Source organism: Scleropages formosus, chromosome 15, assembly GCF_900964775.1.
Source record: "Scleropages formosus chromosome 15, fSclFor1.1, whole genome shotgun sequence".
NCBI classification, from domain to species: Eukaryota; Metazoa; Chordata; class Actinopteri; order Osteoglossiformes; family Osteoglossidae; genus Scleropages; species Scleropages formosus.
Window position 1 is genome coordinate 26,855,691 of NC_041820.1, and position 280,809 is coordinate 27,136,499.

Genomic DNA, 280,809 nt, shown 5'->3' on the forward strand with positions numbered 1-280,809 from the left:
ATGTTCCATTGTTTGAAAAATATGCACGCATGCCAATTTTTTTTTTCTCACAACTAGAAAGCTGGGTAATTTTTACTGGAGTACTTCAAGGGTAGTAGCTTGCTCAAAAGTGCTAGAGTAGGAGTGGGGATTTGGAACTGGGTCCTTTGAGTGGAAGACAGCAGATCTAACCTTATCTGTAGCCCCCTTATCACTTCAAATATCTCAAACCACCACAGTGACTTCAGGAACAATGACAGGTCTTAATTCACCTGAAATGTCAAACACTGCCTCCGATTAGGAGGGCATGTCCATCAGGCAGCGGAATTTCTCAAAATGTTCCTTCCAACACACAGCCATCTTCAAAGATGTGGACAGCACTTCCCCTTTGCTTGGGACAACCTGTGCAAAATCATGCCTTTCCCTTCTCAAAGTGCTGTATGGTTTACCAAAACAACTGTGAGGCACCCCAAGAGTCTTTCTCCATAGGCTATCATAATATGGCCCATGCCAGAACTTTCACTTCAGTAACAGCCTCTGCCGCAGTCCTCGTGGACTGTTGGTGCCTCTCAATCAAATCAAGAGATCCCCAGAACCATTTCCCTCCTTTTTCAATGTAACAACTTCCCTCAGTTCTGGTGTCCACCAGTGATTCCTATGGTTGCCACCATGGGATGTACCAACTGCCTTCAAACTACAGCTTTTAGCAGCTGCATCCATGATTGATAACTTGAACATTGATCGTTTCGACTCAACGTCCTTAGTCTCACTTGGAACAAGGGAGAAATTCTCTTCGAGGCAGGAGGTGAATGGATCTCACAATAAATTGTTTGCCAGTCATTCACAAAAATCCCTCATTGAACTCTTAGGTCTCCCTGGTCTAATAAAGTTTTCCTTTGTGAACTCAGCAGTTCTGAATAAAAAACTTAATTACACTCCTGAGCTAGACTGAATACTCATGCTGTCAAAAGTGTAGGACTGTTATTGAGGAACCAACCGATATGTTCAAATACATGCAATAAAAGTATTGTGACAGATTTCAGTTAAACGGATCATTTACATTGACTGTGAATGAGAAGGTACCATTTGTTTTCCATATTTTGTACATGTGCAGATAATTACGTAGTGCACAGATAGAGAGATTACTTGCGGCTTTTATCCTATCATGTGGCACAAAGATGTCAAGTTTGCTGGCCTTCAAGCTGGGAAAGGGTAATAAATACTTGAAACTCCATGCTTTATGTTTAAATAAGTCCAGTTAAAATAGACAAATCTCTCATCAAAATGATCCTGCATTTCCGCAAGAGGCAAGGCAGTGGCGTAATTATGGAAATTTTCAAAAAAAATAATTGGCTCTTTTCATGCTCATGTAAATAGTATACACAGACAGTCAAGGAGTATAATCAGTTGGTTCAGATGATGACCCCTGACCCACAGACATAAGGTGCACTTTTTTCAGATGTTAGTGTAACATCAAAAAATAGTGTAGGAAATGTTTGTGTTAGTTGTAGGGGGTGCGGTGGCGCAGTGGGTTGGACCGCAGTCCTGCTCTACGGTGGGTCTGGGGTTCAAGTCCCGCTTGGGGTGCCTTGCGGCGGACTGGCGTCCCGTCCTGGGTGTGTCCCCTTCCCCCTCCGGCCTTGCGCCCTGTGTTGCCGGGTAGGCTCCGGTTCCCTGTGACCCCGTAAGGGACAAGCGGTTCTGAAAATGTGTGTGTATGTTTGTGTTAGGGTTAATGATTTTCCCCCATATCCAAGAATATATTTAAAATTGCCATAAACAATTTCTCTGGGTCTTCAGGCATTTCAAGGAACTAGCAATTAATTTACACTGAACTTTAGATGGAGATATATTCTTAAACATTAGGAAGTAACAACACTAATTCCGCTTTTCTAAGAACAGAAACTCATAGGAATAGTTCTCTTTTGCCCCAAGAATAAATGTTTTGGTCATCACTCTATGTTTAGCTTAAATGACATAACACTTCACAAAGGAACTGGATGCAAATTGTCACTAGACTAAGTCATAAATAGAAATAGATGCAAAGATATGATTTGGAAGGTTCCAGAAACAACTGCCATTTGTTCTCTGTGCAAATGGGGGTAGGGGCAGACTGTGCTTCCATTCATCTGGTGATGCTGCATGGAAAATCCTCTCTGTGTCTGAGATGGGATGACTTCAAATGAGTAATAATCATTATAGGTAAATTTATGCTTTTCCAGCCCTGAGAAGTTTGTACTCACACACAAACACATACGCAACACACACACATACACTTCACAACTCTTCAATCTGCAAGACCTGCATTTTACTTAATCAAGGCATTCTTTAAAATATCAGAATGTAATACGTCTAAGCGTTTGACAGACTTTACTTAATCCTACAATAAAAATAACATTCATTTGTAATATTTTCACACATAATGGCACATTATTTAAAAATAGTAAAACTGCCTATACTTGCAGATTTGTAGTAGAAGTCTGAGTTTTGTGCACCTACTCACGGGATAAATAAGTGGAAAGAAACAAATTAAGTTTACTTAAGAATCACATGTCCCCAACTATGGTATGTCTCTCTTTCCCCTAATGTAATGCACAAATTGTATTTCTCTGAGGTGTATGTCGTATTAGAGAAAAGCGTCTGCTAAATGAATAAATGTAAATGAAAGTCAAAAAATGTGGAGAAATAAACAAGCGAGTGATTAGAAAGGTCAACGCTGTAATCTTAATACTAATGTTACCAGCCATCATTATGATCTGAGGACTAAGAGAGAAGCTTAGCAAAAGTAAATCTGACATACTTGAGACAAAAGGATTTCACTTATTGCACAGAAAGTGTGCAACAGATATTGACTGCACCAAGCAAAATTCCTGAAAAAGATTTTTCTTCGACTTGATTTACAGGCACACTAAACGCACACCTCTCACTTGAATGGTCTAAAATTAGCTGCCTAAAAAAGTTTAGAGGGCCCCTGATGAACATCTATTTTTAGCACTCAAACCCTTAGCACAAAGAGGGCTCTGTGGAGGGTGCAGCAAGGCCTCGGTCCACTCGCTGCATGACTACTCGTTTCTCCACGGGATATGCAGACAAGTGGGGCACAAAGGGCAATGTAAAACAGCACTAGGACTAGACCCTCAGGTTTTCCATGGTGCTTCATATACACCTGGTCCTCAACTTCTGAGACCAGAAATCTGTATCTAAACCTGTTTGTGAATCCAAACTCACTTTTATGAGTATATCTCTCACACACACACACACACACACACACACACACACTTGCTGAACCGCTTGTCCCATGCGGGGTCGTGGGGAACCGGAGCCTAACCCGGCAACACAGGGTATAAGGCCGGAGGGGGAGGGGACACACCCAGGACGGGACGCCAGTCCGTCACAAAGCACCCCAAGCGGGACTCGAACCCCAGACCCACCGGAGAGCGGGACCCGGTCCAACCCACTGCGCCACTGCGCCCCCTGGCTGAGTATATCACATCTACCATATTGAAGATGAATCCCATTTCCATACTCCTGCTCTGTTTGGGTGTGTTTTACAACTAACAACCTGGGTCAGGTAACAACTGCAGTCACATGTCACATTTGCTCTGCAAAAAAAGCAAACTAATGAAATTTAAAAAATTCTATTTAAAATTAATAAGCTGAAAAAAAATTTTTTTTATATTTTATTATAGGGGGGTGCGGTGGCGCATTGGGTTTGGCCTGTGTCTGCTCTTCGGTGAGTCTGGGGTTCGAGTCCTGCTTAGGGTGCCTTGTGGCAGACTGGCATCCTGCCCTGGGTGTGTCCCCTCCCCTCTCCAGCCTTACGCCCTGTGTTGCTGGGCTAGGCTCCAGCTCGCTGCGACCCTGCTTGGGACAAGGTAAGTAAGTGAGTGAGTGAGTGAGATATTTTATTATTACATCTATTGACTATGTGTATATCTATAGTATACTGTATATAAATATACAGCTTTTTTTATTATACTATAAATAATATAAATATAATATATATTTACTGCAGCAACTGAGAGTAAGTACCTTTCAACAGGTGGTGGGGTCTAAATGTAAGTCCTTGTAGTACTAATAAGCTACCTTCTGTGATATTACTGTATTCGTATTATATATATCTGAATTAATACATTTCTTAATTGTAATGGAATGCTACTGGAAAGATAAGTTAGCAAACTAAAATAATGACATATCAGAAAAAAGATGTCAGACTTTTAACAACTTGTAAACACTGAACAGCTACACTACTGTTGCTGGACAAAGAAGAAAATGAGCAATTGTTACGGGATTTAAGAAGTTGTTACAGGAAGAAAATAATGAGAAAAAAAGAGACAAAACATAGACAAAAAGCATTTTCGCTTTGACACTGGCAGTTTACCTTACAATAACATATAAAGTAATTCAAATAGTTCAAGAGTCACATTCTGACAAAACTAAAACGGTACACTGCAAGATCAAAGGTCTGTTACTTGAAACCCTGTCTTTCATCATAAATATTTCTGCACCCCATACTTTGCCCTGATTTACTGTGTGGCTCTGTAGTAGGAAAATGAGAAATACCTGTAATGTCAGCTTTGATTCTAAAGCTCACTGTAGTGACAGTAGAATCCTGTTAATAATACTGTTAATTTATGGTTTTCACAATGTTTCTTCTCCCTTTGTCTTTTTTAGGATACCTTCAGAAATTAATTATGGCGCCACAATGTAGTCACTGAAACATACTGTGGTATATACAGATATAGTAGCCAGTGGGTGTCTTTGAACTACAAAATTAATTAGAACAATATTTGTAACTGTTACATATTTAAAAAATTTTATAATACTCTTACAGACTTAAAATCATCTCAAAGGCGGACTGCTAGAAGTGCATATTGGTGAGGTTTCACACCTCTACTACGCACCCGAACTGCTGTCCATAGCTAAAATTGTGCATAATGATCCTTGCTATAATAAGCACTGCTCCTCTCTTCTTTTCTCTCCACTGGCTCCCGATTGCTGCTAAAATCCAGTTTGTGATTCTTAATCTGAGCTACAGATCCATATATGCAGATGGTTACTGGGGAGATGGAGATCTCCTCGGTCCCTGGTGTCCGCTGTGAAACCTCTGATCCCCCTCTGGCAGTTTGCTTTCTGCGGCTCCTTTTTCCAGACACACCCAGAAGGACTGGCCATTGTAATTCCACTGTAAGCCCACTGTAACCCCACTGTAACCGCACTGTTACCCCATTGTTACCCCACTATAATGGGCACAGCTTGTAGCGTAGTGATTAAAGCTTCTACCTTTGGACTGAAAGGTCACGGGTTTGAATCCTACCCACTACTGTAATACCCTTGAGCAAAGTACTTACCCTAAAAATTGCTCCAGTAAAAATACCTAGGTGTACAAATTAGTACATACCTATAGGTAAATTGCTTTGGAGAGAAGCATCAGATGAATAAATGTAATCCTGCTGTAACTCCACAATTTAACATCATGTCTGATGTCGTCTGCTCTTTTCCATAGTCAGATTTCGCAATATCTTGTTACAGTTTGATTTCATAGTTCTAACCAGCTTTTTGTTTGATTTCCTCAGCAGTATTATTTTGCTATATACATTATATTAGGTATATAAATGTACAAAAATTAGTATAGCTGAGGTAAATTTGTGCAGTTTTTTTGGAAGAATATATCGAATATATATATATTTTCTATTTTATTGCAGAAAAGGAACAGCACTGCATTGAAATACAATACCATACAATAAAAGGAAAAGGAAGAAAAAAAAAAAAACAGTAGTAGCATCTCAGTCAATATACGAAACTGTGATGATAATTCTTAATAAACTTGTTATTCTTTATTGTTATCAATGAGTTTAAGAGCGTTTACAATAAGGGAAATCTCTCAGCAAGAAAAGACATCGAATCTAGGCAAAGTCTTGAGAAATTTGTTTTCTGTGAATAAAAAATTTAGAGTCGTGCAACACGAGAAAATGAGCAACAAGATCACATGGTCACTGCCAGAAAAATAAAAATATATATTATCTTTGAACGAAAACTTAAAATCAAATTTTATATACGCAGGTAAATAACAATATATCGAATTTATTCATTTTCACGCGTTAGACTGCGGGACGCAACACAAAAGCAGCGCTACAAAGCGACCCTCCACAGCCGGGGACCCGACTTCAGGCTCAGGACCGAGGAGGACAACTCAACTGCCAGCAGCAGCATCGCTCGCCGCTGCTCTCGCTTCCCGCCGTCCTGGGCAGCGCTCGCGGGCAGCGCTCGCGGGCAGCGCAACGATGCGGGACGCGTCGCGCGCGCCCGTTTACGTCGGGATTCCCTGCGCCGCGTCGACGCGCAGCGCGCGAGCCAGCCCGCCGCGCGGGTCCCCCGCGCGCTGTGTTTGTTTTCCGGTTGCCAGGGGCGGAGCCTCGGCGCTTTCCACGCGTCTCGGTCTCGTTTCTACGTCGCGCTCTGCTCTTACATCCCCGATGACGCGCGGCGGGCCGGAGCGAGTTCCGCATTCCCAAACCCTCCCAGATAGCGATCGCTATTTAAACGGGCTGATGCAACGATTTCCACTTTTTAAAATCTACAGCCGGTCCTCAGCTGAGCAGAAAAGAGAATATCGCTCGGACTTAGCAGCGAAGTCTGGTAAATAGTGAACTTTTTGCGATGGCCGTCTTCCGTTTTGCACACTTTGAAATAAAGTAACTTAAGATGACGCGCTAGCTGGACTGCGACTGGTCCGTCTGGTCAGAGTCTGGAGTGAGTGAGAAGGCGCTGCTGCGAACTTCTTGTGAAGCACTGACTGACTGAGCTGCCTGCAGACTCCGCGCTCCAGTACAGTATGTTCTGCCAAGGCGTACGATTGTCATTTATTACATCTTTTTACACGTTTCTCCTGCACCGTGCGTGCACGTTTTTTTTTTTTTTTTGCGTGCGTGTCACCTCTGTGTTTTAGTCGCTTCTGGCTGCTTCTGCTCGCGGTTCCATAAATTATTCCCGTGATTCTGCTGCATGATTGTTTAAAAAAAAAAAAAAAAATGCAATATCCCCGAACCAACATTGGAAGTTGACTGGTAAAAAGAAAAAGTAGCAATTTGGAATGTCAGGTGGTGGATTAGATCCTGGCCAGTTTGAAAAAGAAATACGCTCTTTGAACAGTGTGAGGTCGCAGTGAACGTGTTAAGATGTCTTATGTCCGCTGCAGAACTTGATCTTTCGTAACAAAGTTGGTACATAACTGATTGAACAAAGACTTCCGTTTGGAAACTCAGAGAGCACCGCTGCGCTGGTACCTTTACAAACACTCCGCGCGCGCGCGTGTGTATTTATATATATATATATGTGTGTGTGTGTGTGTGTGTGTGTGTGTGTGTGTGAGTGAGTGAGTGAAATACAAGCAGAAAAAAAATAAACTAGCCAACTGCATGCCCCAGTATATTGGAAAAGTGAGCTGCTTATTACCTTTTAGAATAACTCAACTTAAAGAAAAACAACTGTCTTCTATCTGTGTTTCTTTATCTGATGTATTTGTTTTTCTTGCCTTATGCCTGTGTTAGAAGAGCGCTCTATGGAAATTGAACTGAAATTGAAGAATATCAGATATTTCTACATCATTCACAGAGCTGATACGCAGCAGATGTTGTGCTGTGTCTTTTTCTCTGGATTTCGGGTGTGCAGCAGCCTTTCCCCTCCACCAGATCACCAGAGTTATCATGAGAGTTTAGAGTTTAGAGTAATCGGGCCATGAGGGCCACATGGCCTACATTGATAACCTCAGATCGTTACCCCGGAAAACAATGACGGTAGTTCGTTATCCAAAGAAACCCACAACTTATACCCATTTACTCAGTTTAAGACGACTTGCTGGCGCTGGTTCAAGTTCAGGCTAAGCTTGAACTTTACCAGCGGTAGGGTACTGCAGCAGGGTACTTCTGGGACTCAAACCAACAACCTTCTGTTATCTGCTGGGTGAAATGCATAATGTATATGGGAATCCAGTGTAGTCTGACAAAGCGATCCTCATCAATGTAATTTTCTTGCAGATGAGGAATTAAAATGATCTCCTAAATGAACCAATTTCCTGTCAACTCAAAAGTATTGTTTCATTAGAGCAAAGTTCCCTCCGGACTGCTGCTGCGTTTAACACTTTGGCCTGAACGCTGCCGTGCCGTGTTGCGGTTCATAGCCCCTCCACTCTGCAGCGGAACGGTTGCAGGAGTGTGTTGTGTGGCAAGCTGGCATCCTGCCATAGGATGTATTTTAAATAGATGGGATTCGGCAACAGATTAATGGAAAAATATCCATGGCATGCAGACATGGAAAAAAGGGGGCACAACCCTGGGTTTATTCTGGGCAGGAATGCCACAATGGCCTTTTGAACTTTGGTTACTGCACCCAAGAGATGTTGCATCAGTGACATTGCAGGTTGCCCTGTTCGCTCCTTACCATGTCCTGAGTCATTTTGCACCATGTCTCTCCTAGATGAAACAGTAAATATAAGGGAGGTGGGGGGGGACAGTTTAAAAAAAAAAAAAAAAAAAAAAAAAAAAAATCTATTAACTCTGAACAATAGGTGCAGAGATTTCACACTTATTCCTGTAAGGTCACAGGTTCAAATGATGCACTTTGCTGTTGAATCTTTGAGTGATGTCATCTGAATATGTCCAGCAGTGTACTGCTCAAATGGGAATTCTGAGTCCCTACAAAGCAGCCATACGTCGTAGTCCCACTTTACCGCAGCATCTATATGCGTCAAAAAAAGGTTTGTTTCACTTTTAACCAGCAACACAGTGTCATAATAGGGCGGTTATGCAATGGAGTCAGTTGGGTTTCACATATGACTTCCAGATTTCCTCGCTCCACTCTTGTTTTGAGGAACCGGGGAACTGCGACTAATTTAAAGCTCGACAAAAGAGGTACATGTGTGTTTTGTGTTTGCCAGGGCTTTGAGTTAAGTGGCTGTACCCTGCGGTGCTGATAGATGTCCGGATCGTTATTACTTCAGCGTAACTGACGTGGGAGCAGGCTGTGTTGTCAGACATGGCACTTTGAGGTACACAGACCCTCAGATATCAACATTATTGTATAACAGCCCTTTTTTTTTTTTTTTTATTATTGCTGTTTTTTTTTTTTTTTTTCCCTCCAGATCATTAACTGCAGGTAATTATACTTCTAGTCTGCCATGTTTTGTGGTTTTAGTTATTTTTACCATGCTGTTTACTAGCAGTATATAGCATTGTACATTTACTTTCATTTATTTAGCAGATGCTTTTCTCCAAAGCGACTTCCAATGAACACTCTGTGGTGTTACGAGCCCACACACCTTATTCACCATGGTGACTTACACTGCTAGATACAGTACTTACAATGGGTCACTCATCAATACATCAGTGCAACACACACTCTCTCTGTGTCACTCACACACTATGGGGAACCTGAACAGCATGTTTTTGGACTGTGGGAGGAAACCAGAGCACCTGGAGGAAACACACACAGACACGGGGAGAACATGCAAACTCCACACAGACTGAGTAGGGATCGAACCCATGTCCTCTCCCACCACCCACTCGCCATCAAAACAACGGTGCTACTTGCTGTGCCGTCGTGCCGTCGTAGTTCGAGCTGGTGCCTTGCACTTGAATGAGCTACGTTTACACTTCTCACACGGAACAAACTTATTAGTCTCGTTTTTCCGCATCTTAAGAAGGGTCCAACGTCATGTTCGGTCAAACAAGTTCATCTTTAAAACACACAGCTTATGTGACATCTGACCTTAGTGTTTGTGAGTAGGCAGACCCATGGACCCAGTCTACATCCTCACCTTTGCCCACCTTTAGTGGAGCAACTTGCTGAACCTTGGATTACTTGGCATCGGCACAGGGATTCCCAGTGGAGAAATGTGTGTGGGAGAGGGTTTTGCATGCTAATCTGACCGCCCCACCCCAACTTGAAAACCTCCTCCTTTGGACAAGGGGAGGAATGCCGTTCATAACTTAGGCCGCGGTGGAAGAGAAGAATTGCGCTGGCTCAGGTTGCACTCGTGCCTTAATTGCCGGCATTTTCCGCCCTGCCCTCCCCAGCATAATGGTGCTCTCATGCCAGGCTCGTGTGGCTTGAGGTACGCTGCTGTCAGAGCTGAGGGGTAGGGTGGAGGGTTTAATCGTGGACGGATCTAACGAGGGGACAGATGAGTCTGGTTGGAGAAAAATCCAGGCCCCCCCGAACAGTTAAGATGCCGAGAAAGTGAATTAAGTCAAGTGTTGCGGGTGTCAAAGCAAAATGGGAATTTGTTCAATAAATTGTTGGAATTTATGCTTTTCCATCATTTACTGCGGTGAAGTAGCTACTGCTTGAAATCTGTAGAAAGTCTGTAATTGCTTTAAGGTGTATCTGGTGGTTCTGCCGCTGTGCGGTTGGACGGCGTGGTGGTGGTGGTGGTGGTGGGGGGGGGACGCGATCCCCTATCGTTACGGGACACACTGCTGTGTTCACCGCTATCTTTTGGTGTACTTTCACTCAGGCCTTGTACTTCTCGTGTAACGGTAAAAGGAGTACGGTTGGGTGGGGTTGTGAGTTTCAGTTTAAACGCGGTCTGGAAGGGTTCCTTTTCCCGGGACACTGCCAAGGAATGGGGGTGTGGATGGAGTGGGGGGTGGGTGGGGAGCAGCAGCACATTTTAGGAATGAAATCCGGATTTGAATTGACATGGATTTTGCCAGGACACAGCATGTCTAATGTTTTTGTGTGGCAACTTGCTTGTATCTTGGGTCTGTTTCTAGGTGTTGACTGACGCGCTGGTTTAAAGGCTCGGTCTCCCGAATTCCAGAATGTTCTCTTCTGGAGCGCGCAAGTGCTTAAGGGTGGGCCACAGGCAATATTGCTTGACAGAGGAGATAGAGTGGAGCAATAGTTTGTCTTTGGCAACCCCAGCGTTTCATGCCTTGGCTCACAAACAGTTCTGTCCGAGCTCAGTGACGACTCGACAGAGCATGACGTCTCCTTGTCGTAATACACGCAAGCGTTTTGGGCCGAAGGAAGCAAGGTGGCGCGTGGCTCACAGCAGAAGGGTGTGTGCCGGGGACTGGCTTGAATGAAACCTACCGGTTACCTGGAGGAGCTCAAAGAAACCCGAAGGAGCAGATGCCCCTGCAGGTTCTGAACGATGTCCATTCGTTCACCAATGCATTGCGTTGAAATACGACCTTGGAGGAAATCCAGCCTCGTGGCACATGCAGCCCGTCAAGCGCATGCACATTTTACGTCCGACCGCTTCATCCCCTCCCATGTCTATTAGCCGGATGTTTACCACCTTCCGTTCGCTAACTGGCCCCTATGCGGGTGGAGACTGAGGGTCCCGAAGAGATGTGGATCCAGGTAGGCTTCAGCAACAAGGCTGAGGACCGGGGGGCCGAAGGAAGCAAGGTGGCGGGTGGCTCACAGCAGTAGGGTGTCTGCCGGGGACTGGCTTCAATGAAACCTACCGGTTACCTGGAGGAGCTCAAAGAAACCCAAACCCAGGGGTCGCGTGGAAACGGGTACGAGAAGCTCTTTATGAAAATGCAGAGATGGCTTGATGTAGGGGGTAAGGAGAGAGTCCTACATATCTGCATGCTGCAGTAACGCCCCAAGCAATTTTTTTTTTTTTTTTTTGCATAGCAGCCAGACAGCCTTGTAGTTCTCTTCTATTTCATAACTAATACGTGACATTTCCGGAACCGCTCCCTCGTCTGGCTGCACAGGCAGCTGCTCCCGCAAAGTGCCTGAACGGTTTGTTCGAACGCCGCCTCCCATCGCGCTTCAGTCTGTCTTTGCGTCGGACACGTGCCGGACCTGGGCAGTGCCGTCGTCTCAGTCTCGTAGCAAGAATGTGGGGGGGGAAGTCGTGGTAGTGGGTTCGACATCAGACAGCGAAAGGGCATTTTCCCGTTTCTCAGCTGAAGCCAGTTCAGTCGAGTTAGATGTTTGCCGCATTTTTGCAGAATGGTTCGATTTAGGGTTGGGATCCAAGATGACGGCATTTTCTGATGCCTTCCGTGCGACGCTTTAGTGGCGTCTCATTCTGAGCCCCCGACAAAGAGGGCACAAATTTTGTCATCCACGGGACCCTCCCTTACCATGGAGGTGTGACTTCGAGGACTTTTTGACGTGCTCTTTTGGTCCATCGAACATACATCTTGTCTTGTTCTTTTTGAGTTTGGCGCAACTAGCATGGCGAGAAAGGACGCGTGAGCCTTGGAGGCGTCCGTCACGTGCGCCGATTATCATTTCCTCGATGCTGAGGTTGCTTGGGAGCCCTCCACCCCTACCCTCCCACGCCAGTGCTGGTGTTGAACGATGGCAATATTACAAACTGTTGAGAAGCCCTCAAGCAAGGTGCAATAAAAATCCTGGGACAAGGACCTCCTTTTCAAATTGTCTGGCTTCCTTGCGGTCGGTCGCAGTGCAAATGAACCCTTTTGTCGCGCGCCGCAGGCAAAGCTGGAAAAGGCCCGCAGAGATGCTGGTAGGAGGACCGCGCTCAGAGACCCAGGAGAGCCCGGTGTTGCAGTCCTTTGGTCTGCATGCTGCATACATGCCGGAAAGGCCCGTACTGGGGAAGCAGGACTGCGAGTGTTTCTTGGCACCGGCCCGCACTCGCTCCCCTTGGGACACCGGGGGGGAATGTGTCTGGGTCTGCGTTTGAGCTGCGCTTGGCTCTCGCGCCTTCTCCAGAAACAGCAAAGCCCCTGCCAAGTGCTCTGTAAATGGAAGTACAGATACTGCTGGGGGTGTGGGGGGAAACCGAAATTAAAAATGAAATAATAAAACGGACTGTTGGAAACTGGCTCTGGCCTCCCGTCCCTCAACAGGCCAACAATTCATCGTGCTGGCTAGCCCAGGTGCACCCTGGGAGAAGAGGCCCGTTCGGCGGTCTTCCGTTATATTGTCTCCTGGCGGCTGAATGCTGACCGCGCGGTGCCGGTGGTGGCGGCGGGACGTCACGGTTGGAATCGTCCCGCCGGCGTGCGGTACCCTGTGTCGTCGGGACAGGCTGAAGGTGGGGTGTCCTGGATTTAGAGCAGGATTATATAAGGCCTTCGTTTCAGTTCGCTTCAAGCAGTTTGTCTATGAAAGGAAATGCAGCATCATCTCGATGACTATCTATTTTCTTGCCTGCCGTCGATGTCCTACGCATCTGGTGCCGTGCCCATTGGTATTAAGCTCTTTATTGATGCTATTAAGCTAATTTGATGAGTTTTCGAGAACCGGTCCTGCCGCACGAGCCATTCTGCCAGATCATCATTAGAGCTCGTTGCTGGGCTGCGGGAGCGGAAAACTCGGAGATGGACTCCGGACGCGGCATCTCCGTCGGAAACATTTGTTTTTCATTCCGTTGTACCCCTTCTCCGAGCCCTTGTCTCGCAGAATAATTGCAGATCGCTTGTTACCGAAGCCACTTCCTCCGTTTTCCCACTTAATCGACGTTCCCACGTATTGCTTTCAAAGTGATGTTCCCTCCAAAATTAGCAGCGCTCCAATTGAAACCAAATGCTTTCGCGATTATTTGTTCGTCCCTTTAACCGTACGGACGCAGCCGTGCGTGTTTGTAATTACCAAGGTAGATGACGAGAGGAGGACGTTGCTGACGCACGCCGGCGTGGCGAGAATCGGCTGCTTGAAACCTATAATCCTCATGTGGGCCTCGGTGCTGCCAGCTGAAAGTCCCAAGCAGATGGACGGAGCAGAGGAGTGGGTGGCCGTTGAGGGGCTGGGTCTCGCCTTCTCTTCGGGGGTGGGACGGGGGCGCTTTGCGGCGACGTACTGCTGGTCCCACAGTCAAACTGTTGCGCAAGAATGAATGAGTGAATGAGAATCCCAAGAGACCCTGATCTCCATGCATGAGGTGCTTTTGTTTCTGGAAGGTTATTGCAGCGCACAGTCCCCCCCCCCCTTTCTTTCTCTCAACAGATCATCACTGACTGACTTGTCTCTCCTTTTCTCCTCTCCGTTCCCCTCTGCCACGCCTGGCAGCAGCTGGCTCTGCCATGATGCCGGGACAAATCCCAGACCCCTCGCTGACGACGGGCTCCTTGCCCAGCTTGGGCCCGCTGGCTGGCATCTCTGCCACCACGCTAACGGACCAGCTCAAGTTCGCCGACCTGCGCAACTTGGGAGCCATGCTCTCGCCGCTGCATTTCCTCGGGAGGTTGGGGAAGAGGCCCGCCCCGCTCAAGACAGAGGTGAGACCTGGTTCGGCTCCTCGAGGAGCTGTGGGTTGGACCCACTCCCGTCCATGCTGGGTCCTTTACCGGCTGCACCGCTCTCGTGCCTTCATATTTAATATAACGTCTGTGCCATTATGCCGAGCCAGTCGAACCATCTCCTTCATGGGTATGGCAAAGGATGGCAGCGGCAGTGTTCTGCCTAGTATTTTAACTCCTCTCTTTAGGATTTTCAAGTCAGTATTACTCACTGTGGAAAGAGCAAAAATACAATATAATTTTTCCATCGTGTACATGCTCTTACCCTTTTGGTGCCGAAATGTGGCTTTGGATAAATCTAGGTTGGATGGGTTCCCCCGGCAGAGCTGTAACTCACTTACAGATGTCCTGTCTTCCCTAGGTTATGTGCAGTTAGGCTGTTTTTCTCCATCCTTCTAAATGCGTTACTTTAGTTGACCGAAACATCCTTGAGAGCGAGATGTTCCACCGGATTTGCATCAATGGCCAAGTTTAAACCCAAAAGTGGAGCACAAATGCACTTTCATGTGTTCCGAAATGCTATTTGACTATGTTGTGACAGATCTGAACATATCAAAGAGATTTCAGTCGATTTCCTGCGATACAACAGTGAAAGGGCAAGAAATTTAACGTTTCCCGCTAGCGCTGATTCAGCGCTGGTTCTTCCGTCGGTGGGGGTTGGTAAAGGGCACGGCGGACGGTGCAGCACCGCGTTGCCCGATAGCGCATCCTGATGTGCGTTTGAATCTCTCGCTCTGTGCGGGGCTTGCACGTTCTCCATGTGTTCATGTGGGTTTCCTCTCGGTGCTGCGCTTTCCCCTCAAAGTACAAAGACCTGCGTTCCAGGTGAACTGGAGAATGTACAGCCTGTAGTTCATGTGAGTGAGTGCGTGTGCTTCGTTGCACCGTGGTGTAAAAGGGCGAATGACTGTAGGGAGTCCGGTGTACTGTATCTAGCACTGTAAGTGACCTCGGATGAAGGTGTCAGCTGAAAACTAGTTAGTCGCCGTGCGTCACTTTGGAGAAGAAAAATGTGCAGAATATGATGTTCTGCCGAGGAAAGCCACTCTTCTTGCCAATACTCCCCCCTGGTGTTCATCCCTGTAACCACCTGGTTTTCAATACCCTGCTGTGGACTGGCGTCTCATCCGGGTTGTACCGTGACTTGCGTCGCGACCCGTGCTCTTAGAATCGGCTCCGGACCACTGTGACCCCGACTTGGGCGAATGGCTAACGACGGCGAGTAAGTTAGAGCGGGGCTTTCAAAATATTAAGCATATTCATAAAAGTGCATTTTAATAACGTTGCTCACAAGTACAAAATATAATGGCCCCGGGTTCGTCTTCCAGATTCCTGATTGAGATTGATTGCGTTTCCGGATCTTACTTGGTTTTTTTTTTGTGTTGATTTATTCTTCAAACGGTTGACGACAAATGTATGTTTACTAAAGCCTTTTTGTCTCACTATGCAGATGGATGAGGAGGAGGAGAGACGGAAACGGAGACGGGAGAAAAACAAAGTGGCAGCGGCGCGATGTCGAAACAAAAAGAAGGAGAGGACAGAGTTTCTGCAGAGGGTGAGTGGCGTTCGCGTAGGGTCGTGGATCACATCCCTAAAGGCTACATTGGGTCCTTTGTCAAAGTAAACCTCATTCGATGGTTTGACTTACAGTAGTGATTGGCTGGATACATTTTGGGAATGCAGCAAAGGCGGTGAGGGGGAGCCATTCAAAAAACTTGGTTAACTCGGTCTCGAGGAAAAACAGACGTTTTAAGATTGGTTGTGAAGTGTCAGGTTATACAGCCCTTGCCTGTTCCAACATAAACTGTGTCTCACGCTCGTGTACTCTTAAGGCAGCGGTTCTGTTCCAGGTCTCCTGACTTTGCCAGTCATCAGGTATCCCACACGAGGCTATTTTCGATAATTACACCTGACAGGAAACTATACATACAAATGGGTCTACATGAAGTAGAAAATTAGGTGTAAGGTTTAGACTTGTGAACACGGTGGAGCCAAATCGCGCGAAGGCCGCAGACGCCTAATTAAAGGGAATGGAAGGAAGGTTAAAGGAACCTTAGACGCAAGGACGTTTTTAGCAAGACGGCAGGGCCGATCCTCTGCGTTGCGTGCTGTTGACTGTTCTCTAATCGCCCCAGGAGTCGGAGCGCCTTGAGGTGATGAACTCGGAGCTGAAGGCCCAGATCGAAGAGCTGAAGAACGAGAGGCAGCAGCTCATTGTCATGCTCAACCGTCACCGGCCCACCTGCATCGTGCGCACAGACAGTGTGAAGACCCCAGACGGGGAGGCCAACCCCCTGTTGGAGCAGCTGGGTGTCCAGTGATGGGCAGCTTGGGCAAGGGAGGGGCTTTGCAACTGTTGCCATGGTGACTGTGAAAGGAGCAGCGACAGCCCGCAGCACTTAGCTCTGCATTGTCGGCTCGAGTGGGAGGAGGACGGGTCTGAACGGTGGGAGGCAGAGCGCGCTTTCTAATGGCCGAGAGATGGAGAGCCTCTCTAGACGGGGGTAGCTCCGTGTGTTGAGGAGCTGGATGTTATTAGCCATTTCGTATGTATTGTCATCACTATCCAGCACCTCAAAGCTCCTGGCAGTATCACTACAAAGGAACAAATGAAGAGGAAGAGAAGCACAAGTGGCCGATGTTGAAGACGACACTCTAAACCAACACGGTAGTTCTGTCTCAGGTTCTCAGACAGAAGGGTGACTTTTTTTTTCCTGTTATTTGTGGATGCATACTTGTTGAAATAAGCAGTTAACTATATTTTAAAATATGGATTTATATTCTGCCCTCTGATGGCAGTGTCCGGTTGAGCCGATTCTGTGGTGACGCAGGCGTCAAAAAAGCACATATGTATATTCTTTTTTTTGTCATTGTTAGTTCAATTCTCATTGTATTTTTATACCGCCACATATTATGTTACGGAAAATGTATATTATCACTAGATGTGATACATTTTATATTTCTCTTGCAAACGTATAACCTTTTTTACTTAGTCTTTGTTTAGCTAACTTTCTCAACATGTAAGTCTTTGTTACTCAATTGTATACTATTAAATCTTCCTTTGAAAAAGTAGAAGCCTTTTAACATTTTTGTCAAATTTCTTGAAAATACATAATTTTGACTTCTTTCATACCTCCTGGACAATCATAAGACATGATAGTTTTTGAGAAGAAAGTACTATAGTTGCGCAAAGAGCGGAATCCGAATGAAAATTAAACTGCTAGAGGTGGAAGGTCAAATGTTGAAGCTGTGACATCATAGTCTAATTAATTTCACATACAGGACATTTATTTAGCAGACACTTTTCTCCAAAGCGACTTCCAATGAACTCTGTGCAGTGTTATGAGCCCACACACCTTATTCACCACGGTGACTTACACTTCTAGATACACAACTTACAATGGGTCACTCATCCATACATCAGTGGAACACACACACTATGGGTGAACATGAACAGCATGTCTTTGGACTGTGGGAGGAAACCAGAGCACCCAGACATGAAGAGAACATGCAAACTCCACACAGACTGAGAGGGGATTGAACCCCTGTCCTCTCACACCACCCAGCCGCTATGAGACTGCAGCACTACTCGCTGTGCCGCCATCCTGACTGGTGTACATAAAGTGCGCCTTGGGCTGACGAGACAAGGTGGTGTGCCCCTAGTCCTAGCCATTGAGAAGCATAGGCTTGCACGTTGCTTGAGTTTAGGGGTTCCGAAATACAGTGGACTATGCTGATTTGGTGTCGGCACTCGTTTTTGTACGCCGTCAGAACGTGAAATGAATTTTCACAGACGGCATCGTCTCAGGAAGCACAGGGTGTAAAAGCGGGATATGCCAGTCCAACACAAAGAGTGATCGCACAAGGCCGCACTCTCTCTCTCGCTACATGCAGTTTAGACTCAACAATCCATCTGGAATCTGTTTTAGGATTGTGAGAGAAAACTGGAGAAAACGTGGGGAGAACATGTAAACTGAGTGTCAGATTCCAACTCATAGCCTAGTAGGAGCTGCTGTGCCTGTTATTGTAGACTGTTAATAATTTTCCAGTTTATTTTAATAGTTTTTTCTTTACTTACGTACGTTCGGAAACTTCCGTTTGGTGCTGAGCACACATGGCATGGTGTTTTTTTTTTACCTTTTACTTATTTCTTCGTTCATTCATTCACTCACTTTATTCATTTTGCATACTCTTTTCTCCAAAGCAGCGACAGTCATATTTTTTAAATAATAATGTGCCTCAAAGTTAATAACAAATATTACTCATTATTTTAAAGAAGCTATGTACACTAAAAAACTATAAAACAGGAGAAACTGAGGAAGCAGGTCCCTCTGAAAGAAAGAGCCCTGGCCATGAATACACAGCCAAAGCACGTGAGACTTCAGGTTTTGTTTATATATATTATGAACTAACAGAATCCATATAATGTAAACAATATAACATATTAAACATTATTTGCGGAGTACAATTTTGGTTTACAAATTCTGCGCCGCAATTCAGAAGCGTTCGAATAAGCACATATCATGTTTGTTTATAGCGCCATCTAATGGCCACGATTTGTATTTCATGCAATTCAAGGGCGCCCTTTCTAGGTATTAACGGCAGATGTCGCTGGTGTGTAAAAATTGAACCGTTGGCTTTTTTTCTGTTACGCTGCATCTCGATTTGCTTCGAACGGTCCCTTTTCAGTTGAACTTTTTCGTATAATTCACTGTCATTTAAACTAAAGCGCTTTTGGTTTTGAGTGACAAAGAATGCAGAGAAGAAATATCGTTATCCCACTTAAAATCCCAAGAGCGAATAATAAAAGCAGCGCAACAATTTATTTTTCTGACACGCAACTTTAATTTTAACTAATAATGAGATCATTCGCTGTTTCGCACGCTTCACTTTTCGTAATATTTAACTCCCGCGCGATTAGCCTGTTATTTTACATTAATTGTAAGACAGCCTCCAAACGTATTTTCATTCTCATATTATTAAAGTGATGATTAAGAAGGTATTTTCCCCTCAAGATGTACGGTCAGCACATGCGGGCGAGGCCGCGCTTCGCACCAGTCCCGGGCTTCGAAAATGTCAGTGGTCTGTAGTGCGCGGGATTTTTGAGCGCGAGCCAGACGAGCGTGACCGCGCGGCCCACGCGCCGTGTCATGACGTCACCCAGGTGGGAAGTGTAGGTGTCGTGACCCGGAAGCCAATTTAGTTTTTGCGTTCTGGCAAATCGGGCGGCGTGTTTCTCAAGTTTCTTTTCTTTTTTCTTGCGCTTCGCAAGTGTAGAACTGTACTGATGTGCGGTAACTGTTTTACTGTGCCCACCTGCATATTTAAACAAACAAAAATGGAGAGCTGGAATTTACACATGATGTGGCACAGGAAAACGAGTAAAAGTGCACCACTGTACAGCAGGAGTCACTTTGAAGTGAATTTTGCAGAATAGTATTTACTGCAGTATTGAGAGTGGAGTTACTGGGGATAAAAGTCAAGGGCAACGGACAATAAGGTCTCGCTGTTAACGCTAACGCCGAAATGCCAGTGCATGAAATGTGTATTAGGCACTAGTGTGATGCACAGGGACTTCTCCAAAGTGTCCATGCAAGATTAAACTGCTGAATTTCACTATTCATTTATTAATTTAGCAGACACTTTTCTCCAATGAACTCTATGTAGTGTTACCAGCCCACACACCTTGTTCACCGCAGTGACTTACACTGCTAGATACACTACTTACGCTGGGTCACTCATCCATACATCAGCAAAACACACACACTCTGTCTGTCGCTCACACACTATCGGGGAACCTGAAGAGCATGTTTTTGGACTGTGGGAGGAAACCAGAGCACCCCACAGGGAGAACATGCAAACTCTATACAGACTGAATAGGGATCAAACCCACATTCTCCCGCACCACCCAGGCGCTGCGCCGCCGCAACTTTAGGCCCAATGAAATAATTTCACGAGGAAACAAATCAAAACTTGTCGATAGGATAAGTACTTGTGGACGACAGGGTGAGCCCTGTTCTGGACACGCACCTTGCACGCAGCACTTTACACTCATTACTTTGCCACAGTGTGAGAATACCGTTTGGAATCTTGAGGACGGGGCAGCTTTGTCTCCAGAATCCCTTTGAAATTTGCTGGAAACAACTTTCCTTCATTCCTTGCCTGCAGAAGCTGAAATACAGAAGTAATGTATCTGGTGCCCATCACAATGTTGCCAGTATTTGGAGAGAAAACGCCGTCTTCTCCATATTAAGAATTTCTGACGTGTCATTTTGTTTTTAGCTGCTGTCCAGCTACTGCTCTGAGCTGAAATTTGGCTGCACGCTGATGGGAATATACGAGCCCTTTGCGTACGAAATCGGAACAAGACGAAACAGCGCCTGGTCCAGGCAGCGATAACAGATGTGTGAGTATTTTTGTTTTAAATTTACAAAATCTTACATCGGGGCACGTAGTTTCCACTTGATGACTTGCTGTCTTTCCCCTAGAGATGTTCTTGATTGCCTTGGTGTACAGAACCTCAGTTACTTCCCATAACCCTGTGTGAATGACTGGGGTCACTGAAGACAGTGGTAAGATGCCCCCCACCCTCACCCCCCACTGCAACTGGGCTACGATCAGCCTGGGTGCAGTGAGTGGTCAGTAAGAAAATCTCCCAGGTTTCACGAGAGATGGCGGCACCTCTTGCATACAGGTGGAGGAAATTTTTGGTGACACATCGCTGGCTCTGGGGGAAGACAGCATTTACGTCCTTATGTCATCCACAGTAAATCCCTTGCACGTCTTGCGCATAGTTCATCAGAAGAGCACAATAGCGTGCATTTATAGTAATTACGTATGACACAGAAGAAGAGGCCGGGAACGGTCATAGAGTTCTCAGTGTGGACAAGTGGCGCAAGTTTCATCAGTTTTGACGGGGTACCACAAATCTGGCAGTTTGTTGTGACTAATGGTAATATTCAGCACCGCATCATTTACATTTACATTTATTCATTTAGAAGACGCTTTTCTCCAAAGCGACGTACATCTCATAGAAAATACAATGTGTTCATTACATTAGCAGAAAGAGACACATAGATGCAGATGCATGATTCTTAAGTGCATTTACTTTCCTTCCACCATATGAACCAATGTTCATCACACAAGTAGCTGCATTTGCATTTATTTATTTAGCAGATGCTTTTCTCAAAGCAACTTCCAACAAACTCTATGTAGTGTTATGAACCCACACACCTTATTCACCAAGGTGACTTACACTGCTAGGTACACTACTTACAATGGGTCACTCATCCATACATCAGTGGAACACACGCACTCTCTCTGTCACTCACACACTACGGGTGAACCTCAACAGCATGTCTTTGGAGTGTGGGAGGAAACCAGAGCACCCGAAGGAAACCCACACAGACACAGTGAGAACATGCAAACTCCACGCAGGCTGAGCAGGGAACGAATCCACGTCCTCTCGCACCACCCAGGTGCTGTGAGAGAGCACCACTGCTCGCTGTGCCATCATTCCGCCCCAAGCCCTGCATAAAACTTTATCCGAATAGCCACGATTCCAAATCACCTTCCTAGTAATCTTTTTTTCATATATATAAACATTTAAGCTACATCACTGGCAGGGTTGGCCTTGGAGCATTTGTGGTCTAGACCCCTACAAGCAAAAAGTCTTCCCAGGTCATTCATCTCATTTGTCTGTTATTTTGTGTATTTTGGGAGAAAGTAGTTTTCGGTCCAGCATTATGTTTATGCAAGCACATTCATCCATATCAGCCGTCAGAATACTAGAAAAGAAAACGGTTACGACTCCCTGCTCTCTATCATCGCTGGTGATAACGCCAGCAGACACGTTCCATCTATGATACGTGCAGTCACATTTTCCATTGTTTTCATGCAGTCAGTTTGTAAAAAAAAGTGAAATGAAATGAATGCTTTTTTGTAAGGAGCTGAAAATATGTAATTCTTCATTTAGTTCTGACAGTGAAGGTGCGAAAATGGAAAGCTCTGGGTTAGTTCCTTCCTTGCTTTAAAACTAGAGGCGCCCAAACAATTCAGAGCAGCCTCATGCCATAATTTCACTAATGGTTAATGTTTATTTTTTTGGTTAATATCCCGCGCACTGAGCCATGCTGGTAAGTTCCACCTACTCTTGCAAGTGTATTGGAATTGACGGAACATGAAGTCAAACGAATTTGGGACCTGCCGTAGCAGCAAAGGTCAAACTGTTGGGTGTTGTTGTGTTGGAACAAACAAGAAATGAGGCCTGAAAAAATCTTTGACTCTCTTAGGTAGGTGTAGAAACTCAAAATAATACATTTAAATATAGAATTCCAAGTACAGCATCCTCACAGAGGCTGCGAAACAGTGTGTAGCGCTGAAGGATCACACTGGTCCAGGACTGAGGTTGTGCACTATGTAGCCGCTTCCCATCTCCTTGCAGATCTTCCGGTGCCCGTTATATTCCGTCGCTACTTTGAAATAGCAAACCTGCAAACTTTGATAACAAATTCTGCTTTATTTTGTTCCACCTATCTGCTACTGTTTATCAAGAGCCTCCCACTAGAGTTTCCTTGGTCTGGAGGTGAAAGGGACTTTCTCAGCGAGTGCTTGCCGCATACCCTGAGAATGGATCCCCACCGGTGGGCTCGAAACCGTGTCGCCCGAGGAGCGTTGTTCCCGTACGTATCACGTCCCAGTCCGCGCGAACATCCCCTCACCCCACTCCCCAACATCCTTAATCAGCTTTCAGATTATTATTTGCATGCGACTGTGGAAATTCTAACTCGGCTCATCTGAAATATCCGCCCTACTTCTGGAGATTTCAAAGCTCTTTAAAATTCCTCCCCAGTAAGTCACCAGCAGAACATGTTGTGATGTGTGGGAGGACTCTGCTGCCAGGCAGAATTTGCTGTGCTCCCCTCGTTTTGGGCACACGAGGAGACCTTGACAGAGTGCCACCGAATGACACCTCACAAACTAATCAAGACAACAACAATCCACAACAACAACAGCATGAATATTAATAATAATCTTTCTCAAATGAGGCGCAAGTGCAGTTTACGCTGACGTAGCATTGAACTCATCCTAGATGTGTTTCCCGCTAAATAACGACGGTGTACGTAACGAACACAAAGTCAGCGGTCGGAACTATTTCGCCTGCGGTGTTGCAGGCAACGTACGCTGGCAAGGCCCGCAATTCCCACCGAACGACCTGAGCGACGTAAGCAGCCGCATTCGTAGTAAACTTGGGGTCTCCGAGCCGGCACCGTCTCCGAAAGTGTCGAAGAGCCATTCGTGTAATTCCCTGGAATCATTCGCACGAGGCTCCGTAAGCACTGCAGCTCTACAAGCTGCTTCTTCAAGTACCGGTAGCCAGAGCCGGTGTTCTCGAACGTCCCTGCCGGGAGAGGAGCTCCAGCCGTGGACGGACTGGGCTCTGTCTCATCCCCTTACGAACCCGTCCGGCAAGGTCCGGGAGACCTTCTGCCATCCCTGCACCGCTCCAGGCCACGAGTCTGTATTAATGCCAGCGTGCCTTGAGATTCCCAAGTGAGTAGGAGTGAAGATAATGAAAAAAGCACGTACTCCTTGGTTTAGTGTTTTGGAGGCAGTGTTGCGGGATACACCTGAATTAAATAAAGAACGTAAAGTAATCGCTGAAAAGCCATTGAGGTACTAGCAAAGTGCGAGCAAGAAGCTGGGACAAGAGCAAGAGTGCGTGAAAGACACATGTGGAGTTTTTGCAGAAGGCGGAGAGCCCCTCAAGTCCCCCCTCCTCCGCACATCTGCCCAGTTACACCACCCCACCCCCCCCCATCTACCCAGCTGGTACCATAGGTAACGTCACTTTTGTCTTTTCATTTCTTCATATTGTAACTTCTGTAATGTCCCGTACAATGACAATGGATGTAGGCTGCATTTGTATTTTGAAATGATTATTTTGCACATTTTCCTTGTGCGCTCGCGTGCTTTGGCTTTTTTTTTTGTGTTTACACACATTATTTGCATATTTCCTTTAGAAGATAATCATTTCATACTTCTTCTGCTTTACTTGTATGGAAATGATGTTCATTACACTGAAAGAAGAGATGAAGTAATCAGCTCTGCATGGAGCTGTAAAGGGGCCAGTAAAATTGGTGTTTGTACTCATAATATTATCCCCATATGTTTAACCTGTGAAAAAGGTTGGCTTTTTTTTTCGTCTGGGGTTTCGGACGACTCTACATGCCTTCCAGTATGTTTGCATGAAAACTTTCCACACATGTGACTTCCAGTCGACTGTCACTTGCCCTGTTTTTACCAGAAACCACATCAGACAGAGCGTATACAAAAGATAAATGCTCACGTAGAGAGAGAGAGTGAGAGAAGGAGAGAGAAGGGGGGAAGTGTGCACGATCCCGCGAGAGGGAGAGAAAGAGAGAGAGAGTGAAGGAGGAGGAGGGACAGAGTTACTCATTAAGCAGAAAACCAAGTTCAGTTCAGTGTACACACACACACTCACACACACAGGCACACAGGCTGAAGGCAGAGCTCGAGCGCGGCGAGGGGCTTGGAGCAACGCAGCAGGCTATGGCACAGGGTTCCGACAGCAACGACACCAGCTACACCCGGTCCCCGTCTCCGGGCAACAAACAGGTAAAGGACCATCATTCCCCGGCGACTTTGTCAATGTGCAGCAAGTGGGCAGAGGGCCTCACGTGGACGTGTCCAGCAAGTGGGACGTGAAGCGACTGTCGTGCTGCGACGCACGCCTGATGTTTTGCAGATGCTTATATCAGCATGTTGCGCTGCTCACGGCTTTGGAGCGTTGCGTGCCTGAACGGCAAGATGTTTCACCGGAGCGGTTAAGGGGAAGCGCACCCCGGCGAAGACTTTACCCGGCAACTTTTTTGGAGACTGGCTCAGCTCCTTAGACTCAGTGTTCTGTGCAGCTCTGTATGTGTTTGCCAGCAGAGCTGCTCTTGGCTCTGCACGTCGCAGCGCTCGGGTTCGAGTCACGCTCTGCACTGGGCACGTGCAGCACATTTCGAGAGGGGGCTGTTAATACGAGCGGAGGGTGACGTCTGCGGTGCTCCGTCTTGGCCGGAGGACTCAAAGCTGTAGGATGGCGCTCTGGATGTGATCATGCCGGGTGAGGTGCCCACCTTGTGGGATGTAGAGGCAGAGCTCGAGTGACAAAGAGTGAATTATTTCACTCGCTGCCAAACTCAACTGAATTACTCTCTCTACCTTGCGCTGCACGGGTTGTTCCCGTGATCGTAACTGTTGGCGTGTTTTGCACAACCAAGTGCTGCGCTCCCTGGACAGCGCAGCCCCGTACACCCGGGAGAGGGAACCAAACCGTGCTTCGTTTTCACGGCGTCGGACTCTCGAGTTGTGCAGGTGTCCCTCGGCTGTTAAGGGCCGATACGGGGCCACGCTTGAGCGTCGCGTTTTAACGGAGTTGCGCCTTCTGGAAGGAAAAGAAAGAAAAGTGCGTTGCAGAAATTATTCTGAGATGGCTGAGACAGGGTGTGGGATGAGGAAATGCCCAAACTGACGAAACTGACAGTGTCTGTGTGCACGAGGGTGACTTTCTGGGCTGGGCCCTGCTGCCGCGAGGGACCTCGTCTTAATCATCAGATGCTGCCTCTCTCGGTTCCTGTGTGTGCAGCCCGCTGTTCGAGGAGGTGCTAAACTGCCGCCGCGTTTGCCTCCCCGCAAAAGATCTGGGGTGGTTACTGAGTCAGTGGAGGACCTAGTTAAAGCACAGCCCAGTTGGACAGGGACATGTGTGCGCTGCGCTATAACAGGTGCCGCATTGTACATGGATGCTGAGCAGCAGAAAGCTGTCTATATGCTGTATCTCTGGAAACGCTGTCCCATTTCCAGAATGTTACTCACTGATGGTTCAAATCTGCGAGCAAAGGGTCTTGATGTTCAGAAAGTCTTTTTTTTTTTTTTTTCTTTTTTTAAATGTCTTCCGCAGAAACTCGTCTGAGCAAGCGATTGCGATAACGTAGGGTTACTTCTTAGGAACCATTCCTGACCCATGCTTTCATTTTCTTAGCAAGTCCATTAGGTAGGTGGACATTCTGTGAAGTTGCTCTGACTAACTTCCCTTGTGCACAGCACTCATCACCAAGGACATTTTGTGTACAGTTATTTATTTATTTATTGTAATTATTTATTATCTAATATTTTGCTTGGGTTTCCACTGGATCTAACTGCTTGGATTTTTAACAGTTGTTCCACTATTGCAAATTATTTTACTAATACAGCTTAAGACTTTTATCATGTTATTGAAGCACATTCTTTGCAGTGTTTTGTTTTCTGAAACTCAGTCCCTTGGTTGCATAGAAGAGGAGACGGTTGCTGGTTCCAAACCCAAGAGGGACCTAATGTTGCTTCTTTAGATATTTCACCTGAATTTGTCCTGTTAAACATCCAGCATTATAAATAGATGAAACAGTTTTTACTTCGGGGTGCGGTGATTCCTTGGGTTTGGCAGGTGCCCGCTGTGTGGCTGCGCTGGGGTTCGAGTCCTGCTGGGGGTGCCTAGCAACAGACCGGTGTCCCGTCCCGGGTTCATCCCCTTCCCCGTTGACCTCGCACCCCCTGTTGCCGGGTTAGACTCCTATTTGCCGCAACCCCACTCGGGACAAGCGGTTGTTGATGTTGGTTTTTACTTTGAACAACAGTATTATCTTAGGAATGAACCAATACAATGAAACAGAGAGTTGAATGTCTTGACCCCCTTCTGTCTCTACAGGACTCCTCAGATGATGTGAAGAAGGTGATGAGGAGAGAGAAGAATCGCATCGCGGCCCAAAAGAGCCGACTGCGGCAGACACAGAAGGCCGACAGCTTGCACCTGGTGAGGAGTATTCCCAGCATGCCCAGCAATGCATTGGGTCCTGCAGGGGTGCGTGGGGTGGGCGTATGAAGCTCTCACTCCATCAAGAGATGGGACAGGGGCAGAGACCAGGCTTGTAAAAGTCCCCCGGTGCCCCATCCATACGTGCAACAGTTTTTTGTCCCCTCCGTTGAGAAGACTTTGTGAAAAGACAAGAAGAGTTTAATTATAGTCTTGGTGCAGCTAGGCAGGTTTAGCGATTTGGATTCGGATTTGGATTAAAGCTCTGCGAGTAAACAGCAACAACGGTGCTAATAATAAATGTAATAATTAAAAAAAATGGTAACTTAGTTTCATATGTTGAATTAGAGACAGGATTCTTTTTGGCTAAACATTATGTGGTCCAGGGAGTAACTGTGCTGGGTGGAATCACTTGAAAATCATGGCCAGTGTGACTAAGGCGGAGACGAAAGCCTCACGAGAGGCCCGTGTGCAGCTCGGAATCGTGTTTGGCATGTAGCGGGCCATATGGGGCGCTGTCATCTCCGCGGCGTCTGTTGTGATGTACACATGGAGCAGACCTTCTCTGTGTTTACAGCAGGCTTCTGCATCCATTAATAAGGCGTGGGCGACAGTCCCTTCTTGGAGCCGTAGGGGTGCTGAGCGCAGGCTGAGCCGACGCCTCCCTGTGGCACCACCGGTATCGTTGCCGGTCACACGGAGCCCGGCAAAGCCTCACCGTTCCACGCTGCCGTCAGAACGTTGCGAACACTTCGCGCCTTCGGCGTCGAAGGCTCTGCAGTGGGGTGCTCGCGTCTTCAAATCAGCCGGTTCCCGGCACATGGCGTGGGGGAGGGGGCGGGGGGTCTTCTCGTGGAGTTGTGCTCTTAATGTGTCTGGGTCTGCCCATTGACTGGGCTCTGCGGAGAGTTTTCATTCATTTGCTTTCAATTGCACTGTTTGCGCAGGCCAGGCCCCCTCCGCCCGAGGCTCAGGCAAAGCCCCTGCTACAGCTAACGGGAAACTGTGCCGGCAGCAGGTCGCTTTCACTTTTCAGAGCGCTGCTGGCAAGGGCGGCTGACGGTGCCTGAAAACAGAGGCCGCAGCCAGCGGGATTCCGCTCTACTCTAACAGCTGGCCGTGATCTGAAAGGTAGAGGAGTGACCGAGGCCCCGTCCTCCATCCTGACGCTATTTAAAGTTGTACAGAAGGGTGAAATCATAATGCGCTTAGGGGGGGAAAAGAGGGTTAACTGAGCAAAAAAAAAAGGTGTGACCAGTAACCGGTCAAGTAGCCCTGTTTGGTGTCGAGCGAAGCGCAGCAGCTCAAACGTTGTTCCACACAACTGGTGCCAGATCAGGTACGCCGGCTCCTTGCTCTGGTCTTTCACTGAAGGCATGAGGTTTGGGCGATGCTCTTCGTTGCAGGTATTACCCAGAATGCACCTCCCACTCGCTGTCGCGCCCTTCGGTTTCCATGCGTGCGCCACCGCAGCGTCGCTGTGCAAACGTAATCCCGAAACACCCTTTCCCTGCCCTCTGCGGTCGAACGAGCCGTGTTTTTGCACGCGTCGACCCGGTATTCGAGACCCAGGCAGGACATGTAGCCATGCGGCGGTAAAGTCAGGTACGTACGTGTGTGCAGTAACCAAAAGGTGTTGCCCGTACAGGTTTAATTTTATCTGGCCCACATCTGTGTGGCTTTATTTCGCCGTGCAGAAATTACTGGCTGGAGGGGAAGCACCAGGGTACTAGTGAGCTTCTGCAGAAAAATGTTAATTCGTTTTCACTCGGCCCTGAGGCTGCCCTCGCACGGCGCGATGACACATACTCTAACAGCTCCCTCGGTCCCCTCTGCTCGGAGGAACTTCACGAATCCTTCTATTTCGCCGTCCACGCGACTGTTTTGCCTCCGCTCGGCCATTAATCGAATATTGTAAGGCGCGTCGCCTGAATTTATCCCGAGCCGAAGTCCGTTCGACAAAGTCGAGCCGGTTGCATCGGCGCGTCGCTCGAGTTTTTCTCGACTATTAAGGTGTACTTTTTGAAAGTTGGAAAGAAAATCCCCGCAGAGGACTATTAAAGCATCTCGTGGAGGGGGGGAAAAAAAGTTCTCGAAAGCTGAGGCCTACCGCTGCGTGTTTGGACGCCCGAGAATACTTTAGCGGAAAATACCTGCGCTAACGTGCAAACGAGCGCGCTGCGAAAGAGCCGGGCTCAGTCTACGAGCGCCATCGAAACACGATTTTGTTCTGGGCTGTTTTGGTGCGCTCGACTAGCGCGGAACGCGTCTCCTTCTTGTGAAAGGAGCGGCCGAGTTAACCGGTCGAGAGCTGGTGTGTTCTGTGGTTTCGGTTTCAGCGCCACTCTTGGTAAACAGGAAGCTACATTTTTCCCTCCCGATGACACGTTTCCTGTGTTCGGAGCTCTGTGGTTTTCTTTAAGATATTTTTTTCTTCTTCAATGAAAAATGTGCTAGTGGGCAGATAAGAGACGCAAAGCCGTCATTTCTGGTAAGGGGTGTGCAGCGATGCGCTCCCGGGGCGAGTGACGTAAGTGACGACGCATGACGGCGGGTAGTGGGGTTTACCCTCTGCGTTGTTGTTTACAGTAAGTCTGCAGCGTGGTTACTGCCTCCCTGACCCGCCCCGTGGCCTTCGTCCTGTTTGTCCCGCACTTTGATGGAACAACATCGCCGTCACACCTTCAGGCCCGTTTACCTGTTAGCCCAGCTCCGCTCAGCAAGCGACCGATAGCCTCACCGGGCTCATTCTTGCACATGCTGCTGCCGCTTCAGTGGACCGTTTTACGTCGAAAGGATGGGTGTATGCTGCGTATGACCTTTCCAGTCCATAAACCGTAACTTAGATTTGGCACAGCTTTCTTAAAAAAAAAAAAAAAAAAGTACCGGGAGTTTGTGAATAGCAGCGCGACCCCTGACCGAGACCCTCAGCGGTCTCAACGCTCGAGCGTTTGAAGATGAGTAAACGTCATTAGCGGCCGCAAGTCAGAGTGTCGTCGTGTTCCCTCTGAGGCACGTGCACGGGATCTCTTCGAAAAGGAAAGGGTCTTCGGTCGCGCTCAAAGCCGGCCTCGTTCCAGCTACCCAGCCACCCGAACCGTTTCCTAAACGGACACAATTCAGGTAGTCTCTTAACGCCGATGTTGTTGGCGGTTTGCGGTCGACCGGGACTTGGACTAGGACCGGGACTCGGTCGACCGGGCTGGCTCTAAATGCTGCAGAATTCGGAAGCGTGTCTGTGACGCTCCCTCCAAGCGATCCCCCTACTGATGGTCCGGCCTCTGTTCTTTCAGGAGAGCGAGAGCCTGGAGAAGGAGAACGCTGCCCTGCGCAAGGAGGTGAAGCAGCTGGACGAAGAGGCCAAATACCTGTCCTCCGTGTTAAGCAGCCATGAGCCCCTCTGCTCGGCGCTGCTCCCGCAGTCCTCTGACATCCTGTATTCGCCCCACCAAGGGGCCTTCCACCAACCCCACGTCGCCTCACGTTACCAGCACTGACCACTGTGGCCGTGGCCGACACCACGCTCTACGTTTTTTTTTTTTGTTTCTTTTTGTTTTTTGTTTTTTTTGTCCGTCCTAAGGCATGGAAATCAGAAGGCCATCCTTGATCTCTCCCGCATCCCTCCTTGACTCCAGATTGTCCAGACCGTTAGGTCTTGTTAGGGTACGTCTGCAATGATCTGGCATGAAGCTCCACATCTCCAGTGTCATACAAGTAAACATCCAATGAACGTTCCGTTCAACTTTTTTGCCGTTCAAGTTGATATCAGAAATCTTGTGGCTTACCATATGCTTTACGTGTAACTGAATTCTCGTTATGATTTGGAAGGTTTTTTTTTGTTACTAGCGAAAGGATCACTTGGTGGTTTATACATTCCAAACTATGTTTTCTCTATTAAACTAAAGCAACCACTGATATATTTATGAGAAAAGTGGAAACGTGAACTCAGTGACAATGTTGTATTTTCTGAAACTGTTGAAGTTTTTTCTACACGAGTAGTCTAATTTTGAATGTCTTATTTATATAGTGATTTTACGTAAAAACTGTGGTGTTTAAAAACAACCTGATCTGAATTACCTTTGAATTATGATTCAATTTCAGTAACCGAAATTGTCTTGGATATTCATTGGGAGTGTTACGGTTGAGTCATCTTTACTAGATGCATGCTAGAAAAGTGAAAATGGGAATATGGAATTTGAAACAAAAAAAAAGTGCTTTATGGTGATCAGTTTGAACAGAGATGTTTCTGGAAGTTGCATTCATTGTAAAAGAATGTTTTAGAGTTAATATTTTAACTCACTGAATACCTCGGGCTTTAAGTAGGAACATATTGACAATGCTTGATTGTATTGTATATAGAACAGTTTTAGAAGCAAATAATGATGTAAGTTTTTAAATTTAGGAAGTTACATCAAATGTCAGAGACAAGAGACTCCATTTAATATCCCCAAATTTAACACAATGTATGTCCTACGGTCCCTTAAATCACTCGGTCAGTTTCTGAGTGAAAAACGTGCGCGTGAATCGCTGACATTTTTACATTTACAGGTTACGGGGATATTATTTGGCTTCTATTGTCATGAAATGCCTGTGTGCTAAACTTGAAAAACATGTTAAACCCAATTTCGATGATGTTGTATCAGCACAGTAGTATTGTGATATAATGTGACGTATTTCGCAGAGGTACTGTAGGCCTATAGTAGATACTGGCGCGCTTGCATAACATCGCAGGGAATTTTGTGACCGGTTTCAATCATTCCAAACTCAAGGTAACAGCAGTTATTCCTGAACGGTCGAACATCAAAGAATTCCTCTAATTCAATGCAGTCACTTCATTAAAACAGTAATTTTCAGATATTTTTCTTTTTTTGTCCAGTGCCAATATGATTGCCGACTTTATGTTTTCCGCTTATGTAAGCCTTATTGTTCTGGTCCAAACAAACCTAGAATGTTGTATTTTTCTCACTGAGCGACGTGACCCATTTGAGATGTACACATTTCGGAAGCGGCTCGTACGCCAGGCCTCGTTCTCTTTTTTTTAAAGACAGAATCCTCATAAACCCTTGTAATTCTTTTGAATATTGACCGTCTGCATTTTTTTGAAACGAATCAGATTCTTCTTAGTATTCAGGCGTTCTCGGTATCCTAGCTAAGAGTACACTTTATTTCATCATGTATATATTTAGATGAGTTTACAATTGGACCGAAACAACGTACTACTGAAAGCTGTCGTTAAACCATGAGTATCCTCCGATAATGCTTTAGTTCCGCTTGCCAATAGCCAATGTCTCTTACGGAACAAACAGTTGACAGTGGAACGTATCGTATGTCGGAAAAGAGACGATAACTGCAGTGAATACAACAGGCTGTAATGTAATGATATAACTGGAAAAACGTTCAGTTAAAAACAGCACATGAGCAATTCACGTGTAGGATTCGTATGAGTCAATGCATTTGCCTTTATAATCAATATTGTTCTTTAAGGTGTTTCACTTTGCATGGCCTATTGGGTGCTTGTCGGCTCTCTTAAATATTTCCATGTAAGACATGAAATGGGAAAATGTGTGCTACTATTTTGTTGTTTTGTTGCTCATCTGGTATAATGTTTCACTGACAGCTGCTGACAAACTATTTTTTGGCAAAACACCTGGGAAATACTGCACACCTGTAGCGCACGTTACTGGCGCCAGTACCGCTGAGTAACTACAGCAGGGGGCGCTGTTTCCCCACCAGTAACAATTTGTACGCAATCAATGTTAGTACCAATATGAATGTATTTTTAGTGTCTTAATTGTGCTACAGTTAAATACCTTATTCAGTATTGTATTCTCGCAATTCTTCTAAATTGTGATTTATGCAATTTTGTTATGCAGCTTTTCTGTATTTTTCGAAAATAAAGTTTCAAAAGGTTTCTTGTGTCCCCCGGTGGCTGTTTTTTTTTTTTTTTTTTTCCCTGAACGCACGGGCAGCGATGGTCTGGACAAGCACTTTTTTTGGTTAAGGAAGGTACAAAGATGTGTTTTTAAAACCGCGAACAAATGTTGTTGAACAGAGAGTGATATATTTTTTTTTTGAAAGCATTTCTTAGCGCTACGGGGGGGAGGTTTCTGCGAAGAGGCCCGGGAATCGACCCACACACACACACACACACACACACACATATCATGTGATCGTAAGACGATAAGAAAAAAGCCGATCACAAGTTTTAGAGGAACAGCGAAGGGCTCGGCTGCAGTGAACTATAAAAATGTTACATTTGTGCAGCGGACGAGGCTCAAATACAAAGCGACGGCGTCGCAGCGCATTAGGGGGCAGCGGCGGCGCGCTTCGCCCGCGCGTCTCCGACTCCGAGCCGCTCCATGTGGCCGCGTCAGTAGGTCGGTCGGGCGGACATGTGGCCACAGGATCGCGGAGGAAATTATTTTACTCTTCATGTAGACACATCAGGAAAACAGGAACAACAAAATAACAAAACAGTTTTTTTTTTTTCTTTTTTTTTTTTACATTTACATGTTAATTTATTCATCTAGCAGACGCTTTTTCTCCAGAGCAACGAACGTCTCATAGAAAATACAACAGTGTTGTATGCGTTACATTATTTATTTAGCAGAAAAAATGTCGTTGTGAAATATTATCAATGATTATAATAATTTTATATGTTAATAATTTCCTAACAATGATTTTATATATATAAACATTTACGTTACATTACAGGAGTAGCTGTGTGAAGGTTTATCCATTGTTTGACAGGCACTATTTCGAAGTTATACTAGATATGAAGATTTACACTTTATATGAACTTGAGGGATCGTGGGGGGGGGGGGGGGGGGATTATACACGAGTGACATTTTTATTGTTTTGGCTGCATGATTCTGTGCAAATCAAATGTCAGGGAAATTCTGGGACAAGTTGAAGTTTTCAGTTATGCGCTTGTTTGTTTGTTTCTTTCTTTCTTTCTTTTTTATTACTGCAGTTAGTGGTGCGAAGAGAGGTGTCACGGACGTTCACGTGGAGTTTCCGCGGGCCACAGTGTGACAGACACTGGGTGCGGAGATCCAGAGCGTGGGATCCGTGGTGAAAGTTCACGGGCTGGAAGTAGAGTTTGGACACCACGTGACGTGGTCGCGGGTGGGGGTGGCGGCGACTCAGCGAACTTTGGACGAGTTGCGGACAGAACGAGCCGGACCCCCAGGGCGCGATGGCTGACTGATGATCGCCGCTGGGACCGGCAGCTTCATTCACAAGTTACTTCCACTCACCGTCACCGCGTGTGAGTGGAACACACACTCACTCACTCACTCACTCACTCACTCACTGACTGACTGACTGAACCGCCCAGCGAGCGGTGGACACACACACGACACGGTAACACTTGACTTGTTCACCTGCTGCTGCTCAGTCCTGACTCCTGGAATGAAATACCGAGATTCACTTTCCCGTTGAGCCGAGATCGACTCTCAGCGGCGGGACCTGAACTCGAGCGGCTGTTCCTCCTCCTCCTCCTCCTTTTTCTTCTTTTTTTTTTTTTTTTTTTTGTCCTGCCTGGCAAACGACATTTGTTTGTTTGTTTGTTTGTTTGTTTGTGCACTTTCCTTTTCGCCTTGCAGACAACGCTCGGGCACTTCGCGTCGCAACACGATGGGTGAGAAAGCCGGCGCGGACGCCGGGGATGCGAGCGAGGCGGCGGGGGGAGCGCGCGGCGCGCTCCCGGCGCGGGACCCCCCGCTGCGCGGCATAGAGCTGGACGAGCTGTCCAAGGAGCGCGCGAGCGGCGTGCCCGAGACGCGCCTGTACCGGAGGAGGTGGCTCGTCGTGCTCGTGTTCAGCTCGTACTCCCTGTGCAACGCCTTCCAGTGGATCCAGTACGGCATCATCAACAACATCTTCATGAAGTTCTACGGCGTGGACTCGTTCGCCATCGACTGGATGTCCATGGTCTATATGCTCACCTACATCCCGTTCATCTTCCCCGTCACCTGGCTGCTGGACAAGAAGGGGCTGCGGGTCATCGCGCTGCTGGCCACCGCCTTGAACTGCGTGGGCACCTGGGTGAAGGTGGCCGGCGTGCGGCCGGACCTCTTCGCCGTCTCCGTGTTCGGACAGCTCACGTGCTCCTTCGCCCAGGTCTTCATCCTCGGCATGCCGTCCCGCATCGCCTCCGTGTGGTTCGGCTCCCACGAGGTCTCCACGGCCTGCTCCATCGGCGTTTTTGGCAACCAGGTAATGGGCGGGAAGCGGCGCCGACGCTCTCGAACGCCTTGCCCCCCGGAAGGTTGCTGGTTCGAGTGCCGCGCGCGCCGTGATGCCCGTGCTGGCGCGGCACGTAGGTCGCTGGACGGGTAGAATCTTCACCGACCCCCGACGAGATTGCTGGAGGCTGCGGTATACGTGGAGCAAGGCTCTATGGCCGAAGACTCGTGAATAAAACGGTCAGTTAGGCCAAAAAAAGAGGGAAGATGGATAGCGGGCAAATAGATGAGCTCAGTAACAGCGCGAGAGGGTGAGGGCTCATTATAGAGCTCGATGGCTGCAGGTGCAAATAACGCTGGGGGTCGTTCCTTTGAGCAACGCAGCTGGACCGGTCTATTGCTGAAGGTGCTCTTCGGTTTAGCCGGGGTGGCGCGCAAAGGGTTCGAGTCACGGTCTGTGATGGAAAGGAGTTCTTTTTTTAACGGTCCTTCTCTGCACAGCCGAACTCCCAGGATGCAGCCAGACTTCCTCATTAGTTTATTCAATGTGGTAGCGTCACCTGTAGCACCGCAGTACCAGTGTCCCACACACCCTGCAGGGACCCCCGGTAGAGCATCCGCACCAGTGATCCACGTTCTCTAAATGTACTGCCGTGTGGACGTTCATTTTATTTTGCTACTCAAGGCTCACGAGACATAATCTTACTTGTCTGCACCTCCGGGTGGGTTATGTTCAAAACGGACGAAATTTCATCTGCGCTTTAAACCGCCTGGTTCAAAGAACTTTGTTCAGAGAACAATTGTGTTGTATTTATTTTGTTTATTTGTTCTCGGTGCAGCTCATCTTTCCACGGAGCTATTTCCTGAAAGTAGGAGCTATACCTTAGGGTTAGTGGCCTGGGCTTTCTGCCTCTTGAAGGGGCCCTCAGGATGTGGGGTCACTCATGATTTCTCACCTGAATATACCCATTCCTCATATACAACAAATAAAATGCACTAGAACAAGTTAGGAGAACGTATACTTCTTTTCATACAACAGGGTTAGTAATTCAGTACAATGGCATTGTCACGCGTCGTGAAAAAACTTAATTTGTATTTTAATTAATTCTAAGTGACATTTCTCATCCAGGAAGCAGTTACTTTTTCTATAAGAAGTATTGGTAATTTCACCCCCTCGCAGCGGGGATTTTCTTTACGGGCTGATTTAACGGAACAAATCAACCCTGTTATGTGAGGAATGGGTGTACATGTTTTGACCCTTCCGCTGATGTGAAGTGTTTGCAGTTTGCGATGCACACGGTTTTCATATGGATTAGTTAATGCATAGTTGTGGATTATATTTAAGATAGTAGTGGAAGGAAAGTGGAATTTTGCTTCAATGTAATTTTAGAGAACCTTTTGGTGATATTATATATATATAGTAATGTACAGTCTAAGTCTTAGGCACTTAGATGTTTTACAAAAATATTTGTTTTAGATGGTTATTTAATGTATTCTGCATTAGTGTCAATGGGAAACAGTATATTTTAGATTTCCAAGCATCCCTTTTGCAAAAAAAGTTACAGTATTACACTACGGTTTTCGCATGTCGTTAAAGAAAGAAAGCAAAATAGTTAGAAACCACCTTGAGGTCTTTGTATGGCACACAGATCAACTGAACCAGAGACAGCTGTACAGAGGCAATAAAACTGGGTGAGGGACAACCATACTGAAAATGTGAGGTTTTGTCAGATATGGAAATTTAACTCTCAGATCTTACACCATGGCAAGAGTGAGTATAGCAACAGGACACAAGGTGGTCAACCTCGGGACAAGCGGTTGTTGACGATGGATGGTTTGCAGGAAGTTTATTAATAGCATTATTTTTGGAATCATTCTCACTTTACAGCTTTCCCCCCAAGTGACTAAAACTTTTGCACAGTACTGTATATTTTATTTGGTATTATAGTCACAGTTCAGTGGGGGCGCGGTGGCGCAGCGGGTTTCGCTGCATCCTGCTCTTTAGCGGATCTGGGGTTCGAATCCCGCTTGGGGTGCCTTGTGATGGACTGGCGTCCCGTCCGGGGTGTGTCCCTTCCCCCTCTAGCCTTGTGCCCTGTGTTGCCGGGTTAGGCTCTGGTTCGCCGCGACCCCGCTTGGGGCAAGTGGTTTCAGACTGTGTGTGTCACAGTTCAGTGCTTCCCATCTTAATTTTTGACGACCCAGCACAGCAGCATCAAGTAATATTATTGTTTTGACCTTAAAGCTCAGAATGCTAAACACCCGATAAAAGTTTGGCCTTGGACTGATAATTCATCCACTGAGCTTCAACGTTCTGTTTTTTGTCACACAAGTTAAGCATTTGTCACGCAAAGAAATACTGTAAGGAGTTCTTGATATGTTATTTTGACTGGATTTTTGTAGAGCAGCTTTGAATAATTACACAATTTAAAAAAAGTTCTTTCCATATTTCCATTTTTGCATCGATTAGGATTAAAGTTTACTGATTACAAAAACACCACTAGTCCTTCCAGAGCGTCAGTTTTAGCCGCAAAACCTTGCTTTCGCTATTTTAATGAAAATTTTCATCAATTCATGAAAATTTTTGCTCGCACGTATAAAGAACACTATATTGAGAGATTTTTAATGCTATTCGTTAAGAAAAAAATTCATAAATGTTTTGCATGTCAGAACATTCTAGAACATTCTGCAAAGCACTGGAACATAGCTGCCGTTGGAAATATTCTAGAAGGCACCAGAACATTATAGAAAGTACCAAAACATTCTGGAAAGCATCAGATCCTAAAAGGAACCAGAATATTTGGTGCTTGGAACCCGGTATTAAAATTCGCCAAAAGCGTTCTTATTCCAGAAACGTGAGGTATTTCTCTAAAAACCGAGATATAGTATGAAATAAAGGTATGCTTAATCTAACAAAACTGAATGGAAAATGCAAAAAAAAAAATCGACATAATAAAATTTCTGTTCCGTTATGTAATTTACGTCGGGATGTAATGATCATACCGGTCAAATTTGCATTGACTTACATATGTAGGCAGGCAATGTGCCGATGTGCCAGTAAGTTAAAGATAAGCTATGTAAATGATGGCAAAATGCGGAAGTCAAGTTCTCAACAAAAATATGAGCTTGCTGTGCTTTTTATATGCCAATAATAATGTCATGAATAACAACTTTAAAAAAATATTCTCTGATGAACAAAGCTGAAGTTATTCGTGAGAGCTTACTGTCCCTGATTTTGTTCCTTGGCTACGAAGCAAAGCATATTGCTGAAACGTTCAGAACATCAGTGAGGTTATAACCCAGCATCTATGCCCACTGACTTGAAGACATTCAGCGGAGGGTTGGTGCTGGAAAGAGGAGCCTAAACGGAGGCTGAAATGGAAGCAAATTCAGTGACTCGTGTAGCGGTGGGTCTGCAGGAGACTCGTGCCTCCATATTTAAATCACACCCTTCAAGTCTTCCCCAGCAGAGCAGTCTGTGCAGACAACAAGTTGATAAGCATGCCTTGTGGACTGATGGAGAAGATTGCCAGATGCTTGACGAAAACGAATGAAGACAGCTCGCCGAAGGTGGAGGTCCATATTTGACAAGAAAACGAGGCCACGACGCTCTTAAAGTGCAAGAAAGGCCGATCGGGGGGTTTAGAGCCTGGAGAAAAGCAGCTCAGCCCGAGACTTCGGCTCTCGATCAAGTGTTGCGTTGCTGCAAAGTAAGTTCGTCGAGGACGACAGAAAGGACAGGTGAGCGACGGAGCTGTCGATGCAGATACATTCCCTCTAACTATAATGGACACTTTGAACCAAATGTGGTCTGGGTGCTGGAGCCACAAAACTGTGGTCTCTCCCGTTGTTACAAAATACGACTGACACGGATATCATCTCTTAAAGTTCCACCTGAGGAAGCGTTCCGAATGCTGCGCGTGTCAGATCTGAGTAACAAAAGGTGTGATCGCCCGTGGACCAGGAGCCTGGCTAGGATTGGCCCAGGAGAGCCTGTTGGACCCAAGAAGGAGCGCCGTGACCAACCTGTACGGGCAACGCTGGGTTGCCCTCGTCCTGCATCACGAAGGGCGTTTTCACGTCGAAGCCCTCAAAGCAGCCGCCGGGCTCCTCCGTGAACGTTGGAGCGCGAAGGATATCCATTCCCCTCCATACGGCGCTGCTTTTCCGGTCCTCAAACGCATCCTCTCATACCTCCTGCTGACGGCATCTTGTCGGCTCTTCTCGCTGTACCACCCGTTCCTCTGCAGGTCTGACTTCATCGCGTAGGCTCATGAGTCACTGTCGAAATGCGCTTTAGAGCTAAAGCATGTGGGAAATGGGTTCACTGGTAGAAGTCATCAATTGCTCAGAATAACGATGACTGCTTTCTTTCGAACTGTTACGTTAGTTTTTAAGGAATAAGTTCGGGAAAAAAAAAACAATTTATTGGCTTTTGAAACTTTTAAAGTGTATAATAAATGAGATTTAAAATTTGACTAGTTTCATTTTTTAGGGGTTTGTAGAAGAACTACTACAGCTGCAGGGGAGACTCAAACTTGCAATCTTTGGATCCAGAGGGTTCGAAGGCATCAGCTCTAATCACTACGCAAAGGAATGATTACATTTGGATAGGATATTTCCTGCATATCTATAATTAAAGTATAATGAGACACCAGTTAAAGTTATGATTAATCTTATCGTATGTCGTAAAGACTGGATATATTACTGGAAATGAGTTAAACGAGTTCACTGACCTGCATGGCGAGCAAATAACTGGCATCATTCCACTGGAAAAGTGTGTCACCCTGAGCAACGGTTAGGTTGATCAGAGGTCTCCTGCACAGACCTGCTTAATCATCCTCTAGATTTGGGTTATATGCTTGGAAGCACTCTTGGGGCGAGATGGAACCTACCCCAGCCCCACACTCTCAAATGAAAGGGTGATGTGGTGGCACAGCAAGTCGCGCTGCTGTCTCGCGGTGCCGGGGTGGTGCGGGAGGATGTAGGTTTGATTCCCATTCAGTCTGTGTGGAGTTGGCATGTCCTCTGTTTTGTCTGTGTGGGTTTCCTCCAGGTGCTCTGGTTTCCTCCCACAGTCCAAAGACCTGCTGTTCAGGTTCACACATAGTGTGTGAGTGACAGAGAGAGAGAGTGTGTGTGTGTGTTCCACTGATGTATGGATGAGTGACCCAGTGTAAGTAGTGTATCTAGCAGTGTAAGTCACCGCGGTGAATAAGGTGTGTGGACTGATCACACTGCATGGAGTTTCTTTGAAGTCACTTTGGAGAAAAGCATCTGCTAAATAAATAAGTGTGATCTAAGCGAGCGAAATGCCCACTGCCTTACAGGCTTGTCCAATAGGGGACTGACCATTTCCCAGTTTCTGAGCTCAGGTGGGAAGGATCATGCAAACTTCTCGTTTGGAACAGCAGATGAAGAATGTATGTGTGTGACGTTAACTTTTTCCCTAATCTTCATCATATCAGCATGTACAGGAGGCTTGGGCATCCAGGTGGCCCTGGATGTCCTGAGGGTTTTTTTTTTTTTCTTCTGTTTCAGCTGTAAGAGTTGTTTAAAAATCATAGATAAAACACCATGTGTAAAATGACTACAGATTTAATTCAAAGCTTGATCACCAACAGCCGAGACCAAATTGTTCAAATCGCTATTTTTCCTCTTCGGTATTTGCCCATCGTACCAGTAATAAACATTGCGTCCCGGTTATTGTCATTCACGTTTTTTTGTCTCTCTGGCCTGCACTGCACAGCTTTGATTTTTTTACAGAGGAAGTCTAATCATTGTTCTCTCTTCCAAAGCACTGTTGTCGTGATTTCTGGCATCAAAAGCACGGTAAAGCCGTGCAAGGAAATGAGAAAATACCAGAGAGCCTAGTGCGCGCAAGGCTGCACCTCCCCCTTCACCGCAGCTCGCAGGTATCGGCGCGTCCCGTTTCTGCTCACCGGGACCGTGGCTCGAGTAGAGCCCTGTGAGACACGGTCGGACTGAGATGGGATTCCCTCGGAGAGCTGCAGGGTGCTGCCGAAGTTTTGGGAAAACCTGCCGCGCTCACATTATAGACCCACCTTCCTAACAGTCCAAAAACGCATTACTGAAGCTGCTGGGGGGCCTACAGGTTTCGAAGCACGTGTGTCAACTGGCCTCGCTCAACACGTGAGACCCAAGGTGAGGTGATGTTACTGTCCAAATGCTGCAAGGAGGTCGTATGCTACAGTTTTGGAAGAACTGTCCAGCTCGTCTCTTGAAAGTCCACCCAGCTGTCATAGCAGGGCTCCGTACGGTGAAAAAGTGCTCCGGCGCCTTATGAATACGGTGCTGCTTGAAGGTGTGTGAACCCTATAGAGCTTGTAGTTATTCTTGTATAAAAAATTAAAATTAGACTTATAACATCAAAATATTAAACCTTAAAATAAACGTATGAAACGAATAAATGATTATGATTGCCACACCTGATTCTACTTACCTACGTGGTTTTAACCAATGCAACCTGCACTACTTCCGCTTTTGACACGCATGATTTCCTCTAAATCAACATATGGAATTGGTCATTGCGCCCGTGACACGAGAAACGCCGATTCTCAGTGAACGACCGTTTTGCATTAGGTAAAACTAAGAGACGCAAGGGTTTTGCATACTTTCAAGCCTCACTGTACATAACCTTTTTATGCAGTGCCAGCAGTGGTGCTCAATTAAACCATCTATTGTACGTACTTCTTCAACCAGTCACAACCCAAAATTACGATTAATGTAATGTCACGACCGAAATAGTATAGTAATAATAATAGTTATATTTAGAATTATAATTAATAACAGCTCAGCAATCTTGGATTATCATCATTATTATTATTATTGTTTTTATAGCTGATGCTTTCCTCCTAAACCACTTACAGTACTAAGCACTTAAAGTGATTTACCTATTTACCTAGTAGGGTAGTTTCCCCTTGTGCCGTTCAGGACAGGTGCTGGGTGATCAGTGATCTTATGAACTTTTATTTCTTTACATCATAAACATGTGTGAGCCAATGATCAATATGTCCCTGTTCAGGATGTGCTCTGCCTCACATGTGCTGTATAGACTGATGTTATTAATAAGCAGTTCTTGGTAACGAATTAATGAAAAAATGTAACATTAGAAGACAAGCTAGGAAAATAATTTTCTTACAAATATAAAAATGTTACTATGCACAACAAAACCTTTTTTTGAGGTTTTTGAATTGATTTTTAGGTGACATCAGTTCAACCAGAAATGTTTTTTCCCCATAAGAAATAATGGTGATTTGACCCCTCAACAGGTCACAAATAGGAATCAACTTAATAGGGTGATTTTACTGAATGAATTTACCCCTTTACTCTATGTCCCATCATACACTGCACCATCTCACTTCATTCCTCACCTCTCTTCAGTCCACTCCCCTCTCTCTTCCATTTAAGTATGTTTGCCTGTTTATTTGCTTGCTAATTTATTTAGTTTTATACCTAATTGTTAGGTTACTTTACAAGCATACCTATATTCATACAGTATATGTTGTATGTGTGTGAATGTATGTTATACATTGTGTGCTGCTGCAGCCAAAGTGAATTTCCTTCTGCGATTAATAATTTCATTCATTCATTCATTCATTCATTCATTATGTCTGCAGCTGGTGTATTCATCAAAGGTACTGCTTTCAACTGCTCTTTAAATTTCTTGAATCATTGGTGTTGTTCTACCAGTTCTGAAACTTGCAAGTACATTTCAAAGTCCATGCTAAACAAGCAGTTGTTTTCTAATAATAATAATAATGTTTTGCAGGAGTCGGAATATTTTAATTGTTCTATATGTGAACTATCAATTCCCAAAATGGGTTGAGTATTAAACTGTTCATACAATGTTTAAGCCATTTACACCTGGAGGGCTGTAATAAGTTCAGATTTCTTTCCTTCAGTTTACTGTGATCCTAAGGAATTTACCCCAGATCAGACTCAGCAGTTATTCCATATTTATAAGCAGCTTATGAGAACAAAGGATTTTGGGTTTGGCAGACAATTACCAGTACCTCAGGTATGTTCTGATAAAAGAACGTTCCATGCTAGATGGTGTACCCAGCTGACCCCGCAGAGTGCACTGGAGAGCATGCTGGGAATTTGATTGGCATGAGACTGGTAAATCTGGCAATGCAGTTACTCTATCCCCTGCCTTGTCACCTTTTAGCTCTGTTATCATTTTGCCCCACTGAGCCTTCAGCTATTTTAGAAGAAATTCACACAGAAGGAAAAACACATGCAGACAGTCTCCTCCGGGACTCAAACTCGGAAGTTTAACGTAGACCAGCATTAGCTCCTGTACCACAGGCCATTCTCAGTGCACTGGAGTTGCTGAAATTTTGGTGGAAATGTTAGCACTGCATTCCAGAGGGAGTCTTTGTGAAATTTTACCAACAGCAAAGGGTAGGCAAAATCTTCTCTTGACAGGATTGAATATCTAAACACCTTCACATCTCGCTGATGTATGTTTGTACATAAATGTGTAATTTAATTGCACACGAGAATTCAGGCCCCATTTAAAATGGTAAGGTAACAGGCTGGTGACCTGATGTAAAACCCTTATCCAGTTGCTTTGAACTGATGAGCATGGTTCCCGTCCTGATGAAACTTCAGAGGTGACAGCATGCATTGCCTTGAATTTCTCCACAGCTGGGCATAGCCATCGGCTTCCTGGTACCACCTATTCTGGTGCCCAATGTGGACAACCTGGATGAACTAGCCCACCACATCAGCATCATGTTCTACATCACGGCTGGGGTGGCCACCATACTCTTCATCCTGGTGATCTTTGGTAAGGTCTCCGTCTTACTCACATCCTTGCCAGGGTACAGCGATGCACACTCAGGACTTGTGAACTTCTGAGGGTTCTGATGTGTTATGGAAACACAAATGACCGATCAGGGTACATCCTTGAGGGGACATCAGAGCGACACACGGCACTCAGAGCAGCATGATAGCGCAGCGGATAGTGCTGATGTCCCATAATGCCTGGATGGTTTGATCCGACATGTGTTTGCTCCCTGCTCAGTCTGTGTGAAATTTTTGTTCCCCCAGTGTTTTTGTGGGTTTCTTCTGGGTGCTCTGGTTTCCTCCCACAGATGAGAGACATTTGAAATTGACATTTAAAGCCACACCTGAACGCACAAGCAAGCCACTGTAAGACATGCAGCATGGTGGCATAGTGAGCAGGGCTGCTGTCTCACAGCGCCTGGGTGGTGCAAAAGGATGTGGGTTCGATCCCTGCTCAGTCTGTGTGGAGTTTCTCTTTATCCTCTGGGTGCTCTGGTTCTCTCCCAGAGTGCAAAAACATGCTGTTCAGGTTCCCCATAGGGTGTGAGTGACAGAGAGAGTGTGTTCTGCTGATATGACCCGTTGTAAGGAGTGTCTCTACAGATATGACCCACTGTAAGGAGTGTGTCTACAGATATGACCCATTGTAAGGAGTGTCTCTAGTAGTGTAAGTCACCACAGTGAATAAGGTGTGTGGGCTCATAACACTACATGGAGTTCATGGGTAGTTGCTTTTAAACCACTAATTTAATGCATTATTTGGAAAAAAATTTTATGAAAATTACAGTTACACTTGAGCTAGTAAAATACACACACACACACACACACACACACACACACACACACTTTCTGAACCGCTTGTCCCATACGGGGTTGTGGGGAACCGGAGCCTACCCGGTAACACAGGGCGTAAGGCCAGAGGGGGAGGGGACACACCCAGGACGGGACGCCAGTCCGTCCCAAGGCACCCCAAGCAGGACTCGAACCCCAGACCCACTGGACAGTAGGACCCGGTCCAACCCACTGCACCACTGCGCCACCACACCCCCTGCTAGTAAAATACGTTCCTTTTTATGAAATTACATTTGCATATAATAAACTGCTTGTGCTTCTGTTCAGTAAGTCAGTGAGTAAAAAATATTTAGAGATCTTTGATTAATTAAAGCAGTCAAGGTTATTAATTTTAGGGGAAAAACTGGGACAATAGAATTATTAAATATGTTTTCATTATGAAAGTTATGCGGTGATACATTTTTCCCATGATCAGTGCTAATCCTCTTTAAGTCCCCACTGCTCACCTAACGAATTCAGTCGAAACTCCAGCGAAGGCTGAAATCCGTACTTTAAGAAGGTGAAGCAGTGTGACGGTTGTGGGGAAGCAGGGGGAGCACACATTTTCCAGGCTGCTGGGAGTGAGCTCTTCTCGCTGGACTTCAGATGTATGTCCTTCCCGTCTAGCGACACTTTGCCGAAACAGACATTCGTGATAACCGTAGAAGACCGAAATTACAACTTGGGTACTGCATTGATTTTGTAAGGTCCAATGCCTGCATGAATCGCAAAGGTTTTCCATTCCCTCGTTTGTTCTGCTGTGTCTGTCTGCATTATAGTTCCTTGCCTTTCTACGCCTGCCTGCCCCCTGGTCTTCCCATGGACTCTTTCGTATTTTTTTTCTGAGGTCAGTGGGCCAGAAACACGTGCGTCTGTGCGGTAGGCTCCGTATAGGTGACCCAGCGCCTTTCATGGCAGCTGAGAAGGCAGGAGCCTAATCGCTGTAATTGACTGGGATTTGAGAACATCTCTTCCGCAGCGGTTGCGGGGAGGACGGAAGCGAATGTCCGCTGGTGACGTGGCCAGTTTATGCCTCGCCAGATCCAATGAGACCCTGGTGCTGCCGTTGAGGAGGGACTGCTCAGTTCACAGAGTCCCACAGAGCAACGGGACAGTGTGCCGCTCTGGATTTGTTGAAGGCGAGGGGCTTCTGGGAGTTTGTGACTCAAGAGCGCATCAGTTTAGCTCCTTATAGCAAACAGCTCGTTCGGACAGCCCCTTGTTTTCTCTATCCTTTTGGTTTACATGTGTAGAGCAGTGCTTGAAGGTCCCTGAAACCCTGCCTGGTGCTCTGATCTACTGTCTAATCTCAATACACAGTAGCTGTTTGAGCAAATCACGGGATGATGGTGAACCAGCATCCAAAAGGACTTGAATTGCCCACCCCTGGGGTACGTGTGTGGAAATGAAATGTTAATTTCGCTAGCCAAAGAAACTGAAACACATTGATCATCCACAGATTTGTAGAGGAACATCAGGTGTTGTCGCACACAGGGGACGGACACCAGAGGTTGGACCCAGTTGCGGGATCTTTTGTTGTGAGTATTGAAGGGCAAAGCAATACCTGTGGTCGAGGATAGGCGTGGGTCAAAGAATCAAGGTGTGTACGTCCTTTCGTGGGAGAATCCAAGGTCGTAGTCGAGGAGGCGAGAGATGGTCAGAAATGTAGGAGAACGAGAGAAGGGGACAAGGATTAGGCTTGGGAAGGGAAGGGAAGGGAAGGCAAGGAGGCAGGTTGAAGCGTAGAGGGGACGGTTGTCTCAAAGCGATTCCGTGGTTTGGGAGCAGTGGTGTGGCAACTTTTACACTCCTTCCTGCTAATTACCCTTAGGTCTTTGAGTCTGAGTGCGGTTGGGGGTGTGAACCATAAAAATATACATTTCCTTACACACACACACACTGTCTGAAACCGCTCGTCCCAAGCAGGGTTTCAACACAGGGCGCAAAGCCGAAGGGGGAGGAAACACACCCAGGATGGGATACCAGTCCATCACAAGCCCCCCCAAGCAGGACTCGAACCCTAAACTCACCACGCCACCACACCCTCCTTGTAATAGTAATAATTCACCTTAAAAACAAGTGTAGGAAAAGCCACAGACGGTACCGGAGGAGCGCGACTGAAAGCCACAAAGAAAGTAAGGCTGGAAAAAAACCTCTGGGAATCCAAGGCCAACTGGCTGTACTCCCCTCCTGGGTGTGAAAAAAAAATTGTTTTGTAAGCAGTTTCTGAAGGTTGTCAGTTGGTTGCCTGGAGAAAAGGACTTGCAGGACTCAAAATAGTAAAACAGCTGGACAGCCCAACACGGAGCCAGAGTGTCCCAAAGCAAAGTAGTGGGACCCAAGTCTAGAGATGAATGTATTTACCAAAGGGGATCTATGGTATTGTTCCACAGTTCAGAGTCCCTACATCTGAAAACATTACTGCTAATAGTTGATAGGTATTCTACAAATGAAATCAAAGCCTGCCTCCAGTTTTTGAAGGGTGTGCTTTGGATTATTCATACCAAGAACTGCCCAAAACACATAGATGTCTCTCAGGGATGATGTCTAAAATCTCACACGGCTCTGCAAAGGTAAAGCTGAAACCCTTCGAGTTGATCGTTAATGACACACAATGACCTGCATACTTTTTCAAGTTCAGAGGCAGCTTTCAGAAGTCAAATTTTATGATTTCAAGAACATGCTGGCACCCTGGACAGCATTGCGAGACGAATTTGGCTCTGCTGTCTGTGAATAAAGGGGGATTTGTTGAACACGGCAACGGCAGCCAAGTCACATCTGCCTGCTGCTCTCTCACCGTCGCAGGGAACAGTGCGAAAATGTCTCGCTATACTTTCCCGTTCGGCCGGGCCAAATAAGAGTGGAGCTTGAGTGGGTTAAACAAACAGGTTGCCAGTGATCACGCCTGCTGGTCAATCGCGTTTCTGCTTTTAATTTAGCCGGGAAAAAACTATCGTCTTTCTATTTATGGGGTATTTTCAACGGTCCTGATGTGGGGCATCCTTAATGGCAAGGGTGATCTATGTCATCCCTGTGACCATCTCAGTGACCGCTCATACTGCAGCAGGTCTGGTGCATCACGGGGAAAAAATAGGACCGACAGTATTAGCTTTTGAAGGACAATAGAGGTCCACATAAGAGGTCTGTTAGGTAATGCTCTCCCTGAACCTTTCTACACGCTCATAGATTAGTGTGCTGCCCAAAAAGAAGCCAAAGTCCAAAGACTCAATCCAAAAGAGCACAGTTTATCAAGAGTCTCTGCATACAGTTGCCTGTGTGTCATATTACAGGCAGCATTGACGTGAGACATAGCCGCAGATGGCTTGACCAACCACTTCTGGACTTGATACGCTGATGCTACTAGTAGGCTGTTGCCATTGCTTTGACTGCTGTTGCAACGTAGCATTAGCTCATCGCAACTGATTTTGGTGGCAGATGTTCGGAGGGCAAGACCATAAAACCATACACTATCATTATAAAAGCAGGATGTGTTGAGTGATGTGTAAATGTGATAGTGAAAGAAAATGAATTACCCCGGATAAGGGCCTTGTTTAAGAAATGATGTTCATCTTAGACAGTTGCCAGCAGCAACCTCCGAACCATCTGGGACTTTGAGTCATCGCAGGCTGGTGGCGATGACTAATGAGCCATTTCAGAGCTGCGTGCAAGGTCCATACAGGTGAACCATGGCCACGGAGATGATGGAGCAGAGTGTGTTGGAACTGGGCTGTCCAGCACGGACCAGGGTGCGAAGAGCATGCTGTGCTAATGTTGCTTTGTCTATCTTCTGCCCTGACGTCACAGAGCAAGGGAAGTTGGACGAGTCAGGGGTCTGACTGCCTACGAGCACAAAGAATGGCATCGCTGGAACTGTTGGGTGCAGTATTGTCTAACCTGCCCTTGTGGTGTTTGCGTTTATTCAGGGCTGATGTCAGAAAAATGAAAAGGCATAAATCCTCCTATTCCCCAGTACAGCGTTTAACTGGTACTCCACGGTACCGTCCCTCGTTCTACGGAGTTTGCTCTCATAATGAGCCTTTCGTTGAGCTTGGAAAGGAAATGGAAGTTACGCGGATGTCGGTGGAGACGGTGCAGCGGGTAGGATAGGGTACAATTATTATTTTCAACCGGTTATGAAGCTGTAAGAAGGGGATGCGGTGGCGCAGTGGGTTGGACCGGGTCCTGCTCTCTAGTGGGTCTGGGGTTCGAGTCCTGCTTGGGGTGCCTTGCGACAGACTGGTGTCCTGTCCTGGGTGTGTCCCCTCCCCCTCCAGCCTTATGCCCTGTGTTGCCGGGTTAGCGTCTGGCTCCCTGTGACCCCGAAGGGGACAAGTGGTTTGGAAATGTGTGTGTATGAAGATGTTGCCTTGAACAAACATTCACTGAGAAAAGGTGTGTGAACTGCAGAGTGGAGTATGTTTCAGCGAAACCACTGCTGGCTGTGAACTTGGGTTTGTGTTTGTCACATCATGTTATGACCGAAACAGGTCGGTTTATGGGATCAGTCCGTTAGATGCATGTGTTACGTTAGAAAAGGAGTACGGTGTACACCAGGCTTTGGCCTTGAGTAAAGTAAAGCTGCTTTCTGGCATTCTTTGGATTAAAAGGTTATATATGCAGTATATATGCATATGCTATAAATGTTGCCTTTGTTTCATTCATCTTCTCCCTCTGCTACCTGGCCCCGCCATACAGGTGCAAACTGAGCTCGGTGTCCGTCTGTGTGTGTTAGTGTTCCAGGAGAAGCCCGACATCCCACCTACCCAGGCTCAGGCGAAGGCCCGCAGCATCCCACCGGAGCAATGCTCCTACACGGCCTCCATCCTGAGGCTGCTGCACAACAGGCCCTTCATCCTCCTCATCTTCACCTATGGTGGGTTCTCTTCATCTCCATCGTCTTCACATAATGCCAGTACCAAGTACTTTTTTTGATTCTCTGAGCTACTCTTAAAAAAGCTGTATATTATCAGTATATTGTAGGTGGTATTATGAATGGAATGAATTCTGCTCGTTCTCTCCTTCATATTTTTCGTAAACTGAGAGATTAATAATAATTAATAAAGAATAATTTACATATTTGGCAAATTCCTTTGTTCAAGGCAATTTGCAGTGCTTGCTATAAATGGAAGCCAGTATCATATTAGCAGTAGTGTGTTTCTAAGATATAAAACAAGAAACAAACTTCTTAGGACCTTTTACGCGCCTATCATAGTCCGGTTTTTGTCGGCTTTATGACTGTGGAAATAAGTGACAAGGCTGCATCAGAAATGTAAAATGCCTCGTCTGTTGGTCCAAAATTACATAATTTGCAGTGGAATAAGTGTTTAAGTACGTTTGTCATCTTGGCTTGTTTTACTGGATCATGGCAGCGTTCTCTCACTTTTGTTAACCATTAGTCCTGGTCAAGGTGGTTCTGGAAGTCACTTGGTACAAGGCAAGGGGGTGCACCCTGGATGGGATGCCACTCCGTTGCACGGTGGCCACACACAAACACACACTACAGGCAATTTAGCCAATTTGCCTGATATCCATGTCTTCGGAATGTGGGAGGAAACCAGAGCACTCAGATGGCACTCACACAGACATAGGCACATTCAAACCTACACTCAAACACCCCAGGTCATAAGGTGGCACCATAAACCGTTTCTCCGCAGTGCCAATTATAGTAGCAGCGATCAGTCATGTCCTACACGGGCCACGGGAATTTATGTGTGCCAACTCTCAGCTGAAGTCCTAACTGTGATAAAAATCTCCTTGCTTTTGACAGCAATGATATGGACTAGAAAGTGTTAGAAAGCAGTCGGTTATTTGCATTTGCAAGATGCGTACAGTTTTATTTTGCAGTTGAGGTATTCCCTTTTAACCCGACTAACGCGTCAACAGGTCAGAGTCCACATTAGCCGTTTCGTGGAATCGCCCAAAAGTATCATAACTTGTTACTCTGTGGCCCTCACAATCACCTGGTGTGCTCTTTTGAGAAAATAATCTGACCTTTTCTCTTAGCAAGCATCCTGTTGTTAAGGTTTCTACGTATGACTGTGTTTGATGACTAATGCGGTCATGGAATAACACAGGTGAATGCCACATAACCTACATTACCTTTCAAAATGTAACATAAGCACCATTTATGTGACCGCTATACGGTACTGCTGCCGTATGTCAAGGGCATACTGAGCTTTGTAGCTGTGTGGGCGGCACGGTGGCACAGCGAGTAGCCCTGCTGTCTCACAGCACCTGGGTGGGGCGAGAGAAGTCAGTCTGTGTGGAGTTTGCATGTTCTCCCATTGTCTGTGTGGGTTTCCTTTGGGTGCTCTGGTTTCCTCCCACAGTCCAAAGACATGCTGTCCAGGTTCACACATAGTGTGTGTGTGTGTGTGTGTGTGTGTGTGTGTGCGCGCGTGCGTGTTCCACTGGTGTATGGATGAGTGGCCCATTGTAAGTAGTGTATCTAGCAGTGTAAGTCACCGCGGTGAATAATGTGTGTGGACTGATAACACTACATAGAGTTCATTGGAAGCTGCTTTGGAGAAAAGTGTCTGCTAAATAAAGAAATGTATTTGAGGCACTTTGCACCTAAGTGAAAAAGGGCTTGTGGATCATTGTCCTGTACAGAACCACCTGACTGGGTCCAGTAAAGTTGTTTCCCTCTGAAAAGTTGGCCTCCTTCACTTAGACAGCTGACCTCAAATTTGGCACACAGAAACTGCTTCACTGTGATGCGTGGTAAAAGCCATAACTACTTGTATGTGAAAGAAAATCTATACAGTCTGTTTTATCATTGGAACTGATCTGAAGTGGAATAGCTTTATAATTTTTGAGTCATGGCCCTTCTTTTGAATGAGGATGTCACTCCACTCTTTGTTGGTTCATTATCAGCCATCTCTAAATATTGGATGGAAATTTCATAAATGTCAACTGGGCACATTTGGCCAACTTTGCTTTCACCTTTTAAAATGATAAATGAGAAACATATATAAAGTCATATAAGCCTATGCTAGGAGAGCTGCTAGAGTAGTGGTTAGGGCTGTGGCCTTGGGCTGCAGAAGTTGTAGGTTTGATCCCCATCTCTGGCTGTAGTACCCTTGAGCAAGGTACTTACCTTGAATTGTTCCAGTAAAATTACCCAGCTGTGTAAATAGGTAAACAATTGTAACCTTAACCCTGTAAGTTACTTTGAAGAGAGGTGTCAGATAAATGTAATTTTTGTGATTCTGATTGTACTCAAGATAAAACTTGGGTTTGTCCTCAGCGAACCTCCATAAAGAAATGCTGTAGTATATGGACAGTTTTCCATTTATCAAGTTTGTTTTCTGTTAATGTCATCTCCTACATCTATTCCCTCATTTTTTTCTGGCTTTCTGTGTCCACTTAATGGAGAATATAGCCATGTAGCCATCAACAGACAGCACGGCAAGGGTTCAACCAAAACAAGCTATGGTTTATGATAAAGTCAATAGAAAATAGGGCCATGACCCCCTTATAGCCAATATGAAATAGTAAAACATGTTACGGACAGTAGAGCATGTTGAAAAGAAGCCCACCATCTTTCCATACCACGTTCACGCCCGTCTTGTATCGTGTAGCTCTTCTTGCCCTGTATTTTCTATGTAGACCAGCTGCCTCATATTCAGTCTTAACTGTTCATTTGGAGGCAGCTGGTTTTCATTAACAGAAAGCTGGAGTAGTACAGTTCCGAAAGGCTGTCCGTCTATTCGCCAGCTACTAACCCAAGAGAATCTGCACTGAAAATGCTGATGGAGACCTAGATGAAATGAAACAAACTTCTGTTTCATCACCGAAAGTATTATTACAGCATTTTTCAATTCTAGTTACGCTTTGATTTGTGTTTCATTCTCGGTCAAGTGTTTTGTTCTGGTCTTTCTGCAGCATACGCTCCCTTTCCCATTGTCTGATTGTACCCTCAAGTTCTGTGAATCATAAAAGGCTCCGTGAAAACGTGCCGGTTACCATCCCCGAATGTAGCTCTTCTCGTGTGATTGTCTCCTCCACAGGACTGAACGTGGGCTGTTTCTATGCTGTGTCCACGTTGCTGAACCAGATGATCATGGAGCACTATCCTGTGAGCTACCTCTCCGCTCTTCCGAAACCTTACCTCATGAGCATCTTTTTGCTTTCTATGCTTGGTAAAATGGTAATCGTCCTTTTCAAATCAAGCTAATGGGGATGTGTTTATCGGAAGGAATGTGCGGTAATTATAATACTCTGCTGATGCCTGTTCCCTGGTAACCCGTACACCCTTTGGTCTAGATGCCCTCCATCAATGACTCGGAGAAGGTGGTCGTAGCATGAGCTATTTATTTCTTTTACCTTCTTCAGTTGGGACATCAGAACTCCGGGGTGGGTTTACGCTTGTGCTTGAAGCCCAGGCCGATTCGGACAGCCCGTCGCCTTCATCACTCAGGAGGGTGGATGATATTTGCCTTGGAGGATATGCCATGTATGCCATGGCCCGATATGTTGCCTCACTGGACACTCTTCTGTTTTCCCCTCCAGACAATAACCTGTTCTTCCCCTGGCTCTTTCTCAATGAGAATAATGTTTCTTAAAGAGGACTCTGCTCCTTAGAATGATGTGAACAAAGTGCGGTGGCCTCCTTCCACAGCCGTGTCTTGCATCCCCAATATTTCGGTTTTTGGTTTCCTCCAATAGGGCGAGGAGGTCAACGCTGGGAGAATCGGGCTGACCATTGTCGTCGCCGGCATGTTCGGCTCACTCATATGTGGAATATGGCTGGACAAGACCAAGACGTACAAGTGAGTAAAAGCCCTCCACCCTGGTATGAAATCCCGCAAGGAGCAAGGAGTGGCCCCCATGGGAAATAATTGCATAATGAATAGACTTCTGAACTTTGCTGTGTTAGATGGGGGAGGAAATGTTTTTATGATTTCCCTGCATGCTTACATGTACTTTTAAATTTGCTAAATCTCACTTTTCTGAATTTGCTGAAAGTTCCATTTTCTCCCTCGTCGAATTTGTCGCGGCGCCCTCTATCGACAGGGTGGTTATTGCAGGACACTCGAGTGTTTGGAGAAGCTGCTGGAAACACACACACACACACACACACACACACACACACACACACACACACACACACACACACACACACACACATTTTCAGAACCGCTTGTCCCATATGGGGTCGCAGGGAACCGGAGCCTACCCGGCAACACAGGGCGTAAGGCCGGAGGGGGAGGGGACACACCCAGGACAGGACACCAGTCCGTCGCAAGGCACCCCAAGCGGGACTCGAACCCCAGACCCACTGGAGAGCAGGACCCGGTCCAACCCACTGCGCCACCACACCCCCTGCTGGAAACACGTTAAACACACACACACACACACACACACACACACACACACACACACACACACACACACACACACACACACACACACACACACACACACACACACACACATTTTCAGAACCGCTTGTCCCTTACAGGGTCACGGGGAACCGGAGCCTACCCGGTAACACAGGGCGTAAGGCCGGAGGGGGAAGGGGACACACCCAGGACGGGACGCCAGTCCACCGCAAGGCACCCCAAGCGGGACTTGAACCCCAGACCCACCGGGGAGCAGGACTGCGGTCCAACCCACTGCGCCACCGCACCCCCTGCTGGAAACACGTTAAACAAATACAAGATAATAACAAGACCGCAGATGCAGGATGAAGCAGACAATACGTTTTTTTTCCGAGTGTTGATGCGGACTGTTTTTGCAGGTGCCGTTTACAGTAACCTTTCGAATAGCGGCCGCCTGAACCGCGAATCACCCCTTTCTTCCGAAGCGGAGGAAATTCTTGCAATGGTTCACGAAAATATAATACAAAATTCTTCCACATTTAAGCTAAGTCAGTAGATTAGACACACAATAAAAAAAAAATAGTTTAATGTAACGTATATCACAGTCTCAGAGTCCACTCTAGGTGCTCATGTATCTGCTGGTTTTCATGTGAACCCGTTCCTGTTGCATAACTGGTCCAACTACAGTTAATCATCTGTTTATGCTCTTATGCTATTATACAAACTACAACCGTACTATTTATACAAACTGGATTACTCTTTTTTTTTTTTTTTTTGTAGATGCTCCAGGACAGGTTTTCCTGCTTTGTTTTCCATTATCAGCTAAGAATGAGTTTTCAGGATGCGCTCTCTGTGTGTGTCCGTCCGTCCCCATGCTTTGAGTGCGATAGCCCGAAAAGCAGTTTGGCCATCGCAGTTTAGCCTGGGTGGGGGAGCGTGTGCCACATCCGATGTGTCTCCCCACCAATCGGAGGTGACAGCCTCTATCCACTCGTCCCCTTGTTTAAAGCCCCTGGACGCAGGGTACGAAGTACTCCTGGTGTGCCGTTCTGAGCCCTGGGTTAAATGAAGCTTAGACTGGCTGATCTTTGGCCACTGAATGAGACTGTGTCTCGGTGCCGTGACATTGCTTGACATACAAAGGTGGCAGGCTGCGTACGTAATATACAAAGAATACATATAACGATAATATGTATCCATCTATAATACTATGGTATGGGGTGTGTATACGAACGGCAGCAATATGTTTATTGTGCGGCGAATGTGATCTCATTAAACAGATGGAGAAAAGTGATGGGCAACCATCCCTAACGCATTCCTGTTCAGGGAAGCACGGTAGTGGAAAAATGTTATGAAAAGGCTTACGGAAGGGTTTATGGGAAGTACAGGAATGTTGTTTTCCTCCCAGGGTTTGGGGAGGTTGAGTGACAGAGTGAGAAGGTCCCGCTTCCCGTTGCACCGTGCTGAGCCAAAATGATGTACCTTCTCTGGGTCTGCCTTGCTTCCGCGAGCCTCTCCAAGGCGGGAGAAGTGATCCTGTTGACGGCCGAGTGTCGCGCAGCCTCAGAACGCAGGTCCTTTGGCTCGCGGTCTGTCTCACCACGTTTCACCTCGTTTTCACGCCCTCTCTTTACGCACAAGCGTAGCGTGCTTCTCAAGTATGAGAGTGGAGACAGATCAGCGCTCTGTGATCATCTGGCGGCCTTCTTCTTCTCAGGCAGACCACGCTGGCTGTCTACCTCCTGTCCTTCGTGGGAATGCTGGTGTACGCCTTCACGCTCAACTTGGGCCACCTCTGGGTGGTCTTCATCACCGCGGGGGTCCTTGGGTAAGAGCCAAGAGGAACGACGAACCCAAATTCAGTTGACGGCGCAGCTCAAAACCATGTTCCGTGTTCCCGTTTTCACTTCGTTCTCTTGTACCTTGCAGCGTTTCCACATCTGATGATTCTACAACACTTGCACACCGTTTAGATACATATTAATCTTATATATGCATTATGAGATGGATAGACGTTGCACCCGTTTTTTTAAATTCAGGTTTGAAGAGCCATTATGGCTCTCATTCCTACTTGGTCTCTGCTGGTTACTGCAGGTTTTTCATGACTGGGTACCTGCCCCTCGGGTTCGAGTTTGCCGTGGAGCTCACGTACCCGGAGTCCGAGGGCACGTCTTCGGGGCTTCTGAATTGCTCCGCGCAGGTAACCTTGACACCGCAGGGATGGTGGAGTCAGAGGTGGCACACGGGCCACTTTTCTAAGCTCACGTGCAGGTTTGGGGAGAAGCAAGCGTGTCACTGTCAGGCGATTGTCCCCAGCTGACGACGGAGTCATTTATGTTTTCGCCCTTATGCTCATCGTGTTCATTTTCCCCCGGCTTTCGCCCAGGTTTTTGGGATCATATTCACCATTGCTCAGGGGAAGCTCATTGACCGCTTCGGGACTCTGGCAGGGAACATCTTCCTCTGCGTCTTCCTCTTTCTAGGGACGATTATGACAGGTGGAGTTTTTCTGCTTGAATGTAGAGCCTTTACAACTGGCTGCACGCTAAACTTGCTGTGCACGTTATGTAATGAATCTCAGTTAAGTAGGTCCCGTGTTGTCAGAAGTTAATGCACAACTTCCAAGATCAGAGTACGCCTAACTAAGCGTGTGGTGGTTTACCATGGTACCATACCGCCATCTAATGTCAGTGCAGAGTACACGGTTGAGTGAAACAATCAAGGGCTGCTCCGCACTCAAGCCTGGTCTTGGTGTTCTCCTGCCCTGCAGGATTCATTAAGTCCGACCTTCGGAGGCAGAAGGCGAACCAGCAGGCTGAGATGAACACGAGTGGATCTTGTGAGGTCAGTACCGGGCTTTTCATCCTGCTGGAATGGGGACGTGGAGAAGTTAAAGTGGTGGAGCCAGGTAACGGTTGGGGAACACGTTATCACCCAAATGATGGTTCGGTGATATCCGGTGCGTTTTCCATTGATTTTCTGCCTGTCGGTATTTAAAGAAGCCACACGTCAGGGGCGGACAGCCACCGGGTTCAATGAGTTTCACATGATATTTTCCAATGGTTTTATGTAGTTGATGCAGTTCTGCAAAGGAACTTAATTTTAAACTACCAACAATTATTTAATCTTTCGTTCAGTTTAGGGTAAGTACCTCGATCAAGAGTACTGCATCCAGAGGTGGGACTTGAACCCGTAACCTTTGGGTCCATAGGCAGCAGCTCCAACCAGTACACTGTCAGCTGCCCCTCTTGCCAAAAAAAAAAAAAATTTTAAAAATAAATAAATAAAATTCCAAGACTCTATTCCATTTACTCCAGCATAAGTTGCTGAACATTTTTTTCCCCTTCACATTACTTAGTCTCATTGCTATCTCTAGAACTGAAACACCTGATTTTTTTCTCTAGGAACAACACCCAGATTATGACACATGCTCTGTCAGTCACTTGTTATTATCTTTTCCCAGCATGCATGAGTTCAGAAGTTTGGGCACTGGCTTATCACACTCAGAGGGATATATAGCAGTGGTTGGATGTGGCCCAACTGCAAGTGCACTCCAGAATTTTGACATATTATTGCACATGAGTCATTAGCAGTTGAGTCAGTGTCAGTGGGGACTGGTGAGGTGTTTGGGTGTGGGTGGGCAGTGTTACTGCCAACGTGGGTGTGGAGTGTGTGTGCGCGTGTGTGTGTGTGTGTCTGTGGATGGGAGCTGTGGGAGTTTCAGCACATGTGCTCTGATGAAGCACCATCCACTACCTATGGCAGCATCAGCAGTAGCCAGTAATCCCATATTTACTAAAATGACCACACACACACACACACCTGGGTATGGTGACTAAATCCATAAGCACACAGCCCATCTCAGGCATCTGTGTCACCATTGTGGTTATTTCATAGTACACTGACCCAAGACACCAGCTGGCAGAGAAATGCTCTTTTGGACGTTGTGGTGTGTGTCACTGTGCCAAAGTCACAGAAATCATCTGAAGACATTTTGTGAAGTACACAAAATTCAGACATCTGGTCAGTTTTAGTAACTTTTCAAATAGCCTTCTGTGGAAAAAATTCTAATTGCGAACAATGTGTTCCTTTATTTGTACTGTTTAAAAAAAAAAAAAAGGTTATATTTAAACCGGTGTTTAGAACGGTCTGTTACAGGTCAACAAGGTTAATATATTTTGGTGCTACCAATAAATACAGGACATGTAGTGAAATACCAAAATATCACCAGCTCTCAAAGTCATTTTTATGTGTACATAAAAAACAAGTGGAAAAGGAGCTTTATTATCAAAAGGGCTCCTGGGACAGTGACCATCCCAGCCCCAGCTCTACAGTGATTTCCTGAATTCGGATCATCCAAACGTCTGGTCCTGTGCATCACCGACGCATTTGGTCCTGTGTACCATCGACACGTTAATTATACGCCTGTGCCGTTTTGATTGACAGAGGATCACGGCTCATCTGGAGGCGAACGTGTCCTCGCCAGCAACGGTCGACAATTCCTCCTCCAAGGACAAAGAGCCTTTGGGACAGTCGCAGATGGACGCGGACACCTCCCAGCCTCCAGAAACCGTGCCTGTGACAGACACATGACGGCGATTCAAACGGACCCAACGGAGGCTGACCGCTGCTCACACACCCAGCATACAGCACATGATTGCACATACAGCCACATGCTTTTCCACCACACTAATGTTACCGGCTTCTCTGACCTTTACAAGGGTGAGAAGCAAGAGGACATGCAGTATTAAGATGAGATATTCTGGGACAGCATTATTATGGAGGCGATCATCGATGACATCCGCACAGCGTGGAACTCTTGGGACCCACCTGGCAACGAGCGATCACCGTACCACCATCCCATACGGCCAACACCCACGGCAGACAGACTGAGACCACGACCTTTCAGAGTCAGGTTTTGAATTTCCTAAATACGAGTGTTGCACCAAACGTAACGAACAAACTAGAGTTTTCAAGAAATTGCTGACAATATTTGAATGGGAAGCGTCATTACTATAGTAGTTCCATCACACCCAAATGGAAAATGGCGTACGTTCATATGTCAGTTCATACGTTCATATCTCGGTGCGAAAAAATGCATGATGAGCATGTAGTTTGGACAGCCTGGGGAGAAAAATCCCAGCGGCAGATATTCACACGCAACTTCAATGTGCATATGGAGAGGGACACTAGCAACGTCGGGTGAACGGCTTAGGGATCCTTCAAGAGTTGCCTGTAAGGAAAGCGACGAAAGAAAAATCATGAGCGCAACAGAGCGAATGGGACTGGCGGTAATCAGAGGATTCCTCCAGAAAAAATTTCCAACCATTTCTTGATAATTTCATGTTCGTTGCTTTGGTTGTGACACTTGTAGTTAGCCTCATCGTTGTTTAAATTTCACATGTACAATTTTTTATCCCAAATCTTACCCAATTTATACAGGTTAAGTCTAAGAATAGAGGATGCCCTTGTATGGTGTTGTGTTTTACATTTGCTGTAGACAAAGAAGCTATATAGTATACTTTCATTAAGTAACGAGATGGTATGATAGTCTACGATGGTATGATAGAGGTGTTATTTTGTTACTTGTTAATGGGATTCAGATGAAGTCTATTTCTAGTCTAAATTGTACATTAGGTATTCCAAATGTATTTATTTGTTGCACAGGGGTAGCATTTTCTCAAATTTTACTTGACAAAAACTTTAGCGTAGACATCCGAAACGTACTTTGAGACAATGATTCTCCATTCTGAGTTTTGTTTTCTATATTAATGCGTTCTGAAACCGAGTTTTTCCAAAGCCTAGGCCTTTGCTAGTGCATCGGCATAGTACATCAGCATATTTTACCGTATCAAAATTTAAAGAGGTGCTATACAAGGATAACTTCAGAGTACAATAAAAAAAACATTTGTGACTGCAATATTTTTCTAAATGCTTACAAAATAAAACTATATAATATAATTAATTGTAGCAGAGAGGGGTTACAACTTTCAGGAGTCATTACAATTACATGACAACTGCCTCATCTTTAAGTGGTGGTACAATAATAATAATTGCTTGTCCAAGTTGCAGTAGGAATCCTGGTAATACTCAAAGTATATTCTTCTCTCATATTAACTCTTTTTACATGAATTTTGACTTGCCGGCAGATGTAATTTGTACCCCAAAAATCCATTAAAAGGCTATCAACTCACAGTACAAGAAATACAATATGAAAACAGACATTTCAGTTCAAGATATGAAACTCAGTGACTGAAGATTCTTCAGAAAATTCTTCTGTACAACTCTCTTCTCACTGTGTGCCTGCTGGAAAACATCTCTCATAAATCTTGACTGTATCAATAGATAAAACACATAGACTTCTCCTGAAAGGCAATATCATTGCGAATGACCTTGTTTGTGTGATTAGATTTACTATTTATTTATCACAATGGATACTTAATGAATTGTAGCAGAGAGGGGTTACAACTTTCAGGAGTCATTACAATAATTACATGAGAGCTGCCTCATCTTTAAGTGGTGTAGTAATAATAATAATAAGAAGAAGAAGAAGAAGATGATGAGCACAACCCTCTACTAAGCAAGCAACTAGTGGAAAAAAAATGGAATGAAATAATATACCATATTAATTTTATATAGTGCATGTTAAGCACTTTACAATAGAAATACATGGGTTACAACTCAAATAATTCACGTCACCATTTTAAAAATTACAACAATAAAAGCTGAACAGAACAACAGCATTTAGAAATTTACAAAAAAAAAAAAAAAAAAAAAAAAAAACAGAATTCATTCATTATGACAACCTGTCCAATGCAGGGCCACGGTGGTCTGGAGCTTATCCTGGAAGCACAGGATGTAACAGAGGGTACTTTTCACGGGATACCAGTCCGTTGCTGGGCAACGGCACACTCTCAGTCCCTTATGCAGACACACTATGGGCAATTTGGAGTCAACACTACTTGAAATAGAGATCTCTGGGCTGTGGGTGGAAACCAGAGCACCCAAAGAAAATCCATAAGAAAACGGGGAGAAACATGCAAACTCCAGAGACCGAGCCAGATTCACACACATATTCAAACCCATAGACCTGCCCTGCGAGACATGAGTGCTACCTTCTGCGTCACTGCACCGCAAAAGAATAGAATAAAAAACAAAGATAAAATAATAATAAGAGAAATGGTGAGCATTAAAGGGGATGGAAGAAGTATGGAAAATAAATATAAATGTAAATTTGAACTTGTGGGTCTTAAACCTAAATGTGGAAGGCGATCATAAGAGCTCTGATATGCAGGACGTGGATTTAAATTAATTTTCTCCATGTCTGAAAGGCAGGAGTTTCACATAATGGGGGGGGAATATGGCTGAACCAGAAGGCAATTTCCCACTATTTAAATTAATAGCAAATAAGTTTGTTTTACAACAATTCACTTCAGAAAGACCTTCAGGAATGAATTATGCTCGTTATGCAAGGGAAGCCTGCACTAGACTTGAATTGCAGCTGTTTAAATGGTACAATTTTTGAATTCTAAGAAAAAGCATTAACTAAGTACTGTATTAAATCACATGGATAAAAATATTTTCGAGCTAATTGTTAAAAATGTTACCTTTCGTTACACAACTGTATCAAATGTTTGAATCAGAACTCAGGAAAATGTGAAAATAACTTGCTTAGGTTGCATATCATCTTCTTTTGGAAGCATGTCATCTGTAATTATGTCTAATATTTAAATGCCATGTTTCCAGGCATACACATACTGTAATTCTGTAACTGCAACTTAATCTAAGTTCCCCAAAGTAAATGTACTGGGTCCCAGTGTGCCCAGTATAACTTTGAAAATAATTAGAAATTAACTGTTTTTCAGTTCTTATTCTTTTCCCAAAACTTTAAACATAAGCTCCAAAGTCAGTAAGCGTCAGTAGTTTATTTCACATTTTTCCATTGTTTGGTACAAAATTGGCACGGCGTGACACTTTATCCATGCTGCAGGCACGTGCTCGGCCTGATCATATCACGTGACATACAAGCAAAACGTGTTACCTTTAGGACGTCCTCAAAAGTTCTGCATTATGCTCTTACTAGGGCTTCTTTTCTTGAGGTCAACCGTTAGGTCACCTTACTGGTATGACTGGTCCACCAGCAGAGCGCTTCAAACTGTCAGCTTGCATGACTGCTGGCTTTTTTAAAAAAAAAAAAAAAAAAGTCCATGCTTACAGTCTCTCTTCGAGAAGGGGGCGATCCAGAACGTGCATAACTAGCAACAGTGAATACAGTGCAAGATAAAAGTATTATCAAAGGTTCATATTTAAAAATACAATGATGGGGATTTGTAAAAATTTCTGTAAAAATGGTTCCAGTTGGTCCATTGGAGGGGGTATTGGACTTGAGGAGCTGAATTTGATGTCCTTGTTCTCAACAGGTATGTCCCAACTGGCCTGTTTAAAATGCCAACAAGTGTTCACACAGCACATTCAAGCCAAACGCACTGGAACACCTTTAGAAAAATGCCAACAGCGCATTTTGTGAAACCGAATACATGGCAGGTTTAATTATACAAAGATCATGAGCAGTTGGGTGGAAACAAAAGCAACACGCACAGATTTCTTCAGGAGCTGACTCTGAGGGTGACAGGTGATGGGGAGTTCCAGCTGACCAGGGCTCAGTTGCGCTTTTTCTGCCGTGCTCCAACCGCTTCCTGGGGCTCAGCGATGCACTGGAGGCCTATGAGCATGCCCACGATGGAGAAGCCTGAAGAGAGAAGAGTCGCATGTCCGCAAAATTAGCCCTGTGCTGTGACTGGAAACCTGAGCTGTTGTATCACTGCCTTGCCACTGCATTTACTTTTCTTTTTCTGACACTTTTCTCCAAACCGACTTAGAATTATTTATCCATTCATACAGCTGGGTAATTTTACTGGAGCAGTTTAGGGCAAGTACCTTGCTCAAGGGTACTACAGCTGGAAGTGGGGATCAAACCTGCAACCTTTGACTCCCAAGGCAGCAGCTCTAAACCCTACACTACCAGCTGTCCAGACATGTGGCCATTGGCACAATTTCACTACTTCACATGATGAACAAGAGACATCCCAGTTAATTTATAGTGTATTCTTTCTACTTATAAAAAAAAAAAAAAGTTTACTGTTAAACAAGATGCTGTGTTACACCGGCAGCAGTGTCATAAATCGCATGTTTACCATGTCTCTTGACTGCATCGAAGCTATACCATCTAGGTCCGTAGAAGTACACTCTATGACAGAGGCTATACCATCTAGGTGTTTACAAGTACACTCTATGACCGAGGCTATACCATCTAGGTGTTTACAAGTACACTCTATGACAGAGGCTATACCATCTAGGTGTTTACAAGTACACTCTATGACCGAGGCTATACCATCTAGGTGTTTACAAGTACACTCTATGACCGAGGCTATACCATCTAGGTGTGTATAAGTACACTCTATGGTTGAGGCCATACCATTTAGGTTTGCATAAGTACTCTCTATGATGTTAGGCGATTTTGTTGTTTTCCAAACTACGCATTTCTCAGAATGTACCCCATCGTTAAGCAATGGTGGTCTATACACGCGCAAATGGGCCTCGACCCAAGTTCAGGTGCTGCACCACGTACTCAGCTTCTAACTGCAGCCTTCAAGGAATCAATGGCACTCAACTGAGCAGAAATCTCTTATTTGCGCTCAAGCAGAGAACTGCTCAACTAGACTGACCTCAACTTCTTATGCTTAGAGAAGCATGTGGTCAGTTTACTTTTGCCAAAAAACAGAGAGGCTAAAATGGAAGGCACATCGTGGTGTATGGCAGGAAGAGGGTTGCTTCTACCGGGGTAATCTTTCCGTGAGGGAATGACCACTGTTGTGAATATTACAATGATGGTAAAAGGGCTATGTAGCATACAATTTTGTGTTTATTTTAAAGATTCTCCTGCTCTGAAACGCATGGCAGTTTGGCCACCTGCACCAAAGCTCTCCAGGACTCGGTCTGGGGGCCACTAATCTAACATTTTTTGGCAGGAAACATGTACTCACTTGCAACAATGAGCGGGGCCATTACACCAATTGTGAGAGGGGCGGTTTTATAAATGAAGGCCTCCGAGAGGAAGTGTCCCAGCGCCATTACAAACGTCCACAGGGTGATGTGGTAGAGCCTGCAACGGCACACAGGGAACAAACAAAATATGAGCAAAGTGCACAGTCCGCAACAGCCTATGAGCCCCCTTCCCCCCAACCCCGCAGCCCTTACGTTCTGTTCTGGATGTCAACAGCACAGGCGCAGCGAATGATGGACGACAGGAAGGTCCAGATGCCAAAGGTTCGTGCTTGAAGCCCGTTCACTGTAAAAGATGACATGTCTACCAGTTTAAAAAAAGCAAATCGATACACCACAGACAACAGGATTAGGCAACTGCAGCCTCACACACATTCACTCATTTCGCTGATGCCTACCAACCCATTTATACAGCTGGCTAATTTTTACTGGAGCAATTTAGGATAAGTACCTTGCTCAGAGGTACTACAGCTGAGATTCAAACCTACAACCTTTGGGTCTGAAGGCAGCAGCTGTAAACACTAGACTACCAAGTGTCTACACACCCATGCACGGCTCATAATGAGACAGACTTTGAGACTTACCAAAACCATTAAATTACATTTATTTAGCAGACACTTTTCTCCAAAGCGACTTCCAATGAACTCTACGTAGTGTTATCAGCCCACACACCTTATTCACCATGGTGACTTACACTGCTAGATACACTACTTACACTGAGTCACTCCTCCATACATCAGTGGAACACACATATGCTCTCTCTGTCACTCACACACTACGGGTGAACCTCAACAGCATGTCTTTGGACCGTGGGAGGAAACCAGAGCACCCAGAGGAAACCCACGCAGCCACAGGGAGAACATGCAAACTCCACACAAACTGAGCGGGAATCAAACCCTTGTTCTCTCGCCCCACCCAGGTGCCACAAGACTGCAGCGCTACTCGCTGCACCACCGTGCCACCATTCACACAAAACATCTGATAAGATTATCTTCCGAGTAGGATGTGCATTTGACTGCTTCCCATATTCAAGAGGAAATAAAATGCCTGCATGGGGTAGATGGGTTGTGTGCGCGAATGCCTGAACTGCACATTGATGACAACGTTTTCCTCCATCCATCCATCTTCCTCCGCTTATCCGGGACCGGGTTGCGGGGGCAGTAGTCTAAGCAGAGCCCCCCAGACCTCCCTCTCCCCGCAAACCTCCTCCAGCTCCTCTGGGGGAACCCCAAGGCGTTCCCAGGCCAGCTAGGAGACGTAGTCTCTCCAACGTGTCCTGGGTCTGCTCCGAGGCCTCCTCCCAGTGGGACATGCCCGGAACACCTCCCCAGGGAGGCGTCCAGGAGACATCCGGAACAGATGCCCGAGCCACCTCAACTGGCTCCTCTCGATGCGGAGGAGCAGCGGCTCTACTCCGAGCTCCTCCCGGGTGACTGAGCTCCTCACCCTATCCCTAAGGGTGCGCCCAGCCACTCTGCGGAGAAAACTCATTTCTGCCGCTTGTATCCGCGATCTCTTTCTTTCGATCATGATCCAGAGTTCATGACCATAGGTGAGGGTAGGAACGTAGATCGACCGGTAAATTGAGAGCTTCGCCTTACGACTCAGCTCCTTCTTCACCACAACAGACCGGTACAACGACCGCATTACTGCGGACGCCGCACCGATCCGTCCGTCAACCTGCCGCTCCATTTTTCCCTCACTCGTGAACAAGACCCCGAGATACTTAAACTCCTCCACTTGAGGGAGCAACTCCCCCCAACCCGGAGGGAGCAATCCACCTTTCTCCGACTGAGGACCATGGTCTCGGATTTGGAGGTGCTGATTCTCATCCCAGTCGCTTCGCACTCGGCTGCAAACCTCTCCAGTGCACGCTGCAAGTCTTGATTCGATGAAGCCAACAGGACCACATCGTCCGTAAAAAGCAGAGACGAGATCCTGCGGCCACCAAAACAAACACCCTCCGTTCCCTAGCTGCACCTAGAAATTCTGTCCATAAAGATAATGAACAGAATCGGTGACAAAGGGCAGCCCTGGGGGAGTCCAACATGCACCGGGAACAGGTCTGACTTACTGCTGGCAATGCGAACCAACTTCCTGCTCCGGTCATACAGGGAACGAACAGCCCGTAGCAACGAGCTCCGAACCCCATAATCCCGAAGTACCCCCCACAGGATGCCACGAGGAACACGGTCGAATGCCTTCTCCAGGTCCACAAAACACATATGGACTGGTTGGGCAAACTCCCATGAACCCTCCAACACCCTAGTGAGGGTACAGATCTGGTCCAGTGTTCCACGGCCAAGGCAGAAACCGCATTGCTCCTCCTGGATCCGAGGTTCGACTATCGGTCGGATTCTCCTCTCCAGTACCCCGGCATAGGCTTTCCCAGGGAGGCTAAAGAGTGTGATCCCCCTGTAGTTGGAACACAATCTCCGGTTCCCCTTCTTAAAAAGAGGGACCACCACCCCGGTCTGCCAGTCCAGAGGCACCGTCCCCAAACTCCACGCGATGCTGCAGACGCGTGTCAGCCAAGACAGCCCCACACCATCCAGAGACTTCAGCAACTCGAGGCGGATCTCATCCACCCCCGGAGCCTTGCCACCGAGGAGTTTTTTGACTACCTCAGCAACTTCAGCCAGGGTAACGGACGAGTCCCCCTCCAAGTCCCCGGCCTCAGCTTCCTCTACGGAAGGCGTCTCGGAGGGATTGAGGAGATCCTCAAAGTACTCCTTCCATCGCCCGAGGACATCCGCAGTTGAGGTAAGCAGCGCACCACTTCCACTGTAAACAGTGTTGGCGGAACACTGCTTTCCCCTTCTGAGTCGCCGCACGGTTTGCCAGAATCTCTTTGAGGCCGACCGAAAGTCTTCCTCCATGGCCTCACCGAACTCCTCCCAGGCCCGAGTTTTTTGCCGCGGCGACTGCCAGAGCCGCGCTCCGTCTGGCCCACCGGTACCCGTCAGCTACTGCAGGAGTCCCATGAGCCAGCCAGGCCCGATAGAACTCCTTATTCAGCTTGACGGCATCCCTTACCTCCGGTGTCCACCACCGTGTTCAGGGATTGCCGCCGCGACAGGCACCGGAGACTTTATGGCCACAGCTCCGAACCGCCGCCCTGACCATGGAGATGTGGAACATAGTCCATTCGGACTCAATGTCCCCCACCTCCCTCGGGACCTGGTTGAAGCTCTGTCGGAGGTGGGAGTTGAAGACCTCTCTGACAGGGGCCTCCGCCAAACGTTCCCAACAGACCCTCACTATGCGTTTGGGCCTGCCAGGTCTGTCCAGCTTTTTCCCCCGCCATCGAATCCAACTCACCACCAGGTGGTGATCAGTTGACAGCTCAGCCCCTCTCTTCACCCGAGTGTCCAAGACATATGGCCGAAGATCAGAAGAAAGGACTACAAAGTCGATCATCGACCTCCGACCTAGGGTGTCCTGGTGCCAAGTGCACTGATGGACACCCTTATGCACGAACATGGTGTTTGTTATGGACAAACCGTGACTAGCACAGAAATCCAATAACAACTCACCACTCGGGTTCAGATCAGGGAGGCCGTTCCTCCCAATCACGCCCCTCCAGGTATCACTGTCGCTGCCCACATGGGCGTTGAAGTCCCCCAGTAGAACGACAGAGTCCCCAGTGGGAGCGCTTTCCAGCACGCCCCCCAGGGACTCTAAAAAGGCCGGGAACTCTACACTGCTGCTAGGCGCATAAGCACAAACGACAGTGAGAGACCGTTCCCTGACCCGAAGGCGTAGGGAGACGACCCTCTCATTCACCGGGGTAGACTCCAACACATGGCGGCTGAACTGGGGGGCTATTAATAAGCCCACACCCGCCCGCCGCCTCTCACCCTGGGCAACGCCAGAATAGTGGAGAGTCCACCCTTGGTCGAGAAGAGTGGTTCCAGAACCCAAGCTGTGAGTGGAAATGAGCCCGACTATATCTAGACGGTATCTCTCAACCTCCTGCACTAGCTCAGGCTCCTTCCACGCCTGTGAGGTGACATTCCAAGTCCCAAAAGCCAGAGTTGGTGTCCGAGGTTTGGGTCGGCCGGGCACTCGGCCCCGACCACTGCCCAAATCACAACGCACCGGCCCCTTATGTCCTCTCTGGCAGGTGGTGAACCCACCGAAGAGCAGCTCCACGTCATGGCTTCGGGCTAAGCCTGGCCAGGCCCCATGGGCATAGACCTGGCCACCAGGCGCTCGCATGTGAGCCCCCCCAGGCCTGGCTCCAGGGTGGGGCCCCGGTGACCCCATACCGGGCGGGGTGAACGAGATCCTTGATTTAAAAGTCATAAGGGGATTTTGAACCGCGCTTTGCCTCGTCTATCACCCAGGACCCGTTTGCCTTGGGAGACCCTACCAGGGGCATATAGCCCCAGGCAACATAGCTCCTGAGATCATTCAGGCACTCAAACCCCTCCACCACGGTAAGGTGGCGGTTCACGGAGGGTTTGCGTTTTCACTATGCGTTAATTGTACCATACATATGAGCGACACTATATCCTCGCAAGCCTCACAGCAACATTTATTTACGAGTGCCAGTGAACCAAATGGAGACTGGCACCGTTACAGGCTGTTAGTTGGAACGTGAGTTTTAAGCGCCGCGCTTCAATCGCAGAAACGGCTTGTTGTTCTCATACAACTTCTCCGAACTGACATCGACTTGGATCGCCGCACCGCGCCGCTCCGCCGAGAGCGTGACGCCACATCTCAGGTTGCTGCCGTCAAACCACCCAGTGCTGTCCAGACCGAATCAAAGGGGTGGTGGCGGCACACAACCACTTTGCTCCCAACTCTAACTAACCCCTGGCTCTGATTATCCAAATTATGCCTTTAATATTGGTTTTGTAGCAGTCATGTCATCTCTGACTCTTCTCAGCTGGGACAGCACGCGAGGAGGAGGCGGAGGCAGTCGAGATGGTGTCTGGTCTTTATTAGAGCCTGTGATGTGGTCAAAACGGGGCAGGCTGGCGGAGTTCTGCCGCTCGGCCTACAGCTGGAGATTGAGGGAACCACCCAGGGTTCCTCACTCCCGACCCGCTCCTCGGCCAGGAATCTCGGTCTGTGGCGACGCCTGTGAAATTTACAGTCCCTGGACATGTCAGCATGTAAGAAACTCAATTTGAGGCTCCGTGTTTGCGCTTTCCAAACAGGCTGGGCTAAAAACGGCTTCATCTTACATTCTCTGGATGCTCACAGATCCCAGCTAGCTCAGTCACAGAAGTGCAGCTTTTCAGATCAAAGCACAAAAACTAGTAACTTTCCTTTGGCCAACTAGTCTCCTTTTTTAAGGACAAATCTGACCGGCCTCAACAAATTCACATGCTTAAATATTTCGGACCCATTCCAAATGGACTTCATTCCGAGGTACGGAGAGCACTCGACTTACGCAAACGGACCGATTTCAACCCCTTATGCAAGACGAAAGTTACGTATGTCAGATTCCTCCTCCTCCCCCACCTTTCAGCATAAAATTAATCTGTTTTCCATCTCAGTTACTGCACCTTGGCATTTCTTCATTATTATTGTCGTTTCCATGCTAGCTCTTCCTTTTACGTGCAGCATCCTTCACCATCGTATTCACAGCAGATACGGCTAAACCTGGTTCCCGCGCTATAGACGATAATCTTCGTCCACCTTCATACTTCTAATTATTGTCAATTTCATCTCCAAATCAATTGCTTTACACTTGTGAGATGGTTCTTCTTTCCCTTCAAGTGCATGTTTACCACCAGGCATTGTAAATAATGAAATGGGTAAAAAAAAATAGGGGGGGGGGAATGGCTGAAGATTCTCAATCAACCAGGTCATGGTATATCTAAAGAAAAAAATTAAATTAACCTGGGTGGTGTCCTGTTTTTCTACAATTAGCAGTACTTAACAACCCATTAATGGCCAGAACCACCAGACCCAAGGTGTAAATGGGTGGGAAACTTTTTGGGGACAGATGCTAAGACTGTATTATATGTGGTTGATAAATTGTGTCTCAGTCCACCTCCCCTGTTCAGAGAGGAGTTTTCCCAATTTTACATAGATGGCTTCCTTCACTCCTCTTTCAAACCATCTGTCTTCTCTGGCTAAAATATGTACATTGTGATCCTCAAAAGAATGTCTCTTGTCCTTCAGGTGTAGTCCTGACCTGAAGAACTGGCTCTCCTGTGTTGAGACATCAACCATATATAATACACTCTTAGCATCTGTCCCCAAAAAGTTTCACACCCATTTACACCTTGGGTCTGGTTGTTCTGGCCATTAATGGGTTGTTAAGTACTGTTAATTGTAGAAAAACAGGACACCACCCAGGTTAATTTCAATAACACCCTCTAATTGGCAGGTGATTATTGGGTCATTAACAGACCCCAGTCACGTGAGTCTCAAATGGGCTCCACCCATAGATGTTCCAAGTTTAAAACAAAAACTCCCCCCCAGTCTTTTAGAACTGAAGAAGCCACTTGCATGAGTTTTCTTGAAACCATTTCACCACTCATCCAAGTCCAGTTGCCTTTGTTTTAGGGTTTTTTTTTTTTTTTAAAAAATAGGGGGGGAAGCACTATACTAAGGAGAGGAGGTGGGTTCATGGCTCAAAACATGTGAGAACTAGAAAGGTGCAGCTTCCTGCCTTGTCTGGTTACACTGACTTGCACTTAATGTATTTCAGATGTTTTGTGTAAAATAAAAGCACTATCCGTAAATGTGTATGCCGGGAATTTTTCACGTAAATCCGGATTTACGGAAGTAGAGGGGTGTCTGTACATACATTTTCTTGCAATGAGAGGTGCACGCAGGGAACGTGGGCAATCGAGAAGCGTAACAAAGCAATGTCCGTCGCTGGCGCCTCACTAACACCTACCAAACTCTGGTGTCCCAGTGTAGAGTTTCTCCGAGAGAAAACTGTGATCGCGGAAACTCTGCACGGTGTTTCCCATGGCGATTACCGACACCATGACCAGCCAACTCCGCAGTACGTTCAAGAAGCGGCTCATCCTCCTCCTTATGGGGGCAAAGCGCTCAGTCACACACCTGGAACACCGACAGAACACAAAAACAGACCAAGTGTCAAATGGATACTGCTACTTAGAGGAAAAACATACAAATTAAATATACATACTTGCATAGACACGTGTGCATGTGTGTTTTATTTATGTGCGCAACACTGCCAGCTGTCATATCAGAATCAGAATCCAAATCCGGTTTATTTGGCCAAGTATGTGCACGCACACATACATATACACACACAAGTGCAAAGATGTATTCACAGTGACGGAGAATAAGGAAAACAACGAGGGAGGGAATAAGTAAGAGGGAGAAAGTATTGCACAGACTAACAACAATGAATTGTTCATGCACATAACAGCGTGGGGAAAGGAAACTGTTTTTTGGATCTGGTTGTTTTGGCACACGGTGATCTGTAGCGCCTGCCAGATGGGAAAAGTTTTTTTTTTTTTAAGAAAACTGTGGCCCGGGTGAGAGGGCTCTGTCACGATCCTCCCTGCCCATCTCCCGATTCTGGAGGAGTACAGGTCCTGGAGGCAGGCCAGTCTGGAACCGATGACCTTTCTGCAGACCTGATTATACGGCACAGCCTGTTCTTTGCTTGTTCACACACACAGACACACACACACATGCTTTTGGATCCAAAGGTTGCGGGTTCAAATCCCACCTCTGGCTGTAGTACTTGTGAGCAAGGTACTTGCACCAAGTTACCCAACTCTACAAAGGGGTAAATGACCATATGTCACTTGGGGGGGGGGGTCAGCTGCATAAACAAATGTATATTATAGACACACACACATATATGCCAAATTGTTTAAACAGCTCTCTGGAAACCAGTAAAAACCCAAGATACCACATGCTACATTCAAAACACAGTATATGACACAGTGGTACATTTAGCACTAAAATCCTTATCCAGCACAGGATTATTAACACTGAATGTACACAAAAGAGACATCAAACACGTCACACAAAAGATTTCAAAGGCAGCTTGACTAATAATATATGGTATTATCATCATTATCGCTGCTGTGTGCTGCGCCCTTTTTCAGACGTAACCTGTTCGATATTATTTATCATCATTATTAATAATCAATAATGATAAATAATCATCATTATCATCATCATTATTATTATTATTAATCGTCACCTAGAATCCGGTGACTTACACACACACATTTTTAGAAGAGATACAGATAGTACTGGACATAAGAAGACAGGAGAGTTTCCTCAGCGGACCACAGGACCCGGCCTCGCAGCGACCTCGAGTCACGCCCACGTCATCAGTCAATGAGGCGACAACAAGCTTCCACTGGCTGAGTTTCCATTCAGGAGCCTATTATTATTAATTATTATTTGCGAACTGCCGTCCTCGTGCCCGTCGGTAGCGCGATCGACAGCGCCGCGGGGTCGCGCCTGCAGCTCAATTAGCGTCGAACAAGCCGTCGGCTACCTCTTCTCGTTCACGCGCGCAGCTGTCGATACGCGTACACCAGTGTTTTACTACCTTACCTTCACCGCGAGGCATAATTGATAACACCCCGCTGAGGCGATCCGTCAAAAAGCCTGCCCTTTGTGGTAATTGGCTAACTACTATAAGGAGTCGGAAAAACTCTAAAGCGATTGGACTATGGCAATGTTGCCGAACACTAAATTTTTGATGGATGTGCTATTTGTCCAATAAAAAGGCAAAGACGCCTAGCCCCACAGAGTCGTCCGTGTGTTGCATGGTTTGGTCGCCCCGCCTTATTTCACTCGTTCTACCAATCACACAGACGCGGATGCAACGTTTGCGCAACCGGCGTTGCTACGCAACCGCAGAGCACAATGGCGGCTGTTTATTGAACGCATGCTCAAACGAGGCGCACGTCATTTTACGTCACATCCACTCCGCTTCTTGAATTGGCGCATGCGCAGTCGCTCGGTTGCCGGTTGGTTGTTGTAGTTACAGCAGGGGGACGAAAGCGACTGTCTGTACCCCTGTAGTTCACATTAAAACTCACAATCCCGCTCCTCCAGAACCGGGCTGTGGACTTCGGTGGTTCAGATGCCAAATATTTGTATAAGATAGGTATGTAAAATATTGGTAAATAGCCATGATGATGATGTTTGGTGTATCTGTGTGTGTGCATTGGTCCGGAATAGAGATCATCATGACCCCAACTATTATTTACCTCAGAGAGTAGTTCGCACACAGCTGAACGCCTGTAAAGTTACACGTCTGTCTCTCGTGAACAAACTGCGTGAACTTTCTTGATATCTGTGATTATGACTGGTGTTCTGTAGTGTGAGCTTTTCCTGTTTTGAGCTACCCTTCTCAGTGGATTCTCCTCCCACATTAACTTTATTAAAAAAAAAAAAAAAAAAGTGACAGCCCACGTGGGCTGTTGTGTTTTGAGATGTTCAAGATCTTATTTCCTGTAGGTGTGCAGCGGGTGGGGGTGGGGGTGGGGGGGTTCTGTGTCAGTTCTGGTCAATGATACACTCATCATGTACCACCCTGAGTGTTCAGCTTCCTTCAGGAGATTTCTCCTTCAGGTGGGTGTTGTAGGCAGGGCTCTGATTTATGGTTGGAAATTCTCTTCCCCCCCCCAGTGCAACTGCATGGTTTTCTTCGCGGCGGTCGGGGAGAGCCGCCCCGGGCCGGCGATCCGCAGCCGTCCCCTCGAAGAGCTGACGCAAAGCAGATTTGCCCAGGAGGTCCTCCACCCCCCTCTCGCTGCGCGGTGGAAATGCCTGCGGTGATCCAGGATAAAGAGGATTCTGATCTCTCCTCAGAAGATGAGCAGGAGTGAGTGTGTGAGCTGTCAAGATGTAGCGTTTATGCATCTCGCACACACGGCTGTGTTTTTCCAGGTGCTCTGACAGGACCGAGCACGACTGGGCCGCATCGGCTGCGGCACAGTAGGTGTATTCATAAGGAGCGTATCTGGGACTGTGATGCTCTTAAATATAATTATGAAGTATAATGCGCTCCGGTCTCTGCCAAGCTCGTCTATTCCATAAACATATCATTATAAATGCCGAAGGAAATGGATATCTCAGTGGAATTCTGTTTGCCCTTGCCTTATGTTTCACAAAGATATTAGTTCTGTTTCTGTCCTTTTTTTTTTTTTAATTAATTTTTTAAAAAACTTTTTTCCGCTAGTTCGAATGGAAACTCAAAACTGAAGCTGACAGTGACCATCTGTCATATTTTTTTTTTCTTTTTGGTGAATTCCTTCGCTTCTTTGCTTCCTTGGCTCTGTTTGCCGTCGTATTTCCAGATACGGAAACTCTTTGTTACGAAACAACCTGTTCCGAGCACGTCGATATGTGGGCCCTTGCATAAAAGCTGCACCGGATTATTTATATATATTTTTAAAAAAAAAATTGCGGTGCATTCAAAGTCAATGAGTCACTTGCATCATCGAACATTGCCTCCGGTGAAGAGTGTAGAGTGTTATTTCTGGGGTGTAGACCTCTCGAAGGTTCGCGCAGGTCCCGCCATTAGTGCTCCGCACTCAAGTCGCTTTTCGTCTGCTGTGATTTGTGCAAACCCACGGGTCTCCTCACCGCTCCGTGGCTGAGGGTTCAGTGAGGGCGCTGACATGGTTGTCATCCTGTTACGTAATGCTTGATGTCCCCAGGCTTTTGGTGGCCGCTCAAGACCATTAATAACTCTCTCTGGCTCTCGCGTTTCCTTAATTAGTCCAGCAGTTTAAATCTGGGCGAAAGGCTCTGGCTCTGATTCGACCCGTGGGCTGTCGGCCCGTTGAGAAACGTGTCCCGGGGAATTAAGGTGCCGCAGAGCGTGCCGGGGGTGGTGCGACCACATAAGACTTTCTTTTCTTAAGGTGATCGTTGGTGTGTTGGGTTCAAGTTTATTTAAACAGAACATCTCTCATACAAAGTGCTTTAAAGTGAAAGTAGCAGTTAAAGTACGAGCAGTCCCCGGATTACGAACGAGCTCCATTCCTAAGTCAGAACAGTTCGTATCTAACGTCATACATTAATAGAACACACTCTCTGTCGCTCACACGCTGTGGGTGAACCTGAACAGGATGTCTTTGGACTGTGGGAGGAAACCAGAGCACCCGGAGGAAACCCATGCGAACTCCACACAGACTGAGCAGGGATCGAACCCACATCCTCCCGCACCACCAAGGCACTGTGAGAGAGCAGCGCTACTCGCTGTGCCATCGTGCTGCCCAGCTGCACGGTAGATTCTTAGTCATCGTCTTATTTTGCCGTCGCTGCTGGGGGTTGGCGTCGACGGCTGCTTTCGCGGGACAGCGTCCTTCTCCACTTATCAGTCAGGCTCGAGGCTGATCGATTCTGTCGTCTCCTTCGTCGCGTGGATTCTCACCTCCTCCGTTATCCCCCTCCATCTGTCGGCTACAGAGGTCCGCATCAGATAAATTCCTGCCTCTGCATCTCTGAGCTTGTTCCTCCCATTTACCCGAGTTAAGATCTCCCCAGGCACCATCCACCAGCGTGAAGGAATCGTCCGCAGCTTTCTCCCTTCTTTTAAACGTGACCGATTGCTCCGGTGGTTGCAATGCCAGCATCTGGGGCGCGGATTCTTTTCATTTTTGGATTGTGTTCCTTTGCCTGCGTGATGTTTGTTGCGTGGCCCTGTCCCGGTGGTGTCAATTGCAGCGAGGAACAACAAGCGGCCTCCGCCCCGGAGAGGCTGCTCAGTTCCCCTCCGCTTCATGCCGTCGCGTTCGGCCACGACCAAACGTTTCCTCTGCTGTCCCTTTTCGGCCTTCTCTCAGGGACCATCCCTGCATCGCCTGGTCCGGCCTCAGCAGGAAGATCCCCGTGCTGGTGTTCCATGCGGAGACCGTCGTATCGAAAGGCGGAGAGTTCCGGGACATCGGAGGTACTGGAAAGAAGCGGAGTTGTCATTCGCACAACAGCAAGCAAGAAGGTGACCGTAAATCATGGCTGAGCTCATTCGGGAAAATTAAATGTCAGTTTTTGTTGCCTTTTCCCCACACCAGAACGCTATAACCTGGCCTTTAAGATTGTTCGTACGGAGAGTCGACTGGTACGCAGCATCCTCAGCAGTCACGGGTTCCACGAGGTAAGGGCGTTTGTCTCTTTTTCACGTGCTGCGCTACACTCCGCGCACGCTGCGGAGAGCTTAGCCGAGTGCATCTAAGTGCAACGTGATGTCATCGTGGGTAACGAAACGGAATGCAGAGTTCGAGCCCAAAAGTCTCTGCCAAGTTTTATCTCTGACAACAGCCGTTGCGCTGGTGTGGATGTAACCGCTGCCTCGCTGCACTGCTGCTCCCACGTGGCGCGGGGCGGCTGCCGGTTCCCTTTTTTCGACCCGTGCTGTCTGTCACGTGCTGGTACGTTTCGAAAGAGAGGGCCTCTCAGCGTGTGCTTTGTACCCGGGATGGTTTAACCTGCTGCATCGGAGGCTAAATGGGCTGTTTGGTAGTAAGAGGGGGTCAGGAAGGCTTCAAATGCTTGGTGTTAATTCCTTTTCATTTCGCTGCAGTATTTCTCCCGCTGCGAGCACACGCTCCGTCGCGGCGGGGCTGGCCGTTGGAGTGTCACCCGGGCCAAAGCCAGCACGTTAATAGCCGTCCGCCGCACACGTTTCGTGCTCAGGGAGCCGTCGGGCGAGCTGTTGGCAGGCCGGCCTCTTCGAGGTCAGAGACGGCCAGGTGCAAAGCAAAACGCATTACAGGAACACGATTGCGTTATAAATAGCCTCCGAGTTGGCCTGCTCTCTCAAAAGAGTGAGGGGGAAAAGGCCTGTATTTGGCCAAGTAAAGTGCCAGGGACCTGGTTTGAGCCGCAGCTCTAGAGATGATGGATAGCCAGCGTGTATGCTTGAGTGCCCGTTGCCGTGACGACGGGATGCGGCCGAGCCGCCCGGAGGTGATGTAAGGGCTTCCTGTTTGCGTTTGGCTGTCTCATCGTGGCAGGATGGCGGAGGCCGTTAAGAGGCCGCTGAGGGCACCCGGACCCTGCTGCTGTTCACCGAACGCTCTCTTTCCAGGTTCACCCAAACAGCAATGACTTTAACCTCATGTGGACTGGGATTCACCTCAAGCCTTACCTCCTCAGGGGCCTTCAGGATTTCCAGAAGGTGAACCACTTCCCCAGGTGTGTCCGCTCAGCCGGCCTCCGCTTCGAGCCGCCAGCGTGCGACGGGAGCAGAGATGCGCTTTGCCAAGTGCTTCGAGGCACTCAGAATCGTACCATGTTGTAATGCGGTAATAAATGTTAAGCGAATTTATACGGGCTGCTCGGACCGAGGATTTGTCACCTTGTACAGCTCTGTTTTACGAGCGTGCTGCATCCTGCTCGAAGGAACTCTTGAATGAAACGGATCGTGAACAAGGGCACTAATCCTGGGAAGCACGCTGCCGGAGCCCCGCGGCCTTCAGTTGGAATTTTACATATGCATGTATTCATTTTGCAGACGCTTTTCTCTAAAACGACGTACATCTCGGAGAAAACACAATGCGTTCATTACATTAGGGGAAAGGGAGACATAGTTGCAGACGTCTGATTCTGAAGTAAAATTCTACATTTTATATTTGCCTTTATTCACCTATTGGATGCTTTTCCTCCAAAGTATTTGCCCCACACCTTTACCTAAGGTGACCTGCAGTGTTAGATACACTGCACTAAACTCCAGTAGGCCATTTGGACTCCCCACTTCATCTGAAATGTGTCTTCAGACTGTGGGAGGAAACCAGAGCACCCGGAGGAGCGGGGATCGAACCCATATCCAATCGCATGGCCCAGATGCTGTGAGCCTCTCGCTCTTGATTCATTCCTATAACAGCAACTTGCTGTGTAAACACTGACTTCATGAGTGCAATAAAGAGGTAAAAATCCCAGCGCAGGGTTCGAGTTGTGCCATCCCGATTTAGGCTGACTGTCGCCGTGCCCTCCGCGGTGACCCAGCCGACTGAAACGACACCACTCACACCCCGTGACCGCCGCCCCTTTTGTCCCTAGGTCCTACGAGCTGACACGCAAAGACCGCCTTTACAAGAACATCCAGCGCATGCAGCAGGTGCACGGGTTCAAGCGCTTCCACATCATCCCGCAGAGCTTCATCCTGCCTTCCGAGTACCAGGAATTCTGCAGTAAGGGATCCGGCCGGGTGCGGGTGGTTCCAAAGCGCCTTTTTTCAGCCTCATCGCGGAACGTGAATGGGAGTTTCCCGCAAACGGCCTGTCCCCAGCCCTCCCTCAAAGCTCCTCTAATCTCTTGCCCTTCCCGCAGGCTCCTGCGCCAAGGACAAGGGCCCGTGGATAATAAAGCCGGTGGCGTCCTCCCGTGGGCGAGGGATCTATCTGGTCAGCAGCGTAAGTGATCCGGGCGGCACGCGTGGACACACGGGAAGAGGGGCGTCTCGGGGCCGAGATGCACCCGCGTCACATGCTGGTGTCGCTGGGAAGCGGCTGCTCTTCGCCCCGGCGCCGGGGCCCCTGTCAGAGCCGGTCCACTGTTCACGGCCAGAAAGGGAGAGTGGGAACGAGGGGGAAGCCCAGGGGAGGCCGCGATGTCATGAGCCGCGTTTCCCGTTAAGCACAACAAAGTAAATCAAGCACTTAAAGGCACACTCTTGTAAGAGCCCAGTGTTGCCGTCCAACTTGGACATCAAACGCTCTTTCCTTTTTTCTTCCTTTTGGAGGAATTTTAATAAAATGCTGGAAGGAATGTCCGAGCGACGCTTGGAAAGCGTCGCGTCCGTTCGCGTGTTTCGCGTGTGATGCGCAGCCAGGCCCGCGGAGATGTGGGAGCCGCCCGCCCCGGAGCCGCACGCCCACGCTGCGTTTGTGGCCCCCGCCGGTGCGCCTGGCCATTAACGAACGGCCGCGAACGGGAGCCGCCGAGACTGCGAAGTGAAGCGAGGCGAACTCGCGAGTGCAGTTGCCCAGCATGAGTGTGCGTGGTGTATGGGTGTATGGATGATGCTGCTTTCCTCACCCAGAGTCCATACGTGCCATCTGAGCTCAGCTAGCATCTTATACGTTTTACTTAGGAATCTTGTATGGTCCAACAAAGCGAGATGTTATTCAAAGCACAGTTTCTTTGCTGAAATGTCCCTCATTCATTCATCCCTTTATTCATTCATTTGTCTCTGTTTCTTTCTGGCAGCCCAACCAGATCCCGATGGATGAAAACATCCTCGTGTCACGTTACATCAACAATCCTTTGCTGATCGATGGTAAGCGTGGGCACGGTCACGTAAAAAGAATGTGCGCCCCCCCAAGCGCCACCGCCCCCAGGGCTCACGGACGCACAGATTGCTCACCTTGTGTTGTCGTTACGTGAAGTATTTAGTTTCGCTTTAGATTTGTTTTGCTCGACGTGCTGATGAGCTGCAGCTAACCATAGACCACCAGAATCCCAAATGCCTGTTTAAAGCAGACGCCAGTGCCAAGGTTCGTGGCGAGTCCTGTCTGTGCTTGCTTTTCAGACTTCAAGTTTGATGTGCGGCTGTATGTCTTGGTGACCTCCTATGAACCGCTGATTATTTATCTTTACGAAGAGGGACTGGCTCGGTAAGATGCAAATCGCCCTAATGCATTCCTATCACTCTCAACAGCCTTTATCTTTTACTCTTATTTCAGGTATCAGTTTGAACTAGTCTTACTTATTTCTCTAGGTTCAATTTTCAGTGTGTTTCTTTCTCTTTTTCCCTCATTTCGTTTTGGATTCACTCCACCCTGAGTACATTTTTTCATGCTTTGCATCACCGCCCCACACACACACACACAGTCTGAAACCGCTTGTCCCTAGCAGGGTTGCGGCGAACCGAACCCGGCAAGGCTGGAGGGGGAGGGGACACACCCAGAATGGGATGCCAGTCCATCACAAGGCACCCCAAGCGGGGTTCGAACCCCAGACCCGCCAGAGAGCGGGACCCGGCCAAACCCGCTGCACCACCGCACCCCTCCCCCCCCTCCACCACCATATATCAGATTGAAGTGAAGCAGAGACATGGTTTAACAAAGACAATTAGAGCTTTTGAAAGAGACACAGAGGAGTTTTGAGAGCTGGCAGGCTAAAGGTTTGACCACTGTGAGGAAATCCTCTCTTGTCTTTACATCCTGCTCAGCTGATGAAAACTCATGTCATACATAGAGATTAATGGAGCAGTGCCCCCCCCCCCCCCCCCCCCCCCAAGGTACCTGGGAAGTGGGGAAGAATTATAAACAGTGGCCACTAGATGTCAGCAAAAACATTTCTCTTGAATGTGGTAAAAATGCAGTTTAATTGCAGCCCAAAAAAAGTTGTTATTTAGTGGGTTAAAGGAGGGGAGTACACAAGGTTCGAATTTGGAGATCTTTCCTGCCCCTGGCTTTTAGCGAAGCCTCGTCATTTTCGTATTAACGCGGAATCCGAACATTTTAATTGTTTAGTGGCGTCGCGGAATGCGGAGTTGCGACAGTAATCTGTCAACAGCCACAGAGCACGTTGCTCTTCGTTACATGGCTGGATGGTCAGCCACAAACCTCAGGCAGAAGTGTCGACACGTTCAGCTCATTACAGCAGTTTCTCTTTTTCAATCTGAATGTTTGTTTTTAGGGTTACTGCTGGTGGAGACCCTTTTCCCCTCCTTTTTACCTCTGGCATTCCTGCGGCCTTGGCGGTATTCAGGTGCTCGCCCCCGTGCCGAGGAATTCCCGCACGCTCGCAAAGCATCCGGGCCTCCCAAACGCAAACCGGGAGGACGGCCTCGGTGTAGAAGCCCTCGGGACGCCCCCGTAGGACGCTCCTTTTCCGCTCTCAGGGCTCATGTTTGGCCTTTTGAGGGATATTTCCTGTGCTCTTGCCTCCCGGTGTTTAAGTTTGGTTCAGCTGGAGGTTTTTTCCACCAGCTGTAAGCTGAAATGCACTCAGCTGTGAATGTGGCCGCAGAGAAGTCGAGCCGAAATGCAACAGGACTCTGCTCCTGTGCCGATTTCCTGTTTAACCTCCGAACATCCATCTGCTGCGACGGTCTCTGAATTTATGATTGAGCTGACAGCCCCGCTCTTCCAAGATTTCCTGCTCTTAAACCCGCTCAGCCTGCACTCCAGGGCCTGTAGGACTTCTTGTTTATCGTTCCAGGGTTGGAGCGGAGCGGACCTGCCCGCCTCTCTCTCTCTGACATTCTTCTTCGCTGTGAAGGCGACAGTGCGTCGCGTGTCTTAACTGTATATCTGTTGATGGTGTCTCTTCGCAGGTTTGCCACTGTGAAGTATGACCACGCCGCAAAGAACATCAAGAACCAGTTCATGCATCTTACCAATTACAGCGTGAATAAGAAAAGCAGTGACTATGTCAGGTAACCTGATTCCTGTGGAGGACAGTCCCAGTCTTGGTCCTGGTCTTTTCTCATCATCTTAGTTAGGAGTTATTATCTAGGTAACTATGTTTAGAATAAACCTTTAAGATGATTCTGTGTACAGGCATGGGTCGCTTAACAATGGGGATGCATTCTGAGAAATGCGTTGTCAGGCGATTTTGTCATTGTGCGAACATCATAGTGTACTTACACAAACCTAGATGGTATAGCCTCGGTCATAGAGTGTACTTTAACAAGCCTAGATGGTGTAGTCTCGATCATAGAGTGTACTTATACACATCTAGATGGTATAGCCTCGAGCACAGTGTACTTATACACACCTAGACGGTTTAGCCTCATTGCAGTCAAGAGACGCGCTAAACGAAATTTATGACACTGCTGTTGGCATAACACAGCATTCTGTTTTACAGTAAACTTTTTCTACAAGTACAAAAAGTACACTGTAAAATAAGGATGAAGAGTACTGCTTTATGTATTTACTGTACTGTAACATAGGTGTTTATTATCATTATCAAGTATTATGTACTGTACATAATTGTATGTGCTATACATTTATACGACTGCGCTACGACGTCACTGGTCGATAAGAATTTTTCAGCTCCATCATGATCTTATGAGACCACTGTCGTATATGTGGTCAGTCGCTAAGCTGCTCATGACTGTACATTATGGTATAATATATATACTCATTTAGCTGATGATTTTTTCCAAACCAACTTACAGTGTTAAGTTGCTTATAATTATTTATCTATTTATACGGTTGGGTAATTTTTTACTGGATCAGTTTAGGGTAAGTACCTTGCTAAAGGGTACTACAGTCAGAGGTAGAAATTGAACCTGCAACCTTTGGGTTCAAAGGCAGCTACACTACCAGCTGCCGTAGCACAGTACAGTAGCAGAAGGCTGTTGAAAACACACTGTACTGTAAAAGTTGTGCAGTGTTTGGTTTGGTTTGGTTTCCTTTTACAACTGTAAAAGATGGTACGTCTTCAATAGATGTATTAAAATACTTCTTTTTGTTTTTTGTTTTAAGATTCAAGTTTAAAATGTGTCCCTCTACAGGTCAAGCATAATATGTGTGGGGTAAATGTGTTTTATAATGCGACATGGTCAGAAACAAGAAGGATAAGGAGAACATCTGTACCACAAGCCAGTTTAAACAGGAATTCTAAACTTCCAGTTAAATTCAAGTTTTTTGTCAGTATTGTACATTTTCTGAGATGGTGTGTAAATGTAGGTCAGAAGCAGGCAGCGCCAGTTCAGGACTTGCACGTGGGTACCGTGGGTACCATGGGTACCACAGCAGGGCCACTCCTTGCCCCGGTACCTTGTCTTTAACCACGGTCTCCAAGTGTGTGCGGCACCAGGAGTTTCATCAGCAGAGCTTCGGGGCCCTCACCTCCTTTGCCCTTTCAGCTGCGATGACCCTGAGGTGGAGGATTATGGGAACAAGTGGAGCATGAGCGCCATGCTGCGGTACTTGAAGCAGGAAGGGAAGGACACGGCATGTGAGTAGCTCTCGGTTGCCCCTCCCCGGCGGCTCTCGCGTCGGACACGCTGGGGACGCCGAGTGTTTCAGGACACGGCCGCGCTGGGCTGTGAGCATTTGATCCCTGAGCCAGCTTCTGGTGTCATTTTCATTTTGTGCCGTACTGACAGTACCTTCTGTGTTGAGCCGTTATCAAGAGTAACACAACCTGTACTTGTACGGGAGGAGCTGATCACGGCATTGCTGTCGTTTTTCTACGCCACCGACAGCATCCTTTGTATTACCCAGTAGATCTGCGCTCGGAATGGGCCGGGACAGGTTCTCCGGCTGCCCTTTTTGCATGTAACGGCACCCGGTGTGCACTTGCACCTGTCACCGAACACCAACAGCACACCTACCAGCTGCAGATGGTCCTCATCCAGTCCCGCTGCTCTCAGCTGTGGACGTGGCAATGCGCAGTATGGATCTGATCTCTAGGGGCTCGATATTCACTTGTTTCTGCTTGCCTGCCCATAGGACAGGTACGTTTTGCATTTTACAAGCCCGTGGGAGAAACAAAAATCAGCTCACGTTCAGGCTTAAAGGATCCTCGTAAACTAACGACACGAAGGCGATCAGTGTGCCATGGGAAAGGAAGTGTACTTTACAGAAGACTCCAGCATTACGAAATGGCCCGGAGTAGCAAGGCACCGGGGCTGTTTTCCTCGTTTTTCACAAATTTGGGCGATTTTTGAAATGAATGTGCAGATGGCGACATTTCACGTGTTCCTTATTATGATGACGATTGCCGCTGTCCGTCAGATTTCTTAACGTTTTACCTTGATTATTGTGCAGCTGTAGGTGTCGGAGCAATTCTACCTGCCCGGCTGAAAACCGAAGCAAATTGCCTGTCCCGGCTAGTCGGACGACAGTGGAGACGACCGCCTGCTTCACTGGTGGTCGATCTGACCGTGCCGCCCACCCTGCCTTGTGTTTGTTACAGTGCTCATGGGTCAGGTGGAAGACCTGGTGATCAAGGCGGTGCTGAGCGCAGAGCAGCAGATTGCCACTGCCTGCAAGATGTACGTGCCCCACAGGAACAACTGCTTCGGTACGCCACCTATCCATCCTCACCCACGCCTCACCGCCGTATCCATATCTGCTTCCTTTGTGGCTCCGGAACAAACGTGTTTAATCTGAAGTACCTTTTTGTTGGTTGTCTCCAGCACCTGGGGCGAAAAGGTGATTTGATGACATGTACGTTAATTTATTTATCAGATGCTTAGCTCCCAAGTGACTTACGCTGTTAAGCTACTTATAATTACTTATTCTTTAATACAGCTAGAAACTTTTTTGATTGGCTAAAAGCCCTGATCGATGCGGGTGGGATTCGAACCCAGTTTCTTTAATTGCAGGGCAGCAGCTCTAGAATCACTTTGCCACCTGCTGCCACATTTCTCCGTTTAGTCCCCCATGGGTGTAAGTGGTACTCGCCCTTTTTGGGTTCATATTTCCCTGGTTTACGTGGCTGTGGGCAGCCAGCAGGACCCCTGATCTCTACATACCCGCACGTCTCTTTGCGAATGCTGCGTGCTATGAAGTGCGTATCGAAGCAATCGTGGCTCTTTTGCTCTGGCACCTGGTCCGAGAAGCTGCTCTCGGCCGGATGGGCATGGCGAACTGAGCCCCCATCCGTGCAGCGTCGAAGGTGGTGGCTTTCAAGTCCCTGCCACCTTCTAGGCTGCGAGCCTCAGCACAGTGTGCCCCCGGTGTGTCATTGTGTCCGTTGCAGGGGTACCAGGTTACGCTGCTCCAGCATGGAGAAGTACTCGACAATAAGCTTTATTCCGCTTATCGCAGGTGCGGGCAGCAAAAGGGCTGCGACCCACAGCAACAGGAAACCCCTTTTGCTGGGGCGTAGTGACGTATTGATTGCTTGTCATGTGGCGGCTGAGTGATGGGGGCCTGACCGCGAACCAGGGACTCGTCCCCTTGTCCTCTTGGCCTTCTGAACAGGGTGGCTTATGGCTCCGTGGCCGTATACATGTGTGTGTGTTTCTCTGTTGCCGAGTTACCGCCACAGTTCCTGCATCACTTGTTTCGAGTGCATTTCTGTGTGTCCCTGTTTTGAGCGTGTCTCGTGCTGCCGTTTGCGTCTGTGTGTGTGTGTGTTGGTGCTTGTGCAGTGCCTTTGTGAGCGAGACAGGCGAGGGGACGAGCCACGGCCAGATGTAGAGATACAGAGCCATGCGGGACGCCGGTCCAAAGAAAACACGGCGGCTGGGCTGAGCAGCCCGGGGGTAATTTAGCAGGGGTTCACACACAGTTTATCTTGCCCCCCCCACACCTTTTCGTTCGCCCCCGTTGGTGGCGTCCTCCCGCCACTGGCAGTGCTGTTCTCCGGAGTTCATGCTGTTCCTTTCTTATGCTTCACGCTTGAACATTTATCAAGGCACTCCTGTGTCCCATGTACCCCCCCCTCCCCATACATTTCCAACATGATATATTATGTGCTATGTCCCAAAGGTAGAAACACTCAAAATTTGACCAGGTCCTGATATGGATAAAGAGGGAGAATTTCAGTAATGTTTTGGAGAGCAATATAAGTACATTACATTTATTCATTCAGCATTCAATTATTTACCCATTTATACAGCTGGGTAATTTTAGGGTAAGTACTTTGCCCAAGGATACTGCAGCCAGACGTGGGGATTGAACATGCGACCTTTAGATCCAAAGGCAGCAGCTCTAACCGCTACGCTACCAGCTTCCCCCCCCTCCAAGCAGGCCTGGTGGCGTTCCAGCTCTGTTGCGTAAGGAATCCGATACGGTGAATGAGCTTTACTATGAATCGCTCCCTTTTTTATCTTTATTAACTTCACTAGATGCAGAGCTGTGTCCTCAGTCTGTCTTAGTACCACGTTGCGATGTACCACGTAGACCAGCGGCTCTTCCTTCGCCTGGATGAAATTTTGGTCTCATCACATTCAAATCAAGTTCAAGTTGTGGTTATGGTCTAAGAGACCGTGAACAGATCCGCTCCCCAGTACTTACAAGGCCCGATCACTCGCTTCACCCCAACCATACTGCTATGCTTGTCCAACATAAGAGGCCCAAAATCCGAAAAACAAAGCTTCTCTGTTCTGACCTCCCTCTCTCACTCAGAGCTGCTGAATCCCCTCAACTTCCAAGAAGGGTCTCAAAACATCTCTTTCAGACTCGCTTCACTCCTGATCTCCTATGTTCTCCATAAACATGCGCTGCCTTATCTGTTTAAATAACCCTATATGCTGCCACCCCTGTAATTTACACAGGTTTATACAGTGGTATGCGACAAATGAACTGTACTCAAGGTTTGCGTGTCTGCATCCAGATGTGTCTTTGTATTGGCGCGATGCACTTTTTCTGTTGTTCTTGGAGATGTAGGTCGCTTTGGAGAAAGTCGTCTGCTAAAGGAATGACTGTAAAGTGACACTCATGGAATGACAGTTGCATGGGTGAAGCTTTGTATGAGGACGTCCAGCCCCCTCCCCCACTTTGCCCAGCTGGAGCACGGCTCTCTGCCTCGAGGTCCTGAGCTGTGTGTGTAAGAAGGCACCGTGGTACACTGCACGAGTGTTCGCTGGGAGCGTTGGCCCAGCTCCACGTCGACCCGGTCGGTACCAGCGTGGCCTCACCTTCGCTCTCAATCGCAGCGACCGCAGTCCTTTCCGCAGCGCCCCTCCCCCACAAACCACACGAAAGAAAAGCATAATGCAACGTTAATTCATTTTTTAAAATGGCCCTCAATCTCAGCCGCTGCGCACCAATAAAAGGAAAAACAGATGCAGGCGCTGATATAACGCGACGTTGCATGAGCAGGAGAAACGGCTCGGGCTCCTGTAAAATGGGGCCCTTTGTTCTGTATTTACATACAATTTCATCCCCCGTGCAAGGAGGCAATTTAGGAGCGGGGAGCACATTGTTATTTCAACGTGCAGCAAATTATTCCTGTACGTTTGGTGTATCTCAGCATACTGTTTACTGCGCTCAAATGGGATTTGCGCCGCGCTCCTTGCATTCCCCACCGAAAGGGGCCGGGGGTAACGGAATCCGTTACCGCCACTCGTCCTCTGAAGTGGGAAGACATAAAAGCGGCGGCGGAGATTTGTTTGAAAGCTTCTTTGGGAGAAATCGCTGTGTGTTTATGTGTGTGGCGGGGGGGAGGGGGGGGGTACCACCCGTGTGCACTTTGCCGTGTGATTAATGGACCTCCCCGTGGGGGGGACCTGATTAAAAGATGTTATTGCCGAGATGTGTTTTACCAGACCCCACGCCTGTTTCTATTCATTCGATGGTTAATGAGTTGCAGCGTCGATCTTTCGTTTGGGTGGGGTTTATCATTTTGTGTAAAGAGCGCTCAGTCGAGTGAAATGGGGTCGAATCCCATGTATTCTCTAGCTCCAGGCCGTCTGTCATGAAGGGCCCAAGTCTGCTGGCTAAGGAAGACGTAATTTGTTTTATAAACTTGGACCGATGAATTATGTTTTTCATGCCGTAGTGTTTTCTTTCTGTTTTTATTGTCCCTGTAGTTACTGGCATGTTGCTGTCAGTGTCGGTGCTGGGGAGTCGGAGTCGTGGAGTCGGAAGCAATCGCTGGGTTACTGGAGTCGGTAAAAATGTACCGACTCCGACTAAATGTACCGTATATGCCGGTGTATAAGTCGATCCGGCGTATAAGTTGACCCCCAACAATGAGAGACGTACTATACAGTAAGTCGACTCCCAAAAAAATGATGTGCAACTTTGCACAGTGCTGTGGAATCGGAGTCATGGAGTTGGAGTCTGAAGCAATTGTTGGGTTACTGGAGTCGGTAAAAATGTACCGACTCCGACTAAATGTACCGTATATGCCGGCGTATAAGTCGACCGCCAAAAATTATAGGTGTAATATGCAGTAAGTCGACTCCCAAAAAAATTATGTGCAACTTTGGGCAGTGCTGTGGAGTTGGAGTCGGAAGCAATCACTGGGTTACTGAAGTACCGACTCCGACTAAATGTACCATATATGCCCGTGTGTAAGTCGACCCTCAAAAGTTAGAGGTGTAATATAGGTTTAGGCCTACTGTCCCAAGATAAGTCGACCCCCAAAATAATGTGCAGCTTTTGGGCAGTGTGTGGAATCGGAAGGAATTATTCGGTCACTGGAGTCGGAGTCGAAGGTTTTCTGTACCGACACCACAGCCCCGGTCAGTATTTCATGCTTGTTTTCTTCCGAGTCCATCTGCAAGTGGCACGTCCCGGGAAAGCAAACAATATCATGCGTCGCTCAAGATTGCCGAAGAGAGCGCCGTTTGTTTTTTGGAGGGAAAAAAGGGAGAGGCGCCCTAATGCGAGTGCAATAACTCTTATCTGTGGAGAGGGATGCTGGGAGGACTGGCACGCAGCGCGGCGTCGCGGGTCCCTTCTTCACACGCTCCCTGGGCGGTGCCGGGGCCGGGATCTCGATGTGCAGACTCCTTGTCTCTGTCGGTGGGAAGGCAGGCTCCGTAGCCTGTGCCATCCGAGAGAGAATCCAACCCCCCCCCCGCCTCCTGATTCTTATTTATTAGTGGCCCGCCCCCTTGCTTTTTAATGGCTGTTGCGAATAGTTTGTGGCCACATTAACAGAGCTCCTCATTAAGTTGTTAAGCCGCAGAACAAATGCGTCTGCAGCGTCTCGGCGGGTTTGGGCGGCACACGCACATGAGTGTGTGTGTGTGTGTGTGTGTGTGTGAGCGTGTGTGTCTGCGTCTGCGCGTGCGGGGCGGGGTGTTGTGGGCCTGCGAGCAAAATCTGCTTCTAATTGGAGACGAATGTGCAGCACTTGGATGCCTGATTGTTGGACGCAGGCGGTTCAAGGGGCTGCTGAGGTCCCCCCCCGCCCCGGGTGATGCTGCAGTGCCACTGATGGGATGCTGCAGTCAGAGACCAGTTTAGTTCAGTGTTCTGCCACCAGTATGGTTACATTTTATTCATGGTTGTTTTTCTTTGGAAAAAATGCCTCTCCTCTGCCTAGCAACTACTGTTTTGGCTCACGGTTGCTGCAAGCCCTTAACCTGTAAGAGATCAGGCCGGATCGTGAATAAGGGCGTCTGTTGAAAGCTTTGCACGGAGTCCTGGAGCTCGAGCAACACTGGTGTTCGTTCCCCGAACCACCGCGGCTCCGGCTCATCGTGCCGGCCGGTTGTGGATGGGACAGGATAATCAACGAATTAACGTGGGTTAATGTCAGAATGCAGGCTCTACCTAATTGCCATGCGTTAGAGCCGTAATTACCGCCGCGGTGCACTGGGGGGGTTCGGGGGCTTGGGAAATTTCTGGTTTCGAAGGGCCGTTCTCCGGGTGGTAACCGGAGAATTAAGGAAAACAAACTCAAGGTGAAGCTCTCTGATTTCCTTCCTGTTTAAACGTAAAAGGAGAACCATGTCTTTACCTTCAGAGGTGAGGTTTTGTGCGTCCAAAGCGACGGACTCGACCCGACCGGAGCCCAGGGAGCGTTTGTGAGCTTTGGCAAACGCTCCGTTGTAGACTAATGCACTCTTTATGGGCCTCGGTTCACATCAATAATGCTTAAATGAGTATTTAAAAATATACAAGACCATGAATCAGTGCTTGATTTCTGGTGTTTTTCGAAATCCTGACTGATGTCTAACACGCCCTAATGATGTCATCATTCAACCGCCACCCCCTTCCCCCAACGCAGTAGGAGGTGTTGGGGTCAGTGAGTCCGGATACGACGGGTATCTTCCACGTGGTGATGGGACTTAATTTTTCTTTTGCTCTTCTCATCCATGTTATGACCTTGACCTCAGGAGGAGAAACGTGCTCCCTCCGTTGTCGATTTCCAAATGCCAGCCCCCGCGCCATCGTTCTTTTTCCGTTCTTTTTTCGTCGTTGCCGAGGTGGTATTATGCTGGATTTTCCTCTTGTTTGCGGCTGGTGCTTCACCCCAGTCGCAAAAAAAAAAAAATCAGCAGTTTCTCCTGGTGTCTGCTGGCTTCATGACACCCCACCCGCGCAGACCCGGGTTGGCATGATTTTGCATGGTAAGGGGGCAACCCGCGTCCCATTTAATGCGGTCAAGCCGTTTGTACACAGGGCTCCAGACGCTTCACTCGATGGGCTTTATTGTTTTGGCGTGTGCCAAAGCTCGTTTTGAGGTTGGATTGCGAGGGCTCCCTGGGACTAGTCCCTCTCACATGGAAAATCCTCCCGAAGCTTTTTCCAAGTGTAGGGTTTCCAAGTGTAGTACACCCATCCCTCGCCTAACGGGGTTAATCCGTTCCGTGAAATCGCCCCGTAAGATAAAGCCCCAGTTTTAGGGGCTCGCTTTACCATTATTTCTTATGAGAAAATATTCGCTCTTCCTGGATGAAAAATGTCACCTAAAAGTAAAAATTGGCCAAAATAATGGGTGTCTTTATGCCTGGCAATTTACATCATTACATTAAATACAGTAACATACAACAACATATTTTATATTTTTATAATAGTAAAAAAGAAATTCAGTTCTGTAATTTGCCCGAATTTAAACTGGTACCATGAATTGTGTAAGAGGGTGAATATTTTTTTTTCTTTTTTAATCTTGGTGTTTGATTTAGTATTTACATGTTTATGCAGTTTACTTCTAACATGTAGTATTTAATGTGCTACTTGAGCCGTGAAATTGTAAATGTAACGGGAAGTATGTACAGAGTTGCTTGGGGAAGAAGCGTAGTTTCTCTTTGAAACGTTCTGGAACACTTCTTCTGGGTGTAAAATTACCTTGTTACTAGGAAAAATGGATTTGTTATTATGAACAAATGGGCGTTTGTTTATAACAACAAATTCCCATTTGTCATTATGAATCACCGTATGTAACTCGAATTTTTAATATAGTTGAGTTTACGGTGAGTGGTTTGTAACTACGAGTTGTATGTAAGTCGGACGTTCATAACTCGGAGACTGTCTGTATAGTGTTGGTGTGTTCCTGCTAACAGTTTCTTCTTTTTCTGGAATCCCTTCACCTCCCACATTTGTACACCCGGTCACCGCAATGACCCCGTTTGGCATCTGACTGTCAGTCAAGGTTATCATGTAGAGGTTTCATCGTAAGCCATTTAATTTCAAGCTTGTTAAGAGATGCAGAGATTAGGGCGTTTAGCGATTAGCTCGTTTTCCCCACAAGTTGGGCATTTTTACCAGGGCTGGAGCTCCTGCAAGCTGAAAAATGGTAAAGAGTGAACCACGAGGAAGTGCAGTGGCAGTGTGCCATTATGTTGGGTTTTTTTTTTTTTTTTTTACTTTTAGGATTTGCCATTGTTGTGTTCATTCGAAGAAATTCAATGCAATTGTGCTCACTAAGGATTTGCAGGCCCGTGCCCACAAAGGCCTCCCGCAGCCGTTCGCCTGCAACGTGCCTCCGACTGGAGATTGTGCAGATGTGGATCTCTTCCAGCTTCCGGAGACCTGGCCTGAATGTCTATTCCAGGCAGACAGTGTGACTCTGTCCTCCGGTTCTCTTCTCCGCTTCCCACCGGATGGTTTAATTGTTAAGAGTGCTCCGAGGCACAGCTCTGTCATTACTCCCCATCCCCCCAGCTTCCGCACCGTGTGAAATAACTCATTTTTGCAGACAAACCGCATGGACACGCACGCACGCGCACACACACAGAGTCTCACACACGAAAGGCAAACCAATCAGTTTTCTAAAGCAGCTCAGCAATAGCAGCCCCAGTTTAACAGCATTTGTCTTTCGTGCTGTAGAATAAACATCTGTTCAACACATTCAGTAGTTATCTTAATTGAAATAGTTAATAAGGTTGCTTTTTGGTCAAGAATATACCCAAGTAGCAGTTAGCAGACAATGTTTCAGTGGATATAGTGGACAAAGTTGTCTGTGATTTCATTGTGTATAGTGGCTGAGCACTCAGATTTTTCTGTCCAGTGCAGGAATAAATCACTGCCACTGGACAAATGACCCCACGCTCTCCCTGCTTTCACCTTATCGCATCTCCGCTGCTCATTTTCTTTGCCAAGCACCGTGTCCCTAGTTTAATTGTCTACTCTTTTGATTCAAACTACCGTTTTTGTGTAATGTCTTGTTATCAGTGTCTGGGTGGTGCGAGGGGACGTGAGTTCAATCCCTGTTCAGTCCGTGTGGAGTTCGCATGTTCTCCCTGTGTCTGTGTGGGTTTTCTCCGGGTGCTCTGGTTTCCTCCCACTCTCCAGAGGCATGCAGTTCAGGTTCCCCCATAGTGTGTGAGTGACAGAGAGAGCGTGTGTGTATCACTGATGTATGGATGAGTGACCCAGTGTAAGTAGTGTATCTAGCGGTGTAAGTCACCTTGGTGAATAAGGTGTGTGGGCTGTTAACACTACATAGAGTTCACTGGAAGTCGCTTTGGAGAAAAGCATCTGCTAAATAAATAAATGTAAATGTTATTTCACGAGGAGGATAGTGACGATTGTGATTCAAGTTTTGTCATGTTTTGCATGTTTTGGAATGAAATGGGTAAATTCTTAGGTTTGGGGGGGGAATGCATTATAACTTTCCCTTTGTGGAATATGGAAATGTACTTAAGGGACAAATTTTCAATACCAGGGGATATGTGTAAAAGTATTAAGTACAAGTACCATGGGCCAACTGGTATTGTAGTGGTGAGAGCTACTGCCTTTGCATCCAAAGGTTATAGGGTCAATCTCTGGCTGTAGTACCCTTGAGCAAGGTACTTACCCTAAATTGCTCCAGTAATGTAATGGTATGTTAAGTATAAGGTCAAGTTTAACATTGTAAGTTGCTTTGGAGAAAAGCATCATCTAAATGAACAAATGTAAATACTGTATTTAGTTTCAGTAAGTATTTTACAACCACCGCTACCACAAATCAACAAACACAAAATGGACAAAGCAGTCATTCTCTGTTTTATATGATGATGATATGCTGCTTGTAGCTGCCAATTATCTAGTGTAATTAAAGTCTAACAAACAATGCCTTCACATTGCTGCTTTCCGGAATCTGGGTTCAGCGGTGCTTACAAAAGTAGAAATAGTTTGTTGTCTTCACAAACGCTTCCTCTTTAAATGAAGGATACATTCAAAATGTGCGACATCTAATTTTTCTTTGTTGCTTAGATGCATTTCATGCAGTTTGAGTCCATTTCTAATCAGTGTTTCGATTAAATAGCTCACTTTTGGTTGCCAGTGTTTGCCGGAAAATGATTCCTATGAAGAAATTTGATTGGGCGAAAGTTCCTTCGCAAGACACTGGCAGATGTCGTCGTCGTCGTAATATTTTTACCAAAACAAAAATGCTTTCCAACCGAAACTATAGAAAGTGTGACTAATAATTTCCCACAAGTTTGCTGACGTCTGGTGAGCACAGCAGAGCTGAAGTGTAACGCAATGCAGCACAGCCCATTGTCATCGTCAGCAGTTGGTTTTGATAAATCGTGCTCTGAAATTAGAGTCAGTGTTGGGGTCCTTAATAGGCTGATAATCAGTAGCAGAATCGACTGTGCAGTCAACAACCAGCTTGTGAGAGGCAGCGTTTGTTTCTGGACAAAGACGCTGTGATTTATTTGCTATTGAAAAGCCTTAAAAACGGGTCATGAGATGCCTCTCCAGTCCCACCCACCATCCCCGTCAGAACAATTGGAACAAGACAAGAGCCTCGTCTTCTCACCACCCGCATGTTACTATACTGTCATCCCTCCCTCTCTCATTCTCCAACATCACGTCTTTGGTATTGTACTGTGAAAGATTTCAGGACCGAACGTCAACGATCCCTCCCTGTCCGTCCACGTTTGACACTGTGTCTCCCCACAGAGCTCTATGGCTTTGATGTCCTCATTGACTCCAACCTGAAGCCCTGGCTCCTGGAAGTAAACCTCTCCCCGTCTTTGGCCTGGTAAGTGATGCCAGGTCAGCCCTAGACCTTACGTTTGCAGGGCAGTGAAAAAGAAAGCAGGACGTAGTTAAAGAGATGAATTTGTCAAATGAACGCTGGAGGAGGCCTATGGAAAGAGCTGAAATTAAGTGCCAGAATCCAGGATCTTGAATCCCGACAGGGATAGAAAGACAGTGGAGAGAAGAACGGAGGAGCAGTATGAGTATATCGAGGAGCAGAACGTTCCAGTAAGATGACAGAATGGGTTGGGCACGATGGGTGGTAGATACGGGGAGTCCTGCTGATCTAGAGCGACCAAAAGTTGAACATGATGTTGGTGAGGTAGTGATGGACTTCGTGAAGAAGTGAGAAGGTCTACTTCTACGCTCAGCTTTCCCATGTTTTCTATGAGAGACACCGTCCTTCTTAGAATCTGTTTTTCCACTTTCCGCCGTCGCCTTGGCCTTCTTGTAGGTGTAGGCATCCTGAGTGGTAACGAGTGGTCCGTTTGCTTCTGTTTTTACTAGGTTCACGAAGACAACCGTGTCCAGCGTAGATGTTCCCTTTGACTTTGTGCTCCTCTGAAGTCATGGCAATGAGGCGGAAAGCCAGATTTCGGTTATGTGCAGCTCTTCAGACGTGTAGGAATGAGTGAAGCTTGTTTTAAAGGAAACGCTGTTCTGCTTTAAAAACACATAACCGATCTCTAGTGTAGTTTTAAATATAGATTTGGGAATATTGCGTGTGAGGAAACGGGGAGTTTCAGGATTTTCACTTCATTATGCTAATAAAAGCTACTCAGCTGGCCTTATGCATCCAGGCCATTATCGACTTGAAGAAAAAGCAGACATTTTTATCCAGCTCAGTAAATTCAGTGGATAAAATGTGACAGTTGGGTTTACTTTATCCCTGTAATTGACCGCTGTATTTGTAAGTAGGAGAACAGGCTGTGCATTTATAATCTGTTAGAATATGGAAACAATCAGCTATTGGCTAATAAAATTAATTGGTAGTCCATGGCCCTTTAAAAGGGTTTATGGAACCATTAATGTCTCATTAATGCTCTCCCAGCATTTAAAGCAGCTTTGTGAATTGCAGCCCCAAATTGGCTGTTTACTGCCAGTTGTATGAATAAATGTATTTTGTTTGCGCGGCGCAGTTCGCTATATTCCACTCTCAGAATGTGTGGATTTTTAGTGAATTTGTTGTATGGAGTTGTGTTCTTAGGACTCAGACCTATGACTGGCACCCATGAGATCAGTCCTCGCACAGTGCTCGTCTTGTGCCTTTCTGTATGAAAAGACCCTTTATCTAGTAACACGAGTGCGAGTGGAATGGATGTGATTGATGGAACCCGGGCAGTATTCCTGCCTATTTTTACCTTTGGCATTATGCTAAAATGTTATGCAATTTTAATGCTGCTAGTAACCGTTGCCTGATCTAAATTTAACCCTTATTAAACTTCCAGCAGTGGGTGGCACAACGAGTACTGCTGCTGTCTCAGAGCGTCTGGGTGGTGCGGGAGGACGTGGGTTCGATCCCCGCTCAGTCTGTGTGGAGTTTGCATGTTCTCCCCGTGTCTGTGTGGGTTTCCTCCGGGTGCTCTGGTTTCCTCTCACACTCCAAAGACATGCTGTTTGGGTTCCCCCATAGTGTGTGAGTGACAGAGAGAGAGAGAGAGAGTGTGTGTGTACCACTAATGTATGGATGAGTGACCCAGCATAAGTAGTGTATCTAGCAGTGTAAGTCACTGCAGTGAATAAGGTGTGTGGGCTGGTAACACTACATAGAGTTCATTGGAAGTTGCTTTGGACAAAAGTGTCTGCTAATTAAAAAATATCAGTGTCTGTATATGAAATGTAAACGTGTTGTGTCATCTTTAGCTTATGAAAAAACTTAGTGTCCATGAGGCTGTAGCATCTGTCCTATGTAACCTGGTGAGCGCCGTGCTGGAATCGTGCTACAGGTTCTCAGGATAAAGTTTGTGTCTGGTTTTGTCTTCTGTTTGCAGTGATGCGCCTCTGGACCTGAAGATCAAAGCCAGCATGATTTCAGACATGTTTTCTCTTGTGGGTGAGTTCTGCCCTTTGCAAAATTAATGCTGGCTTAATGAGCTGGCTTTGGGAGGGGACTCATTTTGGGGTTTTGGGAGTTGCCCCAGTAGTCGGGGATGGGGTTTCCGTGACCCGGCGGCACGCGGATGCCCAGCGGGGCCGATCGTCCCTAACTGCAGACGACTTGTTGACCTCATGTCTGCTCGTAAAAGGGCCGCGGAGTCTTCGGAACTAAACAGCCTCTCATCCGAAAGGCTATTGTTAAGTAGGAACATGGTAAAGCCCCTTGAAATGCGGAAGTTACCTTGTCTATGTCCTCCGAATAGGCAGTCCTCCTTTATACGAGCGGAACAATTTGAACGGCAGTGTTAATTTCGATATGTGCTTCGTATCATTGTCGCGTGACCGTCCTGCCGTTATCGTCCCGGTTTATCTGCGGAGCCGTACATCGATGATCTCGCGATTGTGTCGGGAGCGCCACACACACACGTGCTGGTTTTTCCCACGTCCTTGAACCCCACGAGCGTCGTGCTGTCTCGGGTGGACCTCCAGGCGAAGCCGAGCCGACCCGGTAACATACTGCTCGCTCCTGTCGCGGGGATCGGGGCGGCCCTGGAGAGGACTTGCGCTGGAGCTAGAAACTCAACACCCTTGTGCTTTTGTCCCCAGCAGGTTGGACAGCATTAATTTTTCACCCGAGTGTCTCCCATTTATCAAGTCCTACCCTGCAAAGCTGCGCTCCGAAGGAAAGTGCCCCCGACTGGCCCATCTGCTGCCCGACAGCTCTTTTTGTCACGGAGACAGTCAACTATTGTTCTACGCTTTCAAGTCAACTATTTATTAAACATTGTGCATTGAGGTTAGTTAGAGAGCTATGCAATTGGATAATTGGGCAGTTGCAAAACCGCAAATGTTATTAACTTTCATTAGAGGACTCGGAGTGAACAGTGAACTCAGGATGGATTCCTTTTTTTTTGTTTAACTCTGCTCGCTTGATTCGGGTGCAAGGGAAACGAGATCCCTAATTTATTAATCCGGAGCAATCCTTGGCATGCGTGCGCAGAAAAACATTTGTAGCCTGTGGCGAAGATTAACACTGTTTACACAACAGAAATGCAGAACACTGTAATTGCTGGGGTGTTTTTTTTTTTTCTTGGGTCTGTCACTTCTTCCATCTCAGGTAGCAGACCTCGCTTCTTTCTGCTGTATGAAGTATTTAGAAATGAGCACACAGGTCTGTACCTGAACAGAATTGTGTTCTTTTTTTTTATTTATTTATTTTTTTATTTTTTTTTTTTTAAAAAAATCACAACTTTGCCTCCGCTTCACCAGCATCTCCATCGCAGCGCTTGTGCACCATGCGATTTGTTCAGAGGCTGGAGCCCGAGCTCTAAAATCGCTTCTCACACACACATCATCTGAAACCGCTTGTCCCATACGGGGTCGCGGGGAACCGGAGCCTAACCCGGCAACTCAGGGCATAAGGCTGGAGGGGGAGGGGACGCACCCAGGACGGGACGCCAGTCCACTGCAAGGCACCCCAAGCGGGACTCGAACCCCAGACCCACCGGAGAGCAGGACCCGGTCCAACCCGCTGCACCGCCGCGCCCCCCTCTAGAAATCCTAAACTCCTTGTAAATTCCCTCCGTTTATCCTCATCTCCTGCAAGAGAACTCACTAACGCGGCGCTAAATTCGAACTCCAGCCTTTATGGCGCGTATCGGGGTAGAAGGGAGCCGTAGCTGCGCTCGCAAAGCAGCGCCTTCTGCGTAACTCGTTACGAAGGGAGTGGCGACGCGAGGTGCCTTTCCCTCCGACATATGGCTTGAATTCCCGGCTCGAACGGTCATTATGTCAAATGAGGGAATCGTAAATTGCCGGTTATCTTTGGAGCGGCGCATTAGTGTCGGCCGCGAGAAAATGAGCAGTGGCGTGTAAAACATACCCCATGTATTATTCACCAAAGAAGCGCTGGCGCTTCAGGCTGATAACACTTGGGCTGCATCCCAGCTCTGTACATAATGGCAGTATTCTGCCTGCCCCCCCTCCACCACGTTAAACTGTCAGTAACCCATCAAGTGTGTTTGTAATAATTGGACGTTCACATGTGTGCACGACGACAGCTTGATGTCCTACCTGATGGGTCTGGATCAGGGACCGTGTATTTTACCCTGGGACTCTGTCTGTCAGTCGCCGTGACGGATGCCTTTTAATTATGCGTTTGTTGAAGCATATCAAGCAGCTGTACTGCGTAGGGGCCTTTGCGATTTGTTTTAAACAAATGAGATGACAGCTGTTCACTTTTTTTTTTTTTTTATCCCCCCCCCCCCCCAGGCTTTGTTTGCCAAGACCCGTTGCTGCGCCAGACCCGACCCGGCCGCTACGCGCTTGACCCGAGCTCAAGGTTCCAGACCTACAAACCCCAAGTAAGAACAAATCCGCCCCCCCCCACCCACCCCCCCGTCAACGCGCCGAGCGAGGATCCGAGGGGAGGGAGCGCTAACGAGGCAGATTTGTTCACCTTCGCTGGCTTCGGCGGCGGTGTTTCCTCACGCTGGCCCTGTCCCCGCTTACTGCGAGATGTGCTGCTCCGCAGCTGGGACCTCGCTGTCATGGAAAAGGGCCCTCGTGAAAAACAACCGCTAATGCAATTACAGCGCTGTGGTGACATCATCCCGTCAGCGCAGCGCTCTGTGAATTATTATTTTATCATTTTTAATCAAGTGACTAATGCTCTCGCTAGGCCCTGGTTGCTTAATGGTGCCACAGCAGCTGATGCTCTTGGCCTGCAGCGCTGAACTACCGATGCGCTGGGGATCATTATCGAATGGCATGCTTTGTGCTCCACCCCGGCTCTCTGGGTGTGCCGAGGGCCCGTATAACGGCGTGTTAACAGAACCGGGTGTTTTGGAGTGTGTGTGTATAAGCCTCTGAGTATGTTCATCCCCCCCCATCTTTTATTATTTTTATTTGTTGCTTAATGCGCGAATGCCTAAACTGAGTCTGTGGGTGTCTTGATTTGTTTGTGGATTTCTGTCTCTCGGTCCTAGTTTGTTGCTTTACGTGCTTTTGTTTCCGCGCGACCGTGCGCGCGCCCATGCGTGCGCCTTACTCTTGGATTATGCTGGCGTGTGTTTCAAGTTTTTATGTTGGTTTGTGCGTGTAGCCCGGAGTGCTGGTGGGGGTCCAAGTCGATGACACGAGCGAGCGTGTACACGTGTTTGCTGCTTGTTCCCTGGCGCCGGCGAACGTTTTCGTTAGTCGGCGACGTCCCTCTTTTTTTTTTTTTTTTTTTTTTTGTCTCGCACCCGTGCTTCTTCGGCGACCTTTTCCAGGCACTTTCAACACCAAAACGGTGAGTTCTCCTGACTTCCTATCTGGGCAAAGTAAAACTGAGCTTTAATCCGTGGCTCCCCCCCCATGCCTCGCGATGCTCGTTCGTCGTGTCACGGGTAAGGAAGACGCTCCATTGTTTTAATTTTCTCGTGGGAAAGCGGGGCTCGTGTCGCATCGCAGCAAAATAATAGAAAACACCGGGATGGGATGTTCAGTTCGAAGTATTTCCTTTGACACGTGGAATCCTGTCCTTGGGATGCTGCCGCTCTTCCCGTTTCCGCAAGGTTCCCGCATCGTAACCGTCGTGGAACAAGGGTTCGAAGAAACGCGTTGGCGTTTGGAACAGGGGCGCAGCGAGAGTCAGTCCCAGCTCACGCGGGCTCTAAGTTTTTTGTTTGCCGTCAAGTTAATATGCTGCCGAGGGGTCCGACGCAGCAGTGACTAATGAGCCCTGTTGGTAGCGCTCACGCTCTCGGTGTGGGGCCTGCGGGGATCCCAGGGAGAAACTGCCTGCCGCTCCCACTCCTGGCACTTGAGGATCATTTCACGACACATTCCCCCAAAGCCAGTTCGACAAACTGGAAACAATAGGCTGCGTGATGCTTGGGGTGGAGCTTGCGTCTTGGTTCCAAGCCCTGAGGCTGGTCCAGACCTGTGTGCCAAAGCTCTCTGTCGTCTGTCATAGTGCATGTCGAAAGGAGAGCTGGAATGCCACTGGAGATGTAAAATATGCCATTTACTGAGCACACGGTTTTTTCTTGGGGGGGCATTGAATATTATATAGCTCTCCGGGGGAATATAACTCAACAAGCCGATCATGGGAGCCTCTACCCTCGCAAATAAGCACCTAACTGTAATTTTGAACCCTGGGAATTTTGTGGAAAGTTTTGCATTAATGCAGCTGAAAGTTCCACCCACGCAGTTTTTGGGTGGCCGGCCGGGGTTCGCACGCAAAAACGATCTTAATCGGGAATAACCGCTTGGCTGCCGGGCCCCGCGCATCCAGCTGAGCTGCTCCTGCTCCCCGGTGCCAGCTGGTTCCTCCGGGCGACGGTCTGGAATTGTCCGGTCGGAGGGCGGGAACGTTCAGTGGGTCAACAGATTGAAGCCCCAGTCGGATGGCTTTCCGGGACCCTCGAAATGTTTGGCGGGCGGTAAAAACGTTCTAAGGTATACACGTGAGGTAGAGATGTGTACGAGCGGCCTTGAGGCAGAGCAGCATTATAATGCGGTATTTTGCCCACCTCCCAGCGGCAGCGACCTGTGTCAGCCAGTGATGTGGACCCCAGCGGAACAAAGGACAAGGTTGCGGGGAAAGACGGGGACAGCACCCTGGGCCTCACTGCAGAAGAGGTGAGAAGACTTTGCCGCCGCCGCCGTCGTCGTCTGAATAGCGGCGAAGGGTCCGACAAGCAGGACCCCTTGGGCCCGAAGCACAGAGTATGTTGGTGCGGCCCAGCATCCCCTGTCCCTGAGAATAAAGAACGGCTTGCGTTATTGGTGCTGCCTTCCCTGTATCGCACCGCTGAGAAGTGCGGTCAAAGCTACTCTCTCGTCTTTCCCCCTTCAGCTGAAGGTCCTGAGGAAAATCAAGGAAGAGAACGAAAGACGAGGCGGCTTCATCCGCATATTCCCCACTCCGGAGACCTGGGAGCTCTACAGGTGAGAGTTGCAGAAGCACGGGTCAGGCCATATCAGCGGAAAGGGAAAGAGGAGGGCTTTTGGGGAGGGATGTAACCGCGGGATGTGATAGCGGGCGGAGCCGCTGCGCCACTGTGCCGCCTTTACCGTTGGAGTTGTTTTGTTTAGAGCATTGTGGTCCCGCACTTGACAGGTGCAAAACTAAAAATCTTTAGGATCTCGCTTGGTCTGCTGATCTCCCTTTGTCCCTCACAGCTGCTGAATCCCTTTCAGAATTCGAGAAGCGTCTCAGAACACCTCTCTTTTGGACCCACTTCTCTCCTGATCTCCTCACTGCTCCATAAACTTGCATTACGCTACCTTTCATGATCACCTATGCCTTTTTCCCCATTAATTCTATAGGCAGCTACTCGTGTCACGAGTGCCGGCAAAAGCCGTGGTATTGGACAGACCGCGCTTCGACATTTACATTCTGAAACATACTTGTGTTTACTGTGACTTGAACAGCTCTTTGGAGTTTGGAGGAAAGTGTCAGTGAAAAATGCAGATGCCATAAAGCTCGAGGGCTGATTGTATCTTGACAGGCTAGAAAAGAGCGCTGAACAACGGCAGGGGGAAAAAAAAAAACTCTTCTCCGTAAATCTTCTGTCGTATGCGCTGCATGCGCACAACTATTGTGTCATCCCGAATAGGCCTTGTAACTGATAATTTTTATTGGCACGACAGGAGAGCGCCCTCACTGCTTTCACGATGATGAAAATATTTATCCGCATTTGCAAGCAAGGCGGAAAACCCATAGCAGTTGCGCAAGAACTGGGGCCGCGCATGGCGTCTTGGGGGAAATCAGCCCTCAGCGCTGGCGTTCCAGGGCCCTGATGAGGGATTTACTGCTTGATTGGCTTTATAGTTCTGTTTGTATTGGGGATTTGGTTCCTCGGTGTGTTACGCAGCATTCTTGGAAGGAGCCGGGGAGGGGACTGAGAGGGAGCGTGCGTCGTGGCGGCTGCTGGCAGGGGGGGGGATCGCGGTAGGGGTCCCTCCGCGGTGACAAGAACCCCATCGTCCTCAGACAGGAGTCGTTCGTGTGGAAATCGGGAAAATCGGAAATGACTCCCAGCACGTAGAGATTATGTCACATCTTGATTTATATCCCCCCCCCCCCCCCCTTTCCACAGTGGTTATCTGGAGTATAAAACGTCGATGAACTGCATGCTGGCTACCAGGCTCTTCCCAGAGAGGTAAGCACTGCTAGGGTAGATCAGCAGGGGTTTCGTGGAGCTTCGGGAATCCCAACTGTCCCCTTCCTCAGCCACTCGATAACAGCTGTTTAGATATATGCGGTGACGCTTGGAAGTGTGCGAAGGCCTCGTGTCCCTGAGTTTTACCACGAAATGACAATCTTTGTTATCTGACATAATAGGTGTGTAAAGGCCAAATCCGCGTGTCGAAGTAGCGCAGCTGTAAAAATAAGTGAAGCCCAAGTTGCGTTGGTTAAATCAAATAGGTCAGTAGTCAGATTTGTAAATCATAATCATTTAGTCATTTTATCAGTGTATTTTGAGATTTCAGGTTCAGATTTTATCAATTTACTGTAATATTTTAATGTGAGAATAATGGCCATCCCTACGGGGTTCACATACTTTGAAGCAGCACTCAATGTTGGTTGTATGTAATCTTTCTGGGACAGCAGTGTCCCTATGAAGGGAGTTCTGGAAAAAAAAAGTTCCAATGTCAGTAGAAATAAAACGGTGATGCTGTGTTTCCTGGGGAAACTTTGACTGTCTCTCTCCGGTGACGTACCGCTCAGGCAGAAGCTGCCGGAGTTGACAGGGCTCCGTCTTTATGAGTTTCCTGCACCGTCACGTCAGGGTTTCACAATATGCGATATGGGAGTGGGATTTTGAAATTTACTCTGAAGGTTGTTCCATTTCTCCCCCTTTCTCCTCAGGTCAGGGAAATCATCTGTGTCCTTGAAATTGCGGTGAGTATCTCACGTCTCCGTTCAGCATCGTGGCTTAGGTCTTCTGGCGAGCCTCCGTTCTCAGTTGCGTACCGCCCTTCGCAACAGGAACGGGAGCAGTTCGAATGGCTTCCAGGCTTTGCACCTGGCTCGGTATGAACGGAAGCTGCCCTCCTTGGAAGCACGGAAGCGGAGGAGACTGCAGGCTGCCCAACGATCAGCTGTCAGAAAGAAGAAAGGAGGTGCTTCACGTTCCCACAGTCCTTTCTCGCACTTGTAGCTCGAGCTACTTCGGACTTCCTTCTTTACCCTCCCTACCTGCCAGTGCTGCACCTTTCTATGCTGACTGTCGCCAGATAAAGAGATGATGTCATTTTCACCTACCTGTAGGTAGTTTTTGCTCAGTTTTGCCCACTTTGTTTTGGAGGGACCCAACACGTGTTTGGTTATGGCCTGAGTTTGAGTGAATACGGTTATGATAGTCATGGTCATCAAGGCCGAAGGAAACTTTACCACTTTGCCCACTGGCTGTAGTTATGGCCTCTAGAATAGCGGTAGAATTGTCTGGAACTGCCCTGTTTGTTCTCTTGATCCTTGTGAACGGTTAGTTGAATGTACACACGTCTTGCTTTGCTCGGAGGCTTCTTGGCTGCTGTTGGAAGAGTTCTGCTGGTTGTCATAACTTCGCCACCCTGAGCTGTGGTCTAGCTCTGTGATTTTTCTGTGTCTTACTCCTGATTTTGGGCTAAGCATCCGAAACACGCTCCCTTCCCCAGGCGGAAGACCCGAGACCTCCATCACAGAGATCACCAGTGAGGAGGACAGTGAGGAACTGGAAGAGGAAGAGGAGAAGAGTGGCTCTCTGCCCCTTTCCATCAGGAGGATGGCCCAAGTGAATGCTTGCGCAGCAGCCCCCCACAAACAGGCCCCGCAAGAGATCACCCCACGCAGAAGTCCCAGCCCCTCGCCACTCAAGCCTAGGGTCAACCTCCTCCAGATGCTGCAGCAAGGCTGGAACCTTAGGTCAGTGACAACCACAGGCAGCAGACACATTACTGCTCTCCCATCATTCACCCCTCTTGTCAGCTATGGCCTAGACTTGAGCAGGACCTTGTGGGCCAAACGTCCAGTTTCATAAACCACTCTGGCTCAGTCCCCGCTTGCTCTTCTTCCTGGAGCGTGTTATCCGTCCAGAGCAGTGCTTTGCTGCTTGGAGAAGGGCTTCACATTGTAAGCCCAAATGGCACACTTCAGAGCATGCAAACCTTGTGATGCCTTTGTTGATGCCATAACCAGCCTGTTCACTGTAGGAGTCAAGCTGCCTGTTTCTTTGTTTTCGTAAAGATTTTCTGAAGGGTTTGGATGGTGCCTCCTCCCTTGTTTTGAAAAAAGCAATCATATTTGCATTGATACTAATGAATGCCACATAATAGGAGGGCAGAGTCTTTGTTTGATTTTAATATATGTCTGAAATTCTAATTGAAGAGTCAGAATTATAATAACAAGTCTGAGTTTGTAGGAATTTAGGAATTCCATTTTTCTTGCCAGCGTTGTGGAGGGACCTTTATAGGGCAATTATAGTACAGTATATCATTGTTTGTGCTTGACATCCCCCCCCCCCCCCCCCCGCTTCAGGTTTGCTCAGGACATGGAAAACAATCCGTCATTCCATCACTGCCCGAAACCGATACAAACCTGTGCGCTTTCCGTCTCGCGCAAGATGCCTGAAATAACAAACAGCATACATTGCCCCCACGCTCGACTTGTCAAAACGCATCTCCAGATCTGATCTGAGAGCGGCGGCGCTGGGTTCGGCACTTCGTGGAGCCCGCTCTCGTGTCTCGTGCGTTAAGATGTTCGCCTTATCTGGGAAGCTTGATGTCTTTCGTGATGTTACAGGTCTTTCCTTCACGCTTCGGCAGTGTCCGGCCGGAGAAGTGGCTAGCGTTAGCAGCCGCATGAGTAGGGCGGGATGGGACGGCAACGGAAGGGCAGGTCTGAAAAACTGTTGACACGACCCTGTTCTTCTCTCTCGCCCCTTCTGCCTCCCCACCCCGTGCTCTTCCTCCGTCTCATCACACTTCTGATCTTAACTCCCCTCTATCCTCTATCTTTTTTTGCACCACCCTTTACTCCCTCCTTGCCTGTCTGCTTACTCCCTCTTTCCTTCCTTCCCTCCCTCCCTCCCTCCCTCTGTCTCTCTCTGTCTGCAGTAAAGTCCAGGCCCGCATGGCTTTCTCCTCCTACCTCCACCGGGTTCAGATGAGACTGCTGGCAGAGAGCAGGGGAAACGGCAGTTCAGCCTGGCCAGAGAGAGACGATGACCAAATGGTAACTGTTTAAATCAAATTGTACTCTGAAACTAATGGATCGACAAAACAGACCCCTCTCTCCCAGTTATCTGAATTCCTCCGTTTTCCCCACACATTGTTCGCAGTGCATCCTACTGAAATATTAAAAAAAAAAAAAAAAAAAAAACACTGACATGCATGAAGCACTGGAAACATGTCTAGCTTGAGAGGAAAGTAATAAATGTGTGCTTACGTTTGCTTTGGTTTAATTGGAAATAGTGCTCTCGTCACATTGGAATGGCAAATGTTATCTACTGGACTGGTGGGGAGAATAAATCATAATCATAACATGTCTTGCAGTGATATGACCGTTATGGAAACCCAAAGTCTGAATTCAGAACAGTTTCATTTGGAAATTCTATTTACAAATAGAAGGATTTTTTTTTTTTTTTAAGCAGAGGCCAGGGTGTCAAACGTAAACCTGTTGGGTTCGGAAGCACCAAGGACAAGGAAGGACGGTTTTCCCTTTGTAAGCTTTCCTTTGCCTGATGGACACCCGTGAAGAGGTCCTGAACGCAAGGGGCAGAGTCCTTCCTTTCCAGATGGTCCGGTGAAGAGCTGTCGCCCAAACCTGGTGTTCTGTGTGTCCTCAGGAGCTGGTGGTCCGTTTCCTGAAGCGGGCAGCCAGCAATCTCCAGCAGGACCTGCGCGTGGCGCTCCCCAGTCGGCGGCTGCCCCTTGCCGACCGTCGCCGCATCCTGTCTCATCAGCTTGGCGAGTTCATCCATTGCTACAACAAGGTTGCACACATCCATCAATCCAACAGCATTCTAGTGCTGCTACTGCTGCTCCTTCGTCCCAATTTCGACCTTTCGTTGTTTTCTCCCCCTATTTCCGGTACTTTCCAACAGTTCCCGTATTTTCAGTCGGATGGTCTCGACTCTTCCGAGGTCTCAAAGCCCAGATTGAGTCAGAATGACTTGAAGTTTACTGTAATACGCACTTGTACGTTTGAGTAGATGCAGAACAATCGAACGCTAATGAATATCAGACGGGGCATTTGAACCGAGGCCCAAATAGGGCGGAAGGTGCAAGACGTTCCTTTCAGGGCCACTTAAGTAAGGTGGCGCCAGGTGTAACTTGGTGGCGTGTCGTGTCAAGAACACGTCCGTGTTCGGGAGCTCGCGTTCCGGAGGAGTAGTTGCTCAGCTCCAGTTGGCTCCGCACTGGGGGCCTCCAGCTGGATGGGGCCGTACGGCTGGAGCAAGCCTTGTTTCTCTTTCTCAGGAGACGGAGCAGATGGTTAAGAAGATGGAACGGCTCGCAGAGGAGGAGCGCTGCGTCAACCCAGATGTGTTCCAGGAGTTTGTCGAGGAAGCCAGGTTATGAGGCCTGCCTGTTCCTTCTCTATTTAAGTTTCCTGCACCTTTTACCTTCAGTGCAGCAAAGTTAATTCATCCTACGCAGCGATCCGCACGTCTCTTTGGTTTGCTCTACAAATTAGTTTCACGGGTAATATCACGTTTTTTCTTTTCGTCCTCTTTTGCAGCGAGAGTGATCTCGAGGAAGTTCTCACATTCTACACGCACAAAAACAAATCGGCCAGCGTTTTCCTCGGGACGGGGTGCACTAACGCCAAAAGCGGGGTTGCCAGCAGCGGCAGAACTTCGCAGCGGACCGTGGAGGGCACAAGCCGGCAGGGTGAGCGGGACTCGGATGCTTTACGCTTACTCGGGATCCGTGAGAAGAAAGTCTGCAACGGAAAGGGGTGGCTTCCATTCTCGACCCTGCCTCCATGCGTCTTTATTCAATGTGCAATGCCATGGGTGCGCTGTTAGGGATAGCTTGAATGACGTGCTTTACAACTGAAGTAACACGCTGTAGCGCTGCTGTCTTACGGCGCCTGGGTGGGGCGAGAGGACGTGGGTTCGATCCCCGCTCAGTCTGTGGAGTTTGCATGTTCTCCCCGTACCCGCGTGGGTTTCCTCCGGGTGCTCTGGTTTCCTCCCACGGTCCAAAGACATGCTGTTGAGGTTCACCCGTAGTGTGTGAGTGACAGAGAGAGTGTGTGTGTTCCACTGATGTATGGATGAGTGACCCATTGTAAGTAGTGTATCTAGCAGTGTAAGTCACCGCGGTGAATAAGGTGTGTGTCGCTTTGGACAAAAGTGTCTGCTAAAGAAATAAATGTAAATGTAACACGATCATTTTTTTTTGGACACAAATAGCCGAAAAATCGTGCCGTGTTTGACTTCCCTTTCCTCCATTAATACCGGTGATGATTTTTCGATATTTTTTCGATTGAACCATTTCCCGAACTTGTTTTCATCCCCCCCACCTTTGGATTTGGAATTGCAGCGCTGTCACTGTCTGTCGTCATTTGTTGATGCAGGTTCGCTGGGAGCTGTCGCTTTTGCACTTTCTCATCCCCGAAATGTACTCAACCGTTACGGGCAGAATCCTGCAACAGCAGCAAATAAACATTTTGCTTTTGTGGTCTTGTGACCCCGACCTCCATATCCAACCCAAACCAGTGCTGGTACTGTACTCCCCATATGACTTCTATTAGTTCCACGAAGCCACAGGATTTTACGTTTGGTATAAATCTGCTCCATGATTCTCATTTTCAAACTTGAAAGGCTTCCAGTTGTGAGCTTTCTTTTTTACTCTCTGCCAGATTCTTTGTTGAACAGTCTGCACCCAGAGAGCCTCTTTTACACCTCATGTTTTTCCCACTTTATATTGTGGGATAATCCTGGTGGGATAGCAGGGAGCGCTTATAATCTAATTCTGGATTTTCATCACTGCCCTTGGACTTTCTTACCCAACAATAATATGTATGTTTCACTCTGGCCTGTTCATTTTAATTTTTGCCAACAAATTTAGTGCAAATGTAGTTGTGTTTTTCTGATTATTTTTATTAATAATTTCACTGTAACCTCAGCCTTCTCAATGGAATGTTTAGTGATATTTCTGAGTTTTTGCTTTGGATACTGTTATACACACACACACGTGTGTATATATATATATTTAATTTTTCAATTTTCATATTACATCTATTGTTCAGTGCACTGTATATTTCATGCCAGTAATCTTAAATACGGGGGAGATTTTCTCGACACGGTGAAGTGTGTGATTTATGGGATGTTTTGGTGAAAGAGGAAAGCAGTCACTTGATTCTCTTCCCTCTAGTCCACTCGGTTGGGTGCGTCCTGGCTGGAGACGCACGCCCACACTCCTCACCCCATCCTGTGGACAAGGTTACTCCCAGTCAGATTTCAAACAAATGGCGGCTTGGTCGCGAGGCAGTTCCAGCAACATCTGTTATTATCACTGATGCTATTAAACCGAGTGACCTGCAGTTGTTTTTAAATTTCCCTTCGGTGGGAGCTGTTTTAGGAGGTGATGAAACAGGACCACAGTGAAAGGTGTCCTCGTGCTGTCCAGGGTTTTCGGAGTCCAGGCTTTGTTTTTGTTCCTCTCCTCACCCTGGAATATCACCCTGGGTCGAAACGGGTTTGGAATAGGATTTCGCTTCTCAAGCGTTCCTTATGGAAGCCGCGTAGGTGACGGGTCTCCTTCGAACTCTCTGATCCACCCCTCTGCATGAAAGCTCGGGAATTGTTAAGCTTTGCAATAGATAATAGGGACCTGGCTTGTTTTCTGCCCCACAGCTTCTGGAGATGCGCAGCAGGCCATGGGGGAGTGTAGCGCCTTGGATCCCTCGCTGAGCACCATCAGACCTGCTACCCCTGAGCTCCTTACATTGTCCTCTCAGCATTCCATGGGATACCCCACTGCCTTGGACTATGCCCATATTCAGCTGCAGCACTGCCCGCTTCCAGGCCCACCCGGGCTCCAGCAAAGCGGCAATGTCACTGCTTGCCTTGGTCCTGCCACCGTACCGGCCCCTCCAGCCCCCGAACCCCTTAGACCAGTGCACACTTGTTTCACGCCTCCTGCCTCCACAGCCGTCTCATCTGTGCCCAGCGCTGTCCAGATCTACAGCCAGAAGCTTTCCCGGCCCACCTCCTTTCGACAAGGTAATGATGCTGTCGCATAGCAACTCTTCGGGTTCCTGTGGTTATCAGCAGACTGCTCCGTGTGCTCTGAGAGTAGATGCTTTTATGAGTAGCTCACTTGAGGAGCAGTCGCAAATGTGCTTGTACTCCCGTTCCCCCCCCCCCCCCCCCCCCCCCCGTGTGTCAGTACAGAGTATTCGAACCCAGACCCTCATAAAGTGAGGCATGGATGAAAATGCTATGCGGTGGGTATGTGGAATGCATGGGAGAGGACACGGCTCATTACGCTGCAGTCAGAGTCACTCAAGGTCTTTGACAACATGATGCGTATAAATCACTGTCCAGGTGCAGCAGTTGTACTGCATGTTATGCCTCCTGGCTTACAGTACAGTTATGCGCCACTTAACGAATGACTGCATATACGACAGTGGTCCCATAAGATTATGATGGAGCTGAAAAATTCTTATCGAGCAGTGACGTCGTAGCGCAACGTGTTGCTCACGTATTTGTGGTGGTGCTGCTGTAAACCTACTGCGCAGCCAGTCGTATAAATGTATAGCGCATACAGTTATGTACAGTACATAATACTTGATAATGATAATAAACACCTGTCTTACTGATTTATGTATTTACTCTCACTCTCACACACACACACACACACACACACACACACACACACACACACACACACACACTGTCTGAAACCACTTGTACTGAGCAGGGTCACGGCGAACCAGAGCCTAACCCAGCAACACAGGACACAAGGCTGGAGGGGGAGGGGACACACCCAGGAAGGGATGCCAATTCATCGCAAGGCACCCCAAGCGGAACTCTAACCCCAGACCTGCCAGAGAGCAGGACCCAGCCAAACCCGCTGCGCCACTGCGCCCCTATACTGTACTTTTTATGCTTGTTTTACAGTGTACTCTTTCTACTTATAAAAAAGTTTACTGTAAAACAAGATGCTGTATTACTCTGGCAGCAGCATCATAAATCTTGTGTTTACCGCATCTCTTGACTGCATTGATACTATACCAACTAGGTGTGTATAAGTACACTCTGTGATTCAGGCTGTAACCATCTAGGTTTGTATAAGTACACTATGATCAAGGCTATACCATGTAGGTGTGTATAAATACACTATGATCGAGGCTATATCATCTAGGTGTGTATAAGTACACTTTATGATCGAAGCTACACCGTCTAGGTGTGTATAGGTACACTCTATGATCGAGGCTATACCATCTAGGTGTGTATATGTATACTATGATCGAGGCTGTACCATCTAGGTGTGTATAAGTACACTCTGTGATGTTCGCAAAACAAACATTTCTCAGAACGTATCCCCGCTGTTAAGCGATGCATGTCTGTACTCACACAGCACAAAAATTATATAATATTCCATTTTTTTTCTTTTTAAGCAAGATCTTCTGATATAGTTATAATTCTGCTATAATTTGGAAGATTAGATTTTTCTTGTCAAACCACTTCTCCTGGTTTGCCTTAAGTATTTCTATGTACAGGCTTCCCTCTCATAACCAACATAAGTTAGTTCCTGAAAATCTTCCCATAAAATGTATTTTTGTAAAATAAGTCCCCAGTTTAAATGTGCTCCAGCAGCAAAAGTTTCACCCATTTTATCACCATGCGAAATTCCTGCCATATCTTTGAAATTTGGATAAAATTTGCAATTCAAAACAAAGTCCAGAATATCAGAACTTCTGGACACTATTAAATCTAGGATAAAGATCCACATGTTCGTAATCACTTACACAGTGATTTCTATTGTTGTTTTATTGTTTTATTTTTCTACATTTATTGTAAGTTTCTTTGGTTTTCAGTTGTAATCTGTATATATCTTCCTTGTTTATTGTAAAGCATTTTGAAAAGCTGCTGTTAAATGCCCATGTAAAATAAAGTCTGTTTCTTAGGTATTATTATAATTATGTGGTACAGTCAATGAATTGATTTTGATTGTACTGACGGCTGAGTTATGCTGCTGTCTTCCAGTCTTCGAATTTAATGACTGTCTCACATTACTGCTTTAATGGGGCAGCGAATAGTGCTGCTGTCTCACAGTACCTGGGGGGTGCGAGAGGGCATGGGTTTGATCCTCGCTCAGTCTATATGGAGTTTGCATGTTCTCCCCGTGTCTGTATGCATTTCCTCCGGGTGCTCTGGTTTCCTCCCATAGTCCAAAGACATGCTGTTGAGGTTCCCCCATAGTGTGTGAGTGATGGAGAGAGTGTGTGCTCCACTGATGTATGGATGAGTGACCCAGTGTAAGTAGTGTATCTAGCAGTGTAAGTCACCGCGGTGAATAAGGTGTGTGGGCTCATAACACTACATAGAGTTCATTGGAAGTCGCTTTGGAGAAAAGCGTCTGTTAAATAAATGTAATGTAACCTGAAAAGGCAGTCCTCCTAATTCAGTTGTTCTCACTGGTTGTACTGTAATCACAGTGAGGAGAGTCATTTAATGAAAGTTATGATATTAATTTTCAAGACAATTCTATGCATCTTATTTCTTCAGGTTATTAACTGATAAGGGTTTCCTTTACCTTTTCTGCTTTTTAGCTCTTTTCTAGAAGCTTTCTCGTTATTATGACGGGTAATGATTTGACAATAAAATAACTTTTCTGAGAGATGCTGCCTACTGAGTGTGTGGGAGACACCACTCCACGCATGAAGACTGCTTGCCTGTTGTTTGCTTGATGTCACGAAGGCTCATATTTTCGCTTCTCAAGCTTTCCTGATGAACCGTGTAGGTGCTGAGTCTCCTTCGAACTCCCTGATCCACCCCTCTCCATGAAAGCTCTGGAATTGTTCAGCTTTGCAATGGATAATAGGGACCTGTCTTGTTTTCTATTTCCTGGCTTGGTATTTCTGTTTTTCTAAAGCGTTTCTCCTAAGTATGAGCTTGTTCTGCTCGATAGCTCATTTATGCAAGTTTTAGGGTACAAGTACAAGCATTTGTTATGCAAGGGATGCCTGTATGAGTTATTTCTCAAACTGAAGTGACTAATGCATCTCATCTCATTAACACAGTGCTGAGAAACTCTTTGAATCTTTGCTTAGTCCTATTATTGCTCTTGTCTTAATTAGTGTAAAACTGTTTAAGGTGTGAGGGGGTGCGGTGGCGCAGCGGCTTTCACCGGGTCCTGCTCTCTGGCGGGTCTGGGGTTCAAGTCCTGCTTGGGGTGCCTTGTAATGGACTGGCGTGCTATCCTGGGTGTGTCCCCCTCCAGCCTTATGCCCTGTTTTGCCGGGTTAGGCTCCGGCTCCCCGCGACCCCTCTTGGGACAAGTGGCTTCGGACAATGTGTTTGTGTGTTTAAGGTGTGAATGTTCATACGCTAAAACTTTAAGATGATGCCCGGATAAACCTTTACGCAGCTACTCCTGTAATGTAACGTAAATGTTAATATGCATCTGGAAAAAAAAAAAAAATTACGAGGAAAGGGATCAGGAATTGTCGATATTCTGATGAAGTTTTATAACAACTACTTGTGTGACGAACATTGGTTCACATGGTGGAAACAAACTAACTGTACTTAAAAATCACACGTCTGCATCTATGTCTCTCTTTCTGCTAATGTAATGAACACGTTGTATTTTCTACGAGATGTACGTCGTTTGGGAGAAAAAGCATCTGCTAAATGAATAAATGTAAAGCTGTGGCATCTGTGTCTTTGAAAAGGGCAGAAAATTGGTAAGACTTGAAAAGAGTGTATGACCCACTGGGTCTCCTGGATAGAGTGTCACAAATGTGTTCCTCCCTCCCACTGCTTTCCCCAGCACCCAGGAAAGCCAGCCTTGGAAAGGCTCGTCCTGGTTCAGCAGGTATCTCCAAGGACCCAGACCCTGCTGTTGTCCCTCCCCTTATCACGCCGCCGGTCAGCCCCAACCAGCAAGCTGTGGTTGCTGCTCTGCAGAGGCTGGCGGAGAAGCAGGCTACTCGCCAGTATTCTGCCTCTAGCCACATCAATCTGCTGACGCAACATGTGAGTTTTTCTTACGTGACCTTCACCTTCTGAGTATTTCACATTCTCATTTCCGTGTGCTGTTTCATATGTGATTACACTCATCCTCCAATGTAGTGTCTCCCAGTGTCTGGTTTTGCACATATGCAGTCCACTTAGAGTCCCTGGATGATGCAAGAGGACGTAGGTTCGATCCCCACTCAGTCTGAATCTCCACTTGCACTTTTCAGAATATTGCGAATGGTTTCCTGATGTGGAACCATCAACGGAGTTGAATGTTGAGTGTGGAGTTTGCGTGTTCTTCCCGTGACTGCGTGGGTTTCCTCCGGGTGCTCTGGTTTCCTCCCACAGTCCAAAGACATGCTGTTCAGGTTCACCCATAGTGTGTGAGTGATGGAGAGAGTGTGTGCTCCACTGATGTATGGATGAGTGACCCATTGTAAGTCGTGTATCTAACAGTGTAAGTCACCGCGGTGAATAAGGTGTGTAATTATATTTAATGTCTTTGTAATTATCGTCACTAGTTCGTCCAGATTTTTGTTTATCCAGTCTTCAAGGTCCAGGGCCGGCATAACTGGATAAATGAAAATACGGATAAATGCGGTTTCATCTGAAAGTTGTGCCGAGCGGCAGCGTGAGAGAGAGACTGAAACTTCATTGCGGGAACGAGGTTTCCACACAGCGAGTTGCCGTCCTTCGTCCGGCGTGCATATCTGTCTATTTGTGTTTGCATCCTGTTTTTCACCATTGTGGTTTCATTGCTCCATTATTCATTTATTTTGGTGCTGCCTTCTGAAAAGTGGTTCCTAAAGAAAAATGTTGAACTATTACCTATGGTGGAGAATAAGGCATAGTGTGCATGAGTGACTCAGAGTTTGGAAAAAGTTGCAAGTGTTACAGTGCATAGAGAAAGATATTTTTCCAGCATTAGGTTTGTCTAAAACCACAGTGCAAACTGTTTATTCTCTGGCAGATCAAATAAAGGCAAGAGCTGAAAATGTCATCTTCTCCATGAACCTCCTCCACCAGCCGTCTTCCCACTGATTAACCTAATGCCGCCGCCTTCGTTTTCCCCAGTCCATGTACACCATCGTGATGACTTCTACTTTCTATTTATTGTTTCTACTTTAATTTGTTACACAATTTTTTTCTTTATACTAGGCATCATTTAGGATGATCTTGGGTTGAACCTGAGGTCGGAACGGATTGTAGCCAATCAAATTTCATTGCCCAGTTTTTCGACATTCGGTCGTTTTCAGGAACAAGGGAGGATCGGTGTATATAAAGCCGCGACTTGCCTTGTCGTTCATGGTCCGCCCTGCCTGTTTGGGGTGGAGTGTTGCAAATTCAGTTGTTGTACAGGTGTTAAAATGAAGTAGCCGAGTTTCATTTTGTATGATGTCATCCAAAGTTCTACGTTAGTTGCCCACGTTGTACTGCAATCCACGCCTCTTTAGAGTAGACTAGTTGGAATCGTTCAACAGCTAAAATCTCTTCCCTGTATAAGATTCCACATCTCGGACATCTCCATTGCTCGTGCTTTTCACGGAAGCCTTCCCGCCGCTGCGCTTCCACGGTGAGATTTGGCGCAGGGGTGACTCGAGCAAGCAGCTCTTCGGTGATGACATTTTGTTCGGTGCCCCTTTGAGGAGTAGCCCGGGGCAGCAGGGTGGGGGGCTCGGGGCTGGCTGTGCCGGCGCGCCTGGGTGGCTGGAAGGTGAAGCTCCGTGTGAGGTCTCATTATCAGATGCCTCGCGGGGGAGAGCTTTCTGCTGATATTTAACAGGCCCTCAGATATTTTGTGGTAATTGATGCTTATAAATGGAAGAATGTGGTGAACTGGCACCGAGTGGAAGAACAGGAGGTATGATTGCTCTGTCTCTGCTACCCCCACACCAACCTGTTTTTTTTTTTTTTTTTTTTTTTTTTTTTCTTTTTCTTTTTCTGTAAAGAAGTCCTCCAGTCCAAACCTTCCACTCTTTTCCTCCCCCAGCCTCTCTGTTGGAGATCCTCTGATGCCACTGGACCACACAGATTGCTTTTTTATAACAGATTCCTCCCTGTGGTATGGTGTTCTTTTTGCAGCAGAAGGTGTTTGCTGTCATCCTCACTGATGGTTAATCCCAGACTTGTCAGATTTTTTCTTTTTTCCCTCTGTAAGGTTTCATGTTGTATAAATATGTGAGGAAATTTACATATTTGACCTTTTTGTTTTGCTTGGCTGTAGATCGAACCTCTTTGGAGCGTTTATTCAACTCCCTTGATGGTTCCAGATCAGGAAAGCATTGCCAATATCCTTAAAAGTGCAAGTGGAGATTTAGAGATCATTTTCACAAGTTCTGAAGTTGTGTGCTTTATGATACCCAGCATGTTTTAATTTTCAACTGATTATGATCACTCGAGACTCGTTAAGTATTAAATGTAATGTAATTCTCTGAATAATTCAAAACGGTTATATCATGCCATTAACGTCTTGTTTTTACTGGTACGTTGCTCGCACTTTCTGCTGTGATGTCAGATTGGGCAGAGGGTTCCAGAGAAATCCTCCACTGCTATCTAATATTCACAGATAATTTTACCTCTTTTCATTTTGCAGTATTTGCTTAGCACTCAGGAAAACCCTGCCTCAGAATCTGCTATTCCTGTAATCCCAATCCCTGTAAAATAAGTGTGCAGTCCCTGTAATATAAGTAATTTCCTCACGCTGGTGCCTGCGTCATCCAGCTACAGCAGCCCAGCTCAAGGTCAAAGAATTAGTTGTGTGGAGTTCAGATAGTGTTTATAGCACATTCTCATCTTCGTCCATTATTTGGCTACAGCCAAAATGAAGTAAAAGTTAATACCGCAATCCTTTGATTTATGAAATTAGTCCGTTTCAGAAAATGATGCTGATACCAAATTTCATATGCTGAAATCCTGTTTCCTATTATTCTAAATGCGAAAAATAATAATAATGCATTCCCGGAACATCCAAAAACGCTGCACCAATTTCCCAAAAAATCAGTGAAAAACTGTCAAACATCTTTATAACTATCAATCCATGATTTCAACATGATATGATAATGAAACACTTAATGGGGTCATTAATGGCTGTTTCTAGACACTCTTTTGGAAACTGTGTTCTCTTTATATCCAGTAGAGAGCTAGGAGCATTCAATAATGAAATTAGTTTTAAAAAAAAAAAAATCACTACAGACAACAATTCAAAATAAACCAACAGTAAGATTCCACATCTCACACATCATGGGCAATTTACTGTAATAAATGGTTTCTGTAGTCAGCGAGTTGGGGGAAAAAAACACTTGATTGTGAGTTTTGGAGGGTTGAGGAAGCTTGACAGTCATTCTTGCACTGACACTGCACAAACTCATCAAACCAAAGCAGCTGATAGTACACTAGCACCAACTACAGTACATTACTCCACCTCAATTTTCACTTTTTTTTTTTTTTTTTTTTTTAGACACACTAGACAAGTTTCATTATTCAGATTTTTGGTTTTTTCCAGAAATCAAAAATCGGGTATCTGAAGCCAAGAGCCGTTATGCTGAAATTATTTGCCCTTAGGAGAGTAATTCAGTTTACGAAGAAATTTTGTAAATCAACAGATGCCTGTACACTAGCTTATTAGACACCATTGTGATGCGGCTACAAATAAACTGAAAATTTATGGGGGTTGGCTGAAAAGTGTTGAATCTGAGTGTACTTCACATGTCCTGTGTGTTTCGGCTGCACAGTAGTGTGGGAGGCAAGGTTTAAGACCTTGTGAACGTACACTAGTAACAGGACTGGTTTCTGTTTGGTCCTTCGGTTCTCACACCAAGTAGTTCAGCACTTATTTTTCGATGGCAGCCAGAAGTGATGTTTCCTCAACTTTGTGACAAAGATTTTGAAGGAATTTTGTGTAGGAAGTTTCGGAAGAATGGTTGAGACTTTTGAGGTGGTGAATCAAGCGTATGGAATATAGACAGAATTTTATGGAGAAAAGAAATTTCCATTTTCAGTTAATGGACTAGCTCAGTAACTTTGCTACTGCCTAAAGTGTATATACTGAAGGAATGCTAGGTGTATAATAGCAGTTTTGTGTAATTTGATTTCATGCTATTCTTCATAGGCATATTTCTGAAGTTTCGAAGTGCCTTTACGGTTGTGTTAGGCAGAGCTGTGGAGTCGGAGTCGGAAGCAATCATTGGGTTACTGGAATCAGAGTCGATAAACTGTACCAACTCTGACTAAACGTACTGTATATGCCAACGTATAAGTCGAGCTGGCATATAAGTCGACCCCCCCAAAAAAAATGTGCAACTTTGTGCAGTGCTGTGGAGTCGGAAGCAATTATTGAGTTACTGGAGTCGGTAAAAACGTACCGACTCCGACTAAATGTACCGCATATGCCGGCGTATAAGTCGATCCCAAAAATTCAAGGTGTAATATAGGTTCAGGCCTACATTCGCCGGATAAGTCGACCCCTAAAATAACGTGCAACTTTTGGGCAGTGCTGTTGACTCGAAGTGGTTGGGTTACTGGAGTCGGAGTCAGTAAAATCTACCCACCCTGACTAAATGTATCGTATATCACGGCATCTTAGTCGATCGGGCATATAAGTCAATCCCAAAAATTCGAGGTGTAATATAGGTTTAGGCCTATATTTGCCGGATAAGTCGACCCCCAAAATAACGTGCAACTTTGGGCAGTGCTCTGGAGTCGAAGCAGTTGGGTTACTGGAGTCGGAGTCGCAGGCTTTGTGTACCGACTCCACAGCCACGGTGTTAGGTATAGAAAGGGGTATTTCTGCACATCACAATACCAGCTTTATCTTCATAGCCCTTTTTGGTCTCATGATACTTGTTTACAGTGAGTGTAGATTCACTCATTCAAGAGGATTAGAAATGAAGCCCAGACTAAAGCCAGAGAAATATCTAAGTCTTCCTGTGTTCTGTCAGCTTGTGCGCTCATTTAAACACCTGTCTGGGAGGAATGCAGGACATTTCCTTTCCTGTGAGCAGAACGACCAGCCAAACTATTTCGTCACCTGTCCAGAAGCAGACTCCAGATCCTGAAAAAAACAAAGCAGGAAAAGTGTTTTCAAATGATTTATTTATTCTCTTAAACATATTGTAGTATGATTGTTGGAAGAAGGACAACAGCTTCAGCTGAGATGAGTTGGAAAAATAAAGAGATGGATGAAGATTTTTTCTTTTCTTTGTTTGTTTCTCTTTTTCTATTGTGAGGCTGTTCGGGATCACGAGGAGAACAAATGAAAGGAGAAATGGCTGTTTTGTTTAAATGCATCCTTCTTTTGGACTGCGCGCCCTACATACAGTTATTCATTTCCAACAAATTCCAGTCTAATAACGGCTCCCGAGGTAGCATGTGTGTGTTGCGGAACGGACAAAAACCACAGGCCCCGCGGTGTCTCCCTCTCTCTTTCTCTCACTCTCTCACTCGCTCGCTGTCTCTCACTCAGACTCCTCCTCTCTTACCCGTTAGAGTGTGGTCAAACGTGGTGGACAGGAGGGACCGGGGAGGGAATGGCAGGTGAAGGATGAGGAAGGACAACACCTTCTTCACACTTAATTGCTCGGTTCCGGATGTAAACGGGCTCAACTAATGAGCTGCTGTTGTGCTGGAGGGCAGGAACCCATGAAAGCAGAAAGGATGAGAGCGCAGCTCCAAGATGTCGCGTGTGCATATCAACATGTTGCAAATAAATCAGCCCAGGATCTCCAGTTAAACCAGTGACACTCCAAAGCCACCAAAAGGCCCCCAGTGAATTAGACTACAGGTTCTGTCCTCCACTTGAACATAATCAATGATCTAGGAGGTTTGGGCTAAGGAGCTGGGCAGCTCCGGTGAAGGATGGAGGCTGGTTGGTTGGAGCGCATTAGAGTGGTAGAATAGTAACAGTCCCCATCGAACATTAAACATTATCACGGCCAGCTGTTTTAGATCACCTGGATTTTCCATAATATCTATCACGTTCACTATTTTATTTTCAGCCCGTGCTGCTTTAGCCGCTACTCTCACTTCCTTAAGGGATTAACTCTTCTTGAAGCTCAAGGGATTCGTTCTTCGGTAAACCATTTTTCACGTTGCTCTTTTAATTGAAATGGAAGCGAATGATCCTTTTGCTGCCTCTGTCAAATCCTCCATTCTGCTGTACGTTTGCATGTGTTTTTATTAAATGCAACACAAAGCATGCGTGGACATTCTGCATAGTATGTATTTTAACCAGAAGCATAACTCTTCTTCTGTTTATCTCACACTTTTCTCCAATGCATCTTACAATATCAAGGCACTTATAGTAATTTCCCTATGTGTACTGGTGGGTAATTTTACTGGAACAATTTTGGCTAAGAACTGTGCTCAAGGGTACATCCAGAGGTGGGAATCAAACCTGCAACCTTTGGGGTCAAAGGCAGCAGCTCTAACCACTGCACCACCAGCTGTTCCAGCTCTTTTCTAACAGTTTGCCTTTTGGCAGTTTGCTCCAGAAAGCTGTGTCTAAAATCTCATACTGAGCACCACAGGGCAGCTGCAGACGTTGTCTACATGTTTCAACCAAGGGACTTCTGGTCTTTGTCCAGACCCATGTCTTCATTCCTTTTCTATTACATTGATATATGTAAAATTTTTTGCAGTTAAATGTTTTGTGTCGGTGTTATTTAAGTGAATTGCCTCAAGATTGTCTCAGGCAGTCATAATTGTAAAGAAGGGTGTCCAAAACAATGAAACTAGTGCATTCCGCGAGTGAAACAGAAGTGCAGTAATTTACTGTAATTGGCATGTCTGCGTCCAAATCTTGTTGGTGTGTTATGAATTTGAGTGTTGCTTTAATAGAGTGGGGCATTATGGGAAGTGTAGGAAATTCCACAGGTGTGTCTGTCAGCCATATTGGATGTGATATTTAGCTGAATGATTCAAGAGACAACAGAGCACTTAGCAGGAAATGTTTAACTGACGGTTTTGGGTAGCAGCAGCGTGCAGTTTCAGAAACTTGTTCACGACAAATGTGATAACTAATCTCAGTGGATCTATGCTTGGTTTATGGTTCATTCTGCAGAGATCTGATCACTTGAAAAGTGGGAATTACTCCACAGTAATAAGTGTGTAAATGTGTTTTTTATCATGCTGAAATCAAGGGTTGATAGTTATATAGGTGTTTCATGGTGTTCTAATGATTTGTGGGAAATTTTTGGGGGGTTCTTGGATGAGCTGGGAACACATTATTTTTACCCATTTAAAATAATGGGAAAAATTGGTATACAAAATTTTGATATCTGCACTGTTTTTGGGATCAGATTAATTCTGTAGATCAAGGGATGCCTGTACATCACTAGTGGGCACTGCAGTCTTTATTTAGCTGATGCCTTTGTCCAAAAGGAGACAAAATGCCTACATCAAGCTCTCCGCTGTGTACGTTGATTGTACACTTTCCAGGAGTGGCTCATTTATTTTCACAAGGGTTGTTCCAGTCTGCGAATGTTGGAAGGTCAAAGTGTTTGTTTGAAACTTCCTTTTGACTAAGTCAGATGTTCTTTTGGCATTGGTAAGTTCACTCTTCTTGCAGGTGACTGACTTAGAGGAAGTCATCAGCCATCTTAATGGTTCAACAGTAGGGTCCCTCCTTGGAGGTGTGTGTACTTAACCACTGGCTACGTGCTGTCTTTGTTGATTGGTTTACTTAAAATTGGAGTCAGTAGTATTCTTTTTGTCCACAGCTTACAAACCTAAACCTGGCCAATGGGGCCTTTGTTAGAGGAGGCTTCTCCCTGACCTCAGCTTTCCGTCACGGGACCACGAACGAAAGGCCCATCCGGGCTGTCCTTTCCGAGAGCAGGCTCGCCAGCAGCACGAGGTGAGTAAAACCCAGCACCGTACACCAAATCCCAGTAGCTCTAAACTAGCTTTCCTGCTTCTTCCTCCTTTAAATTCCCAAACTTTGGTAAACCGAACTTACATCTTTTGAAAATTTAAAAAAAAAATGACATAAATATAGTATTTTTAAATCTGTGCCTGCATGTAAGTGCTTAATCTTTATGACCAACATTTGAGATCAAATGCAATGAAAAGATATGATGTCACTCGAACTCCAAGCTATGTAACGTGTTAAGTGTTTCACAAGATGTTCCCCAGGGCTATAATTCGCAACTGTTATTATAAATTATTTGCATAGCATATACTGTTATCCAAAGCGATTTACGGATTATGATATAGTTTATACATTCTATTCTGGGACTAGTGTAATTACAGCCTGGAACAGCCTCCTGCAGATTGTGGGTTAGGATGGACCGTTTTGGTTTTCAGACCACAAACACTGCGGTGACACATTGAAGGGCCTCAGCATTATGTGGCTGAATGTGAACAAACGGGCGTTTCTCGACAAGGCAGAGCGGAATCTGTGAAATGTATGTCTGTTAGATGTAACTGAGCAAAGTAAGTGTATCGTGGCACTGATGTACAGTAGCAAATGGGCTGGAAAACAGAGTCCTGTGTTTTTAGGCCTGATTTCTACAGTACATTTGCAGGATTACAATGTAAAATAAGCTGATATCAAACCAGATGGGCACAGCTGTTATTAACAAACAGGAACTAAGGTTTGATCCTAGTCTTGTGCGTTAATGTCAAATTCAGCGATGGTATTCCAAGCTGCGCTTCCCCTGAATGTGTGAGATTTGTTATACAATTTTGTAATGTATAAAGATATATAGAGATAATAGATATATGTTCCACAGCACCGAGGCAAGCCGCACAGATCTCTGGCCCATAGGTGTGCTGCTGTGTATCATGAATGACTCTGCGCTGTTCGTGATGGCAGCGGCACTGGCCACAGCAGGACACCTGCCTTTGCTCGGTGGAGAAACACTGCCATCAAGACATCAGGCTACGTTGCCTTGAATTGGACTCCCTACTGGAGGCCAGAGCCCAGTGGAGCTGTACAGCACCATACCATGTGGTTGAGGCACAATGTGGGATTGCTCAGCAGTGATGACAGCTGAGCATCCTCAAGCACGTCAGAGCGCCGAGTAGCAGCTTTTTGCACCTTTCTGCTGAAAGCTTTTCTCTTTGCCAGCATATGGTTTTGCAACCCACGTTTCCCTGTTTTCCCATGTCTCCGCGTGGCACTCGGCAGCGATGAGAAGCTGGCGCTTTCAAGAGAACGGGGCCTCGTAAGCCTCAGCTGCTGCAGAGAAGCCATTACTGTGAAAGATAAACATAAGTATTAAAACTGGACCGTTGAGGATGCGGGGAAATGTGCGCTGCTTTGCCAAGACGGGGCCCCAGCTGTTTGGCAGATGGACTCCAGGAGCGGGTTCTGCGAAGGAACTGTCCTCACTGACAGTTGTGGGTGGGTCAGCTGTCCTCAGGGTGCATATTTTGCCCTTCTGTTTCAGCAGACAGACATCCACTCACGTATCAGCATCACGCCCCATCCGTTCAAGTATCAATGCTCTGCTGAGCTTCCCTGACCCGGTGGACGACTGTCCTTTGTTCCAGAGTTTGTAAACTTGGCGGGATATGAGGAAAGAAAAAAATGTTTACAGAACTGAGGTTGGCCCTTGTATATAGACCCCATGGTCGTAAGGTTTTTTTTCATACTTTTTATTAAATGTAAAAAATTCTTTATGGTTTGAGTCAGGCTTTTCTGAAGAGTGAAGTTCTTCCTTATTCGTTTGTGACATTTGGGACGGCTGATGGCTTTGGTGTCGGGATCTTTCCGAAATGGGGTTGAACAGGTAGACACTGGCGGTGAGGATCTGAGGGAGAGCAGAAGGCTCTTCCCCCCCCAGATGAACATTTCTCTTTAATAAATTGGGAGAAACCACCCTAATCCACATTAAGATGGATCAGGGAGAACAACAGGCATAAACAAAGCCCCTTCAGCCAACTCACACCTGTCCTGTTCACTTCAATTCTCTACACCTCCCCCCCCCAAAGGTCTCTTGCTTTTCTTCTGATGAAATATTAGTTTTCATGTATGCTGTGGTATTTGGCCTCCTGAAGGCTGCACACAGTGAATGGCACATTGTGATCTTACTGCCCCCCGCCAAACCAAACAGCCTTTCCTCACCAAGGGAGGCTGGAATCTGTGAAATGCCCTGCTGCTGTGTGTAATCGGGGCTGGTTCAGGGCTCGTGTGAAGGCGGTGAAGGCGCCGGGGGGGAAATAGCCCCTTGTTTTCAGACTTGCGCTCTGTGCATCAGTGGGATCACTGTGCACGAGAATAAATGGACTGATTTTAAATGAAAAGCAAACTACTTGTCGTAGGAGGAATAGGAAAGCTGTTTTACTTCTGTCCAGAAAGAGACTCTTCTTTGCTCATACCTTGCACTGATTTTTACCTTGTCCATGTGACTATAATGTGGACACTCATCATGAAGGAGTGAAAATACTTATTGCAGTTTGGGTTACACACTGGGCAATGCTGGTGTCTACATGTTAGGTGTAATTTAATAATATTTCTACAAGCATCCAGTTGTTAATTCTCCTCCACTTTGCCTTTGTTCCCTTTTCCTAACTGGCACACATACTGCTCCCCCACCTTACAAAAGTAATGTGTTGCTGAAAAATCCTTTGTCAGGTGAATTCTCCTGAATTGAAGATGCCATATGGGGGGTGCGGTGGCGCAGTGGGTTGGACTGGGTCCTGCTCTCCGGTGCGTCTGGGGTTCGAGTCCCACTGGGGTGCCTTGTGACAGACTAGCATCCTGTCCTGGGTGTGTCCCCTCCCCCTCCAGCCTTATGCCCTGTGTTGCCGGGTAGGCTCCGGTTCCCCGCGACCCCGTATGGGACAAGCGGTTCAGAATGTGTGTGTGTGTGTCAAGATGCCATTATTTTTCATTTAAATTATTTAAAAAATTTTATGCGTTCCTGAGCCGCAAAACTGACACCTATTTATGCTAAAATATCACTTCATCCCATTGAAATGGATATAATTACTTCCATAGTTATCATAACACAACCCAAGGCAGTTTCTGTTTACTCTGTGGTACCGTATGGCGGTCTACGTGGTCTCGTTCATCCGTTTCGTAGCTATTACATACAGTACACTTAATGAATTCTCATAAACGTACAACCCGCAGTTACGAACCACCCTCCGTTTTAAAAAAAAAAAAAATTACTAGGAAGGTGATCAGGAATCATATTCTGGATCATGTGATGAACATTTGTTCATATGGCAGAAAGAAGCAAACTGCACTTGTATTTTCTGAGATGTATGTCGCTTTGGAGAAAAGCGTGAGCTCAGTAAACGTAAAGCCTATTATTATTTGAATTACATAAAATGGCACTACTTTGGGATGCGCGTCTGCAGCAGTTCGTCGGCTCGTGGGCGCATGAGCCGGAGGTTGAACAAACTTCAATCTTTTCAGTCAGACTGTCACGCCAACAAACTCGCTCCAAACATCCTCATCTGCCCAAAATCAGAGCAGCGGGGTGTAAAGAAGCCGTACCTGCACACCCTGGTTTCGGAATCTCATTTGAAAAACCCATCTCTCCAGTGCTGTGAATCCACAACACCCTACCCATCCTTCCGTGTCCCTCATTCCCGCTCCTGACATCCACGGCTCCTGACACTTGCATCGCCTCCTCGACTATGAAATCAGAGTACTTCTTTCTTACATTTACATTTATTCATTTAGCAGACGCTTTTGTCCAAAGCGACGTACATCTCAGCAAAAATAAAATTTGTGCATTACATTAAGAGAAAGAGACATAGCTGCAGACATGTGATCCTTAAGTAAACCTAGTTTGTTACCTTCCGCTTGATGCACCGATGTTCATTGCTCGAGTAGGTACATAAAGCGCAGGATAAATGAATCCTGATTAAAAAAAATTTTGGTACGAGTTTTTTTTTTTTCTTTTTTAATAATAATAATAAGATACACCATACATGAGCTGGAGAGATCTTGGGTGAAGTGAGTTCAGAAAAGGTGAGTTTTCAGACCCTTCTTGAATGTAGACAGAGTTTCAGCAGTCCTGAGTGAGAGGGGAAAGTCATTCAACCACAACGAAGCCAGAAACGAGAACCTCCGTGCTTTTCCCTATGTGTGCGGGACCACCAAGCGAGCAGAAGTAGATGAGCAAAGGGGTCTGGCTGCGGTGTAGCGGTTGATCAAGTCCTGTAAATAGCTGGGAGCAGTTCTATTGATGCATTTGTAGACAATAACCAGGGTGTTGAATTTGATTCGCGCAGCTATAGGAAGCCCTTACTTCAGGATCCGACTTAAAGACAGACTTAGGTGTGGAACTCGTTCGCAACCTGGGGGCTGCCTGTAGTCCAAATTGGGGCCCTGATTAGGCCCCAGTCCAGTTGACTAGAGGGGCCTCCATCTCCTCAGTCCTCATCCTCCTTGACCTGTCTGCAGAATGCGACACTGTCAGTCACCAGATTCTACTCTCCTCTCTAGTCAGCTTGGGATCAAAGGAACAGCACTAAGATGGTTTGAGTCCTACCAATCTGACAGATCCTGTCAAGTGGTCTGGCGGGACTCCTGTTCTAATCCTCTGTCTCTCTCAACTGGTGTCCTGTAGGGCTCGACACTGGGTCCTCTGCTCTTCTCAATCTACACCTCCTCCCTCGGCCCTGTCATTGCCTCCCATGGATTCAAATACCACTGCTACGCTGATGAAACCCAGCTCTTCTATTCCTTTCCACCTGTAGCATCAGACATTTCCACACGCATTGCTGCCTGCCTACCTGTTGGACATCTCTGCATGGATGTCTGATCACCACCTACAACTCAACCTCTCCAAAACAGAGATCCTACACCTCCCCGCTGGCCTGTCTTCCTGTCATGATCTCTCAATCAAACTGGACAACTCACTCATTTTGCCTACCTCCTCGGCTAATAGTCTGGGAGTGACGATTGACTCGAGTCTATCTTTCTCTCATCACATCGAAGCCACAACCTGGACCTGCAGATACATCCTGCATAACGTCCGCAGGATCCGTCCTTCCCTCATAACTGACTCTGCCCAACTACTTGTCCAGGCCATGGTGACATCCTGCCTGGATACTGCAACTCTCTCCTGTGTGGCCTTCTGGCTACTGCCATCAAACCTCTACAGCTGATAGAGAATGCTGTTGCCCAAGTTGTGTTTGACTTGCTGAAGCGTTCCCATGTATCTTTTCTACTCGTTTATCTGCACTGGCTTCCCATAGCTGCCCGGATCAAATTTAAGACCCTGTTATGGCCTACACATGCATCAGTAGAATTGCTCCCAACTATCTACAAGACTTCATCATTCTCTACACCCCAACCAGACTGCTACGCTCTTCCACATCTGCACACTTGGTGGTCCCACGCATGAAAGGTAAAGCGCGGAGGTTCTCGGTTCTGGCTCCGTTGCGGTGGAACGACCTCCCCCTCTCACTCGGAACTGCTGAATCTCAGTCCACATTTAAACAGGTTCTTGAAACTCGCCTCTTCCAGACTCACTTCACCCATGATCTCTTAAGTTCATGTAAGGTATAAGTGTTCATGATCATGCTTGAATCAGTCCTTTACAGAGCCACTCCTGCAATGTAATGTAAATGTTTATATGTATCTCAAAAAAAAAAACTACTAGGAAGGTGATTAGGAATCGGCAAAATTCTGCTAAAGTTTTATGCAGCTACTTGTGTGATGAACGTTGGTCACGTCTGCAGCTATGTCTCTGTCTCATAATGTAATGCGCAAATTGTAAACTAACAAAAAAGGGCTAATGGAGGTTGAAGATGACCGCATGATGGCTCTGGTCTAGCGTCTCTCGGCTTTCAGGAGGGATGTGAAATCCGTATTCAGTCTTTGTGAAAACAAAGCAATAATCTGAAGTAAATTGAAGTCTGGGTATTAAATGCAAAACATTCACAGCCTCAGGTTCTAAGCCGAATTCTAGTATTCCACCAATAAGAAGAACTTAACCGTAGTATCAGACTCATAATGTTTTCAGTTGTTCTTCACGCTTCTGTTCATTTCGGAGAGCGTTTAAAAAAAAAAAAAAAAATCAGATTTTTTTTCGGCAATCCACTAACGGTAGTTGCGTTATCAGTGCTGTGTGGTTAAAGCAAGAGTGTAACACTGACCTGGTGGAGACACATGTGCTTTTTCCCTGTATTTCTCTTGCTGTGCAGAATGTTTTTGATGAGATTGGGCAGTGTTAATCTTGGCTTCTAGCCCTCAAAAGTTTTATAGGTGAAGACCCTTTTCTTGCCTTTGTTATTGGTGTGAGAGCGTTGCATTAGTGAAACAAAGGCATTGCCTTTTTACAAACCAGTAAACATCTCCCGTTGACGATCACAGGGGCCCAATTTAACTCTTGAGAAATGTTTGTGAGTAAGCCTGATATATTGAAATTAACAATGGGAAGACTTTCTCTCTAATCAGCTTTGGGCAATTTTACTGCTGCTTAGTTTTGGGGTATTAGGTCACAGACAATAAAACTCGAATGAGTTTTATAGTCTCTGAAGAAACTTTAAAGAGAAAAAAAACGAAAGTTTATGTATTTTTTGGAGAAGCAGCGTTTTTTTTAATTTGAGGGACTGTAGGATTTTGCAAGATTTCTTTTTATAGTCTTGCTTGAAAAGAATCACTTATTTTTTTTTAATGATGCTGTAACTGTGGTTATGTGTAAGTGGGAGGAATGAGCTGATGGGCACATGGGGCTGAGAGGCTTAGGGGCTCACTAATGTGGCACAGGGACCAAATAGTTGGCCCTGAGTGGAGGCACAGCCCCCCTCACTGTGAGATGTAGGTTTTCACACTGCTCCCATGGCCGTGGAAGCTCTTGGCTTTGAGTAAGCGTCACACTTGCATTCTCCGTATTCCCACTCTCTCCAGAGAGGGGCTCGTTCTGTGCGATGGGTCAGGTTCTGGTCTATGGGGGACACCCCTGGCCCATGTGGAGAACCGCTCAAGGAGGTTGAGTGAAAATGGGATGGTGAACAAAGGGTTAAGCACACAACGTTGCCCTCTATTTTTGCAGTCATATGTGAGTGACAGTGTCTCAGACATTTTGGCCCTCATCTCATGCTCTCTGTTTTTCCAGTCCAGCCCTTCCTTATGTATGGAACTGTCAGGGAATTCCTGGAATGTCTGGCTTTTTCCCTTTTTAAAATGTTTTAATTTCCACAAAAGAAGAGAAAAGGGGCTTTTAATAAATTTGTGTGTGTGTGTATATATATATATATATATATATATATATATATATATATATATATATGTCTATATATATAAATTCCTTGTGTATTTCAGACTGCAAAAACTATGTTCTTTTGTATGGAGATGCTACATTTCATATTCATTGTAAAAGCAGTACGGTTGCATGGTTTATTCTTTTTCTTTTTCTTTTTTTTTTTCTCCCCCACCTTTTAGCTTGTTTTAAACCCCACTGGCATCTTTTCTCATATTCTTCGTCTTTCTTTCGCACAGTTCATTTGAGGAAATACCCACAGCCGTTGCCGAGCAGTGTCCCAGGAAAAAGGAAATCAGTTTCCTTATGTGCCTGTTCTGTAGTCTCGGTAGCAATCACTGCTTTAGCATGAGCCTTTGTTGGATGAAAATCAAGGTGTTTTCTTCTCTCTTGTGCCGAAGGAGCTTCAGTCTGACTTGAGGAGTCTCGTCTCTCTCACTTTGCGTGTGTGTGTGTGTGTGTGTGTGTTTCAGTTGGCTTTAAAATATGTGTGAACATACCTTCTGTTCACTGGTATCTTGGCCCCATTGCCAGTGTTACAGCTTCCTTCTCAAGTCCCCCACAAGCCCCCCAAAATCTCTAATGAGACATTCGGAGAAGCGCCTAGCAAATGACCCCCCCCCCCCCCCCCCCATCAGTCTTTAATGTATGATTTCCTGAGTCCCCACATCAGGCTGGCCATTCTGGTGCCAGACATGCTGAAGCGGTTAAGAGCGCTGCCTCCGGGGGGAGGAAGCGGCAGGGGTGAGGCACGTTAGCTTTTCAAAAGCTCAGGCCGACCTCTTTGAAGCTTTGCTGCCAGGAGGAGCCAGGTATGCTGGCTCAGCGGTTCAAGAAACCCCCACCCCCCACTCGAACCCGTGGTCCCTACTCTCCATTTCAAATCGTCAAGGGCAATATGAGGAGTCTGTAGACATACATGTGTAAAGTTTACCCTGTATCCTGTTTATTCTCCCCATCACCCATATCCACTTCCACGGCCCACGTGGAGACTGACAAGCCCAAGATGTTCGAACCTTTTGACAGCGGTGTCATTGTTACCTCTACCTGAACTGCCTGTGTTGAAATGGCTGCAGATTCCCCCCCCCCCCCCCCTTAATTTCTTTTGTTAATGAAATTTGAAACCTCATACAGGAACATGACACTGATCTTAGCCGGAGGATTCGGAGGAAAGGTGGAAGACTCGCAGTTGTCTCTCTCCCGCCTTGAATTAGCCAACCATCTCTCAGCATTTGTATTCCACATGGAAACACAAGTATCGCAAGCCTTTTTTTTTTTTTTTTACTTCGGTAACTTTGCCCTATTCCTGGGTTTGCTTTTGGGTATTTTTTCCTCCTTGGCTTAGGTATGGGTAGAGTTTCCCGTAAGCGCTTGGTTTCTGCTCGAGATTTGTAATAATGTAAGTGGTTTTGAATTATTGTAATGGAAAGTTATAATTGTCGGATTCCTAGGCTTGGGATACATAATGGTAGGTGTAATTCTATCTCTGGTAGTAGAAGAAGTTCTGATCAGATTTTTCCCCTCCCGGGACACCTGAATGCAGTACCCCCCTTTTTCTCTCTCAGTATCGAACTACCAGATTGCCCCTGACCCCGGCGCTCTTTCACACAGATACATGCACACATGCTCATTTTTAGCCCCAGCTCCACCTGAATTTGGACCAGTGCTGGCAAGGCCTGAGTTCCAATTCCAGTAAATCTTCGGGATCAGATTTTGGAATAAAGGGATTGGTTTGGGAAATGGATTCGGAACTTGGAAATTAATCTCTGTGCTTAGTTTTGGCTTTGGAGTAGAATGACGGTCATTTCTGTTGAAACGCACACTCCCATGGAGGACACCAATTAGCCAATAACAGGATGCTGCACTCCGGTGTCCCCGTCCTTGAGCTGTGCTCTCCCTGCCCGTACGTCAGGTTGAGAGATGAGCGCAGAAACGAAAACGACGTGAAGTGCACCATTTCTCACTTTATTACATTTTGGAATTACACATTTGTATTTACTGCAGTGGAGTACTGTCTTGGTTTCTGTCTGCCGTCTTCATTTCGTATTATTTTAATGGATATTAAACAGCAGGTTGGTTCAGATTTGCAGTTATCGTATTTGAAATGTCCTGAAATTGTTGCCGCTTTCTTTTTCAGACTCGATCGTTCCTATACGGCTTTCTTCCTTGCTCCTTTTTGGCTGCGAGCTGTTACTGAATTGGCAGATAAGTTACCGAGCTCATAAAAGGCTTCAGGAAGGCGGAGAGCATCGATTTACGGAGCCAGCAAAGCCATCAGAAACCTTAAGAAAAAAAAACATAAAAAGACAGGGCGGAGGAATGTGCGGCGAAGAAATTTTTCCTGTTTGATGTTCTCCTTTTAATAAAAAGCGTTTTTTATTCACCTTAGTTGATTCCAGATGTGGCGCAACGCAACCCGGCATTCCCTAAGGTGCGACGGGGAGAAATTCCACTCTCAGATAATGGAGCTGCCTTAATGAGTGGACAAAGACGCTGGCCAGGCCGAGTCGCACTTAACCCCTTCCTCCCGGGGCCCCCGCGCCTCGACAGCCCATACTTATGAGGCGGCGGCCGGAGTTCTGTCACAGACCCAGAAGAGATCCCTCTGGCATTCGGTGCTTCAGCAATACACTGTGCGTTGCATAACCGCCACGGATGTGCCGCTCCAAGCTGACGCCGGAGGGGGGGGCCAACAGGCACTGGGGGGGGCCAGCAGGCACTGGGAAGGGCCTTGGTACCTAGGGTGCTCCGCGTTGGCCTGGCGCGGTGCCTCCGCACTCGGCAGGCTGCGGAATGCCAGCGCTGATGTCAGGGCCATGCGGCCCCATTCCCACGTTTTGCTCGGAGTTAGATTAATGTCCACCAAGTATGTGTGCGTGGGCTAGCACGGTACTGTTATTTTTAGCCTATATCAGCATATTCTGTTAATTACCACAGGGGCTGCACTGCTGCCCGATAACTGTTCTGCACAGAAAGTTGCAAGACCCTCATGCCTCCCTCACCCACGCTAGTGATGGGAAATTGAGCGGTGGCTGAATCACGCTTTTTAGTTCTTTCTGACTCGTGTTATTTATTGCGCTGAAACTGTGGCCAAGAACTGGGTCCCCCCCTTGGGGGCGGTGCAGGTAGTTTGCGCTTTACCTTTCTCCCGCGGTGCTCCGTTGACTGAGGTGAAGCAGGAGGAAGGTGGGAAGTGCACCTTTTACAGTTCATTACCTGGATTTATTTGCGAAGGGAGTCCGAAAGAGCCTCTGCGGGATCTGTTGTTTTTAAGCAATTGCATGAATTCCTTGAGCGTTATCTGTCGAAGTTCACGGGCAGGTCTGTGTGTCATTGGCAAGGAACGGAAAAGCGGGAACGGGTGGGCCAGACCATTCGGTTGTGCTCCGTACGCACGAAATGGGAAACCCGTGAGCGCACGCAGCCTTCGCGCGCACAAGGACAGGATCCCCAGGGCCTTTTGCCGGTTCTCCGAACGGCGCGCGCTGCTCCCATAAACTCTGTGAACTGCCCTCGTCTTTCCCTGCAACATTCGTTGTGTGTAAAGATTGATTGATTCCTAAATTTAGACCTTATCTCAGACGTTTTTTTCCTCGAAACAGTTTAGCACGTTTTTATATTTCAATTCTGATAATATTTTCTTAAGCTCGGTCTGCATGCGAATATTGTCCCATAGGGGAGGAATTCGAAGCATTGTTTTATCGGAGCCTGTTGCACCAGTTCTTCAGGTCTGTCTTTTTCTGATAACGGCAATTTATCAGCTTCCTGCGCTCTGATTGCTTTTTAAACAAGACATTAATTCTTGGCAGACGAGCCTTTCTGCTTATTCGCAATCTCTCGGTGTAGCTTGTGCTCTGGCCAGCCCTGGCAGTACAGACCTTCTGCTACAGACTGACCAAAAAAAGACTAAAACGCTGCTATAAGTTTGCTTCTCGCAAGAGATGATCCGCTTACAAATGCACTGAGTTGTTTGAAAGTTTTCCTTTCCAGGTCGTGAATCTGTGAGACAGATGGAACGCGATGCCTTCAGGGGGGCTCTGGGAGTCAGAAGGTTATGCTTTCGGCGCGGCTCGCGTTTGTCACGGGACCGCCTTTGCAGGGGTGCCAGCACGAGCTTGCTTTGACAGCCGGGTTCCACAGGTGGAGCGGCCGAGGTTCTCCGTCCGGCTCGGCCCCTCACCCGTGTCGTGGTTTTACAACCTGACGCAAGGAGGGTAATGGGGCGGTAAATTAAATAATCCCGTATTTCACTTTGTATTACATGCTTTCGCAGTCGAGGCTGAATAATGACTTTCGAGTCACAGTTCCTTCTCTGCTAGACTGTGTCATCAAAAGTGTCAGAGTAGCAGAAGAGGTCTGTTGATTAACCTTCATCTTTATAGCGTGAAATTACAGATATGGACACTACCTGTCTCTGTATTGAACAAAATACGGTTTCCACCCTACAGCCAAGAAGTCCAAAAGCTGGAATGCACACTTGTGCTCTACTACTTTTGACTGGGCACTTAACCCTGAATTGATACAGTAAGAATGTTATTTTGTATGGATGGTTAAGTCATTGTTAGTACCGTGTAGCTGTCTCTTTCCTGGAGTCCTGTAGCCTGTTGTTTCCCGTTCATCTGGCTAAGGTCAATCCCTAAGTTTCCCAGAGATCCTCAACTGAAGAAGGGTCTCCTATTGCGTTGTGCAGCAAAACTGCTCTGGATGCCTAAGGCCTCTTCAGGCAATCGGTGAAGCTTTACGTCAAAAGGAGTGGAACAGGTTTGCTGCGTAACAGAAAAATAAACCACTTTTAAATGTACAAAATACAAGGCAATGAAAGGGTCTTCAGCCCAACACCTTGAGGACCTGCTCGTTCTTCCACCTCCCGTTGCTTGGTGGTCCTGCGCACAAAGGCTCCAAATTTGAAAGCCGAAAGGGTCTCTGTCTTAGCACCAGTGCGTTGGAATGAGCTCCCTCCATTCCTCAGAACTGATGAATTGCTCTCAACATTCAAGAACGGTCTCAACACATCTCTTTCAGACCCACTTCTCTTTGGATCTCCTCACAGCTCAGTGATTTGCATCATAGGAGCTGTCACAATCACCATTGCATTTCTTTTCAATTCGACACACAGCTACAAGTATGATATGCTGCCAAAAATGGTGGTAATGGGCAAACTGACTGACCTTTGAGAATCACTGTCGCCAGCGACTCTTCCTAGCATCCACATCCACTACCGTTCATCCAGAGCCAAGTTTTTCTAATGAATTTTGTTTTTTTATCTTTGCATTCCATTGTTTTTTTCCTTTGGCTGATTAAATATGTAGGCATGATCATATACTGTATACAGTCATTGGACGTAATTGGTCAATGACGGCACGCATTAATAACCGCACCATTTTTGGACCTTGTTCGCTAATGTTCACTTCACTAGCCTTTGCCATCACTGATACCCATTAACACTCACGTCTAAGAAGGAACCTGCGCAACTGATATTCATTAACCATTTGCCAAATAAAGACCTACTCTGCAATGTTCTTTACTGTATCTTTGATTGGGGAAAATATTAAATATTCATGTAGTTTCTGTTCTGAGGGTTTTTTTTTGTAAAAGTGTTGTGTATATTTTGCATCATTTGACATTATAGACAAATTTAAGGCATTGCACATTATTTTAAAATATTTTAAGGCTTTTTGTATTCATTTTGCAACTGTGTTAAGTATTTCAACAGCTGTGTATTGTCATTTCCCAGATGTTTAGCTAAAATGGTACTAGTCATAGGACCTCATGGGATGTGGCCTGTCCAACAATTGCATGGTTAGCGGTCAAATGCAGTTAGCAGTAGTGATCTGGTCCCTGTCACTGACATTCAGTGGACATTGGCTGTTTTATCATAATCATACCAGTGTCACTGAAGATTTAGATTTGTAGCTCTTCATAAGAGCCCTTCCAAACACAAGGGTGTGAAATGTGCTTCTGCGTGTTTTATTGAGGGCTCCCTTCCACAGAGGGTATCGTAGCTTTTGAATACTTACTTTGAAGTTTCCCATCTGCTTCTTAATATTTGTTTGTAAATAAAGCAAGCTGTGTTTTCCGGGCCGAAGAGCGGTTGTTGCATCGCAGCTGTTTTTGTAGAGGGTGTGCTCACTGCTTTCATCACTGCAGGGTTCGGCCCGAGGACGACAGCCTTAGGGATGGGGAGACCCGCGCCTCTTATGGTCAGATCATGGGTCCAGCTCCTCCACAGCACCACCAGTTCGCATCAGGCAGCTACCAGCTGCAGTTTGCCATCCAGCAGCTACAGCAGCAGAAGGCACAGTCTCGGCAGCTGCTGGACCAGAGCCGAGCCCGGCACCAGGTGAGCTAGCCCCGCGGCTCTCTGCGTGTGAGACAACATAATGGACCAGACGCTGCACCAGTTTTGAGCAATGGCTTGTGACACTTTGTTCCAAACACCTAAGAATATGAGAATGAACCACAAACTGTACATAATTCCGAACAATAAGTTATCGTGGCTAAATAAATAAGCAAGCAAATAAAGGTTGAACTTGAACGTGACATTTAAGAATATGGGTAGATAAAACATTTCCCACTTTGATTTTTTGATATGCTTGGAATTTTTCCTGTATATTATTCAGAAGTTCTTTTCAAAAAGTGTAAGGCAAAGCTGACAGATTCAGATAAGTGCTTGGAACCATTTACATTATGTTGCCCACACAAACTCTTATCCAAAAAGCCAACATAATAAATATCTCATATTATAATAAATATCTCATTTCTATCTAATAGAAATCTCATGTCCGAAAGACAGTACAGACGGTCCCCGACATATGATTGGTTTACATTCCGATAAACCCATTGTTAGTCGAAAATACCGTAAGTCGGAAAATGCATTTAATACACCTAACCTATCAAACATCATAGCATACGTGCGATGGCCATTACAAGCTGGCTGCCTTCATGCTGGGCAATTGTGTGTGTTGAGTTTCTCCGCAAGAGTAAGTGACCATATGGCATTGCTGCCGCTGCCCAGCTGTCCAGCATTACAAGTGTGTGCCTGGTTAAAAAAAAAAAAAAAAAAAGAATCAAAATTTGATTTATGGTTTCTATTGAATGCATATTGCTATCAAGCCATCGTAAAATCGAAAAATTGTAAGTCGGACCATGGTAACTCGGGGACTGTCTGTATATGAAAAGTTTGTCCTGTACAGTTGGTCCTCTACTTGTGAGCTTAACTGATACTGAGAGTTTGTTCATAACTTGAAGAGTTCGTAAGTCAAATGTGACATGCGGTAGGCCAGGGTTTTGTCATCCATGTAATGTGTATCCAGTAAAAATGGCAATGTTGGACTAAGTAGCTGTACTTCCAGAATCGCGTATCTGTGTCTCTGTTGATGAAAAGCACTTCTGTGATGCGTGGCACTTCGGAGAGCTGCTAATTGAATAACACACACTGTCTGAGACCGCTTGTCCCAAGCGGGGTCACAGCGAACCGGAGCCTAACCCAGCAACACAGGGCGCAAGGCTGGAGGGGGAGGGGACACATCCAGGATGGGACACCAGTCCATCACAAGGCACCCCAAGCAGGACTCGAACCCCAGACCCACCGGGGAGCAGGACCCGGTCCAGCCCACTGCGCCACCGCGCCCCCCAAATGAGTAAATGTTATGTAAATTTCAGCAGCTCAGAGATCTCTGTGGGGAGGGAGACAACAATGATGTTTTTCGAATGGGAGCAGAGCAGCGCAGTGGACTGCCACTCTCCGTTCCAAAGCGAGTGGGGAGACGGCCACTCCTTCTGATGAGCCAGGATGCCTCGTGCATGCATCTATGCATTCTGAGTCTCCTGGCAGGAGTATTTTCAGTCAGAAAGCCCAATAAGTGTTGGTGCTCACCACCACTCACCAATACCCAATGCAAGCGTAATAATCAGAAATTTAAAAAACATTGTCTTGAAGCACGGACAACTGCTCATCACCTTGGAATTGGAGGTGTTGCATGATAGATGATGTCGGCACATCAGGTGGAGCTTTGGCAGACAATGTGAGTTGGTTATGCCAGCTGTGTATGAAAAAATAACTACTAAATATCTCTTGAAAGTTTGTATAGGCAGAAAGTTGGTTACTCGAAAGTTCGTAAGTCGATGACCAACGGTATTTAAAAATATAGCTAGCTATTGTAATTTTAAATAACTCGGTGTGCCTCTTGTAGTCTAATGACCAGGTTATTCAAGAAACCAGTGGATATTCTCAGGTTTGAAACAAAAGAGCCATTAACTTTTTTTTTTTTTTTTTTTTTTGTTCCCCATCAGTCTCGTTTTTATCGTACTGCACTTGGTTTGGTGTTTTTTCCCTCTCTTTCCTTCTTTGGACTTGTCTGTTCGAAATGAGCTGGCCTAATATTGTAGGAAGTTTTTTTTTTTTTTCTTTTTTTTGTAAAGAAGAAGAAGAACGTTTTTGGGAGGAAATTCTCCACAACATTCATCAAATGGAGAACACTTCAGTGTTTTCCATTTCTTAGTCTCTGCTTTACCTGTTTGTAGTTCAAAGCATTAATAACTGGCAGTAATTGTGTTGATGCTTCCTCTTCATCAGCCAATGCAATTCATGCAAATACTGATAATAAATATTAAAACTCCATTTTGGAAGAACATTTTGTCTCTTGTCAGCTTAATGTTATGTTCCGAACTTTTTTTTTTTTGGGCCTATTTGCACAATTTCATTTTAAGAAGTGGTTAGAAAACGTGTACGTGTTTGTCACCTCACCAGAGACAAACTTTTAGAAATATTTCTGAGTATTATAGTCACTTGATAACAGCTAGACTTTCAGAAAAACATTAAAGATAAACACGTTTTCTAACCACTTCTTAAAATGAAATTGTGCAAATAGGCCCAAAAAAAAAACGTTGGGAACATAACATTAAGCTGACGTGACTAGTAAAAGATAATGTTCTGAAAGTGTAGGTATGAAGTATCAGGTCCTCCTTCCTGTTCTTTATTTTTGTCGCACAAGATGTTATGTCATGGATGCTTGAGAATCTGAAGTTTTTCTGGGTGAAATGCGTGTAGAGTCTTACTCTAAAGGAGGGAACTGACGGTATGGAGGCTGGAACCTTCACCTTGCATTCGAAGGGCCTGGACTTGTGCAGTACCCTTGGGCAAGCTCTTTAGTCCGAGTCGCTCCATCAAAAATGGCCCTGCTCTATAAACGGGTAAAGAAAAGTTGTCGTCGGTAAATGTAAAGGCTAATTAGAGCATGGTAACAGTCAGCATTTGGCACATGACTTAAACGTGAAAATTCCTTGGAATTTAGTGATTTATTAATTCATTTAACTGATGCTTTTTTTACAAAGCGACTTGCAACGATAACCTAGAAATGGTAGAGAGAGAAGATTGTTGTTCGTAGCTCGGCTTGATGATTCAGATGTTCGCCAAGCTTGGCATTCAGACTGCAAACGTTTCATCACCCGTCCAGGTGACATCATCAGTGCTTAATGCATGTAGTGGTGGTTTGAATGTCAGCCTTTATATTGGTTCTGGAAGCCGAAAACTTCCTTGACTTCGATTTGGTTGGCTGATTGAGATGACCTTGGGCATGGATCCCATTCTGTTTTCTGGTTGGCAGGTCACTGCAGCTGTAACTGGTTCTAAGCTTGATTTAACCTAATTAACCTTATTGATTAACCTGATGAAACCCTACCGGTTTAGTTTTTGGTTCACGTTGGGTGGCCCTTGTGTCGTATGGACTCGTAGATGGAGTCCAGATCAACATGGTTATTTATTGACCTTGTTGAAGAGTACCAGGCCTCGAGGAACTCTCTCGATTGCTTTGTATTCGCTTGAGACAGGGTTTCCGGGTTGTCCAGGTTAAAAGTACGTCCATCCTGGTGCACAGAGATCATGGACGATGGGTCGTGTCGTCTTGTGGCCAGTTTGTGTCCACGAAGTCGTGTTGATAATTTCCTTCCTTTCTGGCCGACGTAGTGTTTGTCGCAGTTGATTTTGTGTATGACTTTTGTTCTTTCTTCTGTCTTGAAATGGTTTTTTGCAGAGTGGCTGTTGGCTTATGGGCTGTTGTGAAGCCATGTGATTGGAGGAACCTGACTGTTATTTCTGATGTGTTCGTAATGTACGGTAGAGTGATTCTTCGGTTTGGTTGCTCGTTGGCACTCGTTTGCCCGTTTTTGTGGATCAGGCAGCGTCTGAGGATGACGCTGCATGCAATGATAACCTGCTTACAATAGTTTATGCATTTATACAGCTGGGTGTTTTTTTTTAATCTGTATCAAATCAGTGTAAGTACATTGTTTGTTTAAGGGTTACAACAGCAGGAGGTGGGATTCAAACCTGGGTCCTTTGAGTACAAGGTGACAGGTCTAACCACTACGTCACCTGCTGCTCTGGCTTTTTTTTTTTTTTTTTTTTTTTTTTTTAAAAAAAAAAAAAAAAAAAAAAAAATTGTATTGATGAGTAACTTTGAACTGTGCCGGTGGCTTTGGAGAAGTGTGTGGGCTAGTAAGCGAAAAAAGAGGTGCGGAGGGTGGAGCTGAGGGACGATACTCCCTTTCATCGAGCTCAGGTGTACACTTTCCAGACTCTGCCACTTCACTTGTGTTTGTGTGTCAGAACCATTTTAGTAGCGCTCTTTCATTTTCTTTCATTAGGGTTCGGAGAAATGCGAGGAGCTGTAAATTCTCCATCTCTGCGACGTTTCAGCTCTTATTCCAGTAACGAATAGATGTAAACACTTAGGACTCGCGAGTGCTATCGAGTTATACGACAGGAAAACTTGATTCTGCTGTGGAGAAAAAGGAAGCCCCCTCCACTCTGTCTGTTCAGTATCAAGTTTTTTTTTTTTTCCTTTTTTCTTTTTTTTTTTTTTTTTTAAAAAAAAATGCAATATTTTCCAAATCCTTGTTAAAAGCTCACCCAGTGCTGTGCGCTTTTGAGAAAGTCTTCTGTTCGCATTAGGAAAAGTATTTTGGGAATTTGTGCTCGAACCACCAGCGGAATGAAGGCCAGCAGGAGCCCTTTCACGGGGAGCTCATTCCTTCAGCGTGGCCATAATTTTTCACAACTAGAAGCCTCTTTTTTTTCCCCACCTTCATTCCCCTCCGCACTTCTGTTTTGTTTTCTTTTGAAGTCGGCAGAGCGATCTAACTGGAAATGATGTGCTGGGGGTCTGCAGCCAGCCGGGGCCCGCTAGAGCAGCCCTTGGAAAACAGCCTGCGTTCGTCACTTCAACCATATGGCTCACGCAGAGGCGTGTGTTTCAGGAAGCTCTTCTTTCACTCATATTTGCAGGCTTCTGTATTTGCCAGCTTGTTGTAGCTTGAACACCTATATTAATTTTTTTTTTTTTTTTTTTTTTTCCCCCCCCTTCTCTCCTCTCTCCCCTTTCATGGATAGTGGAGCACTGTCCACCCCCTTGGGAAGGACAGCTGGCTGCTGGGCAACTTTGTGACTTTTTACCTTTTTGCTGTCCCAAGGTATCGAACCCACATCCTCTCACACCACCCCGGTACTGTGAGACAGCAACGCTACTCACTGTGCCACCGTGTCACCCCACATGGTTAGAGCTGCGTGGGTTGTCTCAGGTTACTCTGGTTTTCTCCCACAGTCCAAAGACATGCTGTTGAGGTTCATCCATTGTGTGTGTATGACGGAGAGTGTGTTCCACTGATGTATGGATGAGTTTGCACACAATCCACTAATTTGCTGAAGTTGATAAATAAAACATCTTAATTCATCGTGCATTTCAACATTTTTTTTTAGATACGTGAAAAACGGCGGCACAGCTAGTAGCTCTGCTGTCTCACAGCACCTGGGTGGTGTGAGAGGACGTGGGTTCGATCCCTGCTCAGTCTTTGTGGAGTTCGCACGTTCTCCCTGTGTCTATGTGGTCTTCCTCCAGGTGCTCTGGTTTCCTCCCACACTCCAAAGGCATGCTGCTCAGCTACACTACATAGAGTTCACTGGAAGTCGCTTAGACAAAAAAGCATCTGCTAAGTGAATGTAATATATTGACCAATTAATTTTCATTTGGCATTGGACCTCTTCAAAAAAAGGGTACAGTAGCTTTCAGGGATATTGTATAGTGCATGCTGCCGGGTGACTCTCTGGCCTTTCTTACAAATTTCTTCAGTCTGCCTCCAGTCAAAAAATGCTCCCTGCACTGCTGTGACTCATGATAATTTATCCATATCATGTTAACTGGATCTCTTTTAAACCGCCATCTCTCTTGCCGTTATGAGGTGTTTTTAGATGATTATTAGATCTTTGTCTCTGGACTTTGGCAACCGTGAGCAAATGTTGGCCTCAGCGGGGTCCGTTAAAAGACCCATTTCCATTTTGATTGGCTCCTTCAGGGCAGATGGTGATCAAGGGGACAACAGTACTGTGGCCCCTGAAAGGGGCTGTCGCTGAGCTTTGGGTTTCTGCTCTGTGTGGATGGTACTGGATCATTATAGATATGAGTTAACCGGCGGGGTGTGTGTGTGTGTGTGTGTGTGTGTGTGTGTGTGTGTGTGGGGGAGAGGGCCTGCTGCCCGCGCTCACCCCAGTCCTCCATGTTTCAGTTACTGAGCGCAGACTGTGCGGCTCCTCTGCGTGCCTGGCCCAGCGCCACCTGGCAGCCAAAGAAAGGTGCCCCCCTGGTCCATGCCGACTATCACCCCACTCACAGACCCTCCGACGTGGAAACTCAGCTTTTCATTTATCAACACATAAATTGTTTTAAAATATTCCCTGTCACGCTGTCGGCCCTTTGAAACACACTCTTTGGAAGCAGGGAAACGATTAGGCTCTCACACTGATATATAAAGTGGAGCAGAATGGAACGTTGCACACAGGCACTGTGAAGAATGTGAGTGAAATGTTCCCGATACGATTATTTTATATACGGTAGCTACGTCGTCGGGAGCAGTATGCTCCTGGTAGGGTCTCCCATGGCGACCAGGTCTGGAGTGAAGACCCAGACTAACACGATCCAAAAAATCCCCTATGGCGACCGTAAAAAAGTCAACGTTTACCCTGCCCGGAACAGGGTCACCGGGACCTAGCCCTGGAACCAGGCCTGGGGGTAGTGTTCCTAGGCAAATGGGTGGTGGCGGGGCAGCGTAATGCGGAAAGGCAACGTGGGGAGGCCATGTGGGCCCACCACCCGCAATGTCCAGCGTGGGGGTCGGGTGCGATGCCTTTCAGGCGGCAGGAGGGGGCAGGGTAGTGCATGGGGGCAGAAACTGGCTCAAGCTAGAGCAAGTCGCAAGGGACAGGGACATCTGGGCTTTTCTGCCCTCCCCGGTGCCATCGCGACCGTAGAAGGACTAAGCGGACTAGCAAATGGGTGGATGAACGGATAGCTTTTAAATATTACAGCAGGAAGAAAACAATGTTTACCGTGTTGAGTTACAGAGACCCGTCAAAACCATCTTGAGAGACTTTACTGAATATAGCAGTGCTATGCAACATATGTCTTTTGCTGATAATACGTATATTTTTACATATTTTACCCACTTCTACCAGTAAGGTATTTTGCAGACGCAGTTTTCCGGCAGTATGTCGGTGTTGGTATTTAATGTCCACGTTAACATCGCACATCCAGTACGCTGGCAGACATACAGCAGTCCAGCGCACACATAACACGCAGCGCTGTTTGTCCCTTTAAACGCTCCATGCTGCAATATCCAGGGAGTTAAACCGATGGAACAGCGGAGTCAGTCGGACGCAGTGATTGCGCTCGGTCGGTTGTTCCCACTAATTGTTTGTCTTCTCTCTTTGTCAGCAGGATGCTGCTTTCACCCCCTTTCCACCCCTTGGAGATGATTACACGCTTAAATGTTTATTGACGCAAAGAGTCGAAACCGTCTTGCCGATTAGTGTCTGTTTAGTAAATCCATACATATGCATACATGAGTAGGGTAAATAAGGTAAATTAGTTGTCATTTTTCCAGGGAATGGCTCTGGACATGCTTAAAATGTTTATTCGCTGATTAGTTATTTGGAAAAATGCTTCGCATTCTGTACGTTTTTATCGTAAGCATAATTGTCTGTTTTCTCAGTGTTTCTTTCCAGTGGTTTCGTTCTCTTTTCTTCTTATTGACAAAAAAAAATGGCAGAAAAAAATAGGAGCTGTACAAATCAGAACTTGGTGTGTGAGTTGCTGGATTTTTTTCTCTTTGGGCCTTGTTTGGACACATTGTCTTATGTGATCTGTTACTGCTTTGTGGCTGCTTGTTGTGATCTTGGTTGTGCGCTTTGGTACCAGAATGATGTTCTAGCTCACATTTATTCACAAGTGCAATTCCTCCGAAAAATAAGTTTTAAAAAAAAAAAAAAAAAAAAAAAAAAACAAACAGAGATTTTTTTTTTTTTTCCTTCCCCTCTCTGCGCTCTCTTCCAAAGATTAAGTGATCTCCACTAAGGTCTGCAGTCTTTACTTGAAATTCTCACCAGTTTTCCCTGCCGTGCTCCTGAATAGCCAGGCAGTTCCGAGCCCTAAAGGATCAGCACGCATCTCTTTTGGTGCATTGCAGAGCGCAGGGCCGCGAATCCTTTGGAAATGGCGAATTGAAACGCGCCGTCAATCTGGGAAGCACGAGGTTTCAGATGTTTGTTCCCACGGTTAATCCGGGCTTCCTGCTCCGGGATCACAGCACCGTGTGTGAGCATGGCACTCCGCCTAACGCCCCTGTCTGGGTCTCCACAGGCCATCCTGGCTAGCCAGATGACTGTCCAAGCACCCTCGCATAGCCCTGGCTCCGTGGCCCTGCCTCGGGGCCCACAGACCGGCGTCCCACCCCAGCAGAGCCAGACTCAAAGCCCAAGCGCTTTTGTCCTGGCTCCCAGGCCACCCAGGAGCATCCGAGATGGCCTCGTGAGGAAGACCTCCACACAGCGACTCAACAGGTAAGGTCTCTTAACGGACATGAACGGTGCTTTAATCGCAAGCATGTGGCGTGCATGGCAAGAGGGTGCTGCTGCTGTCGTGCGTTGAGTTCTTCTACATCGTCCTCTTGATGTTCTGTCACCGTTCTCATGTTGGTATGGGTCATCACATTCTGTGAGGTCTGATTTGAACGATGGCGTATTTCGGTACACACTGCACGCGGATTGGCACAGTGTGATCCAGGGCACGAAGGGATCTTTGTCTTTTTGCTATACATACTATACTTAAATTTACTGTACAACTGTAGCTGCTGACTTCTTACTCTTGTTCTTTGTAGATGATGCAGTAGATACGTGGTCTGAATCTTGAATCTATGAAGGGTATTGAAGGACAGGTCTGCCATGTGAGCAAATTCCCTAACATCAGTATATGCTGAAGGAGGGAAAATGAGGATTGCAGTGCTAAGCACATGGCAAGAGGACAAGAAGCATACGGGGCACTCCCTCCATGCCAGCATCCAGTGGTTTGTGAGGACTTGGCCTACATCAGAGGGATGGGTTGTGCCCTCCGCACCCGCATCGTGCGGACGGGTTGCAAGGGCTCGGGTCGTGCCATGGGCTTAGCTGCCGGGCCCTGTTTGTCCTTTCTGGAGAAAGGGGGAAGAGAGACGAGAGAAGGAGCGGGTCTAAAGCTGCCATCTGTTTCCCACGCTTCGCAGTATGACTTTATTGCTGAACATCTGGCCAAATTACACAACGATGGGCTGAAAAACCCCCGTGATAGCAACAGTTGTTTGTTTAAAGCACATGGCTTCAATGGAGGGCTCCACTCCCTCAGCAAGAGGGAATGGTGCATCCATTCCCACCACCGTCAGGCTGCAATCCTCATAGCCCCCCACACACACACGCACACACTACCTCCTGCCAAGTCCCACTTCGCTCACATTTTTGTGGTGTGTATTATCATGTTGTAGGAAGTGAAATGGGACCGCCCATATTTGTTACTTTTTTTTTTTTTACTTTGAGCACAACCGTGTTTTATTGCAAGCATATTTGCAGATGGGACACTGCTGTTGTACCTCTGAGTCACTTGTGTTTAATCTCAGTTTTTGCACAGTAACACACGTGGCTTAAAGCATAAAATTTTTGTGTTGCTTTGCATGTAAGTCTCTAACACGCTAGTGATGGGAGGCCAAGTTCGGGACCACACGTTGCCTTTCCTGTAAGGTTAGGGTTTATTCGTGGTCCGCAGTTGTGTGCGTACAGTCGGCCGCGGGAGGGCTGGCATCGGCTCTAAAGGGGCGAGGGGTGCGAGAAGGCGACGGGGGTGCTTGCTCTGTTTGCTCGTCCCTGTGTGCCTCCCTGACAGCGGCCGTGTTTACCCCGAGCGTGCGGAATTCCTGAGCCCCCTCGCGCTCTCCAACTGTCCGGCATTTTTGCGGTCGGCCCTGTGTGACAGAAAACAGTGTGGGAAAAACGGAAGCCTCGAGACGAAAAATGCACGGATGGAAAAGAAGATGGGGTCCGGGTGGGGTGGATGAAAGAAAAGATTATTGTTCAAAGAAGAAGTGGAGAGTTTTGGAAGTAGTTACCGCCGTTAATGTGCTGCTGTAAATTTGCCCTATCATTTTTGCCAAAGTAATACAACTGGACTTGGAAGTGAAAAATTCAGCCCCAGGCGCACTCTGCTCTCGTACCTTAGTGACGCTTACTCTTAACCAGAACTGTTCGCCGTATGAGTGAGTAATGCTCAGTGTAAGACGCACATGCAGGGCTGAACCAAAGAGGGGCTCGCAGAAGCAGGAGGCTTGCATCTGAGGTCCTCCATTTCCCAAATGTGTCAGAATATCTTCCCTAACATGATAATAGAGGAGTTTATGATGGTTTCACCCCCAGAACGCCCCTTCCAAGTGGCCGGGGTTTGAAAGCAGAGCTGCAGCCGAGAGCTATAATCTCAAACATGTGTTGTCCCTGCCTGCTTTCCCGCAAAACAATACAACATCGATAAACACTGACAGCGTTTTTTTCTGTCGTTATTTGGATCGCGTTCCTGCATCCCAGGCGCTCGCGGAGGCAAATTAACTTAGCGCGGAGAAAGCAACTGATCGGGGTCCAAGTCCACGTCGGAACTGGGCGTTACTCACAGGAGGGAGCACCGAAGGTCAGGGTGGAACACTCAACCATTTGCTTGGCTCACTCTTCTCACTAAAGAAGGGGAAGGTGACAGTCCCCTGACTGCGTGTAATCGCACTGGTAGCCATTTGGAGGTCAAAAGAACAAACTGCCTCGGTGCATCCAACCGATGGGCCGAGATTGTCGGTCGGTACGTCCCCGAATTAGATTTTCTGTCTCGTTAGAGTTCCGGCCTTGAAAAGAGCCGAGTTAAATCACCCCTTTGAATGGGGCTCCATCTGATTTCTCGAGCAGGAGGCTATATATACAGCTGTCTTTTTTTGTGCATCTGAAGACTTCCTGCTATTTGAAGGTGAAAATTACTGTCTTTCTGGACAGCACCACGTCTCCTTGCGGTGCCCTGCGCTGAAAGAGGCCTCTTAACAACGTGTGGTTGCCTGCACCCCACCTTCCAGGGCCCCCACCGCGCTGTGAGAAAACGTTGCTCCCGAACCCTGACCTTCCCCTCGCATCCATTCGCACCCTCTCATTTACAGAGCACCTCCGCTCCTCCAAGGAACGGTAGACGTTTTTATTTCCTCTGCGAGTGAAGTAAGGGCTGGAGCCTCGGGGCCTCGCTGTCATGTTACTCGAGGTAAAAGACCAGCTGCTGAAAGTGGTGGCTTTTTTGTATGTTGGGTACAACACAAGGTGAGGAGTTCGGCCATCCGGGAGGAACTCGGAGTAGAGCCGTTACTCCTCCGCAATGAGAGGAGCCAGTTGAGGTGGTTCGGGCATCTGATAAGGATGCCCCCTGGGCGCCTCCCTTTGGAGGTATAGCAGGCACGGCCAACCGGGACGAGGCCCCGAGGTCGGCCCAGGACCCGCTGAAGGGATTATATCTCCAAGTTGGCCTGGGAGCGGCTGGGGATCCCCCGGGTTGAACCAGAGGAAGTAGCGGGGACCGGGACGTCTGGGCCTCTCTGCTCTCCCTTTTGCCACCGCGACCCTATTAGGACATTGGGGCATGAAGATGGATGGATGGATGGATGGACACAACACTGTAAATACAAGGAATGTCTTTATTTCAGTGTGCTTGTGTCCAGCGTTGACCTGTGGTGATCTCGTAGCTGGGTCAGGATGTACAACAGTCAGCAGCTTTGCTAAGCACCCATGTCCCAAGCTCAGTGAAGGCACATGTTTTAAGACAACTTGGGATGCCGATTAAGAAGCAGCACTTCATTAAAGAATCGGTCGATTCTGTCCCTTTGCTTTGTTGAGGGTTAGCATATTCTGCACCAGGTCACCCTTCCAGCATCCAAGGCTAGAATATCGTGTTACTAATAGTGTGATGATTATAGCTCTGCTGTAAATGTCTCAGTGGCAGTGTTTTTCTACTGCTTTAAATAAAGTCAGGTTCACAAGCTGAAGCTCAGTGGGTTCAGAGCTGTTTTGGATGAAGGCCCACTTAAAATCAAACCATGGTCGCTCCATAAAATGCCGAAACAGTGTACGGACAGCTGTGCGCTACCATGTTAACGACGGTCTAATAATCAGTTTATTTTTGTGCTGCGATGTTAACACTCAACAATATTAACAATCTTAACAACAGCCTAGTATGAATGTTGGATAACAACAGTACTTTACTGCACTGACTGCAGTTTCGAAAATAAAATATTTTTGGCAGTTCGTGGTATGACTGTCTGATCCTGGATCTGCTGCAGCTTGGAGTTTTGACACTAAAACAGTTGATGACAAACCTGTAAGCTGTCAGTCAGGATTTTTTGGCACTTAAACTTATACACATGCTTGGCTCCAAAATGTTGCAGTTGAAACTGTTTCAGTAAGGGAGTTGCGTGATCGTTTTACTTTATAACCATACGACTATTGCGTGGAGGCCCTGTTGTCTCCTCTTAGGCCTCAAAATGATCATCCACCACACCAGCTCTGTTTATTTGTATTTAAAAAAATGAATAAATTTTTTTTTCCAGGTTTTAATGCTGAACGTAAATCGCAGGCTTTTCCCCGGTTATGTCATCTTCCAGAATGGGTTACAATAAGAGGGGAAGGCATCGTCCAACTCGTCTTTCTCCTCAGGCTACAGGTTATGAGGGGCTTATATTTGATCCTGCTTCCCTTTTAGTCTTCTTGAGCACTGAATCTGGCCCTGCCAGATTTGGTCCTTTAGTTTTCTTACGGATTATATTTGCTTTTGAAAAAGAGGACGGTGTGGGGGCTTCAGCAGTGTGTCTCGTTCATCACAATATAGCCTTGAAGTATTTGTACCCTTAGTGCTCATATAATGGGGTACCACGCAACAAGAAGCCTCTATAAAGGCTTATGAAACCCTAACCCTTTTTCATCCAACACACTTATTCAGTACAATGGCCATTTTACAGTGCCTTGCAATAGTAATCAATCCCCTTGAATGTTGGCACCATTTTCTGGATTTCAAAAGATACATTCAGGTGTTCTCTCAATCATTATTTTTACTGAGATCTATTTCATTCTAAGTCTATTTCAAATGCCGAATGACTTATTTGTCCTCAGATATACATATATATATATATAAAAAAAAAAAACGTAAACCTGAAATGTGCTGCTTGCCTAAGTATTCAAACTCCTGTGCTCCAAAAGCTTAAAGTGGAAAGTTGTTCCCAAACAAGACACATTTGCCCCTTTAGTTTCTACCAGTGAGCAATTAAAGGCCACATTTTCTGGATATAGAAATCTCTGTGTAGGGGTCATTAGCCAGGCTGTGAACCAAGTACGAAAATGAAGACTAAAGCACGTATCACAGAATTAAGAGAGAAATTGATCCAAACCCATTAGTCAGGACAAGGGTGCAAAAAATATCGAAATGTTTGGACGTCACAGTGAGCACTATTGGGTCCATCATCAGGAAGTGGAAATTGTATCACACCACCCACTTGCCATTATTCATGAATATCCATAAAAAAGGTATGTCTAAAGTTCACCACAATACGTGAGAGGGACCCAGCAAGGATGTGGGAAAAGGTGTTGTGGTCAGATGAAATCAAGATGGAGCTTTTTGGTCAAAATTCAAAGCATTCTGTATGGTGCAAACCTAACACTGCCTATGACTCAAAAAACACCATGTCTTACACTGAAGTATTCTGGTGGATGGGACTAGGAGTCTTATTAAGACTGATGGGAGAATGGATGGAACTAAATACAGAGAAATACTGGAAGAGAACCTGTTGCAGTTGACTCAAAGACTTAAGCTTGGGAGAAGGTTCATCTTCCAGCAAGACAATGATACCAAACACAAGGGCAGGGCAACGCTGGATTAGCTCAAAAACAATTACGTGAACATCCTACAAGTGGATGTCGTAGTCAAATACCTGATCTCAACCTCACTGAGAATCTTTGGCACTTTTTAAACAATTGCAGTCCAGAAGTCCAAGCAACCAACCTAAATGATCTGTAGAAAGTCTGACATGAGGGATGGGACAAAATTACCCCTGAGCAGTGTACAAAGCTGTGATGTACTGTTCTGTTATACATTTTGCTCTAAGTTTCGTAGAGGTCTTCAACGCAAAATGAACTGAAGGCATTAGTTTGCCTTCAGTTCATTTTCCAGACTAGCTGTGCTATCCATCATTAGAAAATGTATAGAAAATAACACAAGCAATCATTACGAACTTTTGCCAAGGAATGGGATTTGTATTCCCTTGAATTAATTCAGTACCCCGTAATTACCCTTGGGTATACCTCCACATTTCCAAGTTGTAGAAAGTACTCATGCTCCAGTGACACCACAAAACCTCAGAAGGAAAATTCAGCTGATACGTGTGGGGAGTGGTATCCATGGTGATACCTTCAAGACGACGAAGCTTTGTGTGTGGCAGCTTTGGTAATGGTCTAATGAAGGCGACGCCGTCGTGATCCATGGGCACAGTAAACAAGTGGGATCTTCTTGCCACATGAAGACTTGCGGTTGTGGGACGAGAGGTTGGCTCAGTTGTTAAGCCCCTGTTGTCACGCTTCGGTGCACGAACTTCCAACTGCATTTAAGTTTTCCATAGAGTGTATCGCTAGCTACGTGGATTACTAACTGGTAAGAGGGGCGAGTGACAGCATGTGGTTTGCAGTTGTGGAGCAAGAAAGAGTCTTGTCTTTTAAGGAAAGAGAATACTGCTTGGCCTCACCCCTGCGCCGCTAGAAACATAATCCCTCTACAGTGACCCACACTGGACCTTGTCACTGAACCCTAGCAAGACACCTTGCATCTTGGACCAGCATGCTGTCAACTTCATTTGCATAAAATCCAATAACCCGATAACCTTTGGGGTCGCTCTGCTGTATTCAGCAAGTCTGAAGGTGCTTTATAACAAATGAGGCACAGCTGCCCCGGAACATCAGGGTCCTTCAGGATCTGAAATCGTATTTCGATTGTCGCCGGATCCTGCGACTTTTAGTTTGTCTCGGATGAAAGCTTTTCCTGAAAATGACACTATCGTGAAGAGAGACGAGCCTTTCAGAGTGCCTCTGTTTACCCCCAGTAGTAGAATTACACTGATGGAGTGGTAGACAGGAAAGGTAATCCCGAAGCCAGCAGGGAGGGTTGCGCATGCAGAACAATGAAGCTCTTTCTCTCCTTTTGCGGTGAGCCTCGTGTGCGTGTGTTGTGGCGATGTCTCGCCACCCTTCCCCCAGCCCCTGCTCATTCGTATCCCGTTTCTGCTTGCAGACAGACTCCCCCCGAGACTCACGCCAATGGAGTCGGACCCAGCACCCAGCACGTTGTCTACGAGGCCGTCTGTGCGAAAGCAGGTGGGTGACAGGCAAACACTTTTCTCTACTTGTAGTTATTTTCCTCATTTTTCTGACTGTTGCCAGAGCATTGGAAGCTTCTTCTTGGGTGTTTTTATGTATGCCTATAGGCAATTTATCCATTCGTGACCACATCGCTTTGATGGTCATGGCTGTACACTTGCCTCTGGCCGGTCCAGCAGTCTGTTGGTACGGACTTGGCATAGCCTCAGACGAGCTTCTCAAAAATCCCAAAACTTTTGTCTGCTTCTTAAATCGGCTTTTTACTGGAAGAAACACCCCTACCCTTTGGACACGATTCCTGCAACGAGGTGAAATGGTAGAAATCTATGCCTGGAGACCTGAAAAAATCTTTGTTTTGAAAAGCATGACCCCAAAATAACTTTCCAGGGCACGTTCCTTCATGTAGCCTCCTTTGGATAAACCACTCATGGCTGCAGCCCTCAAAAAGGCCAAGTCGGCATCTGATCAAGTTCATCAGTGTTGTTATGAGATTCCACTTACGGAGTTGAGCACATGGTGGGCATTCTCAGCTGTTGGGGGTTCTTCTTGAAGGAATGGCTGCTTGGCTGGGCACAGAGTCCCTGTCAGATGGCCCACCGCACGGACCACACCACGAAAAGTTGTGCCACTTCTCTCTTGCTGTTTGCCAGGTGAAAGTCCTTCTATGACTTCAATATAGATGAGGTTGAGGAACTATTTTTAAAAGCATTTTAACAGGACAAATTCACAGCAGTACTAAACTCTTTCATGGTAACCTGCCATATACATTTCAGTGTGTCTTGCAGCAGGTAAGAATATAGTCAAAGTGTTCAACTTGAATTGCTCGGAGGTAACTGAAAACTCAAATACATTTACGTTTATTCATTTAGCAGATGTACATCTCATGGAAAATACAATGTGTGCATTACATTAGCAGGAAGAGACACTTAGATACAGACACATGATACTTAAGTCCAGTTAGTTTCTTTCCACCATATGAACCAACGTTCATCACACGAGTAGCTGCATAAAACTTTATCCCAATATCTGCGATTCCCGATCACCTTCCTAGTAATTTTCTCTCTTTTTTTGGGAGATGCATATAAACATTTGCGTTACATTACAGGAGTAGTTGTGTAAAGGTTTATTCATTGTTTAACAGGCATGATCTTAAAGTTAAGAGATGATGGGCGAAGTGAGTCCCGAAGAGATGAGTTTAAGATCCTTTTTAAATGTGGACAAAGATTCGGCAATTCTGAGCGAAAGGGGGAGGTCGTTCCAGCGCAACGGAGCCAGAACCGAGAACCTTCCTGCTTTGCTTTTTGCGTGTGGGACCACCAAGCGGGCAGATGTGGAAGAGCGTAGCGATCTGGTTGGGGCGTAGCAGATGATCAAGTCTCGTAGATCGCTGGGAGCAGAATAGGTACAAAAATATAACAGTTAAACTAGAGATCCACTCAGCAGGATATACAGTGTACCCTCTTTAATGATTTAGAGTCGTTTACATTTTACATTTTGTTATTTAGCGACTTCCAATGAACTCTGTGTAGTGTTACCAGCCCACACACCTTATTCACCGCAGTGACTTACACTGCTAGATACACTACTTACGCTGGGTCACTCATCCATACATCAGTCCCATGACACATTTCTGCCTTTTAATTATGTCATGATCAGTCATCTGTAATGATTTAATTCTAAAGCAGCAGCACAGTCCATCTGACACTCAATATATGTTTTTTTCCTCAATCACTGGAAATGAAAGATGTGCTATCAGTTTAGAGGAGCCTTGGATTGCCTTGTTAATTGTATTTTTTCCAGGAAGTTCTCTGACCTGGCTGCTTTTTGTGCTCTTCTGCAGCGACTTGCACAACTCTTTCCAACCTGGGCCTGGGAGTGCAACCGGAGGACGTGTTGATTTTATTACAGTAACAGTGATATTAAGCCTCTTTTTTTTTTTTTTTTTTTTTTTTTTTTTTTTTTTTTTTTGTGCTCCACATCTGTTAGTCTGATCATGGAAATTGCCGACGCTCCCAAAGTGCTACACGCTTGCATGTCATGCCATTCATCACGAGGGCTTCTCACACAGGCACTCCCTGCGGCATGCAGCGGAATCTACTGGGCACACTACTCCGTGGGAGCTGCTTCACGGCACCGTGCTGTTTGGTTGTGTGTCTGTGTGTCGAATATGGTTCTTTTACACACTCCTCCTGTGCGTAGGTAGTATGAATTTTGGCCTGGTTCCATTGAGGACTTTCAGACTCATTCATAACTGAAATCTGATCCGTTCTCGGCGGATCCAGCGTTGCGCAAATCCGTTTCCCATTGTTTTTGGGAGGTTATGTGGAATGCTGTGGGTTAATTTTAGGCAGGGATGTGGATGGGAAGAAGGAGGTAAGAAGCAGCAGGGAACAAATCTGCTCCATCACCATTACTCCCCTACGAAGTCCAGCTGCCCTTGGGGAATCGAGCAGGTCTTCATGCCCGCGTTTACGGGATTTGTTTCAAAGTGGCCTTTGTGCGGATGAAATGCCGCGTGCTTCTTTTGCAGGAGAGTCCGCTGCCCATTTGTGCCGGCTTCAGCCAGGCCCGCTGATTGACTTCGACAGGGAGCTGTGCTGGATGCATACAGACAGCATTCTCTCTGATCAGCTGTCTGTTCGAATTAGCCCGAGTTATCCCTCCACATGCACTTGCTGGCACCTCGCTGTCGTTGAAACAGCGGTGCAACCAGAGGGGCCTGTCAGCTTTTATAAATATAGCTTAACTCCGAGGGCACAAAGGGTTGCACGGGGGCCCGATATGGAAAAGCTCTCCGAGCTCAAAAGAAAAGCAGCTCTTGGATTGACTGCTCGCAGTTAAAAATGTAAATAATTGCACATTTTTTAAGTTGCCTACAGCCTCGTTGGCTAACGCTTTGTATACCGTGACGTGTTTACTGGGGTTGTATTTCTAGGCTATTTGGGTTGCATGGAAGCGTTGCTTCCTGGACACTAAACAAGCAGGAAACTTGTGTGCATTTTGTCCCGCTGCATGTGGGGTTTGGAGCAAAACGGGAGCCTCCACAAAGCTGCTATGCTGAAAGAGTGAGTCTTTCGATGAGAAAGTGAGTCCCTGGACGTGGGGAGAAGTTCCGAGAGGAGTGTGCTGCATTCCACCGACAAAACAAAGAGTGATAATGGGTTATGCCTGGCCGTTTTCATTCCTTTTTTAAACCTCGGGGAATAGTTGGCAGGGAGTTATGTGAATTTGCACTTTCTAGACTTAAAAATGCAATATTAAACAAAGAACCACCAAATTAGTATTTCCTTTCAACTATTATTGCCATGTTGGCGATGGGTGGCGGTTCTTTTATCCAAACCAGAAACCTCGTAGGATCTCAGTTTTCATACAGTTTTACAATAGTTTTTCTTTTTTTTTTTTTTTTTTTTTTTTTGCACACGAGTAGTCATATTTGTTTAGTTTGTTTATCATCATCTCATTTAATTCCCTTTCCTCAGCGATTATGTTATTATCCGTTGGTTTAAAGAAAGGAATATTAGTCTTATTTCTTTTGCTGAGCTAGAAAAAAAGCAGCTTCCAGTCGTCATGTCGGCGGATTGGAAGTCAAGGCGATGTTTTCATTTTCCAGCTCCGTCAGGCCTTCGCAGTGTAAAAGAGCACCAAAACAAACAGTGTCTGCGGGGAAGGGAATGAAAGAGAATACTGTTTGGGAGCGCAAGCGCCGCAGCCTCGACTGCACTCGGAATTCCTCTGCTGCTGGAATCCTGGCACACCCCCAGGCAGCGTGCGGGAGCTGGGCGGACGGAGGGCGCGCACCTTGTAGCCGCTGCAACCGAACCACCTCTGTGGTACCTGCGCCTTTTTAAATGCCCCTTTCTACTGTGCCAGCCCCACTTGCTCCCGCACGTTGTAATTGGCAGAACCTCCAGCATGGAAAATAAACTCGCTCATCTTATTGACATTTGTCTTCTTTTTTTTTTTTTTCTTTTTAAATATACTCATTGCGTTTTGTTAAATTATTCAATATTTGTTATTTCTCTGCAGTATAAATGTATGTTTTGTCTACCCATAAATAACAGGTTGCTCTCTCCATCTGACATTCAGTCGCCCAGACTTGACATTTCGTCAGATCGCCCACATGGTTGAAAAGGATCTTTGTTTTTTAATGGTCTAAATTGAAGTCCCCAGACTATCTGGCTTTGATGATTCGGTTTTGGCCACAGCTTCGTCTACTCTGCCTGGAGCAACACGAAATACCCAAATTTGCATGTTAACACCCTGGATCACATATCATATTAGTGATTTTCCAAGGAAAGATGATTTTCGTGTAACTTAAATTCAGCCCCTCTTGTGCTTGTCTAAATACATGATGTAACTTTGCCTAAATTGAATAAGCTTTTTATTTTGTGGAGGTCACCGATATTATAAATATTCTTTTAGATAATACCTTGTAGAAAATCTCTGAGGCTAATTTGTTTAGCTCTGTAGATTCAGGAATGGATCAAGCCAGAAAAACTCTTGAGAGTTGGGACGTCTGTTTTTCATTTTCTCGCGGGGGCTCACTGCTAAGTTTGGTGAGCTGTCCTTTGGTGGGTTTCCAGTGGTCTTCTCATGGCCCCCTCAGCAACCATCTCACCTTCAGCTTCCTCACACCTCCCAGGTCCCTTAGCTTCTTTTAGTGTAAACTTTTAGCTTTGGGCCAAAAAATGGAAGAACTTGCAGTCAGTATTGACCACCTGTTCTACCCCTTCCTCCCCAGGTCTCTCCGTTTATAGCAGGCTCTTCCAGAGTCCGACCTCTAGCAGGTGAGGGATGGACTCCAGGCTCCACAGCCTGGTTCTAGTAGTCGGAGGGAAATCTTCAGCCCACCCCTCGTCACCTTCTGGGAGCCTGAGAAGCAAGCTGGGATTTAATGCAGAGACATCCCTGAATATACCTCACATAGAAGAATGGATGTGCCATTGCAGCTGACCAAAAGCACACGCACAGATCTCAGTCTACTGCCTTGGCAAGGCGGATGATTTGTTAGGTAACGGAGTGCGTCTGCTGGGGCTTTGGTCCTTGGTGCATTGTCTGCGCTTGAATTCGATAAACGAAAGGAGCAGCTGATGAGCCGTATGTCATCGGTTTTGTTCACGTTCACCAGCACTTCCTCAACTTGCGGACTAGCGTGGTGAAAGAAGCCTGTGGACATCCAGCCACAGATGACTCATGGGTATGAGCGGTAACAAAATGCTCTTGTAAGCTGCTCCACAGCCAGTGAGTGAACTTCAGTGTTGACAAATGAAATTGCACATCATGAGATACTTCCGTGGGTTGACTTTCTCTCTTCAGGCCTCCATAAGCATCATCATACAGCAGTGGTAGTAACCACCCGGACAGCTCTTACGGGTAGATCATTAGGGTGAAGAACAAAATAACCTGATTGTGTCACATTTTCAGGGATCTCTCTGGGCACATGTAGGGACCCAGTTCTTGTTTTGTCTCAATGCCAGCAGTTGCCTATTTATTCATTTCTGTTACAACATTTACGTTTCTAAATTCCTGTGCTTAAAGAACATGTTATTAGACAAGATGCATAGTAAAGCTGCTGCCTTTACAGAATGTAATTTTTTGCACTCTCCTGATGGTCTTGAACTCTTTGAAGATTTCGGTTAGCAGTTGCGTGTTGTGTGTGTCTCGACCTATGCAAAGGATTCTTTTTGGCATTTTCCAGATGCAGCCGAGCCCTTTTATTGGTGCATGTCCAGAGAATGAGAATGAAAGGGTCCCCATTTGCCTTCGTTGAGACTTTATCTGGGTGGTCAACAGCCTCTACAGAAATGTCAGAAATTAGTGGTCATTCCTATATGAAATATTTTTATAGAAAGTTTTAAAGCTGGTTTTGAAATATAACAAATTTTTAAATGTATTTAGTTTTGCTTTTTTGACTTATTTAAAAGCCTTGGAGCACATTTGGTTGCTTAACCGAAAAGTAGAGTCTGTCGTTTTTGTTTCTTTTTAAAGTTTTAAATGTCTTCTACAAAACGTCTCACAGTCCCGTATAAGAAAAGCGGGACGGGAGGCACGGATCAGCCACACGCATGGTGCCGAGATCGCATCTTGATGCGCAGAAGGGTTTACGCGTGTACTCTTTGTTTGTTCTCAACGTTTTGTGTAACGGATTTAAGGTTGTGGAGAAACACACCTTGAATAAAAATAGAAACACGAGGAATTGTAACTTGAAGACTGGCTGTAAGAAATAGTCGATGCCTTTTTAAACCAACTGCTCTAACCTGAAGTACTGTTTGTGGAGGTAATGCACAAGTTGAAAATATTTGCTCTATTTATTATCTATTGCTAGATTATCGTCCATCCAACTCTCGAGCTTTTACAGGGATCGGTAGCCCTGGATCACGGTCTCTTCACTCTTTCTTACTGGCTTACAGAAAAAGGAATATATCCTGCTGAGAAACTATCATTGTTCTAATAGTCCATGAGTTGTTACAGTGTCAAACAGTGATGTGTGAACCCATGTGTATTTACCTCCTGATACATTCGATTGGGGGGGGGGAAAAAAACCCAATAGTGCAGTTTCCGTATCTTTTTGACATCCTGATTTGGAGGATAATGCTGAGGACTCATTTTCTCGCTGTCGACTGTTGCCTTGCTTTGAATAGTAACAGCTGTGTTTCAACAACATGCAATAAAATGTATTCAAATCCCATTAACTTTCACACCTTGTTATTTTTACTTTAAATCGTTTTAAGATGTATTTTACAGTCTTCGGCCTTAAATAGTTTGCAGTTTACTACATTATGCCAAGTTAAAAGTGTAAAGTTGTGACAAACCATGGTGTTACAACACTTGAGACCAGTTAGATTGACCTTTCGGACTGGAAAACAACCGAAAAATTAGCTGTCTTCACTGGCAGTACGTAAGAAACAAATCCAGTTGTCCAAGACATTTTTTTAATTAAAAAAGTGTGTTAGGAGTAATAGCAATAAAACATGGACATTGTTGTGATTGTGTGAAATGTTCACTTGGTGACATACAATGCTTTGTACAACAGAAAAGATCCACTTCATTTACGAACGAAAAAAAATCCCCAAAGCAAAATTCTGTTGCGTAATAGAGGTAAAATGAAAACTGAAAATAGTTTTTTTTTCCTTTTTCAAAGAAAGGTTCTTTTTCCAGCATTTCTAAGGTTTCCTAAGACTAAGAATTCCTAAGAATCGGTCCGTGTGTCTCGTAGATGAGCAGTGTTCAGTTCCAGCATGGAGCACCCCTTCACACTGCTGCGTGTCGCGGCTGTCCGTCTGCGTTCCCAAACAGAAGGTTCGCTCGCTGTACCTTTGGCCAGACAGTGCCTTTGTTGTCCATTGTACCCCTGTTTTTCTTTTCAAATCCAGCAGGCTTTTACAGAGTCTCCCTTGTAGTTTTGGACTGCAGCCGTGCCCTCAGGCCAGCGGCTTTCTACAGGTCACGGTAAGAAACCTTATGTCTGTCTCTTTTTTCCTTTTTTTTTTTTTTTTTTTTAAAGCGTAAGCTCATCTGAAATGCCCAGGATTGTCAGAAAGAAACAATACAAGTTTATTTAAAAAAAAAAAAAAAAGAAGAAAAAAAATAATTTGGGAGAGGGGGCAGTGGAGAGCACTGTAAAAACACTAGTAAAACATAACTGTATGTCCGTAGTACATCCTCGCACTAAGATGGTTTGGTAGTGGTGTTTCGAAGGTGGTTTGCCTGAGCACACAGTACAGATGGGGGGGGGGGTAAAATGCATGGCCGGGGAAGGTCCTGTTGGCTGCCTTGTTAGAGCTATTCTTTTGTGAGGAATGGTGCCCCTCGCCCCCCCTCCAGGATACTCGCTGCTGGGCTATGGCAGCAAGCTCAACTGCACTTGCAGGACTTCACTATCATGTTTGAGAGCTGCTCCACCTTGGGGGTCCGTCCCACATAGTACAGGATGGTGAGGGGCTCCAAGTCCTGGGGTACGCAACAAGGTGAGGCCGATGCCTCAGGGTTCAAGGTGTTGTAGAGGCTCAGCAGCTGTGGGGGGGGAGGGGGCAAGGTACAGACAGATGTCAGTCACAAGCGTTTCAAATCTTGGATGATCAACTTTCTTCTAGTTACTATTCTTCGTTTCACCTCCCCCCCCCCCCCCAAATATACATGCTTTTTTGTACATTCATATTACACCTATACAGCTAAGACTACTGAGCGTTCATTCAAGATTTACTGGGAATAATAAACTTTATCAGTCTTCATTCATTCAGGTATTTCTGAGTATTGCCCTCTTCAAGGTATGTATTTTTTTCCCCACATGTAAAATTGCACACACTAGTGTAAAATGGGGAGGCAAGCCATTGCTGACTTGTGCTAGGTCAGAATGTTCTGGAAATGATGCGGCAGGCACGTGCGCTTGGGTGTGCATCCCTGTCTCTCACCGAGCTGTGCGTGGTGTCAGCGCTGCGCAGGTAAGGGCACGGCCCAGAGCAGAAGTTGGCATAGTAGCCCTTGGGCTCGTGGATCCACCTCCAGCCCAGGTCCTGCCGAAAATCGATGTACAGCGGGCGCACGCAGCAGTTCTCCTCGTAGTTACTGCCCAGCAAAAAGAGGAAGCAGCAGGATTAATGCAACCGCTCGCCGCCTCTCCAGGTTTTTTCACGGCTCTTTGCGTTTCGCTGCTTCACTTGCATGAATTCAGCCCTCTCTTTTCAACTTTTTACACGTGTACGTCTCCTGAACAGCTCCGGCTGGTGTTCCCGGGAGCTGAGAAATTCCACCGGTAGGTGTGTCGCTTTCGTGGACTCTTGGGAGTGAGCCCAGGTGCCTGCTGGACGGCTGAGGGGGGGATTGCAGAGCTGCAGAAGGCCCATCTTAGTGTTTCCCAGAGAGGAAGTATTTTGGATTTGAGTAGAGGGACAGATCTGAACTTGCTTAGAAATCCTCTCGCTCTGACAGACACCTCTGCTCATTCCTGTGGCTGGCACAGCGAAGCGGAGCTCTGCAGAAATTCTTAGTCATGCAATTTGGGCTCTGCAGCAGCACTAGCTGGGGAAGAGGGTATCTCCCTCTCGCAGGAGGCCCCACCAACAGCTTGATCCTACAGCCTCGACCACTGCTCCACGATGCCACCGTGATGCCGTGACATGGAGATCTGTGGCGGCACCTACCTGAAGCAGTAGTTGGTGTCCAGCGCTCGCTTGCGGCGCCGGGAGGAGGTTTGGGTGTCCAGGCGGTGTGGTGGTAACATCATGAGGATCAGGTGCGGGTACAGCCGCTCCTTCTGCTCCATTTGCTCCTTCTGGTACTTCAGCCGGTCCAGATCCAGCCTCAGGCTGTCTGTATCTCCTTCCACTCCTGGATCGGACAGAAAGAACCACGTCCGATCAGCCACATCGAAATTAAACGCTTCTTTAAAGGCAGGACAACCGAATCCATAGACTACGACAGGGACTCTGTCTAACCCAACTGCACCCTGGCCCCTGCCCTGCCTTGCCCTACCCTGCTCCTGCCCCCACTCACTGGTGTGCATTTCTTCTGTCTGCAGCTGATTACGAAATCAGCACGGTTCCCAGGAGAGACAATGCTCAGTGCACATGGACACCTTTCCTTTATTTAGGGCCCAGGCGTCAGCGCACCTGCAAATGCCTATTACAATCCCTCCCCCCTGCTTTCCCCATCAACTGGCCAGGCTCGATTCAGTGAGCATTCCCCAGCCTGAGGCTCAGGAACCCAGGGGCCCCAACATAAGTGGGATACCAGATGGAGAACCTTCCCAGGAACTGAGTCACTGAGAGAACATCACCGGTCGTGGAGGTTTTCCCTGACTAGAATGAACGTGTTTACTGGAAAGAAATCCTTATGATGTGAGATGTTTACAGCCACTATGGAATAAAATGATGTGGAAGGCACCCACAGGTCACCTACGGAGGAACATTGCGTTTTTTGGATGTGACGCGCCTGCGAAGCCTTCGCTACAAAGGAGAGTTAAACGGCGCCGAGTTTCACTTACCTTTGAACTTGACTTGCAGCAGCTCGTAGCTGTTTTCATCAATGTCTCCGTTTGGCTTAATTGTGTGGCAAGGGCAGTGCACGCTGATCTCCAGGCCGAGGTTGGTTTCTGTCGAGTGGGAAAAACTTCATAGCGGAGGAAGTCTCGCCTCACGTAGAGTCCGTGATGCGAAACTTAACTCAAGTTCAAAAGGGCTTCCCTCATAAAACCCAACTGTTGTGGGGTTCTAGTGGATTAGCCAAAAGAGTAGCTACCTCTCTCGTAGTCCTTGCTCAACTGACACTGACCTTGGTACATGAGCCACTCTCGCACGGTCTCTGTCACGTCAAATGAAATCCACTCGGGTGGCGCCTTGGTCAGCACATTCTTGCCCCCGATGTAGCGCTGCTTGCCAATATGGCCATCTGGCCTCAGGATCTGCAGATCAGATGCCATCCATTAGAACCTCCTTGCTGATTCCCTGAGATGAAGCTGTGAGCCACATGCTCCAGGATGCCCGTAAACTCACGGAAAACACCGCTCCTTGCATTGACAGCCACGTCGCAAGTGTTCGTACTATTGCGCATGAGAAGCTGGCCATCCCAGACATACCCCACGAAGACAAACGTCAGTCCGCGAGAGGCTGCGACCACTGGGCTTCCAGCCATGCTTCTCGAGAATCGCCTTTAACGATGGTAATCTTATCCGACATTTACACGAACAGTTCCTCGCCCCTCTAGCAATCGTGCAGCTAGAAGAAATCCGAACCAGTCATATATACTTGAGACTAATGAGTCTCCGTGAGAACATACAGCAGCACACGGTAGTATTGCTTGAAGAGGGACAGCGAAGCACACTGGAGGAGTTACCTTTCCCTGGCCCCAACATTACTGATAACAAAAACAGTCATAAACAATAAAACACCAGGGTGGGAGGGCTGAAAGCTGGATAACCAGGCCCCTGAACAATGTCAGTGTCTAATCTGGCTTCCCGTGGGCCTCGGGAGGCCAAGTGTAACCGCTGGCGGCCCACGCCAGTCAGCTCCCAGCATGTGTGTGGGGGCGAGTGGCTGGGCTTAGCTCGCTCTCCCCGCCGCTGACCCCATCTCTATCTCCTCGCTGACTCCTGGAAACAATCTGTGGGCCTGACAAGTCAGGGCTGGGGTTCAGCCCAATCCGGCTCGCCAAGGAGACGGTATGCAGCCTGGAGACATCCATCTCCCCGGCAGGAAATGATGGAACCCAATCGTGGCTCTCGCTCGCTCACAGGGGATTATGTTGGAAACACAGCAATGAAAAAAAATCCCAACGCAAAATGCCCTTTTTCCGTGAGCCACCAAACACGCGCACGCGGACACGCAAGTATACGTGCCCGCAAGCAGGCGCGGGATACTCTTAGCTTGATGTCGCCCACGGATCAGATTTTGTTGTTGTCGGCAGCGCGGGGATGAAGGGGTGGGGGTGGGCGGTGCAAACGGATCACTGTCTTTAGTCTAAATGAAAGCATTCCTCTATGCTTTCCTGTGGAAGACTGAGAAATGGGCTCTTCAACCGACAACTGCGGATAGTAGGAGTTGTGATTTTTGCTTACTGTTCTCTCTCTCCTGAATTCTCTAAGGTGCCCCTCAGTCTAGTATATAATAATGGAAACAAGGCTCAGCGATCATGCAAAATTGAGACACAACTAAGAGACGCGACGTCCTTTCCCCTCTGACTGCTCCACACGTCGACTTGCTCTCAATGGCCCGACCAGTTCCAGGGAAGAGACAGGGAAATGGTACCTTTACACACCTGGTAGAGTTCGATCCGCTGCTCGTTCATCGTGGCAGCTTCGTTGACGATGCGCAGTGCCCGGAACTCGGCCCGGAACAGGTTGGTAGCGTTCTTCTCCATGGAAGAGACGTTGAAGCGGAACACCTTTGAGGTGATCCCCTTGGGGCAAGGATGGAGTAGCTCATCTGCGAGGCAAGGGAGGTTCAAAGCATGAGTGACCATTCCAGCTCGCCACTCCTAGCAATTTTTACACTGGGCCTGATTGTTTTCAGCAGAGGGAGGAAACCCACGGACCATCTGTAAATGCTTTGGGAGCCAAAGTCCGAGCTGGCAACGCATCGAAGTTAGAAAATGGAAACCAAATGCCCCGCCAAGTGGAGGAACAGGTCGGGTGCGGGAAGTTGGAGCGCTCCTGCCAGCTATACCCTCAGCAGGTGCTGAGGATACCGGAAGAGAGGTCAGGTGATGGCCTTCATTGGGTGCCATGGTGAGGAACGCAAGCCTGAGGTCACTTATGGATAACGGGTAACCCGACAGCAGTGAACCAATAATATGGGTGAACTGACAGCTTATCAAGACGGTAGACTTGGCTTACAGAACCACAGACTTGGCAACCACAGAACCAGCCCCTTAATCTTTGAATTAGTGGCAAATTTGTTCAGAAATGAGGTTCTCAGACAGGCACGGAAGAGAAAAAGCAGCTGAAACCGAATGTCCAACTGAATAGTCTCATAGACTGGCTTCCTGTCCAGCCACTCCTGTCTAGAACAGTTTTTTTCCCCCTTTTCAGTCACAAACCTATCGAATCGTTTATTATTTTAACAGGCGGTGTCCAGGCCGTGCCGAATGCAACAACCAAGCAGCAAATGTTTTACAAGCTTAGTGGAAACACTCATTTACAGCCAGGGTCTCTGCTATTTATTTGTTACCCTATGCTTTTCTTAATGGACCATTTTATGTCGCTAATTTACACATGACTGAAAAGGAAATTGCTCCGTTAGTCTATTTCTGTGCTAATAAAAATATTCTAAACTGATAAAAGACTGTCTTGTCCTGCAGACGTGAGAAATACTGTATGCGACCCAGGATAAACCCAAGGAGACCCTCGATTCCTCCACTGTACCGTAACTGACATCTGGCTGTTCCAGAGATGTTTGCCTATTTTTAGGTCAACTGTTAAAAATCTTATCCAAAACCAAAATAGCAGTCTTGTTCTTCCAAACAGTGTGGGGGAGGGGGCGGCGGCGACGACGATGACGACGACAGCGCACTCCCCCCACTGAAAGAGAGAAAGCCCCACTTAAGAGGGTAGACTTGAAATTCTAATCAAGTCTTCGGTTTCCTTTTGGATGACCTCATTTTTCCTATTGCGATCGTTTTAGGTGGATTTCACATTATGGCGTATTTTTGCCAGCGCTCCGAAGGTAATTTGTTCCATGGCTGTGAGTGCTGCGGATTGCTCGGATAATTGGAGAGATACACACGGGCTAATTTATAGTCCCGCCCCATTATCACATTTGGGTATCGGCCTCGGGACCAGGATGCTGACATCAGCAGCAGTTCAGTTGAGACACTTGCTAAAATGTGGACAGGAAGATGTGTAAATGTGGTCGCTTGTCTGATTTATTTATTTGTATGTGTATGAAGGTCCACACGGACTAACTTCTGATGATGTCACGAGAGGTCCTCGTGTTGCTCCTCTACCTGTTGGTCCAAGGGAACTGTCCCGCAGCCGCTGCTCTGCACACAACACCCCCGTTCGGTTTCTTCCTTCCAAGAGCACAGTTAATGTTATTTCAGCTCCGGCCAAGAATTGTGTCCTTCAAAATCCCTCATGAATATTTTTCCAGCTTGGTAATGCTTTTCCAAATCTCTACATTCTGAAATGTTGTTTTTCTAAAGGGCGAACTGTGTCCACGTTCTCCTGTAGACCTTCTGCTCTCGTTTCACCTCCTGGTGGGAGTAAGAACGTAGCGGGGGGGATCCACAGCATGCTACACTAGAGAGGAGTGGACATGGCCCTCAATGACCCTCTGGACGTTGTTATTGTTACTACCGCTTTTTTCACGTCTTCATCCACATGTTAAAGTGCCGTTTCGACACTCTGCGTTCTTACAGATGAATATTTGTCCCGAAGCGATTCAAGTGAAACGCACCCCTCGAGAGCACAAGAGCAAAATCTTTTCGGGGATTCTGCCCAGTAGCCCTGCGGTTACGAGCGCGTACGAATACCAGCGGGCAGCTCATAGTGTCGTGGTCACGGCTGCTGCCTTCGGATCTGAAGGGTGATGGTTTGAATCTCACCTACCGCAAATGATGCCACTCTCATCGCATTGTTATCAATTTGTTGCTTAGTTGACTCTTCTGCATTTGGACAGTATTTGAGCAATTAATACAACCTGGTGTTTTACTAGAGCAGTTCAGGATGAGTACCATACTCAAGGGTGAAACAGCACTGGTAACAGCAGGCAGTGAACCGGCAACCTTCACATTGGAGGTTCACGTCCTTAATCCACCGTCCCTTCTGGAATCCTGTCTGACAGTGACTCTGGCCAGGTACGCTGACCCACCACCACCATTCGCCCATCCAAAAACGTGATCTGGACAACCAGTCACCCAGCAGGCCGCCTCTGATGTCAACCCCTCGGGAGCTATGGAAGTAAACAAAGGAAACGGGGAAAAATGGAGAGCAGCTGCTGGGCAAGTGCTGATGGAACTGGAGCAAATCTGCTGGATGAGCGATCACGCCAGTGGTGAAAAGACCATCTCAAGCCTAGTGCTAGTTGAACACTGAACCACAGAGAAAGGGATTTATTAGACATGTAGGGAAGGAACCCTTCAATCATTGTATGTATGTTCCTACAAGTAGGTGGTTTTTACAAGAGGTTAAAGAAAGGGATGCAAACTTCTTAAGGGTACTGACATCATTCAGCCTGCAAGTTGGACTTTGATTAGGACTCCATTGAGATGGAAGGTTTTTTTTTTTTTTAAATTTTACTTTGCTGATACTTTTCTCCAAAGCAGCTTATAACATTAGACTTCATACAATGATTTTACCCATTTACGCAAGTGGGTAATTTGAGGGAAGGATTTCAATCTGCAACCTTCTGGTCCAAAGGTGGCAGCTCTAACCACTACACTACCCGCTATGGCAACTTATGATAAATAACTCAGAGGTCTGTTGCGAGGATGGGATGGACGACTGTGCGGGGGTGCTCTAGTTGGACTGTAGCTCTTGGCTGACCTCCCCGGACTTGATCCGTTGGCATCCAGGTCAACGCCTCTGACCTTCCGACTGTCTTCTGGAGATAAAGTCTTACGACACAGTTACAGTAGCTGCTTGACGCACACCTGGCAGTCGACACCGTGCGCTTAAAATGCAAATGAAAGCCCCCCGGTGAGTCTCCTCTGTTGCTTTAGTGAATCGTTATTTGCCGTCTCGGGCTGCCTGTATAAATCAACGACTTGGAAGCCTGTCAGCCCACAGCACAGGATGAGATAATGTGACAAAGTTATCTGCTGAAGTAAGACGCCTTTTTTCCACTTGATCAAGGGTGAAAAATAAAAAAATAAAAAAGACAGTGTGTGTGGAAGGAGTGGGGTGATTCAGTCTGTTTGGCTTGGGATGACATCACCTTCCTACTATTCTGTATATGAAAAATGCTGCTGTCCTCGGTTCCAGTGCACCCGCCCCCCCCACGCTATCATTTCACAAAATCACCGATTGCTGAGCACAAGATAGATAGATATATATATTATATAAGAAGCACTTGATAAAAAAACAAACAATGACAGCAAGAGACACCAACCTCTCCGTCTTTTCCTCTGCTTATTTTTTTTCCATTTCCAAGTAGGCTTCATTTACGTCTATCGAACCGAGGAGGAGGCTTCCGGAAAGCCCTGGGTGCTAGTCGTGGTGTGATGTGGTCACCGTTTAGAACCGTTCAAACCGTGTAACGTGGCCCATTAGGAAGTTATTCGCTCTCCCATCCTCCGTGACCTGCTCTCACCTGGTGTGACCCCGTGGTGATGGAACCCACCAGCATCCAGCAGTCACAAACTCCTCTTTAAGGCCCTCTACCCAGCCCTGTGAAACACCCCATTTATTGGCACATTTTGGCGAGCAAATGAGGAGCCCAAGTCCAGCCACGTCCCACGAGAAGCCCTGGGGTGCAACATTCAGCAAGACCTTGAATCTCCAAAAGCACTTACAGTGAATGTCCAAAGAGAAGCAGGCAATAGATGCTGCGGTAATGCTTTGCAGGAGATGTTGTGAAACTGGAGTTGTCCCCAGGCAGCTGGGGTCAAGAGGGGCCTAAGGATGGGTTCGCAAATTATCATAGAATGACCATTTCTGCCGAGGCTGATCGATGAGAAGTGAACTACGACTGTTGTGGACAAAACTTTGAAACAGCAGTAGGCCAAACAAAGCTCTAGCTGTGAAAGTAGTCATCTGATGATAGTTTTCGGTTGGGTCACCTCGCTTAACCCATCACCCTATGCTTCCAGAATAGGCTCCGGACAGCCATGCCCTGCCGCAAGGTAAGTGGGCGTTGATAATGAGGGAATGAGTGTACACGGCATGGTAAAGGGTTCTGCTTCAACGTCTGATGCTTGGAAAGAACAGCCTTGGATCTTCTGTCGGCGAGAGGGATAGTGGCACTTGCTGATCCCTGTGGTTTTCTGAAGGCGGACGTTGTTCTCGGCTCCGTGCCGAGACATTCGACAGAAGAGGGGAAAAGCAGACGGCTCAATGAACCATGAAGAACGATGGCGGACTTTAAACGGTCCTGCTCCCCGTCTTATCGAATGTTACCGCTGGTGAAGGGTCAAGATTGGAACTGTGCAGTCAACGATGCAGGGAATGAATGAAGTGTGCGTGTAATGTCGAGGTGGAAAGCAGTCAAAGGGTTCTTGTAGACCTGGCTCAACTTTAACACAAGTTGTCATTGAGATCCCAATAATCCAAAGGCCTCATCGTGTTCCCTGTTGGAAACGAGTGGTGAAACACGGCCTTTGACCACCAAACTCTTGGCTTTACTTGTTTTTTGCGGAACGGGCCGAGCGCAGGAGCGTCTCTGCTTTCCGATCTTGCGGAGACGCTGTAACATCGGGTCCTCCGTAGGGGAGCCTTCCTAGGAGAGCGAGGATATTCTGCTCAGCTTTTTACTTGAAGAGCCAAATATTTTTAACATGAACTTGGGTCGTTCTGAAAAACGGAATTATGTCAGAAGAAGCTGGAAAGTTATTTCCACAAGAAAGATTTTTCCTTTTTTTTTTTCGGGGGATGGGGTTCACAGAAGGCAATTAAAAATTCACGGGAGAAAAAGCACCCTTTCGGTAACCTCTCCTCCTGGGACCAGGAAGATGATGCTCCACTTTGCTTAATTCACCGCCTCCAATCAGCAGCTGGCTCTCAAGAAAAGAACCTTTCAGAGGGGGGTGTGTGTGTGTGTGTGTGTGTGTGTGTGTGTGTGTGTGTGTGTGTGTGTGCGCGGCTTCCTACTCCTTTTGAGTTTCACAAGATCAGCTTCTCTTCATTCTGCCAGAGACGCATATGCTGGTTCAAAGGGCGAAGCAGAAGATCCATTCGGCATGAACCCGAAAGCAATTTGTTGGCTCCCGGTTTCCGGAAGAAACGTGCGCGAAACACATTAGTCCGTCCTCACGGAGCGAAAGTATGCGTTGCGATGTCAACGTGGTGTACGGCTCTCGGCGAAACATGCCCGGTTCCGTGTGACGCGACGCAACGCGCGGCGGAGAAGCACGAGAACGCTTTGGCAGAGCGCAAAAAAATTAGAACTGGACGAGAAACACAGACTTTGATTTCAAGGGGGCTTAGTTACACTTCCCTTAATTATATTACCCCCCGCCCCCCTCCAGAAAAATTGTCAGTGGTGTCACTGCTTGGAATGGAAGCTGTCTAAACATCCTGCCAAAGTGGAGCACTCCACCTGGGGTTCTGGGTTATACCAGGCAAAGTGTGCCCCCCCTCCCCCCTCAGCCATTGTTTGTTTTGAGGGGTCCGGTTACACTTTGGGCCGGGGGTTCACCAGGCTGGCCGTACAAGTGTGTATTTTGATTGTCAGAAGCACTTTGGGCGACTCGAAGCAGATCGGTGAGAGAGGGCTCATCGGAACCCCAGCGCAGCTCCTGCTCCGCGTTCCATTGGCACGAAGCACCTGTTGGATCGAGAGGCACTACGCGATCCGAGGGCGTTCGCACCTGCCTGGAACCCGCTCAGCCCCGTATGCGGTAACGCGCACTTGATTTTTACCTCCAGAAACGGCCGCTCCCCCCTCCCCCACCGTTCACTTTGAAGCCTTGACATATGCCTCGTCTCAACGGGCACCGAACGTCTCTCCTCTCCGGAGTGCTCGTTTCGATTAAGGTGCTACATTTTTTCCCTCCACTCGCCGCGTACACGGGGTCCGCGTCCCGCTGCGGCGCAATAAGTACAAACTAAATGTTTGGCGGGAATGAAGCGAGAGGCTGATAAATGCAGGGCTCCAAAGCACAATAAAGGCCCTGTTGGGAGGTGGAGAGGGAAAATGTGACGGACAGCGAGAGTGAGGGTAACGGGCAGATCGTCGGGCCCGACGGGAGGCCTCGCACCTGGAACCCGAGTCCGGGGACTCCCCGCCGACTCCTTGGCCGCGTTGCCCAACAGAAGCATTCCTCCTCCGAGCGAGAGGGGGTCCCTCCAGTAGCCCGATTTCTCAACGTTTCCGCTCCTCGTGCGGCGGACGCGACCCTCCGGACAGGATGGCCTTAGAGTCCCGGTCCCTGTTGGACGCCGCACGGAGCGCCGCTCTTCCTTTAGCCCTGCACCCTCTCTGGTTTCTTCGTGCTTTTCAAACCTCACGTGTGGTCACGTAAACCGTCGCGCGCCATCACGCTCGGCAGCGTCCCACGAGGACCGGGTCGCTACCCGCACTCCGGTGAGAGTGAGGCTGCTGGAAACGAGACCCTTATGTAACGGAGGAAATGAACGAAGCGGCGATTTATTTAAGGGGCACGAAGCAAAGCCCACCCACGGGTGGGACAATCGAAACGTGTTTTACGGCCGGCCTGGGGGCTCGGTACCGAACTTCGCTTTGGGCGGGGGGCGTCCGGGGAAGGGGTCCCGGGCACCGATCGCTCCTGCATAGGCGGGAAACCCTTACCTTTCGTCAGCTTCCTCGGCAAGACCCCCCCCAAGGATAAAACTCGGCCCCCACCCCACGCGCTACGGTGAACTTTTACTTCCCGGACATTCCTTTCCGAGGTGACTTACAGTGTCGAAATGGCTTTTCCGTTTACGCCAGGGATACGGGCGACGGGATTCGAACCAACAACCGCCACCCTGCCGGTAGGGCACCCCATGGGCACCCCATGGGCACCCCATACCCACCCCCGCCCCTCCCCTCCCCTCCCCTCCCCCGGGGTTCCGCTACTCACTGTTCTCCGAGGGCCCCTGGATCATGTTGAATTTGTAAATCTCCTTGGCGTAGTACTCGGTCTCCGTGTTGTCCTGGCCGCAGCTCTGCTGCCGCTCCCTGCCCAGCTCCTCCAGCAGCTCCTTGGTGCTGTTGTAGAGCGCGAGCACCTGGAAGGGCACCTGGCTCGCGTCCAGCGTGGGCGGCGGGCTCGTGAGCCGCAGCTTGCTCAGGATCTGGCCGCGGATCGCCTCCACGCGCTTCTTCTTGATGTGGTCGATGTCCACGGTGGCGCACGTGGACAGCGACAGGCTCGTGCTCACGCAGCTCGAGAGCAGCAAGAAGAGGAGCGCTTTGCCCAGATACATGATGTTGCGCGGCCACCCCCCACCCCCCGCCCGCCCCCGCCCCCGCCCCGGGCCCGCGGATCGCACGCTTCACGGGTGGTGAGCGGAGCGACCGACTGCCATCGAGTTCGAGGGACCGCGCAGGGGACGCGCGCAGGGGACGCGCGCAGCAGCGGCGAGAGCGAGCGAGAGCGCGCGCGGCTGCTCAGCGCGTTGGCATAGGCGGCTCGGTGGCGAAACTCGCTTCTGTTTCTGTCGCGTGTCTCTCTGAGTGCGCGCGTGCTTTGTTTTGTTTTTTTTCCTTGTCCGTGGCATTCAGGCGCTCAGTGCCCCGTCTCCTCCAGGACGCGCCATCGTGTCAGTGGCGACGCGCGCTGTCTGCTGCGATGCGGCTCCCGGCGCTGCGCAACATGTTATTATTCCAGCTCATATTTTTTTCTCGCGCTCGCCTGGCTTATGGCATGGGAGACGGCGCTTCGTTTAGAGTCCCCCCGCCGGCTGAGCGTCCTTCGTCTCAGCTCTCGGCGACACCAGCGGCATCGTGGACGTGGCGAGGAGCGCGCGCGCTCTAGTTTCTGCGGCTCACTTCGGAGCGGCTTTTTTTCTGCTCATCGGCCGTCCTCTCCTCTCTTCTCTTCTCTTCTCCCCCGGTTTGCTCCCTGGAAGTGGATCCGTGCCCGTGCCCGTGCCCGTGCCCGTGCCCGTGCCCGTGCCCGTGCTCGTGCTCGTGTCCTCCTCTCCTTCGCGGGAGTCCCGGACTCGCGAGCCCCTATTTGCCTCCGACGCCTTTATAGCGGTTCTCCGCGTGACGTGGGCGGAGGCGGCGCTGCAGGTTCGCATCCCTCGCTGCTGCTCCCTCTCGCTACACGCCACACGCCACTCCATTTTATTTGTATTATTATTTTTTACAATGCCGTCTTTTGACAGCAAAAAAAAAAGAAAAAGTTTCTTTTAGAACATGCCCGCCTTTTATATTCTCCCTATTAAAACCACTTTAATGTGCGCAATAGGCGAATAAACGTTTTACTGTGTTGGGAACTTTCTCTTTCATATATTTGCGACTCTTTGAAAAGTGTAATTAAGGAGAAAAATGAAGGGAGGTATTTATCGTGACAGAGTTATAGAGACGATCATAAAGTGTGGCACTTTATCTTACACGAATGCCCACAGAAATAGACTATAAGCATATTAACCACCTAGGACACAGGGAAACCACTGAAAGAAGATGCGCAGCGTATCTGAACCCAGCCCATGCTGACCGTTCGGCTGCCCGCTGAGCTCTCTTTCAACCCACCCCCAGCCAACACTCGGCACCTTCTTCGAAATGAAATCGCGCCCCCTGCTGGACGTGCAGCGCAACTTGCCCGCTTTCCGAAATAAAACAGAAGCCAGATGCCGCCACCACAAATCTCAGTTCTGCTCTGCTTCTGCACCCTTTTCTCGCTGCAGCTTTGACTTTAGTGTTTGCAAAGTAATATCCTTGACATAACTGCATATGATACAATAAGACACATTTCCAGCTGCAGAACATTTAAGAGATACATAGAAAATGTTACAGCGAACACAGTTATTGACTAACTTTTGTGCACCAAGGATGGCAGAGCTTGTCCCCTCGGTATTCAAACCTGTCTCTCTATAACTGACTGCTAATAGCTTTTACACTACTGACTCTCTGTTTTAGATGGACAGGCGGTTTAAAGAAAGTATTGCCTAAAATTTGAGGTGGGCAGGCCTACTGCTGCTTTGTGGATTCATTTTGGTGCTGTTGCCTTGCTCAGTCAAACACGTAAGTCGCTGTCGGTAATTTATCTTGACATTACGCTTAAAGTGGCCAACTTCGTACAACGGTGCTGAGGGTAATAGTCTGTGATAAGCAAACATAAGCTACGCACCCAGTTGCAGTTTTTGCACTTTTCAGAACCAGCAGGTGGGCTCTTGGAACAGAAAGATCGTGCAGGACAGCGCAGTTCCTAAAGGGCTGCGATCAGTGCGGGAAGGGATTGATGCGCATCTCCACAGATTATATATGATAAGCGAACCGCATTCTGCGCAAGTGATCGGATTCAACCGGCACCCCTTTGGCATTTCATACTGCTTTAGAGGTAGTCTTGAAATTCTGTCTCGCTTAGGGGAACGTGACTTGTGGACTTCTCAGTGGCCTCTCATCCAGGACGTTAGAAGCCTTTGGCAGGTGTCAGGAGTCGACTCCTATCTCGTTCCGTGACCATCGCCTGACAGCAGTTTCCTTTCCTTCGCTGCGTTTCCTTCTCCCTCTGGATTTTGTCGGAAAGCTGAGACGTGCTCCTCCGGCGCTCCCGCGTCGGCAGGAGGAAGTCTCGGTTTTTAAAAGTGGGTTAGTGGCAGAAAACAAATGACTGTAAAATATTTCACTCTCATTCATAATTACAGATGCGCTCACGGGGTGGTCTCTAACACACGGCCGTCTTATGTAAACAGTGACATTGCTGCAGAAACTTTTCTGTTTTAAGACCTCACCAAGTTTCCCAACGGCGCTCCCTGCCTCCCTGGCCAAATATAGGTTTTCTTGACGTGCCGCTGGGCTCCCGCATATCTAACGGCCTCCTAGGTCACAAAGGAACGCATATAGCGCTGCTATGAAACAACTCGCCGTCCATTCGTTCGCCGGGGGAGGATTCACAGTGAACATCGCTATATATGGCAGAGACCAAGGAGCTAAAATCAACATTCACAGGCGATGTCCTAGTAAACAATACAGAACCCCAAATTGCTGGCACATGACCAACTATCCATTGACTAACAAAAATAAACTCCACGTTCCTAATGGATTCCATCATCTCTGAAGGGCTCACTGTAACAAGTGTCAGCCGCAGGTTTTCACACGGACGCGCGTTTGTGAGCTGCACCGCTCACGCACGCTCCTTCTCAGCAGAGAGGTGTTTACCACTTCGCTGTAGAACAGTTACCGGCCCTGGCTGCCCCCCCCCGCAGAGCAGAACAGCCAGCCGGGCCAGGGGAAACAGTGCTTCCAGCTGCTTTCATTTCTACCTGAACAAATATATACATTCACATCATAAAGAGGTTAAAACAGTGGGCACGGTTTGAACTTTTTTTATTAAAAAAAAAAAAATCACGGTGAAAACTTTTGCAGGCCACACGAAACAAAGCGTGGTCCAGAAGCAGAGCTTTGCCGCGCGTTGCCTGTGTGCGCAGCGTGGCGACACGGGGCGGGATGGCTGGTCACCATGGAAACGGTTGCTGCGCGACGCTGGCTGCGATTTCCCGGAAGTGGGTCGGATCGTCAGCGCGGAGGCGAACATGGACGATGGGCTGCAGCTCGGAGACGCGGCGGTGAAGAAGAACGTGAGTGGCGGGGCTCCGTTTGAAACGGCAGGCAGCGAGCAGCGCGAGCAGTGCTCGGCTTGGGCGGCTGCGTAAATGAGAGCGAGCGAGTGCGCGCGCTTGAGAAGGAAGACGCGGCGCGCGCGGTTTCCGGGACAGCGCGGCTAAATCGCGGCTAACGCGCCGCTAGCTAACAATAATATTAATTTATTCATTCAGCAGACACTCTCTCCAAAGCGACGTAACATCTCACGGAACATACAATGTGTGCGTAACATTAGTATAAAAAGAGACATATAGGCTGTAGTGTAGACGCGTGAGTGCACTTTGTTTGTTTATTTTACCTTTATTTACCATATTATTTTATATAATTATGTTCGTCACGTCACACGAGTAGACTGTAGAGTAGATACAGTAGCTCCGTAGAAGTATCCGTTTTTCAACAGTTATAACACACACACACACACACAGACACAGAGTAGGTGAGCAGTTTCGTTGGAGCGCGAGGTGAATAATTAAAAAATAGTCCCTACAGTAGCACTGTGTGTGTCAGTGAACATGATGATGTCATGTCTTCTTCCTCGTGTCTTTCTTTCGAGGCACTGACTCACTGCTCGTGTCCTCTGGGACACGCCGACTGCGACTCTGTGAGTGACCGAGACCTCGATCACACCTGCGATGTGTGTCAGTCAGTGCTCTGAGTGTCACCGTGATCCCGGACACATGATGATTCGAACCGGGATCCTGAGCGATTGTGACCGTGACCGTGACCGAGACCGAGGCGTTAACCGATCGATGAGGACCTCGAGCGTTACTGTGATCCGCGATGACTGCGAGTGACCGGCTGCTCGTCGCTGCCATCACGTCTGTGCTCTTGTTCCCCGCAGGCCGCCAGGTCGGGGCGCAGAGCGCGGCACGCGGCGGAACGCACTTCCTCGGACGAGTCCCGCAAAGCGTCGTCTTCGCCTTCCGTGGGAGAGGTAACGTCCCGGGTGCCCGTGGCGCTTCGCAGCACCGTCGCCCGCTTCACGTACTGGTACACTGCTGTTCAACACGTCTGCACCTTTGGTCAACTCCCCTCCCCTCCCCGAAGGGCGAAGAACTTTCACAGCACCTGGGTGGTGCGAGAGGATGTGGGTTCGATCCCCACTTAGTCTGTGTGGAGTTTGCATGTTCTCCCCGCGTCTGTGTGGATTTCCTCCGGGTGCTCTGGTTTCCTCTCACACTCCAAAGACATGCTGTTTGGGTTCCCCCATAGTGTGTGAGTGACAGAGAGAGAGAGAGTGTGTGTTCCACTGATGTATGGAGGAGTGACCCATTGTAAGTAGTGTACCTAGCAGTGTAAGTCACCATGGTGAATAAGGTGTGTGGGCTGGTAACGCTACATAGAGTTCATTGGAAGTCGCTTTGGAGAAAAGCGTCTGCTAAATAAAGGAACATAAACGTCAACTTTATATAATCATTATGCTTTTATTGGACCATCCTGGGCAACAGTGCTTAAAATTCACTTAAACAGTCTGTGAACCAAATTCGCTGTGTTTTCTTCAAAGCAGTAAAGCTGGGAAATATTTGCCTGCTCTTCGCTGTAAAAATGAGGCGCTCCCTCAAGTATGGTGTAAAGCTATTCGAGCGGGTGTGGTAGAGCAATGTCCGGGGCCTGTTTTCCTACGGTTGCTTTTGAGTTTTGTTAATCTTCTTTGCTGCGTTTGTCATTCTGGGAACAAATGTGGTGACGGGGGAGCAATTTTCTTTGCCTCTCCCAACTCATCCTTTTTTAATAGTTCTATGAACAGCACCCTTTTGATTTCCCTTTTTTCTTTTTTTTTGACCCAACTATTGACTGAAAACATAGGTGAGATGGACAGGATGTTTTTGGACCAGGGACCGGACTTGCTTATCCAACCCCAAAAAGACTGCATTTCATAACTATGGACACAACATTTCTAAACCACAAGAATTTCATGTTTAGTCCCTTTATTAAATTGCAACGTGTGATTGCTGCCAATTGATGATGGCACATTAGCGCAGAAGCTCGGCGGATCCTCTGCACTGTTTTAGCCATAACTGGTTTGAAACGTTAAGATCTTAAGTCCATGCAATGGCAACAGAGCGGTGGAGGTGATCAGCTTTGACGCGTTTGAAGGTTGACCTTGAGTTTCCTCATTTTGGGTGAGCAGCGCTGTTAATTTGACCCCTGCTTATGTTCTTTTGCAGAAAGACTACGGCCAGATGTCGGTTCCCCTCTCGCTTCGAGGGACACATCTTCTATATATTTAGAGCCGCTTATTTGTTGTGTTTTTTGGGCACAAATTTCTTTATGCTTTGTTAGGACAGCTGGTGGCATAGTGGTTAGAGCTTCTACTTTTGGATCCAAAGGGCACAGGTTCGAATCCCACCTCCAGCTGTAGTACTCTTGAGCAAGGTACTTGCCTTGAAATTGCTCCAGGAAAGTTACCCAGCTGGACGAATGGGTAAATAATTCAAAGTAGCCTTAAAATTGTAAGTTGCTTTGGAGAAAAGTGTCGGCTAAATGAATGAATGTGAATGTGTTTTTTAATATTACGCTTTAACTCTGATGCGCGATGAGGTGGGAACTGAGGCTTTGAAAGACGGTGGCACGTTGTTTTCATATTTATTTGAATTTTTTAAATCGCAAATCCAGCAGTGCTACCAAATCGCACGGCAGCCTTCCTAAAAGTCCCGGTGTGATTTTGGGGTACTTTTTGGAATGCCTCATCACATCTCTGCTCCTTCTAGTAGTGATAGGGCAGCGGGTACAACTGAGAGCCATGTGGTTAAAGCTGCTGCCTTTTGGTCCAAGGGTTGCAGGCTTAAATTTCACTTATTGCTTTGATCAAGGAACTTACCCTAAATTCTTCCAGTAAGACAACCCAGCTGTGCAAATGGGTGAATAGTTGCCGGTAGTTTTACATTGTAAGTCACGTTGGAGAAAAGCATCAGCTAAATAAATAAATAAATAAAGGTGGGAATCGCAGTAGAATGATTCCCCTTTTTGGTGCTCAAGATGAACAAAATGACGACTTGTCAACACCTCTCAGATGTACATGTTTACCGCATTCCTTACCATGTCCAGACATCTGCATTCACACATGGCAGGCTGGGCAGAATGCGCTTTTGCTTTGTAGCGGGGCCAACTGGTGAAGCTACACCATCGCATTCCATCCCAGTTTTCTGTACTCGATGCATTTATGGTTAACGAGTAGGTTTTTTGTGCATTCCGTCGGAAAAGGGCCAGCGACTTGGGGAAGGGTCAGAGCCCAGCGTCGACTCGTCTCCTATTTTAATTTGCTCTTTCTCCTCTTCTCATATTTGCCCTTGCTCATGGGGCCAATATCCTGTAGACTCCCAGAAAATAATTACTGGCCTAATTGCTTTTGGAGTCACTTTGGAGATGACATACGACCGAGCCGCTCGTTTTATTTGAAAACATCGGCATTTGGAGTATGGAGGTCTTATTTTGTCCCTGAGTGTGGCAAGCTGTAAGGAAGCCAAATTCCACGAGCAGGAATTCCACCAATGCCTTTGCAGTATTCTTGCCAAATTAGGCCAACTTCCCCAATGTAAAATCGGGATTCTCGCGCCCCCTGCGACCTGCGCTGCGCACAAAATGCATTTTTCCAGGCTGTCGTGTGACGGGACCCGTTTATTTGTAGTCTAGGTATTTTATCGGGAAAGTTTTTCCTTTTTTTCCATGTCTTCCGTCCTCCAAATATTCCCTGACTGGTCACATTTTGGACATTTTCTTGCTGTCTTTAGATTGATTTTGATTGAGGCTGACCTTCGGTAATGAGCCCTGTGCGTTTCGCCAAAGTATGATGTTAGCGGGCTCACCCAGGTGACCACAAACCTATGTCAACTGGTGACCGGAAATGCAAGTTGGGCTGTCTTTATGATTGTCGCGGGAACAGTTGCCCACCTCTCGGTAAATCAACAGTACCCATAACAGGACATTTGCGCTGTGATCTTACGGCTCCTGTTTCGTTGCTTAGGTGATGCTTTTCACTTCGTGGGGCTCGTAGCTGCGATCGCTTTTGATGGAGCACTTCTTCAGCTTGACTCCCACTGGGGCATCAATGGCTGGAGTCCTTAACCGTTGCTGTAGTAGGTACAGGGCTAGGGTCAACTGATCATGTCTTACCAGTAGTGTCTCTGCAGATATTCCCACTCCAGAATGTGCTAACAGGTGTAATTAGTAACAATTCACGTTGACATCTCACTTGGAAAAGAGCCTGCCTCTCCTATTTGGAGTGACCCCCCCCCGATGTCGAAACGGTGACGCACAAGCGGGACGCTACATGCCGTTGAAGGAGTGCGGCGCAACACTCTCCTGAGACAAAGCATTCCACAGCAAGCCTTTGTGCTGTTCTGTCACCAAGTGGTGCTGCCTGAAAGCCCGCCGGTAAGAGCCCCTAACAAGGGTTTCTGAGAACTCGGATCAATACGCAATTATTGCCTGTGACCCCACGCGGTGCGTTGCCCGGGCGGCTTTTGACGGCGCCGGCCATTGAAAAGGGCGCACTGCATTCCTGAAGGATCTTCTCGCAGGTTTGTGCCCTTTTTGGCCCTCTCCCGATGGGCTCTCGGCAATAGATTTTCCTTAACCAGCTGTCAAAAGCAGGATTTACCCCGAGGAATCTCTTCATATTGATAAGCAGGCGCCTTTGTCATTAATTCGGCCTCCCTTGTCCTTGTCGAAATCCCATTTTTCCCTAATTGCATGAAATTACTCGTCCAACTTAAATCTCCTCTCTTAATGCAAACACAAAACAAAAGTCGAAACCGCTTTTTGAGAGCCAACGTCGGGATTCACAAATTGCCTCGGCCCAAGGGTCGTCCCACAAAGATTATTTCCTCTTAAGTGCGGCGGCGTCGGGATTCCTCCTGGACGCCGTGTCCTTCGCAGACCCAATTTGGTAATGAGAGTTGTTGTGGTTGATAAATTCATCTCGCCGTCCCTCCTTCCCTGTTAGCGCATTGTGCTCAGGAATTCCTTCATTCATGCGCTGCTCTCTCTGCCGCTCAGGCCTGCTTTTTTTTTTCGGAGTCGCAGAACGAGAGGGAAAGGGTCGTGTCTCTCCGCGGAGCTATGAAAGGTCGCGCACTTGCATTCTGGCAGCCGTCCTAGCCGTTCCCACACTCTCTGCACCAGGAGCTCACATTTTGGTCATTGGGATCGTTTTTAGAGGGATCCCAGCAACGGGGGGTGAGGATGGCGACTGGGGCTTGGGAAGATGACCACCAGTCATGAAGGAGACGAGGTCAGGGTGCTCTCTGCCACTTTTGACATCTCCTTCAGGGTCCAGCACAGCCTCTTTGTGCTGAGACCGTTGTCACAGCGGTGATGTAGGTGGGCAGGTAGGCGGTGCTCATACTGACTGCGGCTCTCCCTCCCCCCAGGGGCCACCGAAGCCGCCGCGCCGGCAGGGCGGATGGGCAGAGGAGACATCGGGACCCGGTTCTGCCAAGTAAGTGTCCCTCCCTCTCTCCCTCCCTCCACCTTCTTCCGTACCCTCTGTCCATTTGGCGGTTCCTTTTCTCATGTGCACAAACACCAGAGTCCGAAAAGCATCGCAGCGTTAGGGTTCCAGCTGCTATGAGCTCTGTGGCAAGACCAACGCCCCCCAAACAGGAACAGGATGCCATCGTTTCCGGCGTCACTCCGGTGGGTCCATCGTTGCCACCCCCCACCCTGTCAGTGTCACCGAGAGACACGACTGACAGTCGGCTCCTTCGCCTGGCGAAGGTCGTGGTCTTGGCTCAGCCCAGAAGGTGGTGGGGGGGGGGCTGCCGGGGACGTGGGATGTATGAGACGTTAGGGGGCATCTATCCTCACCGAAACAGCTCAAGTAATGGCCCCTCTGGAAACAGCGTGCCCTCTTCCGCTCAATGTCACCCCCGGCGCTCGATCGCCGGTGCCCTCCTCTTGCTAATCCCGGCGAGAGGCAATGCCGGGATTTGCCGATCTATCACTCCTAATTGACACTAAATGATCTGTCAGTTTATTGATGAACCTTTGGAGCCAGACTGTCACGGTATATTTTATCCCTAACAACTTTTTCTCCGACAGTTTTACCATGTCCATCGGCCTGCTTTACATGAGTCTTAATCAAGGGCCCGTAATGTGGGTTTAAGTGTTTCTCCCGCCCCTCTCGGTGGCGAGCATGTCAAGGGCAGCTGGCCTGGGCCCCCTGTGTGCCGACTTCGCTGGGAGCTTACAGGGAACGTGACCCCCTGACTCGATGGTCCTGTAGCTCCCTGCCACCAGGGCTGCTGTAGCAGGGGGTCTCTGTGTACAAAGTCACCTTCAGAAAATCCATGTAGTGGCCCCATAAATTATGTAGCTGTCAGCCTTTCTGAAGATTGTCCCAAGTAGAATGAATAACCTGTAGGACTGGTGCACATTGTGAATGTTAGTCACCCAGTGGTGGTAAATCCCACATATTAGTCATATTGCGGCATATTAGTCATTCCATTTGTTGCCCCGTGAAAGTGGAAGGGGATGGGACTTCAGCATTCACTTGTACCGTCAGTGTTCGGGAGCTCTGGGGTGAGTGCCCATCCTGCCGCTGCCGGTGGTCCCAGCTCAGGGATCGTGTCCTAGGACGTGGCCTGTGTGAGACCAACCCTCTGGGGGGTCGTATGGGGTTATGAGGGCTGGAGGGGTGCTCCTAGGTTTTACCGTGGCCTGAGGTGGCCTTCCCAAGCCCCGGTATTTTACAGAAATAGAGGGAAAAAAAACTTCAGCTTTCATTTGAGAATTGTCTCCCGCTTATTCTTTGAGCAGATATTGCTTTTAATGTTTTGGGAAAATGATGTCATTTTAATGGCATCCCTCTTAATAGAATATTTGTTAAAAATAGATTAGCTGTGGTAAACGCATGAAAACCAAAATAGGTTTATAGGACACACACAGATTGAGAGATTTATATGCCATATATGAAAAATAAATAAACACTGAAATGTGATGTGAATGAAGGAGTCATTTTAGGAACAGGACTTTCCCAGGCCCTTCGCACACACTGCAGTGGTGTGTTGTGTTTGCCGCCACAAGGAGGCGCTCGCGAACAAGCAGAGGTGGCCCCTGAGCAGTGGCCTGGCAGCTGAGCTGCTGGACTCTCTTAGCGTCTTTCTTCCCATTCTCCAGTGTGTTTCTGTGTATTTGCTTCGCGGGTTTGGTGGACTGCGTTGTCTGCCTTTACGACACTTTCCCAGTCAGCATGAACCACGTGTTACCTGTTAGGCATTTGTAAGATAACATAATGGTAGTAATAACAATCTGATGATATCATAAATCATCTATATGATATGGGGGCGGCACGGTGGCACAGCGAGTAGCGCTGCTGTCTCCCAGCACCTGGGTGGTGTGAGAGGATGTGGGTTCGACCCCCACTCAGTCTGTGTGGAATTTGCATGTTCTCCCCGTGTCTGTGTGGGTTTCCTCCCCTAGTCCAGAGACATGCCGTTCAGGTTCCCCCATAGTGTGCGAGTGACAGAGAGAGTGTGTGTGTTCCACTGATGTATGGATGAGTGACCCATTGTAAGTAGTGTATTTAGCAGTGTAAGTCACCGCGGTGAATAAGGTGTGTGGGCTGATGACACTACATAGAGTTCATTGGAAGTCTGCTAAATAAATACATGTAAATGTAAATCATAATAGCGATAACAGTGCTCGTAAGAGTGATTGTAATTTGTTGGCCAGGTACCTTTGTATGTACCAGCAGTTGGACACGGTGCATGCACCTTCAGGTACATGTATCGTACAGGGCAACGTCCTAGTCATGTGGTTACCATGCAGTTACACGTTGTGAAGGAGGTGCATTGAGTCAATACTGTACAGGCAGTGTGGTACAGTGGGGAGGGGCAAAGAGCGTGACAGCTCGGAAGTGCTGTGTTGGTCAGTGCACGGTGGCGGCGTCCTGGGTGCTTGAGGTGAGACTTGGACACTTTGATAAACAAGTGGTGAAACCGATTCAAACGAGCGCATTGCGATCCTCCGCACAGCTTTTATGAAGCCTGTTTGTTGTCTGTTGAAAGGTTTCCGTGGCAACAAAAATCATGTAGCACACTTAATTTGTGTGATTGTCAGTATAGGGAGGAAAAGCCAAACCTTTTTTTCTGAAAGATCTGAAGTGACTCTTGAGTACAAATGCAGGCATTAATTGAGAAAAACAGTAACTTTTTTTGATCCTAACAGGCTGTTATTGATGTATTAATGAGTCTTATTAACAGGTTTTAATAACTATAGAAATAAGACTTCAGTTGTTCATTCATATTTACAGATGAGGTTTGTTCCCGAGACCTGTTTCCAGTTTAAATGTTTTACATGCCCTGTGTGTGTGTGTGTTCGGTGATTATTGCCAAGGTGCTGTCTCAGCACGCCTGCAGTATCGGCACTGTTTCGGCTGTTTACACACAGCATCCCGCTGGGGACTGCGGCTGAAGGACTCGTCAAACAGGCTGCTTCTGCTCATGCTGATGTGCATCTAACAGCTGTTCGTCATCCTTCTTCTCTGCAGGTCTGGGAGACGACCTGCGCTGGAAGAGCAAGAGGAGTGAGTGAGCTCTATACCTGTCACACACACACACACACACACACACACACACACTTCAGGCAGTTTACGATGACCAGTTCACCCTAAACTCGTGTCTTTGGACTGTGGAAGGAAACCAGAGCACCAGAAGGAAAGTCACGTAAACACAGGGGAAACATGCAAACTCCACACAGACTGAGTATGGATGGAGCCCGTGTCCAATGCCCTGTGAGATCCCGGCGCTATACGCTGTGCCACCGTGCTGAGGAATGAGTACTTGGGCTGTAAAAGCAGTGTGTTAGGGCTGTCGTCGCCTGTGCCGACGCCGAGTGCCGAGTCAGCTTCTCTGCAGGATTCCTCTCAGATTCAGGCTTGGGGAGGTGGCCACGGGTGCGAACCACAGACAGAGCAGCGGTGTGTTGTGTTTTATCCATCGGGGTGCGGGACCGGTTCGCCAATCCCGGAACAGGATGGCGGGGGCTTTGGCGTAGATGCAGATGGTGCCATGACCCTGCCCCCGCCGCCACTGTCGATCCTTCGTTGTTCCTGGCGACGTGCTTGCGCTGTGTGCCGTCTGATCTGCTCTCTGCGAACCGGTGTAGGTTACACAAAGAGGCCATCCCGCAGTGCCCGCCAGTGCAGGAGAGGCTGCCGTGGTGTGAGGCGCCTGGCCCGTTGGCAGGGTCCCACGGCTGTCAGCCTAGAACGGACGTGGCGGCAGCGCGGGCCAAGCCCCAGGCCCGCTTCCCATCAGCCCCATCTGTAGCTTCGCTCAGACCTGCTGAGCCGAGCCGCCATCAAAGCAAACGTCGGCCCGCGCCGGACTCCCGACGATGACCTCATCGCCTGAAGCTACTAAATAATTCATGCTCTCACTTCCTGTTTCTGCAGCAGACGCCTGCGACCGCAGACCCCCCAGGGCTCCGATGATGAAGGTAAGAGAGCCGCCAGGAGCCTCCCTTTATCCCGTCCTGATACCTGAACTTGTGGACTGGAAAGCCCCCCATGTCCCATGGACACACACACACGCTCACTGCAGGACATATCCTAGAGAGGACACTTGTCAAAAGGAGTCCTGTCCATTAGTCATCGTGGGAACTGGATTGGGAAATGGGCCGTTATCTCATGGTTTCTGTTGTATCCCTCCACGTGTCCTTCTTAGCGTAAGGCTGAGCTCCCCTTGGATCGGAAGGGATGATGGCTAAGAGGCAGCGGCTAAGAGTTCAGCTGCTGCTGCGCAGATGGCGGCAGTGGAGGGATGGTCTGCAGCGCATGGCATGCGTCAGGCCATCAACTGGTAATTACCATGGTAATTACTTCCAGACCAGCAGAGTGGTTTGCCCTCCTTCCTTTAACACTGACGTGGCAGGGCCTCGAAGCGAGCATCTCTTGGCGACGAGCTGTTGTCCTTGCGTCCTGTAGGCCTGGGGACGGCGACCTAGGGGAATCGCGAGGGAAATAGGTGGTGCACAGTTCTGCTCTTTGCAGGTTTGCTGGCCGCCGGTGCCCGTTTACAGAGACATTGCACGCATATCCGTAACAAAGGTCAGCCTTGCGCAAATGTCTTTTTTTTTTTTTTTTTCTGGAACATTCAGCCAGCGTTTGAGCTGAAGATAGAAAACTTGTGAGTTAAGGGAACGAATCGAGAGTGACGCTTTTGTGCTCAAAAGGTGCCTCTCTCTGTTGTCTCCTATTGGAGATGATCAGAGATGACATGAGTTTTGATGAGGAGGAATCTTCTCTGAGCTTGGGAAACAGCACTGGGTACCACATCAAACGCTGCACATAACGGGGGAAGGAAAACATGAAAGTCCTGTTTGAATAAATAATTGAAACGCGTCTAAGATCAGGCCTGATCCAAACACGGTGGGATGGATTAAGATGTCCTCTGGTATTTCAAAAAGACTTGGCTCTTGTATGTGTGCTCTACTCGGTTTACTTTGCAGAAACTGGAACATGTGGTGCGTTTAGCGTACCCTGACTCGCTATTGCCCCCTAGTGGCTGGGGCCTTTCCATGCACGCGTGACTTTCAAGGCGGTTAGGGTGCAGAGGAGCACGACCTTACTTGGAGTTTGCAGGTAATAGAATGGCCTGTGGGTTTTGATTATGTCTCTGAAGGTCCCCTAAAAGGCCAATAAGAGCAGAGGTTCACTCTAGCACCGGACCCGTCCAACTGCCCCAGACACACGCACACAGCTTCAGGTCTTCACCTGCTAATCGTTCATTCAGAAGTGAACGTTGCAGAAAATTCTTTCCTTCTTCCTCCTCTTTTTGTGTTCACATCAATTCATTTAGCTCATGCCAAAGCTACTTGCAATTATTTGCCCATTTAAACAGCTGTTAATTGGGGTAGTTTAAGTTTGTGGAGTGGTGCAATTGCAGTTTCTTCTGGCAGGTATGGAGGTGATCCATGATTTGAGTTTGTGAAGGTGGCATGTTTCGGAGGAATGCACGGAGCTCTGGTTTAACTGGTTGTTGAGTTTGTGGAGGTGCGGTATTTGTTGAGGGTGAAGTGTCTCTTAACCTGTGCGTCAGACTGCAAGGCTCAGCCTTCCTAATTCAACGAAACACCGACGAAGGGAGGTGCCCACTTGACAGCCTCAATGAAATACCCATGTTGGTGCCCTGTAGTTGTGTTGGTTTGGTTGGTTGGAGAAGGTACTTAAGCTTCTTGGTCTCAAATCATGGAGGTATATGTTGGCAATGCTGGATGTTGTTCTCGGGGGCTTCGTGGTGAAGTCGGTTGGACTGGCTCTTTGTGTACAGCCCTTGTTATATATGCGTGGGGTGTAACATCTTGTCCTGTGTATCTTGAATGTCTGGGTAATTTTTACTGTATCAATTCAGAGTCAGTGTACCTTGGCGAAGCCCCCCCTCGATCTCAAGCCCATTTTACTGATGTTGTTCTCATTTGCCCTCACGACGGAGCTTGCGTACAGGCCGCTGAAACGCCAAACTCGGAAATGTGTCGAGGTAGCAGTGCTCGTGCGGATGGGCGAACGCGCGGGGGGGGGGGGGCGTGTTGGCGAGAAGCTGGACGCCGGGGCTTTTTCATGTCACCGCGCTAAGACCATTAAATTTGATCGGGGGTCCAGAGGGGGTACGGAATCTGCTGAACGCGGTGCTTTGTAAATGAGAGGACACAGTGTCACCGGGGCCTCATGAATATGAAACACCCACCGGCCGCATTTATTTGGATATCACCAGTGCAGATGCATCTTGTCAGCTGACTAAAGGGCTGCGGCGTCTTAAATTCCCCTTAATGAAGGAGCGCGGAGAGGGGCGGGTGTGTGGTCAGTTAAGCGCGGGGACAGCTAATGATGATCGCTGCTCGATTGAGCGTTTCCGTCTTGTTTTCTCTACCCGTGCATCGCCCTGCGTCTGCAGAATAAGATGTCTGTGTGCAGGCGTCGGCTTCGCGATGAAGGCGTTGTATTCGTACCCTTCTCTTGTGCTCTCTCCCTCCTGTTTACCCAACTCTCCTTCCCTCTTCCCGTCGACTGAGCGCACCGCTGAGCATCAGCACTCAGAGGACCCGGGTTCGAATCGCACCTCCTGCTCTAGTGCCCTTGAGCAAGGCACTTAGCCTGAATTGATGCGGTAAGAGCTATCCTACTGTATAAACGGATAAATCGGCGCGAGTGGCTTTGGAGAAGAGCAGAAGCGCTACCAAACAGCTGGAAGCTCCAGGGAGCGCGAGAGAACCTGGCTGAGGTCACAGCTGAGAAAACTCTCCTGATCTGCGATCTGTGTCCCATCAGCCCCTGCGTTGCTCTGTCTCTTTCCCTGCAGGGCATGGCTCTACGCTCCCCTCCCAGTCACAGACATGGGCTCTCTGCCTCCTTTTCTTTTCTCAGAAGGATTTGTGGGGCGATTCCGCGCTGGCCTGCGCTCGCCGTACTTTACTGGGGGAGATGCGGTAGGGCTGCTCAAAGTGGCGCACAGAGAAGCGTGAGGGACACGGATGAAATGGGAGACGAGCTCGCCACCGTCACAGCACCCCCGGCACCCCCACCGCTTCCTCGGACTCCCTTCGCACTTTTTTCGACGCTACATTGAAGGCACATCCCATGGAGTCTGCCGGGACGTCTCCCTTCCGGGCAGGCACTTGTGTCCCCCAACGATTTGGCCGTGTGTCAAGGAGGCGCGCTGCAGGCCCCTCGCTCCGAGTCTAGACAGGAAGCAGAGCGGTGCCAGACCGGGGATTGAGCCTCACACCCTTGAGATGGATAACAGAGGCCTGTGCTGCTGCAGCCAAGCGCCTGCCTGTCCACCTCTTCTTTTTTTATACATGCGCACGGGATTGGCTGCAGCGAGCATATATATGTAAATATATACATATAGAAAGTAAGTTTGTACGTGTGTATCTGCTTCATTACTTGCAGACTTGCATTTTCACACTTGCTCAGTTGTCTCAAAAAAAAAACCGGAGCCCAAGAGTCGCCTTGTGCCGAAGTACACATCGCCATCTCGTCTCGCGTTGCTGAGCTCCGTAAGTTTGCGTTCCGGTTATTTAGTCGTTGCATATATTTCTTTCCGCCTCTCTTTGTCTCGCTTTCCTGAAAGTGTGTGTGAAATGTGCCGTGGAAGTTTGCCCCGTCCTTCTTGGGAATGCAGCCATGCTCTGTCCTGTTGCGTTTTGCCAATTAAAGCGGGTTCCTACTGTTCGAGCAGCGGGCTGGCTGCTTGCAGCACCGCCCGCCCCTGCCAGGCCGCGCCGTGACTTCCGACCCCACACAGATGGGCCCGCGCGTGCCATGCACCCGCACATGGCGGCACTCGGCCCTGGCCGAAGTGGCAGAGCGGGCGCGGAGGAGGGGCCGCTGACAGGGCCCAAATGCCGTGGTGATTGGGGGGGGGGCGCTTTCCGGGGAGCCCCTGGCCCGCGCCCCGCTCGCAGCGGGAGGAGCTGCCGCCCGGCCTCCTGAATATTCATGGCCGCCTGGCCGGTGTGACAGGGCAGCTCCGAGGAGGACGGGGGAGGGAGCGGGAGAAGGAGAATCGGATGCTAATTTGTACAAAAAAAGTCCCTCCGTAGGAGACAGGCTTCATCTCTGAAACTGGAGATCGCCGCTCTTCAGGAGACTGTCCGCACGAGGCGCGTGGCAGCTTGTCATTTCCTCTCCAAAGTGCTCTGAAAAAGTCGGCCTTGACGTGGTCGCGTCTCCGGGAGGGGTCCCCTCTGTCGCTTTCTCGTGCGAAGGCCCAGGGTTGTGTAGCTGGGCACGCGGAGGTCCCATTCCTGGGGGGTGTGTGAACCGCCTGAATCATCCGGCTGCCCCTCTCCTGCTGCGTCTAAGGTCGAGGGGAGCCGGAGACCTGCGGGGCCTCCAGCCACGGAGCGGGTCGCCCTGCGGTAGAGGAAAACGCGCTCGCTTGGCAAGAAGTGAACTTCACCACAGTAATAGGACCACGATGGCTGTTTCACATCTCTGCGTGTATGAGGGACCGTCGTGACCATCGCTCTCCACTGCTGTGCTGTTGAAGCTGCCATGGACTCTGTCTGTCCATCCGTTTGTCTGTCTGGACACCGAAAGGGATTCGGCAGCTCTGAGGTGCGGCTAACCCTGGCTCGTTTCAGATATCCCTGTGATCCCCGACCTGGAGGAGGTGCAGGAGGAGGACCTCACCGCGCAGGTGGCCGCCCCGCCCAGGTACGCCTAACTTGCACGCACACACACGTGTACTCCTGCGGACAGTCCAACTCTCAGCTTCTCGTTCTTGGGAAACACTGCATACCGATTGGTCCCTGCCCACATTGGAGAGGCTTGTGGGTATTTTTTTTTTTTTCCTACTTTGCTCCTGATGCCTTGTAGTGTCCTTGAAGCGTCATCCCACTGTTTCCACTCAAGCCTTAGGGTCTGGGCACAGGGGTTTCCTTTTGGAGCAGTTTTGGGTCCACTTTTTATGCCCAAAATAGCATAAACTAGGTAAATATCAATACATCCCAAATAAGAGCAAATCATTATTTCAGTGACCGTGGTTTTTTTTTTTTTCTTTTCTTTAAAACCCATTTATGCAGCGGGGTAATTTTGACTCTTATCAGTTCAGGGTATGTACCTTGATCAAGGACACTACAACAGGAGCTGGGATTCGAACCAGAGTCTTTCAGGTGCAACATGGCAGCTCTAACCACTACGCCACCTGCTGCCTCTTTTCTACGGGAGTTTTGTTCTCACAGCTCTAACTGGGCACAGAGTTGAGAGATCAAGCGTGTCTGTCTGACGTTTTTAACCAAAAAAGCTCTGAGTTGAATGATATGTTTTCTTGGCACTAACTCTGTGGTTTAACCCCCTCTCCCCCCTCGCAGCATTCAGGTGAACCGGGTTATGACCTACCGAGACCTGGACAACGACCTCATGAAGTACTCAGCCTTCCAAACTCTGGTAAGTCCAAGGAGAGGAGTTCACTTGCTATGGAAACATATCAAAGCTTAACACCTCTGATACTGTTCATCTTACAGTGTTGATGATGATAAATGGCTCCTCTCAGTCCAGGCTGCAGGTGGCGTAGTCATTAGAGCTGCTGCCTTCTGGTGCGAAGGTCACAGGTTCGAATCTAACCTATTGCTGTAATACCCTTGAGCAGGGTACTTACCGCAAATCGCTCCAGTAAAACTGAGATTATGAGGATGAACATGAAGGGTAGGATGCTGTAGATTAGGGGGCGCCGCGAGTGCCGTCACTTCGAATTCGAATCACCTGATTTTACGCTCACCTGGTTTCCGCGGTAAGGGTCGCCACCGTGTTTGGGCTGCGAACACGGACTCATCGTGCACGTTTCGCCAGCACTGAACTGGACTCAGACTTACAGCTGAACTCGCCACCACCCTATCATGTTTTCACTTCCCCCTTTATCACTTTTTCATTAAATTACATTACCTTTATACATTACTTTATCACATTTAATTCCATTAAAGCGCCTGCTAAATAAACGTAATGTAAATTACTTCGTTTAGCTGACGCTTTTCTCCAAAGCGACTTAAAGTGTTAATCTGCTTACAATTATTTACCCATTTATACACTTGGGTAATTTTTACTGCAGCAATTTAGGGTAAGTACCTTGTTCAAGGGTACTACAGCTGGAGGTGGGGATTGAACCTGCAAACTTTGGGTCCAAAGGCAGCAGCTGTAACCACTACATTATTGTGTTTATTGTAGTTTTATTGTTATGTAGTATTGTTGTACCTGGTTGCCACTGCCTTAATGGAAATGTCGGTAAAAGCATCTCCTCTGGAAGTCCTTAATGTTGTGTTGCGTAACTCTTCTTCCCGCAGGATGGTGAGATTGACCTGAAGCTCCTCACCAGGATTTTAGCACCTGAGCAGGAGGTCAGGGAGGTCAGTGACCCCCCGCCGTGCAGCAGCCTTATTATATATATGTATATGTGTGTCTATATATATACATATGTATATGTATGAGCCCCACCTGATGGGAGGTACATCCAGCTGTTTGTGCAGCACAGCACAGAGGTGCAGGGACTGCTGGTCCATCCAGGGGGTAATTAAGATTTATGAAGTGTGAAGTAACCCCCCTGTGGGTGTACAGGAGGACGTGGGCTGGGACTGGGATCATCTGTTCACGGAGGTGTCCTCGGAGCTGCTGAGTGAGTGGGATCAAGGCGAGGAGGAGCAGGCGCAGCCGACCTTGGTCTGAGGCCTCGTCGGATCTTCGGCGCCATTACGGACTTCGCTTTCCACACATTTCATAAGGGCTTGCACTCATTCTACTGTGTTTGTACAGAAAATACAATGTTTAACGTCTTTTTGTAATTTTAACTTTTATACTGTAGAAGATATTTAGCTGGTTTAATTTTATTTTAATAAAGTGAAACAAGTGAACAGAAATATGTTGATTCTTATTCCTTATTTAGTCTTTTTTATTATTATTTTATGTAGCACTGGACCAGAAACGGGATGATTTGAGTGAAAGACCTAAGTTTAAATAATGGCCATAATTATATTTCACAGAAACATGACGGCGCTGGAGCCTGCCAGATGACCAGGCGGCGGCGGAAAGTCACTCCGTTTATTATCCTTCTCAACTGAAGTGATGAGGGCAGAAGTGGTGATTGACCACAGCCTGCTGTTTCAGGCCCTGATAGCTGGAAAAAGGATTTTGAGGTTAATAATCGGATATAATCGGATAAGCTGAAATCCACTTAATTGTGGTGCAGTTAGCTCTGGACATCAAAGTGACACCTTATTATTATTGACCGCGCCATTGACTTTACCTTCCCGAGGTCCAGAGATCTTCCTCTCTCAACAGAATTACCTCAAATGCATTGAACAGATCTGCTTTCGACACTTAGCAGCTTAACATACATTACAGCTGTTCGTTTGGAGACGTGCGCCTGGCCCAGTACGGCCCGCCATTGGCTCCTCGGACTCATCCATGTTGTTTAGCTCAGCTGATTTTATGCTGCATACTTGTGAAGTTCAGGGGTTTAATACTGTAAATATTCTCTAAAACTGTTGCTAGTACTGTCACTGGACAGATGCCATGCTTAAAATGTATTAGCTTTATGGTTTTAGCTCCAGTATGGCAGAATGAGCTCCCTCTGTCCCTCAGAGCTGCTGAATCCCTTTCATTGTTCAAGAAGGGATGAAAAAGAAATTTTTTTGAGATCCACTTCTCTCTCGATCTCCATAAACTTTCATCACACCTTCCATTACAGTTTCCTTTGTATTTCGTATTAGTCCTATAGGCCACCACTCACCACGTAATGTGTGTCGGCAGGAACGGCGCTGTTGGACGAAGCGACTCGGAAAATTGCACGTCTGCATCCAGAACTCCTTTTCTGCAGTTGATTTCTTTACGTGTCACTTTGGAGGAAGGCAATTGTGAAGGTATCTAGTCCAGAGAAGACTGTAGGAACCAAGTGTCCCCTTGTCACAAATGAGGTGCGGTGCTGCCGCTAGATTACATCCGAGGACAAACTGCCCATGACAGACAACGGAGCTAAGTGAACCGCGTGGGCAGGTGCTGCGAGGGGGACGGTGCCGTGTTTCGTGGGTCTTTCATGCTCTTGAGACACACCTGTGGATATAGTATGCAAGGCCTGTGGTTATGGGCTCGTGGCCCGGGCAGCGCCAGCACGCTGACATTTGAAGGCACTCATGGATCCTGTACTGCTTATTAATGACGGCACCGTGTCTGTCTGTGTAACGTGAGCCTTAGACCTTCTGCAAAGCTCCCTTTCTTTCCCAGCTAACTGCTCTTCTGTGCTTAAAGGACTCCGTAAGTTGCTTCACAAAAAAAAAAAAAAAAGAAAAGTCTTATCTTCATGTTATCTTTTGAACTCGGGGTTCGGTTTCAGCCAAACGCAATGAGCGAAAATACCGTTTCGGGACGTGTCGTATCCCGAAAGGTGAACAAGCCAAGAAGCAGCATATTGCCATTTTTCTGCATTTTTAAAACTCATTTGCAGTCCTGTTGTCATTTATGAAATGATGTTACATAAAGTAAATATTCATTATTCTAACTCTAAAATGCACCACAATATAGTTGCACTTTCTTGCTCATTTCTGACTTTTTGAGGAATAGGTCAACACTTGTATGCAGTAGTTAAGGTCTTGCTGCTAGTTTTTACACTGGTGCATGTTGATGCAGAGGGAAACCCTCCATTTCTGCTCTGCAGTGGTGTTGTTATTTTGCTCAGCTGAAGCACCTAGGAATGGGTAGTAGAGCTGTGCCCCTCTTGCAACATAATCCTCTATGCTACTCCAAAGCAACTTGAGTTTTACCAATTTATACACCTGAGTCATTTTTACTGCAGCAATTCAGGACAAGGGTGCTCTAGCAGGAAGTGGGATTCGAACCTTGGTTCTTCAGCTCTGAGCACTACCTGCTCCGCCGTGTTCGGACCCTTATCCTTATGCACCGCGCTGTCTGCCACTTGCCCGTGTCTGGGCTCAGCCACTCCCGCTCCCACTCGTACCTGAGTTTTTTGCGGTAATTTTTGCGGTGCCGCTGTAAGGGGAGCGATGACACGACAACACGCCTCTGAGACAGATCGGCGCCCCGCGGGCCTTTTGTAAGAAACGCCGCACGAATGTTTTCTAAACGCTCCTGTCGCTCAAAGAGCGAACAAGTGTGAGCTTCAGCTGCAGAGCAGGAAGTTGTGTCCAGTGCTGCTCAGATTTGCGCACCCCCCCGCCGCCACCGCCACCCTCCACCCGGCACCCCTCGCACCCTCGGTGCGATTGGCTTATTTAGCAGCACTTAATGAATTCTGCCCATATGCCCTGAGCAGCTGCCGTGGTGCCCCCTCCTCCCCCTCCTCCCCCTCGCCCCCGCCCCCCCCGCTGTGCTGCGAAGTGCCCATCCGTGTAGAGACAACCTCTAGCTGTCTCTCCTGAGAAGCCAAGGCCTGCCGCTCCGCACCGCGGCCCGTAGACGGGGACTGCTGGTGGAGGCTGCGGCACCGGCAGAGGCGGCCCAGATTAGCCCTGACTGAGCCCGGGCGCAGTTGCCGGGGCACTTGGCTGCCGTGGCAGTGCGTCTTAGCGGGGATTAGAGAGGAAGGGAGCGACGCCGCTGCCATGTGCCCACTTCCATCTCCTCGAAATGACCTCCCTCCTCCCAGCGGCTTCCCCTCCCACCCCTCGCCGGGGCGGCGCCGAAACAGTCCCGCGCTCGGCCGGAGGACGCTAGGCTCGAGTGCGGCTGCAGTCGGGCGTCATCGCGCACGTGGGGGCGCTGGGTGTCCCCGGGGGGTGAGCTTTGTGGAGCTGGGAGAAGGGTGACTCTTCGTACCTTGGCCTGATCCCACACCCCGGAAGGGTAGATACTGGTAAATATGAACGCAGTTACGTCGTGATATTTAAATGAAATGATGATACTTCCAGAATGCAAAAGCTGATTAATATTTTATTTTAAAATGTCCCCAGCTGCTCTTTTCTGAGAATCCTGATGATGTACAGTGCAGAAGACCATGGAGCTGGGTGTGTTCAGGTAAAGTGCGCTTTTCGCCGGTGACACTGTGCTGCCCCACCCCCCCCGCCATCAACATCTCGTTCATTCGGACACTTATTAATCCAGCAGTACAAAGTACAGTTGCGTTCAAATTATCTTTTAATGTGCCTACATTCCTGTCTTTAAGTATTATTTGTTCAATGGGCTTTGGATACGTGAAGGTCAGAAGGAAATAAGTTCTGGTGAGTGTAACGTGCGTGTGTGTGTGATGTAGTCCTCAGACAGACGTTGTGCTTGTGAAATTATACATGAATACATGCTAAAGGCTTTCTCACGTGAATCCACTTCGGATATTTTTAAAGCCCTCATTCCTTGCATTTAAGTGCAGGGAAACAAGCGGGTCCCGAGGGACCGGGGGCCGACAGCAGGCTGCTCTCTGGCCTCCAGGGGCCCGAACGGTCAAAGGGAGCCCGTTTATCAGTGTTTTTATTGGACCGCCGCGTGGAAATGATTTTTCATTTAGCGACAAAGACAACAAACGGGGGAAGTCATACCTTTTTTTAATAAAAGCATAGCTGTGACCTCAATAAAAAATGTTATCCCCCCCATCCCCTCTGCTGCGGCCTTGGCTGGCATGTCTCAGCGTATTTCGATACAGGGCACTAATTGGACTGCGGAAAAAAGAAAATATGCCCCTGGCATATCTAATAGGCTGGGGTGGTGACAGAAGGTATATATCTTATCTGGTCACCCGGTCTGGCTTACATGTGGCCCAGGAACAAAAACAGCGTGTTTAATTAAAGCCGAGGAGGCGAATACGTGGAGATGTGGAGATAGCCGGATCCGTACCGGGGTACTTCTCTGGCGAGCGAGGGCCGATGACGGACGGGCCGTGAACTCGCGCTCCTGCTCTATATAGACCGGCGGCGTGTATATTTTGGAGGGTCACGGAGGGACATATTGAATTCACTGCGGCGCAGTAGTTACCGCAAACCGTGCGGCCACGGTAAAACATAACAAAAGCAGAACAGCGGAAAGACAAGTGGATTTAAAGGATCTCTTTGGTAAACAGGCTCACGTTCCAAATGGAGCAGAAATGCCACAATCCGGTTGTTATTTTTATTCTTACTCTCTTTATTTCTGCGGCCAAAATGACTTTGAAAGAGCGCTGGGAAATAAGTCACATAGATACTAATGTTTTCCTTCTTAAGGTGAGCCAGTTTGGAGGCACGAAGGCACTCGGGAACCGGCGTCCCAACGGATGTCCTTCCGCTTAGAGCGAAGCACCTCAGGCTTGACAAGCATCTCGGGAGACGGTTCAACGGCCGCTGCGTAAATAAAGCCGACGGGATTTCAGCACTCAGTCTTTTCGGGTTTTCCAGCATCGCTTGAATCTAATCTTTTAGGAGCCGAAGGCCATCGTGCGCCAATTAGCGATTAACTTTTTCGTTAAAGCAGGCGTTGCTGTTGTTCCGGCTGCGGCACAAGGAAGTGCATTACCATTATTTACAGCTGCGACGGTCCCCTGTAGCGAAGTCGTGCTCGGATATCGGACTTTGAGCTTTGTAAGAGATAACGCATAAATAGGAATATTAAAATCTGCTCCCGTGTTCTTTGAAAATTACTCGAATAAAAAGTACGGCGAGCTATTTAGCACAACATTGATCTGTCGGTCTGTCTTTGCCTTTGTAACATTTTGAGTTTGAAAGCAAAAATCTCTGTTATAGCCTTAAGGTAGAGATCAATATCGCCCTTTGATCGAAATAGGAATTGGCTCAAAAAGGGCGCAGATGAAACAGATGTTTTCGCCCTAATTAAAAATGCGCCGTTTGAGCACCGCGGTGCAGAGCAAGGCAATTACGAAGACTTGGGCGCGAGTCAAAAGTTGCAGTTGGAAAAGTGAAAGTGCTTTCAGTTAGGCAGAAATGCCCCCCACCCCCCTTCCCCACCCCCACCCCACCTTTTGTTAATTTTCCCTTGCTCTTTTTTTTTTGTCTTCCCCAGGTGGGCTGGGACATGAAATGACTCGGAAAGTGGCAGCTCAGAATGCCCCTGGGCATCTTGCTGGTGTCAGGTTGTCAAAGGAGCCAGGAGGGAAGTGAAAGGAGGGGGCTGGCGCGGGGGGGTGGGGGTTCGGGGGTGCAGGGTGTACGAGGTGTGTGTGTGTGTGTGTGTTGTGGAGGGGAGGTGGAGGGGGCATCGACTGTGTTTTTACCGAGAGCAAACGGAGAAGAAAAAGTCTTCCTTTCTGTTTGTATCACAGACATTGGCGGAATTTGTTAGTATCGTCCCGTTTTCTCGCTTTCCGGTGTCGGCTGCGGCGCCGCGTGTGCGTGAGGCCCGCCGGAGGAGGGAGGGGTTTGACATGAAATACAGGCAGCATCCACATTTGTCATGTATTTTATTATTTCCTCCATTCTCCCCTCGGTCCCGAACACGGGCCCCTTCATTTTTCACTTGAGTGGTTTTCTTATCACTGCGGCCCCTCTCCGGCGGCCTACGGCTGACTTAAAGGCAATAAAACACAAAACATTCTGTAAAACACGGGCGTCCCTGCGATGCCTCGCTGGGAAATTATGATAATAACTCAGCTGAGGACGGCGGGGCCGGGGGGCAGGGGCCGGGGGGCCGAGTTCAGGGAGGCGGCCCGAAGAGGGACGGGTCAAGGTGGTCTCCTCGGTTGCGCCGCTCTCGCCCATAAAGCCCCTCCATCACCGCCGAACGGGGGAGGGTGGACCGCGCGGGCCGGCCGCAGCCGAGCGTGCCGGGGGCACCTGTTTGTCTTGTTGCCGGCGGCGATAAACAAGGTGGGGGGTGATGGGGAAAGTGGCCGGGTGCAGACCTCCGAGGAGGCAGCCGGGTTTGGGTCAGAGTACCGGTCCTCGCTTAAACGGCGAACGCGGCTCGGGGGTCGGGGGGGGTCTGCTGGGCTTCGGCGCGTTCGTCAAGGTTATCGGCAGTTTGGACCCTTTTCTTCCCTCGTGCGCATGCTGGGTCCACCCCGGTCGATCTACCCAGCACACGCCGTTTGGACAGCAGGTCGGTGGTTCAAGTCCCAGATGATCAGTACTTTAACGCAAGGTTCTTGTAATAGCAATTGGTCCAATTAAATATACAGCTGCACAAATGGGAGGAATCGAGTGTTTTTGGATCTAGGCCACAATATAGTAATAGCAGTAATGACAATTCTGTCATTTACTCTCACTTACTTTTGATAACTGCTTGTGCGAGGGAGGGTTGCTATGGTGTGGAGCCTATCCCGGAAACTTTGGGGACTACGCTAGTCAGAATAAATCAATCTGAACCACGCATAAGTACTGCCACGCAGAACTCGCGCGGCTGAGAACTGTTCATCTCGGCTTTTGTAGTCAGGTGGCGGAGGGTGACATGTGGTAGCAGGCGGTTTCTAGGTTTTAGGGTTTTGGGCCAAAACCAGTGCGCAAGTTCATGAGGTCATGGAGGACTCGAACTGTCTCGACTCGACCTGTCTCACCCTCCTCCTCCTCCTCCTCCTCACGTTACTGAGGAGCAGGAATGAAGCATGAGCGCGGGCCCCATCTGCCGCATGCCGTCGGTGGTCTCGGCGGTCGGCCGAGGGGAAGGTGCCCAGGACCGCGGTGCCACTGCCATGGGGGTCTCGCAGCGGCAAGCCGGACCGCTCATCGCACGCCAGCTGTCTCGCCTCATTTGCATCCGGCCGCAGAAATTAATGATTCCCTCCCCAGCCCTCTAATCCACACAGCCGCAGCTTTGACGGGGACCGGAGGATCCTGGGAAAACGCGTGCGATCCGGTGAACTGGGTGCGATTTACCGCAGCGCCAGGCTTCGCGTTTTACATTTGTTCCTTTATTCATTTAGCAGACGCTCTTCTGGATGCACCTCGGTTACCGTGGTTGCAGGTTAAATTTTGCTTTGCCACACAGTCCACGTTGACACCGCGACAGCCTGAGCACAGAGCAAACATACACGTACACTCTTCTCCTGCCCTACAAAGGCGTGTTCCTGCGAAACGAAACATCCGAAAAGTGAATCGTCACAACTCAAAGACCTGAATTATCAGTGCTTTCAGTTGTAAACATTTTTATTAGTTCCCCAGAATTGATACCCCACATTCATGGTAAATGTCCCCAAATCCTATCAGAATGAACAAAGTTACTTCAATAGTTAACGCTGGATATATAACATTATTTGTCACAACACAGCACAACAAGGCAGTTCCCTCCATTAATTACTCTTTGATGCTGTATGGCTTTTAGAATTATTGTTATTAATATGGTACGTACCTGTGTACCTCGTTTGGGAGTCACATCTGGGGCGGCAAGTAGCGTTGCGGTTAGAGCTGCTACATCTGGTGTTAGAGGTGCCGGGTTAAGATCCACACTCCTGCCTAATACCCCTGGGCAAGGTGAGTTGCTCCAGTTTGAAAACATACTCAGCTGTATATATGGGGTAAATCACTGTAAATAACTTAGTATTGTAGTTTGCTTTGGAAAAAGTGTTGGCTGAGTGACTAAATGCTCAGCTCTTTCGTAGTTGGTACTTAAATGCGTGCAAACAAAACGTACGTGTGACGCTCAGTGTTTGTGAATTAATTCAAACTTCAGTGCCTCACAGCGTCTGGGTGGTGCGAGAGGACGCGGGTTCGATTCCCACTCGGTCCGTGTGGAGTTTGCATGCCCTTCCTGCATCTGCGTGGGTTTCCTCCCACAGTCCAAAGACATGCTGTTCATGTTCACCCATAGTGTGTGTGTTCCACTGATGTATGGATGAGTGACCCATTGTAAGTCGTGTATCTAACAGTGTAAGTCACCGCGGTGAATAAGGTGTGTGGGCTCATAACTCTACATACAGTTTCTTGGAAGTCGCTTTGGAGAAAAGCGTCTGCTAAATAAATAAATGTAAATGTAATGCAAAAAAGCTGAAGAGCACAGGAAAATAGAAATCGGTGAAAACAACGTAAATGACTTGACGCATGAGCGGACGTGGTTCGGACAGTCCGAGCAGGTCCGTGATCGCTGAGATTATGACGGGCGAAGCTAGCACACAAGGGCTGATTGATCGTGAGAATTTAATGCAGCACGAGCCAAACTATAAGGGTGAAGATGACCATATGGTGGTTCCGGTCCGCTCAGCTGCCAGGAGGGGAGCGCAACCCGAGTTCGCTCTTGGTAAATGTGCAGAAATGCTTTATGAGTTCAAGAAGGGATGTTAAATGAGACTCCTCGTAAAGTGGGATTCTCGTAACCGGAACAGGCACGTCTCGGGGTGTGACTGTACTCGCAAGCTTTCTTCCAGGCCCTCTTCACCGTGACCCTGCGACAAACACTCATGCGCACCCAGGACACACACCCAGGCTGTCCTGTGGCAACCGGTGCTGTGGAGTCGGAGTCGTAAGCAATTACTGGGTTACTGGAGTCGGAGTCGAAGGTTTTCTGTACCGACTCCACAGCACCGATGGCAACCTGGCTCTTTTTTATCGCCGTGTGGAGCAGGCTCTCACCGTGCCACCGCAGGCCTCGACCCTTTTTCATTCCCACTGCGTGCGCATAACGGCTCGGATCGGTCGGCTAGGGGTCTCTGCCTTATTTCCACACGGAAGGGGCAATTAGCATAGTGTCGCGGTGAGGAAGGCCGTGGAGGAGGCCGTAGCATCGGCCCACGGGGGCCACGGGGCTGAGCGGCCACTCTCGCAGGGTGTCCCGACTCCAGCTGGTAAGCGGGAAAGGGGTTCGGTACCCGTCCCCCAAGGGGGGTCCTCAGTGTAATTTGCTTCTTTAGTCCTCCCTGCTGGCGCTGGTGCTGACATTAAAGAGCGCAGTGTTATCGAGAGGATACCGACCGGGACGGGGAAGTGCTGGCTGTGAGCTGGCGACGAGTTGAGGTCGGAGGTCAGAGCCATCCTTCAAGGCAGAAGGGGCTTGCCGAGATCCGAATGGCTCCGCTCCATGGCGCCGTTGAGAACCTTCTAGAATAAATAAGCAAAGTGCCCGGAAAAACGTTTCCAAATGAGCCATCGACACCCGGGCCCTTTTTACCCCGCTTCCATTTACCATACCTACCTCTTGCAGGTTTTGCTGCGTTAATTATTCTCTGCATGTGACCTAAAACAGTGATTTGGACCCTTGATCCAACAGACGGCTATAAATATTTGCTGGAGGCTATAAATATTTATTCACGCCTCAGTATGCTGCGGCTAAAATAAGAGTCCTATTATAGAGCCGGCGTTGGATGCCTGTCAAGAGAATGTGCTGTGTTTATGTGTCAGGGTGACTGGTGTGATCTCTGTGTGCTCAAGGGCGCAGAGGACTGCGTGTGTAGTTGGTGTGTGAACACGGGCCAGGGAAATACACTGAGCACGCTCAGATGCCGCCACGCGTGTCCATGGAGCATGTGCCGTTGTGACAGCCGATAAACTGGGATCTCGCTCAGAGCTGGCAGTAGCGAGTAACCCTTCGGGGCTCATATCTTCAGTCCGTGTGCTGCGTGCTGTGTACACACACTGTGCAGCAGCGTAGCACACACTCACGCTGTGGGTGGTTTGCTCTCACCGGTCCACATGCACACACACGTGTCTGGTCTGTGGGAGGAAACCAGAGCAGACGGAGGAAGCCCGCACAAAAATGGGGAGAACGCGCAAATTCCACGCTGCAAGGAATGGGAATGGAACCCACATCCACTTTTGAAGTCCAGGTGCGGTGAGACATTCCGTGCACCACCTCTGTAACTTGACCTCATCCCCATGGACATCATACCTGTGAATAAGACTGAAAGTATCAGGGCGGTGAGCACCTGCTCCTATCGGGACTCCTGACCTTTAACCCCGAAATCTCCGCTGTGAACTTGGTCCATCCTGGTGTGAAAATGAGCTCAACTGTCACTTTGAGGGGAATGATCTGTCTCAGTGGCTGCACTTGTATGGCCAAAAATTCAACCCCGAAAAACTGCACTCTGAGGGCGGCACGGTGGCACAGCAGGTAGCACTGGTGCCTCACAGTACCTGTGTTGTGTGTTTGGACATGAATTCTAAACTGCCCCAACATTATTATTACTATTATAGTGGTGCGCAGTACCCTAGGTTCAGATGGGGCGAGGGGGACGCGCAGGCAGCATTCATAATGAAAGTTTTAATAGCACAGCGGCACGTGGCGAAATAGTGTTCTTGGGCTGAGGACCCCTTTTCAGTGTTCCAAACCAACCTTCTCACCCTGCTTAGTCCCCCACCCCCTTTTTGCTGCCAAACAGGGTCACTCCTTTATTTTGCCTCTATGTCCCCTCAATGGTTGCACACTTCATTCACATTTCCCATAATGCAACTATTACAATAAACAGGTTTCCCGCTCAAACTCGCAGTAACGTGGGCCGTTACATTATAATAATAATAGTAATAATAATGTTCCCCTCACACTCCCCACACTCAGATGTTCTTGTTTGAGGGCTGGCTCTCCCATCTAGAGGGCTCACTTTTCCCGCACTTCTCTCCGTTCACTGCAGTTACCAACTCTGCGATGTCCCACCACCTCCGTCCATCCTCAACACACCACTTTCTGTGTACGCAGCCCATCGCTGGGTTATGCGACATTGACCGCCGCTCCCAGAACAAAGCGGAGGAGAGCAGGTCACGCGCCGCTGCCGAACCGCGTGCCACTCCGGGACAGCGGGGTGGGCTGGGGTACGAGTGCCGCACGGTGACTTAGCTTCATCTACAAACTCGCAATAAATATCTGCCCATCATTTATTTTAATTCACTCCTTTCTTGCTCAGACGGAATGGATTCTTAACCTTGTAGGACAAGGACACCCGCACACTGCCTGCCTTGCCTTCTCCGCTAAATTATTCTTCATTCTTCTGCGGGGAATAAAAAAAAAAAGAAAAAAAAGGAGTCCAACATGAATATCGCAAACTGTCAGCTCCAATGAAAAGCTCGCTCGAGAACGTTGTCACTGAAACTCTGGGAATGGAAAAGAAGGCAGAGGGAGAGGGAGTGTGGGGGGGTGAGAGTGAGGGTGGGGGGGGGTAAGGAAGAAAAAAACAGCCTCCAGAGTGATTTATTTGCCAAATCAGGACACAATGAGTCGATTATGAGTCCTCTAATAGGAGTGTGTTTGGGGACTCGCTAATTGGCCGTGATTGAGTTGCAGGCGGGGAGCAGAGCGAGGAGGGAACCTGGTCGGCGCCTGTCATGCAATCACCAGCTAATCAGGGCTCTGAAATTAAAACGGCGCGTTCGGCCTGCGTGGAGAAGGGATGGAGAGAGAGCGGGGTCTGGGGCCCGGGGCCCGGACTGCATGTGGCTCACGGTGTGTGTCGGCACAGGTCGCACACGCTCGCACACACACACTTACTAGCTGAGCTGGACTTCTGGACACGGGGTGGTAGCTGCAGCACCCCACTGTCCATCTCCCATCTCCCATCCACAGCACCAGTTACCCGAGGGGTTCTGCTGGCCACGATGTGCTGGGTTCCCTCCAGAAAGGAGCTGCCTCTGATGCGGGGGCCAGCGGTGAAACTTTGCTCCTCTCCTTCCGTCTCTGTCCACGCTCTGGACCGTAAACTCCCGAGCGCACAACCCGGAAGCCTAAAAGCGGTCAAATCCGGACTCGGCGTCTGGAAATTTCGCACATTAAACATGTGAGTCGACGACTGGACCTCCCAGTCACAGCAACGCGTGGTGAACACCCCTTGTTCCATGTACGGAAAAAAAGCAATCTGGTTATTGTGCAGGTCGCCGCACCCTAAGTCCTGCGTGGCGTTTCTGTTAGAGCTCACATGTAGCTCTTAGCCTGTATTGCACGCTAAAGCTGTTATTATATAACACAGTATTTGTGTTTGGGTGGGTGCAAAATAATATCACGAGATAAAGATGTCATATGCTCTCTGGTTTGGCGAAAAAAAATTTGCTGGGTCTCGTCCAAATTGATAGTCTGATTATATAATCTATTTTTGATGGATGAAACACCGTTTGAACCGACAGCTGAAAAATCACATAGGAAGAGTCTGAATTAATTTTTGACAGTTTGCACTTTATCCGTCCGTCCGTCCATCCATTTTCATTGTCCTGATCATAGTCACCGTGGTCTGGAGTCTGTCCCAGAATCGCTGGGCTGAAGGCGGGTGGGGGGTTCACCCCCCGATGGGACACCAGGAGCTTTGCACCTTAACTACTTCAGCTTTCAGTGTCTTCTTTGGACTGCAGAGTTCATCATTCGTTCCTCTGCAGCGGACACCATTGACAACGCTGTGCTTGTTCTCCTCTCTCCGCGTGTTCCCATGATGCTCCGGCGCAATTAGGCTCCGAGCCCACGGCGGAGGACCACCGCTGCAAGGTCAAACATCTCGGCTCGCTCCCGCGCTGCGTGGACGCCACAGCGGCACGCGGCAATAATTAAGGGTTTTATAGTCACCGAGAGCAAGCATGGGCTCAGCAAAACAAGTTTTACAGCGCGCCAGTAACGTTTAACATGCTTTTCCTAATCGAGCCGCGCGCCAATTAAAGGTATGTCTTCGCACGTGGGTATTGGAATCGCAGCCGGAGCTTTTGCGGACGCGGGGAGCTGTCCGTCAGCAGTTTGCTCGCAGGCCGAGGTCGGGCCCTCGCCGCGGCTCCCCGGGACCGACGGACGCCGACAGACGGCCCGGGCCGAGAGTCTCGCGGCGGGGCCGTCACGACGTGTCACGACGTGTCACGACGTGTCACGACACGGCGGTCCGCGCGGACCCCCCACGCGGCCGCCGCTCGGTGACTCATGGAGCCCAGCTGCTCGCCCACTAATTCTCTCACTCTGATCGGTGGCGGGATGTGAGATTTCTGAGAAGCCTTCCCTTCGCGTTAAATGTGACTATGTAAATGTGAGCCACGGTCAACGTGCTGTATTTAACATAACTAATGAACAGACTGCTCAGCACCTGGTCCAACACAGTGTGGGCAGGAGGGACTCAACTTTTTTGTCTGAAGCGTTGATGAACGCAGAAAAAAATGTACGAGTATCAAATGCAGGTGGGGGGGAATGCTGCACGTAAAATCACGGCATAAAATACAAATGTTTATTTAATCCTTCCGAGGAAACGCGATCTGCTCAAAAATCACCGCGAACGCGAGGAAAACGCATTTACGTGAAGCGCTCGAGTCCTGAGACCCGAGCGGCGGGCTTCGCTCGGGCGCTGCAGTGCGGCGTGGCGGCGCCAGGGGGCAGTGTTTCTCTTCAGTGCCCGCGCTCGGCACGCGGCGGCGGCGGCGGCTCGCGAACGTCCGCCTGAGAAGCGGAAATTCAGGTGAGTTTATCGCTCGCTTTTATTTTCCTTTTCAGCACACTTTCGTTCGTCTTCATCTCCCCTAAACACGAATCAGATAATGTTGTGCCCTCATATATGTTTCAGTTATTGGGTTATGTGTATTCTAAATGAAATAAAAAATATGACGGAAGCCGAAATTACCCAAAGCTTTTTATTTTATTAAAAAAGTACAAAATCAGTGCAGTTTTTAATCAGTTGTTCTTGCCTAAAATATTTTACTCTCTTATATTAATAGGAGGAAGTAAAAGATTTAGAGTATATTTTACTGTGGACACCAGTGACCATTTTATTTATTCGAATGTATAATTTGATACTCAAGTTCTACTACCATGTGATAATCGAATTGAAAAGGAATTAAAAAAATTAATGTATGTTAAAAAAAAAAAAAAAGGAGGAAAATGTCATTATTATGCATCAAAACATTTTAAGGGAGGGAAAATAATCTGAACAAATTAATTGCCCGCTCAGAATTAATGCAGATACGATGCATGCAGAACAACAATTTGATTCATTTCATTCTATGATTATATATAATTTAATCATATATATGCATTTCTGTAATTTTATTATACACAAACATGGCCTTAAAAATGTCCATCATACATTTGTACATGCAGCTCATTGTGAAAGATTCATTGAGATCAAATGTGCTTATTGGCTGAATAAGGGTCACCAAATTCCCATTTCCCAGGTGAGTTTTTCAGTCGGTGGCCTTTCTGACACAGGCCAGCCTTCCTTTCATATTATCTCCACTTAGCAATATTTGTTTTTAACTTCAGCGGGTGCGTCCGACTCCACCGAGCCTTTGTAGAACTAATTGTAAATGCACCTTACATCTCACGAGTGCCTCGCCCATAGAAATTTGAAGTGGGCCTTGGCATAAATGGGATTAATTCCCAAAGACTGTCCTTTGCTCTTCCTCCCGTAATTTCATTTGCAGGATCCACGAAATGAATAGCGAAGCAGGCGGCCGTGCGGAACCGGGGGGCCGGGGAGCCACGCGGCCCATCACGCGGCCCGCCTCGCGGCCTTCAGGTTACGTTACCTTGATAATGTCAGTGCTCGGAGGGAGGGGAGCAGCGCCGCCCAGGGTTCCGGACGCAGCAAATCCGATTTCCTGCCCCCCGATGTGTGGGAATTTCATAGTTTTGGGCGCGGCCCCGCTCGACATCTCGGCAGCCTGCGGAAGGGCGCGTTCCCCGTGCCCGGCCCGCGATGTGACCGCCGCCGTCGTCGCCCCCCGGCACCCCGACCCCGGCGGCCTACGCTGGCGGTTCTTGTCCTCGAACCTCGGCGCGAAGCGGCCGTCGAGCGGCCCCGCAGCTGCTCCCCCCTGCAAACAATGGGAGTCCCCCTCCAAAACACTTTAAAATCACCGCTGAAACACTGTCGCGGTTTGAGCGTAACATAAGTTTATTTTTACAACCGCCCACTTACACAAGTGAATGACCTGCACTTTGAGTGAACAGGTGTGATTCTTTCAAGTGCCTCCCCATTTGACTAGTAAATCATACCAGGTTGTACATATTAGTACTGAATAACATATAAACGATTATCTTAAGAGTGTGCACCATTTTCTCTCTCTCTCTCTTTTTTTTTTTTTTTTTTTTATGGAAAATAATAACGTTGGGTTTAGGCCTGCAGTCTTTAATTGGACAGGGATGTTCGCCGGGTTCCTCCGTTTCAAAGAGGCGAAATAAGAAGTTGAGGCGCATTCGATTCGTGTACAAAGTGAGGAAAAGCCCGCGACGTTTCGCCGCTTTCAAACTTTTAATTCGCATTTTGAATTGGAACGCGGCCGGGAAGAGGCGCGCGCGCCCGTCACGCGTCTCCGCGAGGGAACCGCTGGATACGGCATCTGAAGCGGAACATTTTTCACGTTCCCAACAAAGAGGAACGAGCGCGGGTGTCACGCGCCGGGGCCCCGCGGCGCTCCCGCGGGCGGGCGGGTGAGGCGGTTGGGGGATGGGGATTGGGTCCTGCGACGGAGCGCGCGCGCGCGACATCGCCCGGCCCGCGGCGCGTGACGCCCAAGAGCGCGAGGACTCGTCAGTTGGCGCCAGTTAAACTGAGGCGAAATTTAGTCCGCAAGTGTTTCGTCGTCGTCTTCTTCTTCCCCGTTTTCTCTCTGTTCGTGGCGGCGGCGCGCACGCGAACGCGCTCCTCACCTGCGCGACCCCCGGCTGTTTTTGATTTAATTAAAAGGAAGAGGGCGCATCAATTTCGCCGCCGTCGCGGGGAGATGACAGTACACAAATTGAAAGTGAAGCGCGCAGCGGGGCTGGGAGGGGGCCAGTCCATCATTAACATGGAGCACAATTCTGTGTGCCATGTAACAAGATTAGAAACATTATTATCATTCCACCCCCAGACATAAAGCTGCTGTCAGAGAGAAAGAAGAGCGAAAAGAAACCTCACAGCCGGCAGGAGAGGCTGCAGAAGTGGCGCGCAATTGGGAGGCTCACACTCAGTGCTGCCCGTATAATATAGACGTTTCTGCCTTCGCGCAATTGGGACGCTCACACTCAGTAGTGCCCGCATAATGCAGACATTTCTGCGTTCCTTCCGTCTTCCTTATGTCTTTCCTTAATGCCTCATAATACTGCGCAAGTGCACACTTGGCACATAATAAGGTGGTGCTCCGGGACCGTGATGCTGTACGCGGCGTCAAGGCTTTGAAGGACACACGTTCGAATCCTGCGTCCTGCCGTTTGTCCCCTGTAGGGCTCGTTTACCCAAAACCGATACGGCAAAAATGACTTGGCTTTATAAATGGGTAAATGATCCTGAGAACTTTGGAGACGTGTTTCAACTAAATGGAAAAAATACACAAACGACAGTCAGTGTTTTTTGGAATTGTATCTTCATCGGAGCTTTGCGCCGCCGTGCAGGCGAATATGGCTCGGGAGGGGAGCGTCAGCCCTGTGTCGGGGCGAAGCCGGCCAACTCGAGGCACGTCTGGAAACTGACGGCGGCCTTGTGCTGTGAAGTATGAAGTCGCCGAGGCCCGGGCTTCACCGCGGTGCCCGAGATGGAAGTGCTGGCGGAGACGCGCGTGTCATTATCGAGATGGGCCCGTGTACAGACAGCCCCCCTATCTTGGCGAGAGGCGTAGCCGTGCTGCGGCGGTGATGGTAGGCCCGGATTAGACTCCCCCGCGTCGCGGCGTCCGCGATTAAATCGCTCCACACGCGCTTAAAACACGGCTCCCGCTCAGAAGCTGAGGCTGACGCACCTGTCACTGACAGGCTGACTGAAATATGTCCCCGCAGCAGAGACTCAGTCGGGATTTTTTTTTTGCGCATGTGTTTGAGAGACAAGGTTCTTTTTTTCCCCGGTGCGGAGCTCAGGGATTCTGTAATTCGGGGAACGCGACATCGCCAAAGCCTTTACCTTGCGCCAAGATCCCATACCTCCAGGGAAGCTGCTGTACTTTCAGAAGCACTCTTTTAGATCCACGCGTCGCGCCATTGATTAGTAGACACATTTCCGAGCCACCGAAACGGCGTGAAATCCCGCGGAAGGTCTTGGGAGATGTGGCGCGCGAGTTTCAGGCTGCTCTCTGCTGAGAGGTGGTACGTGATAATGGATTGTAAATGTGTTTACGACCCCTCGCAGGGATCCGTCTCCTGCAGGGAATGTCTGTTCACAGGTTGTGCAGGATGATGAGACAGACTGATGCCAAGTGAGTTAGTTCAGAGCCAACGGTACAGGAATACTGAGGGCAATATGCTTTCTTATCAGAGTGCGCAAAGGCTGGAATTTCAGTTAGTCAGGCATGTATTGTTTGGGTTGTCGTGCTTTTGTGCACAGGGTCACTGATGGTGCGAGGTCACATTTATAGCAACTGCATTGCAGGTGAAGCATCCTGCTGTGGCCATCGTAGCGGAGTCCACTGTTTACCTCTGTACGGCGGGAGTCCCTTCGGACAGAAGCACGGATGAAAAGGCTCGTGTGTTTTTTTTTTTTTTTCTTTTTTCTCCCCATCGGGACCCACGAGGGACAGGGCTCCCGAGGGACCTGAGGTTGTCCCCAGGGGTCTTGCATCACCTTCATCCCGCAAATTGATACACAGAAGGAAACTCTTCCCGGGATGTTATTAATGAAAGCCGGGACCCCGTCGGGTGCAGTGGAGCTGGGAGGATGGGGCCGATAGATGGAAAAGGTTGTGATGTATTAGAGCAGATGAGACCGTCCAGCCGTTGACAGGAGACTGACACCTTGTTTGACAGCCTTGGGAAAAGGGGGGCTTACAACTTCAATCTCATTTAATGGTTAGAAAAATGTGAGTGAGGAGAGATCTTTTCTCAGATTAGAAATGAGGTGTAGGGAATGACAATGGAATCATTGTTGTAAAAAAGGTTAATTAAAAGTTGTGTGCTGTTCCTTGAGAAAACACACATCCTATTTATTGTTATTGGCCTGATGAGGTGGGTTTTCTGTGATCCACACATTCTGTTTCATACCCGTTTCAGTGACAAACGAAGAGTAAAGAAATCTCAGATTCTCCCAGTATCCAAAACAAAAGAAAGCCGCAGTCATTCATTTTTGCACTCAGTTTACATCTCTCATAATCACCAAATGACCCGTGGAGGATTCTGTACACAGCCCACGTTATTCAATAGCTGCAGAGCTTGGTTGAAAGAGGATAGCTGAAAAAACAAACATAAATATTAAGCATGAGGGATCAGTGATCGTTGGCACCTGAGTGGTAATGTCTTTCCAACTCTCGCTTACACTCTATCTGCTGCATCCATCTGCCTCTGTCTAGCTGCTGTCTTTCTACTTCTCTGGTCTTATGTGAAATATTGATGTAGTAATGCATGTTTTTTTTTTTTCTCTCTCAATCTGCAGTATTTGTTTTCAGTGTAGGATAATAAGAATATATTAAGGAATTTTCCTGCAGTAATCCTAGTACTTTAAAATATCTAGAAGTGAGACAAAGGATGTTAGTAGACATATTCAAATTTTTATGATTTTTTTTTTTTGGAAGATGTGTTTTGATTTTTAAATTATGAATTCAGGGCATGACTCCTTTTTTCCAGTGCTCGTTCTAAGAATTAAGTGTGCTTCACCATCTTAGAGACCTTTCACGTCATCCTTCTCGCTGAGGGCAGTGCTCAATTCAAGCCTGGTCGCTGCCTGGGTACCCCCACACCCCGACTCCCCCAACACACCAATCACACGTCCACCGAATTAGGTCAGCACCACCGCAAGGCGTAGGGTGTCAGCAGGTGTTTTTCCGTGCTGGACGTGCCGGCTCTGGTTCCCAGCCCTGCCGCGTATGTTCCGCAACAGGCTCGGCGGTAGGCAGACGTCATGCTTGTCGGGCTGGTCCCGTGTCCGTTGGCCGAAACCTGATCTTTCCTGCCATATCGGCTGCCATCTCCTCCTGTCTCCTCTTTCTCCTCTCCCTTCATCCCTCACAGCTGCCGCCAGGGGCCACAGGACTCCCAGGGGCCACAATATTTTTTGCGGTAACTGCAACGGAAGCCGTGCGGGACGTTCTTATAGCCTAAGCGATCATTAAAATTTATGGCAAGCTGACTTCATCCAGCTTGCTGGGCCACAGTGGCATAAGTCATAATTATGTGGTGACAGTCTTGGGGAACGGCCGCTCTGGCCCTTCGTCCAGGCCACTTAAATGATATAATTAGCCCAGTAAGGGGTGAACGTTCCAGATTGGATGAGTTATTAAATGTTTGGATGAACCTGATTTCCATTTTCCAGAACGGCTCTCTCTAAGTACTTAGCCCACCTCCACCTCCCCATAGGTCCTTCAGCAGTCATGTGACAGAGCATGGAAAAGAGTGGGGGCCAGGAATGGGGTAAGTGAGGTGAACTGAATCATGCTTGACCAGGGGGTCCACCGTGGGCCTGTACTGGAAAGAGTCTCTGACAACTTTCATTGAACAAAATGGGCCGCAAGACGAGTTTTACATTTTGTACTGTTCTATTGTACTTGAGAGACTTGAAATGAAGACAGTTAATACGTATAGTTGGCTATCTGTGGTTTGCTTACAGACCAGTCTAGCAACGAAGAGTACCAACAAGCTAAAGATACACAAATGCTTATTGAGATGCGTTCTCATGCAGGTGTCTGATTGAAATGGCAGCCGTATGTGATCTAAGCTCCACTGGGGAAGGGACCAGCTCCACATCCTCCTCTGTGAGGAAGGTTTTGGCTTCAGCCAGAAAATGGAACTGCCTGCTCTGATGTGGACGCCCATGTTCCAATCGTCCGCCTGTCTGGCAACAATGGCAGGGCTCAATTTGTCCCTGGTTATGCGGTAATGGAAGCGGTGGGAGCGCCGTGCTTCTGTCTCCCTTGGCCATATGACGTAAGCCGACAGCATGTTACGCCGGATAAGGGGGCAGGGGGGAGCCGAGCATGACCGTGTCTTATTCACGCTGACGAGTTCCGCTGTTAACTGTCACCTCTCATTTTCGAAGCAAATAAGCCCTGGGAAGGAGTAGCGTGCGGGATGGGCCTTGGGGGTGGGGTGAGGAGAGCTGCGGCTTTCCGAGCATGAGGCTGGGCCTCTCGATTGAAGGCCCCTGATTACCTCAGTGCAGCGGTGCAGGAATAGTCACTGACACAGTGCAAAACAGACCTATCCCAGTGTGGCCGTGCAGTGAAGAAACATGAAGAAACGTTGCATATCGTCAACTAGAAATGTCACTTCCACTAAGGCATAGATAACTTATGTTACACTCTAATGTCCTAATTTGTTTTACTGTGCTGGGGCCAGCTTATTCCAGATGAGTATGGATTTTTGACTGGGGGGGAAATGCATTCAAAGGTGGCGATTCTTTAGGGTTTGGTGTTTCAGAGCAGGGCTTTTATGTACATATGAATACATACAAGCACATAAATAATATATAATGTTCATATGTATAAGAATATTGAATATAGTGTATATAATTCTTCAAGGCAGGCACCCATCACGGTGCTGGAAAACTTCCTTATGGATTTTGGTTTTTTTGCCCACATTCATGCTGCAAATCTTCAGTTCCACCTCATCCCAAAAGTGTTCAGTTGGGCTGAGATCAGAGGACTGTGCAGGAGTAAACTGAACTAACTCATGTTCTTGAAAACATCTTGAGATGACGGATGCTTCGTGAAATGCAAAATTGTCCTCCTAGAAGTATCAGTTTGACAAAGGGTAGACTGTGGCTGTGAAGGGATGCAATTGGTCAGCAACAGTGCTTAGATACACGGTAACATTCCAGTACTGTTTGTTATTAGGGAGCATTCCCTCGAGAAAATATTCCCCACTTCATTACACCACCCCCACCAGTCCGTGCCTTTGACACGAGGCAGGATGGATTCATGGGTTCATGCCACTGATGCCAAATTCTGACACTACCATCCGTGTGTTGCAAAAGAAATTGATTCATCAGACTAAGTCATGTTTTTTCACTTTTCAGTTTTCCAGTTTTGATGACCATGTGCCTACTGCAGCCTGCCTTTCTTGTTCTTAGGTGACAGGCCGGTATGGTGTTCTGCTGCTAGTGGTCTTCTGTTATCGCTTATGAGTTTGTCCATTGTCCTCTGACCACTATCTTTAATAAGGTGTTTTCACCCGCAGAACTGCTACTCAGTGGAGGTTTTTATCGCACCATCCTCTGTAAACTTTAGACTCCGTAGTATGTGAAAATCCCAGGAGTTTGGCTGTTTCTTAGATGCTGGAACCACTATGTGTGGTACCAGCAATTTTACCGCATTCAGAATTGCTTTGATCACGCCTTGCCAGTGCTAATATTTAGTCCAGTAGTAACTGAACGGCTAGTTGCATGTAGCGTTAGAGTCGGTACCTTGCAACAGAGTGACCCATCCAAAGACCCATGGTTAAATTCCCCTTCCTGCTGTAGGACCCGTGAACAAAGGGTTGGGGCAGAATCGCTCTGGTAAAAATTAACAAGCTGTATAAATGGATAAATAACTGTAAATAGCTTAAACTTCACATTGTAGGTCACTTTGGGGAAAAGCATCAGAAAAATAAATAAATAATACAATTATTGTATCAACACAGAAGTGTACCCTTACTACCAGAGTCTGTCCAGAGAGGTGACTGGTGATTTATAGTGAGAACTGCTGATTAACTGCTGATGCCATCTTTATGCCCAGCAAAGTTTGCGCTGCAGCCGTCATTCGTAGTGGTGGACAGTGGACGTCAGGCAGGGTGTAGCTGGGCTGCAGACATTGACTCTCCTTGTCCTCGGTCCATAAGTTGCTTCTTGCAAATGGAGCCCATTTCTATGTTGTGACCCTTGTTTTTGTATCTTTCGGAAGGAAGGAAGGAAATTTGGCCTCCCAAAAAAGCAAGCGGATCAGGACTCCCATATCCTATCTAGAGGAGCCTGGGCCAGCTTCCAGCGACTGTATAATTGCAGGGCTTTCTTGTAAATTCCATCAGGTCACGATGTTTAAAAGTAGACCAGAGCAGTGCTGCAAGTCCTGTCTGATCAGGCAGAAGTATTTCTGCTGAGGGGTCTAAGTACACCTTTTTAAGATCAGCATGTCCACCCAGAATGATATTTTTTAGAAGTCAATCTTGAGGAAGCTGACATTCAAACTTTCTTTGTCAGCCCCGAAGAGAGACTGCGATCAGCAGTTGCGTGGTTACACGTTGTGACTAAGCTCAAGAGTGACCCTTGAAGGTTTCAGCACCACTGTGCAAAGGGATAGCTCCCTTCAGTGAAAAATTATGCTTGCTGCCTCACTGGATCTTTCTCCCAGTCAGTTCTTTCTCCTACACCCTTATTTTAATGTGTAACACTCCATAATTATTGATAAACAATCATTTAATAATACTGCATACTGCTTTGAAAAATAATTAAAACTAGCTTACACAGCTTTAGGCAGCTATTTGACTCCATGCCAGCCGACACATAATCATAAACTATGATTAGGATATTTTTATAGCATCTAATGTCATATGGCCTGCATGGTGCACCGTTGAATGCTGCCTGAGCTCAGGAAAGAGCCCGGGTCCCTCGTAAAAATACCTGTTGCATTCCTAGGATGACGATAATAAAAGCCCCACCACACCCCCCAGCCTCCTCTCCTCAAGTGGTGTTGTCTATGTGATTAAGGCTAGGAGGGGAGTCAAGCTAAAGCAGGGGCCTTGTCAGCTGTGGCCCTCCAGCGGGTTTGTAGTCAATTACTGCTTGATTGCTTGTCTGTTCGTTTCAGCTGCAGCGGAGTCCTTGGAGCCGACGTTGAGGCTGTGATCACAAGCAGGGAGCCCCCCCCCCACCCCGCCACCTCTCTGTCTTGATAATTCTCTCGGTCCTGTTTTGTTTTTCTCTCTCCCCCTCGCTTTCTCCCCCTGCACCTCCCACTGTTGTGCCTCCCACTTCTCTCTCACCCCTCCTTGACTCTGGTTCCCTCCTACCTCTCCTCCTGCACTCCTCCTGCTCCTCTCCCCTTCCCCTCCTTCTACCCCTCCACCCTGGCCCTCTGCCTGATCTTCCACTCACCCCCGTGTTCGCAAATCACTTCTTCCCGTGTCAGCAGGTAAATTGTTTTGTCCTCCCATTCCCTGCTTTCATTACCTTGTGTAAATTAAGCGATATGTCGTCTGCTGGTGCGAGCCCGAGCGCCCACCGCGGCAACGCCAAAATCATGAGATTTGGCATAATAAATGAAGACAAACTGGCGGCAGCACTGCTCCTTCCCCGTGCAGACTTGCCTTCATTATTCGCTTAACTTGCCGGAGAAAATGACTTAACCCTGACCCATGTATTACGTCCCATATTCACTCCAGATAAAAGCCTTTTTATAGCGCAGAACAATTTATATTCCAGCAAAGAGGCTGCTTTTCTCTGTCAGTTTTCCAATCTCAGCTCCTGAACACACGTCATTAAACTTGTCTTGCCTTCCTGTATTTGTCCATCAGTCCTTCTTTTTACATAAAATCTGGCAGCATTACTCCAGGATTTGATGGCTTCCACTCATTTTTTCCCCCTGGAATGTTTGATTGGAAGAAATATAGCCAGACCAGGCCCATCTCCTCTGGTGGAATCATGTGCTTGATGAAATAGTGTTCCCCCAGCAAGAATAATAAAAACAGACTTGTGCATTACGGGGGGCTCTCAATCTGCCAGCTAGGCTGAGGAAGGGGTAGAAGGGGTAAAAAAAAAACCCTCTTCTGTCCTCTGACAGATTTTTATAGTTATCCCACCAGATAGATGTTGAACGGCCACCAAGTTCTAGAAAGACTAACCGGCATGGGAGCAGGGGTAGCAGGCCTTCATGGAGAGCCTGGGCACAGCTGCTGAAGTCTTGTACTGTGGTGTTTCTCATCCCTCGTCCTTCCTTTCCCTCGCCCCGAGAGACCGGAAGGTCACATGGGGAGGTGCAAAAACATGCGCAGGAAGCAAGGGCACGTAGGGAAACGCGGCACCCTGGCATTTTAATATGCTAAGCCAAAATAGATGGACGTACCCTTCAGTTGCGTTTTCGAATTGTTCGCTTTTATGGAGAGTGGTTAGGTCTCACAAATTACCCGGAGAGTTACAGTGGACAAGGTGGTCCTGTAGGAAGCAGGAACTTGTTTGCCAGTGTCCATTTTATTTCTATTTTGAGATGTTCATCAAAGGCAAATAACATAGGTCTAACTACTGTTGAACAAAAAAAAGGCACATTTTTATTCCTACCATTTTGTGTTATTAATTCAAGCAGTGGGTAGCTGATAGATAAATGGGTGGATGCAAAGCAAGAATTACAATCGAGAGTGCGCATAGTGAATCGACTCCGTTTTTTGTGGCAGGGAAGACTATGTGAATTCACGTTTAAGACTAATAGAACAGGGTCCCAAGTATAACTTGATATTTTACAGATGAAACAAGACATGCTTTTTATTTGATGTCCATTGTACAGTTGCATCCTGGGGGATATCAAAAAACTAGCCCGTTCCCCAACTGCTGCCAAATAAACATGTTACCCTGCCATCTTTATCCATGCTGACATCACTTAGTAATTCTTTGGAAACAATGTGTCTACAGCCTCCAGGTACCTGCCCACCACAAACACAGTCATTTTAATTTCCCAGGCAGCTCAAACAATGGCGCTGCAGTCTGTGGGGCCGGCTCGTCGGAAAATAATTGTGTTGTTATTAGCCGCTGTCGTCTGGGAGTCGGTAAACAAGTCCCTTTGAATCCTAATGAGAGCATGGAGGTCGTGTGTTTGTTTGTTTGTTTGTTTGTTTGTTTGTTTTCCTCTTTGCTCCTGCTCGAGTTTGTCATCTGTTGTAGTCGTCCAACTGTGGCCACACTTACGTGTGAAGACTGTGCATTCCGTCTGAAAGAAGTACAAGGCACGGAGAGCTTATATTTAAATACATTAAAATTAATTTGCTTTTAAAGAAGCAAATTCACTTTTAAATTAACAAGTTACTTTGATTCAAACAGAATTTTGTTCAATATATACAGAATTCTGTTTGTGTATCAATATATGTATCTTCGGAGTACTATATTATACAAAGATAGGGATAAATAGGGGCAGTGTTGAAGTAACATGTAACACATCATGCAATTTCATTCTTTTCAATAAATACTTGATGGATTGGACAAACTGGTTTTTCTCCTGTCTACTGGATCATAAGGCCTTCCTCGTACATGCATGTTATTTGCGCTTCGGGTAGCGAGATTATGTTAAGGCAAAGTCTGACACCCACACGGAAGAGAGAGCCGCCCAGCGGAGCCCTAAGAGGTCCGCTCAGATCGCCGATATTACGTCTAATTAAACAAGTCCGCCTTCGCCTAGAACGTATAAGGGCGATGGGCCGTAAGCTGACACCGAACATTTTTTCCTGTCGTTTCCATCGATGTAAAACCTTACACCGTCAGAAACGAGGGAGAAGATGAATAAAAGCGTGGCAGCGTTTATATGAGTGCAAAAGTTGCGCAAGGTCATTCAAGGAACCATGTTTAAACAACGGTTACAGATTTGCCTCCACGTTGCGCGTGCGGGGCGGCGGGTCTTTAAAATGATCATTATTACCATACAAATAGACAGATCTATTTAACAAGCTCCTCTTTATCATGGAGTGCTTATTCTTTAGCGTTGCGCCTTGAAAAGGCATTGAAATGCAGCGCCTCTTTTGGCGCGGGTGCGTCAGCGGTTTGATAAAGGCTGGGAGCAATAGACGAAGCAAGGCTGACATCTTCTTAAGAGATGATAGGGGAGCCAAATCAAATAGGATGGAGAAGTCACTCTCCACAGATAGGTAGCTCATTTATGGCGTCTGAGTGTTTGCATCCCCTGTGACTCTCTGCCTGGGAAAGATAGCTCTCTCGGACTCCATTCATTATTTCCCTCCCCTTTCCCTCTTAATGTTTTAACTGCGTTCTTTTTGTTTTAATGGGGGACGCGTATTCCCGCTTTTGATGAAAATCTCCCTCCACATTTGAGTTGTGAGAGCATTTGGTCTAATGACATTTCTTTTTTCATTAGTGTGCAGGAAGCAAAAATCAATTATTTTCTTTGTGAGGTTAAAAAACGATGGATTGCAAATGAAAGGAAGGTGTTGCGTCTCGAAACAGTGACGTATCGCAGCCCCAGATAAGTGTTCCCCTCTCTCTGTGAGATAAGACACTATGACATGTGGTTTGGATGACAATGTACTTTTCAACCCGCGAAAACCTGTCCCCCCTCACAGATTCCTACAGTGTCGTGGAGGCTTTTGCGGTACGTACAAAAAAGCGCATGGCAGCGTACGGAGTTCACGCTCCGATACTTTGGATATGCTTTCTTCATCCAAGTTAGTGATAATTGTGCTCATTTCAAGATTTACAGGGGTACCTCTCATATGTCAAAGTACTTAATCTGATTGAAGCATCATCCAAATATAATGGGTAGTTCAGGAGAACAAATTCTATAAATATTTGAAATGTTGACCCACTTTGGATATTTGCTCTCATAAAACAAATGCCCACAAGATGAATAGACCTAAGAAGCTCTTCAGATTATTACTTTTTTCCCAAGATCGTGAGTCGTAACATTACATTCCCAACAAAACTAGGTCAACTTGTTGACTAAAACTATATTTTGCCATCGAGAGTAACTAAAACAAAGTAAATGCAGGGGACAACCGGTAGCGTAGTGGCTGGACCCAAAGGTTGCAGGTTCAAATCCCACCTCCAGCTATAGTATTCTTGAGCAAGGTACTCTGAAGCCTCTGTTTTCAGACTATCTTCCTGTTCCCTTTTTAAAAAGTTGTGTGCTGCACAAAGTACAGATTCCCTTCCAATATTTAATTCTTGTAGTCGGGCCTAAAACGAGGTGAGTGGCAGTCTGTTGCTTTGGTCCTCTGTGACTTTGTGTCAGTGGTGACAACCTGGGTCAAAGGGCTGCGTTCAATAATGTTCTGGGTTTTTGCATGATGCTTGAAAGAGTGCGCTCGTACATTGTTTCGCTGCGCTCACAGTAAAATGTTGAGTCGTACAGAGTTTTCGATTAGGCCTAATAACAGTGTTTGACCTTTACCGTAGGACACCGATCGACCACAACATTAAAACCACCTGCCTAATACTGTGCAGGTCCCCCTCGTGCCACCCAAACATCTCTGACCTTCCGCGAGACCTCTGAAGGTGTCCTGCGGTATCTGGCACCAAGACGTTAGCAGCAGATCCTTTAAGTCCTGTAAGGTGGGGCCTCCTTGGATCGGAATTGTGTTTCCAGCACATCCCGCAGATGTTCGATCGGATTGAGATCTGGGGAATTTGGAGGCCAAGTCAACACCTTGAACTCTTTGTCATGTTCCTCAAACCACTCCTGAACAATTTTTGCAGTGTGGCAGGGAGCATTATCCTGCTGAAAGAGGCCACTGCCATCAGGGAATACCGTTGCCATGAAGGGGTGTACATGGGCTGCCACAATCTTTAGGTCAGTGGTGCGTGTCAAAGTAACATCCACATGAATGCCAGGACCCAAGGTTTCCCAGCAGAACATTGCCCAGAGCCTTCACCTGTCAGTGGTTTTACAGCTGCGGCTGATCAGTCTATATACAGTATAGAGATGTAGGCTAACCTGCGGTCCGGTGGAAACTTCGTCTTGGACCTCTCCGGCTACTGCAAAATTCCGTCTATTAACACTTTACGACAGCACAAAATCACAGATACAATAAGGGTTCGTCTTAACAATTAATCCCTCATCTAATCATTTTCACCTCTGCAACAACATTATCCACTATTATGCACTGTAGCTTTTAACTTGTGAATTTTGGGGATGAATAAAGAATTATCCTATTCTATCCTACCTGTTCCTTTAATCTGTTAAGGGTACCTTTACATTATAACTGTGGCAGCAAAAATATACGTAAATGTTTAGGAGTGGTGTGATTTTTTTTTTTTTTTTATTTGTGTACAGCAAAGTGTTGTCGCTTGGGGGGTGTGGTGGCGCAGCGGGTTTGCCTGGGTCCTGCTCTCTAGTGGGTCTGGGGTTCGAGTCCTGCTTGGGATGCCTTGCGATGGACTGGTGTCCCATCTGGGGTGGGTCCCCTCCCCCTCCAGCCTTACGCCCTGTGTTGCTGGGCTAGACTCTGGTTTGCCGCAACCCTGCTTGGGACAAGTGGTTTCAGACAATGTGTGTGTAATTGCTGTAGCCGTGCCACTGTGTTTAGCACTGGTAGTCTTATAGGCTTGTAAATGTCTGGGTAAAATCTATGACACTTTCCTCTTTAGTGATAGATGTTCATTTATTGTAGCTGCGAACAGTAAAAAAGTCAATCATCTAATTGACTTGTATTTTTGATGTCAGTCAAATTTGATGCAGTTTGACACTCCCAACTTGACCATAATTATGCTTTTAGACCTTCACAAATCACCCGCGGCATAAACTATGGAATTAAACTGTGATTCTCTTAAAAATGTCTGCGCCGTTAAAATTGTTTTGAACGACGACGGTGATTCATTACTTGTAAAATATTATACTGTGTGTCCAGATTTATTTTGGTGCGTGCGAGAGGCGTCGAGGGCTGTTCGGCGTCGGTGACTCTCTGACTGAAGTTGAGCAGAAACAGCAGTGTCTTTTCCCAGCCCTTTATATAGGAACCTTGTAATGTGTTCGTTTTTTTGCATCAAGTGGGCTATAGCTAAGCAACAAACACCTACGTTTGACTTTTGTGCCTTGGAAAATTGTCAGTAATTGCAGACATGATCATGGCTTTCACCAAAAATGCTGAGCGATAACATGTCCCTCGTAGCCATGCGGAACGCTCATTAGTCGGGTTTCTTTTGCATTTGATGAGTGACCCATGCTGCATTGTCCTCCGCTCAGCAACAGCATAAAAGTATGAAAGTAAAATGGGAAATGCAAATGTGTGACACACGCCACAGCCAGGAGCTCTCGTTTAATCTAACATAGTTTAAAAGATGATCCTCCAGTGTTGCATGTCGAGCAGTGGCATCCAAAACACAATGTTCTCATAGCCTCAAGTTTGAAGTCCAGTCCAACTATGCTCCACTACTGTGATGCACTTGCCAGGCAACAGGGCCAAGATCCTCTTGTTACCTCTCTAGTACCTCAATTCAACTACTGTAGTTACTGCCAGTTTGGCTACCTGACCAACAGAAGATTGGCATGACCCTGAAGTCTCCTTTACATTTATTTATTTAGCAGACGCTTTTCTCCAAAGTGACTTCCAATGAACTCTATGTAGTGTTACCAGCCCACGCACTTTATTCACCGCGATGACTTACACTGCTAGATACACTACTTACACTGGGTTACTCATCCATACATCAGTCGAACACGAACGAACACACACACACACACACACACACACACACACACACACACACACACACACACACGCTAGGGGTGAGCCTGAACAGCATGTCTTTGGAGTGTGGGAGAAAACCAGAGCACCTGGAGGAAAAATACAAACTCCGCACTGAGTGAGCTGGGATCGAACCCACGTCCTCTCGCACCACCCAGGCGCTGTGAGACCGTGCCGCCCCTCATTTAAAGACATGGTGTGAAATACAATGTGTACAAGCACACATTAGTGCAGTTATCCAGTAACAATGCACCGCTGACCCTGAAGAGGTCAAAAGGAAACGAGGAGTGGGATTTTAAAGGGCAGCTACCGGCTATGGGAAACTTTCACAAGAACAGTATGTTTGACATTATGGGACATCTTAAATTGTTTATACTAATGTTTCTGATGAGATTATTTACACTTCTTAATTAAAATCCGTATACTTGTTGGCGCGAGCAATTTCATGCGGGGTAACCTTCATCAATGTGTCAAAAACGCAGACACCAGTACTCTGATTCCTGGGGATTTTTTCTAATTAGTCTCTGGGCATAATTAGGGCTGCTGGCGAATAGCCTGGCGCTGTCCCGGAATGCCCGGCCTGGGCAGTTAAGACATGCGGTGGCCGGTCAAATAAAAGCCCTCCTCTCAATTCCTCACTCAGTTTTATGTGCTGTTAATGTGACACTGCTCTGGCAGCAGCCTGCAGTCATTTATACTCGAGTCCTTGGCTTTAATTATCCTAATTCGCCGTTTCCAGTAATACTTTCAAGGTTCAGCATGTGCTTTTTCCTTCGCACCGTGCCGACAAACCGGAATTGCTTCTTTTTAAATCCTGTTTTTCACGTTCCGGCCATCGTCACCGTCAGGACCGTACAGACACAGCCGCGCTCAATTTCCATTCGAGTGCCTTTATTCCCGAATCAGGCCGCCAGTTGTACTTTTGTGTGCCTTTTCGCGTCACCTGTCTCGTTCCGCGCATCTGGACAGAACTTACTTCCAGCGTTGGGTACGGAAGCCCCGCACGACTTCCAACTTGGAACTACTTGAAGAGTACTTTCCTATCGCACCCTGCGCATTCTTAACAAATCCCTTTGAAAATTATTTATAAAAATTAACTTCTCTTGCGGAGGGCTCATTGAAAGGAAGAATTACATGAAAGATAAAACACTTTATCGCTCGTGAAAGGCTGGACAATGCCAGTTGAGAACTTGGGGAGCTGGGTGAAACAATGAATATTAAGTGCTTCGGAATCCAAAGCTGTCCGGCGGTCTAAATTGAAACTGTATATCCTGGGGGGAAAAGGTTTCCAAATTGCTAATTATTGCCTTTGAAAGGGGGTCGTTTCTGATATGTTTGCTTCTGAAAGGCTGGCGCTTAATGAAGCGGTGGCCGATTTCTCCCTCTCTCTCTCTCTCTCTCTCTCTCTCTCCCCCCTCCCGCTCGGCTAAGCGTTCGACGTTCTCCGCGGGCTTCCTCGCAAGGCCTTGAACAATGAAGGCCCAGGAGTCCTTCTCTCCCACAGGCCCTGGCGAGAGGGGGCCGGGGGCAGGGTACTAAGGGAGCCCGTCCGCCCGCCGAAATATGGAGGGGACAGATAAGGTGGCGGAGGCTCGGAGAGCCCCCCTCCCAGGGGCCGAAGGGGAAATTTGCAGTTATTAAGAGGAAGATGAGAGAGATTAAGCAGCTTTTGTGCTCATTCCACTTGGTCGTTTTTTTCTTCTCTTTTCTATTTGGTCCAGCTTCATCTCGCAGATGAAAGAAGTTATAAATGACTTTTCTCTCAATTCTGCCATGCGCTGGCTCCAAGGCAAACTTCCATTATTTGTATGTTCCGTTTCATACGAAACCTCCCGTGCTATCGCTGCACTTGGCAACACGATCATACACGGTAAACACGGTATATATCCCGATCACCTGATGCGCGAAGCACGAACAGCCTGTTGCTGTACGAGTTTGGACAAAAATGTGAATAAACTGCTTGTTAGCGCAGTATAATAGGAACTCCTAATAACAGGAAGGAAAACAAGGAATTTTTCTGCCTTTAAAATTTCTCTCATAAATCACTGTTATGCAGATGGAGAGAAGAAATTGTAATACACATGAGTGATATTAATAATAATAATAATAATAATAATAATAATAATAATAAAGCAATAACTTTTTGTCTGCCTGTAGTGAATTTAACAGATATTTACACTCTATATTGGCATGCTGAAGTAATTAATCCAACTTAGTCACTGCTTGTTTAAAAACTACATGAATGTGGCTTTAAGACTTGATGAAAGCAATGTCTATGTCCCCATGGAGTCTGGACACAATATTGTTACTCCACAAATCCCGGGCAAGCTGGTAAACTAGTGATTCCGACTACTAAGGTTTGGACAAAGAGAGAAGAAACACGTAAAGTCGCTGTGTAGCTAAACGTACAATCAGCTCCGTAACGGAACGTTACCGCGCGCTCGTCATCGCGCGCGAGCGGGGCGGAAGTCGCCGAGTGGCGTCCGGTGCGGGGCGGAAGTGCGTCTTGGGCTTCAGCTGCGAAAACACAACAAGCAGGAACTGCGGCTGGTGAGTTTTGAAATAACAGCGGCGGTACAGCGACCTACCTCCCGTTAGAGACGCGCGAAGACGAAGTTAAACCGCATTCGCTCGTTTTCAGCGCACCGTTTCTGTGAATTACGAAATCTCCTCCCCGTGTTTCCTGAACTTAGCTGAGAGCTGAGCTGCAGCAGCTTGCGAGGACACCTCTCTCTCCTCCTGCTCTGTTGTAGGTCGGAGGCATGAATGAAACAAACAAAGTCACCGAAATTGCTATTAAAAACGAACTCCGTCTGTAAAGTAGAAGAGGTCTGCCCCATACGGACTGTTTTCGAGTTCAAAATGCTTTTCAGACACTCAAATGATTCACCCTGACCTGCAAAACGATCTGTTTTTTTCCTCCATCGTTCTCCCTACCGAAGTTTCAATTAGCTTTGGCCGGGTTCAGCAGTATTAATAAATAATACTGGTAATAGTGAGGACAATATGTGTTAGTGGGAGAGGGGAGGTGAAGGAAGGAGGCCGTGCTCGTTCACGCAGAAACGGATTGGCCTCATCAGGCTCATGGCCGGAAGTCGCGCGGCTCACTCTAGTTACTCACTGCTCATCTCCCATCAGGGTCCGGAAGGGTCCCGACAAGCCCTGGCTCACGGCAGTTTAATAGCTTCACAACGAGTCAAGAGCTTTCCAGCAGCTGTGTGTGGTTTATTATTGATGCTTAGCGGGATGCGCATGTGGGGGCGCGGAAGCAGAAACCCTGAGATCTGGATGTGCCTAAGGCCCGGCTCCCCCAGCTTCAGTGGTGATACGATCAGCAGTAATTCAGTGTAAATATGATCAACACTCCTATTTTTACGATCATTCATTCATTCATCTCACTTACCTTAACGGTACGACACTGGGAGGTCCCTTAGGTCCTAACCACTGTGCTACCTGCCGCCCCTGTTTAAGTGGGTAATCCACTAAGTAACTTAACATTGCAAGTTGCTTTGCAGAAAGCTGTTGGTCGGCTAAATAGACAAGTGTACTGTAAATGTTTCAGGGGAAAGACAGCTGAGGTGATGTAGGGACTGTTAAATTCAGTCAAACAGTAAAACAGTGAGCCCCAGAGATGAGGCAGAGTGGAAATGGCACACACTGAAACTTGGAGATAGGATCTGGACTTGACCACCGCTCAACCCGCTTTTCTTAGTTATTGTTCTGCTTTGTAATTTGCCGAGCAGTCAATAAATGGAGTGATCCTAACGTTTAAGACGTTATGTAATTCATTATTAACCTTTATTTTAAGCGGCACCTTTGCCCAAGGCAACTTACACTGTCACATAAGCAAGTGTACAGTGATTTACACGTTTGTACAGCGAAGAGTTGTCTTACTGCAGCAACTGCGATTATCTTGATCAGGGTACTACTTCCTACTTCCAGTCAGCATGAGTGGGGCTTCGCACCGGAGACCTTCAGATTTTAAGGTGGGAAACCCTATGTAGCATAGTCACGCAGAGTGAAAATGAACAGAATGCATCCCTTACCATATCATTGAGTATTACATTTACAGCAATGTTCTTTTAAGATTAATTTCCCTTACGTTCAGTTTATGACCTATCTACTGAAATACAAAGTAGTAACTGGAAAACCACTTTCCTCCGTTACACAGATCACACAAACAGTGCAAGTGAAATGAGAATCACCACACAACCATCTTTCTTGATTGCCAGTTTCCTGTTCTTTCTCATTTTTTTGAGTACATATATGACCATTGCTAAATCTACAGTGATATTTACATTGTGTGTGTCGTAATGCTTTTTATTTATAACTTTTGCTTTTATCCAAAGTGATAATGGTATTTGTGGCTTGTATACGGTCAGGTATTTTTACTGCAGTAATTCAGTGTGAGTATCTTGTCAGTAGCAATTGCAGAAGTAGGCCTTAAACTGACAACCTTTGGTCAAAAATCCATGTTCTGAACTTTTCACGCTGAAGTATTCAGTAGCGTTCAACATTCAGGGTAATTATCGGTCCATCCGTTATCAGTAACTGCTTGTCCAGGGTCTGCGTTGGTCTGCAGTCTGTCCCGGACACATAGGGCATGAGGTAGGGTACTGTACTTATGGGTTTTTTAAAATGTTTCTAATGGTTTTTATTTTTACAAACCAATGGTTTTGTGAAATAGCACAAGAGCGGCACATTACAAGACTGTTAAAACAGATAAGAAGCTCAAAGTACTGAACTGGGATTGTCCTTTTTTTGTATGATTAAGAGAAAATTGAGCAAATTAAATGGAATTATGGGTGACTTTTTTTGGTTGTTCAACACTGCACTGTCAGTTTTCCCGTTTGCCTTAGCAACAGTTGTTCAGGAACACATTAATATAAATCACTCAAGGGAAGAAAGAGCTTACTGTAGTATTAAAGTTAGTATGGATTCACATAATTTGTTGAGCGTTATGTTCAACCATCTTTGCTTACGTTTCATCCATCCCATCCCATCCATCCATCCATTTTCCAGAAACAACTCATCCAGTTGATGGACTGAAGACAATTCCAGCAAGCATTGGGTGCAAGGTGGGGTACACCCTGGATGGAGCATCAAGTCATCACAGGACAGCCACACACAAACGCACACCAAGGACAATTTTGATTCAGCAACTGGTCAACAAAAGACCTTATATAGGTTGTCATCGCAGCTCTCAAATTGTGTCATTAGACAGGCATACAGTAAGTGTGTGAGGGTTTTACACACCTCAAGTCAGTAATGTCTTCCTGCACCCTCTGCAGGTAGGTGGCAACACAATGGATGAGCTGGTGCATGATCTAGCATCTGCTCTGGAGCAGACCTCGGAGCTGTGGGAGGAGATGGTCCTGAGCCCACTTCAGCAGCGGAGGCAGATCCGACGCAGACGGGGCCGCAAGCGCCGCTGCGACTCCTCTTTGCATCCGCCAGAGCATGGGCGTTGCCTCAGCGAGGCATCAGAGTCCAGCCCGGAGGAAGTGACCAAGGACTGTCGCGAGAATGCGGCCGCTGCTGCCATTTTCAGTGACTCAGATGACATGGTGGTAGCCAAGCGCCGACCTTCCTCCTCCTCCTCTGTCGCCACTGCTTCTCTCAAAACCAAGCAGCACTCCTGGGCCGAGTCTGACTCTTTCACTGAGAACACACCAGGCCGACCTCTGCGCCGCCGCCGCAAGGTCAAGCGCATGACTTCGGACGTGACTGTCAGCCTCCAGCGGAAGCTTAAGGTTTCGGAGTTGGACAGAGAACGGGCCGGTGGCCACAAGTTAGCCAAGAAGCAACGACTTTCCAAAATGAAGAAGGGCACCTGGGTTGGGGGTGGCCGAGAGGTGGGGGCAGGTGCCGCAGGACTTCTCACTGAAGAATGCTGGAAGGACAAGATCACGTTGGAGGCAAAAGACCAGAGAGAGGCCTCTGACGAAAACATGTCTGAATGGTAACCCCGCCTTTTTGTCTCTTGTGATGCTTATATGGAATAAGTAGCTACAAAATGTACTTAGCGCAACCTGGGTTCGAATCCCACGTCCTGCTGTCGTACCCTTGAGCAAGTTCTTACTCTGAACTGCCCCTGTAAAAAGAATTTACCCAGCTGCATAAATGGGTAAATCATTGAACCATTCTAAGAAGCTTAATATTGTCAGTCACTTTGGAGAAAAGCAGCAGTTAAATGGATGATGATGATGATGATAATATGACTGCAAAAATTAAATTAAAAAAAATTATGGGTAAAAAAAATGGTAATGTTACAAAAGCAGAAAAGTAAAAAAGCATTGTTAGGCTTGAGTAATGTGTTTCCTGAATGTCTTCTATGACACGTTATACCTATTGTCGTGTGATTGTGCGGTAGCTATTGGTTGAGGGTCCAGAGTTGTGGCCACAGTGTTGGTACGGGTCTTGGGTGGGACCTAGATGGGCTGTGGGAGAGGTAATTTGCTTCAGTATAAAAACCCTGCTCTCTAAATATGGTTTTAAAAGTCGAATATTAATTTTGCATTTGCTCATTAGTAGTTACGTATCAGTTCTGATCATCCACATAGTATTTCTTGTTGGACTTTATTGTCAATGTGAAATTTCTTGACTGTGAACAGGTTATTAAACTTTATCCAAGCTGATTGATATTGGCTTTAAAACGTCCGTCCATTTCTTAATGCCGTTAAGTACATTCTTTGCTAACCAGTTTCCTCTTTGAACTATTAGTTGAAACAAAATTACATATTCATAATACTCTGCCAGCTATAACTTCATGCTTAAAAGGGTCGGCTGAAGCACTGAATTAAAAAGTGTAACAGAGTATACTTTTGAAATTCATATTTTAAACAGCCCATGTTTAGGAGCACTCTGGATTGTTTTTTAGTCTCATTTCCAGTTCCTTAACCGCAGTGCTGTCAGATGCCCTGTTTGCCGTCACACCATCACAGCAGCACAGACCCGATCATTCAGACAACAAATACGCTCATCCCGCTTTATCCAAACCTAATTTGTTCCCGAATAGTTTGAAAGGTCTGGAGACCGAAGAAGCTCTTCCTTTATTTACTGTGCAGAAAATTATGACCCTTTAACAGATCGACACAAGTCCGCTCAGAAATAACGAAAAATATACAAAACTCTTAATTACGTTATTCTAGGCTTAATTTATATTTACATTTATTAATTTACTGGGTGCTTTTCTCCAAAGTGACCCACAGTGATCACTATGCAGTATTTAGCTGATATCCTTATCCAAGGTGACTTACACTGTTAGATACAGTACAGTAAACTCCCTACAGTCATTCACTCATTTTTAGAGCAATGTAACACACGCACACACTATAGACCATTTAGAGTGACCAGTCCAGCTGAAACCTAGGAGAAAATTGGAGCACCTGGAGGAAACGTGCAAACTCCGCACAGACTTAGCAGGAGCTGAACCCATGTCCAATCGCATGTGCTACCTGTCACACTGGTTACCCTTATCTAGTCTCGGAAGGTTTCATAATTTTGAACAGCTCATTTGTTTGCTGTGTAAGGGATGTATGCATGCAGAAGACACAATTCATATGGACTGTCAAAGTAGAGGCATCGGACACAGTTCAGCAGTGTCTGGAGTGAGGACTGGAATGTGTGATGTGGTAGGAAATAAGTAGGAAAACAGGTTTTTCCACACAAAATATGGCACCTTGTCGTTAACGTCGCAACTCGGTTAACATCACAACATCTCGTCACACTCGGCACACTTCCAAATTTAAACGTTCTTTTTTAGCTGATGCTTTGCAACAAGGCGACTTGCAATGTTAGTTTTGTCCTCTAATTTGCATGCAGTCATTCATTCCCAACATCGCCAGCCTGTACACACAGCTGTTTGTTTGTTCATTCACTGCGACTGGCCGCCCATCTGAGAGGGAGACTGAAATGGTTCATGTGGTTAGAGAGTTTTTGCTGGATTAGCTGTACGTATGGACAGAGAAGTCTGGATAGATGGAGATAAATCATACCGTAACAAACACAATAAACACCGGAATAATTTTTCTTGCTGTATGCCTGTGTTAAAGTGCTATGTGTCACTAAGTGAGAAGAGCGCTCTATAAAAAATAAAAATAATAATAATAATAATAATAAACAGTTCCAGTTCAAGTGAGCATTCATACGCTGAGCCTCTATACACCAGGGCATTACATTATATACATTATAGGCCCCAAAGGGGGACAGCACTGGAAAGTTCATTCCGTGTCACGGATGATTCCTTTTATTTCGTCTCTGCCAAGCTTTGTTACCGAGCCATAGGTTGTACCTTGGAGGGGATCACCAGATTTCAAGGCACCGCAGTGCATCCTATGTTCCCTTTAATGATAGTCATTTCCACTGGTCTGTTACCTGGTTAGAACCTCTGTCTAGTGCTTCTTGACAGATGATGTGTGTGTGTGTGTGTGTGTGTGTGTGTGTGTGTGTGTGTGTGTGTGTCAGAACTCGAAGTAAGGCCATTAAACTGGAAGGGGTTTAAAAGGATCTAATCAGGTCACTTTATTAAATCACACTTGCAGTGTTCAGTACAGATTCAGCTGAAACAGTCACATCGATACCTGTGTATTCCATTATACTACATAAACATTAAAAATGAATGCGTATGTCTTTTGACATTTATCATCCCTCTCACTGAGCTACCCAATAATGTGGACCTTTTGATGCAGTCACCTCCAGGCATGGTTTGAGCTTGTTATTTTGTCTTCAGTAATATTATGGATAATCAGGTTTTTGGTGACATCGATCTTCCTGAAATAGAGCTCATTTTCTTCACTGGGGGCAGCAGGATGCTCAGTGCCCCCTTGGACATGGTGTCTGCTCAGTTTGTTGTATCAAAACACAGCCAGCCTCCAGTGCAGGAGCAGTAGTAACTACTGCCATAAACTAGAGTGGCTGTTGATTTTAACTGTGCCACGTTGCAGAAGCATTGACTGGGTTGCCTTGAAACATCGTGAAGACATTTGTAAGACGTGAAGCTTAAATCACTTGTAAATGTTGAACCTATTGAATTTGACGATGGAATGAGGAGCATATGTTTTATCAGCTGACTTATTCGGCTTTTTCTCATTAAGAGAGTCCATTAACCGAAGGTTGTAAATGGAATTGAGAAATTCTTGGACATATTTTTGTGTTGTTTTTTTCAGCTCATGAAGCAATGCTAGTACAGATATTAATTTCTGATTCTGTATCTGTGTCAGCAGTTTGCAATTTCACAGGGCGGATTTGCAGGTTTTTATAAGTGAAGGTGTTGGTGAGTTGCTCTTCCTGCCCTGTTTGTGAAATAGTGTGGTAACTCTCTTTGTTGGCTTTTCCAGAACAGCGCAGAACAGCATTTTGTGAAAATTTGACATATGTCTGCAAAATAACTTTGAAACTGTTTGCATCAGATGGCCTAAATATTTACAGTTTTAGACACTGCCTCTGCACAAAGGTTCAGAGCTTTTGCCTTCCCTGGCAGGAATTCTGGAAGTTTCTCCAGGAAGTGTCAGAGGAATCCTGCCATCTGCCTTCCAGGTTCCTTGGAGCTTTTCCCTTGATGATCTTATTATCTGTCAGTCCATTTAAGGGAAGGTGGGGGGGGGAGAGTGGTGTACGGTAACCAATGATGAGGAGATGGAGGGCCGTACATCTTCTGGTTTAATTTGTGCTGACCCCTCTTGCCACTTGTTTTCGTATTTTATGGAAAAATCAATACCCGTTCTGACAGAAAACAGCTCCAGAGAAGAAATAAATGGAAACAGTGGAGTGAGCTGCCAATCATTTTTCACTTAGAAAAAAACTCAGTGCTCCGAATGCAGCCTGGTACACATTTGGTAGCTGCACAGTCTGGGTTCTTGTTGGGCCCCAAATGAGAAAACAATGGACCTCTGTTTGTGTGTGCACGTGTGTCTGTGTGTGCCTGTGTGTGTTTGGCTTCACAGCTGTTTCACAGAAACACATTGGACTACAGGGGTACGGCTGTGTTTTCATCGCTGCGTTTTCAACCGATTTCAGACGGATCAGTTGCAGTAACTTTTAACGTTGCTTCAAATCTTCTAAATGTAAACAACAGCTTCTTTTGCCATTGACTCATACCTATTGTGCAGCTGACTTTTTAGATACTTCCATTCCCAAGGTCAAGTCGGTTTTGCCGGTCTCTCGTTGTCAGAGGGAAAGGCAGGGCAAATAGCTGGGCCCTGCATTCTTGGTTGGGTCTCTGCCGACTGGCACCACGGTATCGAGGAGAGACAGCTCACTTTTGTAGGGTGTTAACAGGGAGTACCCTCCATCACGTCATTGGCGTTAGTGCAGCGAGCTTTGGTTTGAGGACCCTTGTCTCTCCTCAAGCCTGCCTTCCATCACCCCCCTGCCTTCACTTTGTAATTTGGAAACTGTGCAAAGAGTTTGGGGAAATTCAAAGCACTGAAGTTCATTTGAAAAATCTCTGGGACTAATCCAATTATCGAAGCACAGGGAGGATTGAATAACCTTTTAATCGGTCTGTCGTAGACAAGGGGCAGGATTTAGGCTGGGACTGCTTGTTTGAAGAGCCCTGCATCACCATTGTTATCAGTGACCCCCCCCCCCACCAATCCTGCCATCACCATCATAGAGCTGAGATGAACGGCCCGGTAATCCGGCCCATGCTGTGATCTTGCCCAAGCCAGCCAGCCCTTCCCAGGGGTCAGGGATTATACCCTAATGATCTCCCCTCATCTGGAGGCAGCTACACGTCTCCAGCATGATTGTGGATGGTGAGGCTGTTATATTGGGTTCAAGAGAGACACTGTCATTTGCCCAGTTCAAGTGAGATCAAGTCCTTCATTAGTGCAGCTTGCCCAGTGTAGAAGCTACACCACTGGAGTTATGCCTGATTTGTTGGCCTGCCTTCCTCTCAAGTGTAGTTCTTTGTCTACGTTTTGTGTGAAAGTAATCTGTATTTTGTTTATAAACGTTAACATTGCAGTTTTTCTGACTAGTCATAAGATGAGGTCAAGGCAGAACAGAAAACAAAGTTTACATGTCCAGAGAAAGAAGAAAAATCCCTTTTTCAATTATTCAGTGCTTTAATTACGCAGTACTTAATGGAATCGGTTTCAGAGTTGGTGTCGACAACATCACATTACACCTTTATGGTGAATGAATTATTCACTCTTGTCTAATTAATTGTTGATGCCTATTAGTTTTTTCATATATTCCACAAGTTTTCCTTATCAGAACCCCATATTTTTCAATGAATGAAAGGTTGCATTGTAAAGCTAATTATCAGCTACTCATAACAATTTGAAATGACAGAGTCGAATGACGAAATGTAACAGAAGCCTTCTGATGCAGGAAATAGTTTTGTGTCTCGGTTCTTATGGTCAGCAGACGCAGTCCAACATGGGAGCTGGAGGCTGTGCTGCAAACAGAGGTTCCTTACAGGGTTCATTTGCGTTGTTTGTAGGGAGTCTGCTCTTTTGGGGACACATGACTGCTCGCTGTCAGCTGGCTTAGAGCTGGGAGCCACGTGGCCAGACGTGTCGCTTCTTCCAGAGGTCAGTGAACAGCTGAGGTTGGGGTGGGGGGGTGGCTCTGTGAAGCCCCCCCAACTGTCCCCATTGACTTTACCCATACTGTCCCCCACCCACATCTGCTTATGAGGAGGTGGTTTGCTGGAGAATTTGCCTGGAGTGGAGGACAGGATGGGTATAAGGTCTGGATTGCATTCCACATGCATGCTTTTGGCAATACAGCAGAACGCAACCCTAAGCTGTTTGTGTGGCTAGTTCGGTCAACTGTAAGAAACAGTGGTCATACATGGTCAACTGCTCGCGTGCTAAACCGATACCTAACAAGTATCTATAATTGTCGTGAAATGTGCGTGACTTGGGCATCAGGTGAAAGGTAACTGTCCATTAAAATACCCTCTCTGTTTATTCTTGCTTAATGAATGTGAAATTTACATTCATAATACGTTTAGCCACTAATTTTTTTTTTTAAAGTAGGCAGATATTAATATCAGGGTTACGAATGATAGACTTGTGTTTTTTGTTGTACATGCATTAAAATAAATACATTTGAGAAGTGGCTTCAAAGCACACCACACTTTCTTGCAGTTTCTTAAAGAGAGGTTCTCCATGCAATGAACTGTGCTTAGTATTTGTTTCTGTTACAGCTTGTTTGGTCAAGTTATGCATTAAGAACTTGGTGGGTATAAAATTTTGGCGTTATTGCCTCCAAAAGCAGTGCTCAAGGGTGCACTGTAGGGAGTGCATGTACAGGTGGTCTTAAGGTGGTTTTACTCTGGATATTTAGTGTGGCGGCAAGCCTGCACTACTAATATGTAACACAAAATGGACTTTTAATTTTTAACCGAGTTGTGATTTTTAGATTTTATCTGTCAGTGAAGACTAAACGGTTTTACGAGAAGATGACGATGAATGTGTTGTATGCTGTTCTCACAAGCGGGTTTTTGTAGCCGTAACCCACATAGTGATCGAGTGCATGAAGCGTGACCCACCGCTAGTGAGAATGGTTATGCACCGACTGTCCGCATTTCATCCACATTGTAGATCTAATGGGAATGTTCTAGTGACCTTCGACCCCATCATGACCTGCGCTTTGGGAGAAACTGCTGCACGACAGGAGTGCCTATTATGCATTTGAATTAAACTCTCTTCTCAAAGTGTTAGAATTACATGTGCTGCTCCCTGCATTTTATGCCAAGTGGCCCGCAGAGATTTTACATAGGTGGTTATTTGTTTTGGACTTGACATATCCACAATTTAAAGGCCTAATGGGATAGAGATCTTAAGTTCCCATTATTCCTTTTGTGTTCAAAAAGCGCAGCCCTGCTGTTGCGGAAGAGGCGGCCGTCTCTGTTCCTTGGTTTCGGAAGGCGAAGTTGACTTTCTCAAGAGCCCCCCCAGGAGCTGAAGCACTTCACTGCATACCATCCCAGAAGCCTGCCTTTTGCTCTTCTCTTTGTGGGGAGGAGAAAAAGGCTCAGTTCGTTTTGCCAAAATAGTCTCTGTATCCTCCAGCGGCTCGGAAAACTGCAGCCTCTTTGAGGGTTTTTTGGTGCTTTCTCAGTGCGGTAAAAAAATGGAAGGAAGAGTTTCATGGACATTCCTTCACTAACGTTCTGTCTGTGCTATTTGTTCTGCGACGTCAGTGTAGCATCACCAAGTGACTGCGTTCATGGCAGAGGAACAACAGCGTGTTGTCACGCATACCTAAGCAAACGGCTTCCAAAACCGTCAGGAAAAATTGCGGCCACCAAGTGTTTTTATTCCCGATTTTAAGACTGAGTTTATTTTTTCATAGGACACAGCCATATGGGATCCAGATGCTGGTGCATTGTGGGTACAGTGGACAGCTGGGTGGAGGGCCTGGGTGCGCCACCCCGGGGCAACACAAAGAGGCTGGGGGGCTGCCGCCTGCGAGCCTCGTTCAGAACAGATGCTGGCCAGTTGCGAGGTGGGGGTGGGCACACGCAGACAGACGGAGGGAGCGGGAGGGCGCCTGGTGCGGGCCCACTGTTCCCGCAAACGGGACGCAGATTGGAGCTGACAGCGGTGGAGATTCAATTATGTTGTGAATGTCACTCAGGAGCTTTGATGGCAGAGCCCTGTCCCCACGCAGCCACGCATGTGTTGTCGCAACTTGTGGGAAGCTGTCCTTGTGTTTTCAGCTAATGTTTGTCTTTATAATTAAGGTGGCATGATACGAGACTGTACTTTGCCCACATTGTTGCATCTCACTGGAGTCCACACTGTCCTAATATCTTTTTTTTTTTTTTCTTAGAACGAGTGTGTTGTGTGTTGGGTTTAGGGTTTCTTGTGAGGAACTTTTTTTCCTCTAATTTAAAGAAATATGTATGTTTTCCTTACTGTTCTCCTGACTTCACTGCAGCTTGTGCATATTCTTTTTTTTTTCTTTTTTGCCCATATTTACACCAAGAACATCCTTTTCAAAGGCATCTAATTTGGGACAGTTTTGTGCGCTCAGCTGATTGTGTCAAAATATTACAAATATCTTTTCCTTTGTTTCATTTCAGTGAGACCAGCAGTGTGTGTAGCAGTGATCCTGGGCTTTTCACCAATGATGAAGGAAGGCAAGGTAACTGTAAACTCTTTATTTCCCTATAACTCATATTTATGACTCGTGTTTTGTTGCTGTAATAAACCCATGATCATCTTTAATCGTTGGTTAGTTATGTGCATTAAGTTATTCTAAATTTTTTAATAATTCACGTTGAAACATCCCACATGTTCTGTGTGCACGTTGCAAAGTTCCAAATTTATTCATATTAAACAGACATCAAATGATCATGTATTACCAGTTATGTACATTGTTTATTGGTACATTTGGTTTTGGTTATTCATTTTCATCTGCATATTTTTCCCTGAGTTTTTGTGAAATATGACACACACTGCAGCCTCATTCAATCTGTGTGAATACAGAAAAGTTATACCGTGTGCAAAAAATGTGTTAAAAAAAAAAGCGCAAATAACCTGTAATATGCTCTCTAATTTGAAAACAGCATTCAATTAGCTGATCCGTGAAACCATTTAAATGCAAAAATGCAAATGAACACAATTCAATTATTGTGTTAAACAGTATCATCCCTGGGTTTTTATGCATTTCAATGCAAATAGGCTCCTAACAAGGTAACCCTTTTGTAATATTACACCACATCACTAGCCAGTCATTACGGTGGAAGTGACAGTAATGCTGCGTTGTGCCTGTATGGTGTCCTGTGGTTACGGGTAAAAGGCTTGTGGTGTAGCTGCCATAGGGGTGGGGATGCTGAGGTACAATGGATGGGCTGCACGGGGTGCTGGGGGCGCTCCAGACGGCTTGTACGAGATGCTGTCAGGTGGTGCTAATGAGTGCTGAAGGCCTGGCTAATCTCATTAGCAGCGACGGCACAAGGCGAGCTCTGATTTAACAGTTGTCACTACACCTTGACTGTGAGAGGCATGGCCTTCCTGCTCCGGTGACTGACAGGTCTACGGAGAGGACATCTGCTGGGAGCTGAAAGTCCTTGGGGGGTTTGTTAACATCCTGCTTCTGGAAGCAAGAAGGGGCTTCCTTTTCCTGGCTGTGGATGTAGCTTTTGGGATGCGTGTGTGGTGTTTGTGTGTTTGCCATCAGTGTTACTGAAGCCCTGTGAATGAGAGGTGGTGTTCCTGAAGTGGAAGCAAAAGCAACATTTTCCCCTCTTCTTGTTCTGCTTAGAGTTTATAAGCGTCTAAACTGGAGATTGCAAACATTGTACAAGCTTCTTTCCAGCCTTCTGAAAAGAACAGCTCTGGGACCCTTGTGAACCAGGACTGGCTTTGTCACATCTGGAGGTTGCGATGGGTGGTTATGTGTGGAAGGATAGTGCAACTGAGCTATTGAATTTTCTTTTTCCTTGCAGGCGATGATGAGCAGAGTGACTGGTTCTTTGAGGGGGAGTGTGGACCAGGAATGGGTGTCCCGAATCTCCTACCTGGATGGGATAGAGAAGCCCCATCCGACCTGGACGTGCTGGATGCTGGACTGGAGAAGCTCTCCTCACCCACCTTCCTGCAGCCAGCCCGTCCCTCCCAGAGAGGTGCCCCATCCCTGCACTGACACAAGCCTCCCATCATTGGCAGTCATGTGCTGTGGCTGTTTGATTAACAATCAACATACTGTATTCCTCCTCCTTAAAGAGGTCCGTTTAAATGAACGGAAACTTCCTCTCTCAGCAGCCTTGATTGGCACTAATGTTCGAGTGGTCCTTAATAAAGGGAGACAAATCTGGTGTTAATCAGTGACCACGGAGTCAACGTTAACGTTTTTTAAATCAGAATTGCTCTGTCTGGAATGAGTTTGGTATTATCACAACTGAGCAGTCACTTGGGCGGTTTTATGGATACAGGTTATGAAAAGAGAAAATGCAGAGACAGTGATTGTCTTTTTTGTGAATCAATGATGTTTTTGAGAAAGGGTACCCGATACAAAAACAGTGGCAGCACATAAGTGACAAAAGGTTTATTAAATGTTTGACTTTTAATTGATGTCATCTGGCTATTATTTTGAAACTGGCTATTATTTTAAAATGGGTGCATTAATAGCCAGGAATGGACCTGCACGTACCGAGTTTATGCTACTTGTTACGTGTAGATTAAATCCAAAGCTGTACAATGTTTTTGTTTTGTCTGTACTTATGCTGATAAAAGCAGAGAATGGAAATTAATATTGTTACGGGTTTTGATGGAGGAATTGCTGTCCTTGGAGATGCAACCACGTGTCCTTTGCACCCTGCAGGTTACCACACCCGTCTGAACCGCCTGTCCGGCGTGGCTGCCCGGTGCATCAGGAAGGGCAGGAGGAGGCTTCCTGGCAAGGTGATTTTTTTTTTTTTCCTCCCATCCTTTGGCCTGGCACGCCGTGGTGTTGCACGACCTAACTCAGCAGGTCTCTGCTTCACTTGCAGTCTAAGCGCAGCCCAGTCCACCTGCCAGCTAACAGAATCTCTGAGACGGTCCCCTACAGGTGTTCCAAGCCTGTTTTATAACATTTTCAAACTACTTGTGTTGCAGGAGAGCACAATGGCAGCCATGTCTGTTGAGAGGATGAAGCATTTCTCCCAGGATCCCTACCAGAAAGAGTAAGTGTCAGGGCCGTTAACTCACTCGTCATCAGCGCGAATTGCTTTCTCCAAGAAAAGCTCTTAAATTTACTGTTGTGTTCCGATAATCTAGAAACTGACAACAAAACGGGAATTTTCTGCCTTTACGCTCCAATTTGTGGAGTTACAGCCCTGCCACTAATAATAGTAGTAATAAAACTGACTTTCTTGGTTACTTCACAGCTTCTGGCTGCCATCCATTGGAAAAAGAGACTGGCACCAGGTAAGATGTCAGCAGTTCGTTTAGTGATGCTGGAAACGGTTGTTTTTTCCACTGCAGTCTGCTCTATAGTAATGTTAGTTGTGGTGTTTTAGGACATTGTTCCTGTGTACCTCAAATTCAGCTCTTCTCCTCTTGCCATCTTCGTTCCAGTTTAACCCCCTCTCTCCGCTGTACCCGATGGACATGCCATCGGATGGCTCCCATCGCAGGTGCTCCTCCTCGGTCTGCAAGAACAGGTATAATTCATCATGGTTAGAGGTCCACACAATGTATTCTGTGTCCGTGTTAAAAGCGACTCGCATGAGGGCTGGACAGAACTGGCTGTAACGGCATCATCTCATTCATCTATTGTGTTATGAATGGGCAGAGACATTTTGCATGATGTGTTTGGGACGTTGTCCTTCAGAGAGCCTCTCGTGTCCACGAGCTGTCAAAGAAAAGGAGAAGGATTTAATAGTTTGTTCTTGGGGCACTGCAATGCCGTACGCACCCAAAAAAGCCCTTTGTCGACTCTAGTGGTATTGCTTCTAGCATCAGGTTTAACAAACGCTGTGACAAGCACTCATCTTGACAGCCTGTCTCTAACTAACTAGTAAATGTAATGGGCTGTAGTAGTTGAGCGTGGAATAGTATTGCCCTTTGATTACGATGGGCTAATCGTTTATTGGAGAGCTTTTTCTTTAAATGGTTGTAATTTTTTCCCGTCTCAATTTACGTTGATGTCTATGACAGCTGCTCCCTTCTCTTTTACAGATTTAAAAGTCACTCTGTCAGGTTTCATGTGGGCTACATACCAAATCAGGAAAGCTCAAAGTGATCTTGAAAATCTGCTTTGTTATTTTCAGTAGGCACTTTAGAGGTGCTTATTTTCACAAGAAACATACATATTAAGTAATGTCTTAACATCCTTCCATCTTAACCATTGATGAGGTTACGAAAAGCTAATGAAGTGGTACTGATGTTTAGCTCAAGTGATCAGATCCTCTCAAGAAATGCGCAAAGTCATAGCAGGAGGATTCTGTCGGCAGATGGTATCCTTCTGCAGGTTCGCTGTAAGTCAGGTGAGGAAAAAACTACCAGGAGATATAATCTTTCAGTGTGGGATGACTTGCTCTGTAAACCTGTGTATGTCCATAGTTTTTGCACACTGGTGAATGAATTTTTTTTCCATTTCATTCTGTGCTGAGTAGTATATCTACTAAGGGGTGGTAGAGGCTAGCAGAGGAACATAGCAAGCACTGACCAATCCTGTGTTTTTTTCTTACCTGTTTTGCAAGCCAAGGTTCTCATTGTTATATTGGAATACTTTTAAAAAAAAAAAGTCTGCTTTTGAAAAAGTTTAGTTATTTCCATGTTTTATCAAGCTTTAACAGCAGCGGGTGCTAAGTTCTGCTCCAGTGTCTGCATTAAACTGCACCTCTAATGCCCATGTCCCTCCAAGGTTTTTGAAGTCCCTTTGGACCTCAATGTATGTCAGAGAGGGGTGCCTTTCATGGTCTGAAGTAAGGTCCTATTGAACACGCTTGCCTTGCTTTCGAAGCTCAATGTATTGACGTTCAACCTTTAAAGCTGACTCTTGTCGACTGACGAATAATGCGGCAAGGGTCGCCGTTAGCCAATATGTTCCTCATCAAAGCGATTTGCGTGTCAAACTGGAGGGCACGGAATGGGAATAGAAGGCAGAGACTGGTCGTGGTGGGGACCAGGAGCGCTCATGGATGTCGTGACCTTGCCTTTGAGGAGCATAGTGCCTGATTCCAGGCTGTCTAGAGCTTCCTGTCCAGTTTTCTCATAGCTGAGTCCTGAACCTTTATCCTTGTAGGAAGTGAGGAGAGGTAAGCAGCACCATCAGGTTTCATTTTATTCCTAGTCCCTCTCAGGTAACTTCTCTCTTTAAATGTTCACGGTCCGCTTTATTTAGCCTTTAAATGTTCACTGTCCCCTACAAGGAGCGATGGCCCACTTCCTCAGACTGGCCTGAATGAATGGCCTCTGGCAGGAAGCATGACGGCACAGCAAGGCACCATGGTTCCTTGTGGGGAGGAAGGCATTGTTTAGGGGACACAGGTATTCAGTATGACTATTATTCACTATTAACCCCTCATACTGAAATAATAATTAAAAAAAAAAAGAATACCAAAAAAGGCAGCATGGCCCCTCATTGCATCATTTGCTTGGTGCCAATTACTTCTCTGGGTCTCTTTTATGTTGCAGCACCATTAATTTCTGTCTTTCGCCTTCTATCTTGGCCTCTATTGTCTAACTGAATAGCAGTTGTGCTCCATGTCTGGTGTATGGTTTATATAATATATTTGTTTGCGTTTCTGAATTTTGGGAATGCAGAGAGCACACTTAAAATTTAAAAGATGGTGCAGGTCACAACTTTCTTCATCAAAGGTGTACCAAGCTCCCAAACACGCCGCTGGCCAACCTCTCGATGAGCGCTGATACAATGTGCCCATAGAACATATTTACAGTACATCCTTGATTTTATTTCAAGCTCTGCCTCTCCTGGGCCAGTTCAGAAAGCTCTCCCCTTCTCCTTGATGAGGGCCAGTAAACACTATCGAAATGAAAAGGCCAAAACTTCTTAAGGCTGTCTTCCTTAAACGGCCCTTTCTTCTCTACCTGAAAGGATCGTTTTTCGGATTTAAGTTTGAAGCATTGTGAATGCTAATTTATATCTATTAACAGGTCCTCATATCCTTGCCATGCTCTCATTTAAATGCAGGGCTCAGGGGACCCTTCTTAATTCCTTTATAGAGGAATTCAAGACCCTTTTACTTCAAAAAGTGGAAATCATACTCCCAAATGAAGCGCGGAGACGGGGATTGACGAGCGGTGTCTTCTGATGTGTCCCGTCGGAAACGGGAGCGGAATTCATCTCCCAGTGCCGCTCAAACACATACCCCAGCGTGCCTGTCTGCTTGCAGCCCCCTCCTCCATGGTACCAGATAGACACAGCTTGTCCCTGTACCCAAGGAGGACTCACATTGCCTTCAACATATACAGACGCTCACATATACAATACACAGTTGTACACAAAGTGCACGTTTGTTTTCTTTTCGGTTTTGAGTGTCACATAAATTCACTCGCTTTACCCACATTAATCATATTTTAACCCCATCTATACAAAGCTCATAATCAAGTGGAAGTTGAAAGGAACTTTCATATGATTTGTGCATAATTTTTTTTTTTCTTTTAAAAAAGGAGTAAACTTGAAAAGGAGTTTTACCTTGTGGAGACAATCTCCCAAAGTATTTTCTGGGTTTTCTCAAAAATGTCTCCAAAAAGTTAGGACACATACACACACTCATTCGTGCACAATCACTGTTGTACATTAGCAGCTGCATTCGCACATTAAGTAGTTGCAGTTCCGGAATAATCAGACAGGGAATATTTTTCTCATTTAAACTCGAAGGCCTGATAATTATGGATATAAAAAGATCTCTGGCATGTGTATTACATCATATACTTAATCATTTGTTCTGCATCAAATAAATGTATGACATTGCAGTTGTTATAGTTTTTGGTGAGGGTATTCAGGACTGTTTTTGAGTCCAAATAAACCATACAATATTTTCAGTAAAAGCAAAATGACTGCATTGTCATCGTAGGTGAAGGCGGAATTTAAATAAAACGGGGCAGCTGCTGCTTTATGGAAGGCAGCAGAGGCAATCAAAGCGCTAGTATTAAGTGGCTGGGGCAGCGGCTGGGGAGGCACTTGTTATTTATCCGCACCACACTGCGTGAATAAGGAGACTGTTTTCCCTGGCCTTTGAGGCTAACGCTCAGGGGATCGCCGACACGTTAAAATGCATAACTGACTCCCATTTGATTTGCTGCCCCTCAAGTATATCTATTGACTTATTTATTTCTAAATGACATTTGTGTGGTGAGATAAATCATAGTCTTACGCCACACCTTTCCCAGTTTTCATTTTAATTGTGAGATCTCAGTGTCAGCAGTTAGTATATTGGTGTGAGTGGCCTATTGATTATTGATTTGGCGCTATTGATCGCACTTCTGTGGGGAGGGGGTGTTCTAATCCTTTCTGATTCATTTGAATACCCCGCCACTTCTCTGGGAGGCCCTCTCAGACTCCAGGCTGCCTGGTACCCTAATGAAAATGGATAGTGCTTGTGGAGCTGCCTGTCTTTCCCTCTCCCAGATAGGTATTCTGTTTAATTGATATATTTGTCGGTGGGCGGGACCGGGGCATTTCACCGTGACCTCAAGGGTCAGCATTGTTCTGCTGGGTTGTTGAAGGACCTGGGAGTGGAGGCTGCTATGAGGCTCTTGTGTATGACGCTTTATCCACTCACTGGAGCGCACCCAGCATCATGCCCTCTGAAAGACGGCAAGCATCCATCTTGGTTAGTCTGTCACATTTTGCATATGTGTTTAAGACTTAGCTGAACCAGCTGTTTTTTTTTCAGGCTAAGTTTACCTAAAGGTCACCTTGGAGTGTCCTGCTTGTACCTGTTTGTTGACATTTAAAGTACATTCAAAAGAGATTTTTCTTCACTTACATACACCAGATATTCTTGGTGTTTTTTTTTTTTTTTAAAGAGCTGCTCTTACTTTAGTTATTTCTGAATATTCAGAATGTTTCAGTAAGCGAAATGAGTGGTGCTGAGAGGAGACAGTTTTGTGGGGTTTCTTCTTTGGAGTGGGCTTATTTCTGAAATATTTCTGATTCTAGTCGAGCCCTTGCTTATACAGCTAAGAGAAAAGTACCTGTGTGGTTTTGTCAGTACAAATCTGCTCCACAGACCTAAGGTCAGGCTGAGTCAGCCAGTTGTTATACTCTGGGCCTACAGTTAGGCACTACTGACGGACACCACGTGTGTGACAGGTGCGCTCAGTGTGTTCCTGCAGAGTTCAGCTGACCATCTCACCATGTGGCCCCAGAACTGAAGGAGGTTGAGTTTGAGAAGTTTTGTCCAGCCTGCCCACCCATATTGATGAGGTAGAGACCGGGGACACCAGGGAGCTTCTGCCAGAGGAGGACCCTTGGACAGACAGATGAACTTCCACACGTTACAGTCCGACACATCAAGGTTTTACACGTACTCCTTTGGGGCGTGCTCCGTGAAATAATGCGTTGTTTAAGCGTTGATCGATTTTGGAATTAAAAACTTAGTTTGCAAAGATTTACTGTGCAGAGTTCAATGTCTGAGCTCTTTATCAGCAGCACAAATGGCTGGTTATGTGCTGTCCGACAGAGGTACGATCGGGGGATCAATAGGTGTGTGATTTACTAACTGGAGTACAGGTAATCAATAAGTATAAAAGTAAATGAAATATGCATTACGGGGATTTTATTAGTCAGCGGTACCGGGCAGTGAATGGTGGTCAGGCCATTTATTTTTATGCCTATTGATTAAACAACACAAAGGCTTCACTCGCACCCCAGCCGACACTCCCGCCGATCCCCCGCCGCCACCCCTGTCCTCAGCCCTCTGATTTACTTGTGTTCCGTAACCTGAGAAGCCAGAACACTAGCAGGCTGGAGTGACATGGCAGCTGTCCACCTGCAGCTCAGGGAGGGCCTTGCAGAGTCTTAGTACATTCATGATTTTACCGACTAGCTCTCTAAATACTATAATAATTTCAAGTAATAATTCGGTAAATAGCTCATTGATTCACGTGTGCCGGCAGTGTCGGTGGCTCTGCCCCCGAGCCTGTTGTAGCCGGACGGATGCTTGGGTTGACCTGGGGACAGCTCCGTTGGTGGCTCAGCAGTTTCTGGCTATTAAATCCCAGGAGATTTCTCCAGCCGCGTTGTGCTAGGTGATGTGCTGCTGTCGCACTCCCTTGTGGTCCAGATAAACCCACCCCGGCAGGGCACTCTCGAGAAAAATATGGTGTCTCTCCACTGTGGACTGTCGCATGAGTGGATGGCTCCTGTGCCTTGTGCCTCACTGTCTCCACTGTCTCTCCCACGCAGGCAAACAAGTGTCCACCTGGGCCTGCTGTGCACAGGGGACATTAAGAGGAGGAGGAAGACCACGGCGGTGCCCAGCGCAGCAGCAGGTATCATCACCCATCCTCTTACTGTCCTGCCCCTTCACCGCTCCAGCCACGGAGGAACATAAACGTAGGCATGAGATCCAAAACACCTAATGGTACCATTAGTACAGGAGAAATGAAACAGTCCACGGGTGTTGAGGCCTTCTGGTCAGTCAGCTCATGTCGCTTAATCATTACTGGCACTTCCTGAACTTCAGCTTCTGTTTCAGTTCCTGTCAACGAGGTGTGTTTGGAGAAGACCGCCATCTGTAGGTGTTGTCATTGCGTAAGAGGCAGCTGAGTAGCCGATGGAGATTTTGCTTGTGCTGTCGCTTGGCGAAGACAACAATCTCCGACACGCCTGGAAGGAGGCTGTCCGGTGAAACTGACAGCGGCGGTCGGCAGCAGCCCCCTTGCCCCATCCAGGCTGTATGGCTGTCGCTTTTCATTAGCCTGATGGGCTCCCGGCCCCCTGCACCATTGCAGGATTGAAACCCAAATTGGTTTGTCCACCTCATTGCTGAACGTCCCCTGTCCCAGCACCAGCTACCTTGTCCTGTTGTTTGTCATTTAAATAACAAATGCCTCCAGCTTCCTGATTTAGTGCGGCCCGCTGGCCCTTGATGTGTATTAATACCAGCGCACAGCACACTGTGCTGGAGTCCATCATTCATTTGGATAAAGGAGGTGGAATTTTAAAAACAGCCTATGTTTTACTGGGATACAGATCACATTCATTTATTGTGCTGAGTGATGGAGTGGCCCACAACTCCGTCCTTCACCTCTCCGTGCCGCGCCACTTCCAATAAAGCTAAAAAAAGACCATGCCGGTGGCCCCTAGTGACCCCGCATTCCCGTGAGGTGGGGGTAGGAACAGTGGACACCCCCCCCACCCCTGTACACCCCCCAGACCTTCACCGCAACAACTCCTCCGATCCTCATCAGCTCCCATTACCTCCTGTCCTGAACCGTGGCTTTGCACACCGCCACTGTACTAAACATGGCAACAAAATGAAGCGATTTTTGTTTTCTGGGTAGAAGATTCGGAAGGTCAGCCATTCCCGTATCGTGTTGCCGCAAAGCGATTGCCCCTCTGTTTGTCTCCGACTCACTGCTGTGGTTGGTTTGTGGCCCTGGAGTCGGTTGGCGCTTGTCCGGGGTGATTTATCAGGCGCTGGATGTGATGTGAACGCGGAGTTCTGGGTGTGCCTGCTCTGTGTAAATCGTGCAGTCCCCACCTCCATGATGCTATGAGGTCCGGGGGGATGTGCTGCTTACTCTTGAAAGGCTTTACTGTCGCTTTGCATCACAAGGTGCCACAGCATTATCTTGCATTCATTTACATTCTTTTCCAGAAGTGACTTACAATTATTTACGCATTTATACAGATGGGTAAGTTTAGGCTAAGTATCTTGCTCAAGGGTGCTGCAGCTGGAGGTAAGATTTGAACCGGCAGCCTTCAGGTCCGAAGGCAGCATCTCTAACCACTAGGCTACCAGCTGTCTCTGTTTATTGCAGTCCAATTCCTTTTTTACTGTCTTGTCTCTTAACAGTAACATTATTTGATGCGGTGGGAGTTCAGTCCTTACACTGAATCATAGATGTAAATGTGAGAATTATCCACGTTTGCAGTAACTTATGTTTTGATGGGCTTGCAGAGCTATTTCTGTTTGTCTTTAACCTCTGCACCTCCTCCTGCCATAGAAGGTGCATTGTTGTCTACATGTTCATGTATCTGTGTGTGTTTGTGTGCATATCTGTGTGCATCTGTGTCTCTGTCTTCTTCTGTGGCTGTATGTGTGTGCATGTCTTTGTCCTTTTGTTTATCTGTGTGTGACTGTTTGTATTGTGCACATACCCATGTGAATGACTTAGTATGCGTGCGTGCGCGTGCTTGTGTGTGACTAACTGTCGATGTCTCTGTCTCATCAAGGGCCTGTGTGTGTGTGTATAAGTCTGTAGCATTCCTGACCTGTAGCTGGTGCTCACTGTGAGAAACATGTGTGTTGTGTGAGCATACTTCTAGGCCCTGATTCTCCCACCAGGAACCCTACTGTTACTTGAAACCATGGTCTCCTACAGAGAAATAGAGCAAGAAATTTCAATGGTCCACATGACCTGCGGGTGAAATTGCAGTTAAGCATCAAGCACAACAGCTTGCAAGTTGATGGTTGCAGTTTTAAATACTAATAGAGGCTCTGTCGTTTCTAGGTATATAAGCACAACTGTTCATGCAGAATAAATGGGTCAGGTAATATGCTGCTGTGGATAACTGCTAGCTAAGCAGTGAAATAGCAATAATGATGATAATCGCTTTCTATGTCTTAAATGTTTTTTGTTCTTACCCTGCACTTTGGGGTTTTCCTAGTGTAACACTTAATTTTAAGCCTTGTAGTTTAACTGTGATATTGTGGTATATTGACCGGTGAGTTATGCCGCACCGTGGTCACTGGGGTTAAACCCAGCTGAAATAAGCTGCTGAGAGATGCATTTATGTAAAATATGATGATATCCAGGCAAAGCAAGAAATGGTAATGGGATACTTTTTTTGTGGAGTGTGTTACACAGTGCTGGACACCGAGTACAGCCGTATTCACCTGTTGCACAGCATCTCTTTAAGTAGCGCTCTTATGGCTTTGTTCCCATGATGTCGATCGCAGCGTTAATTGTAAAGAAACATCTGGGCTTTGTTGTGTGTTCTATAACTTTATTAATAAACTGGCATGAGCTAGCAAACATTGATACCACTCCGTGGTCATTTTTATTGTTCTGTGAGACCCACCCTCTTGTGCAGGCCATGTTCAAATTCCCTCGACCCCCCCCCCCTTCCTACCCGGCCAGGTGGGTGACAGATCATCGGCGTGCCCTCCCCATCCTCACGGTGGGCTGGCCCCTTCTCATTAATGCCCGCTCCAGCGTAGGGGCCACATGGCAGCGCAAGACGAATAGCGCCACCGCTCAGCCATCACTTCTGCTGACAGAACTGCAGCCCACCGCAATATTAGGCCCACCCCCACCCGCGTCCTTCAGAACCCACTGCTCTCACGTGGCCCCCCCATACCATGTCTCTGCTGCGATAGTCCTCGTTTCTGGAATGGGCCACGGTACCCCAGTACAGTCAACACCAGACTTGAAAGGGAGGTTCGCATTTGTTGTCCTTAATGGCATCTCAAAATAGTGGGGCAGGGGGGCTGCAGCAGACCTCTTCCGCTGATCTGCCGTCTTTGCCGACATTTTCCCTCCGGCAGCTCTTCAGCTAACTCTCTTGATTTAGCAGGTAGACTTTTCCATGTCTTGTGCAGTTAAACAGTTTTACAAGCTGTGAAAGGAAGGCTGCTGTGCCAGTCGAAATCAGCCCGTGTTTTCCTTCCCCCAGCTCGAGTGCTTTCATTTAAACACTCTCCTGCGGCCCAGTCAAGTGGATGCTCCGCGGTGGCTAATCATTAACGGCTCATTCCGTCGCATTCCCTTTACGTCTTCGAATCAGACAGCCCATTACAGACAATGCCTGATTAGCTGATTAATAAACAGGGCGGGCGCCGCGAGGAGAGGACTTCAAGTGTTGGAAGAGCACGTGCAAACTCATCGTAAACATGTGCTCCTCTGGTAACTTGTAGTTGCATTAAACGTGTGTAAGGACAGATTCTACCACCAGAATGTGTTGGGTTTGAACCTTTTTAAGTTCCATCAGAAGTTTGTCATTATTTTGTTTTTGGACCGTTGCTGTCACTTTTGTTTTTAGCGTTGCTCGTGTTCAGTCACTGGCTGCACTAAGACAGTCCTTAATCGTCATACTTTGCAAATTGACCGAAAAAGTCATCAGAAGGTGTGAAAACATCAAAGCTGTGTACGTAAAGGTAACGCGATAAACTCGACCCCCTCTCAGTATTATAATACTATGGCTTGTCATGTAAGGTGGCACCACAGGTAGCACTGGTGTATCGCTCACAGCACCTTGGCTGTGGGTTTGATCCCAGCTCACTCTTTGTTGTGTTTGCATGGCTTTCCTCCCACAGACCAAAGACATGGTGAATCGGGAACTAGTGGCTCTAAATTACCCATAGTCCGTGAATGTATGCACGTGAGTAAATGACTGAACGTATGGTTGCCTTGTGAAAAGCCGGCGCCCTGCCCAGGGTGTGTCCTATTTCGTCCCCGGACCACTACGACCCTGTACTGGACAAGTGGCTATTAACGATGGATGGATGGAGCCACACAGTGAAACAAATCAGTCATGTTTTTGAGTAAACCTGTTGTAGCATGCGTCACTGACTCAAAAGTCATTGTCACTGTTTGTATGGATGGTAATTTAATGTAGATATAGTTATACAGCTTATATACAGTATATAGTTATATACAGTTATATATATATATATATATATATATATATATATATATATATATATATATATAGTATACTATATATATAGTTATATACAGCTGTAATTTAACAGTACTGGATAAGAATGTCAGTATCTTTATATGAACATCTTTTTTGGAGTTGAACGATTCCCGAATTGGTGTACTAAGGAGTACAGTAAATCATACCACACATTGAATGTGTGGCTCTGTCATGGTGCGGTTGAGCAAAACTTGGTTTCCAGGGCTGCCGTCTGCTGCTGCAAATGAATTGATATAACTCTGAATAACTCTGACCCCACTTAACCAAAAATAATTGGACTTTGTTTAACTATCCACAGTTAACTGCAATTCCCACCTAAAAAATTATTCAATTATTCTCCCCTGCTGAATTACCTCCGAAGGTAACTCGTCAGGAAAGCACCAGGGGATATGTAATAGGAAACAGCGCAGTGATCTACCGGGTGACTGCTCTAAGGTGTTATCCTTTGAGACATCGTGGGACTCAGTGTCAGCTGTGTCCCCCTCCCTCTGCCATCTCAGGCCTTGCCCTGCACACAAAGTATAGTAGCCTTGACTGACCAAACAAACGTGTTCTTTGTTAGCAGGCAAAGGGATGTTTCTCTGTTCTTCTTGGCAGCCAGTCAGAGGTGGGATTGTGCATAAAAGAATCCACTGGTGCTGAGTTCTGACACCTTTATTGAAGAGTTTCACCATAACGTAACACAACGGAAAAAGTCATATTCGCAGTTGTCTGCATACTGTGTATGAACGTGCTTTCTGAGGACCTGGAGAGTCTGCATTTCTTAAGACATGGACAGTTAGTTGGTAATCTTTTCCCATTGTTTTCTTAGAATCATGATGCCTTAAAACTGAGTTGATGAAGTGGAAGTGATGCCCTCTGTCTCTATGTTATAGGTATTACTAATACACTAAACAGTATGTCTTTTCTGACATTGAGGACTGCAATCCGGTAAAACTTAAGATGCCACTTCAGTAGATCTTGTTTTTGTTCCTTTTGGAAGTCAGTACTCATGGAAACTTAAATACACTTTAAACTCACCTAAAGACCACCTGTTTGTTTTGACAGGTGATGCATTTTTAAAGAGCTCTGTTTCACTGCTGAATGGAGATGAGCTCTCTCTGAAATGCAGTGTTGCATATCCATCTTGTGCTTCATCTGAGCTCCAGGAAGCCAGCGTAGAGACTAGCTTGTTCTTAAGTGTCACTGAGTCGATGTTGACTCATGGTGGACATTCATCTGCTTGAATCCATCCATCTGGTTCCTGCTGTCCTCTTCTTTTTTCCAAACCTTCCAGTTATTACAGCCTTTTTGGCAGAGTCCAGTCTCTGCATGATGTGTCCAAAGTATGAAAAACCTCAGTCTCATTTCGGTGAGAGTTCTGGTTTGATTTGATCCAGCATCCATTTTCATTGCCGTCCATGTTGTCATTAAAAGTGTCCTCCAGCACTACAGTTCAAAAGAGTCCATGTTTTATATAGTTATCTAAGATTATAAATATCTACAGGACCCGGTCGCTCACTACACCCCAACTAGACTGCTGCACGCCCCAACCTCCATTTGCTTGGTGGTCCCACTCACAAAAGGTTCAAAATCAAAAGCCAAAAGGTTTTCGGTTCTGCCTCCAATGTGGTGGGATGACCTCCCCCTCTCACTCAGACCTGCTGAATCACAGCATTCAAGAACAGTCTCAAAGGACGTCTCTTTTACCTGTGCATTTACATATATTCTTTTATCAAACGCTTTTCTCCAAAGTGACGTACATCTCATGGAAAAATACAATGAGTGCATTTCATCAGCAGGAAAGACTTGGATGCAGACATATGATTCTAAAGCACAGTTACTTTGCCACATTCCACCATATGAACCAGTATACATCACATGAGTAGTTGCATAAAGGTTTATCCATTATACAACGATTTACAATCGTAATGTAAATGTAATTGTGTATCATACACTTGCGAGATCAGGGGAGAAGTGAGTCCGGAAGAGGTGAGTTTTGAGACCCTTCTTAAATGTAGAGAGAGATTCAGCATTTCTGAGTGAGAGGGAGAGGTCATTCCACCGCATCAGAGCCAGAACTGAAAACCTTTGTGCTTTTGATTTTGGCCCTTTTGTGCGTGGGAGCACCAAGCGAAAGGAGGTTGGGGAGTGCAGCATTCTAGTTGTGGTGTAGCGAGTGGCTCACTTCTCTCCTTTTGTTCAGTCTATTCCAAATATTTGCGTTACATTACCTGTCACAATTACTTTTGTATATTTCATACCAATTTTTCATTCTGCAACTCATTTATACTATTGTAAATGTCACATTTAAAAAAAAAAAATTGTACCAGTTTTTTATGCAGCTACTTATGACGTGCATGAGGGTTTAAATGGTGACATTGGACAAGTTGACTGTCCTTTGAGAACTGCATGTCTGCATCTCTGCCTCTCCATCTGCCAGCGTGATGAACTTTTCTTTTCTCTGAGTTTTAATGTCATTTTGAAGAAAAGTGTTTCTTAAATGAAGAAATGTACAGTATATGTATACATTTATCTTTGAAAGCTGTGGATGATAGGAGACTGAGGGATGCATTTAGGTTGGTCTTTATTCCAACTGAGTGTTCTTTACTAATTGGCACAAGTAGTATTTAATCATGTCCATCATTTCTAGCTATGGCTGTCTTCAAAACCGCTCAAGTAAAATATTTTTTAGGTATGGGAGCACAAAGAGCTACAGTCTTGAAATATGTTTTATTGCTTGGAGATGAATGGAAAATATGGAAATTGAGTAATTAGGAGGCATGGATGGAGCAAGAACCCATAAACAGGTGGTGGTCTGGACTCAGATGGCGCAGCATACCAAATGGCCGCTTGAGACACTGATGGAGGATCAGGGATAAGTATTCAGATGTGTACCAAGTGTTTTCCACATGACAGGTATGAAGACGTAACAGTAATAATCAGAGCAGACACATTGATGTTACTGGTGCGAAGAAGTGCTTTAGTTTCCTGGAATTCAGTGTCTCTTCCTGTCACACCCCACAGCATGTATCCCGTTCCATGAGGACCGTCTCCCAGAGGCTCTGGAAGGGTGTGCCATGGAGTCCGCAGTGGACAACAGCTCCTCTGTCACCGAATTGCAGGACTTCCTCAAACCCAGAGCTTCTTTCTTTAGCACCCAGAAGGACCAGGAGGAGGACTGAGGAGGGACCAGGGCTTCACCTCGCTTTCAACAGCCGTCCCAGGTGGAAGATTGACAATGCACAGTTCAACAGATGGAGTAGGGGGTTGTTCAGAGAGGGATCCAAATGATAAAAACAAGGAGTCAATCCAATTTAAAAAAAAGAAAAAAAAAAACCCACAGGGACTCAAATTGACGCTCTTCAATACTGTCGTGTGGGAACAACCCCTTCCACGGGCCACTTAAAGGAAAAGGAAAAATGTTAATGCAATCACGCCTGTTAATCAGCTCTCAGCCATTCCCTTTTGCAGGCGAAGAGTCTTCGGAGGCCACCGGGAAATTCGACCACTACTCCCACCTGCTTCTCGCACCTCTAGTCGGGGAAACAGTTTTGCGTTCTGTGACCTGTGCGGCATTTGTCAGCAGCGATGGCGAAATGGCGATTGCGAGGAGGGGGGTGGGGTTCACTTCAAAGTCCAGAGCGGACCCCCAACAGGTAGCCATAGCGCAAAACTGACAGATACCATGGCATCAGAACGCGTTGCTGCCTCATGCTGGTGCGACTCATAGATGTGCCCTCCTCCTCCTCCGCATGTGAGCCACTCAAAGAACAGGCCTCCCTATTAGCATGAATTTGAACATCCATGTTTGCCACAAAGCCCCTCATTAGCACAACAGAGAGAGTCTGTGTTGTGCTCCCTAAGGGGGGGCTCCCTCTTTCTCCCTTCACTTATCTCCTGTATTCAAATGTCTCCACGTTAAAGTCAGCGGCAACAAATTCGACAAAAAAACACCTTTCTGACAAACAAACTGCTGTTTGTGTTTTGATCTGTCGGGTAGGGGGAAGAGGGGCTGTACTGAGCTTGTGGTCTCCTGGAAAATGGCTACTGTCTCATCGCTAACAAAAGAGCAACATTTGCAGTATAATTTATATCCGCTGTCTTCTGTCTGCAACAATCCAGGACCCGTCACCCACTGCAAACATGCCTGTTTGGTACTCTGAGCTGTAAGCGGAGAGCTGAAGAGTGGAAAAACGGCATTGTCCTGAAATGTCAGTAGCTGGTAGTCTTTTAATCTGTAACAACAGTAAACAGCAGGAAGAAGCACAGACATGTGTACCAGTGATTATGGAAATGTGTTCGCTGAAGGGTGTCACTGCTGTGGAAAGGGCGTGCGTGGAAGACAAAGGAATGTGATCATGGTCCCCAGAGGGAGGCCCACGCGTGTTTGGTGTGACTGTGGCACAGGGGCCACACTAGTACTGTGTGGTTGTAGCTGGTCTACCAGGTGTGTGCACACCCAGGACCCATCTGTGGGTGGGAGTGAACCACAGCTTGGCTAGGCGGGTTACTGCTGACGCCGCTGCTCTGGCTGCAAGGCCCTTGCATCAGCGTGGAAGCTCGTGCATGTGGCGAAAACCTGCAGCAGCCCGAAGAAATGCACAAGTTCACTTTTCATTCAAATATGTGTGTCGGTGTGGTTATGGCCTCTTCCGTACTACAGTCATCTCTCTGAGGTTAGATCCAACATGGCCTGATCACGTTTGTGTGGTTTTTAGCTAACCCGCAACAGAAGCAGAGCACTTTACCATAATGCCATGGTAATTAGCAGCGGCAGTATTTATGGCTTCATGGGCCAGGTTCCTCGTTCACCTCAATGGATTTCCGATGGTTAGGAAGTCGGAGTGTGTCAGGTGGGCTCAGTCAATTGCCCCGTTACAGTTAAGAAATCCAGCTGGCTGATACCGCTCATATTTCATCCTCGGTAAGGATTACCTGTCAAGCCAAAAGGAGATGTATTGATCTGTTTTCCTTTTTCCGGCAGCAATCACCTGACAGGCACCTAGGAGGCAGGTGAATGACTGATACCCACTCCGTCGCCCTTCGTGGGGGGTTTCCGATGCACCGATGACAGGGGGCCATAATGTGATCATAAACTCAGTGTGAACTTGGCAGGAGGGTCTGCTTGCACCTCACTCCATCCCCGTTACCCCTGGCCCTACAGTAGAACTGCTCTTGTGCCTACAAGTTGAGCGGTGTGCCCTTGCTAAAGGCTGCGCTGGAATCCTCAACATTTTGGTCTCATTTATGTATGTTAAAGCCTTTCATTTGGAACATGTGACAAGGGAAGGAAACGCGTACGTAAACAAACCAAATTTGTCCGAGTTTAACTCTTAACCAGTATTATGTACAAATAAACCTAGTTCATAGTAAACATTAAATAGCTCCTGGCTTCAGCAGAGTTCATGTATATTTTTCCAAGATTTATATATGTATTTTATCCCCAACTACAGCACAGGCTCATGTGAGCGCAGTTATTTGAACGATCCCGTTTTCCATGAACGATCGTGTTATAGCGTTAAATATGTAGGCGCTCAATGATTTCTTTGAATTCGTATTTTATTTTTGGTTTTTTGTTTTTAATAAGGGGTGGCATGGTGGTGCAGCAGGTGGCACTGCCACCTCACAGCATCTAAGCTTTTCGGGCATGGGTTAGTATCCAGCTCAGTGTGTGTGGAGCTCTCCTAGTGTCTGTGTGGGTTTCCTCCCGGTGCTCTGGTTTCCTTTCCCAATCCAAAGACACGCAGTTCAGGTGGATCACCTAAATGGGTGAGTGAGCGTGTGCATGTGTTGCTACCCTGTTATTGACTGGCGTCTTGTCCAGGGTGTTTAGGTATAGCATAGCACCAAGTGCTTCTGGGATAGGCTCCACACCACCACAGCCCTGATCAGGGCAAAGTGGTTATGAAAAGTGAATGAGTGTTTTTAATAATCATAAAAATAGTGTTTCATGTAGCAAAATGAGACTAGTTTGTGGTGCTGCAGGTTTCCCGTGTCATGTACTGTGTTTCATGAGCACTCCGTTTGAAACCCGGTGCCTGTTGTCTGTCTCTGGACCACCGTGTATGAAGTCCTCTGTACTGTATATGTTATAAGCAACACAGCTAGCGTGTACCCCACTGTGTGACCCTGACTCTGCCTTTATAATACCCCCTCAAAGCGTCACGCTTATAGCCGGGGGGCACGGCTCCGGCTGCTAAAAGCAACGGAGGAGCGTGAAGGGAAACAACAAGCGAGGATAAAGAAATGTATTGAGACATTTAGACATAGTGATTTCACACCAGCTCAATTGTTGTGAATGGAAGATGATTTACCGAGTGAAAAATAATATGATGTTACTGCTGGAGACAATTCTAGCTTTAGAGCCTGTTCTGCGATGTTGGTTTTGTTCTCTGCTGACAAATGCCATTTATATTTAAAAATGTGTGTTTAATGCACCTTTTCCTCATGTCATGCTCATTTCATTGTCATAATTTAACATATCTGAGCCAAACGTGGACAGGGAAAGCTCTTTCACAACAAATTCCATTGCCTTTCAGTGATCAGATTATATTATTCAGACTTGAGCTTCCCATACGCCATTGCAAAAATAGTATCTCCATTAATAGGCTTAATGGGAAGAGAATCGCCCATGAGCACCAAATGCAAAGGTGGGAACATGTGGCTGCATAATGTCACCATCCTTCAGAAAATCTGTTGGGAGTTCATAAGTTGGTCTGTTGTAAGAGGAAGAAAGACATGGCAAAACAGTAAAAACGTCAGAAATACGGTGTATGTTGCACTTAAGTTGGATCCGGAGGACGGTATTCATAGACAAGAGATATCCATCCAGCAGGAGTCATTTATTCCCTCTGTTATCTGTATGACTTTTAAGAGTTCAGACACTACCATCTATCGGTAAGATTCCTCAACATTGTGCTTTTCTATTACTGAGGGTGATGAGCAGAACCGATCATCACGGGGATTTTTTCCCCCCCGGGGACAGGGTTCATGTCAAGGTTCTTAGGCAGCTATTCCATATCTTGTGAAAATGAGCACAATCATATCTTGTTAGTTATTATCTTAATAATTGTAGCTACGAGTGCATGTGTAATTGCTATGGCGTTACAAATCATCCAGCAAGGAATGTCGCCGGCCTCAACTGCCTGCACTGTATTGTTCCGTGCTTTTGAATATGGTACAGTGTTTGTGTTGATATGATACTGATTGGTGTTTTAATTTCCATTGTTAAAATGAAACTTTGGCTGGAGTGTGGTCAGGACTGTGAAACTTTCTTTTAAAACATCGGTGAGAGAATTATGATGAATTGGGATGATTTAATTTAGAGTTCAGGCATTGTGTGGTTTGTTAGGCAGTGGGAAAAGACCTGGTCATGCATTAGGCCAAGATTATTTAATCTGTATTTATGTGGAAGCATCAAGGATTTCTCTTTTGACCGTTCAAAATTTTATGCGCTGAATTATTGTATTCACATGGCGTAAACAGTATTGGAGGAGATGTACTGCATATGTTGGAAGAGCTGACTTTGTCAGCTGTTACTTGTTACGGTTGGTAGTGCACTTTTTGTTTTGAGGTGTAGTGGGAAAAATTGGACTCAGGACAGCGAAGCTAATTCAACAGTGTTTGGAATATCACATCGGGCCCATAATTAAAATAGAAACAACAACAGACGTGCTCAGCTAATAGTGAAGTAAAAAATAAAGGGCTTTGGTCGTCGAAACCCCCTGGAGTAAAATTTTGGAGCAATGATGGGAGAGCATCTGTCCCGAAAAATAAAACATCCTTCGATAAGCTTGAGCATGCTCTCCCATCATTGCTCCAAGATAATTAAGACACACATTTAATTTTAAGTTTTGTTTTTTCCCCAGTAACGTACTCACTCAAGAGTTTTTTTTTTTTTTTTTTTTTTTTTTTTAAAAGTCATTCTGGTGTTGTATGGAATGAGGTTTTGGTGACTTCCGTAGCGGCGCAGCGGTGGTGGACTCCTGGTATATGAGTCTACCCTTTCTATCAAAGGCCTACAAAGTTGTACAGGAAAACTGATGTGCTTTAATGTGTCCGAACTACAACACGGAATCCAGACGAACCAAAACGAAGTACAAATGTGTCTGATTTCGCGTATTAGGCGTTGTGTGAAGCAGCAAATTTTTTATCCAGGAAGAAGGGTGACGCTCTTTGGCGCTTAGGGCCATGTTGTTTCAGTGTCGCTCTGGTGACCAGGACAAAGCCTGAAACATCCATCTCCCAGAGCTTATAAACTGATGCAATAACAGAAGCAAACACTAAAATAAGAGACAAGACTATTAAAAAAGAGGGAAAAAATTTTTTTTTTTCTTTTTTCTTTTTTAAAAAGCATTTGAAGTGTATCTGATGAAGTGCAGTAGTCCAGTATGTGTGCCCGGTTGTAGGAGCACCCCATCTTCTGGTTTGTAGGTCACTTGGGTTGAGCAACGTCTGCCCTGCTTGTGTGGCCACCAAGAGTGAATGGCACTTGCAAAGAACAGCCTGGTCTTATTTTAGGATCTCCTGTATGGTTTGTTTTCATAAATACGTGCAGACCTGTGAATGGAAAGGTTTCTCTCCGACCACTACTTGGACGTTACTGTCACTCAATGCTGACACCACAAGTGCTGGGTGTGCCATTGCCATTGTTTCTACCATCCATGTTGTCATTGTTTTTTTTCCATTGCTTTGTGAAGTACCTTATTGATGAAGTATGTCAGAACTTGAATGGGAAATGATTGAAAAATGCCAATAAACATAAAGAGTTTGTGTCTCTTCTTTCTTTCTGACAGGAAGCACGGTGTTTGGGTAATGAGATCATTCTAGTGAAAAGGTTGCAGGTTCACCTCTGACTGGTGGCCCTTGTTCCTTTGGGCACCTTTGACCGAGAACGTAAGCCGAACTGCTTTGCTGGAAATGTACAGCTGTCGAAACAGGTAAAATGTCAAGCTGTGTGTCGATTTTGGTGAAAGGATGTCCAGGGACATCATCTACTGTAGCACAGCGGTGCCTGACTGTTCTGCGTGATCCAGTGGGTGGTTATCGCTCATTGACCGTGTTTCAGGTGCATGGTCAAGTTCCCGGCGCCTGCTGACCTTTGGGATGAAGCGGTAAAGAAACTCGGGTCCTCTTTTCAAACACTCTGCAGGTGTCGATGCTGTCCCGGTGGCTATTTACCCCCATGATTCCTTAGATTTGAGGAGGGTCTCTCAGTGTTGCTGCAGGTCAGAGGTCAGTGGACAACAGGTTAGGTTTGTGTGTTAATTGGCTGAACTTTTTTTTTTGCGGGTAGGAGGGTACATTACATTTCTTTAACGGTCTTAATTTGCCTTCTAACATATACTCAGGATTTACAGTACATCGTGCTGTCAGTAAGTTCTAAGACTGGCAGCCTAAAGACACTTCTGTGCCACAATTTTATAACTTATTCACTGTACCGTTGTACTGTTGTTGACCTTTTTTTCAATTTAAGTTGGGTTTGTCAATATTAAAAGCATTTAGTAATGGTTTCGAATGCTTTAAACTTCATCAACTTACCGTGTTCCAGCCCTTTGTAAGGCTTGGTCTTTTTATTACCGTAATTGAGGATAATAGCAATTCTTGAACTTGCAAGTCCACGTCCTTAACCACTATGCTACCTTCTGTCCTCCCGTAAGAGAGATGTGAACGAAATGCAGTCTCTCTCTGCAACACAACGAGTCTGGTGTGTTGTAAGTAACGCGAGCACACTTTCCGCGTAGCATCGTTCACGCAAGGCGAGGATGGGGTGGAAGCCTGGAGCTTGGACCATTAGGGACGAGGCCAAGTGAATGAAATGGTGGAACCGTTTAGCAGAAGCGAATATTCTTGCCTTTTCCTAAATTGCTTTGGCTGAGGAAAGACTAACGAGGTTTTGAGAGCTAAATCAATAGGTCCCCCACTGTTAATCTTGCGACGGGACAGAAGAGGCGTTCTGCGGCCACTTCAGCCCGCTTCCGAGAGCGGAGCAAATCACTCCTGGCGCCTTGGCAGTCGAGAGCTACAAATCGCGTCTTTGGCTGTCTGTCTTCTCCTGCCCCCAACCCCCTGCTCGACCCCCCGCCTCTTTCCTCTTGAACAGATTGATGGCGAAATGGGAGAAAAATCAATGGGTTCCTGTGGTCCGAAAGTGCGAGCTTTGTCATGTTTAAGAGTTTGATGTGCAGTCAGGGAGTCGGCCACAAGGCCAGGAGCCACTACAAATCAGTCACTTTCCGCACCTGCCCTTTGTTTCGCCACTTGAACCCAGGAAAGGAAATTGCATGTGTGTGTGATTTACATGAGGTTTATCTTCGCCCCTTCCTGTGCTGCCGTTGCCGGCGGGTGAGCGCGGAAGCCGGCGTCGTCGTTTACGCCCACTTTTCGGCTTCTCCCCGGCCTGGGATGGACTTGCTGTCGGAGGGTGGGATGCGGACGGCTCTCGGGCTGCGTCCGGGCAAAGGGCGAGGGTGCGAAGGGTGCAAAGGGTTGCTCTCGCATGCCAGCCACAGGGCTTCTCGCCTGCCAGCCACAGGGCTTCTCGCCTGCACCGGTCGTGGGTCTTCATCGCTGTCTGGGGTTTAGCTCGTTTCGGTCTCTGCGGGCTGCCGGGGGTTCGCTCTTTGGCCCCGTGTTGTTTTGCGCTCCTCGCCGGGCCTCGCCGTGCCTCCTGCTGGCCTCTGCCTCCGCCTCACATCGGAGCGGCGCCATTCCTTTTCATTTCTCGTGGCATTTTAATCAGAGTGCTACGGGGTCCAGTGGGTGAGGTACGTTGCAAACTGTGTCTCTTGACAGCCAATAAAAACCTTATAATCTCTCTGATTCAGGCGTCCCATTTTAAAAATACTAACTAGCGCTATCAGTCAGACGGCCCCTCCCGCCGTTAACACCCTTCCTTATTTAATATATAGCCCATGAAAAATGAGGGACTCTGGGCTCGGTGTGTAGATATTTTGTTGCCGATGATGCGAGACGAATTTCCATCGCAGCTTTGTTTCCACTGGGCGAGCGGATAATCTTTTACCGCACCGGGGGGAGGGAGTCGCACCCATCAATCTCCAGGGGCTTATGGCCGCCGTTCTGAGGTGTTAGCCAACCAGAATACACACAGGCTCGCGCCGGCACGGGGTCAGGGACGGGCCTGCGAGCGGCGGCGCGCCGGAGCGCTTGGAAGGCAGAGCGCCGCACGCGTTTTCCCAGCCGCCTTTAGCGCGGCTCGTCGCTCTCCGTTCGCTGGAGCCGGGAGCGCGTTAGCGACGGACGCCAACGGCGCTCGCTTCCCGTAGCGTAGAGCCACGCGTGCTGCGGCCGGGCCGTGAGATTCAGGATGGCGCTGTGATTTCCAGCAGCACTTTCTAGAGAGTGAGGTGGCTCCCCTGTGCAGGAAACATGGTCTCGCTGACATCCCGCTGCCCCGCGACCGGCCGGGACTGATGCTAATGAGAAGTGGCAGGGTGGATGGGAGACAAGTAGGCCCGGGCCGCCCCATCGCCCATCGCGCTTCTCCTGCAGCTCCGAGTCACACTCCAGGGCTTTTCCTGTTGCACCTTCGCTTGGCTTACCTGTCACTCCCTGCGCTTCCTCCCATTAACATGCGCTCGGGCTCCGGGAGCAGGGGGAGCGGCGCCGAGGAGTTTTGTACGTGTCGCTGCCGGTGACAGCTGGGAAATGGGCACTTTCCTCCGGGCGCACAAACCTTTCTCAGCCAAAACAAACACCTGGGGCAGATCCCCGAGCAGCATCCGCACCGCCGCACTGCGCGCGCCTGACCGTCCGTGAAGCGGAAGATGTTGGGGACAGATAATGTCATCAGTCGCACCCAAACCTTTTCGCTGCTCTCGGGCCGCAGAAACTTCGTTTGGCACCCGTGAAGGTGTGGTGCCCTCGTACCTTCTTCGTACTCTTCGTTCTTTTTTCCCTGGTACGCTGCAGGGTATGCAACGGCACGTCACGTCTGCCTTCCAGCACCAAAAATGCCCAAGATTCCACGGGACTGTCTTCATTGCACGGGAGGAAGAGGCGAAATTGTGTGCGTGTGTGTGTGTGTGTGTGTGTCGGGATGGGGGCACCAGGAGGCCATAGCGACAGTGGGGGGGACACCCCATTCTCTAATTGATCGGCAAAAGATGCACATGAAGAAGATGTTAAAGCGAAATGAAGTCATAACGGTGAATTGAGACATTTATTAGGTCAGAAGAAAGGCTCTCAGGAACTTTGAGATTGTTTATTGATTTTTTGCGTTTTGGCTGGCTGCACCAGAGTAATCGCCCGCACGACTGCGGGAGGGGTCCCGGGGAGCCTGGAGGTACTTTAATCACCTCACCAACGTCGACCCCCGGCGACCTGGTCAGCTCCAGCGGGCTTTGCCTCCTCCCCGGCCACGGGATGAAATCCTTCTGCGCAGCTTCGTTGTGAGCATGCGTGGAGACGGCGTCTTCGGCGAAGGGCGAGGAAGAAAGCGCTTGCTCTGGAACCGGACTTGAGTGAATGTGGCGCCTTGAACCTCTTGCCAACCGTTCGCTGGAGCACGTTTCCCCTGAAATACTGCTGTGTCACATATGTAGGTGTTCATACGCTGGGCTGAGGTGCTGAAGATGCAGCAGATGATTCTGTGTTCAAGGTTGTGGACCTTAAACGAGGACATGTTGACAGGGAACATAGACTTTGACTTGTCCTTGCTAAGAACTGCTAATACTACCTTTTACCGTTGTACAGTTCAAAGGGGACCTTTGAAGACTCATTGCAAAAGTTTCGCATTAGACACAGAACGCCCATGAAGCGAGCGGTAGACCGTTGACCCACGTTTGGTGTAAATGAGCGTCGGGTCGCCCTGCTGGGGCTGAACAGTGGCGGGCGAAGCGTTTTTTCCGGTCGACAGCGGATCCCTCACTGCGATAGCCATGCGCGTATTACTGCGTGTGTTCTCGTTCATCCGAGTCGAGGTCTCCGGTGTCTCGTATCATTATATAAAACCGAAAGCAACACGCCGAAGGATGCGGCTATTTAAGCGGCTCCGGTATTTTGTCACCAGACTCGGCTCTGTAGTCTGGTTCTTAACATCCAAGCTCTCGAGATGGTTAAAATAAAGAAATACGTTAAGAGCAGGTGGTTCTCTTCCGCACTTTCGCCCGTTAGTCGGACTCTACGCGCACATCGCATTTGGGATATTTCAGAGGTCGCTAGAAAATAAGGAACGGGTTGGTTTAATTTGTGTAAGGCACTAAGGTAACCCAAATCTGTGCTTTACTCATCTACTATACACCCACGTAGATTTTATAAGTGTATTTTGATGTTTTTCATCAAGAGTATTGATCATGGTGCAGTGGGTTGGACCGGGTCCTTCTCTCTGGGGGGTCTGGGGTTCGAGTCCCGCTTGGGGTGCCTTGCGACGGACTGGCGTCCTGTCCTTGGTGTGTCCCCTCCCTCTCCGGCTTTACGCCCTGTGTTGCCGGGTAGCCTCTGGTTCCCCGCGACCCCGTATGGGACAAGCGGTTCTGAAAATGTGTGTGTGTGAGTATTGATCATCCCTACAGGGTTCGCACACTTTCAAGCAGCACTGTATGTATTCGTTCATATATAAGAATTTCTGCTGATATACAGTACATATACGTGAATACATACACAGAAATATTTACACATTTACATTAGCAGACATTTCTATATATACAGTATGCATGTGTGTATATTTTCATGCACAGATATATTTGGTTTTTAAATAACATACGTACGCCGAACTGGCTCCTCTTGAGTAATATCGAAAGTGGCTCATGATGTCCCGATGGGAAAGGCCAGCTTCTACGGTAAAGTGGTTGAGCTGAAAGGGGGAGCAACTGATTGTACTGCTAAAAATGAGGATCTCGCACACAAAGAATTCATCAGCAGCATTTTCCATGCCAGCATTTCAAGTACAAGCAGAGAAACTGGACCCTTCTGTCTAGGTGTGTATATAGTAGGGGTTTAGGGTCAAGGGAGCCAGGGGTGGGCCCTGCCCCTCCCTCTGCTGATGGATGTGGCATGATATTAATCTCCTTGTAGTTTATTAGATGGGGTGGTGAGCTGTAACGGACTGCATTGTCCACAGATGGACTCAACCCCATGCGTGCCCCCCCAGCGAGCTGCCCAGCAATACAATCAATAATGTTCCTCTCACTGTGACAGAACCCCATTCTGCAGAAGCCCACGGTACACAGGGGGTTGGGCTTGGTGAGGTGCCCTGATCCCGGTCCTTTTGTGAAGAATGGCTGCAGGTGTGCCTGGACGGTTCTCCGGGACGCTGTACGGACGGGCCGCGTCGCACTATAGGCCAAACTCATCCACGGGCATATAAATGGTAATTTCTTCGCTCTCCTTTCTCATAAAGTGTCATAAAAGGGGACAGTAAATCCTTCCAATTAGCGCTGTCCGTCAGGTTCTTTAATTGGATCGCCGGTGCCTCGATGGCGAGATGACCTTGGGTGTCAGAAATGTTGGGGGACGAGAGGCAGAGACACGCGAGGAGCCGTTTGCGATGGTTTTGGGCTCTGAACGCAGCGCGCGAGCCACAGAAAGCTGGACGCCATCAGTAAAGGCTGTCAAAAAAAACTCCTGACACTATGAAAAATAAGATTGCTAGCTGTATATATCTTTTGGGAACGGTGAGTTCCGTCCGGCCGAGTTTGGCTCATGGTGACCACTTGCATGGCTTTTGTAGTACGAACAGGGTACGGAAGCGCTTTACCACTGTTTGCTTCCACACGTCTTTGCTCCGTGGGAGGAAACCCCCACGATCACAAGGAGAACACGCAAAGTCCATGTGGGCTGAAGTGGCTTCAAAGCCGGATCCAAACTCGCAGCCCAGGGACCGAGAGGCACCGGACCTACCGATTTCACGACGTATAAAACGCGACTCGAACGGTTCTGACCAAGACGTCCTCCCCGAGACGCTGAAGAATCGTGCGCAGTACAGTGCGTTTATAGCCCTCTAAGGGACGGCGCTAAAAGCCATTGCCTGCATTCCTCCGGGTTCCTGAGCATCGCTTACTTCTGCGGGATGATTCACTCCATCATTGGCCTCCCTCTTTCCACCGGGACAACACTGATGCACACGCCTATCCCGTTTCTGCAGCCTGGCCCATACAGGTGCATCTTGTGTCCAGCCTCCGTACCTGGCAGGCCTCCCGTGTGTCGGCCGGTGACACGTCCCCCATCAGCGCCGCTTGACGAGATTGCGCCCTGTCTGTTTGAACCTGAGATGGAAGCTTCCCCCCATTCCGGCCTCACGCTGTCCCCCGTGCAGGGTGGGGGGTAGATGTCTTCAGAAGAAAGCCCTTTTGACAGGTAGCCGAGTGTGCATGAATAGCACACCTCCCTTCCATCTCTCCTCATGGGGATTAGAAGGGAGTCGCATTTAACTGGCCGTTTGTGCTGGAGTTTCTGTGCTTCCCCGGCACGCCGAGAGCTGGCGGCCCACGCTTCCTTTCTCCCCGGCTGCGCTCCAGATAATTCTGTCGTCGGCCTCTGAAACGCGGATAAGGGGCTGAATTCGGGGGGGGGGGGAGGAGGATCTGCCGGACAGTCGTCTTTTTGTGGAGAGTCTCCACCAAGTTCTGCTTTCTAACTGCGCACCTGGATGAGAGCACCTGAGAGTAAGCAGGCAGCAGCGTGTGAGTGTGTGTGTGGTGTGTATGTAGGGGCAGGACATGAGGAATTCACCTCTGGCTGTTGCCCGGTTCGTGGAGCTCCGGCTTTACGACTCCATACCGTACAGCAGGGTTATTGCGCTGAACGGTCCTGCGGGGCCGGTTTCAGCAGCTTCTCCCGAACCTTCTGGATTCAGCCTTTCGATAACGTGGGCTCAGTGGTGCTGTTATAGGCTTTCCCTGCCGGGGATCTCATGCAGGCTCCCTCCAGAAGCCCGTTCCCTCAGAAATACATCCCAGACACGTCCTCTAGGGATGGGATTACAGCCCTTTTAAGGTTGTTTAAGGCTCTTCGTAGTCAACGGCTCGAATCTGCAGGCCGCGTTTACTGAAGCTCCTCAAGAACATCTACATCCACAGATAACACCTGTCTATCGTGGAGAGTGACTCGAACCCTGTGCGTGCCATCCTGGCTAAACAGAGAAGCACCGTTAGCAACAGACAGATCCAGGTGTGCTGCTCCGAGCATCGACACCGGAGCTCAATTTTATCTGCAGCCGTCAGACTCTGCAACGAGTTCTCGCGCTGCTGGGGAGGTTCTGAGCTGGCAGAGCAGCTCTTTAGTTAGTTGAATGCTTCATATTTGCACACTTTCACTCTTTTGTCTCAGTGTGATTTTTATTCCAATGTCTTTAGTAACTGTTTTGTTGTATGTATGCTGTCGTAGCCTCGTTGTTTCTTTCGGGATCAGTGAAGTGTCCTCCCTCCATCCATCCCTCCCTCCCTCCCTCATCCCTGATTCCATAGGAGGCTAACAATTAATTCCATCCTTGAAAATGGGAGGAGAACAGATGAAAAAGGGCACTGTACGAGCACTGGGTCCTCTTTCAGGAGACATGGATCTCGTGCATGAGATATCCAACAGGGGAAGTGCGGGAAGATACCTTTTTAATCCAGGGCCATCAGCATCCTCTACTTCCTGTACAAATAACACCTGCCAGAATCAACTTCATGAAGATAAAACATATTTATATTCCTTCATCCACTTCAGTAATCGCCTAATTCATTTTATGAATGCGGGTGGGGGGGAATTAATTTGCAATAAACGGCCAACAGAGCGGCTTTTGTTGGCGTGCGGCACGTGGTCCCCTCTACCTGCCAGGTGCCGTGGACCATGACCCCCCCCGGGCCGCCCCAGGGCAGGGCACACGTTGACAGGCCTCGGGCCCTCTGTCAAAGGGCTCATTGAGGACCTGCTGCCGGCAGGACAGAGGCGCGCAGTGTCAAGGCCCGAAATGCGACACCCTTTGACACCAGGCCCCGCGTGGGCCACTCGCGGGACTGCTGATAGACCCCCGAAAGTGGATCTGTTGGAGGGATTGCCTGGCTCCAGCGTGCTGCCCCCACACAGGAGCAGCAGAAAGGGCTTGGGACGCTGCGGATGGGCCGTAGCACTGAGAAATTATGAAGGACCCCTAGGAGGGGCTCTGGTGCACACCCAAGGCCAAGTGTGGAAGAAGGGGGGCTACACAGCAATTTCCTGTGTACCTTCCAGATGCAGAGTGAGGCTCGTGTCCTTATTTCGGCGGGACACACAGGTGTTCGTGTGGTTAACCATAACACCCGACTGCCGTACCCCCACGTGTGAAGTGGCCTTACTTTGACCCCAGAGCGGTCGCTGTCAGATACACTTCGGGAACACGAATCTACCAGCCTTTGGCTTGTGCCTATAATGACTGGATTAATCACAGGGTAGGCATGGTAGGCACCTGAGTAACCGCAGAGCTACCACGACACCCGGCATCCCCGAGCCCTTCGGCGGAGTTCGGCACGGCGTGCTGACGGAGTACGGCCTGTGGGAGTTAAGCAGTCTCGGCAGAGCGACCGTTTGCCAGCAGTCGACTCGGCCGGCTCTCGTGAGATTTATGGGTGCCAGGGGGCCCGGGCTCATCCATGTTTCCTTGTTATATGAAGTAGTGCGGCCTGTCCGGCACTCTTCCTCCCGGGATCCCCATATCCCACTGAACACGGGTGCGGGCTTCCCATCCTGACTGCACATACACCGTCTCCTTCTAACAGCTTTGGTGCAAGTGACACCGCCAGCTAAAGATTTCGCCTCGGATTCGTCGCGACACCGGCCGTAGCTGTGAACCGAACGGTTGCGCAGAGCCCAAGAGCCCCGCTTGCCCTCCCGTTACGAGCACGCCACAGCCTGCGTCATGGCCCCGAGCTGTACACTTCCCTCGCTCGTACTGCCGTGTGGGAAACTTGGCCCAAACAAATCTCCCTTCTCCTTTTCACACCCGGCCATCGAGGCCAAGACCCCTCTCCGGAGTGGAAGAACCCATGACGTGATGAATTATATTAAGATTCCCCTTTTCCCGAGTCTCCTTTTTCGGGCAGATGAAAGAGTGCCGCCCTCCCACCCGGCACGGCAGAAGGGGGGCCTCCAGATTTAGGTCTGGCCGGGCCGCAGCAATCATCGGTGCCCTCAAATAAGCCTCACCTGTCTGGCTGCAAAGAGCACGCTGGCCGTCAATCACGGGCTCTTCAACGGCGGACAGGTCCGCGCTCCCGCTGCCAGCGGGGCCGAGCCATGGGGTATTAATAGAGTGCGAGGGTGCGCCGCAGAAGGCCGAAGACATCTGTAGGGCATCGGGGCCAAATTCTATGTGAAGCCTTAATCCGATGACCCCCCACCAGCACCCACCTGCCCCTGGTCATGTGGAAATGCTTGCTGGGCCGCTGTAGGTCAGCCCATCGGCTCCCCCCCCCCCCAGTTTAACAGCGGCCCGCCGTCGCCCCCCCTGCTTGCCGTCCACTGAAGGTGTCCGGTAAGCGATATTGATTTGTTGTGTGGTTTCGGCAGCCGTAACCACAACAGCTGCTGCGCATTATTTTCTCCCACGGGTAACTTCTACCAGGGATTTATACACCACCGTGGAAACGAGTGCCGCTCATCCAACTCGCGTAGGGGGTCACCGCCATCCTCTGCCTGGCCGCGAGCAGGGGTGTCACAAGTGTGCCTGGTGAAATGCCTGCAGAGAACTTATGAGAAATCAGTATTTCACCACCTGTCACTCCCAGATAATTGGCTAAATAATTTCTTACCTCATCGCCTAAAAAAAAAAGATGTATAGTGAGCCTTCTTGTTTGTAGCGGCTGCCGTCCGTCACCCCGAGTACACAGCTGGAAGAAAAAATGCACATTTCCGGCCAGTAAAAAGTTGCAGCGTAGAACAAATAGTTTAACCAACCGTATCATGTCGTGACATCGTGACATTGATAGCACTGGCGCCATCGTTTGGCATCAATGGTATACGCTGCTGGTTGAGGTGGCTTACTGTGCGTAACAGGGGTGAAGCATCATGCGTTTAAGAAAAGGTCATATAATAGTATCCCAAGGGTCCGCTTTCTGACAGAGGGTGGGGTCTGTTGCCGAGGGGAACGCGTTGCTGCAAACAAAATCAGTTCCAGAACACAGCGCGGGCTCACGTGCCCCATCCGGCTCCGGCTGCCCTTAACTACTGGCACGTGAACGGTGACAGGGCTGCTTCGGATCGCACTTTTACCGCAGAGCTGCCCGAGCCCATCGCGTGTCACGGATGTTAATTTGCACCAATAGCATTGTGGGTAAAAAAATAGGAATTCATTTATGCAACGCTTTCCTCTAAAGTGACTCGCAATGTTTAGGGTTATTTACGGATTTATACAGCTGGGTCATTTTACCGGAGCAATCGAGGGTAAGTATCTTGCTCAAGGGTACTACAGCTAGAGGTGGAATTGAACCCGTGACCTGCGGATCTAAATGCAGAAGCGCTCGCCACTACGCTACCGGATCGCAGAGATTTGTTACGTAACGCTTTACTTGCAAAATTCCTCTTTTGTAGCCTTGCGCACAAAGCACCGGAAGCGTCGGTTTTCGGGAATCTCGAGTGCAGGCTTTGTTTTCAAAACAAATGGAAAGGGGTTTTCCAGAGACGCGCAACCGATGGGACCGTAACAGCGTACCCTTGCGCGTAATTTTCGGGCGCCTTGGTCCCATTTCCTCTCCGATGACCGAAAAGCGGGTGACGTTCTTCTCGCGTATCGCAGACAAATCTGTAGGCCGGCTCCTTGAAAAATGTCATCTGTCACGCGTCTCGGCGGAAAGCTAACCCGATGGCGCTTAATAACGCTGCCGAAGGATACTGGTGATTTAGGAGCACTGCGCCCTTTGTTTGCCTTCACAAACACCTGATGGTTTAATTAATTAATAGGCAGCAATTAGTGTCGCTCGGTAAGCCAGGTGGGCTCCTTAAAGAGAATTATGGGATATTAAAATTGGAGGAGGAACTCCATTAGAGCTGACCTTTTCTTTTAAATTACTGATATTTGAGATTTAATTCAGAATTCAATGAAAACTTCATTTTTATTCTTATGGCTGGGCCCTTTTAGTCTTTGACTCTGAAATGGGGTCTCTTACAGCCTTCAGGTCATTAATTATGATCTTTATAAATTAAATTAAGAAGATGTCAGCAGTTGATTCTCCTTGTTCCCGCACAGATTACCACCCCACCTACGGTACAGGGCCAATCTGTTAAAAAAAAAAAAAGAAAAAAGAAAAGAAAAAAAGCGCTGCCCTCATTGTGCCTGACGGAAAAAAAAGTGATGTAAGCTTTGGGAAGAGCCGTGACAAGCGCCAGAATTTATTCTCAACTTTGCTGTCAAATATAAAATATTTTTCGCCCGACATGTTAATCACGAAGAAGTGTTAAAAAGTCCCGGACAGTGCACCTGAAATAAAAGAGCTTTTCCGCCGCTTCTCGGCAGCGTCGATGGCCATTATCATCCGTCTTTTCCCGAGAATCCGCCACACCTGGTGGTACAGGAAAAATATTTCCAGGCTCATATGATGAGTGGCCGAGCTCATTGCCGAAACAGAAAAATATACATGTCCGAGGAATCACTCAGCAGGCGCTGTCATTTTTTTTTCTGGTTTTAGTCCCTAGCAGGGCCAGCGTTACCGGTTCGGCCTCCTCGCCTCGGCTCAACACCGATTACCTCCCGCAGCCGCCGTCTCCCGTTTGGGTGCAAAACAGCTCTCCTGCCCCTTCCCTCATCCCTCCCTTCCCCTGCTGCACTTTGGCGCATTTATTTATTCTTTATATTTCCTAATTCCATTTGATGAATGAGTGACAGTTTGACACCTCATTCGCCGAGATTAATAGAACGACACAATATTTACGTCGCAGAGACAGCCAATTATCCTACCATCTATCATCAAGATTATCTTTCTGATTGAAAACTACTCGTCCATGTAATCGGAATTATTTGGAATTAGAAGGGAATTTATGGCTTCTCGTGCCGCTTTTCCCGGACGCCAGTAAATTAAAAATATTAGATACATAAAGAACGTGCGGGAATAAGGGAAACATCGCCGGCAAATGAAAGGGATCTTGCTTTTTGGGGGCGTCCTGGAGGAACGCTTCTGCCGCCTCCCTTGGCTGCGGTTCTTCTGGTCGTCCAGGTGAGCTCCGCTGTCTCTTCAGGAGCCGCCGCCGAGCGCGGAGGCCGAGGCTTGACAAACGGCGTCGGAGGCTCTGCCGTTTGGCGGCACCCGAGAGCCCGACGGCGTGTTCAAGCGTCCCGTCCGACCGCTTTGCCGCAACCGACCGGTCGCTTTCCGCTTCCGCACGTCCTCAGCTCCGCTTCCCCTCTTCCGCTTTCTCCCCTGTGTCTTCACCAGTCCTCCCTCTTACATCAATCCATCCATCTGACCCTTTTCTCCAAAGCCACTTGCAACGCTAAGCTGCTCGCAGTTATTTACCCATTTATGCAGCCGGCTGATTTTACCGGAGTATTTCAGGGTAGGTACTTTGATCAAGGGTACCGCTGCAGCTGGTGGAATTTGACCCCGTCTTCCTCTCCAGCTCCTTGTCCTTCGCCCTCTCGCTTCCTCTCCTTTGCGCTCCCTTCCTTGATTCGAGCAGGGAATCGGAGCCACGCGGAGACAAGCGCATCTGCTCACGTCTCGCACCGAGAGACTCTTTGCGCGGGTGACGGTCATCAGACGGAGCGTGCCGAAGGGGGCCAGAGGGCTGGGCTGCGTGAGCTTCTGCAAGGGGCCGAGACTGGGTGCGCTGGCCGGGACGCTTAGGGAAGACCCTTTCAGCACTATCTGTTACCAATATCTATATACTGTTCTTTCCCTGCAGGGTGGTAAAACACAGTGTTGACTCTAGTGTCTTTCAGATACTTATCAATTATCATTAACTGTGATAGTTTAAGTCCTCAGACGCTCAAACCATTACATTGATTAATTTAGCTCACGCTTTCCTCCGTAGCGACTTAGAGTCCTTTACCTGTTTGTACAGCTGAGTAATTTTCCTGGAGCAATTTAGGGTAAGTACCGTGCTCAGCAGTACTGTAGCAGTAGGTGAGATTCAAAGTGGCAACCTATGGAGCCAAAGGCAGTAGATCCAATAGCTATGCTACCAGCTGCCCCCTCACACACACACACACACACACACACACGCGCACACCCAATGTCTACAACCGCACATCCCGAGCAGGGTCGTGGCAAACCGCAGCCTAACCTGGCAACACAGGGCAGGAGGGGGAGGGGACACACCCAGGATGGGACGCCAGTCCATCACAAGGCACCCCAAGCGGGACTCGAACCCAAGGCCTGCTGCGCCGCCGCACCGCCGCACCCGGCTGCCCCCCACACACACAAATACACATGGTACTCAGTAACTAGGACGTATAAAAAAAGACTGCTGACTCTTTCAATCTCGCCGAAACTGCAGAAGTGAATTATTTGGCTTTTTGCGCCGCTAAACTGGAGCCTCCTCTTTTCCGATAATACAATTGAACAATGACGTTTCATCCACTTAGCCCCTCTGGCGTTCACGTATTCCGGAGTCCAATCTTTTTTCCTTGTTTTAAAAATAGTGCCAATTGTCCACATAGGTTTGGATTAATTTTATTGGCTGCACACTCCTTCCAGCCGCTCGGACCTGTAAACAGGATTATAGTGGCCCGATATAGTGCTTTCACAACCACCTGGTTTATTTTTATCCTCTCATTAGGGAAGTTGTATCTTAAAGGGTACCAAAATTATCTCGCAAAAATGCTGACGATGACCAACACAGGGTCCCCGTCGGTTATTATGAGCGATCTGCCGACCGTGCACCGCGGGTGCGGCTGCTGGGCTTGCTATACTGCCAGGGGTGACCCCCAGCCGGGGTGGGGGGGGGGTGTGTGCTCGGCCTCGGCGGCGGGTGCAGCCCGTGGGCAGAGGACAGTTACCAGTGGCACTCCTGCACCGCGGTGGGCGCTCCCCGCTTGTGTATAACTTTCGTGAGTAGTAATGCTCGTTTTCTCGCCCCTGCGACCGCTGACGTGTTTTCCGTCCAGCACCCAAAGTTTCTGCTCACGACGCGTCCCTACAACGTGTCCAGCGTTTCCTTTCTTAACAAGGGAACGCGTGTCATTTTTAACGGTTCCGATGAAGTCCGCACAGGGAATGGAAGTTAATATGCGAATCATCCTTTCCATTTTTCTCAGTGTTCAGTATATTGTGAATGTATGAAATACGGTATAATGTACACAGGTGTAGAAAGCGGCTTGAGACGAGCTTGCGTTCGTCTCCCTTCGGATTGTTGTTCCGGCTCCTGCGTGCCGTACATACGGTCTCCCTCGGTGACATATTCCGAGGTTTTTCCATGCTAACCGCACAGATGATCGCTCGCTTTTTCTTCGATGCGATGACGCACGGACCCCGCCGGTGTTTCGTGTCTCCGGACGAGGACCCGACATCCTTGCTGGGAGGAACGCGGGAGGTCACCGAAGAACCGGTCATTAAAGTGGCCAAAGAAATAGGACGGCAGCCGGATGAGCGTTCCGCGCGCAGACCGGGCAAAGCGGAGCGACGTTACGTCCGCACCCGTCGTCGTGTCCGAGACCCATCGGTTTACCCTGCAGACGCGCATAAGGATGGCCCTACCTGAAAACAGCAGCTCTGGGGTTTCAACATCCAGGCCGCTCACGTCATCTGAATACCGATCCGGATCGCACCGTTAGCTCCACGCGGCCCTGGAGAGCAAATTAAGCGTGCCCCGGGCTCGGTCGACCCTTGAACCCTCGCGGCGCGAGGCATCATTTGCATTCGCGCCCGGTTTCCAGCAGCGCATCACTTAAGGAGGAGGGCGGACGCGAGGAGACGGTGCATATGTAAAACAGCGGTGGGCGCGCGACGAGGAGAGACCACCTGGCTTTGGGCGTCCGTCTGCCGAGAAGCGGGGCTCTCGGCAAGAGCCACTGCATATGGAACACGTGCGCCGCGTGTCGGCCCTCGGAGCGAACCCGTACGGGCCGGCTGAGCTTCCGGTCAACTTGTTATTGCCGCGCCGATTTGTATTGCCTTCCCGCGTGCTGAATATCATTAGTGTTGTTTATTTGTTCAGCCGATGCTTTTATCCGGAGTTACTTATGATTTTACTCATTCGTACGGCTGGATGTTTCGCTACGGCGCTTGCGGCCCGGTACACGGTATATTTTGGCGGGTCCTCCCTGGGGACTTGAAGCAGCAGCTTTCAGGTTACATGTCTGTATCCTTAACCAGCAGCTACGTGCTTTACCTCGGTACGATTTGGTGTTACCTGTGTGGAATGTCGGGACCGGTACGGGAGAGCGCGCTACAGCTGGGCTCCGGCAGCTCGGCACTGTTGACGAACGGCTTTATCGATGTGGGCTTTGCGGTTTTTTAGTACCTGCCGTAGCTCTGCGTTTCAAAGACTGCTGTCTTTGTAAAACTTTGTAAGAAATGAGGTCAGAACAAGGAGAGGTGAACCCCCCTACTGGGAGCTGCGACAGGGCAGCCAGTGCTGCGGACGAGCCCGGACCGCGGCGCTGCCGGGTGGGTTGCGGGGGCGCTTAGACGAACGCCTCGGTGAAGTTGTCAGGGCGTCCGGAGGACAGGAGGTGGCGCGCAAGGTCACGCTCGGCGGTCGGGCAGGGGGACCGGGCCGGCGCTGAAGATTAATGACCGAGGGGACCGTGGTGGGAAGCGTCCGGCCCCCCTCGGCACGCCGGGCCCCTGGCACCTGTCCGGGGCGGGAAGCGGCTATGGCCGAGAAACGGGAACCGGCAGCCCGGGCCCAGCGCGTGCGGCAGAGGTGGTTGCTTTTACTTTCGGTTTTCTCAGCTTGGTTGCGCATCCGCTGTCAGAGACTTCATTAAACCCCACAGATCTTAGCGTCGTCATACGGATGATGCTGGGTTTTTCCGTATGACTACGGCTGCACGACAGACAAGCCGAATCCGCTGAAACGCATCCTACCGTCCCATGTTCTTGCGCAATCATTCATATTCTTACTACTGTCGTCGTTAATTATCACCATTAACTGAGCTCGTTCCTTTATCCGGGGTGACTGACAACGTGAGCTTCGTACGGCGTTAACAGGAACGTCGTAGGCTCTAATATGAAATACTGTGCCGGACACCGTTTCCCGCGGTAAAGTACCAGCGTCAAACTAGTGCAGAACTAAGCGCGGCTCAAAGCGCAGCGAAAAAGGGAGGGATCGTTATGTGCCGCACGTAAGTTACTCCCGAGCCGACGTGCAAAACGATAGGCCTTCGTAGACTAACCCAACGTGCGGCTGATGTCCTCGGCGCTCCTCCGAACGCCACCTTCCTGGCAGCTACCAGCGGGCTGCAGCGTAGAGCTCCAACGGTCTGGATGCAGAGACGTTTCCTGCACTTCGTTTGCAGGGTAATAACGCAGGCAGTCGGTGCCTTGCACAAGCGTGCTTCTCCGAGTTAACGCGCGGAGCCTTTTCCCCCATAGCCTGGGGAATCGCAGCGGGTAAAAGGCTCATTTTCTCATCAAACACAGAGAGAGTGATTTGGAATATTTATGAGGACCCGAATTTCAGTTAAACATTTAACAAAAAAAGCATCCGATTGAAATTAGGTTGCGCAAAGAGTTAAATTCCCTGCGGGTAACCCGGGTTAGAAATTAAACCAGGAATGCTTAGGCTGAGTTCGAGCGCCGATTCCGACGAAAGTGGCCCCGCTTGTGTAATTGCGGAGTAACGTTTATTGCCGTACATTCAAAATGCGTTTAGTGCTACGGCCATGATTTGAGTCATAATTTTCTCCAAATAGCCGCGCATTAGCGAGCAACAAGGCACAAACACGCTGGGCGGCGGCGCTCGGGTTACTCCCTCATTTCGCTCTGAGCCGCTCGGGCTGCTGCCGGAGCCCGTACCCTAATGAATTTTATTGATCGTCACTTTGTCCTCTATATGCATTCGAGAAACATAAAAAAACAGTTACAGAACATTAGATGGACACACCGGAATCCAGAGTCCGCTCCTTTATTCACGTTGCAGGGACATCTGGTGTTGTTTTAAACCAAGCTGCTAAATAATGTCTCGGCGCCGGTTTGTCGTCCTGAGAAATAGTTCCTTCTCCCAGCGGTGACCCCGATGGAGCGATACGGACCACAAAGTGTAGCAGAGGCTCTGACCCATTTGATCATCCAGGCCAACGAGCCTCCCGTCGCTGTGCCTGGGTCCCAGTGGGCTCTGGGTGGAGATGCTCCCAGTCCTCTCCCCGCGCACCTCGTCGGCGGCAGCGGAGACGGCCACGCTCCACCTCCTGTTTAATCACCGCTCCCTGGGGGGGAAAGGGCTGCTGCGGGGGGCACACGCAAGCCTCGTGGATCAGGCACGGAAAAAGTTCACCCGCCTTCTATCACGGCAAGACAAAGAAGTTCTCCTGAGCGTGGGCACCCGGCTTCATCGCCCACCGCTGTAGACTCCATCGTGGCAGGACCCCGCCGAGAGTCCCCATATTCGCTCCCGCCGGCTCGCAATCGGCTCCGCAGACTGTTGGTGGGCGCGGGAGACGTGCCGTGAGGCGGGCCGTGGCAGCGCTCGCCTAACCCCTCCGTGCTCGGTACACCCTTGCCCGATCCTACACTGCTGTGACATCGGTGCTCTAGAGCGTATCCAGGAGTCGGTGGGCATAAGGCAAGGGGAGGTACACCCAGGACGGAATGACAGTCCATCACAGGGTGGCCACACAGCTCACACTCGCACACTACGGGCAGTTTAGAGCAACCCGTTAACCTGAACTGTCTGTCTTTGGGCTGTGTGAGGAAACCCACACCCACATGTTTAGAACATGCAAACTACACACAGGCTGATCCAGATTTGAACCCACGTCAGAACCTACAGCCCAGCCTAGCGAGACACCAGCGATACTGAACCACCGAACCACTAAACCACTGCGCCTCCGGCATTAACAACCCCCGTAAGGCCAAGTCTTCAGAGGAATATTAAAAGGCAATTTTTGCAAGCTGTCTTCAAGGGGTTCCACATGGTCAGCAGGACACTGATAGGTTTCCTTGGATCTGAGGAACAACAAGGGTTTCGTCCTCCTGCTTCAAGTCTTCAACGGAATCGGAAAGGAGATGGAACTTCGAACGATCTGTTTCATCAAATGTCAATTACCTGAGATAATATTTACTGGTCCATCTAATGGGCTGCATTCCTGCCAGGGACCAGGTTAGGTTTGCATGAATACATCCTGTCTAACTGAGGTGTGCACAAATCCGTTGTGTTCGTCTCCAGGCGTTTTTCGTTATGAGTCTTAACAATCCCATCGGCTCACGTCCGTGCTGCAGCTTTCGCTCGGTGACATTTCCATTGCTTCCGTCTGGAAAAACACCGCCCTGTGCTGAGGCTCGGGAGTAAGGGGGGGATGTCTCTTTAGCTCCTGCGGAAAGGAACACCCTCCCCCTCTTTGGCTCTGCACATGGTGCTGTAGCCCGGAGGCAGAGACTGTGGCCTCCATGCGGCCCCGGTTAGCCTGCTTCAAGAGCCGGTTAGGGTTAGTAAGGAAGGGAGGAGGTGGTCAGCTGGATTCGTCAGAGCAAAATCTCCTGTGAGGGGCACCAGACTAAAGGCCGTGCACTTTTTGGCCTTTTTATGCTACTAGCAGGAGCTGTTGTGGACTGTCGAGGATGGTGAAAAATGTGTCCATGAGGTTCTTTTGGTGAATTTTTCTTTTCTCGGTGCCATCGGATCAAGGCTGGGTTTTCGATTTCCGCTCAATATTCCCTATATGGAGGTCTTGAGGAAACACACGAACACAGAGTCTGAAAGCACTTGTCCCAAGCGGGGGTTGCGGCAAGCCAGAGCCTAACCGGGCAACACACAGGGCATAAGGCTGGAGGGGACGCACCCAGTGCAGGACGCCAGTCCGTTGCAAGGCACCCCAACCGGGACTCAAACCTTAGACCCACCAAAGAGCAGGACCCAGTCAAATCCACTGTGCCACCACATCCTCCTGCCTTAAGGAAACAAATATTTTAAATTGCAAATTTATGATTTCCATGAGAAGATGTGTATAGAAGAACAGTGTGCCACTGAAAAAAACATTCTCCTGGGAAAATCTTGGTCAATAGGTAAGCTCTATGTGTAGGTTTAGGACATAGAATGTACACAGAAATTAGAAAATATAATGAATACACACACATTTTCAGAACCGCTTGTCCCATACAGGGTCACGGGGAACCAGAGCCTACCCGGTAACACAGGGCATAAGGCCAGAGGGGGAAGGGGACATACCCAGGACGGGACTCCAGTCCGCCACAAGGCACCCCAAGCGGGACTCAAACCCCAGACCCACCGGAGAGCAGGACTGTGGTCCAACCCACTGTGCCACCATATCCCATAATGAATACACTGATTTTTTAATCTTTTCGTTCGTTCGTTCGTTCGTTCGTTTCGCACCTTTCTCCAGGGTAACTTACGGGGCTAAGTAAACAGGTCGCTCTTAGAATGATTCTGTGAGAAAACAAAAACAAGAGGCTTTAACAAGTTTGCGGTTCAAACGTTGCTCAGATTGCAGAAAGCCAATATATTCTTAAACAGCTACAATTATTTCCTACCGGCAAGTATATCTCAAGGTTTGCCTTTGATAATGCAAATAGCTGCTCTCCGACATGGTTCAGAAATACATTGAAGTCAATTAGGGGGAAAGCGTTCCGGAGACCCGCTGCATGGGCTGAATGACAATAATTGAGAAGCGGTTGTTAGCGCCTGTTACTGGTACACGTTAGAGTAATTTATTACCACGTTTGATTTATTATAATGTTCTCCTGGGTTGATGCAAATGGTCCTCGCTAATACGTGTTGGATTAGAATGAAGGTCTTCCATCTGCAGCTTCTTGCCATTCCATTTTGGGCCTCCCTGGCTCCGCGGAGTGGGCTGGCCGGCATTCACCCTCCAGCGGTGATGTTGAGGGCGACCGATACTGCCACCGCAGTGACCTCTCAGGCCCGCCATGCTACACTTGTGATTGTAGTCCAACCGCTTCCTTGCCCAGAAGCGCAGGGTCCAAAATGCTGACACCATGGGCTAGATGTGCAAGCTGTTCCTTTTCTGGGAGGCGGGGATGGACGTGCGAGCTGGGCGGTGAGCCGAAAGGTGAACTCTGGATGAAAGGTATTGATCCTCCCACCTTTTATGAGAGACGTCCAGGCTATTTTTGTGGTGGTCAATCCATTGCCATATGTATGTATTAACAACCACATGACGTAGATGTGCTCTTCAGAATAGATCCATCAGACAGAGGCCTTGCCTTGTTGGCTCACCAACCTGCTGATGAAGATGAACTTGAGAGGTGGCCTATAGAGGGTATTGATGACTCTGTCTGTTATGTGAAATCGTAGATGTGCTCTATTCATGTCGGCGAAGGTGTGCTTGTGGCCGTAGGTCATTCTTGCCGTGATTTTTTGATGGGCTAACCAACTATATAATTGAAGGGGCGAAGAACTGGCACCCAGCAACCAAACCTCTGCATTAAATATAATGCACGAATATTGGAATACTTTGTAAAATCACATTACAGTGGCTCCTCAAATTACAAACACAATGGAGACCGGAAGTGTGTAACTAAGCTGAACTCCGACGTACCTTCATCACTAAGACACAATCAGTAAAGGCTACGCTATATAAGCATCCTTCTATTTATTTATAGATTTAGTAAAAACCTCAGAAAAATCTTAAATAAATAAACACTATCCTGTAAGAGCAGGAGTGCAGGAGCACAGCGAGTTTGGCCAGGTCCCGCTCTCTAGCAGGTCTGGGGTTCGAGTCCTGCTTGGGGTGCCTTGCGATGGACTGGTGTCCTGTCCTGGGTGTGTCCCCCCCCCCTCCAGCCTTGCGCCCTTTGTTGTCGGGGTAGGCTTCGGCTCGCCGCGACCCCCGCTCGGGACAAGCGGTTTCAGACGACGTGTGTGTGTGTATCCTGTTACACTTTCATCTGCTTCTCCCGTACAGGGTCACGGTGGTTCGGAGCCTGTCTTGAAATCAATGGGTGTAAGGCAATGTACACTGTGAGAGTAATGCATTTATTTTTTATTAAGTTCAATTCCATTAAAATTAAAACTTTTATTATTTTACTGAAATTAAAAAAAAATCCATCTTCACAGCTTCCCATTCAATTCCTATTGTTGACCAGTTCATCCCATAAATGTCCCTTTTCTGTGTCCAGTGTTCGCCAGCACTGGGCAACTTTCAACTTCATTATCTACACAGTCAATAAAAGCTTAATAATACAGAAGTCATCCGATTTATGTATGAGTTAGGTTCTGTAAAAGTCTCGGAAGCACCTATAAGAAATAAAAAATACAGCGTAAGGCTTTTAACGTTTATGGTCACTTTGAGCTACTTTAAAATGAAAACTGATTTAAAACAATCGTGACAATAAAACTAGATTCTCTCCACAGTCTCCCGTTTAGTGCTGATTGTAGACCGATCCATCCCATAACATGAGCAGCCTTGCCCATTTATGCTGACACTTATATGTATTCGTTTAGCAGATGCTTTTCTTCAAGGTGACGTACGTACATCTCGGAAAACAACACTAAAAAACATTTCTTATTGACCACTGACACTCAGCAACACCAGACACCAAGCGCAAACATCACTGAAATAATTTCAACTCGTCCGGTTTCTAGACTGAGTGCGTTTTACTGCCAACTAATGGCTGGTCGCGGAAACACAGGTCGATTTTACTCCGCAGCAGACGGAAATTTTAGAAAATAGAGTCGCAAAGAAAATGCCATTAAAAATAATTAGAAACCCAGAAAATGTTATGCAGCTGAAAATCCATAAACTGAATGTTCACAACGCTACAGTACAAGTGAAGGTGTTGGCAACATGTGGCATGTATGAAAGGGTTAAATGTCACGCTATAGGTCACGCTAGACACAGTGTCACATGACCACCATTTCTTAGTTTGGAAATGTAGTGCACTGTTTTTGTGATGGAGAGCACGAGGCGGTGAGGGGTACAGCCCCCCCCCCGCGCCCCCCCCGACACGGTTAGGATGTCTGCTTGCGGTGCTTGGCTTTCTCTAAGAGAGGAACAGATTAGAATCCAAACAGTCCGGTCTTTGTTCAGACACCCCGCCACCCCCCGACCACTGTCATTCGTCAGCGTAGCCACGTGGCACAGCCTTGACAGTGATGAATATTTTGCCAAAAGTTTGTATTACATGTAATGATTTTCCTTAATGAGAACTGATGAATGCAGCGGGAGTCTGGGATGCGTTATGAACTCAACGGCTTGTCATTAAGAGGCTCCCGAGGCTCGGAGATCGCGGAGGGAGGCGGCGGCCGGCCATGCCGCCCGGTGCCCCGCTGACCGCGGTGCGGGATGCCAGCCAGGGGCCCCAGTGACATTTTGGAAGCGAATGCAGGGCTGCGGAAGTGCAGGCGGAGCGAACGTTAAAGCCGACAACACGAGCGTGACCGCAAATACCTGGACGGCCGCGCATTCGGAGGAGGCCGCGGCCAAGCGGAGGAAATGGAAGTCGGGCCTCGGCTGCATGACGACAAGTGCTCGGCGGCGGAAGGCATGCGAGCGGGGAGCGCTCCGAAGCCCTCGTACCCCGAAACGGCCCCCGGGCAGCCCGGCACCCGGCTGCATGCCTCCTTTGCGCGCGTGGCTGGTCAAAGCGGACATAAAATGGTTAATATTGTACCGGAGCACTAACATCACGTGTGGCGTTTATGGACTGGAAACACCCCCTGCTCCCCCGCAGCGTACTGGGGCTGTGCCCGGGGCAGGCTGTCGGTTTACCTTTACAATGCACACTAACGCCAGTGTAAACAACCGAGAATTCCCCAGCCATTAAAAAAACATTGCGCAATATTTGCAGGAGCTGCTGGGAAGATATGATGGTGGCCGGATACATATATTATGGTTAATGGCATACATTACCGTAACCCTTCGTTGCAGCGGTTTTTCATGGCTGCGTCGGTAGTTTTTGGTTATATTAACTAAATGTTCCCCCTCCCTCCACAGTAACGTCCCTCCGTAATATAGGCGTTTTCACGTTGTGCTCACGAGGCCTCGTTCGGACCGCTCCCGACCACACGTATTCGGTCATCTCATTCAGCATGTGATGTGTCGCTCGGAGTTGAACCCAGATCGTGAGATAGCCCGCCTTTCTTCCGTGCCTGGCAGCGGGCTGGCTGCGGTGACGGGTGCGAAACCCAAACTACGGGCAGGCTGCGTGACCCCTGAAACGCTGGTACGGGTGAGGGAGGGGGGGGAGGTGCGCGCTCGACCTGCTCTGCATCGGATATAAACTGCCCCGATGTTAATGATGTCAATGTCACCTGCCGTCCAGCCGGGGACAGGCGCTAAGTAGCGAAGTGCTGCTTGTCTGGAGAGTGAGTGCCGGCGCTAACAATGGACAGCGTGGCTCGCTTACTTTGACAAAGCGCCCGTCTGCGGAAAAGGCTCTCCGACCCTTTTCTCCGTTTGTCGGCGTCCGAATCCGTTCGCAATTTAGCCCGAGTGTGGAAATAAGCCGAAGGGTCTCCTCTGCCGGCCCCCGAACGCCACGCGCTCCTCTTTTATTGGAATGTAGAATACTGATTAAAATATTCCTACAAATTGGTTTTGATGGCATTTTCTGGTTGTTTTGTTTTCGGTTTGTCGCATGCGGACTGTTTGAATTACAAATGAATATGTCTGAAAATCTAAAAAATCGCCACGTCACAAACGGCCTTTCAAACACACCGGTGCCTGTTTTTCAGCCTCTTTGATTTGGGCTTTGTAACAGACACGCCGAAATTCAATAACAGGGCTTACTGAGAAGCTCCCTTTGTACGGAGGCAATTTGCATTGTAAAAGGGAGCATTGTATGTTGATTGAACTCTCTGACTGAGAAAGGAAATACATAATTGCGGTGGATATAACACATGGAGATAGTGGAGTGCGCTTCGTTTTTATCGTGATCCCTTTGGCCTGAGTCTCCGGGACGGCAGAAGGGTGAATCGAAAATGTTCGGACGAGAATAGCAGCAAATGACGTTATACCGTAAGACTTGCATGGCTCCTCTGCGTTTTCATCTTAGACCCATCCAAACTAAATTAAAAGCATCCTGTGTGGCAAAATTATGTATCGGAAGGCACAGTGAAACCATTTAATCATGTCAGGGCTATATTTCTAATAGGATTTTACAGTCGATTCAATCAAAAATTGTCCAGCAGTGACCATCTCCAGTATTGGATTTTTCCCAATACTTCCATCCGCTGTTTCCATTTTTTTGCTCTTTAAATCCTGTTTAAATGGCATGCATCCTGATGGGCCACACTTGCAACGCGTCTCGCAGCGGTACAGTCATAATCAAACCAGCTCACACGCATGCAATTTTGCACAGTCTATTAGAGAGATAGATTGTATCTTAAATGAAGTCATTAGTTACGCAAACCTAATGGCACTTCTGTTTGTTTTTTATAAACCCGTTCCATATCCTTTGCTCCAGGCAAATCTTCCCCTTTAATGAATTTTAACCCGTGGCAGAGAATAGCGACCAAACGTACGTCCGCCCCGCCGCTCAACAGATACGGTTCTCGGCCGCTCAAACGCCGCATGCGGCGCTGCCCTTCCCGCTCCCTTTGCCATGTTGGAAACCTTCACAGGGATTACCACAGGTACGCGAGAGGCTGATTATTAACCGTTTGCAAGGTTTCGTCTGAATTGCCCCTGTTAAACGGGAAATTGTAGGCTGGAGAGAGGCTAATAACGGTTATTAACCCCGAGCGGGCATCGCCATAAAAATCCACCTCAATAACGAGGGCCTACCGCCAGGGCCCAGGCTCCGGCACAGCCGTCGCACCCCCGAAGAGACGCTAACTTATTAAAATAATGAATTAGCCGACCAGATTACTGCAGCCTGCGGCAAAGGCAATTATCCCTCTCCAAATCCCCGGGCGCCCCGGCGTGGCGATAAAACAAGTGCCCGGGAACCGGGAGCGCTCCTCGCAAATGAATAGGCTGTTAATTAGGATCTCTCCCACTGCGGGCTCCCTCCCACACATCACAATGGGGAGAGGGGAGAAAGAGCAACTGTGACTGGGAGACGTGGCTCTGAGAGTGCTTTGTGGGTGGGGGGACCTTCCTGGAGGTAAACAGAGTAAGTCCTGATGTGTAGTGATGGCTGCTTGTGGAAAGGATCCCACTTCTGCCTCCAATGCCAGCCCACACAATATCTTGTTCTTGGCATACCCATGTCTCCATCACCATGTGGGTGTTCCCTGTGTAGGCCCCACCTCAGCACTCTGCCCTACCACACTGCAGAGGCTCGCCAGTCAAGCTTCTTTACAGCATTGTTATAGACAGCAGGGTACCAGTTGGCTTTTCCTGGCGATAGCGCAGAAATGGTGAATAGGAGGAAATGGAATGGGGGCAAAGTCACACACTCGGGTTATGAAGGTATGACTGAGGTGCCTATCGCATGCTCAGGACAGGGCCTGGCCTATATCTGAGTATTTCGTCTTCATTTACCACTCACTTGAAGGTGAGTGGAAGATCATTGTTTTAGAAAGCCAAGCAGAGACGGGTGACAGGAGAAGTAGGCCAATAACCGCTCTAACAAAAGGGCTGCATCCTACTTTGTGTCATACGGAGCACTTAATGGTTATAAATACGAAAACGTCACAGGCCTGACATGTTAAATCAAATTTGCTGACTTCTGCTTCGTCCGGCTTTAACCTTCTGTCCTCAGCCTCGGAACACCGAGAAGTTGGGAACTTCCGAAGGATAAACTCACCTTGTTGGCACCATTTTCTGCATTTTTCTGTACGTTTAATACCCACTGGCCTGTCATTTCAGACAAAGTGGCGCTGTACACACTGCTGGGATGAAGGACTGTGCCATGTGCTAACACTGCCCGAAAAAGTGTATTAGTAGTACATGTCAGATCAACTTTACCTTGTATAACCCAAACGTTAACAACAGCAGTGCTACTGGTGCTGGCAGTAC

At 47.5% G+C, this 280,809-nt stretch overlaps 8 protein-coding genes across 18 annotated transcripts; 6 read left to right on the plus strand and 2 right to left on the minus strand.

Annotated features, from left to right (window-relative positions):
* The first annotated feature begins 6,465 nt into the window (after positions 1-6,465).
* jdp2a (Jun dimerization protein 2a) lies at positions 6,466-17,184 on the plus strand. Of its 2 annotated transcripts, none has more exons than XM_018746129.2 (4): positions 6,466-6,618; positions 13,984-14,192; positions 15,664-15,768; positions 16,349-17,184. In XM_018746129.2, the coding sequence occupies exons 1-4, from the start codon at positions 6,531-6,533 to the stop codon at positions 16,532-16,534; spliced, it is 588 nt and encodes a 195-aa protein (XP_018601645.1). In that variant the 5' UTR covers positions 6,466-6,530; the 3' UTR covers positions 16,535-17,184. The 2 variants fall into 2 exon arrangements, with proteins under 2 accessions (XP_018601645.1, XP_029114572.1); XM_029258739.1 differs by having other exon boundaries at positions 13,987-14,192.
* A 7,413-nt stretch (positions 17,185-24,597) lies between these two features.
* Positions 24,598-32,107, plus strand: batf (basic leucine zipper transcription factor, ATF-like). The gene is made up of 3 exons (XM_018746107.2): positions 24,598-24,851; positions 26,968-27,072; positions 30,366-32,107. Exons 1-3 carry the CDS (start codon positions 24,786-24,788, stop codon positions 30,567-30,569), a joined length of 375 nt encoding a protein of 124 aa, XP_018601623.1. The 5' UTR covers positions 24,598-24,785; the 3' UTR covers positions 30,570-32,107.
* A 1,945-nt stretch (positions 32,108-34,052) lies between these two features.
* On the plus strand, positions 34,053-60,989 carry LOC108930708 (feline leukemia virus subgroup C receptor-related protein 2-like). Its single transcript, XM_018746084.2, has 11 exons — positions 34,053-34,342; positions 34,680-35,292; positions 43,935-44,076; positions 49,639-49,779; positions 52,919-52,986; positions 53,577-53,680; positions 55,950-56,060; positions 56,327-56,432; positions 56,619-56,730; positions 57,003-57,076; positions 58,679-60,989. The coding sequence occupies exons 2-11, from the start codon at positions 34,711-34,713 to the stop codon at positions 58,823-58,825; spliced, it is 1,587 nt and encodes a 528-aa protein (XP_018601600.2). The 5' UTR covers positions 34,053-34,342; positions 34,680-34,710; the 3' UTR covers positions 58,826-60,989.
* A 23-nt stretch (positions 60,990-61,012) lies between these two features.
* Positions 61,013-72,873, minus strand: erg28 (ergosterol biosynthesis 28 homolog). 5 transcript variants are annotated; one of them, XM_018746105.2, is made up of 5 exons: positions 72,815-72,873; positions 71,160-71,329; positions 64,490-64,580; positions 64,276-64,394; positions 61,013-62,981 (listed from the first exon to the last, which is right to left on the minus strand). In XM_018746105.2, exons 2-5 carry the CDS (start codon positions 71,290-71,292, stop codon positions 62,893-62,895), a joined length of 432 nt encoding a protein of 143 aa, XP_018601621.1. In that variant the 5' UTR covers positions 71,293-71,329; positions 72,815-72,873; the 3' UTR covers positions 61,013-62,892. The 5 variants fall into 5 exon arrangements, with proteins under 5 accessions (XP_018601621.1, XP_018601620.1, XP_018601619.1 ...); XM_018746104.2 differs by having other exon boundaries at positions 72,506-72,839; XM_018746103.2 differs by having other exon boundaries at positions 72,480-72,839.
* A 379-nt stretch (positions 72,874-73,252) lies between these two features.
* On the plus strand, positions 73,253-156,973 carry ttll5 (tubulin tyrosine ligase-like family, member 5). Of its 2 annotated transcripts, XM_029258312.1 has the most exons (32): positions 73,253-73,373; positions 73,898-74,093; positions 76,063-76,169; positions 76,291-76,373; positions 77,307-77,413; positions 78,278-78,408; positions 78,548-78,630; positions 79,427-79,496; positions 79,749-79,833; positions 81,501-81,602; positions 83,040-83,131; positions 84,095-84,202; positions 93,919-94,000; positions 95,991-96,052; positions 98,368-98,459; positions 100,621-100,722; positions 100,940-101,031; positions 102,186-102,248; positions 102,959-102,991; positions 103,079-103,212; positions 103,747-103,993; positions 105,184-105,301; positions 105,915-106,061; positions 106,549-106,643; positions 106,811-106,962; positions 108,936-109,304; positions 113,080-113,285; positions 120,983-121,119; positions 134,582-134,774; positions 143,122-143,321; positions 150,127-150,209; positions 154,954-156,973. In XM_029258312.1, the coding sequence occupies exons 2-32, from the start codon at positions 74,035-74,037 to the stop codon at positions 155,001-155,003; spliced, it is 3,684 nt and encodes a 1,227-aa protein (XP_029114145.1). In that variant the 5' UTR covers positions 73,253-73,373; positions 73,898-74,034; the 3' UTR covers positions 155,004-156,973. The 2 variants fall into 2 exon arrangements, with proteins under 2 accessions (XP_029114145.1, XP_029114146.1); XM_029258313.1 differs by lacking the exon at positions 73,253-73,373 and having other exon boundaries at positions 73,884-74,093.
* A 711-nt stretch (positions 156,974-157,684) lies between these two features.
* On the minus strand, positions 157,685-170,405 carry tgfb3 (transforming growth factor, beta 3). The gene is made up of 7 exons (XM_018746108.2): positions 169,386-170,405; positions 161,964-162,130; positions 160,482-160,611; positions 160,195-160,302; positions 159,353-159,539; positions 158,624-158,777; positions 157,685-158,225 (listed from the first exon to the last, which is right to left on the minus strand). The coding sequence occupies exons 1-7, from the start codon at positions 169,729-169,731 to the stop codon at positions 158,067-158,069; spliced, it is 1,251 nt and encodes a 416-aa protein (XP_018601624.1). The 5' UTR covers positions 169,732-170,405; the 3' UTR covers positions 157,685-158,066.
* Positions 170,406-172,955: 2,550 nt separating this feature from the next.
* ift43 (intraflagellar transport 43 homolog (Chlamydomonas)) lies at positions 172,956-189,389 on the plus strand. The gene is made up of 9 exons (XM_018746076.1): positions 172,956-173,052; positions 173,919-174,011; positions 178,450-178,517; positions 181,569-181,604; positions 182,475-182,518; positions 187,166-187,238; positions 187,895-187,970; positions 188,861-188,923; positions 189,132-189,389. The coding sequence occupies exons 1-9, from the start codon at positions 173,008-173,010 to the stop codon at positions 189,237-189,239; spliced, it is 606 nt and encodes a 201-aa protein (XP_018601592.1). The 5' UTR covers positions 172,956-173,007; the 3' UTR covers positions 189,240-189,389.
* Positions 189,390-221,053: 31,664 nt separating this feature from the next.
* Positions 221,054-254,635, plus strand: LOC108930725 (G patch domain-containing protein 2-like). 5 transcript variants are annotated; one of them, XM_018746115.2, is made up of 11 exons: positions 221,054-221,129; positions 222,501-222,565; positions 223,871-224,541; positions 232,624-232,685; positions 233,992-234,168; positions 234,867-234,946; positions 235,142-235,209; positions 235,414-235,453; positions 235,604-235,689; positions 241,407-241,492; positions 248,877-254,635. In XM_018746115.2, the coding sequence occupies exons 2-11, from the start codon at positions 222,527-222,529 to the stop codon at positions 249,032-249,034; spliced, it is 1,467 nt and encodes a 488-aa protein (XP_018601631.1). In that variant the 5' UTR covers positions 221,054-221,129; positions 222,501-222,526; the 3' UTR covers positions 249,035-254,635. The 5 variants fall into 5 exon arrangements, with proteins under 5 accessions (XP_018601631.1, XP_018601632.1, XP_018601634.1 ...); XM_018746116.2 differs by lacking the exon at positions 222,501-222,565 and adding an exon at positions 223,602-223,766; XM_018746118.2 differs by lacking the exon at positions 222,501-222,565 and adding an exon at positions 223,602-223,657.
* Positions 254,636-280,809: the final 26,174 nt, after the last annotated feature.

What these genes read in the sequence shown, in the direction of transcription:
- ift43 (XM_018746076.1), top strand. Translation starts at nt 173,008, where the DNA reads ATGGACGATGGGCTGCAGCTCGGAGACGCGGCGGTGAAGAAGAAC. An exon ending in CCAGGGCTCCGATGATGAAG is followed by an intron (nt 182,519 to 187,165) that starts GTAAGAGAGCCG and finishes GGCTCGTTTCAG; the next exon opens with ATATCCCTGTGATCCCCGAC. An exon ending in ACTCAGCCTTCCAAACTCTG is followed by an intron (nt 187,971 to 188,860) that starts GTAAGTCCAAGG and finishes TTCTTCCCGCAG; the next exon opens with GATGGTGAGATTGACCTGAA.
- LOC108930725 (XM_018746115.2), top strand. Translation starts at nt 222,527, where the DNA reads ATGAGTGGGGCTTCGCACCGGAGACCTTCAGATTTTAAG. An exon ending in CAATGATGAAGGAAGGCAAG is followed by an intron (nt 232,686 to 233,991) that starts GTAACTGTAAAC and finishes TTTTCCTTGCAG; the next exon opens with GCGATGATGAGCAGAGTGAC. An exon ending in TCCTCGGTCTGCAAGAACAG is followed by an intron (nt 235,690 to 241,406) that starts GTATAATTCATC and finishes TCTCCCACGCAG; the next exon opens with GCAAACAAGTGTCCACCTGG.
- erg28 (XM_018746103.2), bottom strand. An exon ending in GTTGACATCCAGAACAGAAC is followed by an intron (nt 64,395 to 64,489) that starts GTAAGGGCTGCG and finishes GTGCCGTTGCAG; the next exon opens with GCTCTACCACATCACCCTGT. An exon ending in GGCCCCGCTCATTGTTGCAA is followed by an intron (nt 62,982 to 64,275) that starts GTGAGTACATGT and finishes TTCTCTCTTCAG; the next exon opens with GCTTCTCCATCGTGGGCATG.
- jdp2a (XM_018746129.2), top strand. Translation starts at nt 6,531, where the DNA reads ATGCAACGATTTCCACTTTTTAAAATCTACAGCCGGTCCTCAGCTGAG. An exon ending in CCGCCCCGCTCAAGACAGAG is followed by an intron (nt 14,193 to 15,663) that starts GTGAGACCTGGT and finishes CTCACTATGCAG; the next exon opens with ATGGATGAGGAGGAGGAGAG. An exon ending in GGACAGAGTTTCTGCAGAGG is followed by an intron (nt 15,769 to 16,348) that starts GTGAGTGGCGTT and finishes TAATCGCCCCAG; the next exon opens with GAGTCGGAGCGCCTTGAGGT.
- LOC108930708 (XM_018746084.2), top strand. Translation starts at nt 34,711, where the DNA reads ATGGGTGAGAAAGCCGGCGCGGACGCCGGGGATGCGAGCGAGGCGGCG. An exon ending in TGATCATGGAGCACTATCCT is followed by an intron (nt 52,987 to 53,576) that starts GTGAGCTACCTC and finishes TTCCTCCAATAG; the next exon opens with GGCGAGGAGGTCAACGCTGG. An exon ending in ATCACCGCGGGGGTCCTTGG is followed by an intron (nt 56,061 to 56,326) that starts GTAAGAGCCAAG and finishes TGGTTACTGCAG; the next exon opens with GTTTTTCATGACTGGGTACC.
- tgfb3 (XM_018746108.2), bottom strand. Translation starts at nt 169,731, where the DNA reads ATGTATCTGGGCAAAGCGCTCCTCTTCTTGCTGCTCTCGAGCTGCGTG. An exon ending in AGAGTGGCTCATGTACCAAG is followed by an intron (nt 160,303 to 160,481) that starts GTCAGTGTCAGT and finishes CCCACTCGACAG; the next exon opens with AAACCAACCTCGGCCTGGAG. An exon ending in CTGACACCACGCACAGCTCG is followed by an intron (nt 158,226 to 158,623) that starts GTGAGAGACAGG and finishes CCCCCCCCACAG; the next exon opens with CTGCTGAGCCTCTACAACAC.
- ttll5 (XM_029258312.1), top strand. Translation starts at nt 74,035, where the DNA reads ATGCCTGCGGTGATCCAGGATAAAGAGGATTCTGATCTCTCCTCAGAA. An exon ending in TGGGCCTCACTGCAGAAGAG is followed by an intron (nt 100,723 to 100,939) that starts GTGAGAAGACTT and finishes TTCCCCCTTCAG; the next exon opens with CTGAAGGTCCTGAGGAAAAT. An exon ending in ACCAGGCTCTTCCCAGAGAG is followed by an intron (nt 102,249 to 102,958) that starts GTAAGCACTGCT and finishes CTTTCTCCTCAG; the next exon opens with GTCAGGGAAATCATCTGTGT.
- batf (XM_018746107.2), top strand. Translation starts at nt 24,786, where the DNA reads ATGGCACAGGGTTCCGACAGCAACGACACCAGCTACACCCGGTCCCCG. An exon ending in CGTCTCCGGGCAACAAACAG is followed by an intron (nt 24,852 to 26,967) that starts GTAAAGGACCAT and finishes CTGTCTCTACAG; the next exon opens with GACTCCTCAGATGATGTGAA. An exon ending in AGGCCGACAGCTTGCACCTG is followed by an intron (nt 27,073 to 30,365) that starts GTGAGGAGTATT and finishes CTGTTCTTTCAG; the next exon opens with GAGAGCGAGAGCCTGGAGAA.